Source organism: Hoplias malabaricus, chromosome 3, assembly GCF_029633855.1.
Source record: "Hoplias malabaricus isolate fHopMal1 chromosome 3, fHopMal1.hap1, whole genome shotgun sequence".
NCBI classification, from domain to species: Eukaryota; Metazoa; Chordata; class Actinopteri; order Characiformes; family Erythrinidae; genus Hoplias; species Hoplias malabaricus.
In genome coordinates this window covers 14,713,715-14,964,948 of record NC_089802.1, presented here as the reverse complement: position 1 = coordinate 14,964,948, position 251,234 = coordinate 14,713,715, and the positions used below count along the sequence as shown (strand labels likewise).

Sequence of the window (251,234 nt, the reverse complement as noted above, 5' to 3'; positions counted from 1 at the left end):
CAATACCTTGGATATTGTATAAGCAATATTACACAAGCTCTCTGTGTTCTTGTAGTTGGAAACATGCAACAACATTAACTCGCCTTAATGTGTCTTCTCTCAAAATATTACAACAAATGCATGGTGTATGCTCTTACATGGAGTTTACACCCGTGTTATGACCCTGACACAAGCAGAGAAAGAAGTCTAGAGCGGCTGTTGCCTCCAACTACGATGTTCTGATATGTGAACCATAGTCAGGTTGTGCTTTTATTCTCTCAGTTTGCTCAAGGTGGCTCAGAGGAGAAAGCCTTGACCTGCAATACCATTAAGTATGGCACTAAATGGTACCTCACTCGGACAGTGTAATTGGTACCGTGCAGAAATGCTAAAATGCAGAACCATTTAACCATACGTGAAACCATTTACAGATTCTAATGGTTCTTTGGATGTTCAAAGGTCTGTGTAGTCATTGCCTTTTACTAAAGTGCACTTAAAGAACCCCATTTTAGAGGGGTTTTGGTGTCTTAAATACCAGTCCTGGAGGACCAGTGTGCAGCTGATTTTGGTGATTTCCCTGTGTTACCTTCCAGGAAAAGATTTATGAAGGAAAAGAACAATGCCAGACACCCTTAAGGTTGTTATTTAAGGGTTCTTTCATAAACACGTCATAATGTTTATACATAGAGCTAAAGAGAAAAGCCTTGGCATTGTTGCAAAAAAAAAAAAAGTAAAAAAAGGTTTGATGACTTTTTAATAGCATTCCAATCCATTTTTATAGTAGTTTCCTCAATATGAGAAACAGTCAGCACTTAATTTAACTGGGACTTAGCTGGTGAGCTGTTGCAGTTACAGAATGCTTCACTACATTGATTTGAATTGATTTTACTGTGTCTAGAATATCTTTGATAGACATTGGGTTATTTCATTTAGGAGGTCTGTTTTCTGCACAGCTGACAGCTGAGCTATCGCCTGAAAAACAGAAACATATTGAGAAGAGTACTATGTCGTAAGGAATAAAATATTGACATTCAGAGCTTGCTTAGTCCAAATAATATCAAGGTAGTTTTATATCTATTTAAAAACATAAATGAGGTTCAGTGAGGGATGGTAATGCTAGGCTTCAAAATCCATTCAGTGGCTTTGAGCAATATATGAACAGTCATTTTCTCCAATGATTCTTTGCCATGTTATGAAACAGCTGTTATACAGACACCTAATGACCAGAACATATAAAATTCTGTACTAAATCCTAAAACCCTATGTGGGGCACCATCTCTGTGGAGCATAAACATTCATTCAGGGGGCTACAAAGCAATTTGATTCTTTTCACAGAAGTTGCAATATATAGAAATATGTAACAAACCATTCATAAATTCTGTTTGCTACATTTTGGTGATAAAATGAGTGATTGCCCCTTTTACAATCATTGCATTCAGCGATAAGGAAAATGATTTTAAACTCCATGTTGTACCTTTTTATGTAATGGCTGTGTACATTATGATTTTTTTCCCCCTCGTTCATCCAAACATACAAAATTATGCTGGTTATTACTGATTACACAACTTATTTTTCTTTAATTTTGAATCATTTTTTCCTATTGTGCTTATGAGCACGATGAGAGCATCCTTGAGATTCTGCTCACCTGGGAGACTTTTCTCTGTCTGTCGATTGTGGTGAGATATGGCAGGTTAAGGGATGCTGTTTCTGCTCCTGGTGTCACTGGGCCGTTGCATGAACCCAGCTGGCGGCCTATTTTTAGCTCCTTCCGATAAAGCGCTCGGAAACTCATCAGCCTTAAGGACCTCCAGTGAATTCCTAAGCCCCGGTTAATGTCTACCAGCAGCACAGTTATCTTGTCAGTGGTGATGGCACTCTGAAACACATGATTAAACTCATATACAAGGCTAACACATCCCTGCACTCATTAAATACATCAGTGAGTATATCAAATACTTAATTCTTTAGCACAATTTACATACATTTAGTATTCCAACCATATATACTATGAGGGAACACTGTACTGTAGGTCATTGTTCTTAAAGCTGTTATGACAATAGAATAGATGCCTAGATGCTGACTCACAAGTCATTATGGAAGGCTTATGTAGGTGTCATGTAGCCTTATGAACAAAAATCTTATCTCATATTATAATTTTGTAATGCATAGAAAATAATATTGATATGATCAAAATCATCAGGAAATTTGAGTCATTGTACAGTCCTAATCTCCTCTAAAGAGTTACCAGAGTTACCCAATACTTGCACTGTACAAGTAAAATACATTTTAATCTGAATGCCATAATATAGTCTTTTAAACTAACACAGCTTTATTTAGAAGCAGCAAATTTAAGCTTTTGATTATACAACTTAGTGACATGGTCAGAGTATCCATTACATATACATACCCAATCACAGAGCATGTTCTCTTAAGGAAACTGCGCTTGACCAGTCCTCTGTGAGCATGCTGCCCAATGGAAACTCAGACACGCTGAGGAATGTTTGGAAGTCAGACACACATTCAGGTACACACACTGCATGCCTGCCCCTCAGCACCTCACCACACAGCTGCACAGTTACTTAGAGCACCATTCAGCGTGAGGTGAACAATCACAGGAGCGTTATCTCTGCAATGTGCTAATGGCAGCCACCGGCTGACATAAAAATGTGTGTAGAGATTGATGCTGCTACAGACAAAGTGCTTATAGTCGTGTAATGGAAGTTCTCTTTAAACCTGCCAGCTCTTTTGTATGTACCTTTCCACTGCTATTAAAGGATACCTAGAGGATTGGAGACGTCAGTATGGCATATGTGTACAGTACTTACTCACATGTTGTATAATCCATCCAAAATATAGAGAATTTATCTTCAAACATGAATAAAATTCCTCTACAAAGATTTTACCGTTTTATGTTGAGATAAATTTTTGCTCTCCATGTCTATTGAGCAAGATGGGTAAATTAATGGGTAAATTTAGGTTTTTTTAGGTGTACTCATTACTCAATATACAAGTTAGCTGTGTGCCCCCACACAGTCTTCATAAACGCTGTGAAGAATGAAACAAAAAAAGAAATGAGGAATATACAAATACAAATATTTGTGTTTGGTGGCGGTCATGTTGTGCATTTACTTATTACTCAACGTATTTCTGTATTATTTACTATTTTTATTAATTCCTATATTTATTTATTTTGGTATTTATATTTTTAAATTTAGTTTGATTCATTCATTTAATTATTTATTTTCATTTATTTATTTCTGGATTTCCTCCTCAATATTCTGTCCCCTCAGTTCAGGAATTCAGAAAAAAGGAATCCATTCAGTGTAAAAGGAAGCAATCTTTGGCTACATGTTTTGCACATTTGCAACTCATCTGATCTGTGTGAGCTGCCTCATGGACTGATTGTGTTGCTCTGTCTCTGGGAGTAAAAAATCTGTGTAGAGAGAGCTGTGTCTCTGTTATACAGGACCAAAGGCGTAATTGGATCCAGAAAGTAAGCAGCTGCCTCCCTAAGCAGATCCACCACGTACCTTCGCTCAGACATTTGTGCTGACATCTCTGACACTTCTAGAATTTGGTGCTCCATATTTATAAGCTGCACAAATTGTAATATTTCCTTTTGATAGCCACTTGCCTTTTATGGTGTAAACTGTCCACACGGATACGTTCATTTTTAAAAACTTTGGTCTGCATTTTGTGCTCCTGCCCACATGAACACATCGATTCCCACATATGAATAAATGTAAATGATTCGAAAAATATATTATGGACTAAGATCTAGATTGTGCATACTTGCTTAGAGACCAAATAGGGAGTATGGAGTGATTTGGGATTAAACCTCTGGGTTTCTCTCATGTGGTGTGGTGTTTTGATGCCTCTTTTTAAGAGGTAATATGGCCCTTTACTGCACTGGCATGTTAATGCAGCTGCTTTCAAAGATTTCTCATATTTTCACTAATCAAATGTATTGTTTTTAGTAAATATAAATAAATATAGAATTTGACACCTGCAAAACTAATGAAAAAAGGGCAGGAGAGTGGCAAAATAAGAAGAATCTAGTCAAATTATCTAGTCAAGAATAGTCAAATTACACACTTAAAAATTGTCCACAATATGAAGGGGAATATACAAATTATATAAAATGAGTAGTATCTTTGAAGGCAAAGGTGAATGATGGCCTGGCACCTTATGCCAAACTGCAACCTGAAACTCTGTTATACAAGGAGACAACCACACATCAATTCCACACAGAAATTCTGTCAAGTTCTCTGGGCACAACTCATGTCTAGTTGATCTAAAAGATTACAAATGCACACTGTGGTTAAATTAATCAACATTTTAGCTTGTTTTCAGGAAAGATTTTGACTTCTGTGATTCTGTGTGCCATACATGAACTGTTATTAGTTATTATAAGTTACATAATAGATAATTAGATAAGAAAAGTCCAGTATCTATGAGGATACTTTGTTGGGTGCATCAGTGCCACTGGTTACTTGCATGTGTGCAAGTACCATTGACACGGAGGCAAATATTAGCCTTTAGAGAGACATAAGCAATGCCAAAGTGGCAGATTTTTCCAGTAAATCCATATTAATTTTTACAAGACATGGCCAGGCGTTATCTGACATCTACAGCAGTGTAGCTGAAGTCTTATATCTTGGACTGGCAAAAAGATCAGTTTAACTGCAGCAATTTGTATCCTCAGTTTCCAAACATTTAAAAAATGTCATTAAAATGAAAGTATATGTAACACAATGGTAAACATGACCCTGATTCAACTCATTTTGGAGTTTGTTTCATGCAACAAATTCTACATATTTACAGGAACACCCAACTTTCTGGAAGCAGATTCTATAAAATATGAACCAGTATGCAAATGTATTTCCTCAGTACAGCTTATACCAATTGTTTTTAATCCTTCGGGCCAAATTTATATCAAACCCAACATCTACCAAATAGCCACTGCAGCATGTCAGGGATGTGTGCTTCAGGCATGTGCTCATGGTGAAGAAAGTGCCAAGATGACAGTAATTTCGTTTCATGCAGGTGTTTAATCCCAAGCGTATCACACGTAAGTGTTTGTGCTATAAGGTCCCTTGTTTGTAAAGTCTTCCTGCTGTCCAGCCGGATATAGGCTCCTGCCAAATAAATGATTACTAATAACAAGGTGGGGACGGTGCCAGCGGAACGCTAATGTTGAAGGCAGTGCTGTTGTTGTTGTTTTTTTTCCCCTTTAAATTCTGCACTGTTGTATTGGAAGGGGTAATCAAATTCAAATAAGCTTCATTAGCTAAATCAGGCCAGCCATATTCCACTCAGCCCTTCTAGAGAGGTTTTAAATGTGCAAAGGGCCTCCAGGGACAGTTCCGAACACTAATGCATTTTAAAGCATCCAATCCTGCCATGATTAATAACACACAGCTGTGGACTCAAATAAAATGTTTCCCTTATGAGCCTGTTCGGAAAATTGACGGCCTTAGATCTCCATTTTCACAGCGCAATGAAATGGTCTCATAGACTACTAGAAGGAAGAAATATTGCACTTTTTAAATTCTGAAATTGCCCTTGCTCTCACTTTTCCAAAACCAATTTAACAACTCAATCATCAACCTTGTAATCTGTGTGTCTCTGGTAATGGTTGCATCATTCACTCAGGAACAAACCAAAAGCCAAAGCTGACTTTCAATATGTATAGTTTACTCCCTAGTCCACACCATCCATGTATTGATAGTAAGAGGTAATACTGATTTTTTAATTGCCATTTCACAAAAAACTTTGCATTAACATATATCCACCTATTCAGGTTACAGTACTTCAGCTCCACCTACGCAGTCTGGAATTGTATGCAGTGTTCCAACCTGGACAGATTTTGAAAAGTACATGGAAGCCAGTTGAAACGTACATCATTTACATGTATTAATTCTAAAGGCACCAAACAAACTATTTATTTTAAGAGATTTAGGAGTTGTGATTGTGAAGCAGTTGTGGTTGTGAAGCATGACACTATTTTCAACATTACCCCTGGATTTTGTAAAAGATTCTAGAACATACTGACTGACCACATATTATAAATTACAAATACATGGGAATATGAATCACCACCTGTTTCTGAGTTAGTAGCAGTTACATACTTTTGAAAAAAAAACATTTACAAACAATGAATAAATGGATGAATCTATGAATAAATGTCGGAATGAGTCCAAGTGTTTTACTCTTTCAAACAGAATAGGACACTTCTCACAATTTATTGCAGGTTAGGTTGAAAAATTCTGGATCATCCTTTCAACAGCCTTATATGCATTGACTTTACTTCAAATGCTGTTTGTTAAAACAATGAAAAGCACATTTGGGAATCCAAACAGCTGTTTCACTGATTTTACTAACAACTGACAAAGTTAGAAAACATGAAATATCAAAACCACAGACCATTTCTTTTGAAGGAACCTCATGCTAGGCTTTTTGTTTATGTTGATGTCCAATGGTGTAGAATATGAATCAGTACCTGTTTTCATTCATATATACACACCCACAGTGATTTTAATCAAATACAATTCTGGTCACTCTTTTAAATGTGCCCTTCATTATGTATGCATTAGTCTATAAAAATTAGATCAATAAACATGAATATTTAATGAGTGCAGTAATGGCTACGGCCAGTTAGACTGGACATGTGGTGGAGTTTTGAATAGAAGTCTGTTTCAATTTTTAATCAGGTAGATTATGGATATTCAAATGTGTATGTGGTCTCACAATTCCTTTTATTTTTAATTGTCTGCTAGGACTTACATATTTCCGTGTTGGTACACCAGAAATATGATGTTTAATGAATTTATTTGTTTTTTTAAATCATTGCAAAGGTGATGCAAAAGCAAGGAAATGAAAGACATGGTGTCCTTCAAACAGACTCCCTGAGTTTCACACTGTGCAAGTACAAAGAGCTGAAAGAATCCATCCCCTGTGTTTCCAACAGAACATTTATTCCAAACTCGTAAACATGAATACCTTATACATTACATGACACATTGATACATGAATTTCTAATGCAGATACATGGCAATGGGTAGAAAAATGTACTGAATAAACTTTAACCAGGCCGATTTGGGCAACAACCAAAAAGAACCTCCATAAGCAAATTAAGGTTTTCAAATATTAAATATTCATATGACATTAAAAGGGGAAATAAGCAGCTCACATCAGGCAAAATATATGGTGCAAACATAGCAATGAATCACAGTTCCTTTTTGTGATGACTGTCCTGACAGTTCATCACACTCTCTTCATTAGCTACAGCCTATATTGTACCAAATAAATACTGTATATTTTGACAGGGTTGTTTAATATAAACAATGTCCTTTTGTACAATTTGCACATTTGTAAGGTATGAGGTAAAGTAAGGCTGTAAATAGAGATTTTGTAAAACGTCACATTCCTATGTACAAGGTGAAAGCTGACAGTTTAGTGAAAACTTTCATTTAAAAATTAAAAAGCCATACTAAGTGTGCAAAACAAGTAAAAAAACAATCAGATACGGTTGCCATAGAAATAGTTCTTTGTGTTATTTGAGAAATTTTCATTTAGACCCAATGACTCCATTTTGGGCAAATTTCTGTCACTCATTCATAAACTAATTTAGATAAGATGATGTCACTCATTCAGCCAGTTTTTACTAGGTCACCTGATACATCATGTGGCCATAAGCTTGTGGACACCCACCATCCTAGGTTTCTTCTTAAATTAAGTATATTAATAGCACACAACCACAAGAACATTAGTGAGGTCAAATATATGTGTTAGATGATTAGTTCTGGATCACAGCTGTCACCCTAACTTACCCCAGATGGCTTGGATGGTGCAAGTCTAGAGAATACAGTTCCACTGATCCACAACTCAGTGCTGATGGCTTATATATATATATATATATACCTACTAGCCAAAACGTGGCACTGAGTATGGTGACCTTAATTTCTCTCTGCTTCTCCAGAGCATGTATATATAGTTAAATGTCTGTGCCCAGAATTGGTGCACCTTACATTATTTGAATTATTTAATTATTGGGGTGTCTATGAGCATTTGAACATTTAGTGCAGAGGTGCAAGGCAGCCGGTTGTTTACATTTTTCTGATATTAAGTGCTGACAATCTAAGCAACTAGTATACAACTAACAGCAGTGTCACTTGCAGTTTATAAATGTTTATTTAGGTTCTAGAGGTCACAAATGAGAGTCCAGTTTTTTACATATACAAATCCCACTGCAAATAAATGAACTGACGCCACTTTTCCGGCCGCCAAAAAAAAAGTTGTTGAAATTTCAAAACAGCATTTAGGCTACAGTCGCTAAATAAAAATAAAGAGGCCTAAAGAAACAAGCAGATGAATATAAGTATTGGCCAGTCGAGTTTATTTTTCTAGAAAGGTGGAGGAGGATGTCCGTACATTTAGGCTGTAGTTTTTTTTTTTTTAATGAATATTATTATTATTATTATTGGAATAATTTACAGCATCTGACAACAGCAGCATCTGACTTGTGCTACAATCAATAGGCGGAACCGGGAACTGCGCATGCGTTGTCTCATACAAATTTGAATTATAACGGTACACTTGAGCAGCGTTTCATGTCGTTAGAAGCTGCACATTTTTCGTCTCTAAAACGTCAGAACTCGACATTACATCCCTTCTCTTCTCATATTTCCAGTGTGCTTACAGGTATAACGGGACATCAGGTGAAAACGATATGTTTAAATAGAATGTAACGGTAAACATTAGAATAAACAACAAACCAGGTACATTGATAAATCACGAAGCCATCGTTTTTATTTTAAGCCGTTCTCACTTAAGGGTTACTAGCATTACTTTGTACTTCCCATTTACAGCGTTTCAATCAGCTTAAAAGAGTAAGGATCACCAAAAAAATTCTGGAAGTGGAGCCAATTATCCCTAACTGAGCACACCGACAGCTGCAGCATGTGTACTAAAGAAATCGACTTCATAATAGTAACAAGCTAATCTGGGTGTTTTATTTTATTTTCAAACAAGCACTGTGTACAACACACTGGTTCATTAATTATTTTAGCTTAATAAAATTAGGCCTAGTTAATTTTCCTCTTAGCACATGAAGCGGTTTTAAGTGGAACTAATGGTCCATTTTTTACAGTGTAGATATATTTGTATGACAAATGTTTGGTCTGTGTTTCAGCCTGCTTTTGGGCTAAAAAGTGGCAGAAAATTTGGCTGCATAGATCCCCCGCAATTCAGTTCTACTCAGACCCCTGCACCCTTTGCTGCTGTACAGAGACAGAAGCAGAAAACGAAAGGCGTATTTTAACTGCTGAGATCTGTCTGAACTGCATCACCTTATGGTCACTTCAGGCATGCGCTTGAGTCTGTAGTCCTGCGCACAGTATTCCGTTTTCGAGCCTCAGCAGCGCGTGGTGTCGCTAGTCTCCTCGTAGCGCGAGCAAGTGTCTCTCGCGTTGAGCTCCGCGGAGCTGACGGCGGGGCGCCCTCGCTCTTGGCTCCGCGCTCCGGCGCCGGTGTTCCTTTCGCAGCGCACGAGCGCCCTGAAGGCGCGCCTGAAGTCTGGGCTGCGGCAGTATATAAGAGGGTTGAAGGCCGAGTTTGCGTAGCCGAGCCAGTTGAGGAGTACAAAGAGGCGCTCGGGCACGGCGCGCGCCTGGAACACGCGCACCACGTTGGCCACGAAAAAGGGCAGCCAGCAGAGCGTGAACGTGCCCATGATGAGGCCGAGCGTGCGCAGCGCTTTCTGCTCTTTGTTGCCGAGGAGAACTTTGTTCCCTGTGTTGTTGTTGTTGTGGAAGCGAGCCTCGCAGCGGTCGATTTTCTGAGACTGTTTCTTGGCCTCCGCGTAGACGCGCGCGTACACGAAGGCCATGACGAGCAGGGGCAGGTAAAAGGAGACGGCAGACGAGGTCAGAGCGTATGCGCCGTTCGTGATAAAATCGCAGCAGCGAGGGTCCTCGTAGCAGGCTGTGCGCTCCGTGCGACGCGACCAGTGCAGCAGAACAGGCGGGAAGGAGACCAGTGCTGCTAGGAGCCACACAGCGCACACGAGCCTCACGGCGCGCGCCCTGGTCAGCAGGCCGCGGTAGCGGAAGGGTCGTGTGACAGCCACATAGCGGTCCACGGCGATCACACACAGCGTGTCGATACTCGCCGTTACGCACAGCACGTCCAGTGCCGTCCACAGCTCGCACAGAGCCCGCCCGTACATCCATGCGCCGCGCACGTGCAGCGCGGCGGCAAAAGGCGCCACCAGCGAGCCCACCACCAGGTCAGCACACGCCAGCGAAGCCACGAACACGTTGGCAAGCGTGCGCAGGCGCGGGGTGCGTGCCATTGCCAAGAGCACCAGCGCGTTACCCACCACTGTCACAAGCGCCACCAGCGCCATCACCGCCGCCTGCGCGCACACCGCCCACTGCTCGGTCGCGTGCAGGGACGCGCGCCCGCCGCGTCTCGAGCCGTTGCCGTTACTGTTGCCGGTGCCGTAGTCGCCCATGCCAGGCACGAGCTCGCACTCATGCGGGTGCTGTCCGCAGACTGAGCACCGCGCGCTCTCGTGTGGTTATCATGCTCCTTCGTCCGTCCCTCGCCCTGATCTGGACGAACACGAGGCGCAGAGCGAGAGAGTGTGTGTGTGTGTGTCAGAGAGAGAGAGACAGAGAGATATGGGGCAGAGAAAGTGTGTGTGTGTGTGTGAGAGAGAGAGAGAGAGAGAGAGAGAGAGAGAGGAGAGAGAATAGACAGACAGGGCGAGAGCGGAGGAACCAGTTACATCTTAATGCCCACCCAAAACAGGCGGAGCTACGAAGGTATGCTGAGGTCGGTGCGTTTTTACGCACGGCTGGAAAGAGGAGAAATGGAGGTACCATGGAAAAAAAAAACGAAGAATGCTGAATGCTTTGTTTTGCTCAGCACGATCATCTGCTTGATATTATTTTTTATTTACAACGTACAATTTATTATAATATGTGACTGAGTGTAGCCTTTTTTCTGACTCAGCTCTTATGAAGCGCTCAAAATGCTGAATATTCCTATTCTAGAGCATGAAAACACTGCACAGCCTTAGGTGCAAGAAACTGGTACTATTTTTTGTAGCCACAAACGTACTAGATTTATGAACACCTGTAAAAGAGCAAATGGTATTTGATGGCATCTCTCCTTGTTTATTCAAACAGATAAAAACCAGATAGATTACTTGTTCTGTGAGTATAAAGTGCTAATTTTTATTGCTTGAAAAACACTATAGTCTTTATAAGTCTCATATCTTTCTTACTATTCCAGTGTTCTGCAATGTATACAGCCCAAAACACTTAATATACAGACTTTGTGTTTTGCAGGTCTCAGCAACGGGAGGTGTGCTCTGTGTTTTTTGAGGCCATCTGTTGGTTTTTAATACAGTTGTATTTAAATCTGAAAAAAATTAAAATCCCCCTTAGCTAAGAATGTTGGATAGTTCAGGGATTCAAATTCAAATATGTAAATCCTTTTGTATAGATATTTTTTTTCTATTATGGCACTGCTTATTATGTCATTAGCTTATTTTTTATTTAATTTAGTCATTTATACAGCAAGATGTATTATGACTGTATCTAATATATTTAAATGCATATGAAAAAAAAACCTCAAACATGAGCCATGTGTCATCAGCAAAATGCTTCATTGCACACACAACACAATTAAAGTATGAAACCTAAACTAACGCCAGCACACTGATAAGATCTGGATGAAAGCAGGTGTAGTTATGGTTACCCACAGTTTGCACTGTACCATTGTTGCAGTACCTGCACTGTAAAACTTTGGAGTAACTGTTAACATGTTGTCCTGTGAAGCGGATATAAATACACACTAGAACATAAATTGAGGTCTAATGAAAGTGACCCACTAAGTGGCTACACAGTGCACACTGAAGAAAACTTGGTGATTGCAAAGCAACATGGAGAGCAACATGTTCCACTGTCCCTGGCTGGACAGAATGAAGCAATTATTGAACCTTTGCACAGATAGGGAGCAACCCTGCAAGCTCCACAATACTCACACAAAGCTCAGCTGATGGTAATTTCCACCATGCCCCAGTACTTTCCTAAGATAAATCGCCACTCGCCGAGCTATAAAAAGGCAGTTACTTTCCTTATGAAACCTAAACAGTCTGGAGGGAGATGCTTTTTTGCCAGCAGTAGGAAGCTGTTAGTGTAGATAAGATCATAATTACCCCTCCTTATAGCAGGGGGCAGACTAGGCAGATTGGCCCAAAACTGCAGTCATGGATAATGTCTCTCTCCCATCTACATTCCAGCACTGAGGCCCAGCAAAGTCTCAGACCCTCACACAGTCGTAAATCCCTCCAAGCATCAACACAGCAGTCCTCATCCAACTATACAATGGACCTGGACCGGTAATGCAAGAAGGCACACACGTACCTTTGTAAAAATAAATGTGTCCCACAGTGTAGTGTAATGTACTGTTACAAAAAAAGAAACACAGATGAAACATTGTTTGTTAGAAAAAGGCTTTTACTAAATCAATGCAATTTAATCTGCAATTTTAACTTAATTAGACACAATTATTTTCCCTTACTAAATATACCTGAGGTGCACCCTTGAGGGGACCACCCCAGTGACATAAAAGGTCCCAGCTTAATACATGCAAATCCGTTTTTTTTTTCCCCTCTGAGTTCACTGAAGTGTACTGAACAGAATGGCAGAGACAATTATGCTGCTGTTTAGATCTGATAAATTCTGGGACCAGAATAGTCACTGTGCCTAATAGGAGCTTCACTAGTCATGTTGCTTGGGAGGGTGTTATTGAGTCTAAGAAATGGGATGAATTATTCAACTTTAGCTTTCAGAGCATAATGTACTGATGAAGAAAAAAAATATGCACTGAAATGAGCTTTAAAAGGCATATGCTCTACATGTTTCTACACTTTTATCTTGTCAAATTTTACCCCCTAAATTTCAGTTGTAACCCATTTAACAACAAAGCAAAATGTTAATCAATTGTGATGTTTTTTCTGGGATGATGTACCAAAAGTATTCTCTCCCAAGCACACTTGTCCCATCTTCTCTCTGGGACTTGTCTGTTCTTCTATGCAACCCTGATATTCCTACCAACTCACGAGCAGAGGCAGGTACCAACAGTGATCCAAAGCTTTGAGTGACAGCATTGCTGTGATTGTATTAACCAAAAACGCTATATGATTGAACCAGTTAAAGCTTTCCTATTGGTCCATTATTTTACTGGCAAAATGGTCAAAAATCCACATTTACAGATAGAGGGTCACATACAGAAATAGAGATGTGTGCACAGATTTGAGCCTATTTTCACTCAATAGAAGAGAGGACAGTCAATTTTGAAATTAACGATATTTGTGTATTTCTTTAAAGAATTTAAAAATGAGTCCCAGCAGAGAGTGGAATGAAAGAAGAACCGTACTGGCACAGGCTTGATGGGTTCAGAGCAGACGTGTGTTCTGTACTGTTTTGCATCTGCTGGGGAACCTGCTGCCTGGTGTTGACACTGGCATGGAGGCCATAGCAAAGGCCAACAGTACTTCATCATCGTAAGTGACAGCTTCCTGTTTATGGACTCAGTGTCTCAGAAAAAGAACTTTGAGAGACGGAGCATGAAAATGAAGGAAACACTGCTTAAAGTGATTTAGGGGTGTTTGATGAGGTGATAGCAAATAACCCAGACATTTCTGTGAGGATTTCATGGCATTCAGTCATAAGAACAATGATGACTTCAGGTAATGGTAGATTATAGGTTCTAGATTACAAAAGCCGCTCATGCTTGTCACATATGTATTGAATAGAGCTCTTTCACTTTAGTATGCAGACCCACAAATCTGTGTCCATAAATGGTGCGACTTAAATAGGGCATATTTACTATTGAAAAGAGCATGCGCATACTTTTGCGCATATAGTGAATACATATGTAAACATCGTTGGCCAGAAGAAGTCAGCAACATTTTAGTAAATAAAAACTCTTATGTCAATCCACATTGGCTCATGAGAGACTTCAGATTCATGCTATATTAATGAAAGCAACCAGGCCAGAATTAAAAAAACAATGTCTGCAGAATGCAAAGTGCTGTTTTCATTTTCCTCTTCACTTCTCTCCATTATAGAGCTATTGGCTTCATTATTAATCTGTTTCTCCTCTCAAATTCCAGCCAGGGACTCCCATTCTTATCAGTGCCTAACTGAAAAAAAATGCACTCAGAGCTAAGTATGGAATATAGAATAACTGAAAGGGCTTTTGTTGGCACTCTGTTGCCAAATGCAAATGGATACAGCTATGTCTGATGTGAGACCAGCTTAAAAATAACACCAAAAATAAAAGAATATTAGACGTAAATAAAACATATTATATCAGTTCAGAGCAGAATTAATTAGTTAATTAGTTATTCAGTCATGAATAACTTGTGCATCTGTATGTCATAAAGTAAATGAAATATAATAACCAGCTTCACTCATCTATGGGAAAGTAAAGCCAAAGCAAGATACGTGGAAAAGGAGATTCCGAAACCAGAATTTAAAAACAAATAGGAAGAATATCAGGCCTAAACAAATTCTGGGAATTACTTGGAATGTGAGCAGCAGAAAGGGCATAGGGTGGCTTTTGTGACTCATAGCTCATCATGCAGCATCAGAAACCAGCCTCGCTGATGTTCATATGCCTGAATGCCATAAAATCCTCTAAGAAATGTACCAACATCTAGTCTAATGTCTTCCTAGAGATTTAGAAAAAATGTTAGTTGTCCATAAACATTGGGCGATATAGTGAATGTCTTAGTTTGTGGTTGACTTCCTCATAAATAGTCTTTGGACAAAAAGTTTATATTATCAGAGGAGTACATCTCTCTCTATTTTTACCCTTGGCCCATAGCCTACGAAAACATCCGCTCATTCTGCTAACTTTACATACAGCAGACAAACATAGGCAAACTCATTATCAAAGGTTCAGTGACTTAGGTGCACACTGGAAATATTTCACTTAGCTAATAGTGAGAGCTCTGTTGTGTATTTCCACCAGGCGACAGTCTGTTAAGTCTGGTCAGGTCCCCAGCTGCTCTATTAAAAACACATTCACATTATAGTGTGCTATAATCATCACCCTGCTTGGTATCAACACCAAAGTGAGAGTCCAATTAACAACACATAATCCAGGCTGGTGTTCAGAGGAATTTACCTGTACAGAAAGTGATCCTCCTCTACATGCTAATGTGAAACACACCACTCTAAACACTGAATTTAAAACCACCCAGACTGACACTGAGACCCACTGATAGCGTGACACTCAGTCTCAGAAGTGCACCTGGCATGTGTGCAGAGTTTCAATCAAAATTGCAGCACATTTTATGTTCAAAGTAGATACATTTCTTAAGTGCATTTACACCGTGAACTTTCAAAGCTGTTTCAAATTTAAACAAAAACGTTTTTCCCCTATTCAAAAACAGTATATTCATGAGTATAAATAAATTGTAAGTTTTCATTATACACAATATAAAATTTATAAATATATTAGTAAATTGTGTGCAAGCCTTTGTTGGCAAATTCATTGGTAAATAATAAGCTTTTCGGAACATTGGGAACCAGTTTTTGGCAATCTGTCTTCATTTCCCCAAGGTTACAAGGGTCTCTAATGAACTCACAATTTTAGAATACTTTTTAAAAGATGGATTTAAACCAAAAGTCTGGCTTCTCCTTTAGAAACAAACCTTTAGTATTTCTGGTTCTATGTTTGGTGTCACTGTCAATCTTCAAACGTTCATTATTTGTAACTGCTTAACCAGTTCAGGAGGTCCAGAGCCTACCGAGAATCATTTGGGATACATCCTTGAGGGAGCACCAGTCCTTCACAGGGCAACACACACACACATTCACTCACACCTACGGACACTTTTTGAGTTGATAATTCACCTACCAAGGAAACCAGTGCACAGGGAGAACACACCAAACTCCTCACAGAAAGTCACCCGGTGCAGGTCCCTGAGGCTGTGTGATTGCGACACTAACCTGCTGCACCACCGTGCCGCCCATCTTCAAACATGATTAGCTCAATTATAGCCAGTGTGTTTAATTTTGGTTTCAGAGAATAGATAGTTCTCTCTTGACTAAATGCTTGTGTACGTTTTATGTTGTGGTACATTTAATTAGTATTTTTTTTTTTTTTTTTTTTTGCAGGGGGTGTAGAAACAAATTGTAATGCACTATTCACTTATTCACTAGGGGATAAACAAACTGTTAATCCTCTTAGTTAATCCATTTGATAACTGGAGTGAAGATCCATAAGTTTTTACTGAAGAAAAAAAAGATAATTAAATTCAGCAAGATAAATGAGGACTGCTGTCTTAATCAGGTAAACTGGGAAATTGTCCAAGATTACTATTAGGGTCTTCTTAATAGTAGAACGGCAACCTTTTGTTGGACCAAGCCTGGGCAGTGAAGGAGGTTTTTGGATACTCAGTACTGATGAAGGGCTAGATAAAGCACTGCTAGCAAGCCAAACACATAGTACGGACCAGGGGCACATATAGTGATGAGAAAGCCACAAACACACATGCGCACACACACAGATGATATCAACAAAGCTCTGCATGAAAGGCTGCCTTATCAGCTTAGCTTTAAAAATTTCTCTCTCTCCACACCCCCCCCCCCACACACACACCCCGTAACTTCTTCCAGATTTCCCGTAAAGCATTTTAGTTGTGGTACATTGCTCTGAAAACATTACGTCTGAATGAGGTTATGTACTTGACAAAAAGTGGATGTTAGTGTGATGCCTAGGACAAGTGTTTTCCATCATATTTCAGCATCACTGTTAAGCACTTCCGAATCAGTTTTACTCAGTCAAGCTAACACAAGCCATTTCTCACTCAGAAAATTCAAGCAGCATATAAATCACAAAAGAGCATGACTACTTTCTCTGTTATGCCATGCACCAATTAATATTAATTCCTGTTGTGCAAAAAGGCTATTTCAGAAAAATGCTACAGAACTCAGGAGGTTCTATAAATTTGACATTTTATTTTACATTTTATATGTTTTTCATTACAAATTTGACCATTTGCAAACCTGTTTTTTTTTCTTTTGGACTGCAAAAGTAATGTTAGAAATATCATTAAATTATTAATAGATATTAGTATTTTTTCTTAAGAAAATATTTCCTTTACAGTGAAGCATTTCTCAAAACTCTGAGATACTTTTGAGTGCTGAAGTGGACTATCAAGTATAAATAGTGGGTGAGATGCCCTGGAGCAAGGCACTTTACCCCCAGTTCCCTGGGTGCAGGGAGTGTCTGCCCACCACTCCGTGTGTGTGTGTGTGTGTGTGAGAGAGTGTATGCTCAGTCTGTCCCTAGTGCCCTTGTGGGTGTGTATTAAATGCAGAAGGAAAAAATATTGTTGTACAATGACAAAATCATGTTAAATTTATGTGATAAAATATGAAAAGAAGCTTGTGAGTAATTTCTGGACATCTTCCTAATGGAACAGGGCATATATATTTTTAAATCAATGTATGTCATTAAAACCATAGCATTTGAGGTTAAGAGGATGTAAACCTTTGTCTGAAGCAACATCACTTTACAAAGATATAAACACACTTTAATAGTAAATAATGTTTATTATATTAATTGGTCTAAACAGTCAACATTTAAAGTGCCATGATTAAACGCAGTGTATAAAAACAGCTGCCTTTGAGAGAGAAAGCACAATAACTATTAATTAAAGAAAAAATAAATCACTAATCTGTGATTTGTACTTTTAAAGCAGTCAGACCACAATCCATGAGAGAATAGATACTAATGTGACCTTATCATATTAATAAATATTAATGCCTATTTTTAATACTTAATCCTAACACAGATATTCTTCAACTTATGTTTTGCTTTTATCTATTGCTTAACAATCCTGTCTTAAAGGCAAGCCTTCTCTCCTCATGCATATTAAGTCTTGGATCTGTGGCTGGTTCACCACTTGTCCTTACTTGGATGAATTCTGCTTTGCAATTTTTGCAATAAGTTTAAAAAAAATAACTGTTCACTTGCTGCCTAATGTATACCACCCCTTAACAGGTGGCACTGTAACATGGAACACCTCAGTTGTTTTAATTATGTTACTATACTATAGTGTCTCACTTTTTAAAATGGGTAAAACACTGTTCTGCTCAAGTCGAAACATTCTATACTAATACAATTCAATGGGCAAAACTCCTAAAGCTGCATTGGCATCTGTAATTAAACTTTAAGTCTCTTTGGATAAGAGCAATCTTTGGATAAGCAATATTTCCAAATGCAAAAGTAAGATAAATATGAACAAATTGAAACATTGGGAAGAACATTTTTACAACTATATAAACATTGTTATATACTTTGACACTTATAAACTTGACAAAAATGCGTAAAGTATATGAAAATATTGATCAATTTAATGCTACATTTTAAATAAACAGATTTGTGGGTTTAGACATACAAGTAGCCCTCTGTAGAAATGGCGGTGTGAAAATGTGTGTGTATCAAAGTGTACTAGGAAAGACTTGTGGATAAAAATGTATCTACTGTTCAAACTTCAGTGAAAATATAAAGTACATCAGAATGGGGGTGGACAACACAAAGCTTTGAACCAAGCCAATGCAGCTAAGTAATGTGCACTTCTATTAAAAAAAGGCACTTGTTCTGGACGTTCTGGTTCTCCTTAAGATCATACTAAGATCAAATTGTGAGGTTCAGTGCTAAAGTCAGAGGTCATCCTTCATTTGTTTAATTTTTGTTTAATTGTCGTTAAGCATAGGTTATAATTTTTTCAGCATTATTAAAATAAGCAGAAAACCATCTTATAACACATACACACTTTAAAATAACGGTGCTAAGGTTCTTTGTGCGATGCCAGAGAAGAACCATTTTTGGTTCAACCATTTGTATGTTCCTCACATACACACATCTTTTAACACAGTTCTTTATCAAACCAAAAGTGGTTTCTAAGGCATCACTAAAAGAACCCTTTGTAGAACCTTTATTTTGAAGAGAGTAGAATATTATTTTCTTAGTCTGACACTGAAAAGGAATAACTTTAACAGTAGAAACTAACCAGTGGATGGTCTCTAGGTTTTACAAAGTACTGTACATGTATTACAAAAGCTTTTTCCTTGTCCTAGAGTACCATCAGTCCTGTGTGGTTTAAGATTTATTACATTAACCCACTCATTCACTTTGATCAGTGATTATCAAATGTCTTCCTGCACCAAATGTATTCCCATTTTACAGTAATTGAAAGTGTACCCTAAAAATGTACGTGTGTCACTCTAAACCAGTAAGGGCTTATTTTAGAAGGCATGTGCTAGCATCACAGGAACAGTGCCATTTTGGGGTTTGGAGTCAATAAGCAGAGGCTGTGTAAAGGCCACAGCCTTCAACATGCAGGCTCCTCCCTCTAAGAGGCAGCAGTAGGCCCAGACACTAAGGCTGAGCTCAGGATCTGTGGCCTGTGGCTGAGCTGGGAGAGAACAGGTGATGGTGAGAGGTTGGGATACATCAGAGATATGACCAGTTACAGGCTGTCCTTCCAGTAACCACTCATTACCTGCAGAAGAAAAGAACATAGCGAACCTCAGTCACACGTCAACAGCAATTACAGCAAAACCACTGAGTGGGGATTCTTTATAAAGACACAGGTCATAGAAAAGGGTCTCTGTAAATGGAATAGAATATTTCTCTACCAGCTGGAGAGGTTACTCAGCATGCGCACAAGCATGATCTTGATCAAACGAGGAGCATCTTTTCATGTCAGATTGATGCTACCAAAAGGAGCCCACTGCACTAAGCATCATTATCTGTGTACCTGCTGCTGGCCTTGTACCAAGGACATACTACGGAGACAAGTGCCAAAGTGAATTAGAACAGCCTCCAATCAAATACACACCCTAAACACACAGGGGAAAGCAAAGGGAGCAAGCCAGGCTAAACACAGACACGTACACTAAGTGAACTAAGTGAAAGTGCAGATTATTTATGCCATGATTTTATCTGGCACTTGTCCTTTAAAAAGGACATACTTCAGCAAATAGGAAAGACATGCTGAAGGAAAACCGCTCATATTACAACTGTCCAGCTTTAACACATTCAATATAAACAGATAGAAAGACCAAGCAACAAAATATTATGTTAAAAAATATCCTTACAGGAAAGTCTGTCCACTCACTGGCCATTCTGAAAACACTCCTAGGCAGACTTTTCTACACATAAAAGACCCGATGTCCTGTGCTTTGAATTGAGAAAGGCATATAAGCCTGAAAATGAAAGCAATGTTTATTTTTAAATGGCATATATTTTTTAAAAATCATGTAAAAAATATGACAGTAGTTGCAGAAAGGTTTCTAGTTCAGTTTCCTGCTCTGCACCTTGTGACAAGGGGGCAGCTATCACTTAACGGTTATATAAGTGGGCTTGGAACTGGAATGTTGCCAGGTCCATCCTCACAGCTGGCAGGAACATCGATGGTTGACGTTCCCTTGAGCACGGCACCTAACCCCCAAAATGCTCCCTGGGTCCAGAGGGTGGCTCTGGGTGTGTGCGTGTGTTTACTGCCCATAACCACTATGTTCACCTTTTTCTGACAGGCTTTCAAAGTAGAAATCAGAACACACATGTTGTTCAGTATTTAGATGGTGCAAGTCACCTACCCCTACATGCTGCTTTACAAAAGCAATTCTTCACATCAGTAAGACTCCACTTTCTTTCAAAATAGGTGGTACTTTACCTTGTAAAACAATAAAATGCATCAAGCTCTCTGACAAAGTCTGGCTTACAAGATTTTACTGAGGGATGCAACCTTCAGTGCATCATTGCAACCACTATCAACAGGCTTTAGGGACTGTCTTAGCTCCACCTCCTTGCGAAAAGATATTTACCACCAGCGGGTTGAGTGAAATTACATATGCTGTAATTAAATTAATAAATTGCAAGTGAAGAACACTGAGTTTTATCATGAAATTTGCTTTGATAGAGGCGAAGTGTAGGATTCTGAACAACAGTGACACAATGAAAAAGAAGGAGATGAAGAAATAAAGAGAGAAGGGGAGGGGAGAAGATAGAGCATGCATGCTTGTGTGCTCTGATGGCACAGTGGAATCGTTAATATTTTCCTTGGACTCTCTCCAAGTGTGGCCGGCTGGTCCCTGCAGCCTGGTGAAAATGTGTGAACAAAGCACTCCAACAAACAGCTCCTCGCAGCAATGCTTAAACGCAAGGCTATCCAATTCCCAATGGATGATTTACAATGGAAGGAAAAAAAAAAAAACCCCCCCAAAAAAAAAAAAAACTATAAATCTACCGTCTTGGGCTTTCTTATCTTTTTGTTTTCTTGTTACTGAACAAAAACATGCTATTTGTTCAGAAGGTAAAGATAATTATAGAAACCAATACCTTCAGCAGACAGACTCCAGAAGCTGGGGGCATCTTCAGTCAGTTTGGTCCCAGCAGGTAAAGTCAGGCTGAGGTGTATACTGATGGCCTGTCCTGCTGACACAGGCAGAGCAGCCAAACTGAGGACAGGAGCTGACTTGGGGAGCTTGGGAACTTTTCTGACCGCAGCGGCAGACAGTGTGGGGAGACGAAGGGCATCTACTTCCTCCATTAAAATAGGAAACTAGAATACAATATGAGAAGAGAAAGAGGCAGAAAATGAACAGCAAATATATAAATATAATAAACTGTAAATAAAGTATAATAAATAACAAACACAGCTCAGCTCAGTGCAAGAGTCCAGGAGTGAGCTGCAGAATCTCTGGTTTTATCCATTTGTTGCTTTATTCTCTTTCTTCTTCGTATTCATCATATTTAGTTAGGTCTCTTCTCCAAGTTTTTTGTTTCGTTTTTTTTTTTTTTTAAAAAAAACTTCATCTAACCTCTTCTTTGCACTCTCACATAAATGTCCAGCTCTGTGGTTGGAGATGCTCAGTGAAGGAGGTGTGAAAATTTTTAAGTCCTGCATTTTTTGTTTGATCAGCAACCATGACAACGGAGCTCTGATTTGTCGGTGTAAAACACAGAAAACAGGTTCTAGGCCTGATCTGATCTGATCTGATGCAGTGTGACAGTCTGTCATTTTTTAACTCTGTGTGAAAGACACTATTAATATTCGTGTGCATAGTGATTTCAGTTCTGTGTGAACAGACCATTTCAGTCCATTTTTCTGAGCGTCTATTCCTGTATGAATAAGTATTCCGGGGCATTTTACCTAGTGTAAAATGACCAGTTGAAAATATCCCTTGGTCATATTAATCCTGTGCGAATTGACATATGGGTGTATATTCCATCATATCCTGGGGTAAAGGAGTTTTTTGAAGGTATAGTCAAGAATGGAAGTGCTGGGGGAGGCATTTATTGATGTAATGTTCCACACAAATCAGATGAGTCGCTCAAGGATACGCTCTATACCTCTGGCAGCTATAGGTACGTTTTGTGGACAATAACAGCCTACATGTGTGTCTATTCCCAGAGAACTTGTGACTTTTCATAAAATGCCATTAAAACTTAAATATGTGATTTGTTAATTCTCTTGAAGCATTATTTTACATAAAAAAAGTGTAAAAACAATTTCAGGTGTTTTGTACTAAACAATTACCTGATGTTGTTACTTGATGCCAGCAACACATTCCAAAAAAGTTGGAACAGAGGCATGTTGTTCACTGTGTTGCATTCCTTGTTCTTTTAATTACACTGTTTAATCAGTTGAGAACTACAAGCATTAAGTTAAATGTTGTGTTGAAATTATACAAGTGGAATTTTTGCCCATTCTGTCTTGATACTTGAGCTGCTCATCTGTCTGTGGTTGCCTTTGCCTGATTCTCCTCTTTATAATGCACCATAGGTGACAGATCTGTCAGTCAAACACACCCTTCCTATGAAGCCATGTTTTAAAAACTACAGAATGTGGCTTTGCACTATTTGGCAGAAATAACCATGGACTTCATAGTAAGTGACAGCAGCATATGGTTCTCTAAAACCGAATGTTCACTTCCACAACAATTGAAAGTTCTCAGAGATGCAAGTAACCCATGCTGTGTTCACTGATGTTCCTTCAAAGCCATGAGAGATGATGACTTTTGTACCTATCCCTCATAACGGTCTGGATGATTTCATTGTACAGAATTAATGTACAGCATTCTCCTTGTATAAGAGAGTTTCAGGTTGCATTCTTGATGCAGTGGTGGACTCATTTAGTGGTTAAATGACAACAGTCCCACCCCCAGTGTTTTTACTACATTTTTTAAAATGTCACAATTTCTAAAAAAAAAAAAAAGTACATTTTCTGATTCTTATTTTTTGGAAGGCTTCAGATTGAGCAAAGCTTTTACCATCATCTCACACATGATCTGTTATGAAGAACTAGAAGATAGGTACCTGAGGGCTGCATATTTTTAGTTGGTTTTTAGACAGTAGTCTAAAAACTACAGCACTGCTGTGCATGATCCACACTTTGAGAAACTTGCACATATCTACTTGTAAGTAACAGAAACTATGTGTTACCTGGTCTTTGGTGTGACTGTAATGCATAGCCACTCTTGGATGCATTATGTCACAGTTTATGGATTGGTAGAAGTTGCAGAGAGGTTTGAATTAATATGTTTATATTGTTCCTTGTCTAGCCCCTATAGCAAATAACATGCAAAACAGCCTGCTTTGAGTTAGAAATATCCAGCTATTAAGCCTGTAGCTGTAACTGTTTGCCCATTATATAATATATGCTTAATAACACAGGGTTAGGTGATATATTATACCCACAAGTTAAAAGGTCCCTGGGGTCTTAATAAAACGTCTGCTTGCTTTGGGCAAAATACCACAAAGATTAAACAACACAGCACCTTTCTTATCTTGTCTAAACAGCCCTGTTCAGAATGACTGGTTTCACCCCCTGTTCCATTAAATGACAAAGAGCCGCATCAAGCTCACAGACAGTGAAGCAGCTACATCAACTGAGGCACACAGAAGCTCGCTTTTATCTGTTGTATCCCTTCTCTGCTTGTTTTTTGCCCAGTTTTCTTATTTTTGTTTGGTCTCTATTTTTTCTTTTTTTATTTCTCTGCTCAACTAATGTGTTACAAACATTTTAGGATTATTCTAAATGTGCCCCACACTAAGACAGACAGGCTGTTTAAATCTTAAGGCTAAAAAGGAGACTGGAAAAATGATCTTTTTAAAATGAACTACGATTATTAAAAAAAATTATAAAAACAAGGAATAAAATACAATCAAAACGTAATATGGTGGTTCCTAATATATACCACGATCAAAAACTCACTCCAGTGACTAACAAACTCAAACTCTAACTCATCTTCAGAGCTCACTGCTCAGGTCATAAAACTAGAGCTTCTATACTCAAACAGTGCAGTAAATGTTAGCCAGGGAGTCGTGAAACTTATGTGGGTGTAAAAGTGTTTTTTTATGTTTTTTTTTCGTGGTCTACATGGTGCAGTAAATTGTTTAATGTATTATGCATCAGTATGAATCACTACATCTAGTGAAGAATGACTCAACTGTATTTGTGACACTGTCAGGACTTGTGAAACCCTAGACAGCTGTGCCATGTAAGAGCCCGGTATAAAACTCATTTTAAGAAAACATGCACCTGATGTGTTTTTAACTGCTGATGATTTAAAAGAAAAACATACTGTGACAATTAATCGTGACAGAGAGATTAGACAAACGTCTATATTTACCACTCACCAAGGAGACAGTTTTGGTCTCCAGGTCCAGCACTTTGACGCGATGGTTGTTGGTGTCGGCTACGTACAGGAGCTTGCCCCCGTCAGCCACACACAGGCCTCCAGGCTCGTTGAAGCAAGATTCTGTGAAGCCCGGGCCAAACACATCATTCGCTTCCCCAGTCCCTGCCAGCACCCTGCACTGCTTAGTCTTGGGGTCCACTACTTTGATCTGGAAGGGAAGGCCATGCATTTTAATATCCATGAAAAGACATCTCTGTCAGCTCACTGCATGACAAATGTGAAAAAATACAGTGAGAAAACTTGCAAAATAGATTTCAGTGAAAAGGAGCAAAGTTACAGAAAGCACAATTCTCTTTGGCAAACAGACCTTGTGGTTGTAAGAGTCGGCCACATAGAGCAGGCTGCTGCTGGCATCCCAGGCCACTCCTAATGGGTGCTGGAGCTTAGCGTCTATCCCTTTACCATCCACATCTCCAAAAGCAAAAAGATTCTATAAAAAAAAATAATAATAAAAGAAGCAGTGGTATCAGGGTCATATCTTACAATTGTCTTATACTTTCCCCATTATAAGTTTTGTAACATTTCAGCAGGTTTATGTATTAGCAGCTATACTAACCACTTTTTAACTCTAGAGAGCAGCAGGTTCTTTGTGTTCCCGTTCAACATTTCCTATTTTTTCCCCTTTGTTGTATTACCAGCTTCTATAGTATTTATACTAGAGCTTGGAGTATTGCTGTGGGTATCTGACTGCATTCAGCACTAACAGTGTTAATAAGTCCCACTACTGAAGCTGGATGTTTACTTCAAGATCACAACTGCCATTCCAGCTTATCCCAAACGTTACAAGTCATAAGTGAATACCTGTGTGGATAATGAGTGGATTAGAATGCGTGTCCACAAACCTTTGAGCATACCGTACGTGTGTATACTTAAATAACTATCTGGGACAAAAACCTCCTTAAAACTTCAACATGGAAGTAGCTAACCCTGCAGCAGGCTGCAAAGGCAGAGGGGTCATCAAAATAAAAAAAATAATAAGTTAAATTATCAAACACTTCCATAGAAAATTTAAACTCAATCACTGACAGGCCTGGGCATGAGGTGTGAGCTCTGAGCGGCCCACAGTGGCACTGCATTCTCAGCAAATAAACTTGCTGGAGCAGTAAATAGAAGAAAACCACCCCATGACACTGAGGTCATGCTGCAATGCGTCTGTGAGTGGGGTACGTCAGAAAAAGAGCATTCTCTGCCACCTCACTCCAAAGGAGTCACAAGTAAGCTTGTCTAATTCACCAATCAGCTCATCAAACGAGGCAGGAAAGAACATAATTACACACAAATCTATCCAGCAAACACACAGCGATACAGGCCATTCACAATGCCTTCCAAAAGAAAAGGCACACTGTGGGACAGAAATCTCATACATCTGAAAAACACACATTATTGCGTGGAAACGAATAAAATACTTTTCCTTTTAGGTGGACATGGTTCAGTACATGATCATAACTGTTCTCCAGCCTCATTTATTAAACATCGCATCATGCTAGTGTGGTTTAGGGAAGCCTGCGATGCTGCCTGAGCAAACTGGTAAAAATTTAACAGTGCATTTAATCGTTGCAGTGCCTTCAGATCTGACTTGATCTGATATAAATGCAGCAATTTATGAAGCCATAAAAATTTAAATCTCCATATGTAAGCATTTTAAAACTGATTTGGGTTACAGAGATTTCCCCCCACAAGAGAGCTGTTGCCAGATTCTCAACCTGTGAGAGTTAAAGACAAAGTGTTGCAGGGTAGAGCGCACAAAATGCTGCTGATTAGAAAGAAAGGAATGGTTGGCCATAGTGCAAAAAAGGCAAGCACTGAGGGAATCACACTCCTCTCATCTGACCACCCTTCAAAGCAACTCTGTATGAAAGAGTAAAGCAGTTCCCTTCTGATTTTATCACAGTACACAATGATGACGATGATGGCAAATACACTTTCCTCATGTGTGTCTTAAAAGGCTAAAGGGGATATTTCTGAGGATGTTATTGAATCCCAAAACTTGAGTTAAAGCAATTCTTGCAAGAGGAAGAGAAAAATAAAAAACCAACACCCCCCACCTCCCAAACCAGACTTTAATTAGAGAGAAAAAGAAAACACAAACACAAGGCACAACTGCTAAAACTCTACATTGCTTAAAACTGTATTACTGTTCTCCATGTCAGAATAAGCTAAAAGCAAAGTATTGCCTCTTTCGCACAAACTCCATAAAATTTATAGAGAAACTCAGGAGTATGGTCTTTTACACATGCTGCTCACAGCCGGAGATTTTCTGTATCAGGCCTGCTCTCGCAGCGGGAAACATGGCTCATCACTTCTGCAGTGTGTGCAGAAGAAACTCTGGAATGTTTCCCACACCTTTCTCACATGCGCTGGCTATGACTTTACCCTGAGTTTTTACAAGGGTACTTACAAGGATAAAGTCTAGGTCATGTCCACGACAAACGTTGCAGGTATTTGCTTTTACACATATAGCTCCTCCGGGTATACTCCGGAACATTTCTGGTTTACTCTGCATGTGTGAAAGGGGCATATGTTTTTTATGTAAATGTTAAGCACACAGCACCCACCATAAAGGGTGAAGCCTAAACAAAGTTATTGATTTTCCTTTGGACCTTAAAGAGCACACTAGAGACTCTTAAAATGGGTTCGATTTTTGGAGACTTAATGCAATTGGCCAGGTGTTTAAGAGCATCAGTGAAGCAGCCACAGCAGTTATAAAAATTGATGAGTAGACTCACCAAAGGGTCTCTCTCTCCTCCCACCACATGCTTGACGGCCCCATCACTTAGGGACAGGCTGCGGATAGTGCTGCTCTCACTGTCAGAAATGAAGAGGCAGGTCCATGGTTGGTCAGAGGCAAGGGCCAGGCCAGAGGGCTGAGCCAGACCAGCCTTATGAGGGTAGGCATTATTTCTGTTCTCCTCATTCCCACTGCCTGCAAAACGCACACACGTGCCTTTTCCATACTCGCTGTAACAACACAGGAAATGAGGGAAATGAGAGAAGATTCCAAGTTGTATTTTAGCAAATGCACAACAAATGGACTATTTTATGTTAAAGGCCAGTATTTTTTGTATGAGGTATGGACTAAAAAAAAGCCAAAAAATAGGGCAGTTAGCCATATTAATAGGGCTAGTCAGTTGATAAAATGAAAATATATACAATATCAGAATTAAGGTCTACAGCAAAATATCATTCATTGTCTGTATCCGTTTATCCAGTTCAGGGTCGCGGTAGGTCCAGAGCCTGGCCAGAATCACATTGCGCAAGGTGGAAACACACCCTAGATGGGGCGCCAATCCTTTGACACAAGTCACATCTCTCACATAGTCACATCTATGAACAATTTTGAGCAGCTACCTACTGATGAATATCAGAGTTGGCTTATTGTCTTAAAGGTCTGAGCTGAATTATCTCAGGTCACAAATTAAAACAATCCCATCCCATGACACAACATGCAGTACCCAGAGAATGACATCACAGTGGTGACCTGTGTGTGTGTGTGTGTGTGTACAAACCACCATGCCCCTAGTATACAAGCAGTGAAAACTCTAGGGAAGATCTCACCTTCCTTTGGGCAGCTTCCCATCCTCCAGGAACACAGCCCAGATTTGATGTGTCCCTGCCATTGCAATCCACAACACGTTATCCTCCATAGCACCTGCGCTTATATCCACACAAATATACATCCACAAAAAAGGGCAGTGAGAATCATGTCTTTGTTGCACATTCTTACAATCTTTACACAGTAAAATAATATTCGTCAAGCAAACAGTTGGGGCAGATCCTGATAAAGAGTATAACAGATGGTCTAAAACAAACTTTGAACATACTTGCCCTCAAGTAGCCGTAAAACGTGAAATAATTAAATAAACAGAAAACAACTCAACAAACACAACATGAAATGCTTTAGAGACTGACTAGAAAAGAAATCAAAGTTGACAAATGACGCAAAACTGAGCTGAAGCCAATATTGTGGAACTTTTTTGGTTCTATTTGAAATGCAAAAGACTTCAAAAGGAAAATTTAAAGTACTGAAGCACTTACTAGCAATTAATACAATGTTCTGCATTTTGCACATTGTCGCTGTCCATTTAAAAAAAATTAATGATATTGTATTTTATTACATCAATTGAACACACCACATGTCCTTCACAATGAGTGAAAAGGACTGAACCAAAAGAAATTCTCCAAAAGAACTTCTAATAAAACATTCACGTCAACTGAAATTTAATAATGTTTTTTTCTGTTTCCTGTGAAATTACCATTTTGTTTTTAATTGGACAGCAGCTATTTGTTTGTTTGTCATTCATGACTCAAGATGACCATGGCACATTTCATTGTGTTGAATTTTGGGATATGCTTACATGATGGTACAGATCAATTTGAGCCCAGAATTCATTGTGGCACATTGTCAGGGATGGTTTAGAGCAGGGGTGTCAAACCAAATCCACAGAGGGCCGTGTGGGTGCAGGTTTACTTTCCAACCACGCAGAAGCCACACCTCATTCCACCTGTTTTTAATCATTGGATATAATCAATAGATTTTGACTTTCAGTAGTGTGGGGCTTTTGCGTGGTTGAAAAGAACACCTGCACCCACACGGCACTCCATGGATTTGGTTTGACATCCCTGGTTTAGAGCTCTGAGGTGCAGGCTCAAATCTTCCTTGCCAGATTCAGGCTCCAGCCTCTTAAAACAAGCACCTTCCTGTACTTCCCTTCTCCAGGAAATTCGACCCTGAGCTAGGGATTCCCCGCATTTACTATTAAATCCAAAACTCTTCAAAAAGACTTTCACAAACTTGTCACCATTTTGAGGGTCTTGGGTCTCTGCCACACCCAGAGCATGAAATTGAGCTTTGCTGGATTTAAACTATAGCTTTTCTACTAGAAATAAAAATAAAACTTCAGGCTGGAATTTCTGGGCTCTCTTAGCTGAGGTTCCAGGTTGTGAGCAGATTCACCCTTCTCCTTTATTCCACCCCTCCTCTTTTCTTCTCTCTCTACATTTTGTTTCTCTGTTCTGGGTTTGTCCTGGCTGAAGAGAAGAAAGCTATCGAGAAGCTGAATCTCTGAAGAGCCAACTGTGAACTGAGAGCCTAAGGTTTTTAAGAAACCGATTGGTCCTCGGGGATTGAGGATTGGAGCATCTCTTGCTCCTGATTGGATGTTTCCTGTACCCAATTTATGACACTTGACAAGACAAAGACTTAAGGAAGGTTCCTGTGGAATCAATATCCAAGAATTCTGAATCATACTTTTTCAGTATAAAAGATTATATGTTAACACAAAGTAATATCATTCAGACAAAACCATGTTTTACATAATTCTTAACCAAATAACACACAAGAGTATGTGGCTACCTTATTTCCTACATAAGTTCATATAAAAAGGAGATTTTAAACACACGTAAATTAATTCCACCGGTTTTGATTGTTTAAATGGAACTAATTCAACACAGTAGTACCTATATGCAACTTCAAACTGTTTTAAACCAATTTAAGGTTTAATTCCATGGTTTGAGATTAAGCAATTATACAGAGAGCATAAACTGATCCTTGGAGTGTCTCTGCCATCACCAAAGATTCCTCTCTGGGCTCTGAGACCTTGGATCATAAACTGTCCCTGTAGTGTGGCTTTATGATCCTTCTCTGCTGAGTTATCTCAAATTCCGATCTGGGCTGTGTGAAGAGGCAAGGTCTCTGAATTTTACCATATAGATTTTTAGTATTAATGAATGGCCAGTGAAATTAAGTCTTAATTTCTAACCTAAAAATAAGCAAAATTTATATAAATAAAAACATTTGAAATTATTTAGCAACTAGTCCATTTTACATAGACTAGAACCAGAGAGGGTATAAACACAATAATATATTTATAAACGCAGTCAAATATGCATTTAATTTCATATAAAGCTTATTCACTATCTAATAGTTATAGGCCTTAACAGCATTACGATTGTTAAGAAGAAGAATCATATTTGATGTTACAGCCAAACAAATATACAGTGAAAAGAACCACCAAGTATGAACAGAGGGCAGATTATTTGAGCAGCACCGTTAATCTTGTAGGTCAGACTTAAGCTAAAGAGCTGCTGAAAATAGAGGAAAGTGTGCCTTGCTGGCCTGAGAACAGAGCCAATAAAATAGAGTGATCAAGCTTGTGGTCAAAGCGCACTCCCACAAATACTGACACTCAAACACATACACACAGATTTATCCCACAGAACTGCAAAAGGTCCAGCTTCGTTTGCCTTCTTTTGATGACCACATCCATTGTGTATTCATTAGCTGTTTACGGAAACAGTATGACATTCACCAAATGCCCACAACAGATTTTGATTGCATAAAATAAAAGCTGGAGATGCTGTTTTAGATTCATCTTTGTTTTGGAAATCAGTCATTCCATATATATGCAGTGTCATCTCCACTCCTGTCATATGTGTCTCATTTTTCTTGTCGATTTAGAGTCCAAAACAAGATAAATATTCCTCTTATAAAAAGCAGGTAATAAGATTAGTGGTTCTAGAGAAACATTAAATGCAAAAAACAAACATATCAGGTAATTTATTCACGACAGCTTTAGTAGTTTTTAGTCGCCAAGGTCTGTTTGAAGCCACAACTCATCCAGGAGTGCGTTTGATCTCATCATCTTAGCTCTGTACAGACAACATAAATGCATTCATCACAAAGTCTGTGGCTAGCAACCACCGGAATTTATTGTTTACTTCTGGGCAGCTCCAAACAACAAAGGTCTGTTCTATGAGAATAAAGCTACACTTTGGTCAGTCACACTCCTTATTCGGGGAAATAAAAGTCAAGAATTGTATCTACAAAGAGAGCTGCAAACAAAACTTCAAACAAGGGCCATGATTAGGATAGGCCAAGATAGATGGGACTGATAAGAGGACAACGTTGTGGTGAATGAGCTGAAGAATAAAAAGATCATGAAATTGCTCCTGGCAGAATAATAAACTGAGGCTTTAAATGAGACATAACATTTTAGGGGGAAAACTGAAAGAATAAGATAAAGTGGCCCTAATTCTAACACAAGATGGGAGCACACAAAAGAGGAGGAATATTAAGACAGAGGAGGCAAGGTGCCAACCAAAGACTCAGCAGGAAGCAAACTGTCAGTCAATATTCTCACATGGCTTCTTTGTTCTGCTTCCTCTAAACCACTTGTACGATCTATAGCATAATTTGCCTAGCTTTAGTCAAGTGTACTGCAAAGCCAATTTCTCTGGCTAGCATGCTAAGACTAGTATTAACTCAAAGCAGTCCATGGACAAATTCACCTCAATAATCACAGGAATGTTTTAGGCCTTACACTTATGGGCCTCCTAATGTAGCATGTTATTATATATATATATATATATATATATATATATATATATATATATATATATATATATATATATATATATATATATATATATATATATCTCACACTGCAGTGTGGTAATCCGAGGCAACTTTGATCATGGCATACAAAGTGTGCTGTCTTCATGATCATATCTTACTGATGGAGTGTGTTTATACAAGTACATACTACTAACTAAATGTTTTAGTGAGATTATTGAGAATTAGTGTTATTAATTAGAATTATTAGTGAGACATTAAGAGCTGTGTTTCATGTATAGGCTTGGTCCCTTACTGAAGTGAAGGGAGTATTTTTACTATAGCATTCAATGACATTTTTATCATTTAAACATCATTAAAAAACAAGGTTTGCTTAATAACAGAATTGGCACAGACCTCAACATTGTCAGGATTAACTGGGAAGCTGACAGAAAAAGGCTTTATCACAGAATTAGTATTTGATTATTAATGATATTGTGGCTGAATGCTAGCTATAATGCTCATAGAATAATGTTCAACCAGCACACATGGGTGTGTTGTTCAAATGTTTAGGTACTGTTGGTCAGAATATTATTCTGCACCCAGTTTTGGCAGATTGAGCAGCAGGCTAACTTGAAGTTAATAAAAGCTACAAAAGTGTTAGTGCATCTGGTCTTTTATATAAACTTTCTCATGCCAAACAAACAGCTGAGCAATAGATCTTTTTAATTTGCAAGCTCACATTTTTGCTTTATGTGGATTATGCACATGACATTTATTTGGAGGTACAAACATTGGATTTAAACAAAAAGGCTTGTAATGTGAATATGGGCCTTTCAAGAGAACAGCTGGCCAAACAACAAGCACACAAACATTGTTGCTGTCTTCTACAAAACAGATTGGTTTAGAAAAACATGAATGGGTAAGGAAAGTTATTTGGTGAAGAAAGCTACAGTTACTGATTTTCTAAAACCTGTGCTGGAATCTTTATACAAGTTTGCAAGATGTATTTGATCCCTTTTGATTGTATTCTCCCTGTGTCCGCGTGGGTTTCCTCCGGATGCTCCAGTTTCCTCCCACGGTCCAAAAACACATGTTGGTAGGTCAATTGGTGACTCTAAAGATGAGTGAGTGTGTGTCCCTAGCCACTGGAATGCATCGCGTTGTAGTACCAGTCCCAATGCCCGGTTTATCCGTTGTGAGCCCGGACGAGAACAGCCAAAAGTAGTAGTGGACATAAGACTGCACGACTGAGCTTATGAAAGGATCTTTAATATCAAGAATTTTTCCAAAAAATGATTTTAAACTTGGATCATGTTTGTTGTTGTAGAAATCTCCAAGATATGAAGCAGTTCCCTTGTCATTTATGGAACAGGCCATTTAGGAACACTTTTACACAGTTGTGTATCTTATGTAGGAAGCATAAAAAAAAAAACATACACACAAACAAAATATAAAACACTTTGGTGAGGCAAACTGAGCAGAGAAGAGACAAAGCACAAGGTGTATATGCCATATTGTTATCCCCACTCATTGTCAGTATTCCCAGTTTGTTAATTAGCCACCATGACCATATAAACCCAAGTCTCGGTTAATGTTCTCTTCATGCATGAACAATAACCAGTCCAAAGCACCATGTTTCCATTAATAAAATAAGTAAATCAAATAGCAGGAGCCCAATCTCCATCATGTTACAGCATCTCTCTCAAGCCACCACATGTGCTAATGGCATGTGTGTTGCAGACACACTCCCTTTATAGGTGGTGGTGGGATAATGCATAAATTAAAATAACCAAAGTCCTCACCTGAAGTGCCAAGGGTTAAATCCCAGGGCGAGCTTATTGGCTGCTGCAGTCCCATTGCCCCACCCTCCTTGTCTGTGCCTTGTACTCCAGTGCCAGCTAAAGTGGTGACAATTCCCTCTGAAAGGTTGACCTAACAGAAGAGAGGACATTTTACTGCTTTAAAAATGGACACACTTTACAGCATGATAGAGCTCATCTTTGCAAGCATCAACCAGTAATATAGGTCAAAACCCAGTGGTGCAGTGCAGCGCTGTCCTAATTCTCCATTTACCTTCCTGATCATATGGTTCTCTGTGTCAGCCACAAACACCGTGTCTCCCTTTATGAACACTCCTTGAGGAGAGTTGAACAAGGCCTCAGACAAGTTCCCATCCTTCCATCCACTTCTAGTCCCTTCCATAAAAATAACATTGATGTAACATGAGTATTTAACATGGAGTATTTTGCAAATTTATCTAAAAAATATTTGAAAATGGAAATCTATAGAATGTGAACAGGAGTACATGTGGTCGTTTAGGTGAATTTATATTTTCCACACTCAGGAAATAGCAGAAAGCATAGTAAAGCCTCACTAGGTAGTAATTTTACCTTTAAATTACATCTTCAAAATTACTGACATATTTCATTGACGTGTAATATGAAGAACATAGCCTCTGTTGTTGCCATTCAAGGCTCAGCACTATAGAAATGTTTCTGTCCAGTTCTGATTTCTGGTGTAAATATGTCAGGGTTGTTGCCCAGACAGAGAATAAGCCTAGTCTTGGACTATATCCTCCTTTCAATGAAAAATCACAAGACAAATTGCTGTGTAGTCAAGGATTAGGTTTAATCTTTGTCTGGGAAACCACCCTTTCTTGTTTGGTTTACATTCTTTTTTCAGTTTAAACTACTTGACAGCTAGATATCTTTCAGACTCATATCATAATAAGATAATAAAACATGAACGTAAAAAGCTTCTGTTCTGACAAAAGGGCAGTCACTGAGTATTGCACAGTACTGTATAAACAATATTTCCCTCACATCTCAGGTAACATAGAATCAAATTTTGTCAAGTCAGCAAATACCCTACTCAAGAGATAGTTTATGTAAAAGTTTGAATAGTTTATTTAACTCTTCCCTAGTAAAGAGAAGCATTTCTTACCCCCAACACAGTGTAGAACTTCCCCGGTATTAGAGACCACCAGAATCCTATGGTGCCCTGTATCTGCAATCGCCAGAATCTTCCTCTTGGGATCCACCGCCACCTTTCCAGGGAAGCAGAGGATGGAAGGTGGTAAGGAGTCTCGGTAGAGCTTCATTCCCACAGCCCTGTCACTGAGCATACCCTGTTCTCCATAGTGCTTCAGTGCAGCAGCTGTAAAAAGGAAGAGACTTTCCCGATGACCTTCTCCCACCAGAGAGAAGAGCAGATTTCCTCTGGGGCCCAAAATCACCAAGGTGGGCCAGCAAGCCACCTCCAACTGTTGCCAAAGCCGTGCATCATTGTCATTCATCACGGGGTGGGTAATGCCATACCTCAGCACCGCACTGCAAACATTCTGTAATACTTTCTCATTGGGAAACTTAGCTGAGTGAACACCTACAACAACCAGGCCATCTAAGAGAGGGGAGAGAGGAGAGAAAGAACACAAAGGGAAGATTAAGCTGAGAAAAAAAAAAAAGTTTATTTTTTCCTCTCAGTTTTCCCAGATATAGCTTTATGCATAATGATGCGTTTGACCTTGGATTTAAAAAACTGATCAATATTTCCTGCCTCATTCTGATTCAGAGTTTACTACAGCCAAACTTTTGGTGCAATTGCATCAGCGTATTTTTAACTGTACGGGACTAAATGAACTTGTAAATCACCCTTTTCCTTTTTTATACAATATTTGCAATATAAATAAAAACAAGAATCAATTTGCTTCACAGCAGCAGGACACACTTTTCAAATCCTGTATTTGTAATCAGTGCTGTAATGTGCCCTCATTGCAAAACTAATAGAGCTGAGACTACACATTCATCATTATTTATTAAAGTCCTTGAAATAAAACAGTCAAAAATGGTCATTCATTACCAAATTAAATTATAAACATTGAATTAATTCAAATTCAAACACAAATGAAAACATGCTGTTTTTTGTCAATGTTTCTAAACAAGGAATTCTTGTAAGGCAGGATGAATTCAAGGCTATATAAAAGTCCAGTTATGCTCATCCAACAATGCATGGATGTGTGTCTGACATGTTGGTAGACGTCATATTCAGGCTATGGATGAATACATCCTGTTTGTCTGAGGTGTCAGATTGCCTCTGTGGTTGATGGTTTCTGAAATGGCTTTTTGTCTTCATGAATTTAAGGCCTTCTTTTCATTCAATACTTGTCCGTATTTCAGACGTGGGGGACATTATTTACAAAGTAATGTAAAGTTGTTTCTTAATTATAATAAAAAATGTGACACGAGATGTAATTAAAATCTCAGCTCTGAAAAATCAAAATAACAAAACAAACATACATTCTGTGCTTTTCTCTTTCTGAGTTTGGTCTATGACTGACACCAGTACAGACAAATTCCAGTTTAAAATCTGTACTCTCACTCATCTTATAGGTGACTATTCAAATTGATTAATTTATTTGTGATTACTTTTCATTAGGCAAAATATCATTAACCATGCATAAAATTTTTCGACTAATATAGCCTATGGGGTATTTTCATATCAAATGGAAGAGCAAATCCCATCAGTGATGTACAAGATTTTTAATAAAAAAATCTCATGCAACCCCCAGGCAGTCCATTATCATCAAGGTGTTGTTTTACAAAAGCTTTTCTGAGTTTGTTTCCCTTGACCCACGTCCTGTTCATGCTGCTGTTCACACAGCCTTTTGTTTAATTCAAGTGAAATGTCAGGAAAATAACTCTGCCGTGTCACTAGAAGTGACATTCCTCCATTGCATGTCCTCAGGCTAACCCAGTCAATGATGAATGAAACGAATACGCTGTGGTTTCAACATTCCAGCTTCAGCCGTCCATCTTAATATTAAAATTCATAGCCTCAGCAGAACTACAGTATACGCTTAAAGAAATTGAGGTTTCAATATGTTTTTTCATTTTTACACATCAATAATTTTGAGATACATATGGCATTGCTGAATATACAATATATGCATGTTTGCAATTTCTCTTTTGTACGTGCACTAAAATCCCAAGCTACCTTAAGACCAGGAGGAATCACGAATCAAACCCTGCTGGAACCACCTCTGCTGCTTTGAGATGTAGAAAACTCTTCAAGTGGCCACACACTGATTTATTACAGTAGGTTCGCCATAACCTTTAACCCCCTTTACTAACAATACAAAGAGAGATAGCTGCTGTGTTTGGCTTAAATGAGAATCTTCATCCAACGATTAATGCAAAAATTGTTGCAGACATTACCTGACCTAAATAATGCCACTCAAAAGTTGCTTCTTAAACTTAGTATCCTAAAACACAGTGTGGGAGTAGAAGGGCTTGGCCTTGTTCTGCTCTACAGTGACAGAATATCCTGTATTCGGTTCCAGAAGAGGCCTTGGTAACTTTTAAGATAGGACAATGAGTGGGTTGAGGAGTGACATGCTTGGGTCATTTCCTTAGATAATCCCATTAAAAGGGCTAATGACAGGGCATTGAGAGCCAACCCTCAGAACACTTTTCTCAGATCTGCTATGATAAAACTACCAACAACAAATATCACCCAGGTTTAAACTTTTGGTTAGCTCTAATGCCCTTTTTCTACCATTTCTTTGAGCATTAATAAAGTGTTAATAAACTTCTGCTGTCATTTTAAAAAAGTAATTTCACCCATGAAGAAACAAAAGTCTTACACTAAGATACCTGATTAAGACCATCAACTATGTTCTCAAGGAAGAGGAAGAAAAGAGTAATTTTCCATCATTGGTCCACATACTGAATATTAATAATATACCACAATGGGGCAAAAATGCACAACCACAGTACAGTACTAAAGACTACTACACACTGTAAAATGTGTGTGTCTGAGTGTTTGTTATCTTGTAATCACCAGAAATACCCTAGGATCCGCCTTAAAAATGTTCATGACTAATCAGCTGAAAGGAAACTGCTAAGAATCAAATAAAGTCATATTTTTTGGCTAATTCACCGCACTGCTCTCAAGGATCAATTATTAAAACTGTTGAGATCAGGAATTATAGGGAATGCTCACATCTGGCATCTCCTTATTAGAAATGTCTTCATACTGCTGTGTTTAAGAGAACAAGACCCTTAATAGCAATTTTTTTCCAGGGCCATGGTGCAGTGCTTTCAGTTCAAAAAGCAGGTAAATGTGTTAAAGTGTTAATCTAATGTTGTATAACATCCTACAAATTTGATGCCTCAACATTAATGCATTCACATTCCCTCCAATTTCAAGTAAAGTAAACATGAACATAAACACTGAACTATTTGAGCATGTAGTACAACACTGAGGGCCAATATTATGGACCTAAACTACGATCTAGTCTGAAATAAAAAAAATAAATAAATTTATTAAAAAAAAGAGCATTTCACAAGTCATTAAACTGTGTTTATGATCATCTGTTAACTAAATGTAAGTTAGTAGTAATTTTGAAGCAATGCTCCTTTGGCTGACAAAGATACGTGCATCATGTGGTGCAGATTGGGAAGGATTTTGTGATCTTCAGGTCAACATATCTCCAAAAATATTCCATTCAGATTTGTGCATGATTGTTGGAGCCATACATCCTTTCTTAACTGAATTATGCTTAAGGGCAATCATAGAGACTTTTAAAAATGTATTAACATTCACTAGGAAGACAGGATTTGTAATGTATGTGTGTGTGTGTGTGTGTGTGTGTGCGTTTATGCATACCTTTAACTGAGTGAAGCTGTTCCAGCTGGTGCAGGTCAGGCAAGATATGCATGCAGTTGATGCAGCAGTAGGTGAAGAAATCCAGCACTACCAGTTTTCCTGACAGATCTTTTTGCAGAGACAGAGGGCCTTCAGTGTTCAGCCATTCGAGTCCTGCATTTTAAATTAACAACATTTGAGTCACACTGTTATAAGAGCAACATGTAGACACTAAAGTGACTATTGTGTTGTGAAATGGCAACACGCTACATCAACCTGATATGTCACCTTTGGAACTACACCCATCTTAAATTAATGACTGGCAGCCACATGGGTTTTGCAAGAATGAAGCAAAACGAGAGCTAATAGCCATGGCCTAATGGTTAAATAAGTTGACTTGGGACCAGAATGTCACTAGGCTGATTCCACAACTGGTAGTGACCTCTATGGCTGAAGTGCGTGAGTGTATGTTCACAGCCCCTAGTGCACTTGTGTGTGTGTGTGTGTGTGTGTGTGTTTGTGTGTGTTTTCACTGCCACTGCCATGGGTTAAATGCGGAGGATACATTTTGTTGTACAATGTACAATGACAAATCACTGCTCATTATTATATTATAAAGCTGTTAAGACTAGGGCCATGTACAGAAAATTCTTCATTTTCATGAAACTCAATTCAATAACCAAAGTATTAAAAAAAATCTGTGTAACCAATACTGCATTTCACTCATGTGTAGTCAGTATAAAACGTTCCTTGTTCCAAAAATCTACACTTCACAGGGTGATACACAGATTAAACATAGCAAAAAAGTAAGGAAATTTGTGTTTGGTAGATTACCTCTTTGTTTAACAAAGCTTCTTGGCAATAAATCTTATACCATTGGAAAGCCTGTTAATTTCCCTTTTAAATGGCCACATTTGTAAGGAACATGCACTTGTGGGACGAGCAGGAGAGCTGAGTATGTGGGTTGCGCCCATGAAAAATTTGCCAAACCCTCTCTGCCAATGCCACACAGCTTATTCTGCCATTGACTCGTTTGGTGTGCGGTGGACTGCATGATTGAAGTTTGAAGAAACAAGACAAATTGGCAATTTAACAATTTATTAATTTAACAAACAGAAGCCTCAGTAGCATGTGGAAGAAGCATACACAGCCACAACTGCCTGGCACCTCCTCCTCATGTTGGTCACCAGCCTGGTCACACACTGCTGTACGATGGCATCCCATTCTTCAACCAGCATTTGTCACAAGTCAGCCAACATGGTTGTGTTGGTTCCTCTGGCATGAACAGCATGCCCAAGCTGATCCCACAAGTGTTCAATGGGGTCGAGGTCAGGAATGCTGGCAGGACATTCCATCCTCTTCAATCCCAAATTTTGGAGGTAGTCTCTGATAAATCTTTGTGGGGGTGAGCGTTGTCATCTTGGAGGACAGAGTTCTGTCCCAGACTTTGGAGATATGGGATGCATATCTCTCTGCATTGAAATTGCTTCCAATGATGATAGGCCTTGTTTTTCCAGAGAGGAAGATGCCACCCCACACCATCACCCTGCCTCCAGGATGTTAATCTATTGGTGCAGCAATTAGTATAGCATTCGCCACGTATTCTCCACACTTTGTAATGGAAATTGTCCATACTATGGAACTTGGACTTTGATTTGGAGGTACTAGGGCTCATTCCAAATAATGCTGCAACTTGGTTTTGCGTGAACACCAGCTTGAAGTTGCCCTATCCAAATCAGACAAACGTGGCATGCCGATTCTTGGAGCAGACACCTACTGACTACTGTAGCAGGGCTCATGCTCACAGGTGCTGCCAAATGAGCAGTTTGGAATTGGCAGCGAGGATTTGGCAAATTTTTCATGGACGCAACCCCCATACTCAGCTCTACTGTTCATCCCACAAATGCATGTTTCTTACAAATGTGGCACCATTTAAAAGGGAAATTAACAAGATTTCCAACAGTATCAGAGTTATTGCCAAGACCTATTGTTTACCTGATCAATAGGGGAAAAAGACAGGACTTTTACAGTACATTTATGAAGCTGGAGGCAGAATATTATACAATTTTAAAAACACATTAACTTATCCATTAAAGCCCCTTTAAAATGAAGTGTAAAGGTACCGTCTCAGGAGCAGTATCAAAGCTAACAGAATGAAGAATTTCTAAACGATACCCTGCCCTGATGAAGACCATTTATGATAAGTATGACAGCACATACCACTCATTCACTTTCACACCAACCTAGTTCAAAATCGGGAACCTTTAAGTCTCCACTTTCATCCAGTTTTCTTAAATACTCCAAGACGCGTTTCTCCTTCTCCTCCTGAGAGCTGGTGTCCTCCAGACTGTAATCTAACTGGCTCTGAAGTGGAAACAGAGCCGAGAGGCTGCTGTGCGCCGCCATGTTTCCGAGCTCCGCGTCAGAGTCGGCGCTATTTTTGGCTGTGTGTGGTTTTCCCTGAGACAGATCGAAGAGTTCAGTTCACAAACAAGAACCGACACTTTCGGCTCCCAACCGAAAGGAAAGATAAATGAACCTGTTAAATGAAAATGAACAAAATTTGCCCAGCGAGTACATTTTTCGATTTTTTTCTTTCTTTATCTTACCACTGATAGCAAGAAGACAGTAGTGGACTACAGTTGGAGGTCCTCTGTCGATCTGCATAGAATTTTAGACAAGATTTCACATTTTAGAACATTTCCTTTCACATTCAAATTTACTAATTTTTCGATCCTTTTTCTTTTTTCATTTTTTTGTAAATTAAATCCAGCATAATTTCAACATTTTCAGCATAATCACTTTATATTGGCCTGCTCATTTTATTTTTCATTTGTATTAGTTTGTCTGACAGAATAAAAGTCGCTGTGAATTAAAAAGGACAGGACAATAATCCGAGTGGTTCGATAGTGGAGCAGTGACCGACATATGCTCGCTGTCTAGGATTGGCTATAGATCCGCTCCAGTGAAAACCATTTAACGTTTTTTTTATTACAATTCAGCTTGTCGTGAAAATATTCAAAAAACAGCAAATTTTGAAATGCAGGTTTTCCAAACTAAAAACAAACAAACAAAAAAGGGGACAGACCCAAGAAATGTATGCAGGCAGAAAGCAAACATCAGAAAAATAACAAACTTTTATATTCAGACTATAAGCGAAGTGTGTTGGGGAGAGGCAGGGGAATAGTCCATGGACTCGGGGGTCAACTGATTTTCAGGCACAATTCTAGAAGATTTATTTTTTCTATAATTAATAAATCAATTAATAAAAAAATAAAGCTACTTCACTTGGAATCGGTTCCCAAAGTTGTCCACAAAGAATCGAATCAAAGAACCGAGTCGCTCACGAACGACACATTACAAGATGGAATCTAACACCGTACATTTTCAATCAGCACATTCAATAAGAAATACACAGAATTAATTGTCAAAGCTTAAAACAAACTTCTAAGCACAAATCTGATCCAAATGTACAATTATCGGACTTATTACACTTAATCAATTTAATACAATAAAACATAATTAAGAACGAACTGTTTGGAAAATGCCGTTTGAGAATGTGCTGGGACATGTTCCTTTCCCCCTCTTGGCGGTAACTGTGTATAGTAATAGATTAGACTGTTGTCACATTTAGAGTTTTTATTGTAAATACATGTTTTATAGATGGATAGATTGGACACAGAACGTTTAAACGTGAATGACTTTTGGTACAGCTACTGTATATACCGTTTCCGTGCGGTTCATTGTGAAATGATGGACCTTAGACTTAAATAACACTGCTGTTGCTTATGGCTCCGGTTTTTATGTGGTCTCTCGGCTGGGGTGAGAAATGTCACAGAGCGGCTCCGAAAGTGACATCTGGGAATACAGACCTCTCAAAAAGTCCAAAAGACAAGACGGATCAAACTACGGGGATCATGCAGCAAAGAAAAAATCAAAACAAAGTGTTAAGAAGAATAGGGTCAGTAGAAAAACCTTCGGCGCAGAGTCCAACACAGTCACGAAATCCTCCAGTAGGAATCAACTACCCAATAAATCTGACCATGGGGTTAGTGTCAATGGATCAAAGAACAACTCATCTGCTCCAAACTCCACACAGTCCAATGATATAAACAATGCTGCTTCTATCGGAGCTGATGGAGAGAGCGGAAAGGACTCTCGAACAGAGGGACATTGTCCTGTGTGTCAAATGCCATTTTCTATCTTGTTGGTGCAGTCTCAACGTTGGCATGTTGCTGAATGTTTGGAAACCCCTGGGGAATCTGACAAAGGTAGCTATGATCCTGACATGTAACTATAAAAGATACACTTCAGCCAAAAGGGAAAAAATGACCAATTACTAAATCTGATTTTTTTCAACACACCTTCGCAGGATCAAAGAAAAAAGGTGAAAGAACAGTTAAATCGTCTGATGATTGTAGATTAAATTTGCAGTGAATACATGGGACTAGGCACTTTAAAAAAAAAGTTCATTTCCTAAAACAAAGAAAAATATTAATATAATACATGAGAATTACATGCATCTCATAGGCTTTAGGAATGCCATAGAAATTCTCATGATGCATAACCTACTTGGTAATATAGTGGGCATTTGTCTTCTCTGAGATAAAGTTTTGAGAATAGAATACCACTTAAAATATGCACATAAAATGCTCATTTTAAACTGGGGCATACATATAAGCAGGTTGGGATAGTCCCTAACCTGACCATACATAATCATGATATTTCTAGATTATGTAGCTTCACCCACAAATAAAAAAACATTTGCTGTATTGTATCCAATCCCTTTACTGTGTATATTTTTATGGTTTTCTGTTTTGTCTTAAAACCACAGAATGCCCAGATGGTCTCCAGTGTTCATCAACCATTCCAAATCACTACAAGAGGTATAGCCACTCTGTTTTAGCTCACAGGCGAGCAATAAATAACACAGACAATTCAACTTCATCTCTAGGACCCACAGCTGGATCACATTTGGAGCTGAAGTTTGTTAAAAAAGATGTCACCACCAACTCCAGTAAAGAGAGCTCTGTGGATAGTGCAGTGAATCTGTCCTCTGGGTCCAGCCAAGGTGCCTCACCTGCTTATGGATCCACGGAACCACACACTCCCACTCGTCGTAATGCCTTACTGCTCTTGAGATCACCTGCCCCTAAAGACATTAAGAAAAAAAAAGGCTGGTCACCCTCTGCCAAAGAATCCAGACCTCAAACATCATCTCAAGGAGCAAAAATTTGGATTTCTACTCCAGTAAAAGCAGGAAACAACTGCCATGCTTTTCAAATGGATGAAAGGGTACAGACAGAGCCCTCAGATTTAAATGAAGATAATTATATCTCTTACTCTCCCCTTTCTGAACTCCCTGCTGAAATTGACCTGCCACAAACTAAGAAAACACTTTTTCAGAGTACTGTGGTAGGAGTGGATGAGGAAGATGACAATGATTCATTAATGTTATTTGATGATACAGTGATTGATGATGATCTGCTCTCTAATGTCTTGGACCAGTATGAAACAGAAGAATCCAGGAGCCAAGACGATCCAGTCCTTGTAGAGTCTCCAAACACCTGGGACCAATTAGAGTCTTTAGAACCACCCAAACATTTTAAAAGTTCCAATTCTGCAGGTGCTGCTACTGGGCCATCTCAACCCAGTTTCCCTGTTGGGTTCTCAAAAGAAGAGCATTTGGTGAAAAACTGTGAAAATATCAGTGGCAAGTCTCAGTTACAGTCTCCTGGAAGCTTGGTGTTGGAACACCTTCGCGAGTGTTTGTCTAATTCTATAGATTTTAACCTTTCTGGATCTAATTCTTCAGAAATTAAGTCTGTTTCTGTGAAACAAGAACTATCTACTTCTCAAGAAAATATGCCTGCCACAAAGAAACAATCCCTACACGTTACGTCTACTAGCAAAACCACGATCAAAGCCCCTGGGTTAAAGCAAACTGATATTGGAGTGTTCTTTGGGCTAAAGCCATTAAGCAAAAAAACTGAATCAGAAGCTATTGTAGTGAAGGAAGAGAGACTTCAGGTGGCGTCTACTCTTGCAAAGAGCTTAGCACCTGCAAAAAAAATGGCTAAACAACAGGCTAGACACAGCAGAAAGAGTACTGCAGTGACTGAAGTGTCCACAACAGAGACGGCAGAACAAGGAGCTGCTCAGCCCACGCAAAGAGAAGGAGGCAGAGCAGTGAGGGTAGGGGGGTGGAAGAGGTGGAACAGAGGAAGAGCGACAGATGGAGGACCAGAGGAGCCCAAGCGATGCCCATTCTACAAGAAAATCCCTGGTTAGTTGACCTTACTTTCTTTTCATCTGCCAGGTTTTTTGTCATGTTTCATTTCAACCATTTTGTCTTATTTATGCAACATTGCTGAATCAGATTCAAGTTTGTCACCACTTTCACAAGTTAGTACACAAGTTATCATCAAATTAAAAGGAATTGCCACTTGAAATATATCAGTCTGTGTGTAATGAATGAGTATAATATGCAGGTTTCACTTTTTGAATGGAATTACTGAAATAAATAAACATGATATTCAAATTTATGACCAGCACCTGTAGTCATTAATTAATGCATGCACACAAAACACATGTTGCTGTGAAAATTGATTCTAACATAAAATAAATAATTCTTGTGCATTGCCAAGGTAGGAAACTATTAAAATTATACATGCAGAAAATTGTGGTCCAGTGAGTGTCTTACATTTTGCATGCACACGTCTAATATGTAGAAACCAAGCCTTTCAGAATTGGGCTTAAATTCATTAATTTTTCCTTAATGTAGCAGCAATTTTATATATATATTTTTAATTATAACCCCTACCCCCCAAAAAAATGTTTAAAATAACATTTTTTCCACTTAGTAAATTAAAAAGAACTTAATATGTCATTCTTGATATTTTCCATTTCTAGATAAATACACAAAGATCATATCAAATGATGCTGCCTTTTAACTTAATCTCATTGAATGTTAGGGCACTGAATTGGCACTGAATTGTTGATTATTGTTGAAATTAGGTTTATTTGACTAGTCGAATCTGCTGTTTTGTTTTTTTTTTTCTTAGGAACACACTTTGCTGTGGATGCTTTTCAGTATGGGACCATTGAGGGCATCACAGCCTATTTTCTAACACACTTCCATTCAGATCACTATGGAGGACTGACCAAAAACTCAACACTTCCGATATATTGCAATAAAGTAAGCCACTTTTTTGAGCATAAAAAATATGGACTGGCCACATGGAACATTTACATTTGCCTTCATGTAAATAAATAAATAAATAAAAACATATACATAAATATAATACATGTAATGTGTGTGTATGTATAAATGCATGTGTGTTTGTTTTTATGTTTACTGCAATGCATTTAAAGTTGATTTCACTAGAAGTTCCTAAAGCTCTCCTTTAGTCAAAAAATAACCTTTTGTCTTTGCATTCTTCTTGAAGTCTATTGAATTTGTATCTTCTTCCTGGTTAAGTGACTTGGCTGATGGATTTGTTGTTTTGGTAGATTACAGGTAATTTAGTGAAGAGTAAGCTAAAAGTGGATGAGCAGTATGTCCACATTCTGCCCATGAACACAGAGTATATGGTGGATGGTGTGAAGGTTGTCCTGTTGGATGCTAATCAGTAAGTGTTTAGATTATGTCCTGTACGTATGAATGTGTATCCATATGTGTACATGTTTATCCAGTTGTTACTTACATTGTATATTTTTACTTAAATGACTGCATGAGTGTTGGCCTTCAAAACAGTAAAAGATTTCATCTTCTGTCCAGCTGTCCAGGGTCAGCCATGTTGCTGTTCCTGCTGCCAGATGGCCAGACTGTGCTCCATACAGGTGACTTCCGGGCTGATCCGTCCATGGAGCGCTACCCAGAGCTCCAGGGTTTCAGGATACAAACTCTGTATCTGGACACCACGTGAGTATTTCATCTTGAATGCAGCATAGGAAGCTGCTTTGTCCAGCTGTGTCTGTGGTGTTTTTTTTTTTTGTACTATACTATTGAGAACTTTTTAAGTAACTACTTTATTATGTACAGTTTTTAGTTTCTGTAGCAACTCGCATTCAAAAATTTGTGGATATATTTTGGAAAAAAGCAGTGAAAACTCTTTGATTTAAGTTTCAACATTTATTAAATTTACAAAGATGCAAATAAATGTATGCAATGTTTTGATTGACATGCTTGATTGTTTTTTTTTTTTTTTTTGGAAATATAAATACATTTGATGAATTATTCAAAAAAGGTAATTTTCAAAAATATTTCACTCTTTTTGGAGAATATTACAGACACAAAGTGGTATATATTTACAGTATACAATCAACCTTGCAAGTAAAAACATTAAAAATCTTTTGTCATTTTACAAAAACAGAAAATTAAAAATTATACTAATAATACCAACTTTTTTGGAAATTGAGTTGTAGCTAATGTCCTCTCCTTCTAATGCCAACTTCAGTCATCAGTTATGTTATTAGATGTCTTACCCCATATGCTGCTTCTTAGCAAACTTCAGCCAGTGGGAACAGCATCTGTGGTTCCAGGTGGACAACACAGCAGTAGGGAACCCCCATGGGCAACACACCATGATTTTTGTCATATCCTTCTTTATAAAGATCACTCAGACATTCTAGATGGCTGGAAGTGTTTGTGCCATTTGATAACAAATTTGGATGCACAGAGGGGTCTCTGAAAGCCACAATTTGTTTGATTTATGATGGTGAAAGACTCTTCTTGTTAATGTGTGTGTTAACATTAATGTAATTTTTTTTCTCCCCCTGTGCCCTTTTCTAAAATAGGTATTGTAGTCCAGAATATGCATTTCCCACTCAGCAGGAAGTGATAACTTTTGCTGCTAACACAGCCTTTGAGCTAGTCACACTCAACCCTCGCACACTAGTGGTGTGTGGCACTTATGCTGTGGGGAAAGAGAAGGTTTTCTTGGGTAAGTGAAATCTTCCTTCTTGCATTAAATGAACTTGGTTTTGTTCACACATGGTTTTAGCAGATGAGAAGATCAGCATGCAAATATAAAGGACACATTACAGAAAAATGTCAAAAGAGTTTTTCTTCTTATTTTCAACTTAATTTTCTTTATTTATAAATTAATTATGGTTGTTATAAGCCATACCTTAACTCCCAGCTCAAATGCATATAACATGTATTTGGCTTTCTTGAGTTGCTTCAGTTGAGAATAACACTCCCACCCCCCTCCCAAAAGCTGTATCGCAGGTGCTGGGTTCAAAAGTGTACATGTCTAGGGATCGGTATAACACCATGTCCTGTCTGGAATCAAAGCATATACAAAAATGTATCACCACCAATCAGAAGTCAGCTCAAGTCCATGTTCTTCCTATGATGCAACTCAATTTCAAGGTGAGTTCTTATGAACATATTTGACTTGCAATATGTTAATATATATAAGTATTCAACAGAGCACTGTACACTAAGAGTACTACTGGCCCTATGACCATTTTATATCATGTGTAGGTATATTATTTTAGCCCCTTGTTTGACTATTAACAGCATAGACTGAGAGTATGCTAATGTCTTCTGTACAAACTCTAGGTTAGTTTTCATATTGCTTTAGATGTATAAACTCCCCACTGTACTGCTCTCATGATCTTGACATTGAAGGGGCAAATTTAAATTCTAAATATGTATATATATATATATATATATTCCTTTGTAGTTGGGGTGCAGGTTTGTATTATGAAAAGTTATATGTAATTTTTTGTGTCTTCCCCCCCAGTGTGAATCTGAGATTGGGGTGAGAATTAGATAGGGTCCATTAGGGCTGTTAATTGTGACTTATGGTGTGTGCTGTTTTATGCCTACAGTAGTTTATTGATTAATGGGCTCATTTCACAAGTAGTGCTGTAACTGGAAATGGTTCAGTATGATGCACTGGATCTGCTAAAAAAGCTAACTATTTGTAACACTTGTGAAAAACAAAAAAACAAAAAGCTGAATCTTCTGCTTACTCCTTTTATTTTTTTTTATTTTTGAGCTAATGGTGCTAGAACAAATTTGTTTTAGAACATTTGCATCATCAATTCTCCAATACTAAGCATAGCATCTATACATGCTTACTGCAAATACTTGCTGGTTTATGTACTTTTCCAGGGGAATTAACTTTTAATCCTAGGACTGTCCAGGATTCATTTTATCAAAGTCTTAAAACATGTACTTTTTTCTAAATCTGTTCTTTGTGTCACCATTTCCTAATGATCCATTTGTAATGATTCATTTTATCTTTGTGTGCTTACTTTTTCTCATATCAGTAATATTAGAGAATGTGTAAAAATTGAAGTCAAGAGCCATTTAAAATATTTGTATGATGTTTTTAAATGCTATCTCAGTACCATTGTTAGAAACTCACTGACAATTTATAAGGAATGTAACTTGTCATTTATAATATTTTGTTTTTCTGTGTCTGTTTTCAGAATTTAAAAACACACTTGAGTAAATTTTCAGAAACATATGACCATCTGGTTGCTTTCAAGCCCACCGGCTGGACCTTCAGTCAGTCAGTAGGTGTGGAGAATATTCAACCTAAAGTTCAAGACAACATTAGTATTTATGGTATGTAATCTTTTCAGAATTTACTGCAAACTCTTTGATGCTAACCAGAGTTTATGAACTGGAAAGTTTTTAGGCAGTTACTTTTTCATTCTCCAACACTAATTTAAGAGATTAACGAACGTCAGCTTTCCAGTTGTAATTGGATCACAAATTGATTTTATCGATTTGATCTATTCAGCCAATAGTTGGTGGGGGTGGTGTATTTGGTGGTGTATCACTACTTGGCTTTTCGTTTCTAATCCGGCAATATAAACAAAATCCCAATTTTGAATTTGTGTTCACATTATTTTCTATGTTCAGAGCTGCTCTCTCTTTTAACCAGGACTGCACAAGAGTCCACTGTTTAAAGGGGGTTCTGAGTATGGAAGTAGGTTTTATTTAGGAATGATTGAGAGCTTTGTTTTAAGTTTAAAATTGACTCTGAATCATTTGCCAAGGGTTGATCCGACACCTAGACGCTCAATCTGTTCTTTGGGAATACTGAGAGACATTGGACAGCACTCTGAAAATATTTTTTGATATCTCATAGCAATATCTGCCCCATGTCACAGGAATGTGAAGAAGAGGATTTCTTTGTTTTAACATACAGGGTCAGCTCTTTTTAGATCAAAATCTCCACACACTCCTAAAGGAAAAATAAATCATCCCTGTGAGCAAGCGACAGATACTGCTGTCTTTTTTAAATTGCAGGATTAGAAACACAAAACCAAATCGGGGGGAAAAAAGAAAAATGGCAAATAGGTTGTTCTCAGTTTTCCTGTTGTAGAATTGTAAACAGAAAATCAAATGGTGAAATGTAGACAGATGGCAGTCACAGGTTGTGGTTTTTTTTTTGGGGGCTTGCTCACTTATCCTGTCTCTCCCATGCATATGTCTAATAAGGATAAACTGCTTCACTCGTCCTTATGTAGCCTAAGAGAGTTGTTGCCATGTGAAAACCTCTTTTCACAGGCTTCTTTCAGGTCATATCTAGTTGCGCAGTGTGAAGGGGTACATGAAGCATGATTCTATGAATAAGCAGCTGTAAACCAAGCTTCATAAATTAGTACTTTGTAGTTATTTATTTATTTGTTACTTGGTATGAGTTGATTTAATTACAGAATCCTGTTTGTGTCGGGGGAGATTGTACCATGTTTACGTGTGTCATTTTGGATGTCTTTGTCATGACTCCTCTATCACAGGCATTCCATACAGTGAGCACAGCAGCTATCTGGAACTGAAGCGTTTCGTGCAGTGGTTACAACCACTTAAGATCATCCCCACAGTGAACGCAGGCAGTTGGAACAGCAGGAAAGCTATGGAGCAGTGCTTCAGGGACTGGCAAAAAGAGGTTAAAGCAATTAACACAGTGCCAAGGAACAGCTGCAGTAGCTCTTATACAAGGCAGTAATAATGGGCTACCTCAAAACAGACCAAAGTACACAAATGGTGGTAGGACCTTCTTTTTTAATGCACAGATATTTGGACTATCTTCTACAGGACCTTCTTCCGGTGCTCTATGGGACCTCTTCTTTGGAAAGATACAGTGGAGCTTCTACATTCACATCTTGTCCTAATTTTATGTTTGTGTGTTTTTTAAAAAAAGTGTTTCCACTTGCTAGTGCAAGCAAACATCAGTGTTTATTGATCATTCCAACTTCAAAATGTATACTGGGTAATCAAATGGTTCTGTATAAGTATTTCTCATTCTGAAGTTGGAATATGTTTTCATGTGTTTGTTGTCTCAGTAGCTCACACTCAATTACAGTCTCTCTACAGACTCAAGTGTCTGTAGGTGTGTGTGTGTGAGAATGAATGTGTGTGTGTTGCCCTGTGAAGAACTGGCGCCCCCTCCAGGGTGTATTCCTGCCTTTTGCCCTATGATTCCAGGAATTCAGGTGACCCTCAATTGGATAAGCGGTTACAGATGATGGATGGATAGATAAAATGCATCCAAATATTACAATCTAATTTATTCAATCAGCCTAAATGTGTGTGTGTGTGTGTGTGTTACTATGGAGTAAATATTTTAGACAAATGTTATTCATATGCTTCATTAAATACACAGCATTAGTATTTGTAATATTTATTACAAGTTACATGTGTAATGTGGTTTATTTTTTTTCATAACCATATTTACAAATTTACTATATACATCCTTTGGCTATTTAAAAAGCTCAGTCTTATTAGTGTATATATTCAAACTTGGCCTATACCTATATAATACAATAAGAGAGACTCAATTTTCTGAAAGTGCATATTAGTTAAATAATTAGATATTTGAGCAGCTTAATTTGGTGGCATCGACATCTTTACAATGTAAATTCAGACAACAACCACTAGAGGGATCCATGTCATGCAATTATGGATAAATACTTTTACATATGACATCATGTACATATACTTGTACAGACTATTGAATAGTGTAGAGGTACTCCTGTAGAGCAGGGCTCATTTTATGCACTACATCCACTTAAAGGCCTAGATCCTGGCTGTCTCAAGATTGTTAATCTAACCTGCAATGGAAAGATAATTTTTAATGTCTGGCATTAAAATCAAATGAGTCATATAAAAAACAGTTTTATAAAATATAAAGTCTCTAAACTAAAGTGCATCTTACCCAATTTTTGCTGAGCCTCTTTATATAGGTCTGCAACTCATCTAGGTTTTCTGTGAACAGATCATTTATGGCCACGATTTGATCCCCCACATGTAACTGACTTGAAGTTTCTACATGCTTCCAGTCTGAAACACTAGCAATGAGAAAAGAATGACAGCCCTGAGTATTTGAAGTCTGACCTCAATCTTTTTCTATGTACATAAGATTTTTTGTATGCCTTAGGCTGGCTACAATAAAAGGCCTCTCTAAAATATGCAGTTTGATCACACACAGCACGATGCCACACGTTTTGAAGGAGCGTGGAATTGGCCTGATGACTGCAGGAATGTTCATCAGCGCTGTTGCCCATAAATTGAATGTTGATGTCTCTACCATAAGCTGTTTCCAAAGACATTTCACAGAATTTGGCAGTACATCCAACCGGCCTCACAACAGCAGACCACGTGTAACCACTCCAGCCCAGGACCTCCACATCCAGCATCTTCACCTCCAAAATTGGCAAAATTGCCAATTGGCTTGCATAACCAAAGTATTTCTGCACAAACTGTAAGATATCGTCTCAGGGAAGCTCATCTGCATGCTCATTGTCCTCATTGGGTCTCCACCTGACTGCAGTTTGTTGTCGTAACCAACCTGAGTGGGCAACTGCTCACATTCGATTGTGTATTGCATGTTGGAGAGGTGTTCTCTTCACAGATGAGTAGCAGTTTTCACTGTACAGGGCAGATGGTAGACTGCTTGTATGGAGTCGTGTGGGTGAGCGGTTTGCTGATATCACGTTGTGAATGGAGTTGCTTTTGGTGGCGGAGGCCTTATTTTATGGGCATGCGTATGTTATGGACAACGAACACGGGTGCATTTTAATTGATGGCATTTTGAATGCACAGTGATACTGTGGCGATATTCTGAGGCCATTAATCCACAACCATCACATCATGTTGCAGCATGATTTTCGCACAGCCATTGAAGAGGAGTGGACCAACATGCCACAGTCAACAACTTGATCAACTCTATACGAAGGAGGTGTGTTGCAATGTATGAGGCAAATGGTGGTCACACCCCCCGCCCAAAACTGTAAGAGATTTCTGAATGTCTTGCATCCAGCAAGTCTTCTCACAAAATAAACATAGCACAAAAAGTAAGGACATTTGTGTTTCATAGAGTACCTCTATGTTGTAACAATGCTTCTTGGCAAAAAAAAAATCTTATACCGTTAGAAAGCTTGTCACCTGCCTTTTAAATGGGGCCACTTAACTTTGGAATTCTCTTCCTCCTTCTATTTGCAACTTTATCTTCCTTCAAATCGCTGCTAAAAACATTTTTTTCCCCCACATTTTTCCCTGTAACACATTCCTCCGTTTTTTTCCCTCTTTATATAAAGCATCCTTGAGTTTGGGAAAGGTGCTATATAAGTTGAACATTATTATTATTATTATTATTATTATTATTATCTCATACTCAGCTCTGCTGCTCATCCTGCAAATGCATATTGCTTTCAAATGCAATATAATGCAAGCAAATGCATTTGATTCAAATGTAAATGCACCATTTAAAAGGGAAATTAACAGGCTTTCCAACAGTATAAGATGTTTTGCCAAGAAGCATTATTGCAACAAAAGTAAGTCTTTTTGTGCTGTTTGTTTGTTTATTTATTTATTTATTTTTAATGAGAATATTTGTTGGATGCAAGATATTTTGAAATATTGTACAGTTTTGCCTGACCTCAATAAAGCAGTTACCTACAAAATCATTAACTGCTGTCTGTATTATCAAGACTCTGGCTCTGTGAGGTTAGTTCAGTTCTTTACCAAGGTTTTCCCGCTTCCTCTGAGAAGACCATGTTCTTCAGCTCCTCTTGATTGACACAAATCTCCTTTTCCTCAGGGAATAGTGTTTTGCTGATAAACAAACACAACTTTCATTACAATCTGAACAAATGATCATTCCAAATGCAGCCGCTTAGAAACTCATTCACTACACATTTGCTAAAGGTTGAAGAATACATCTTGTTTATGTCTGTTATTTGACTTTGAGCTGTGGAATTTCACTGCTCAGACCAGTGGAACCACTGTTGCCTTTGCAGTTGAGGAATGCAGTCTCAGAGTCTTTAACTCCTTCAATTAATCTGCAAAGAGGAATAATCTAAGCAGGTTGTTGTGTATTTATCACAGTTCAGAGGAAACAAACCCTTGCTTTATATAAACTAGAGCAATTTAACTGCACAATAGTCAAAGATAATCAGTGCTGTGAAAAGATTTACTTATTGTCTGCAAACATCATTCAGTTTGCATTTGTGATGGTCAAACAGCTTTCATAAATCAAGGACTGTTAAAAGGCTTCAAAAGCACTTTCATTTGTTTTTCATTTGTTAGGTTGCTTTGATAAGGTTTTCAAAATAGTGCCATTTCCTGAGCGGTTGGAGTTTTAAATGAAATGCATTTAAAAAAAAATAAAATGCAAGGTTTTTACAAGCAAATGTATACTTATTTAATGCCATCTAAGTGCTCAGAGGTCACTTATATTCAGCAGTACTTTCGGGTGTTGCCCTAGACAAAATTAGATTTCCTTGGATTTCCTGACACTTCACAAAACTGTGTGGTGGGTGATGAACCACTTACATTCTTTGCAATCTTGTTCTGAGAAATGTTCTGTATGAACTGTTTGACAATTCTCTCAACACATTTCTCTCAACAAGTGGTGAACCATGATCACACAGAGAAAAATTCACCTTGTACATGGAAGTTTTGCATCCTGGCTCTCATCTGCTGTGCCATTACAGAAATCCTCACTATAAGATAAAGATGCCCTTCTAGTTTGTGTTGGCCTGTAAAAAATGTAATAAAAGTAATATTCAAAAACACTACCTGAGAAATACCGAAAATGTTGCATCTTTGTCACTAATGAACAGCATGCCCAAAGAAAAAGCTTTTCAGGGGAAAATATTCTTTTTAACTGCAAGTTGGGGAAAAAAATCTTTTACCAAAACTAGGTCCAAAATAACCCATTAGTAGTGCATTTTGTGAATTTTTACACAGTGTAAATGTCAGGTTGTATTTTCAAGATTGCTGTCCAGTGATCGTTTATACTTGATGGAAAATTTCCATCCATTAGTGACTGTATGTCCAGAGAATGAGGATGAAATTTAATGCCAAGTTTCTGCTATAATCACAGCAACCAGACAGGTCAGTCAAGTTCTGAAAGGAAATGGTGAATGTCATTAGCATGCTGACTTTATTTTGATGACATGGCCCCATTTTTTTTTTTTTTTTCAGAACAGGCGTTGTTTTAGCTTAGTCATAAACAACCATATTCCTGAACAGTATAGGGTGTAATTTTAGCTCTGGGTGAACTTAAGAAAATAGTCCATAACCTGTAAATCCTCTGCAGGAGTTACTCAGCAAAACAAAAGAGACACTGATCTCTGCTGTTCGAGTGGGCGTTGTTTTGAGTTTATTTGTGTCTGTCTCTATGTCCTCAGATATGCAAAGGAAAATTACCCTCTTGATTGAAGCAAACCACATCTAATAAATGAGTGAACTTTATCATTCATAATCTAAACTTTTCTATCCATCCATCCATTATCTGTAAGCGCTTATCCAATTTAGGGTCGCGGTGGGTCCAGAGCCTACCTGGAATCATTGGGCGCAAGGCGGGAATACACCCTGGAGGGGACGCCAGTCCTTCACAGGGCAACACAGACATACACACCTACGGACACTTTCGAGTCGCCAATCCACCTGCAACGTGTGTTTTTGGACTGTGGGAGGAAACCGGAGCACCCGGAGGAAACCCACGCGAACACGGGGAGAACACACCAACTCCTCACAGACAGTCACCCGGAGCGGGAATCGAACCCACAACCTCCAGGCCCCTGGAGCTGTGTGACTGCGACACTACCTGCTGCGCCACCGTGCCGCCCCTTAAACTTTTCTAATGTATCTATTTATATGATGATGTCATGTTGGCTTTAGACACTCTTCTTCATTTATGTTTAAACAGTAACTAAGATATTATGGGTCCCAGTACAAGTAAATATAAATCAGTAAGCAAACAAATAAGGGCATAAACAAGTAAAATATGTCCCTATGTAGTATATTGTGCCCACAAATCTTAGAAATGTATTGACCAATATTATTAGGTGAATATGTGAGTGTGTTGGTTCCCCAGTATTGACTAGCTAAACTGGATAAACAATTACAGACAACAAATGAATGTTGGAATAGCAGGTGTCCAGAAACCTTTAGCCATACAGTTTAACTCTCTCTTGAAAGATGCACAAAACATTGCAGTAAGATTGTTGTATAGGTATATGTATTATCAACATATTTTAGAGTGATTTTACTGGTTTTAAAGGTTTTATTCCTGAAATCATATCTGCCAGTGAAATAGGACAATTTCAGTATAAAAAATGATTGAAAAAAAGATAATCTAGAAATAGTGAATAGACAGATTATGTATACTGATTGAAATAAAAAAATTTTCACTTGTTAGGGCATACATTTTGAATAAAATAACAATGTTAACCCCGCTGACCATTGAAGATAATGGTGTGATTACTTACTGTATTATGAGGTATGGATCTTCAATGGGAACTTCGCTTACTGCCTTCTTCCTGCACATAAGGAACATTTGGTCATATATGCTAATATTATAACCATATTGTGAACATTAGCATTTTGCTTATTGCAAATGACACAGCTTGTTTAGATGTTAAACAAGCTTCTTTCTTTTTTTTTTTCTTTTTTTTTACAATTACTGTTGTAACTTATCAGATACATTTTGAAAACTGCCCATGTTTTATTATTTAGATTTGTCCATCTACATTTCAAGGATTCAAGGGAAGAACACATCCTGGACAAGGGTCCCACTCATGGCAAGGCATCAATTTCCCAGTCATCCAGTCACTCATACACTAACACCCGTTGACTGTTTTGCATGCCTAATCCATCTAGCTATGTGTGTATTTGGACTGTGCTCTATGGACACAGGTTATAACATATCAAACGTAATTCCAATGGCCTAACAGGACAACAGAAAGTAACAGAACGAGAGGTACATTATTCTGTATTATGGCATTAGCTTTCTTCTTGACAGCCCTTCTGTACAGTTCTTTTGCCAATGAAATTATTTCCTGGTTAATAAAACTTTCTAATCTGCTTTTGCTCTTTATTGTTTGGTGGAGTCTATATGACTTTTAAAAATTCTGATACAGAGCATATTTTACCGGATGTACACTTGTCGGTATGAACATATCCATGGGAACCAACAAAAGGTTGTTCTTATGTTATTGAGGTGAAGGAAAAGGGTCTTACACGATTGACATATCCATGTAGTCAGTATCTTTGTCTGTTTCACTTTTCTCCTTCATTTCATCCTCTTCGTCATCTTCATCTTCATCTTCACTTTTCTTTGGAAACAGTGTTATGTTAAATGACAGCATGTGTGTGTGTGTGTGTATATATAAAATTCTTAGGTGAATATGTGAGTGTGTTGGTGCCCTATATATAGAAGTAAAATGGAACCTACAGGTAATGTTTTCATCTTGTAGGCCCTAGGGTAGTCATAGTGATCATACTGTACATTGAATTCTGGTGCGGACCGCCTCACTAAAGGGGGTGACAGTTTTTTCAGCAGCTCCTGAGAAAATAAACATGATAAGGCAGCAGTAACAAAGTGGTACAAGTCATGACATGACTGGTAAACCAGTTCAGATTACTTACAAGTGCTTTGTTTTTACCAAGGTCTTGATCATCGTAGGATGTTTTTACCTCTGAAGGCTCAGATATTGACCTATTTTTTCTGTTTTCCTGTAAAAGGTAAAGCATTTATATATGTACATTTTTAAATAAACAGTGTTTGTTTCATAGATAAACAGGGTTGTAATCAATTGTGCTTTGTATGATTGTTTTCTACATGAACAGACGTTACCTCTGGGCAGAGTGCTTTGTTTGTCCGTGTTTTCAGAGCTGCAAATATGGCATTGAACCAGCCCTCCATTTCAGTGCTAAAGTAAAAATAGGTTTTTTACTGAAGGTTAACAGTTTTAATAAGTCATCCCAAACTGCTGATGCCGTTTACATAGTAAGAGACCTCACCCCTTTACTCAAACTTTCAGTGATTTTTATCGACCCTACGTTAAGCATTACTGCTTATTCTGAATTTAGTCAGGAGTTTGTTTCCCATTCCCTGCTGTAACAGCCTGCACTTTTCTATGAATGTACATTAGATGTTAAAATATTGGTGCAGTCAAAGTCCTACTTTTGTCATCATGACTAACCTGTTTTCTCCAATGAGGAAATAGTCTCTGTCCAGCACCCTCATGTATAAGACGCAGGATGAAGAACATCTAAAGTTTTTCTGAATCCATTCCCAAGTGCGGTGTGTTTCCGGATCCAAGAAAAGCAGTGAGATCCTAAATGAAATTCACATGAGATTGCAAAGTTATACTGATGTATTGGAACTGAAAATAATGCAAATAAGTCAAGACAGTCAAAATTTGGACACTTTATTGGTCAAAATGTTTTGTTGACTTTCTATGTGAAATTAACTTAACACATCATCTAAAGGGAAATATGTTAAATATAACACGTACAACAAATGTACAGGGATTGGACAATGAAACTAAAACACCTGGTTTTAGACCACAATAATTTATTAGTATGGTGTAGGGCCTCCTTTTGCGGCCAATACAGTGTCAATTCGTCTTGGGAATGATATATACAAGTCCTGCACAGTGGTCAGAGGAATTTGAAGCCATTCTTCTTGCAGGATAGTGGCCTGGTCACTACGTGATGCTGGTGGAGGAAAACGTTTCCTGACTCGCTCCTCCAAAACACCCCAAAGTGGCTCAATAATATTTAGATCTGGTGACTGCGCAGGCCATGGGAGATGTTCAACTTCACTTTCATGTTCATCAAACCAATCTTTCACCAGTCTTGCTGTGTGTATTGGTGCATTGTCGTCCTGATACACGCACCCCATTCAGGACACAATGTTTGAACCATTGGATGCACATGGTCTTACTGGTGCAATGTGCAATTAATGAAGATTGGCCACCAGACTGCTCCAATTTAGCCATGAAACTTAGCCTCCCACACTAAAATGACAGGTGTTTCAGTTTCATTGTCTAACCCCTGTAGGTGGAGGATGTGTAGTTATTCATTGAAAAATTTATTTATAATTTATTTCCCTCGGGGAGTGGGGGGTGATGCATAATCATGCATTACAATATGCAACAGTATTCACTAATATAAATATGCATTGGAGTATTCTACGTCTTTGTCGAGGGGTGGACTAATTTGTGCACATGCCTCTACGTGATGCCTTAATGGTGCAAATGTTCTATTTCTTGTTCAGAATGGGTTAAATATGTACATACTGATACAAGTCGATTTCTCCTGCAGGTTTGTCTCTCTTCATGTTATCCTTAAAGTACTTCAGCTCATAGCTGTGTCCACCAATCCTGCTGAGTACAAAGTACCTTCTCTTCCATGATTTCTACAGAGGTTAAAAAAAACTTTTCTGAAAAGTTTACTTAAATATAAAATCAACTTGTATTAATTTTCACATTTATTTGACTCCTACCATGGATTTTGTCAGGAGGGAGTGAGGTGGCGATTTGTACAGGAAGCCAAACTGCACCACCTCAGTGTCAGGAGCTTCCATTTTGTAAAACAATGAGTTCCCACCCACTGGACAGATAAAAAAAAAAAACAAGGTTATGTTCAAGCACTTTTTTTTTTTTTGTGGTGGTGGTATTCTGTTTTCATTGTTTTAGAATATTTAGCAGACCTACCTGAAAACTTTTGGAGGTTACTTGACATTGGAAACAATGCTGAAACGGCATTGTATTATTTCATTAGTGTTGTCTTCACAGTTGAACAAGCAAATACTCTAAGGATTCCATTCATGTATTTTTATATATGAGGTTTTTTAACTATTATTTAAAGTTGTTTCACATTCAAAATATTTTATAAATAGTATGTGTTATTATTATTTTTTTTATCACCAAGAATGCATACTAGGAAATCCAAATGACCATAATATGCAAAAACATACAACCCACTAACCAAGTACTGGAGGTCTTTATAGGTTAGTTGAGTACTTTTTGTTTATTACACCTTTATTATGCGGTAAGTATGTAAAACAATGAGTAATCAGGAGTTCTAAATAAATGATTACGTAAAGCAATGAGGCTGATCACATTGGTTCCTCACTCGTGTAAATCACTGAAAAATAATAATGATAATAATAAGGCACAGTCCTGTGCATAGGCTTGGGATCCTAATTATTTAACACGTTTGTTTGATGTTCTATGTGAAAATAAGTGAACACATCAATGGGGGGAAAACTTAAATATGGCCTTTCTGAAATTTCTTTTTTTTATTTCCCTGATTTCAATCTATTAAGGCTCTTAAAATAAGGATGCTACAAAGGGCTCTTAGAGCAATTTTATAGAACCCCTTTTGGTTCTATAAAATGCATGTTTCTGTGAGACATGTGTGAGCCTGAGGAACCTTTTAAAGGTTTAAAACTCCATCACTCATCTTAAGGTTGTTACCCATTAAATTTATTAGCAAAACAGTTCTTCTTGGAACCAAATTTGGTTCTTCTATGACATTACTCAAAGAACATTTTGCAGTGCCTTTATTTTTAAGGATGAAGATGTCTTTATTTTCATGCCCAAACAATTGCACAATATCTTGTATTGTATTACAACTACTAAATTAAGGTTTAAGTCTCCGTTTTCCCATGAAATATAATTTAGATGTCAGTTTTCAGTTAACACTGTTACAAGTATAAAGTGGATCACTTTCATATATAAATGCTAACAAATCACATATATCTTCACCTGCTGTTAAAGAAAATAACATTATCATAATTAAATAACTCCAGAAACATGTGCAGCCACTTGTCAATAATGCAGAACAATGTTAAATAAATAGTGAATTCATAATAATGAATCTAATTATACTATGTAATATATTGTGCAAAGTTAAAAGAAAACCCATTTACATTAACTTAAAGTAGAATAAAGTAGTCAGTGCTTTACCTAGAGCAGGAAATCACTGCAGATCCTCTGTACCTCTTGGTGTGCTCACTCAGTCTCTTGGATATTGTCAGTGTGTGTGCTTTGTGACATCAGAAAGAGGCTGGGTTTTAGCTTTTGTGTCAGGAACTCGGATAAGAAGTCCGTCCCTTAGGGGAAACCCCCCCCTCCCCACCACACACACACTTTTTTTTAAAGCTAAAAGTCCCTTCTGGCACCAATGGAATTGACAGAGGTCTCATTTTGCTTTTTATCTGGGAACCATTGCATTTCTGTGCTGAGTTGTTGGCAGGAATCTATGAGCAAGTGAGAATGACGTCTGATATTGATGTTGGAATATAAATTCTGGATTATCAATGCCACTTCAACTCCTCCCAGAGCTACTCTAAAGAATGCAGCTCCACTGGTCTTTATGCCCCTCTGGACAGTACTTGGCACTGGGCAAGGCTCATTTAGACTCATTTGCAGCTGCTCCAAAGCATTTTATTCTGTAATTTATACATGTTTTGTCTGCAAGTATGTTACAGTAGTTGAATTCAGTAATAAAAATTGGACAAAGTGAATATTTTATTTCAGATATTCACCTAAATAATGTCAGTGTCATGATGCAAGGATCAAAATTTTGTTCCATTATGTTCCATAAAAATTAGGAGATGTTTTGTTTTCTCCTGTAATGTTGTTTTTGGAGGGATGAGTGCAGTGGTGGAAAAAGTGTATAATGTTTTTTAATATACAGTACTGTGCAGAAATCTTAGGCACTTAAGATAATTATATATTTTTAAACTCATGCATTCTCAGTAAGTGTGGTACTTGTATAAAGTTATATATAACAGTAAATACAAAATAATAATAATATAAAACAAATAAGAAATATGAGATCATTTTTTTCTATAAAGTAGTAGGTGTGAGTGAGTTTGAAGAACAATATTTTGTTCAGATTCTTCTTGATTGCATGAATTTGTTAAATCAACAGCACACATTATTTTATATCATTATTTATTCACCTCAATTAATATGGACTGCCACGACAAAATTTAAACACACATACACATACACACAATGAATATCACACTTACTAGAATAATGTTATTTGGTTTTATTCTAATGATGGGCATTATTTGTTGTTTGTTTTTTAGGAAATAAACACTTACTTCTCAATCTCTGTGCCTAAAACTTTTGCATGGTACTGTATTTAAAGAATTCATTCTAGTAGTGTGAAGATCATGCATTGTGTGATTCTGTGGTATTTTGTTTATTTATATATATATATTATAAAACATTTTTGGTTCAAATATTTTCTTTTTAAGCTTGGCCCTGACTGGACAAAGTTTGTCTACAGAAACAGATGGGCCCTGTTCCAGACATCTAGTGTTTCATAAGTAATGACTGTTAACAATGTTTGCTTCCTCCTGCCAGTAATAGGTCAAAGGAGTGGCCATACCACTAGAACCAATCTGAATACCGGATATAAACAAGTGCTGAGGAAGTCTGGGGGAATTTTAGAATATTTAAAAATAATATACCATAAGCATTTCCTACTACCTTTTTCCAAATATACCTGACCCACACTTTTTATTTTGTATTGAAATTTCAAGTTTTCTCTGATGGACATTTCTGATTCAAGTTTTGTTAGTGTGTGCTTTTATAGAATCAGATTTATTGGCCAAGTATATTCGCACCAAAGGAATTTATTGTTGACAAAAATGTTGCTGGTATCTCTCTAGTTCATTAGAAAATGTACAATGCTTACCAGAAAAATACACACTATACACTGTATACACAATATACAAACTATAGGCCAGACAATGTGCATATTATTTACATACAATATAGGGATAAGCACTATGAAATGAAAACTTTTTTTATCATGAAAATGACTTATAGCTCCTATAAATGTTCAAGCATAAAACCCAAGACAGGGGTTTAGATTTCCATCAATGTTGAGTAGAGGGAACTTTGTCATAATCGCATATAACAGTCAGACACAGAAAAAGTGCATTAAAGGTGGACTATCAGAAATTTTACACACACACACACACATTACACACACAGCAACAAATGACTCATTTCAATTTAAAAGTGTAATGGAGTTGAGGCGTCCCGAGCAGTTAAAAAAAGCCACATTCTGCTTTATTTTGCTGTTCTCAAGGCATGGTTTTCGCCCTCAGGATGGCAGTTAATCCCACCCTGTGGAAATGTACGCCCCCCCCCCCCCCCCCCCACACACACACACACATTTGTTTTGCCCTCCCCTAACAGAGTGAGACAAGACAATAATCAATGCTCGACTGACTTTTCCAATGTGGACAACACTGTTTTGCTGAAAGGCTCCAAAAGGTTTCTGAATTCACAGTTATTCTCCTATAAACGCTCTTCCAGGTCAGTGACTCTCACCCCACTGATGTGTGTTTAATCAGTGTTAAACCACAATGCTCATTGGTACCATTTAGGGTAGAAAGGGAAAATGAGATGTAAGTAATGCACTGCAGTAATGCACTGGGGAGAACACACCAAACCCCTCACAGACAGTCACCCTGGAGCTGTGTGACTGCGACACTACCTGCTGCGCCACCGTGCTGCCCCATTTAAATTATTTCCTGGTTAATAAAACCTTCTAATCTGCTCTTGCTCTTTATTTTTGGTGGGAGGGATAAAAAAATTGCCCATCTCTAGGAATATTCTATTTGTAATGAAGTAGATGTTACCATTCCCCAACAAGATATAGCATACTTTCAAAAGAACAACAACAAAAAAAAGAAAACTTATCCAATTCAGAGGAGGATTTCTTCATCATTTGCTAGCTCTCCATTCTGTTTGCATGCTGGAAACAAATCTGATGAGTTGGCAACATCCTGTGCAGTAAACAGATTGAAAGAAAAAAACACACACTTTTACCTTATTCTTTGCTAATCCAAATTAAGATAAACAAAACACTTTGACATCTCCCTATGGTCTGGCAGTAAGGTCTGTGTCCATGTCCTCTAATACGGTACATTGCATATTTTGCACATTACCTCCTGTAATGTATTACTGTTCTGTGGCTGCTACCATATTTGTCTGCATTTTGTTGTACTGTCTGTCTGTGTGCACTTGTATTCCTGTCTGTACTCATGTTTTAGTTGCACCATGGTCCTGGAGGAATTTTATTTCATCACACTATTCTCTATATAGTTGAAATGACAGTAAAGACTTTTGAATCTTGCATTCCATTGATTTGAATGAACTGGGCCTCCTCAGGACCAGCAGGTCAGAATAACCCATGGTTGGACTCTTTCCTGTCCCTGACACTTTGGTCCTCTTGTTGGTTAGCAGAGAGGCAGTCAACCCTAACTCAGAAAAGCAATATCTGTCCCAGAGACGATCATGGCTCAGTGGCCAGTAGATGTGGGAGTCCACTGTTGTGCACCACTGATTCCAAACACAAGACATCATTACATTTTCTGCCAAAAGAACTTCATACACAACTATTGAGAGTTGACAAACAAATCTCAACATCTATCACTTCAGTTAATTAACTGTCAAAATCCCACAGTCTTTACTATTCCCACAGGCATAATATATATATATATGGTGGATCATTAACATTAAATATATAAAGTAGCAGCATGAAGTAGCATTGTGGGGAGAGACTAACAGTTTCACGACTTGTTTAGAAGGGAGCTCTCACCAGCACAACCATACTTTGGCGCATCAGAGATTCGCTTTAACAGTGAGTACCCCCAATGTGACAGTGAAGGTTTAACTATATTAAATGTGCCGTAGCCACATTTGTTATTTTATAAGACAACAACAAACAAACATACAAAAAACCTGAATACACAGTATTTTCAGTAAAAATGCATCACTTTTTGGCCTCTTTCTGAAGGGACTCTTACTCTACATGAGAAGTTTCAGGAAGGGCATTGGGCTGTTTCTTCAGCCTTAAATTAATCATATTCATCCAGCTTCTTGAGCTTATCCAAACAATCTGTAGGTCTATCTTTCTGTACTGATATCAAACTGTTTGGGACACTGCCATTGTTAGACCTGTTCAGCGTTACTGCATGACCAGCCCCACCCTCACTCAAATCTCATGTGTGGGAGAGTTTGGCGAAGACATGTAAAATGGCTTTCCCGTTGGCTCCAAGAAGATTCTGGCAAACTGTAAGTTGGCTCAGGATAGGAAAGCAGTTTTCCACTAACACCGTATGTAGTGGGAATTGTTGACCTTGACTGGGGAAATCACTGACACATCTTTTACAGGGGAAGCAGAGTTTGAGGACCCCAGGGAGGGCTTGTCCATCACTGTCTTAAAAATGGGAACTCTACCAAAACTGCTATCTCTGAAATAATAACTTTACAGAAGGAAAGTACCTTAATTTTCAATGGAAGTGAATGTAAAAATATTTTCTACCAAGTACTTTGAGCATTTCTATTAGTCCATTCATCATGAACATCTCACATAATACGAATCACAGCTGAACGGGGATACAAGTTTTAATTTAACACCGACATGATCTCAATGATTTAAGCTGTAAAACTGGTACTACAAATATACATCAGATTTATAGCTTGAATATAATTGATTCTTCTCTGACCTGTAATAGAGAATAGACTTTATGCTATTGCTAGACTGGCACAGAAACTGTACTAACATCTGATGGCGGGCAGGTCCTGTAAATGAGATTGCTGTGAAAGTGAAATACACTGAGCAACTGCAGGGGGAACCCAGGAGAAAAAATATAGATTTTTACCTAGTGTACTTTTAAACTCCTGAGTGTGTGAGTGAATGTGTGAGTGTGTGTCGCCCTGTGAAGGACCCACCACGACCTTGAACTGAGTCAATGAACAATGTAGTAAGCAGAGACTAAAAGAACCTCAAATATTCATAGAATGAATAACTGAAAGCTTTAGCAGTAGGTGGCTTTTGACAGGTTAGTCCACACAATCATAGAAACTTTAATCCCTCTAAATCCGTTTATATGTCCCTGCTGCTCTTCCTGTCTGTGAGTTTAGAAATACTCCAGTGGCCCAGGCTGCTGTTTGTTTTGTTTTTCTTGCCTTATTCCCAGCCCTGATTGGAACATGTTTGCTCAATGTTTGCTCCAAAATAAACTGTGGTGTCGTCTCGCTTCATTGTAAGTGTGTTGTTTTATGCTAACCATACACTAGACGACTTTGAAAAGACTAATGTGTGACAACCTCTCACATCTAAAGACAATATCACAGAGCTTTTGCAAGGACTGAAAATCTTGCAGTGTCACTATTTACAAGACTGCAATAACCAGATTCTTCAGTATCAGAAAAACTGTCATACTTACATATTCAATACTTTTAGGTAGGGAACAAAGTTGTACCATATTCCATATAAATTGTTTTTAAGTTGTGTTGATTTAAACACGTGGGTTCGATTCCCGCTCCAGGTGACTGTCTGTGAGGAGTTGGTGTGTTCTCCCCGTGTCTGCGTGGGTTTCCTCCGGGTGCTCCGGTTTCCTCCCACAGTCCAAAAACACACGTTGGTAGGTGGATTGGCGACTCAAAAGTGTCTGTAGGTATGAGTGTGTGTGTGTGTGTGTGTGTGTGTGTTTGTGTTGCCCTGTGAAGGACTGTCGTCCCCTCCAGGGTGTATTCCCGCCTTGCGCCCAATGATTCCAGGTAGGCTCTGGACCCACCGCGACCCTGAACTGGATAAGCGGTTACAGATAATGAATGAATGAATGAATGATTTAAACACCGTGTCATCTCCAGGACATATAATGTATTACTTTATTTTGCACATAGTATAACGATAGATTACAGATATTCATATATCCTTCTAAGAGGACTGTGAGGGTGGAAGGTACCCCTGCATGGCTTCCTGGCTTCCTGTCTTGAGATGGACAAGACCCAAAAGTAGAGTGCTCAACTGGTGGATTTTTATTTATACAATGGAAAAAACACAGACATAGACTGAAACAACTAGAATATAAACACATTTACAACCTTTACACACATCAGACTTGGACTATTATACAGGTGCTGGTCATAAAATTAGAATATCATGAAAAAGTTGATTTTTTCAGTAATTCCATTCAAAAAGTGAAACTTGTATATTATACTCATTCATTTTAAATTGGTGATTACAACTGACAACTAATGAAAACCCCAAATTCAGTATCTCAGAAAATTAGAATAATACCAATACAAAAAAATATTTTTAAAAATGCTGACCAACTGAAAAGAATGAACATGAAAAGTTCACCTACACGTTCTTACCCTAATTTTAGAGTACGTAAGATGTCAATGTCACTGTCACCCGAGCAGAAGATGCCGACGCCTTTCCATGTTATTACCGCTACAAAGCGACACAGGTATAATTACGATTAAAGCTCATATTTAGCGAACAAACCAATTAATCACATGTAAGTTGCTGTATTCAAAAAATGACAATTAAATAAGTTATTGTCCTACTTACAGAGTATCTTTGACTCAGCTGAAGAAACCATTAAAAAACGGCTCTAGTTTTCTGTGTGTTTTGTACGAATACGTCTTCAAAAATATAAGATTATAAAGACTTACGCATACGACTTGAATTATTACGGGTACAACTTCTAGATTACAAACACGAATTGGAAAGTGAGAAAACACTGTCAAAAATATGTCACTGGACTCACAGGAAAGATGCATAGAGCAGAAGGCCAACCGATTCGGTATAGTACGCCTGCGTGGTCTGCTGCGTCTTGTTTTGAACTTGTGGGAGATGTGTCAAGTGAAAACATATGTTGTCCCCTTATGCCTAATATATGTTATTTTACGATTATATGGTATTTACCTGGGTTGAAGTGTATTTCAATCATCCATCCATCCATTATCTGTAACCGCTTATCCAATTTAGGGTCGCGGGGGGTCCAGAGCCTACCTGGAATCATCGGGCGCAAGGCGGGAATACACCCTGGAGGGGACGCCAGTCCTTCACAGGGCAACACAGACACACACACGTTCACTCACACACTCACACCTACGGACACTTTCGAGTCACCAATCCACCTGCAACGTGTGTTTTTTGGACTGTGGGAGGAAACCGGAGCACCCGGAGGAAACCCACGCGGACACGGGGAGAACACACCAACTCCTCACAGACAGTCACCCGGAGCGGGAATCGAACCCACAACCTCTAGGCCCCTGGAGCTGTGTGACTGCGACACTACCTGCTGCGCCACCGTGCCGCCCTCGTATTTCAATCAATCAAATTTTATTTATATTGCGCTTTTCACAACAAAAAGTCATCAGGGGCAAGTCAGGGGCAACAGTGGCAAGGAAAAACTCCCTCAGCACATGAGGAAGAAACCTTGGAAGGAACCAAGAATCATACGGGGAACCCATCTTCCTCAGGTCGAACCCGGAGACACAACAGATAACACAACAGAAGTAAAAGTGAAATGATCACAGATGAAGGGGTTATAGTAATGTGAATGTAGTATATTAGTGATGTATGAGTCGAGGAAGGAGAAGGTGATCACTGATTCTGTGCAAGTTAAAAATAGGTGCAGAGTTAATTTGAGATAAAACAGCGTGGCCAAGCATGATAGTCGATGAGACAACGCCAGGATCTTGTACAGGTACCAGAAAGCTAACTAAAAATGCTGTAGCTATGGTAGTATGACAGGGTTAATACAGAACAGTGCTAAAATGAAAACCAGCTCGAAAACACTAATAGAGAAGGAGTAACCTGAAAGTGAGTGATTAACCAAAAGCTTGTTTGAAAAGGTAGTTTTTAATCTAGATTTAAAAATTGAGAGTGTGTCTGAGCCCCGAACAGTAACCGGAAGGCTATTCCAGAGTTGAGAAGCTTTGTGAGAAAAGGCTCTTCCTCCTGCAGTGTTTTTCTTAACGCGAGGAACAAAGAGTAGACGGGCGTCCTGTGAAAGAAAGTGTCCGTGACGGGCGATAAGGTATGAGAAGTTCAGTAAGATACTGCGGGCCTAAAACATTTAGAGATTTATAAGCTAAGAGGAGTATTTTATAGTCAATGGGGAATTTTACGGGTAGCCAGTGTAGGGACGAGAGAACTGGGGTGATATGGTCAAATTTTCTAGCTCTAGTGAGCACCCTGGCTGCTGCATTTTGAATTAACTGAAGCTTCTGTAACGCTTTGCACGAGCTCCCTGCCAGGGGCGCATTGCAGTAGTCTAGACATGAAGTTATAAAAGCATGCACTAGTTTCTCTGCATCTTTTAAGGATAAGATTTGCTGAATTTTGGCAATATTGCGTAGGTGGAAGAAATCGGTTTTGACTGTATTGGATATGTGGGTATCAAATGTGAGAGTCGAATCTAAGGCTACCCCTAAGTTTTTAATGATGGCATTGTGTCTTACCGTTGAATTATCAAGGTTAATAGCAGCATTTCTGAGTGAATGTTTCTGATTATCTGTACCTAGCAACAAGACCTCAGTGTTATCAGAATTTAACATGAGAAAATTTTGCATCATCCAGTCTTTAATTTCAGTTACACATCCTGTTATTTTAGGTAGACAAGCAACATCATTAGGTTTCGCTGATATATACAGTTGTGTATCATCAGCGTAAACGTGGAATTGAATACCATGCTTACAGATTAGTCTACCCAGTGGCAGCATGTAGAGTGTGAACAATACAGGGCCAAGCACTGATCCTTGTGGAACACCATATTTAACTAAAGTATGATTAGAGGATTTATTATTCAAATAAACAAATTGATAACAGTCAGATAAATAGGATCTGAACCAAGAGAGGGCAGATCCTTTTATTCCTACCAGATTTTCCAGCCTATCAAGAAGCATCACATGATCTATGGTATCAAACGCTGCACTAAGGTCAAGCAGCAACAGAATAGAGATATAGCCCTTATCATGTGAAATGAGTAAGTCATTAGTTACTCTTGTTAGAGCTGTTTCTGTGCTGTGATTTGGTCTAAATCCAGTTTTGGTACATATCCAATGTTGAGGGATGAGTTTATTATTGTGAGCAATGGTCTAATGATTTTAGGTAAAATTTGTTTAAATGATTGTGTTGGTACAGGATCCAGTAAGCATGAAGTTCATTTAGATGAGCTAATTAAACTAAGCAAGTCATTTTCATCGACAGAATTGAAGTAGTCTAAGTGCACCTCAGAGCTGGCGGGGGGTTCATCAACAAGAGCCGATGTGACTTTGGACTGATTTTGGATTTTGAGGCGAATGCAATCAATTTTATCATTAAAAAACCTCATAAAGTAATTGCTACAGAAATCAGAGGGGACAATGGGGTTGATTTCCTTTTTGTTGCCAATTAGATTTGATACAGTGCTAAAAAGGAATCTGGGGTTATCTTTGTTGTTTTCTATAAGAGAAGAGATATACTGTGATTTGGCTTTAGATTAGGCATGTTTGAGTTAGTGAGGCTGTGCTGCCATGCAATTTGGAAACATTCTAGTTTTGTGTGTCTCCATTTCCGTTCATGGTTATGTGCAGCCAGTTTTAAGGCATGTGTGCTGTCACTGTACCATGGAGCAAGCCTTTTCTCTCTAAATTGTTTGGAACACTATCTAGGTTTGTACACAGTAAAGTTTGTACGTTGTTTGTAATGAGCTCAAGGTCATTAGGGTGAGTTGGAAAAGAAATGGTGGTAAGGTCTGGAAGGTTATTGATAAAATCACTAACTGTTGAAGATGTTATAGTGTGCGTTCTAATATAGCGTGGCTGTGGACAAATATCAAAGTTTAACACAATTTCATATATGATTAGATGGTGATCAGAGATGGTCTCATGTAGCGAGAGATTGGATAGATTCTCAATGCCCTGTGTTAACACTAGGTCCACTGTGTGTTTGCATTGATGAGTGGGCCCAGTAATATTCTGAGTAAACCATAGCGCATCCAAAATTTATTCAAATGCAATTTTAAGTGGATCATGATCCTTCTCAAAGTGAATATTGAAATCACCAACAATTAAGGCCTTTTCTGAAACGATAACTACACTTGAGAGAAAATCAGCAAATTCACAAAGAAATTCTGTATAAGGGCCATGAGGACCATAGATAATTATGAGCATAAAAGAGTGCCTCCTTTTTGATGCAGTGACTTTAAGAGTAAGCACTTCAAAGGATTTAGTGTCATAAACAGATTTTTGTGTTGTGTCTATGGTAGGGTCATAAATTGTGGCTACACCACCACCACGACCAGATGTTTGTGGGCAACTGTAATAGCTGAACCAAAGCCAGGGGGAGTGGACTCATTTAGGGCAATGTATTCATTGGGTTTAGCCCATGTTTCGCAGAGACATAATGCATAGAGTTTGTTATCAGTAATAATATCACAATATATAATATCAAAAATGTATTAGTGTTAATCAGAGTGGGTGATATGGACATGCTACTCATCATACTAACAGCAGAAAGATGGTCAAGTGGAACATTAGGAACTTTAATGTTACTTACCTGCTCACTATCCAGTCCACCTACCAGACTGATGTGACTGGGAATGACCAGTCAGTTCCGGCAGAGAACCACCTCAATGTTCTCAGAGAGAACTACGGATCCTAGACGGCTCGGATGAAGCCCATCCCAACAATACAGGGCCAGACGCTCACGAAAGCACTAGTTGTCGACGTAGTCCACAATCCGACGTAGTCGACCAATCCAGGAACTTCTATGTTTTATTTTATTTTCATGTGGTAACTGATATATATATATAAATATATATATAAAGATGAGAGCTTGTTAGTTTCAAGATAATCTCAGAAATTCAGTGATGCCAGGTTAAGGCATACAAGTTGTATAACCACAGATATGTTTTAGTAGAGGTGATTTGTTTTTTAGGGCGGCAAGGTAGTCTCGCAGTCACACAGGTTCAGGGACCTGGAGATTGTGGGTTTGATTCCTGCTCCAGGTGATTGTCGGTGAGGAGTTGGTGTGTTCTCCCTATGTTCATGTGGGTTTCCTCCCACGGTCCAAAAACACATTGGTAGGTGAATTGATGACTTAAAGGTGGATTGATGTCCGCGTGTGTGTGTGTTGCCCTGTGAAGGACCCCCTCCAGGGTGTATTCCTGCCTTGTGCCCAATGATTCCAGGTAGGCTCTGGACCCACAGCGATACTGGATATGGGTTACAGATAAAGAATGAATGATTTGTTTTTCCCTAAAATACTTCAGTACGTCAGTTCAAAATCTCAAGAACCAACCCGTTGATTTGATGAATGATTTATAACTTTTGGATGACATTTTTTGTACAGATTATTAATTTCCATTCCCTTTTAAATTTTATTTTGTTAAAATTGCTATATGCCTCAGAGGCTGGTTCAAGATGCCTGTAAGACAGATAATTAGTGAATGCTAATGTCAGATAAATATGTTAAAATTGTCATATGCCTCAGAGGCTAATTACTTCTAGATGTATGTAAGATAGATAGGTAGTGAATGCTCTTGTCAGATAAGTATGTTAAAATTGTTATATGCCTCAGAGGCTGATATTTGGTATTGATATTTGATTTTGATATTTGCCTGTAAGACCAATAAGTAGTCAATGATTTATCAAATTAATACAAGTGTTATGTCTCAGAGGCTGATATGTAGTTCCAGATGCATGTAATATATTTATAAATACATATTGTTGTAATATTTAGACATAAAAGATCAGCAGCATAGCATTAATTTCCCAAACACTTACATGTATTATCTATGTATTATAATATTGCACAATATGTTCCAATATATTTACATATATGTTTTGAATATATATATTCGAACATATTAAATCCATAGGGTTTAATATGATGTCAGCATACTCTTTGCAGCTGTTCACAAGGTTTAGGAGTGTGTTTATGGAAATTTTTGACCACATTCTTCCAGAAGCATTTGTGTGGTCAGACACTGATGTTGAATGAGGCCTGGCTCACAGTCGCCGCCCTAATTCATCCCAAAGGTGTTCTATCAGGTTCTGTCAGGACTGAAAGCTGTTCTGTCAGGACTCTTTTCAGAGCCAGTCAAGTTCTTTAACACCAAACACGCTCATCCATGTCTTTATGGACCTTGCTTTATGCACTGGTGTGCAGTCATGTTGGCACAGGAAGGGGCCATCCCCAAAGTTGGGAGCATGAAATTGTCCAAAATCTCTTGGTGTGCTGAAGCATTAAGAGTTCATTTCACTGAAACTAAGGGGCCAAGCCCAAATCATGAAAAGAAACCCCACACCATTATCCCCCCTCCATCAAACTTTACACTTAGCACAATGCAGGCAGACCATTCCACTGGCAACCACCAAACCCAGACATGTCAAATGGATTGGCAGATCGATGTGGATTCCTCCAGGCTCTCCAGTTTCTTTCCGCGGTCCAAAAGCACTCACAAGGGACAAAGCACTGTGATTCTTCACTCCAGGGAACATATTTCCACTGCCCTAGAGTTCTTTGATGGCCTGCTTTACACCACTGCATCCGATGCTTTGCATTGTGCTTGGTGATGTGAGGCTTGGATTCAGCTACTCGGCCATGGAAACCCATTCCATGAAGCTCTCTGGGTCTGTAGCGATCGACTGCAGAAAGTTGACAACCTCTGCACACTATGCCCCTCATAATCTGCTGACCCATTCTGTCATTTTACTTGTCCTACCACATTGTGGTTGAGATGCTGTCATTCCCAATAACTTCCACTTTGTCATTATATCACTGACAGTTGACTGTCGTACCATGGTGAAATTCCCGAGCTCCTGAGTGTGACCAATCCTTTCACAAATGTTTGTAGAAGCCGTCCGCATGCCTAGGTGCTTGGTTTTATATATCTGTGACCATGGAAGTGAATGGAACACATTAATTCAATGATTTGGATGGGTGAGTGAATACTTTTGATAATATAGTGTGTGTGTGTGTGTGTGTGTGTGTGTGTGTGTGTGTTTATACTTATTCAGACTGTGATCTTTGGGATTTCTTTTAAGGGCCTGCTACCTTACATCAATCACCACTAATTACATAGGCAATTATTCATCTACCCCTTGTTAATATTGTTGAAGATGCACCTGAATGCACGAAGTCTACACACATGACAGCTCCAGGCCAAAGTGATCATACACATGAGTCTCCCCTGGCCCTAAAACTACAGATGTGACCACCTTTAGCCAAACTGACTCTACACTAATGACTGCCCACAGCCAAACTGACTCTACATCAGTGACTGCTTCTGGCCAAACTCACTCTAAACTAATGATTGTCTGCAGCCAAACTGACACAATACCTATTGCCATAGCCAAACTGACTCTACACCCATCACCGCCCCTAGCCAAACTGACATCACCCACATGACTTCCCCTGACTTTATTTTCAAAGAGGTAGAAAGTGTGTTGCCCCTGTCTTTTGGGAAAAGGAAAAGGAGGTAGGTCCAGTAAAGGCAACAGTTAGATGTAAATATATGTTTATTGAATTGTATTGTTAATACTGGAGGTATGTTTACATTTTTTAAAACAGGTATAATGTCTCTGTTGACGAAGTGAAGAGGAGAGTTCAGGCACCAGAGTATATGTCAACAAATACTCTGGTGTCCTACCTCAGAGTAGACAAAAATAAAAAAGCACAGCTAAAAGAGGAACTGAGGGCAGACTAAAACTCTAACATCCATGCTTTCCAAAATAGCAGAGGGTAAACTTAGATACAGTACAGCCAGTTGCATTAAAAACATAGTAAAGCCCAAGAAATGCTTAGTAAAGCCAGAATATAATTATAGTGAAGTGCTGAATATAATTTTCCTCATCAAATATGGCAGGAACATTGCCCCTGGAGGGGGCACCTGTCCTTCACAGGGCAACACACACACAGACACCTTTGAGTCGCCAATCCACCTACCAACCTTTGTTTTTGGACTGTGGGAGGAAACCTGAGCACCCAGAGAAAAACCACACAGACACAGGGAGAACACACCCTCCTCACAGATAGTCACCCCGAGCGGGAATCGAACCCACAACCTCCAGGTCCCTGGAGCTGCGTGACTACCTGCTGCACCACCCTCTAAGTAAACAATTCATTTGAATTTAAAAGTTACTCTCAGTTTGGCATACCAGTGAATAATAAACACAGTTGAAAAACTTTGTTGTATCAAGGGTGTGATCATGGCTGTCAGGTCCTGTTTAGGCAGCTCCATTTACTTCCTCCTGCCCAGGAATGATCTCTGCCAAACGTAGACAGATGCAGACTTCTCCAAGGCTGTTAGCCAGACATGTACAGTGGTTTTCTTGCATTTGCAACTTCTGTAGCTCCATCATAATGCACAAATAAATTGCAACCATCCCTCTCAAAGTTATGCTGCAAATACAGTGAGCTTGCAATCTTTCGGCGTAGGTCATCTGTGCTTGTTCCTTGCTCATCAAGTATGAGTTTTGCAAATATAAGGTGTTTACACAAATTGCCCTTAAGTGATGATGGACATTCACAAGTCATGAGTGCAACGTTGACTTTGTAGTTTTTGGAAGGATCAGCTTCTGAGGGAGCATTGCACTGACCATTGGAATGCTGTAGGTGTTGTCCAAGTCCCTTATCTCTCATGGCAATTGCAGCCTCTTCAAGTTCTTTTGATTTGGGATCATGTGTCCTCTTTGCATCATGGAGGTCTTCCAAATATCTAAATAAGACCACAAACAAATCATGTATAGAAGAAATAAAAGTCAAAAGCGGTCTGCACATGTATCTTATTACGGATAATACTGACTTATATATGATACGGGGTTATGGGTATATGGGAAATATTTAAATTAAATTAAACAAGACATATCTCTTTCCTAGATTAATTGAAACTTCTAAGGCGCAGGACACATTGTACACCTTTCTGTAATTTTTTTAAAGATTCAACTACATTTTCAAATTGTAGTTGGTCATCCCAAGTGATCTGTTAACATTTTATATGTCCGGAAGCTTTTACATGTGAAGCTAGTCCAGGTGAGTTAGGAGGTGCGAAGCAATTGGCTCCCTATCATTCAGTAAGCATTCCAAAACAAAATTTTTACTGTCTGCCATTCCAGTGAGTATTTGCTCCATAGGCTTATTGTGACATATTGTGGTGCCAGTGTGGATGTCTGTGACAATAAAACACCAATGCTCTGCTTTAAAATGGGTCAAAAAGGGCCATCTAAACAGAATTATGTGTTACCTGTAATAAAAGACAACTTTTTCCCTGAGAAATTTGAGAAGATCATCAATTCTTCTGTTTACATAGCCTCTAAGGAACTGATATTTAAGGCTATAAAAGAATCTTTAAAAATACATATAAAAACATGAATCACTTAATATGCTTCACTTAGTTATGTAAAAAATTTCAAATATTATTTTTTCTAATGCCTCACCTCTCTGCAAGATTGTTTGTATCACTATTATTGTGGTAAACTCTCCTCCCAAAATTGGCTCACATTACCCCACACTTCAGCCAATGATCCTTCAGGTACTGAGAAATCGTATTATTGTATTATATGTATTTCATTAGGTTCTCAGGAATATAAATGATATGCTTAATAAATAATATTTATAAATGATGATATGGTAAAAATATTGTCACAATTTTTAAAGACATTTTAACGGTACAGAATGTTATAGTGATATTATATATATATTTTTTTTTTACACAGATAAAATGCATCAGTTGTAGCAGATTCTTAAAATAAAAAAATGCTACCCCCATACTATCCCATACTCATTTTAAATATTAAAAATTAGCTAATTACACTTTCTGTAATAAAATGGCAATTGACCAGTGTTTTTTAAGCACTGATGATATCTATGATATACTTAGAAATATGTATCATCTATAATGATAACGGATTTATCACAATATGATAAAACATTGTCATATTGCCCAGTTCTAATATAAAACAACATGACAAGTTTTTCCAAACATTTAGACGTTATGACATTTGTTGTACCTTTGACAACTCATTGGACACTTTATTGTGTACACCTGCATTGTATCTGCACCGTTTGTCTATTTTATCAGCTCCTTTACATAGGTGCATTTTGATGAAGGACTAGAGGATGACTAACACAAACTGGTATAATGGACAGTGAAGGTAGATGTACATGTGGATGTAATAGAAAGTGGCCAGCATGGGTAAAATATATCTTTGGTATTTTGTATCATTAATACTTACAGTTGTGCAGTTCTTTAAGGAAAACATGGCTTGCATAACTTTGTTTCTAAGTTCACAGCTTTCTTTTTTGTCTCCTGTGGCACAGTTTTTACCCTCTATTTGTGTACTGGCTAAAATATGAAGAGTCTGGTTAATAAAACAAGAAAATATAAATGCAGATCTTGCGCCAAATGTTACTGTTTGAAGAGGACGAAACATCAACTTACAACAACAACACATATCAGGTATAACATGACCACTGACAGGTGAAATGAATAAAATTGATTATCGGTTTACCATGGCACTTATCAAGGGGTGGGAAATATAGACGTGGAAAAAATTGGTAGCCTTCTGTTAGAGAAAGAAAAACCCACAATGTTCACTTAAATCTAGCAAAAGTAATAATAAATAAAAATTCTTACTTTTGTCAGTTTCAAGTTATTTTAGTGACCACTATGGGTTTTCCTTTCTTTAAGGGAAAGGTACCAACAATTTTGTTCACGTCTGTACATATTAGGTTGCACTTAATGTTGGTGTGTGCAGGAAAAATGGGCAAGCATAAGAAGCTTACAAAAGGTGCTGAATTGTGATGGCTAGATAACTGCGTCAAACTATCTCCAAAACGTGGGAATGTATTGCGGGGGGTTTCCCAGTATATAGTCATTAATACCTACCAACAGTTCTCCATGAAAGTACAACTGGTGAACCAGGCACAGCCAGGGTAATGGGTGTCCAAGACTCATTTATGTGATCCATGGAGGCCACACATCACAACTTAAAATATCTGCTGCATCTCGGTGGCAGATACCACAGGATATATTCAGGGTTCATGTGGAGTCTCTGCCTAAGTCAGAGCTGTTGTGGCAGCAAGTGGGGGACCTACTCAATATTAGGCATAATATTATGCCTGATAAAATTACAAAGTACATCTACCTGTAAAACATGAAACCAGCACAGCAAAACCCTGGCAAGACGAAACCAGCACAGTATTCACTTTTTTTTAAGTCACGGTCAATCATAATACAACTGCAAAATCAACATACACCTTTGGTAATAATTAACAGCATGTAATTGAACATGTAGTGTACAAAAATAGCACAACTTAAACTATTAAAGTTAAGATGTCAAGGTTATACCAGTCTATGTGTTGAGCCAGGAGATTCTCCCTAATATATAGTAACAATATTTAGTTCTCTGACAAATTTTGACCAAAACTGTACCTGGGCTGAACGCCTCCTGCCCTCTCTTGGAGTTTTCTCAAGTACAGTGCTAGGATGTCACTGTTTTCCTCACTAACGATGAAAGAAGCAACAGGCACCCCTCTGCCTCCGTTGCTCTTCACAAAAACGGCATAAAAAGCATAACCATACTATGTAATGCCTTTGTAGGTTGCATCAAGATACAGCATATTTGATCTATACTTTCTACACTGCATGATCTGCCATGGTGAGCTGAAGACGATTATGAGAGGTTGATTGGCAGAATGTGACAGTGGTTGATAGAAAAGTATACTGTCTTGTCAATCTGACTTGACCATCTTATCAACACTGACACTGTCATTCATGTCCATTCTTGAATGTTGCTCAAAGTTCCTCCTGATGACTATAAGATCGCTGAGTGTGACATTATAACGCTGATCTCCCAAATCAAATTTCTTCAAGCCTTTTGCCCATTCATTACACCTTATTAGAGTGTCTGCATTAGAAAATCCTTGAAAAAAAAAAAACACTGGTGGATATAGTTCAGTAGCTCATGGTCTACACGGCTCACAGCATCTTCACAGGGATTACAAATATCATGACCTGAATGTTCTGGCTGTAAATGTACAATGCATCCATTGTAATTCTAATCACTTAAAACCTGAAAAGATATGTATGCTGAACAGTTATTGGCTCTGGTTTGCTCAGGATGTCCTCAAGAGTGACCACTAGGTTTTACGAGAACTCTCACAGTACCACTGGTAAAGACTGCCATGTCATTTTTTCAGACATATAAATCGACCATGTGGTGGAACATTATGACAGAAATAAGAAAACTGAGTCTCTGAGTCGGCATCAAATGAAAGAACAAATTTATTGGAGAGAATGCCTATGTGTAGCACCTTTTTCATGCTGTTCACACACTAGAATTGAGGAATAAAACTATTCTAGTTACATAAGCATACATTCATTCATACACAGTCATTGCTGATTAAAAATACCTCTATTGATTATGAATCATTTCAATAAACAAATTCCATCACAACCATGTCCTTCTTCTTCAACTCTGGCCAAATAATTCTGCATGAAATCTTCAAATGTTGACTTCAGAATATGGTATGGATGGATCTTTGTATCCTTTGGTTTTGTTCTTTTTCAAATAATTCTCAGTATCTGTGAATCAAAACTTCTCTATCTTAAAATGTGACTTGAAATGAAGTGTTTGCCCACTTCATGATTTCTTAATTTTTTGCATGTTTGTCACTCTTAAATGTTTCAGATCATCAAACAAATTTAAATATTAGTCAAAGACAATACAAGTAAACATCATGCAGTTTTTAAATAACTGTATTCATTATTAAGGGAGAAAAATATTGTTTAAGGGAGAAAACCGACATGGCCCTTTTTCAAGCACACCACTGTATATACAACATCATATTAACTTCCTCAGTTACGAGACCAAACACATTAAAAACAATTTAAATTTTGTACTGAATCATGATCATTGCTGTACAGTACATGACAGGCCCAGTACATGAACATAATCTTGTCTATATCGATTATTTTTATTCTGTTATGTTCCCATAGTGTGTTCATGTACTGTCCCTTTAATACCACACTACTCAGCTGTAGACATGTGATTCTGCCCCTATCTGCCACATGAGGCTGACCAAGCAGCTCACACCAAAGAAAAACAGCCTCTGTGGTTTGGATGTGCTGTATTTTGTCTATTATTAATACGACACTGAACAAAAAGAAGACAAATGTAAATGCTGAGCAACCACAGCACAATCACACGCCAAATATAAACAGTGCTCAGAAAACGAGAGAAACAAGCTCCCAGCAACACTAGAAAAAAATATCCCAGCGTTAATACTGGAGCATTTTTAGAGAACAAGCCTCATCACTGAACTATAAGGGTCAAAAACACAACAACAAAATAATAGTTCCTTAATCGTAATCGAGGTAAAATGTAAAATTAATTGATATTGATTTGCGCTCACTATATGATATCGGGCAACACTACACTTTGCATAAGAAAGGTTCATGTTCATCTGATCCAGAAAGTCCTATTCCTTTGGCAGTAAATCTCTACAGGGACTAGATACAAAGTGTGTATGCATTTGAACATCTGTGTCCAGCAATGGGTGCAACTGAGTTCAATGCATTTATAAGAAGGCGTGTCAATAAACATTTGGACATTAAGTATATAAATATCCAAAGCACCTCCAAAATTTTCCACATGTGAGTATATTTTATAGTTATCATCCAACACCTGGTTTTGTAAATCAGTGCTTAATTCTGTTAAATCAGGTGAGCTAGTGATGGAATCAAACACCTCCATGCTTTGGCTTGGGGTGTCTGTGTGATTGTGTCAGCATGTATAAATTGTTTGCAGGACAATTTCATTATTTTAAACAACAGAATTATCTTTAAAATCCACATATGGATATACTGGATCATGGAAGAGACTTGTTTACAGTACACTTGGAAAAAATGTCCAGACAGTGTGATTAAAAAAAAATCAATCCTAAAAAATAAGCCTTAATCAAACATATTGAGTAGTATTGACCATTTTAAGACACATAAACACAGCAACATTTCATTTATAAATTTCATATATATCTGACAAGCGCATTCACTAATTATCTGTCTTACAGGCATCTAGAACCAGATATCAGCCTCTGAGACATATATCAATTTTATCATATATATCTGACAAGAGCATTCACTAATTATCTGTCTTACAGGCATCTAGAAGTAGTTATCAGCCTCTGAGGCATATAGCAATTTTAACATATTTATCTGGCAAGCGCATTCACTAATTATCTGTCTTACAGGCATCTAGAACCAGATATCAGCCTCTGAGACATATATCAATTTTATCATATATATCTGACAAGAGCATTCACTAATTATCTGTCTTACAGGCATCTAGAAGTAGTTATCAGCCTCTGAGGCATATAGCAATTTTAACATATTTATCTGACAAACGCATTCACTAATTATCTGTCTTACAGGCATCTAGAAGTAGATATCAGCCTCTGAGGCATATATCAATTTTATCATATATATCTGACAAGCGCATTCACTAATTATCTGTCTTACAGGCATCTAGAAGTAGTTATCAGCCTCTGAGGCATATAGCAATTTTATCATATATATCTGACAAGCGCATTCATTAATTATCTGTCTTACAGGCATCTAGAAGTAGTTATCAGCCTCTGAGGCATATAGCAATCTTATCATATATATCTGACAAGCGCATTCACTAATTATCTGTCTTACAGGCATCTAGAACCAGATATCAGCCTCTGAGACATATATCAATTTTATCATATATATCTGACAAGAGCATTCACTAATTATCTGTCTTACAGGCATCTAGAAGTAGTTATCAGCCTCTGAGGCATATAGCAATTTTAACATATTTATCTGACAAACGCATTCACTAATTATCTGTCTTACAGGCATCTAGAACCAGATATCAGCCTCTGAGACATATATCAATTTTATCATATATATCTGACAAGAGCATTCACTAATTATCTGTCTTACAGGCATCTAGAAGTAGTTATCAGCCTCTGAGGCATATAGCAATTTTAATATATTTATCTGACAAACGCATTCACTAATAATCTGTCTTACAGGCATCTAGAAGTAGATATCAGCCTCTGAGACATATATCAATTTTATCATATATATCTGACAAGCGCATTCACTAATTATCTGTCTTACAGGCATCTAGAAGTAGTTATCAGCCTCTGAGGCATATAGCAATTTTATCATATATATCTGACAAGCGCATTCACTAATTATCTGTCTCACAGGCATCTAGAAGTAGTTATGAGCCTCTAAGGCATATAGCAATTTTATCATATATATCTGACAAGCGCATTCACTAATTATCTGTCTTACAGGCATCTAGAAGTAGTTATCAGCCTCTGAGGCATATAGCAATTTTAACATATTTATCTGACAAGCGCATTCACTAATTATCTGTCTTACAGGCATCTAGAACCAGATATCAGCCTCTGAGACATATATCAATTTTATCATATATATCTGACAAGAGCATTCACTAATTATCTGTCTTACAGGCATCTAGAAGTAGTTATCAGCCTCTGAGGCATATAGCAATTTTAACATATTTATCTGACACTTTTTGCACTTTTTGAAATGAATTACTGAAACAAATATTTGTATGTTCTAATTTATTGAGATGCACTAATATCATTTTATTTTCTCACTATTTATAACATTTGGTAAGAATTATGATGTTCATTATTCAAGGTAATTTTTTTATTTAAAAGCTGAGAGAAAATTTTTGTTCAAGTAAAAAATTAGAAGATGTGTACACAAGTATAATGTATTATGAATGATTTTTAGAAAATTCAAGATTTAAGAATTTGAGACTTTATGTATTTGTTTGTTTGTTTGCTTATTATTTTTGCCCATGTAATACAAGTACAATACACTGGTTCTTTTAATATTGATTTTTATTTGTTTACATCAATGCAGCAAAACAGCAGCCCTTATAGCAATTTTAATATATTTATCTGACAAACGCATTCACTAATTATCTGTCTTACAGGCATCTAGAACCAGATATCAGCCTCTGAGACATATATCAATTTTATCATATATATCTGACAAGAGCATTCACTAATTATCTGTCTTACAGGCATCTAGAAGTAGTTATCAGCCTCTGAGGCATATAGCAATTTTAATATATTTATCTGACAAATGCATTCACTAATTATCTGTCTTACAGGCATCTAGAAGTAGATATCAGCCTCTGAGATATATATCAATTTTATCATATATATCTGACAAGCGCATTCACTAATTATCTGTCTTACAGGCATCTAGAAGTAGTTATCAGCCTCTGAGGCATATAGCAATTTTATCATATATATCTGACAAGCGCATTCACTAATTATCTGTCTTACAGGCATCTAGAAGTAGTTATGAGCCTCTAAGGCATATAGCAATTTTATCATATATATCTGACAAGCGCATTCACTAATTATCTGTCTTACAGGCATCTAGAAGTAGTTATCAGCCTCTGAGGCATATAGCAATTTTAACATATTTATCTGACAAGCGCATTCACTAATTATCTGTCTTACAGGCATCTAGAAGTAGATATCAGCCTCTGAGACATATATCAATTTTATCATATATATCTGACAAGAGCATTCACTAATTATCTGTCTTACAGGCATCTAGAAGTAGTTATCAGCCTCTGAGGCATATAGCAATTTTATCATATATATCTGACAAGCGCATTCACTAATTATCTGTCTTACAGGCATCTAGAAGTAGTTATGAGCCTCTAAGGCATATAGCAATTTTATCATATATATCTGACAAGCGCATTCACTAATTATCTGTCTTACAGGCATCTAGAAGTAGTTATCAGCCTCTGAGGCATATAGCAATTTTAACATATTTATCTGACAAGCGCATTCACTAATTATCTGTCTTACAGGCATCTAGAACCAGATATCAGCCTCTGAGACATATATCAATTTTATCATATATATCTGACAAGAGCATTCACTAATTATCTGTCTTACAGGCATCTAGAAGTAGTTATCAGCCTCTGAGGCATATAGCAATTTTAACATATTTATCTGACACTTTTTGCACTTTTTGAAATGAATTACTGAAACAAATATTTGTATGTTCTAATTTATTGAGATGCACTAATATCATTTTATTTTCTCACTATTTATAACATTTGGTAAGAATTATGATGTTCATTATTCAAGGTAATTTTTTTTTTAAAAGCTGAGAGAAAACTTTTGTTCAAGTAAAAAATTAGAAGATGTGTACACAAGTATAATGTATTATGAATGATTTTTAGAAAATTCAAGATTTAAGAATTTGAGACTTTATGTATTTGTTTGTTTGTTTGCTTATTATTTTTGCCCATGTAATACAAGTACAATACACTGGTTCTTTTAATATTGATTTTTATTTGTTTACATCAATGCAGCAAAACAGCTGCCCTTTGCATTGTGAAATTTCATGACGTCAGTAAGACAAAGTTTTAAAAACAGGAAAAAAATGATACCCTGCAGCATCAATAGAAATTGAAAGATTGTCATAATTCAAAGAAATCCACTCAGTAGTATTGTAAACATTTACAATAATACAATTTTTATGTCTCTTTAGCAAAATAGTAATTAGAAATGTACTGTATCATCCATTTAATTGTCATATTGCTGCAACACACACTGTCCCTTACAAAAATTCTTTAATGACATTACATTCCATTACCTGAAAAAATGTAATACATTAATCATGCAGTCAGTGCATATATACAGAAATGCATTTACACAACTATACACAGATATAAAGGTTTCAAAGTTCAACACAGACAACAAAGCTAATAATAAAATTTTGAAAATATTTACATTAATTTATCATCTTCAGACCATTCAGTCCAAATATACATACTCTTATTCAAACTCTTAAGATGCTGAAGGCATTTCTACAGCATATCACCACCATCTAAACAACATTTCACAGTTCTATTGACAAAATTTGTTGTAGAACTACATTACTACTGTAGAACTACTGTATGGTCTGTGGAGCTGACAAAATAGATAATGAGTGTTTATCTTGATTTGTCTTTACCCTAATTGACAAAAGAAAAAAGCCATATTTAAGTAAAATGACATAAGAACTGAAGAACTGTCAAACATATAACAGATGTCTTACCAAAGCCGTGTATTTTCCAAATAAGACTGCAAGACAACAAATATATATATATATATAATAATAATATATCTATATATATATATATATACCCTCACTTGAGGTCAATTATATGCTCATTTTGATGTAACTGAGCACCTTCTGAAATTTGTCTGATGCATATCTTAAGTGCTTTACAGTTTACAGTGAAGACAAATAAAGTAAAAAAACAATGAATATATATATATATAACATAAACAGTTTATCTGCAGAGAAATGTTTGCGTATGCATGTAAGTATTGTATGTATACTCACATATTTTTCTTTCCCACTTCTACTTGGGTTTCTTTACAAAGGAATAGATCGACTCTTGGCTGATGTCAATTTCTAGTTTCCACTCAGCTCCCTACAACCAACAGCAGCATTAATACAGCATGTTTCTTACAGTCTACGTAATGGTGCTATGACTGAGAGGGAGGAATACCACACCTTGTCCATGTTCAGTGAAAGAGGAGGCTCACTTATCTCTTTAATCCTGCCAGAATCCTGAATGACACAAAAATAGGCAGACACAATGAGTATTTGCATATTATAAACTGTGTGTGTGTGTGTGTGTGTGTGTGTGTGTGTGTATACCTCAGGGTCCAGCAGTCTGTGTGGACGATGATTCAGAGCATCAAACAAAGCACGGAACCACTTTTCTACCTCCCAGCTAAGAGAGAAACAGATAGGCTCTAAAATTAACCACACACCTCTCTGGGTTACGCTTTTTAATACATTATATTATATATTTTTTTGCTTTCACTCATTCTCTGTTAAAACTAAAACAAAATGTGTGTTATAAATAACTAGACACAGGAAATATGTTAACACTTAATTTTCTGTTAAAACTACCCCAATTCCTATTGTTTATTTCTTATTAGAGTGGTATTTGGTAGGCAGTTCATCAACAGCTACAGGCTAGATAAGCCTGACCAAAAATCTGTTTTTGATGGGCATTTCAGTTAAAATTAACCATGATTTATGTAGCATTCAGAAACTGGTTAAATTTCAAAACATATCCTTCACGCTCCATAACATGTGAAGCTGCAAATATGGTCAATTTTGGTTGTGATATCACAAAAAAACAATGCTTTTTTGCTTATTTGTCTATTTGGTCTAATGAAACTAGCTACTCTGTTTTTTTTTCCACCAGTTGTAAAATGCTCTTTTTAAATTCTGCCCAATAATGATTATGGTTTCTCTTGACAACTCATTATATATAGGGGGGGACAGAAGTCAAATGTGAGGCAAGGACCTTTTAAAATCTGTACAAGCTTAGTTTAAGTTAGCAGATCAAGGTTTACTTTTCAGCTTGGACAAATACACAATGGTACACAAATAAATGTCCTTGGACCTGACTCACAACACGTTACTTTAGCCTAAATCTGTAACTTGACAAACATTTACATTGCTATGTATAGTTATGTATATGCCATAAAAAAGAATGCACATTTATGTTCTATAATACATGATGTCAATCACACCTGTCTTCTCCAATGAAAAAATAGTCCCTGTCAGCCACTTTCATGAAGAGAACGCAGGTTGCAGAGCATCTGAAATTTTGATGTACCCATTTCCACATGGGATGTGACTCTGGCCTCAGTAGCATAAGTGAAACTCTGAAAGACAACAGGAATCAGATTCAACAACTTCTGTGCTTAGTTTTCCATTATTAGATCAGAGTGGGACTTACTGAGATAGAGCTATGGCTCCTAGTGGTTCAGTCTTGGTCTTCTCTTTATTTTTATAATATTCCAACTGGAACGAAGCTTTGCTGTTCTTCAGAATAAAAAATCTCCTCTTCCATGATTTCTGAGGAGTAGAGCAAAGTATAAACATAATGCCAACATTCATTGCTGAGTGTTGGTTAGAGGGTTATCTAACATAGAAATGTGGAGCTCCTTTCTGTAGAATAATAGTATTCTATATTATGCTTTTGTTAGCCAAATTAAATGTTGGATTCACAAATCTTTGGTAATACTGAATATGCTCTTTACATGCACTTTACCTGTAATCTGATTTGATTTTCTGGGGGAGACTTGTACAGATAACCAGAACAGAGCTCTTTTTCTTCGGTTCCATGTGAGCAGAACGGTGATATACAACCTACAGATTTCACCAGGAATATTGAGAGATTTTCCACAAAGACCAATGAATAACATACTGACACCTATAGTGACATGGATGTATCAGAGATTCTGTACTAAACCTATTACAAACATGGCAACAAACAAATACACTTAGGAGCATACATTGCTTAGGTCCTTCAAAGCAGTTGCAATTTTTTTAAATACCATTTTTAATACTTTTAAATCTTTTTATCTTTGAAAATAACTGACAGTTCCTGTAATGCAATCTGTGTACACAAGGTCCAGACACCACTTTTATTTCCTGAAAAGTCTTTCTATCACTTTTCAAACTTACGAGATGCCATTTGGAGCTCGGCACAATGGGATACTGTGTGTTGGGTTGATGTGGATGGCTGGAAAACAGTGTGAATAAATAAGTTATTTAGAGTGAAACTGGAGCCTTAACACCATACTGACAACTTCTGGATCTTTGTTGGGGACTAAAACAGTTTCATAAATGTGCAGGAACAAATATCTTTGACTGAATATATAAATTATTGAAAACAAATTACCTTAAAATATTTATTTTACTTAAATTTAATACTGTATAGATTTTGCTATTTGCTACTGTTATTTTCTGTTATTACTTTTATATATTCTTTTTTTACTTTATTTGTCTTCACTGTAAACTGTAAAGAACTTAAGATATGCATCAGACAAATCTCAGAAAGTGCTCAGCTACATCAAAATCAACATATAAATGACCTCAAGTGTGGGTTCATTCCACACAAGGTTTTTTTTCCCCACAAAACTGGATTTCTCAGTCAAATATGTCCAACAGGAAAAGAGCTAAGGGGTATTCTTAATAGAGAGTCGTCCAGGCTGGGCTTATACCTCTAACTCATAATGTGGAAGAGCCTTTTGTTTTAATTAAGACTACTCATTATGCACTTCCTGGCAGTAGGAAATCAGAATTGAGATACTGCATCTACATAAAATTACAAACTTTATTTTCATACAGTCCGGAAAAGATGTTACTGTACCTTGTGCCTATGGTTGTCAGTGTTGACAGTGCTGAGTGAAGTAGACGAGGAAGTGTAATAATAATAGTAAGACCAGTAAGTCAAAACCTGAGCTATGATGTCAGAGGGTGGAGGAGTTTATTTTGTTATTGGTTCACTTCACAACAGCATTAAGATTTTAAGGTACTCGTACTGAATGATTAGTTCTGGATACACCACTGTTAAATAGCTCAAATACACTGGATGGAGCTCTATCACTCTAGAGAACAGTTTCTCAAAGCAGAAGGGGTTTATATTCTCCAGCTAATGTGTGGCATTGAAAATTATGAATTAAGCTCATGTATGGCTGCTACAAACTATCCCATTTCATTTCATGCCTTTCTCCAAAGATAATACAAACTGTGAATGTGCAGTGAACATCTGCATCTGTAACGGGCACAACTAATGTAGCTGAATTCTATAAAAATTTAAATGTTTACATGTGGTGTACTTTAAATGACAACAGAATTAACACTAATTTAACCAGACAATACAAATAAATGCGGAAAAAGTTTATCACAACTACAACTTAGTTTCCATCTGGTTGAGCAACATTATTTTACTGAACATTGTTTCCTTGTCTAAGTTTGACCACATGCCAATTCAAATAGTCAAAAAGCAACATGGCAATTGTGCGTTACAAAAAAGCATTATGAACAGGGTTGTGCTTTAGACAGGAGCTTAATACATAATCACTTGATCTTGATAAATCATCAGGCCTTTTCCTCAGATTGCACTGAATTGAATCATCTCATCTTAATTGCTTGTTCTCATTATTACACCAAAACCTTAAAAAATCCCTTTCTTTATTTGTTTGGTAACACTTCTGTATGTGGGATATTGTAATGCCCTTGGAAAGTCCTTATTAAGCCTTTATTAAGCTAGATTTTTTCATTAAATATGTCTAAGGTGGGGCAGCACGGTGGCGCAGCAGGTAGTGTCGCAATCACACGGCTCCCGGTACCTGGAGGTTGTGGGTTCAAGTTTTGCTCCGGGTGACTGTGAGAAGATTGGTGTGTTTTTCCTGTGTCCGCATGGGTTTTCTCCAGGTGCTCTGGTTTCCTCCCACGGTCCAACAACACACGTTGTTAGGTGGATTGGTGACTCAAAAGTGTCCATAGTGCGAGTGAATGTGTGAGTGTGTGTTGCCCTGTGAAGGAGTTTTTTTATAAATTACTATCTGAAAATATTTAGAAAGCAATATGTCACCCTTTCTGGTCATACATCCTCTACTGCCACTGTCACTCAGGGAGTTCTGCAGGGATCAGTCCTTGGACCTGAGAACTGGATGAACCCCTCTTACTGTCTACGCAGATGATATAGCTGTCTCTCCATCCTCCTCTCCTCTCCTTGATTCCACCCTCTCATTCAGTGCCCACATCAACACGATTGTTAAAACATCATTCTTCCACTTGCGTGACATTGCTAAAATCAGATCATTGCTCTCAGTTTTCATTTATCTGGATTACTATAATGCTCTCTTTGCTGGTATATGATCCATTCACAAATTCTGCTGTGCGTCTCCTCACCCACACTCGCATGCATCACCACTGGCTTCTGGTCGTATTCAATTAAAAATTCTTCTACTTACCCATAAAGCTCTTAACAATCTGGCTGATCTTCTCCTTCCTTATAAACCCTCCCACAGCCTCAGGTCCTGCACTGAGGGCCCAAGCTTTTTCTACCTTTGCACCTAGACTCTGGAATTCTCTTCCTCCTCTTTCTAAACTATCTAATTCTCTCTCTATATTCAAATCTAATTATTTAAATATATCTCCTTTTTTAGTTTATTTATATTTATATTTAAATCATATCTTTTCACACTTGCATATAATCTGCTCTTCCACTATGTCCTTTCCTTCTGTATCTACTTCTGTCCAAGTGTATATATCATGACGTTCTTGTTATCTGTTTTCCTATTGTGTATTACAAATCGTAAGCATCTTTGGGTTCCTGAAAAGCGCTATATAAATACAAGATATTATTATTATTATTATTATTATTATTATTATTATTATTATTATGATATTTCCTCACTTAATGCTAGCTCTTCAATCTGTTTGCATGCTCGAAACTGATCTAATGTGTCTGATCTATAGTCACAGTTTGGTATGTTCTCTCTGCTTATGGCAGAGGCATATTTTATTTTTAGACAAAAACACCATAAGGAGAGTTCTACAGGCCCCGCTCTGGGTGACTGTCTGGTTGGAAATTGATATGTATTCCGTGTCTGGTTTCCTACCACAGTTCTAAAACATATATTGGTAGGTGGACTAACTACTCAAAATGTCAATAGTTGTGACTGGAAACATTATTATATTTCCATGATTGCTTCTTTTTTTTAAAATAATGATTTTATGGTTATGTTTTATTAAGCTCATCTCAAAGTATGGACCTTTGTTTACATTAAGAATTTTGTGATAACTGAAAAATGTGCCCATAAAATAGGATTTGTGCATGGGACAATATATATATAATAGCCACAAGAGCAAAGAGAAACTAGGCAAGCCTAGTTTAGTCGGACCGCCATTAACCATATAGCCATTGTCACAGAGGTTTTTCTGGTAATCCAAAAACAGGAAAGCCCAAAATACATACCCTTGTCATTGGAAGGTCTGGAGAAGCTTTGATGCTCCATATCAATGTCTTTGTTTACAATAATAACAAATAATAAAAAAAAACTATAAAAAACAGTTTATCTTTTCAGTTATCTTCCTAAATCAGGGCCTTGTCGTGGCGGACCTCCAGGGCAATGTTGTCCGGAACTGTTAGCTCCCAGTAGGTTCTCCCATGGCAAAGAGGTCCGGAGTGAAGATCCAGACAAACACGATCGAAGAAGTATCTCTATGAATATATTAAAAGGATTAAAGTGTACCCTGCCTGGGAGAGGGTTACCGGGACCTACCCCTGGAGCCAGGCCTGGGGGTAGTGCCCGAGGGCAAGCACCTGGTGGCCAAGCAGCTCAAATAACCCGGCTGGGCTCAGCCCAAAATGGCAGAGTGGGATGATCATGTGGGCTCACCACCCGCAAGGGGGTGAAGAGGCCCCGGCCGTCATGGAACTTGGCAGTGGAATCTGGTTCTTGGTGTGGTCAAAAGCTTGCCGGTGCCTGTTATAGTGGCAACCCAAGAACCCGTTGGTGGACACCGGGGGTGAGGTAAGCTGTAAAGCGGAAGAAGGTGGCCTTTCAGGCTTGGCTGGCTCAGTGAACTTCAGATTCTGCAGATGGGTAGCATCAGGCGAAAAAGGCAGCAGCTGTGGCACTTGGTAAAGCAAAATCCAGAGCATGGGAGGAGTTTGGAGAGGCCATGGAGAATGACTTCCAGGCGGCCTCAAAGAGGTTCCGACAGCTCAGAAGGGGGAGGTGGGACACTGTCCTAGCTGTGCTCAGCAAGGATGGTGACACTCTAAACCCCACTGAGTATATTGCTGGGCGTTGGAAGGTACACTTTGAGGAATCCTTAACCCGAGAGACATGCCTCCTGTGCAGGAGGTAGGGCCAGAAGTGTATGGGGTGTCAGATTCCGATTCCATGGCTGAAGTCACTGAGTTGGTGAAAAAACTTCACGGTGGCAAAGCTCCAGGAGTGGATGAGATTCACCCAGTATAACTGAAGGCACTCGATACTGTGGGGCTGTCTTGGATGACACACCTCTACAATATTGCATGGACCTCAGGAAGGATGCTTTCGGATTGGCAAACAGGGGAGGTGCTTCCTATTTTTTAAAAAAAGGGATCGGAGAAAGTGTGCCAATTATAATGGCATCACACTTTTCAGCCTCCCTGGGAAAGTCTATGCCAAGATGCTAGAAAGGAGAATTGGTCTGATAGTTGAACCTAGGATTTTGGAGGAACAATGCGGATTTCATTCTGGCTGTGGAACTATGGACCAACTTTTTACTTTTTCACAGATGATTGAAGGGGCATGGGAATTCGCTACTCCACTCTACACATGCTTTGTGGATTTGGAGAAGGTGTATGACCATGTTCCCCGAGAGATTCTGTGGGAGTTGCTTTGTATGTGGTGCCAAGGTTGCTCCGGTGAGCCATACAGTCCTTCTACTCTGAGAGTTTGAGTTGTGTTTGCATCCTTGGCAGTAAGTCAAGCTTGTTCAGCATGGGCATTGGACTCCACAAACTCCTTGTCTCCACTCCTGTTCCTAATGTTCATGGACAGTGTGTGGATCAGCACCTCCAAGTCTGAGGCCATGGTTATCTCCTGGAAACAGATAGCATGCTCCTTTCAGGTCGGGGGGGAGAATCTACCCCAAGTGAAGTAGTTCAAGTATGTCGGGTTCTTGTTCACGAATGATGGGAAGACGGATAGTGAGATTGACTGTAGATTAGGTGCAGCGTCTGCAGTAATGTGGTCACTTTACCAGACCATCATGGTGAAGAGAGAGCTGAGCCATAAAGCATAGTGCTCAATTTACTGTTTAGTCTATGTACCCACTCTCACCTATGGTCATGAGCTCTGGGTAATGATCAAAAGAACAAGATCACAAATACAAGCTGCCATAATTAGCTTTCTCCGACGGGATGCTGGGTGTACTCTAAGTGATTGGGTGAGTAGTTCAGTGCTTAGGGAGGAGCTCAGAGTAGAGTAGCTCCTTCATGTTGAGGGGAGTCAATTGAGGTGGTTCAGGCATCTGATGAGGATGCTTCTGGATGCCTCCCACTGGAAGTATACCAGGCACGACCAACTGGAAGGAGGCTTCAGGGTAGAGCCAGGACATACTGGAGGGATTATATCTCCCGGCTGGCCTGGGAACACCTGGGGATCCCCCAGAAGGAGCTGGTGGAAGTTGTGGTGGACAGAGGCGTCTGGGCTTTTTTGCTTGCCCTGTTGCAACCTGGACCCTGAAATGGTTAAGTGGAAAAGACGATGATGATGATGATCTTGTCAGTTGCTGACAGTGTATGGATGATCATGGAAAGCCTGTTATTTTCTGTTCATACAAAGCTACAAAACTGAAGCACTGTGTTGAGGTGACGTTAACGCAACTCATTTACCAGAAAACAACAAGAAAACATTTTAACATTTTTGAACATTTCCACCAGAATGACGTGATATTACGTGAGTGACATAATCAGGTGGTATATTCATTCTGCAGTGAAATCATTCTGTGGAAACTAATGGTTATCTTTTAATAATTATCTAAATTTGGAATTAATTTTACAGAGATGGAACAAGACAAAGGGCCTTTATTTTGAAATGACACATCAGAATGATGTGATATTAGGTGAGTGACATAATCAGGTGTTGTACTATCACTGCTTATGAAGTGAAAATGGCGTATGCAAATTGGAGGATTTCTATTAACATTAGAATAAAAATGACAGAAAAATATTCAATTAAATATCCTTTACTTTGAAGTAACTTCCTGATATCTTCATTACATCCAATAAATAGCAAATATTTTTTATTTATGTATATTACATTTATTTCCTGTCAGTGACATTTGGCTTTTCTTTTGAAACCAGTTCCTCGAAACGCTCTTACTGTAGTGTTCAGAATATGCTGTGTTGAGAGTACCAAAACAATGAGAGAGTTAGTTTGATCAAGCTTTTCCAAGTGGAGGCTGGCTTGATTCCAGTCAATTAGTTTCGTGCAATTTTCTGCAGTTTCTTATTAAGGCTTCCCATGTGTTTGTGCGTGGTTTTCTGCTATATCCAGTGAAAAACACGCGTTCTGAAGTATAATCCATTGTTTAAGCATGTGCAGCCTATGCTTGTAAGCAATGTTTTGAATCTTTGGTTTGAATTTGCACTCAATTCGTGAGCCAGTTCACTAATTTAACTCGCCCTGATTACACTGAGCTGCTCACTGCGGTGGATGGTGGATCTACATCGCTAAAGCGGCGCATGTCCCAATTCAGCTCTCAACACTCTAACCCCTTGAACAGGTCAAACCTCCACCTTCTGCTCACCTTTCAACAAAATGAACATTTTACTTAAGGATTTAGGGATTATGGCAAGACATGGGACGGGGGGAAAGCCTGTAGACAGCAAAATCCCGGACATTTTTGGCAATTTAGAAATCCCAAAAAGAGGACTTAACTGGGGAAAAGAGGACGTTTGGTCACTACCTAACTGTTCCAAATTTAGTTCATGAACTGGAATGTGAAATATGGCTGAACTAACAACAGATGGTGTAGTGGCATATGGAGTCAAAAAAGGGTCAAAAAGATTTTGAGTTTGTAAAACAATACTCACAAATGTAGTTACTCAAATGCAGTTACAAAGTCCGTTACATTTGTGAATATTGTTTTACAAACTCAAAATCTTTTTGACTCTTTTTTGACTCCATAGTGGAGCCACCTTATTTTGTCTCTCTGAAATATGGCTGAATTAATTTCCTACTTGTGCATGCGTTTCAACATTAGGTGTCAGTCAGTAAGCGTAAATGTCTCTTCTAAGCCAAAACAAAAACAAAATGCCCGAAAAGGATGTTCCTCATTTTATGCTATTACAGGTGTGGTAAAGTTGCCACAACCCTTAAAAACACTCTTTAAAGTAATATAATTCACTGTTGTTTTCTGTAAGAGTCTTTAATTAGACTTTATTAGTACTTAGTTTAAAGGGCATTTCCATATGGTTAAAGCTCTGTACCAGTGTTCTTAGACATATTTAGAGACATAGATTTTAAAAAGTGAATAAAATAACAGTACAGGACTGATGTATTGTTCTGAGGATCTCCCGAACGCTGACTCTGCTCTCCCAAAGCTCATTGTTTCCCTTTCTGGAGATTGCCATACACAGATGCCTGGAAGGAAGTTCCTAATATCTCTTCCAGTTGTGACTGCAAAGCCTGGCAACATGGTGTCCTCCATGGGCTAATCCACAGAACTGGCTTCTAATTTCAATGCATACAGCTCTTCTGGGGGTCTAGTATCATTGAGGCAGACACCATGACCCTGCTCTGTAGCTTTTGAACAGGCATGTTTACAGACACCTTTTACCAGGCTGTCTGTTCTGACCCTGATAACCAGGGCACCAACTGAAAGCACAGCTGATGTGTGGTGCCACCAGCTCTGCTCACACTGTGATGGAGCAAACCAAGGGAGGCCTGGACGAATTGCAGGGATTTCAGTACCAACTCTATCGTGTAGAGGATAGCTCTTTGAAGAGAATGATGTGCACAATGTTCATGAATGACAGAACACACATGGATGTATTTATGTTTTAATACATCAAAATAAGGTTTACAAAGGCATTCTTTCCATGTGAAGTCATTTACAAAAAATTCAGCCCTGAATTCAAAATGGAGCCAAAGTATGGCAGTGATCAAAATATTTTCACAATATATATATATATAATTTTTTTTTAATGAGGGTCATTCGACCCCTGAAATGTCATACTGTAATTGCTCCAAATCCTATTCATATATTCCTGAGGACCATTTAATTAAACACTGTAAAGCATTTAAAATGATTTAATTAAAAATTCCCTTGAAGTCTATTCCAATACAAGTGGAAAAAGAACTCCCATTGGAACTGTTTGGGCACTACACCATGGGCATACTACAACTATGAGGAAATCTCTCTCAGGAAGAGAGGGCTAGTTTAATAGGCTTATATATTTTGCTAACAGAATGGCAGTCACTTTTCATCCAATCAGAATGTGATTAAATAAATGACAGTAGGGCGGCACGGTGGCGCAGCAGGTAGTGTCGCAGTCACGCAGCTCCAGGGACCTGGAGGTTGTGGGTTCGTTTCCCTCTCCGGGTGACTGTCTGTGAGGAGTTGGTGTGTTCTCCCCGTGTCCGCGTGGGTTTCCTCCGGGTGCTCCGGTTTCCTCCCACGGTCCAAAAACACACGTTGGTAGGTGGATTGGTGACTCCAAAGTGTCCGTAGGTGTGAGTGAATGTGTGTGTGTGTCTGTGTTGCCCTGTGAAGGACTGGCACCCCCTCCAGGGTGTATTCCCCGCCTTGCGGCTCTGGACCCACCGCGACCCTGAACTGGATAAGCGCTTACAGATAATAATGATAATAAATGACAGTATTGCATGCGCAACAGTTGATATCCAGATGAAAAGTGAATCAATGACTGAGGATAATGAAACTTATGTACAAACCCAAAAGAAGAAATCAAAGAAAAATTAAAACCCTTATAGCTGGTTGATAATATGTCAGATGATGTAAGCCTTGCTGCAGTATTTACTATAGTCCTACAGCAAATAGTAAATCCAGCTTCATGGGCCAGTTGTGAGGTTCATGAATAAACTTGTCACCAGTAATACAGTAGCTGCCTCTGTGGATTAACTAGGTTCAAGACAGAACATGAAGTGAATATCCAACAATACCTTTCAAGTCAGTAGTGTGCTTATAAAGGGCACCCTTTATAACATTACATCAATTCAGTATTTCTTTCATTTAAATCAGATAATTGGTGTTTCGTTCACCAACACCAACTGATGAAAAGCTATATAGACGGACACTTATTTATAACAACAGTTTTGAATTATTGAAATACTTTACCTTCAAATATGTCCAAGACCACTAAGACCACCTCAACTGGAGTAAAATCAAACACATGGACACTTGTGCGTAGGGTAATAATTAGGTTTAAAATGACAGTGCATACATACCTAAACTATCCTAAGTCAGTGTCTTTCACATTACTGTTCAACTTGCTGTGACATAAAATGTGTAATAAGTAATATATTTGGCCAAAATTACAATCACAAACCTACAAACTGTATTCAAGCTAGAACAATACATTGATAAAATTCATAGACTGCACCAGTTAAAGCTGAAACTACCAACTGTTTTCAGGCTCCCATTCCATCTTATGTTTGAACTAATTAAGAATATTAAACAACCGTTTACAGACACCATATACTTGAATCCTACAGAGAGCAGGTCAATAGGTTCTGCTAACACCTATAACGCCTAATCTGGTGATGCTTACAACCTAAAATATCTACTGTTTACTCATCCAGGTCTAGCCATTGCCCACTTCAGACACCTGACCTATTTTATTTTTTAGTCTTGTTGCAGTAGCAAGAACAAGGGTTTCTCTTTAAATTATGATTTATACAAAGTTGCCCTTTATTCTCTTAAGGCAGGTAACTGTAGACCACAGATATAACTGGTCAATTATGTAAAAAAAAATTATTATGGACCTATTCAAGAGGGCAAAAGCTATATATTCCTAAAAATATATTTAAGAGCATCTATGTGCTTCAATGTCTCAAGGAAAATGGCAGCAACTGTCTAAGTTGGGAAAGTAACATGGATATTTCACACTGCCTGCTGACAAAGCACAGGGACCTCAGTGTTCCATGGAATAACCAGAAGAGGCAACAAGTGAATGTGGAGCGCCACTAAAGAAGCCCTTTTCTAAACAATCTACTAAAGTGCCCAGCGTAATGTGGGAAATAAGTTGCATTCACACACAAACAACACTACTTCCAGCTAAGTCTGGATCATCCCTGAATATTGAGACCTCTAGGTCACGTCCGTTAGTCAGTCAGTCAGTTAGTCAGTCAGTCTGTCTGATGAGTCTTTACTGCCTGCCATGAAATTTGTGCTATTAAAAACTTGCAGAGTGAGGCATTATCATTTGATCAGTTCTGATCAGAAATAGTAAAATTTGTACAAATCTGTGTGCCCTGTAAAAAGTCCTTAATGTGCAAAATCTGGAAGAACTTTCTGAGGTGTTTGTATAAACTTAGTTGAAATAGAGCTCTTTGGTCAGCATGGATACCACACAAGGAATCTGTTTTTTCTCACTGAAGCGTGGATCCTCTGACCAGGACTCAAAGCTGGTTGCCACCATATAGTTCACCCGTGTGAGGATTTGCATGATTTCCAGCTGCTTGCCAAACTCATTAAGGACATTACAGAGGGCCTGGACAAACCAAGAACCACGGCCTGGGTTCCTCCATGAGTAATAACCTGAAAATTAAAAAATGTAATTGTGATTGTTTAGAAATTTGGGCCAAAAATCTTTATATATAAATATATATATAAAGAAAAGAGCATGAATGTGTCTATATTATAAAAATATACACATGTTTACAATGACTTAAAATCTATGAATTTACAAAAGATGCATACATATATGAAACAGAATTCATGTTATTAACAAAGAAAAGCAGCTAACAGTAAAGAAGTAGATTTATGTTCCGTCCACATTTAAAATTCACCTGTACTAATTTGCCTTTAATAATTCCTCAAGAAGATATGTTTTCAGAACTGCACGTTTGATCTAATGGGGAAATGCTTATCTACTGTGAAATATAACCATTACCTGGAACAGTGGAATAAGCAAACAAGAAATCTGCCTCTACTGGAATCTTGTGTCTAGGATTTGCATCAGTCTCAATGGTATCATTGGGTGGTCCAGAGTCAGTTTGTATACCATCATCAAACTCTGAACCTCGACAAGCCTGTGAGAATAACACATTAATATCCTCCACAAGTGGACAAGAAAGGGTTTGCTAAGTAAGTAAATATACTGATAAAACAAGTAAAAAAATTAAGATGTATTTTACAGTATATATAAATATACAATATATTTAGAAACTAGTAAAGAACATTTGACTATATTCCTTTCTCTCCCCATCTCCTTCTTGGTTCAGCTCCTCTTACCTGGATGAAGAAGAGCTTGGGCTTGCCCACAAGGCTCTTGCACATGTCTCCTCTGAAAAGTGAGGTCATGTTCTTGATGGGCATTGGCCCATCTGTTCCATAGATCATTCCCTCTTCTCCATGGCTTAGTAGGATGCAGGCAAAGCAGGAGCTGTTGCTGTGATCTTCTTCAGAGACTGACGCAAACACAAATCCAGAACAAAAGAAAAGTTTCAAAAGGTTCAGGACTTTTGTGGTTTCCATCAACATCCTGATTTATATGCAATATCTCTGCATATACACAACTGATATTATGGTACAAATAAGACCTACATGATTAATAACATACACATTCCATTTTTACTCTTTAAAATCTTTGGGAAACAGAAACCCTTGTGTATTCGCATGGTGCCAGTTCTGTGTCCTGTTTCATCAGGACAAACAGCCAAGCAAAAAAAATGGAATGATGCAATGTAATTGTGATGCTACAATTCGTTCTCAACACTAAAATCGAGATGAAGTTTTATATATAATGCCAGAAAACACTATTTACACACTTGGTTTGGACTGGGCACAAAGATAAAATTTCATTGATTTAAAAGCAGAATCCCATTTAAATCTGTTACACTCACCGTCTTTCAACAACTGCTCCATTTTAGCACACGTCTGGTCATTGTAGACAAGAACTTCAAAACCCAGATTCTTAAAGCATTTGAAGAGCTCTCCTGCATCCCGGTCTGTGCCATTGCGCACATTCATCCCTGAACCACACACAAGAAAAACTATTAAAACTATATTATTTGCTTTTTATGATGCTTAATTTCCTGGTTTGGCTCTACACTTCCAGAACAGAAATGTGACTTGTATAGAGTCATACATGGCAGTTCTTAAAACTTCAAAATATTATTCAAATCCTCACATCTCATTTACGGAAACGCTTATTTTAAGAACTATCATATGAACGTAGCATTATATTTGTATAAAAACATTTTAAAATCTTCTCATACCTGGTGGTCTGCTTACTCTATTATTAATATTAATGAGAAATTAATGGTAAAACATAGGAATTAGAATAAATTAAAAAGAACTTATTTTTTAATTTTTACTTTATCATGGATAAGCAGGGTTTTATAGAAGTTATACCTGTCTTTTCATCAAAGTTCTTGTTATTGATGATGATGCACTTGCCCACTCGATGGTGGCTCATCTTATACTGGAATGCTGGTGAAACAATCCTGTAATGGACTTCAGAGGAATGGTCCTTTTCCTGCAATTTGCCATCGTTTGTCTTCTTACTAAGAACCATAAAACAACACAAATATTTATTACCTCATATATCTCCTTATATGCTTAAAGAACAGAATCTGATGATGTACAGAATTGTCCATATATCATACATGTATTAACAAACATTGCCATTCTTCTGACTTATTTACACATTTAAACACAGAAGATCAAGAAATACATATATAACGTATAAATAGTGGTCATCTCAGTGGTATAATGGGAAGCTAGCCAACATAAGCAGCCTGAAAAAATAACTGAAATGAGAGCACAAAAATAAAACACAAATACACACCGAACATACAGTTAAAGAGCAAACAACAGCAATAAATATGTAATAGATATAATAAATATCTAGAGGTGTAATTAAAGATGATAAAATAACCAATCCAAAATAAACATACAAGTTTGAAATCAACGTCATGGCTGTTAATCAGGCTGTATCCAGTTGTTCTTCACACACCAAAATATTACAGTCAAACTAATCAAATATTTTGGCAGAGTAAAAAACCTTAAATAGAATCCCAAAAAGAGTATTTTCACATGCCTGAGGGAAAATTCTCACAGATTTCTCATATCTCCATTGCTGTATTTCCAAAGGATCCATCCAGATTGGTAGGCAACAGCGGCCATAGCACACACAATATGTGTAAGTATTCCAGAAGAACCTAGTGAACACGTTACCCAGTGTGCGACAATGGGCTCCTACTGTCTTTTGCTCACATACACAACACACACACATACACATGTGGCCCCATACACTGGGACGAATCAGTGCTCCATAGAAATCCCATGTGATCTGAAGCTGCAGTTTGCCAAAGTCACCCACCCCCTCCTAAAGCACCCACCATGACTAGCTCGTCCTTGGCTGGGATAAGGGCTATCCTACCTGGGTTCTTCATTTAGCGCTACGCCACTCTGCATTGAAACGTGCTGCTCCTCTTTGCTTGTTTTGTCCAAACTTCACCTCTTTATGTAGATTTTTCCCTTTGCGTGTGATGAGGTGTGCGCTAGGATCCTGACATGCTCTATACGCTATGAAGAGTGGAGTGATGGCTGTGCTAGCCAGGGGTGGTGCACCCTACCTGAGTCAGCAGCCACGCCACCCCCCAGAGCTTTCTAAAGGCCTATTCAACTGCACTGCTGAGGTCATTCAGTACACCACAGACCCTCTGCTGACTGCCACACAATCATGCCCACACCTACAGGCTAGTTCGTCCATAAAGAACAACATAAATAATACTACAAGCCTGTAGTGGGAAAACTGAAGTTTTGGAAACTGAGATGTACTTGATCAGTTCACAGAAATTCAAAAGAAATTTGCTTGAAAGCTTTTATGAACAGGATGCCAATGGAATTTCTTTCCCACTGTCATAATCAAGCTCAGTGAAATCTGGAATAAGCTTTATCAGTCTGGAAACCAGAGGTTTAAATAGACGAAGATTGAAATGTGTGCACTTCACTCAAGTTTCACAGTCCAATGCAAAGCAAATACAATTTGTGGACACATACAGTCAGTGGTATAATACTAGGTTGAGGCAGATAACCCCATTAAACAGCCAGGACCCATCTGATTCAGACTTCCATTTCTCATTCTTGTAACTAAAGAAGTTGCCAGTTGCCTTGCTTTCCATGTAGGGAATAAATAAGTTAATAAATAAATATAAGAATAAATAAAGATAATAAAACATTTTGCCAAATGTACCAAAGTTTAACAGTCTTGTTAGCAGGCTGTTTCTAACAGGATAATACAGCTTTTGCATCCAGGATATGCTGACCTAGACTGGCTAATTACAATGACTCTATTGCCACCTGGTGGAGAAAGCAGACCAAAGCCGTACATTTCTGTAACCCCAATAAATACACTGCTATGATTCACAAACTTTCCTGGTGTCAATTTTATTACACAAAATGCACTAACCAAAGAATCATAAACAATAATGTACAAAATAAATAATCATTAAAAAATAAAGAAAGAGTGAGGACTAATGATGATTTACCTTCCAAAAAGAAGAAACCTTGCTTTACGATCAGGTTTTGCATCTGTTGCGTCTCCTTCCCCGGACTTCGTAGTTTTAACTGAAGCTTCTGTCAAAGTGTCTTCTTTCTCCGTTTTTAAGACACTGCTGTAAATATCCCATAAATAATAAATGATGGTAAACAATGTTACAATCATAGGAAACATTAGGATACAAATTTATGTAATTGTAAAAAACAATACCAACATCCCACAACAATCTTTTAATCTTTCGGCTGCTCCTGTCAGCATAGCAGATCAACTGCAATCTGGCACAGTTTTTACGCCGGATGTCCTTCCTGGTGCAACCCACCCTATTTAACTGGGCTTTGGGATTGGCGCTACAACACAATGCTTTTCAGTGGCTAGGTATACACACTCACATCTATGGACTATCTTTTGAGTCGCCAAACCACCTGTGTTTTTGGACCGTGGAAGGAAACCCACACAGACACGGGGAGAACACACCAAACACCTCACAGACAGTCTCCCAGAGAGGGGCTCGAACCCACAACTCCAGGTCCCTGGAGCTGTGTGACTATGACACTATCTGCTTTTTAAAATTTTTTAAAATTCTTTTATTCATGCATTGTCTGTAACTATGGGCAGCATGGTGGCGCAGCAGGTAGTGTCACAGTCACACAGCTGGAAGTTGTGGGTTCGATTCCCGCTCCTGGTGACTGTCTGTGAGGAGTTGGTGTGTTCTCCCTGTGTCTGTGTGGGTTTCCTCCCACAGTCCAAAAACACAGGTGGTTTCCTCTGGGTGCTCCGATTTCCTCCCACAGTCCAAAAACACACGTTGATACGTGGATTGGCGACTCCAAAGTGTCCATAGGTGTGAGTGAATTTGTGACTATGTGTGTGTGTGTGTGTGTGTGTTTGTTGCCCTGTGAAGGACTGGCGCCCCCTCCAGGGTGTATTCCCGCCTTGCGCCCAAAGATTCCAGGTAGGCTCTGGACCCACCGCGACCCTGAATTGGATAAGCGGTTACAGATAATCAATGAATGAATAAATGTCTGTAAGTGTTTATCCAATTTGGGTCACGGTGGGTCCTTGCCTACCAGGAATCACGGGGCACCAGGCGGGAACACACCCTGAAGGACGCTCTACAAAAATTTATAATACTTAATTAAATATATTAATTTATGATCTTTTTAAGTACCCTATTATCTTTTCCACTTATGCCTCAAATAAGTGAATATTGCAGTTCAATACAAAGCTGACCATGAATGATATGTTAAAATTACTATCATGCCATTCAGTGGAGAAAACCATCAACTTGTCTCAAATCTGCACATTGTTCTTTCTTAATCCACTGTAACCCAAATATTACAACAGAAAAAATCTTGTATAGATTACAGAAGTATATAGAAAATAATTTTTATTATATTCTCTTTAATCTCACATATTCTACAGTCAACTTACTTTTCATCGACACATGCTCTTCGATTTAGGTCAGGTTTAGCATCTGTTTTGTTCTCTTCTTTACCCTCCTGATTGTCTTTTGCATGCATTTCAGATTTAGCCAGTTCTTCTTCCATTCTGTAATAAAGAGCATGTTAATAACTGGATATTAAATGATTAATGTACCTTTTTTGCATAATGGAGGTAAAGGTTGGGTGTATTTATTATGCTTGTGGATTGTTTGACTGGTTTTATTTTTGTAAATAAGTGTATTTTTTCTCTTTTGTAGTTGTTTGTTTCTTACCGTGTGTTTGTGTGAAACAAAGAATGAAGGACGCTAAAACCTGAGAGCCAATCTATTAAAGGAACGTTTCTAATGTAATATATATATATATATTTAATTACAGCTTTAAAATGGAGGAGTTTGTTGTTACACGGTTTCAGTGCTGTATAAATGAATTAAACAAGAGGAAGCCCCGAAAAACCCAATATACTTAGTGCTCCTTTAATCAGCTGGGAGGCTACAATTAGAAACGCTGGTCACATGAAAAATCCATTTTTACATCGAGGCCTTGGGCATTCTTTATTAAAGGCTGTTACTGTGCAGTGGGTGTTTACAATATATTTTCCCTGATCGTTGTATTTGTGTTAAATGATATATGTATGTAATATAGATCGGGAGACACTGGCTCAAAATATTGACTGGCAACCAGATAACCGGTATTAAGTGATTGCTCATGTTAAGAAAGTTATAATAGTTACTGTGTATCTAGCGTATAACCAGTTTCTAGATTTCTAACACTATATATATATATATATATATATATGTACATATATACACACACACACACATTTACGGAAAGTGTATACGGAAAGTGAAGTAGCAAGTAGCCGTCTGTTAGCAAAACTAGTGTCAGTTAAGTTTAACCGTTTCCTCCTTTAATTTCTCTATTCACTTCTGACTGTCCGGCCTGGTACACGAACGCTTATAACGATTAAAACGTGTTGTGATTGCGAAACGTGGCCAAACACTCAAACGAAACCATCAAACATTAAACCAAAGTGTTATTTAATTGTACTGAATACTGAATTCCTAGTGTAAAGGCAGTTAGCAAAGCGAGCGGCTTCTTCCAGCCGAGACCAGACAGTCCTTCACTGACAGAAGAAACACAGGACCCACCGTAAATAACATAAGTAAATTAAACTTACTCTTCTTTTAGACTGGAGTCTTTACAGACTTGCTACTTAGTCTAAGATAATTCTGGTCACAGACGTTAACGGCTAAACTTGTTCACCCAGTTGTACTCTTAAGGAGAAGGAAAGTGAAAGAACTCATTCGTATCCAGCTGTACACCAGTGAGTCATGACTTGGCTCATTATCATTTAAAGACACAGAGAAATTCCGCCAGTGAAAATCAAACTTTTAACCTCGTTAACATCGGCGTATTTCTATAAACTAGAAAACGTATGAGGGAAATAATGCGAGCGGTGAAAGAGTGACTGAATGAACTGTGGTGGGACACACATAAATCACTGAATCCCTTTGCGTCCCCAAAACACTGTACACTGTATTTATTATTTAAAAATGTAAACAATATAATTTCTGTAAATCCGATCGAAATAAGTAACCCTTTTCAAATGTTAAACAATGCAGTCCACCCCAAAGCGTTTTTATGTACATTTTACACTGTATTTGTTTATCGTACACTGGGTTTCCCATGTCCCTGTTGGGCATTCTGTTTTTGTGATGAAAATATAAGGTGTAATCATAAAAAGTTTTCAGTTTATTAATATTGTTAAAACGTTTTGCTTAAGTCCCCTCTAAACTAAATATATGTTTCCTTAGTGAGTATTATTTTATCAATGATTATAAAGGGAAAACAACCGTGGAAGATGAGTCTAACTCCTGATGTTAATGTCTGTTTTTCCTCACCCCATCAGTCTGACATTCACAGACAGTGAATGAATGAATGAATGAATGTGCATCTTGTAAAGAATGCCCTTAAGTGCCACCGAGAGAGAAGCGTTACAGGGAACGCCGGGAATCTGATCCTGAAACGAGGAGGCAATGCCTACAAAGAAAGCAGCTAATTTCTTTATATATTTGTAATTGTATTTAAATGGTAAAAGCACAAGTCTACTCACATTTCTGCCAAAACATTTGAAAATACATAATGCATTTTGAAATATTACAGTCTCACATTAACAAACACACAGTGCTGACGTGCATTCATGAATATTTGGTGTTGGGTAAACCTCAGTTATTTGTCTTGTGATCTAGGATAGATAGTACAAATAATTAATATTTTATTTGTATTTTTTTATTTAATAAATAGGAGGCCAAAGCACACATCCTAAAAAAATAATCAAAATACTTACAGAATTCATTTTTATCTAAAACATAAAAATGAAATGTGTTAGTGAGAATTCAGACACAATTCATAAAATATCTGGTTTAAAAAATAAATACAAGAAAAAAATCACTTCAACATTAAAAAGTGACGTTAGCTCTAATGTCTGTTTTGTACATCATAAACAGATACGCATATGACTGTAACAGGCTGGACATTCTGAGTGAAACTTCATAAAAATGTTTAAATAAATGCTAGCGATTATATGCCTGAGCTTGACCAGAATTAGTTTTAAAAAGTTTAGCATGTCCCTCTCATAATAAACACAAAAAATAATAAAAACATTTAATTTCCAAAAAGTTGAGGTCCTAATGGCACCCAATCCCGGGAATCCAATAAGGGGAAACACGTCCATGCCATTGTTGCCATTTTTTATTTTATTTTGACTTTTTCTTTTTACAGTTTGGAGACACACACCTCCATCAATGTTCAAACAATGAAAGAGTTTATGAGAATTTCTACACCCTATACCAAGTTACAAGGAGGAAATTACTGCATGTAGAACTCAGTGACAGGATTATGTGGAGGCACTGATCTCGAGACAAAAAAACAAACAAACAACAAATCGAATATGATCAAGAGAGATGGGAGCCCCCCAAGTGTCATAGCAAAGAGACTAAATACTTCCAGCCATGCACTTTCTTAGTATGGTGTATTGAGTGTAGATTAATGAAAATGGGATGCTTTGCAAAATGTAAAAATAAACAGAATACAATAATGTGCAAATCATTAAATCTTATATATTGTTTAAAAAAAAATAGAAAGACTATTTCCAAATCTATTTTTTTTAAATGTCTGCATTTTTAATTTGATGCCATCAACATGTTCCAAAAATTGTAGTAAATTATTTCAACAATCTCTCTTCCTTTTAAAATAAATTAACCAAACTACAGATAAAACAAGCAGCAACTTGAAGTCATTTCTTTTAGTTTATAGTATTTTTTGCTATTAGCCTGTGCCCTTGTGAATGTCTGCTGTGCTATGATATAATTATATATTTTCAATATTTATTTTGAGTGATGTGGGCCACGCTAGTAAAATTAAAGTAAATGTCATGTACTTTTCCAGTTTGAAAACTGTGATGTTGCCACTATAAAAAATTGCTTCAAGTGAATGCTACCCTTTTGTTCTTTTATTAAATGAATGTGTACTTCAAGCCTTGTACAGTTTAACCTGTTGCAATGAAGCTAAACTTTAGACAAACTCACAAATCACAATCCAACCTCTACAAAGAAGCTGAGCACCTTTTGAGGTGAAGCTGTAACATGGGGATTTGTACACTATTACAATTATCAAAATGAACAAAGAACATCAGAATGAGTTTACATTAAAATATCAGCATCAGTTCACATTCAGCCAAGGCCTATAAAAGTTAAATATATTCATTATATTTCTGGATGACAGAGCTGAAATGATCATAAAGTGGGAGAAAAGGAGAAAAAAATAATATGTGCCGTCTCTGAGAATTAGACACTGAGAAGCAGGCACACACCAGCTAACACCCACTTAGTTGATTTCTCTTTAGTTTTCAGATTAAAGGTCCACACAAAGGTAGGCCCTCGTGTGCGTGTCTTGTAAACAGGGCACTTGTATACATTCTTGGTTTCTTGGCGGTCCACTGGGATGGCTTTGACAAAGATGACAGGCATAGCTGGTGTCAACTCCATCAGTCGGGCATCAGTGATCACTCCAGACCGAGTGTCCCAGCGAGCTCCTGTGAAAATATTTGAACAAATATTCACTTTATTCCCACCATGTTTAATACCAAAGAGCACATTCTATAATGCAGTCAAGAGAGGCTGCAGCACAGCTAAAGCCACCTCCCAGTATGTGTTAGTATTATCATCTAAAGACGTGTCTTTACATTTGTACTGTCCATGGCTAATGAAACTGAATAAGTAGGAAAGATGGATCACATTTATTTTTCATTAACAATTTTTTAAATAATGGTTTTAAAACGCATGGTTAAATATTTGTATTGATTGACACCAATAATTTATAACAAAAATATTGTAGTGTGGTGCGAAGTGAAAAATGTTATGACTGTTGAGCTGAAAATGTGTCACACTTACCTTATCACTTTACCTTAAATGATTGAATAATTATCCATTTTTATTTTTTTAAGTATGTTGTTTATTAACAAAAAAAACTTCTCTGTGCAGTATTAGTGTGTTATTTTCACTGAAATTACATCTTAGTTGTATATGTATTCTTCTTAAAAATCAGAAATGTAATATTGCTTTAATATTGTAATAATACTATTACAATTAATAATATCAAGAGTATTTAATCTTTTTAAATCTTAGTTATGAAATCCTAACAATAAACAAGCAATAGCATTACAGAAAACATGCACCTCACCTTCCATAAAAAGGCCATGAATAAAAGCTCCCTCTCGAGGTGGATTGGAAATATCCTCCTGATTTTTTTTAGTCACCTCCACAGCTAGACACATGTTATCTAAAGGCAATTCGTTTTTCCTGGCCATGGACTGCATAATTGCAGTGAGGAAGGACTGGGGGCTGAAAAAGCCTGTCAACCAAACTGTAGCAGGCATGGCAAAGTCAGACGCCCACGTTTCCAATTCCTGAGGGCAAAAAATGTAGACTGTATAGACACTGAAAACAACTGCACAAGATCTCATCGAGTTAGTGCCATCCAGACATTTGTGTGGCTTTAGGAGCAAGTTTGTTTTTCTTTCCTTCACCTTCACCCTAAGAAGTAGATCTGCGTACCACCCTGCAAGTCCCTCTAAAGAAGGGTATGCAAGTTTTGTCCATGATTCTGGAACAATATCCAGAAACAGTGCATTTCCTAGTTCTTCCATGTTTGTTGTTATGGTTAACTCTCCCTGAAAAACACATAATTCAAACATTAAGGTGCCAAAAATCATAAGAGTTTCAAATTGTCTCCTCAAACCATTTCAAATGCACCCCACCAAAAATCAAGCACTAACCTTCAGACCTAAATTGAGTTCTTTCAAAGACCTTGAAATCTCCTTGGTAAGTAAATTCATTCTCTCACATTCCTGGAACACGACATTGATGAAAGGAGTCTTCTCTTCTACTTTCGACATGATCTCAACCATGTTAAAGCTATCTGGCAGCTTTTCCAAAATATCATCTAGAATGCCCTTTACCTGAAAATTTGCAACATCTAAGGCCAGAACTTTCATTTATGACATTTACTCAATTATTAAAAATAAAAGATACACAAAACACACATTTATATATATAGGGGTTGTTTTTGGAGTACCTTTTCCTCTCGAGAAATAGCTCCACCTCCAGCTGATTCAGTTTCTTTGGGCTGGAGCTCCAGCAGTGAACGGAAAAGCTTCTGAGAGCTATTGGTTAGGAAGCCAATCTCAGCATTAGGATGCAAACCATAGAGGTATGGGCTCTCAGGTGGCAACATCTTATCAACATACATATGATATCCCTGGCAAAGCACAAGTGAAAATGCTTAGAAATACCTCAGAGGAAAAGGAAAAAAAAAAGAAATTCCATGAGACTGGCCAAATGTAATGTTTGTCTCTCTCAACTGTTTTCAACTAATATTTAATTGTCACTGATGTGTTCAATTATTTTACAAAGAATTAAGTATTATAGCTGAAAATTCATAAATACTTTAATGTTATACACATACACACAAGCAGCTTAAAAAAAACAAAAAAAAACAAAACAACATGCTAGGTCTCAATGAATGAAATATTCCAGTTGAAAATTTTATTCATTACATAGTGGAATTCGTTGAAAACAAAATAACAAAAACGATCAATGTAAAATTATTATCCCATGGAGGTCTGCATTTGGAATCATACTCAAAATAAAAGTGGAAAATCAAATTAGAGGCAGATCCAACTTAAGTGGAAATTCCCCAAGACAAGTTAAAATGAGGCTCAGTAATGTGTGTGTGGCCTCCACGTGCCTGTATGACCTCCCTACTATGCCTGGGTATGCTCCTGATGAGGTGGCGGATGTTCTTCTGGGGGATCTCCTCTCAGACCTGGATTAAAGCATCAGTCAACTCTTGGACAGTCTGTGGTGCAACATGGCGTTAGTGGATGGAATGAGACATGATGCCCCAGATGTGCTCGATTGGATTCAGGTCTGGGAAACGGGCAGGCCAGTCATGCAGGAACTGTTGACACACTTCAGCCACATTAGGCCTAGTACTGTCATGCTTCAGAAGGAACCCAGGGCCCCATGCACCAGAATATAGTCTCACAATGGGTCTGAGGATCTCATCCCGGTACCTAATGGTGGTCAGGGTACCTCTGGCTAGCACATGGAGGTTCTGTGCGGCACTCCAAACAAATGCCTCCCCACACCATTACTCTGTCACGTACTCAGTGTGAACCTGCTCTCATTCGTAAAGAGCACAGGGTGTCAATGGCAAATCTGCTAATCTTGGTGTTCTCTGGCAAATGCCAATTCCCCTACACGGTGTTAGGCTGTAAGCACAAGCCCCACTTGTGGACATAGGGCCCTTACACCACCCTCATGCAGTCAATTTCTGACAATTCGCACAGAAACAAGGATATAAGTGGCCTGTTGGAGGTCATTTTCCAGGGCTCTGGCACTGCTCCTCCTGTTCCTCCTTACACAAAGGAGGTAGTAGCGGTCCTGCTGCTGGGTTGTTTTACTGGCCTGTCTTGTAGTATCTCTTCCATGCTCTGGACACTGTGCTGACAGACACAGCAAACCTTCTTGCCACAGCTTGCATTGATATGCCATCCTGGATGAGCTGCACTACCTGAGCAACGTCTGTGCGTTTTAGACACCACCTCATGCTACCTCTAGGGATGAGAGCACTGACAAAATGCAAAAGTGACCAAAACATCAGCCAGAAAGGATGAGAACAGAGAAATGGTCTGCGGTCACCACCTGCAGAATGACTCCTTTATAGGGGTCATCTTGCTAATTGCCTCCCATTTCTACCTGTTGTTTGTTCCATTTGGAACAACAGCAGGTGTAAATGACTCACAATCAATGTTGTTTCCTAACTGGACAGGTTGATTTCACAGAAGTGTGACTTGGAGTTAAATTTTGTTGTTTAAGTGTTCCCTTTATTTTTTTGAGCAGTGTATTTTTTAAACTTTGCACACAGCAGTTTAGACTGACCTTGTAGTCAAAATTTTGCGGTACAGGGAAGCCAGGGGCTAGCAGTAAATCTCCGTCTAGCATTTCAGGGCGCACATACTCTTCCAGATATGTCATACACAACTTTCGGTCCCAACCATCAGTTATGTGTCCACCATACATAATCTCACCAAACAAGTACCGCAGATCATCCCATGGAACCTAATGGAATAAAAACAAATACATACTACTTTAGAAAACTTTATAATAAAGTTATTTAATTCTTGGTTCAATGTATATCATTAAAGAATTTATTGTAATGAGGCAGAATGCATTGAATACATTTACCTTTGCATTGGCTTCTAAGTAGTTGTATAGCACATTGACAGAGATGGTTAGATCTCCGTTGTTAAAAGGGTAAGACCTGTTCCAACCTTGTGCTCCAAATTTGCGTCGCTCAACCACCACAGCATGAAAATAACACAGAGCAAAGAGAATGACTTTGAACTCTGACTCCTTTGAGCTCATCTCTAGTGTTTCCTTCAAAAGCAAAAATGAATAATTATAACTGAATAGTTTTGTTATACCACTTCATACCTTGTTTTATTAGGTTTAACACTCTTGTCTATAGTACATTAAGTGTTACGTAGTGTCACCTGACTGAAGAGGTAGAGAGCTTTGTGTAGGTTGGCATGCATGCCAGTAGGTGGCTCGTTGGTGATTTTGATAGCATTCTCCAGCAAACCTTGTGGGATGATGTGAGACTCAGGTGTAGGGGCAGGTTCAGCACTCATATACAAGCGGAAATCAATATGGCTACTAATACTGTACTTCTCTACCCTGTTATCCAAAATTCCCAGCCATTGTGCAACCAAATGGATGTTCTAAAAATAAAAGGCAGTTTGAGCCACAAATAAGATTAAACAGTGGACAACCAGTGATTATAACCAAATAAAATATTAACTTAAAGATGCTTTATACATACTTATCCTGTAGTAAATTTTTTAAAAGTAGTTTCTAGAAAAAAAAAATAAAAGTAAAAAAACAAAATGCATTGCCCTCTGCTTTTAGATACCTGCAGAATGACCCAGTGCCCCTTCTCTGCAGCCTGGTCAAGAGCAGCCTCAGCCACAACTTCCTGCCCTTGACCCAGAGAGACATTGTGGAATTTCCCATTATCAAAGGTAAAGCCCATCTTCTTACCTGCAATGGACCAGTATGGATAGTATAAAAGAATTAAAGCATAGGAGTAATACAAAAAACATGAAGTGAAGAAATATTATTTTAACGGTGCCTCTGCAGCTTTTACATACCTAGTGCCTCAACATTCTTTAAAGGGTCAACTCCAGAAGAGAGGACGAAAAACATAGGAGTGGCTGAGCTGCTTTCTTTAAAGGACACAGAAAACTCCACACTGCAGCCCTGTATATACTTGGTCCCTAGCTTTTCCTCAACAAAATTTCTGCATGTTTCACAGTTGTGAGAGACAACAAACAATTTAATTTACACTTACTGCACAATTTATGAGATACTATCTTGAATTTCCATTACATGTGCAATTTATTAGATCTATACACCCTATAGTTGCACATTGTATTTCTAATTTAGGTAATATATTTGTAATTTGTTTACCCACTTGTTAAGAACCCTACAGAAGACTACCAAACAGATATTTATGGGGTAATGGATCATTTACAGCACAGCAGTGACACAGACGTAATGATGGCATGTTAGTGAGTGCATCAGCCGCATAGAGTGGATCTCACACACCAGTAAACAACTCAGTGTCACTGCTGGATTGAGAATAGTCTGCCACGTGGTAACTTGAAGCAGCACTGGAGCAGTGATTATGGGGGTCAGCAAGGCAAATGAGATTCATATTCATATATATAATATGACAAATCATCTGTACATTTGTGATGGCTTCCTACTATAAACAGAGAATGTCTGCTCTTCAAAAGGTATTCTAGTACCTAACAGCATAGCACATACGGTCTGGTCTCATGCATCTCATCATACATAGTTTCTCTATTCCACTCTTATTCTTCCACTCCTGAGGAAACTTCTCCTTTTCTGGAGTTTCAGACTCCACAAACTTCTTCCAGCGTTTGACTGACCCTTCTATGTCTCTGTCCAGGTTCTTAAACTCATCCATTTCAGCCAAGGCCTAAAATAATAGATGATAATAAATAGTACATATTCTTAAATTAATCAGCTAATTTGTGATTTGGAGACAAAAGCCTGACATACTAGTATGTCATAAGAACATAGATTTTACCGTATTCAATTAAAAATAATGAAGTATAAAATAGAAAAAAAAATCTGGATTTTATTTATTATGAAAATTTATATTTTAAACCATTATTAAATTGTTACGCATTATCCTTTTTACAATTTAACCCCAACATTACAACTGAGCTCATAAAACATGTAGGCCTTTTTTATCACCATCTTGTAACTTTATACAATTTCTACAAACCTTTATACCACCCCATTCTTGGTTGGAAAGGTAATCAACAGGTGATACCAGGCCTGCTTTAAAAGGAAATCTGAGAAGGAAATCCAGCTGGTCAGGGTTGATCTCTTTTCTCATGACCAAAATCTGTCACACAGTACAGAGGTATAAGTATTTAGAGATGATTACTATCTCCATTGATTTTGGCACATGGTGAAACATTTCCACATACTTGGAAGGCAATCTGAGCGATGAAAGTGAGCTTATCCTTTTCAAATAAGCAACGGTTTGTGTAGATGAAGACAGAATATGTAATCTCTTCAATAAGGTTGGACACTCGCTGTCTCACATCCTCTGCTGGCTCAGTATGCACAATGGCTGATTCAAACACCACATTAAATGCCTAATATATTTACAAATAAGTCAAAGACTAACTCTCAAATCAATGTCTTCAAATGGGACAATGAAAAAGTACAGAGAAATTTTTACCTTTAGAGAAAACTGATATATGGGGTTAATTTTATTAAGGTCATTCAGAATGAAGTACAATAGAGCTGCTTGTACAGAGGCTGGTCTGTAGTTTTCTCTGGTTTCATTGATCTTCGTTTCAGTCATCTTTGCCTCGTGTACCTATAAGTGAATATAAACTGTAAATGATTAGAAATAAAAATTATTATAACTGCACCAGTACTGCGCAAAAAGACTGTCACCCCAGGTCACTATATCACAGAATGTGTTGTTTGCCTCCAAGTGTGGGCACACTAAATACTGAAAAATTGTTTCAAACCATGTGTTTTTCTCTTCTTGCTTTTTGTTGAAACAACAAATTTACACTTTGCACTTAAATGCTGCTTTGTCAGGACATTGTAAATAAATTCTCTGACTGAATGAAGCTTCTAACTATGCATAGGACTATATGCTTCAAGTAGCATCTCTAAAGTTGACCTTCTCCTCAATCTCTGTGGCAGTACGCTTGGTGGTCTCCAGGTTTTCCACTAGTGCTGTGTCCCCAAGGAAATTCCCTGAAGCAGCTGAGAGACGAGCAAGCAAAGAATCTTCCAGCTGCTTCAGAACAATCTTAAAGTTGTTTTGCTGTGTGGTCAGCTCTGCCTAAATATTAGAATACAGCAAAGGACATTTAAAAATCATTAATTTAGATTCTTAGATGTAAATATGTATAATTAAACATATATAGATATACACAAATGCATTGCCTCTTTACAATATACACAAATCCAGGACCACTGTTACATTTATTACATCCTAATAAATAAAAATGTATAAATCAAGCCATGTTTGGAAAACTAAATAGAGCTCTGTTTTACCTTGAGCTCTTCCAGGTCAGGTCTCTCTTTGGCTACTACAGCAGCCAACAACTGATCCTCTAGCCCATCATGTGTCACCAGAAAATTGATCAATGTGCACTGGGCTTGCATTTCTGGTTTATAATGAGGATTCAAATGCTTAGTATGAAGGATGAGTTGAAAATTAGGGTGGTATTCTACCTCTTTATCACCGATTCGAATGTACCTGTTGATTTAAGTCCATTTTAAAAACTTCAAAAATGTTCACTTGTTTAAACATAGATTTGATATAGAATTTTAAATAATACTTACTTTCCCTTCTTAATCATGTTCCTTCCAAGAAGGGGGTCAAGCACAGGTTCTACAGTCTCACCAATGTTTTCAATCAATAATACATCTCCACAGGATATAGCATTCTCTATGCTATCAATATAGCTGGACAATAAAAAAGAGAAAATGTTATTTAAATTCTCAAATTCCTTGCACTGGGTTGCTGAGGAATGGCATTCCTAAATTGATAATTTGCTGGCAGCAGTAACAAATGGAAATCTTTGCTATTTTCCTGGATATTCCTTTTATTCTCAAGGAGTGTACTGATGGTTTAATTCATTCTTAACTTTACCTTGTCATAATCCTGAAACTATGGCACTGGAGTATAGCATAGGCTGCAGAAATGCATACCCTTTTTGTCCTAAGCGGATGATTTTAAGGTTGTTTCCATATCTGTTTTTGATCCATTTAATGCCCTGGAGCTGAGTATCCACTATCAGTGGCCAACGCTCAGTGTTGGAAAGTATTGTGGCATTTTCAGTAGACATGCGGTCACTTGGTAGGCCTTGGTTGCTCCATGCTGCTATGTCTGCATCATCGGTAAGCAGTGTCAGAGGGTCCAGACCTTCTGTGATGGGAATTGGGACCTAAGATTTATATGCTGGAATGTTAGCCATTTAACACCTTCAAGAGTGGGTGTCATATTCTGATCACAATACATTTGCTCAGTAAATACTGTTACCTTTAGTTCCTTGAGGTAAGGCAACCAATATTTATCCATGAGGTCTGTACGGTACTTTTTTGTGAAATATCCAGCATAGGACACAAAAGCGGAAACTAGCATGACATCACCACTAAGTGTCGTCTGTTGAATTTTGAATTGAGCCACTGATTCTGACCAACGTGTTTTCTCAGATGATAAACCACTCACAAGCCTAGAAAAGTACAGAGAAGGAAAAACGTAATAATATCTAAAGACAGAAGTACACTGGTCCAAGAAAGCAGACACAAAAATTAAGACTAACAAGTAGTTTACCTGTTGGCAAGGGAAATAGTCTTATTAGTAGCATCAGCTTCCTCCTGACACTTTAGTTTGTCTGCTGTAGCTTTCTCAAACTTAGATGTCAGTTTGTCCAAACTGGCATTCAGTTGCTAGATGTGTCACAGTAATTATTTTTTTTCTAAGATTAATTTATAACATGGATCTTCTATTGAGCATTTTTCTAAATAATTTCTTGTACAGCTAAACAGGATATTGCTTACCGTAATTTTGTTCTTAATAACAGTCAGGTTGTCCTGGGCAGCAGCCAGCTCAGCTTTAGCCTTGGCTAATGCCTGCCTCTTTGGCTCAACATCACAGTAGACTTCATAAAAGTTCACAATATTGAGACACCATGAGCAGAGTCCAGCAGCAGCAATGGACTTAGAGCAGATGAAGTCTGGCTCAAATTGAGGGTCATTTTTGTAGGGCCTTTGTATGCATATAGAGAAGAAAAAACGATAACAATTGCTACTGAATTGAGAATGAATAACATATCCAATGCAAAAAAATAAATAAATCACACACACACACACACACACACGTGTCTAACCTACTATCACTTACTGGAACGCTTTGATGCATGCATCAGGTATGTTTTCTTTTTTGTATTTGATCAGACTCTCCAGAAAAGCATCAACTTTTGCCATCATGTTTTTAGCTGCTTTCCAGCTTCTGTCTTTGGGAATTTTGCCACCTGGAGCAAGAAGAATCATAACGGCTGCAGTGACATTGACCACAGCTTCCGGGGGTGAGCCAAATGACTTAAGTTCAGTTAAATTGTTCTATAGAAAGCACAGCAGAAAAAAAAAAAAAAACAACATCTTATGAGGGAGTGTTGGAGCTTGTTTTGGACAGAAGCACTGAGCATATATACATGCCTTATTTAGTGTGTTCAGAGCTTCTTGTGCAGCAAGCAGAGCAGGTTCTGCTTTAGCCAGGTCTTCCTCACAAGATTTCTGCTTTTCAGATACATTCTACAAAATAAACAAATGAAGTTTTCACTGTGATTTTAGTGTCAGAAATTAATAGCGAAATTTGTATTTACTGCAAACATTTTTTTTGTATTTTGTTTTGATTTACTGAGTTTGCAAAATCATAATCCATAATTTTACCTTTGCAATAACCTGCACTTTCAGCTCTTCCTCACTGGCAGCTGCCTTTTCCTTGGATACTTTCCCTGTTTCCACTCCTACAGCTACAATAAGCTTATCAGCATCCTCATTCTTCTGTTTGAGTTTTACTCCTTGAACTGCTAACTTAGCTTTCAAGTCATCTACCTGTTATAGGTGTATATTCATATAATGATTTCTCTCAGTTCAAAAGACACATAAGAAATTAAATAATTTTATTTATTTATTACCTGAGCCGAGGTGTTCACAAGTTTGGTTACTCCATTCTTAAGTCTATCCACTTTTGATACCAGTTCTTTACTTTTCACACTAAGCAGTTTCTGGTAAAGTTTAATCTGCTCCAGAAAGGTTTTTGGGGTGGTGTAATTATAGCGTCGATCTGACAGAAGGTACCATTTGGACAAGTCATTCACAGTTTTATGAACATATGCCATGAACTGACTAAGTGAGTCTTTGATTTCAGGCTAAACCAGAAGGAGAGATGTGCCAATTAGGAACAATATTGATAAATGTTAAATATCAACTGTAAAAACTGTGCAGTATCCACTGTATTGCGTTCAAACAATGTCAGTATGGAGAGAGAGAGAGAGAGAGAGAGATATTTTACCTTAATTCCTTCTGTCTCAGACAGGAAGCGAGAACCTACAGACACCAGAGCTTCTTCTGGCCACTCATGGAACCAGTCAATAGATGTGCAGTTTACCACAGCTGGAAATTTGCAGGCTCTAACTCGTAGAGTAGAGCCCACAGGGGAGAAGCACAAAATCACCTGTAAAAAAAAAACAAATAGATAACAGTAAAAATGTAATGATAAACCACCATGAGAAGGGTAAAAATTTTTTTACATTGTCATAATTACACGCTTTCACCTTTAGGTTTTTCCTGACTCTGTCAATGAAGACCTTCCAGCAGTTCTCTCTAGTGTCTTGCAAGCCTAGTTCTCTGACCTCATTCCTCAAGGCACAAATAATGTTTTCAACTTCATCATCTTGGAAGAGGCCTGGGATCTCTCCTGAGGCTAGAAGGTCATTAATAAGCACAAGGAATTCCTCTTCTACTACCTGGGCATCTGTCATTATGAAGACTGTTCCAATGTTCTTCACACCAGCCTTCATATACTGAGCATTTAGGTCCAACTGAAGAGCCAAAAAGTAGACTATAATTGTACATCATACTGTGAAATCAGCGTTCTTTAAACGTGAGCAGAGTTCCCATCATTTGCATGTTGTAAAACCTCAATTCACTAGCACTCATCATTTTGTGTTCAGGACAAACAAAGGTAATCATCTGAAATTTACATCAGAATTCATTGTCTGTAATCGCTTATCGAATTCAGGGTTGTGGTGGAGGGGCCTCTAGTCCTTTGCAGGGCAACTCTCACTCACACCTATGGATACTTTTGGGTCACCAATCCACCCAGCAACGTGTTTTTGGACTGTGGGAGGAAACCGGAGCACCCCGGAGAAAACCCACATGGACATGGTAAACACATCTGAATGAATCAGAATTAACCTGAACAGTGTCAGAGCGGTGATCCAAATTAAATGTTTACCTTCAGATCAGGAATCCCATAGCCTTTCCTGAGAGTAATTTGAAATACTTCTAGATTGCTGATGCTAGCAGCCAGACGAGAAAGAGATTGCTTTCCACTGCCTCCCACACCAACTAACAGTGCATTGCCTCTAGGACTCTCCAGTATGCGATTGATCCTACAAACATGGGACATGGCATCCTCAAATAGGACCTAAATGAACAAAACAGAATTAAGAAACTATGATATATAAAAGAACAATGCAGTTTTATCTTTATTCCACTAACTAAGCATGAATCTAATAAAGATTTTCTGTAATAAGCCGATATTTACCAGGTCCATGACAGCTTTAACTTCGTTGTAGCTGTCCAGGGCTTCAACCAGCAGTTTATTCAATGCTGTCCAGTCAGATATAGGGCAGTATTTTGGATCTCCAATCCCTCGTGCAAAATGGCAGTATATATTAGGTTTCTGAAATATTATCCCTGGATCTATGTCCTTTTATTTAGAGAGTTGTATTTTAAAAAAATGTAGTTAGAGTTGTATCATTTAAAAGAACAACAAATCATTTATCTGTTTCTGTGACTGACACAATCTTGTTCAGAAAGATAAACACAAAAAAGGGATGTAAAATGGTAATAATATGGGTGTGGACATATATTTACTTTTAACACATACATCAGCATCAGTCAGATTTGGCAGATCTTATCAACATATCGTCACTGTCACATTAAAAACATATTTCTCACAAAATAAAGTAACATTACAGAAGAAGGAAAAAATGTCTTTAATTTCAATGGAAGTTAATGTAAAAAGATTTTATTCCAAGTCATTTTGAACACAGCTGCTGTGTTCAAATGATGTAATTAACTGAAAATAAACAAAAATGGAAATACATGTTTTTAATTGGACAGCAAAAATATGTATTATTCCCCTGGAGTAGCAGAATGTTTAGATGATGCTGGATAAACAAGCTAAAATATCTACATTTCATGAATTTACAAAATGCAGATGCATTCCCTATTTTCATTTAGCAATGATATCTGTATTATATTGGAGCTATGGGAATTAAAAAACTCCCCCAGTGGTGTAACTCTACCTCAAAGCACTTTTTAAAAATATCTCGTTGAATCTTCTCAAAGAGTTCAATGTCCTTCTCATCTATCAACTTGTCCCCATAGACCCGATTACATTCATGGAGCCAGTTCCTAATCAGTTCAGGAGGGGTCTTCAAACACTCTGGAGTGGAAAACAACAGACCCTGCAAGCATACCAAAGAATGAGGTAAGGTTTGACAAGAAAAAAAATTATATTTGTTTATGATGCTATATCATTTATTTGACATTTACATTACAAATTAACATAATATGAACACTGGCAAACAGTGGTTAACTGAAAATGTCTGGAAAATATGCATAATGACCATACATTGTACATGTTTTTGTTAAGCAACAAAATAATAATATTGATAAACATGGGACAAATGGGTCTGATCCTTTCATGACAGGATGAAATTCTTTTAAGTTTATATACCTGAAAGACATTGGACAGGTCCCTGAGATTGAACACATAATGAAACTTAACTGCCGTTGGAAGAAATGTTGTTGATACTTTCTGATGAAACACTGAAAATTAATATTTTCAAAAACAATTAATTTTAGTACATTGAATTATATTTTAACTCTTTTATAAATATGTCAAACTTACTAAGAGCTGAATTAACAAGAGTTGAGCAGAATGTCTTCACTGCATTAGGAAATCCATTAATTTCTAGGTGTTGTGAAAAGATGTTGTTATAAATGCTAAAGAGGGCATCTTGGCCAGGGAAACTCACAGCAAAAACACAAAAGTGCCTCTGACAAACAAAATGTACATAAGAATTAGAGTAAATAATTAATGGACAGCTGTGTAGAAAATATAAAATACACCTCTGAGCTTACCTGTAGCCGAGGATCAATAGTGAAACTTCCTGCAGTGGGGTTCATGCAAGCCACATACTGGCAGTTGTGTATGTCTTTTAGTGTGAGTTTTTGTCTATCATACCTTAAGGAAGAAAAAAATAAATAAAATAAATAAATAAAAAATAATAATAATTTAAAAAAAAGGTGTACGGGTATTCACAAAAATTATTTTAAAAGTGTAATAATCTGTGTTTGAGTTAATTGAGCAAGTAACAAAACGTGGCATTGTTACCAGTGGCCATGGTCCATGTGTTGGCGAATGAGTGCATGCGGGGATACAGTGAAATATTTATCCACCTCAGGCATGTTCATATCGTCAATGAAGTAGATTAGATTTTTGTTTCCTGTTGGGCCATAGTTACGGCCTGCTTTTTTCTCCAGGGGCTTTTCCAAAATAGCTGTTAAAACAGTAATGTTAAATATGTAATTAACATATTTACCAAAATTTTACAGAAATGGATTAGGATAGAAAAGAAAAAGATTTTAAAGTAGAACTTTGAGACCTGCATACCTTGGAGCATCGCAGAATTAGTGTAGAAGTTAAAAGGTACAGACTGAAGCACATATTGGTCTGTACTAAGACTGCGCAGTTTATCTCCCAAGAGTACAGACTTTCCACTGCCAGCATTTCCCACCAACATCACTGGTCTCTTTCTCACCATCAACTCATCCATAAAGTAACGGATGCGAATGGTCTCAGCAGTGTGAACAAAGGAGGCCTGAGTGAGACCAAAGCAAAGCTTAAGTTTTATTATTTTGCATGCTTTAGGAAAATAAACTCTGGAACTCTATTTTACCTGCAGTGGTACATCAGGATCCAGAATAAATGTAGGTACTTTTTCTGTCCATGGCATGAATTTCTTTGATTCTCTGTCAATAAAGTAGTCAAAAACTGTGCCCTGTGATGGAAACTTAATGGACTTGAACTCACTGACCCACCATTTACTGAATTCCACACGGTAGTCAATAAGCTGAGAAATAAATGAATATATTGTTATTATTTTAAACACCTGAGTGGTATAAACACAAATATCAATAAACTTCGCTCCTGAATAAAAACTGTTTAGTTGCAGAAAGGACATCAGACCTGATCCTGAAACATAGAGCCTCCAAATGCCCATACACAAGCAAAGACAAAGTAGAGTTCATAGAGTTCTGTGCTGGAGTCAGGTGGTGTGTTTTCAGGAACAAGAAGACATTCCATAAGATACAGGAGCATCTGAACTTGTGTTATCTCTGGGACTGGGGTTATCTTCTTGAAGCAAAATTTGAGCTTTTCCAGGCAAGCTGGTAAATATTTATCAAATAAGATATAAAGATTTGCTTTCTCTGACTGCACTTTCCGTTTCTCAATCCAACTCGTCACAACTCTAAAAGTTGGAATAATAAAATGTATAGGTTATTACTCCTTATAAAATTACAAAATGATTATGCTTCACAAATAATATTATAAAATAAGTTATTCAGCAAATACACAGCAAGCCTTACGGACTCCAACCCAGATCAGCTGGGTTAATGAAGAGGATTCCGGCTCTAGATACTGTGGCAGGAGTAGCAGTTTGAAGGTTTTTGATCTCAAACACCAGTCGCATGGTGGGATTTAAAGGAATGCGCTCATTACTAGCAAGTGTCAGCACCTGTGCACATGAACAATTTCAATTCATACAAAAAACAAACATAATTGTCATTTGTTTAATAACTAGCTATGCAGGACCACACAATGTAAAGCACAGCAATTTACACTTTTTTCCCCAAAAGTTGAGGTTGAGACATATAATATACCTTGTTGTCATCCATAACTGTGTTGAGGGACTCGATCCACATAGGGTCAATATCACCATCCAAAACAATCCACTTAGGACCATCATGAGTTATGTTGGCCAAGTCCCTCATGAGACATGAGAATAGACCTGAACCAAAATATTTTAGATTTATTTAAGGGTGTACTTATTAAAAAAAAATAAATTTTTTTTTACATACCATCTTTCCATTCTCTTGTAGAAGGGTTAATGATTCCAAAGAGCTCATTACAAGTAACAGCTTTAGGGTCTAGATCTACCACAACAGGCTTCCTCTTCATGTTTTGGTATGTTTTGTTCAGTGACTTCAAAACCTTTAAAACCAGTCAACAGGAACAACTATTTTGTTCAAACTTACAAATGTACATTATATAGTCTAAACATCACATAAATTATTAAAAATCTGCCCATGTTGAGCTTAACTTGGACAATACATATGCTAGATCCTTTTTGCATATCTTGCATGAAAATACATAAAACATTTTGAATTCAGAAATAAATGACAGGCCATACAATCTGACAAATATATTAGGCTCATTGGTCAGAGACAGAGAATGATAGTCATCTACATACCTCAGATTTGCCAGTCCCTGCATTTCCAATAATAAAGACAGAATGCCTGACAGCCAGTAGCTCCTCCATCTGAACTACCTTTAGCACAAAGCTTTCCTCTGCCTGCAATTTCAGATCAAGCACTGACTGCTTCACCAGCTAAGGAGTGAAACAGATTCAGAGAATTTCACACATAAAAACACCCTCGCTATTGGGGTTCTTCAAAATAACAAATGAGAGAGCTTTAATTACAGCCAGTACATCAGCTAAAGCATAGGAGAATAAAAACATTTCAGCAACCTTCTCAAATTTCATATCCCTCTTCCTAGGGACATCCAGTGCAGGAAAGAGATCTCTAATAAGACCCATAAAGACTGACATGTCATCCATTACAATTTTGGGGATATTGAAATCTCTTAAAGCTCTCATCAATACTTGATCTTCTGGTTGACCTGGGTCTTTTCTCTTTAAGGATCCAGCTACCACAAGTACTGATTTAATGGCACGCAGTCCCCAATCATAATGACCCTAAAAATCACAATTACAAAGCTTAAAAAAAATAAATATATAAGATGCAATGTGAGAAAAACATACAAACTATGATACATTTCAGACACGTATATTTCGTTCCTGTAATCATAAATACCTGTTTTGAAAGCAGTTGATTACACAAGCTATAGAGTGTGATGAATTTCCTGGCAAGAGTTCTTGCCTCTATAAATCCTTCTGCCACCAACATAATCTCACAAATGAGTTCAAAATCAGGCACAACCATAGCGCATGGCCTTTACATAAATAAATATAAAAATAAAATAAATACTACAGTTAAACAGGTGCACATCATTAAAATACAGCGTATACTATAGCATGTACTTTGTTTATATCAAGTCTTGCCATAACAAAAATATTTAACTTAGAATATGACAGTAAAATTGCTCTGCCAAACTAGTTTACTGACATATCTATGTTTCATGGAAATTCATGGTAAAATAATTGAGCTGTATATTTCTTTAAAAGGACATATTTAAAAAAGAATTAGCTTTTTTTTTGGTAAATTGGATAGGAATGCTTCAGAGGAAATGTGTATTTTTTTTTTAAATAAATAAAACAAACATATCCTATACCGGAATAACGCTTTGAGATTTTCTGGCAACTCAGCACGACCAGCATATCCAGGATTCATGGTGATGAAAACACCGACTGTTGGTATAAGTTTAATGTTCTCTCCAAGGAAATGAATGACGGTTTTCTTGTCTCGAATGCCATCCTGGACACACTTTACCTGCAATGTAACAATGGATTTTTTATATTTTAAAATCACACCAGCTTAAGTAATAATACATATCGTTATCTATTTCTGAATATTAGTTTGTAATGTTTTCTATGGAGAGATTTCTACAATTCGTGATATGCATTTTTTCTGAAGCTTGTCTTTGAATTGCTATGAAATTCACCCTTTAGTGGCAGAAAGTACACAAACCTGCACTGCTATGACAGATAAGACCTCTACAGAGATTCGATTGAACTCATCAAAACAGCCCCAGGCTCCTGTCTGTGCCAAGCCCTTGTAAATATCTCCACAAGACTTTAAAGAAACAATTGAAACATTGCGACTTACTAGAAGTAAGGTAATATTTCAAATTAGCTGTTCATAAATGTTTATTTCTGCTTTTCACACCTTGTAATCCATTTGTTCTGAGCAATTGAACACATACACCATAATGCCTAGGGCTTTTCCCAGGTCTTTGGTCGTTTCTGTCTTTCCAGTTCCAGCAGGACCTGCAGGTGCTCCACCCATGATAAGGTGAAGAGACTGTGTGAGAGTGATGTAGCACCTGTTTCAACATTTATCATTCATAGTTAGTCATCAAAATAATCACTGTGAAAATAAATATATATATATATATATATATATATATATATCACAGTTATACCTATCAGTTAGTGGTGTGATGACCAGACGAGGGGTGTTTCCTAAGTATTCATATGAGTATATGAACTGTGCATCACAGATATTGGCGAAGCAATGCTTTCCATTTTCATCCCAACGATGCCTGAGCTGAGACTGCCACATAAATGCTTGAACCCGGTCAATCTAGATTTAAGGAAAGTTGAATTGAAGCCCTTATTTACTGTTCATTGTGACTGTACATATTAAAATGCACAATGCAGAAAAAAGGCTATTCACACACATACACACAAGACAACAAGGCTCACTATTGAAAGGTACTATTTTAGTAATAGTATTTGAGTTTTATGACTTTACAGTAAGACAGCGAGACCTACTAGATGTATTTCTTTTTACTTGTGCGGCATAATAGTTGCTTGGTTCACCTTCATAAAAGGAATTCAGAATTTAAAAACTTTTTTTTAAATAAAAGATTTAACTATCATATAGTGCTTTATCCATTATATTACAAATCTCATTATCAGAAAAGTTGAGAGAGACTTAAAAAACACAACACAATCTGAGATCTGGACTGCACGCAAGTCATTCATAACACTCTAGGTCTATGAAGAAGCTACACTCATGTAATTTGTTCAGAATGAGGCTTGGCATCGTCCTGCTGAAATAAATTCCAGGGAAAAGAGTTTGGCCTAATGGCAGCCTATGTTTCTCCAAAATGCCAACATACGTTTCCTCATCATTGTTGTCTTCACATATATGAACATCACCCTTGCCTTGGACACTGACACATCTCCATACCATCACCAATGCTGGTTTATCCACTTTTCGTTGGTAACAGTCTGGAAGCTAAAACATGTACTCATCTGACCGCAGAACACATTTCTAATGAATTTCCAATGTGTTACTGTCCATCTCAGATGACTTTGTGCTGATGTTTCTGTGCATAATTAATATAGTCTTTCTTCATTCAGCAGTAGATTATTTTAAGTGACGATAAGTTTCCAGAATACTTTACAAACACGTGGCTATGTCCACCAAAAATACCTGAGGGCTCTAGGGCCACACATTTAGCAGCGGTTTTTGCCCATCATTTTTACATATCAAGGTTTCCCCTGACTACCTGAATGTTGTGTACCTGATGCTATGAATTGTAGATAGTGAAAGAAACAGTGTGCTATCATGCATGAGGATTGTGTATCTTTGAACTTGACAATTAGGTGAATACATTGGTTCCTGGTACATTTATATTGTTTATATTAATCTGTTTATAGTGAAATGCTTCAGTAAAATGTGTCATGAATTTTCTATTATTTTACCCTGGCCCAATATTTTTGAGTATTGCAAGCATCAGATTTTAAAATGTTAACAAAATACAATCAAACAGAAAACATCAGAAATGCTTTTATATACATTTGTCCTCTTAAGTTTTTAAATAAAATAAAAAAAATAGTTTTATTGCATTTTACACAATGTCCTAAACTTTCTAAAAATAGCATATGTAAATTCTATAAATAGTGAATTTCTCTCTGTTACGATACCTAAATATTTATGAAAATGATTTGAGGGGAATTCGTAAAAATTACCAGAATTTCCCAACTCGCATGCAAGACTTTTTAATACTTACTTTGTTGGCAATCAATTTTCCAACAACATCACGGGCATGTACATCGATTGTACAAATTGTCATTATCTTCTGTCTGTCTCCTTTAGTGAGTTCACCAATTAGCAGTGTGATCAGTGCATTGAGCTGAGAAACCTATAAAGAAATGATCTTGACATATTATTAAATTCTAATCACACATTGCGTTTTAAAATCTTGACTGGACTAAGCCACTGCAAACCTGTTCAATTACAAAAAAAAAAAAAAAAAAACCTGTTTTTTGAAGTAATCTTTGGTGGCATTTTCAAAACCCTCTTCAAGTCTCGCAAATGCAATGCTCACTTCAGTGGCCCACCAAATCTGCGTGGTAGCTAATGCAATCTGAACACACAATCGTAGCAGAGCAACAGTTTGTTTATAAACATTAGGTGCATAAACAAATGCAACTTATAAATATAAGTAAAAAGAACATGTGATTTTGACCTGTGCAGGATAATCAAATAACCACTGTTCTCTCGGTTTCTCCTCATAAGCTGTGACAGCTTCTCCAAACCCAACACGTAATGTTTCCGCCATTCTTTCCAGTACTCTGTTCAACCATGTTTCCACCTGTAAATACAATCTCAATGCAGCTGTTTTGTAATAAAATGATCAATCTGCACTATTCTTCAAAAATATGTTAAAAATGTTTTATAAACAATTAAGTTGTCCAATTAAGCAGTTCCTACCTGTCCTGAGCAGTCACAGACTTTATCAAATTTCACATATTCATTTTCGTTACTGTACATCCCTAGTGCCTGTTTTAAGGGTTTCCCATCTTCATCAAGTTGGAACTTCAAGTTGGATAAACTGTCAAACAGCTTTGACAAGTGCTTGCTGACCTAAGTAGCAACACAAGAAATTAAATAATATCAGAATATAATCTAAATAGAATGTTTTAACTAAATCAAAAAGTATGTCAAAAGTTACCTTAACAGGGTTGTTTCCATTGGACAATATATCCAAAAGATCGGCTGAAGAGACAAAGTAAAATCGGGGGAAAGCAAGCCTCTTGGTCTCCAGATAATCAGCAAGGGCTTTCTCACATGTTGCCAACCTAAAAAAGATAAAAAAAAATTTGTTTTGTAATGCAATGGTAGAGAGATATATGGTAGCCTGTAAATTTGAACATACACACGAAATGTCAGACAAGCATATACAGAAAAAGAGCTTTATGGTGTGCATGCCTCTTTTTGGTACGTGCATCTGTGCTGCTGTGTATATTCCTTTTTTGTGGTGTACGACTCTCCTTTTGTGTGCACATCACTAGTTTTTGTGTGTTTGCCACACATTGTTTGTTTGGTTCTTTTACTGTGTGCACATTCTTTGTGCGTGCATGGTTCTTTAAGTTTGTGCACATTCTTTGTTTGTGCATGCTTCCCATTCTTGTATGTGTGACTTTAGGTGTGCATGCCTTTAGTTTTCTGTGTAGCCAGTCCTGTAGTCCTGTTTCCCTGCAGGTAACACTCTTTGTGCACATATGTACATTTTGGTACACATGCCTTACCTTTTGTCAAGGTTTTTGCACACATCTTTTTGTATCATTTTTCCTCTCTTTTTGCAGCCATTTTTGCATGGACAGATCCCTTTTTAATATGCATATGTTTTGTGTGTCTTAATTTGCTGTGTGCACAGATTATATCCTGTGTACTTCTTTCTTTGTGTGTTCATCTTTTTGTGTATGCACCATAATTAATGTTTGAGCATGTCTTTTTAGGAGTGTACTGTTCTTTTGTGGGAGCTTTTTTTTTTCCTTTTTATTTTTCATGTGCCACTTTTGTTTTGCATGCACTTCTATTTTGGTTCATTTTTATATCATGTTTCTGTGCACATTTGTAGATACAAGCCATGACAGAGACATAAAAAAACCTCTACATTTTCTATGACTAGAAATTTCTCTAAAAAAAGATGTATTAAAATTACCCAGTCTCCAAATGTTCCAACTTCTCTAGAAGACCCTTCTTGTTTGTAGACTGAACCACATTTGTAGTTTTCACTGCATCAGCCATAATTACCTTAAAGGCAATTTGACAAAAACAACGCAGAGTGAGAAAGTGCAGTTACTCAAACTCATTCTAGATATTCTGTTTTTACACACCTTGAACTCTGCGTCAATGGCATCAAAATGACTGGATTCCTTAGGAAGGTGCGAGCGAATGTCTTCAGAGCCAATGAAAATGCTCTCTAGGTGCCCCCAGGTACGCTGAACTTGAAACCAAATTGTGATGACATAATCTGCTGTTGATAGTTTCTTTTGCCATTCTGAAACTTCCTCCTGGAAGTGGGCAATATACTTGGAGCACATTAGTGTTTGTAGCTGCACTTGGTTGTCTTCCAGTGTCTCCACAATTTCCTCATTAGGCTTTAACAGCATGGTGCCTGTCCGACCATGAGGCTCATATTCAAAAACCATAGCAGTCCAGGTACTGTCCACCTCATGAAGTGTCTTACAAAAAATGAAAAATGTTTACATTCTGAATCTTAAACATTCAAACAATCTTAAAAATAACGAATCACAACAATGTATGAAATAAAATCCTAAGACAGCTTGCTTCACATTACAAATGTACGTAGAATGAAGTATGCACTACTATGCACCACAAATAGCTATTACATTGAAATCATATAAAATGTTTAAATTATTTACCTTTTCTATCACAGATTCCTTTACAGCTTTATCAACAATGCTACGAACTTCATCCTCATATTTATGGAGGTTCAACTTCAGTAAGTCTTCAAATGTTGTCTTTTCTGACATTTCAAATTTCACCTTAGAAACATATAAAAATATAATGGAATTTTTCTAAGAATTGAACCAGAAACTGGACAGATGCTATATGGTTTGTAAAGGATCTATTATTACCTCCAGTGGTTATAGTGTATATGTTCATTTTTATGTGTGTATGTGTGTAGTGAATGTGTGTCTAAGGGTGAGTATTTGTTGTAATTATTGTGAATACAAATAACTGTTATTCGCAAAAAAGTGAACCAGAGTAGTCTTGATAAACACCTTGGTTGCCATCATAAGCTGTAGCCAATGCCTGTCCCTGACGGATTGATTCTGAAGATCTCCCACTGCCCGCAAGGATGTCATCATGTTCTTCACCAAGTTGTCCAATCCTGTGAAAGCATCCCATGCTCTCATTTCTACATTGAGACCCTTGATCTCTTTGGCATACTTTTTGGCACCCATGTCCATTTCATCTATGTTGATATCTTTCCAGAGAGTTGTTTTCCAGTCATCTATGTTTTCTCTAACCTGTGACAAAAGTCCAGATATATAGCAGGTTTCCAAAAGGCAATGGTTAGACACAGACATATTAACACAGACTACAGAAAAACTGTCAGTTGAGTTGATGTTAAACTGAATTAAGTAACGTCTAAAAAATGTTCAGCCCCTATGTTTTGCTTCGGTATAATCATCTTGTCTGAGAATGTTTCACATTGTGAAATGGTTCAAGGAAGAGACTGATATGATCTTTACCAGCAGTACCATGTCCCAAAGGCCCTTTAATAAAACAATATCTTTTCGACAAGCTTTTAGTTGTTTGTATTCTGGAACATTCATTTCAAATAATCTTGCTGACTTATACAACTCCTCAACTTCAGCCTCCAGTGCAGCAATGTTGTTCTGAGCCTGCATTGTAAAATAAATTTATGATAAATATATTTTACATTTTAACTCTATAAGATTTTAACTATGATACAACACAATTGTGCTATTCATTTTGTACAATTCCAGTTCAAAAGCATAATTTTACCTCATCAAGTGCTTCATATGGACTCTCACAATTAAAAAGAAAAAATGGCTGCTGTCTGAACTTGTCTCTAAACTCATGCTGCTTAATCTGTATGCACACGTAGCAAAGAAGCTATTTTAGCATGACACGTTTCCATTAGGTTATTTATACACCAAATCACACAAAATCACTCTAACAAACCTCAAATTGCTGACACTTCTGTCTGATTATGTTCACTTCATGAGCTTGCAAAGGAGCAATGTTCTGTTTGACTTGTAGAGAAGTCTTCTTTACATTATTCCAGCGTTCTGGCAGGTCCTGTGAATTCAAGGAAAAAAAATTAATAGCAGTGTGTACTAGAAATGGTAATGTGATAAATTAAAATACACTTAAATAATATGGGCACTTATTTCTCTTGCCTGTAACAGTGCATGGACTTCATCTGGGAGTTCTTCTCCATACTCCTTTAAAAATTCAATGGTCTCCTTCAGTGAACTAAATGCACGGTCAGTGGCCACCTGTCTGTCTTTCACTCTCATTAGGAGACTCATGATGTCCACCAAGCCCTTATTGTCCTCCTCTTCAACAGTCATAGTTAAGCCTAATTTCACTTCCTTAATAAAAGTGTCCAGCTCCATGAGGCTAAAATAAAAAATAGGCACATTGACAATCTTGTGTGGATTTGTAAATTAACTGTTTTTATACAAGCTTTATAAAAATACTTTATACAAGCAAAAATTTCATTATGCGGTGAGTCCATAAGGCAGAAACATACCCTGGAAAGGATGCCAGTTCATTGCTAGGCATAACACATTCAAGCAGCCACTCACACACTTAACATTGTGGGCAATTTCGCGTAGCCAATTCACCTGCCAACATGTTTTTGTATTGTGGGAAAATGTATAGACTTAAATACATTAATATTAAAATTGCAATGAATATGTTGTACAATGTGTTAGAACGATGGCACTGGGGGCTCAAGCCCCGTTCCGAGTGATTATCTGTTTGGTGCATTCTCCCTGTGTTCACATGGGTTTCCTCTGGGAGTTCTGGTTTCCTACTACAGTCCAAAAACATACGTTATTATGTGGATTGACTACTCAAAGGGGTCCATAGGTGTGAATGTGTGAGTGTGTGTTCCTTTGAAGGACTGGCACCCCCTCCAGGGTGTGTTCCTCTGTGACCCTGAACTGGATAAGCAGTTACAGATAATAAATTAATGTTGTACAAAACCTGTTAGTAACATTGTCTATAAGGTACTGTTTGAACATGCAGCTCCATCTCTTGACAACATTAAGGAGGGAATGTTTGAATGGCCTGAGGTCAATCTGAAGCCATTGCTGCAGTACCTTTGAGTTCTTCATGTTATTCACTTCAGTGTAAAGGCATTCATAGGCATCAATCTGAAACACACAGATAGGCTCCATTCGAATCAGCACACACAAAAACCTTTCTTTGCCAGGTAGTGCACAGGATGGTGATTTTTTACCTTATCTTTGAACTCTTTAAGAGTGGGTGGGTTCTTGGGGACATCTTGATAGGACATTATCTCCTCCTGTGTTAACACTTTCCCATACATTAGGAACTGCTTCAAACATTTATCCCGGTCGCATTCCCAGAGATCAGCATATTTGTAAAGGGCCTCACGATAATCCCGAGCATCCTTCATTGCATTCATTACTTGATTCATTATACCCATATGCATGTCTGTCAGCTCACAATTCTCCTTAAGCTGAGTCTAGTGTTATAGTAGCATTAGCATGTGTAAGATTTCTAAGATAGAGATTTTTACAGTTGTAAATGAATGAATGAAAGAGAAGTTAAATTACATATGTATTTACCTCGTAGCTGAATTTGATGGTCAATGAGATACGTGAGAAAATTGTGGCAGTTTTATAGACATTGTTAATAAGATTATCAACAATTTCATAGAAGCCATCAGAAATTCCATAATCAAGAGAGGGATGAAAGTTTGCCTCCTTATCTTCTAGCTCAAAACGTACTTCAAATAAGGAATGTTTAGTCTGTTCAGTGTGAAATCAACTTTAGTACAGTTTAACAGAACTTATGATGTATGAATCCAAGCAAGTCTAGACAGCTCTTACCTCTGTGTGCATATTCTCCAAAAGGTAACCAAGAGACACACAGACAACCATGTAAAATCCATCAAGAACTTTATCATCAATGTAGTCTAGGTATTTCAACCAAGAGTCAGAGCATTCATCTGCTCTGAATAATATTTTATTTTCCTGTAGATAAAGAACAATTTTGTGTTAACTGCAGATATTAGCACTCAAATAACATGCTGTAAAGACCATTTCAATGTGAATGCATCATTACTGCAGACAAGGCATGAAGCTTTTCTCCAGATTCTTTGATACTTTTGTACTTCTTCTCTAGAGCAACCTGGCACCCCTCCAAATCAAGAATATTTCCTTTCCTTTCAAACATAGGGGCCATTGACCATTCCTACAAAGATATTTAAAAAAAAATCTAAACTACATATAGCAAAGTAAATAATGCATGTCCACCAGTACTTTTTACCATTACATTTAAACCATAAAACCTGTCTACTTGTACAGTGATTACTTACACCTATGATGGCATTCATTTTATTAACATTAGATTTGGCCAATTCAATCCTTCTCTGGAAGTCCTGCAGGGTGTGCCTCATCTTCTTTATGTAGTCCCACACACCTAACGAACAAAAGAGAATAATACAATCTGGTTAGGATCTGCTTATAACTTAATAAAAATTAAAAATTAAGTCTAACTGTAAAGTAGTAGCAGTAGAACACAAAAATATATAGTGTTGCTATAGCCAACCACAAATGCAGTTATATTCTTATAGAGTGATCCTACTGTATTTTGATCAAATAACTAAAAAAGAAAATAATGTAACATCTAACCATCTACTAACCATCAGCATCCCAACATAGGATGTTTTCAGCATATGCTAAATGTTTATTTATGTCCTTCAGTTCTTCTTTAATTAATGGAAACTCTTCAGGTCGGTTTGTGGCTTGAACCTGAAAAGTAGCATTCTGTAAGCTCAGGCCCATATATTTTAGTCAATAATGAAAATCACAAGAAGTTTATTATTACCTGATTGTAGCAAGACACAATGAGGTCCAAGTTGCCAACATATTTATAGAAGGATTCAAGCCTGGCAAACACATTAGATGCACAAGGAGGAATGTCCTTTTGACCTTGAATTGTGAGGTATTTTACTTCCCTTATTGCAGCCACAAGCTGAAAAGCACCAAAAGTTCATGAAACATGAACACACACAGTCATTAAAATATTAGGACAAGCTCCATGTTCCTACTCAGTGCATTCTCTAGCTGAACATACAGGAGCATTTTGTATTTCTACAGTTACAGACTGTAGTCATTGTACTGATCTACATACAAGTTTGTCCCATTTCACCCTGTTTTTAATGATCAAGGCTCCCACAAGACACTGCTGTGTCTGATCCACTTGTACTATATCAATATACACTAACCCACAGCACGTCAGTGTCTCTGACAAAGAATGATCCACCAGCCAATTAATACCTGCTCTTTTATGGTTCTCAGCATTGAAGAGCAGTGTAAAAATGGGGAAATAATGTACGAAATACTAAGTGCTCCTATTTGGTCACTGGAGCTAAGAGAATGAAAAGCGGCTGCAAATCAAGAAGTATATATTTAAAAAAAAAAAAAGACAGACCTGCTCACTGAAATTAACTCTAAGGACATTAGTCTTTTGTTTCCTCAGGAGCAAAGGCTGATCCAAACTGAAGTGACATTCACTGTCTACTTTTGCAATCCACTGTGAATAAACCTTCATAGAGTAGCAATTCAGAAGATCCATCATCTCATCATACTTTTGGAAGACTTGTTTAGCTTCATCTATCTCCAAGCACCTAGTATAAATATCAGAGATAAATGTCCATAAACAATTACTCTACGCCACGTAGGGTGCATTACATTTCTAATTAGAGAAATACATACGGGTGATGAAATGCCTTGAAGCTTTTCATAGGGATCTGTATCCTGTCCTGCATTTCTTGTGCCCATTTTAGTTGTCCAGCAACACAGGGCATGTTCTTAGCAACTGAGAGGGTGCCTTGACACATCTCCACTGCTACCATCTGACTATCATATATCACCTTTGCCTTGTCAATCTCTAAGTTGAACATATCTACCAGTGCTTTGTACTTCTGGGAAAGCTGAGACTGGATTTGAGGTCTATCCAGTATGAAGGCAAACATGTCAAAGAACTGTTAATGTAAAGAGAGTAAAGTAGAAAACCCCAAAAGTCATGTATCAGTTCAAATTGTTCAGATATAACATTTTTAAAACAAGACTTAAGAGCAGTCACCTTTACAGCTGACTCTGGAGACACACAATCATCAAATGCTTGACAAAGGATAGTCCCAAGCCTCTGGTCATAGTCTGTAATATGGTTCTGGAACTTTTTGAAGTCCACATCAAAGCTCTGTGGCATTAGAAACCATTTACCAAACCAAATATATTAAATGTATTTGAAATGCTCTTTGATGCAGAATGTAGATTTAAGGAATGTTTGTGTGATATACACTTCTACAAAACAAGAAATCATAAGACAAAACCTTAGGCAGGCTTACCATATCATTTAAATCTGTTGCATTGTATTTGCATTCAGCAAAAATCTTGATATTCTCAAGGAATTGCTCATAAATGCAGAGAACTGAAGATCCCATTGCACCACCTCTTACACCTTGGATGACAACCTCTTCCAGTTTCAATAGCTTCACAGAGATACTGTATACCTCCTGGAAACACAAGGATTTACATTTTGGTGAGAGAAGGGAGAAAGTGAGAGAGAGAGAGAGAGAGAGAGAGAGAGAGAGAGAGAGAGAGAGAGAGAGAGAATGGAAAAAAAAACCCAAAAAACAAACAAAAAAAACCTTTATAAGGCTTACTAATGGTGAAACTAAGTATCACATACATATAGGCATTGCATTTGTATCACTTAAGGACCAATTAGTGACATTTGATTAGAGTAGACGTATCTGAAAACATCTAATGAGAACTACATGCATATTTTGATATAGCTTTACCGCAATGTTCTGCAAGCGCTGCAAAAATATGTCCAATCTTGTAAACACAAGACATGAGGGAAAATCCCATTTTCTGGTCTTTCCATACTGAAAAAGAACATTTTACACATTTAATATCTTGAACAATCAAAAATTAAAGATATGCTGAAATTGCAGGGAGTATTAGAGAGAAAAAAAATTATATATATATATATATATATATATATATATATATATATATATATATATATATATATATAGACACACACATTTTTACCTTGAAGTATTTGTCCATTTCCAGTTTGCATTGATCATATGTTTCTCTCAGTGTAACTAATGTGGAAATACTTATTCTGATCTTTTCATGCATTTCACCTATTTCCCCTTGCAATCCCTTCATAACTTCATCAGGACCTAAATAATTATTTGTCTAAAAGAGTTCATAGTACAAATTAATATACAGATACGTGAGCATATATGTATACAATATATAAAGGTCAAAATATAGCTACTGTACCATATCAATGAACAAATTGCAGATCTCTTGTAAGATAACTATGATCCTTTCAGGGCGACAGTAGTATTCTGAATTAGCCCAAGTCAAAGCCACCGTGTGCATCACAGGCTTAATATAAATTGGTAACTTAGGAAGGAAATAAATTAATTAATAATAAAAATACAAACCATGACTCTCATTAGATAATAGCACACAGACATCAAATTTTATTCTTACCAAAGAATACTCCAACAGCTCAATCTCATCAAGCTTCTTTTGCAATGGCTTGAGATAAATGGTGATATTTTTAGCTTCTCTTAACCCTGTGGAAAATTATTAAATCAAGACATAGCATGACACAGTAGAATTAAATAATAAAATATCATAAATCTGAGAGACATGGAGAAAGTTCATTTACCTTCTTCTACATCTTTGTAGATGCTGTTCAATGCTGGCCAATACATACTATTTTCAATTCTGACAATCTCAGCGATTTTCTGTACTTTGGGGTTTGCAAGCTTTTGAAAAGAAAAAAAAAGTTTTTTTTTTTTTAGTCCAGACACCTACTTTGTTTTTATATTACACTTTCAGAAAAATTGTTTTCCATGCAAAAACATTTCTTTTGATACATACCTGCTGGTTTACACATTCTAGGTGAATTAATCTGTTCTTCCAGAAATCAAACTCTACTTTTGGGAGTGGGTTCAATCCATCTAATACTGGCTGAGCAGAGTCTTTATTCAGAACTTCATACACTTGATGTGTCCAATCAATAATAACTGTCTCCAATGTATGCATTAACTTGCTGTCAATAACATCTAGGGTTCTGAAATATGTAAGAAGCCTAGTAAAACTTCAGAGGTGGTGAAAGTTTGGAGCAAATTTTGTAACTTTAGTTAAAGATAATTAAAAAATAATAATGCAGGCTGTGGCATGTACAGTACCTTAATGAACAGACTAGTCATTTACATTATGACATTGTAAAAATACATCACATAATAAACAAACGATACCAACTACTAGAATATTTGTAGAGTTAATAAAATATACATAATTCCTTGTATGAACATTAATTATTTCATACAAACTACTAAATATGCTTTCAATACTAATAGCCTATTTGAAATATTTGGTATTTTCGGATGAGAAACTTGCATCTTAAACTGGTAAAAACAAGAGACAAGTTTTTTCTCATGCCCCATACTACCTGAATCCTCACTGTAATCTGACCTGCATTCAGCATCAGCTTTAAGAGCATCTTCATTTTCGGGTAGGGGAAGCAATGTCCTTCCTTGGATTTGACCTTCCATCACAAACGCCTCATTCTTCAGTTTATGAGCACGACGAGAAATGTCCTGGGACACGACGTTGGGCCATGACTTAATATTATCTTTGTTTGTGAGTAATGGGAAAATAACCTGTACAGATAAGGCAGTGTATAATTTTAGAGGTTGTTTTATTTCACTGAAACACACTAGCATCTCACAACTAGCTACCGTATAGTTACTAACCTCCTCTATCACTCCTAACGCAGGCGAGTCAGCCACGTCTCCCACGAATATATTTCGGATATTTTCATTGTTCAGGACTTCTTTGTCCTTTTTCAGAAAGTAAACGGCCTTGTTTTTAATAGTTCGAGGAAACTCGTGGCTAGCAGAAAGTTCCGAGGCAGCGTTCAGCGAAATTATAAGAATGCAAATTGCTGAATTTTCAAAAAAACTTCCGACGATGCGACGATTCTCCTCGGCTGAGAGAAATTTCTGCCATTTTTCTGGTTTGAGTTTCAACGACTTCAAAGTGGCAGTTTGCAAAATATCTATCATTTTGTCCTCAACCCCCATTTTGTCCTGGCTATGGCTACTGTAGCAAATGTGTTTATATTTTTTATAGCTAACTTGTTTACATGTGCTAGCTGTTGTCAAATAGCACTAGCCTTTTAATAAACGCTTGTTTTCCGCAGAGAACTGTTAAGCCCAGGGAAGGCTCTGAGCACTCACATATTTTAACCGTTTAACGGTCGCTGTTTTCATTCGTCCAAAGTGAAAAAGAACGTGCCTGTGCTCATTAGCATATCTTTTCACCCATTGGCTGTATAATTTAATTGATTAGACTGGTCTCTTTTTCACATTCAGAAACAATGAGCAGGGCTTTTCTAGAGAGGGCCTGGAGGTTGTGGGTTCGATTCCCGCTCTGGGTGACTGTCTGTGAGGAGTTGGTGTGTTCTCCCCGTGTCCGCGTGGGTTTCCTCTGGGTGCTCCGGTTTCCTCCCACAGTCCAAAAACACACGTTGCAGGTGGATTGGCGACTCGAAAGTGTCCGTAGGTGTGAGTGTGTGAGTGAATGTGTGAGTGTGTGTGTTGCCCTGTGAAGGACTGGTGTCCCCTCCAGGGTGTATTCCCGCCTTGCGCCCGATGATTCCAGGTAGGCTCTGGACCCCCCGCGACCCTAAATTGGATAAGATTGGTTACAGATAATGGATGGATGGATATAACTCATCTGATATTAGCTGATCAGTCAGGTGGACATTTTTGTAGAAAGCCAGAGTATTCCACGGAGCAAAATGTTGGTCAAAAAAAAAAAAAAAAAAATTAAATCCAAGCTTAAGATATATCTTAAGCTTTCAACTGAGGACTCTATAATAGGAATGCCCCTCAGTTCTAATACTATTGGACACATTTTAGAGTTATCTGGTTAATTTTAAATTTAAAAAGTTTATTTCTTAGTCTCTTACATTGTTTCTGCATTTCTACGTCCATGTGATAATGAGAGGGCTGATTTGTTTATCCTGTGAGCTTTAGTACATCTGTGAAGAACCATATTTGTTTAAAATTTGTGAATGGAAAGAAACCTTTAAAGCAGGGGTCACCAATCTTATCCACAAAGGGCCGGCGTGGCTGCAGGTTTTCATTCCAACCAAACAGGAGAGAAGACTAGTTGGTCAGAATCAGACATAAAATCAGGTGTGCTCCTGATTAATTGGAATAAAAACCTGCAGCCACAGCCGTGTGGACGTTTGTCAGGATTAAATTTCCCCGTGGTGAAAACTAATTTAAAATATTAGCGACAGTCAGTACACTCACACTCACTTAAACGACAGAAAGATACTCTAAACCACAGTGCAGGAGCCCTTGGTATATAAAACAAATGAAAAAGGGGTATAGAGTCATTCAGCGTCTGAATTTATTGCTGAATCGCGACGGCCCCTCTAGAAACCATTCATGCTTTGTTAAAAAAAATACCTGAAAAAACAATAAAACTTAAAGATAATATAAAAAGTACAGAAATACCAACAAATACTGAAGAAAAGGCTTTCCCTATGACAACACAAGATAAAAAGAATTTGTTTTGCTTTAATCCAATGTGAATTTGCTCTAATTAAAAAAAGAAAACATTATCAGTTAATAATATCTACTACTATCAGTTAACTAATATCAGTCTATCAGTTAATAATTGACTACTCCAAGGTGCGTATTATCAGTTATCGTATCGGCCCAAAAAATTCAAAGTGCATCCCTAGTTTAAAAATCCATCATTTCATCTTAATTTTTATCCATATAATTTACCCATTTAAACATATTAAATATGTTAAATGCATAACAACAACAACAATAATACTAGTAACAATAATAACAACAATAATAATAATAATAATAATATTTACATTATAATTTTTTTTTAATGGTACCAAGTGGTTCTTTTATGGAATTGCTTAAAGAAAGGTTTGTGAAATTGTAGCACATCAATATTTCGGCCGTCATGGAACCTACAACCATTACAGAGTATGCTAAAAGAAAATACTTGTAATTAGTAAGTGATTTCATTCACTTATTTTTGTGCACATCGGGGATATTGGAGACCACTGTGACTAAGCTGCACAAATGACAAACAAAATCAGCCTTCAGTTACATAAACACTCTAGCATTTCTTTGTCCCTCTCAACTAAAAGACAGCTGGGCAGCCATTCAGCTGAGTGACAGCATCTAAAGAGGGGTTGGAACTTGGATCCAGGTCATGTAATAGACGGAGTTAGCTTGTGAAAGACCAGAGCTAAGTTTAACACAGGTCAGAGAGTGAGACACCAGTGGGAGCAGGGGACTGTCTGGAGCTATTTAGCTTCCCCTGTGTAGCTTATTGAAGACTAGTTATTTTCACACAAATTTTTTCTTGAATTTTGTTTTTCCCTGTAGTGACGCTTGCAAAAAGGATTCAACATGAACATTCAAAATTGTGCCAGGTGTGGGTTTGTGGTGTACCCAGCAGAAAAGGTCAATCTCATTGGTCAGGTAAGTCTCTGTGCTTCTAATATTTATAAATGGCTTTGCTGTTACACATCAAATGTGGTGCTCCATGTAGATTTAATCATAATTTAATAGATAATCTCAATTACATATTATTTAATAATAAACTACAATAACATGACTAAGGTGTGATAATGCTTTTTAGTCTGGGTTAAATTTCAATTTATATAAGAAATTACCCTCCACTTTACATGTGATGTCAACATAGCAAATAAGATGATCATGTTAGATTTTTAGCTAATTGTAATTGTTAAAGCAGATTTTGCAACACACATTGTGATGATATTTTCTCTCTCATAATTAGAACTGGCACAAATCATGCTTTCACTGTGAGATCTGTAAAATGGTTCTCTCTGCCAATAACTATGTAAGCCATCAGAAGAGGCCATATTGTCAAGTGTAAGTATACAGTATGCCCTTTTGATGTATTTATTATAAATATTTTATGTGAAATATATATATATTACGTACTATTTACACAGCGTATATTGCCTTCACATTGTAAACAATCCAACAATCCTTATTATTATTACACTCTTTCTAATCCACAAAATTATAAAATTTCTTGTGTGTTAATTTACAGCATTTATGTAATTTACAGACATAATCCACGGAATAACACTTTCACTAGTGTCTATGAAACTCCCGTCAACATCAATGCCAAGAAGCAGGCCCAGGCTGTGAGTGAGGTGAGCTTTTTTTTATTATGTTCTATTAAATATACTTCACTGGTTTCCTATGGATTTTCAAGTCTAAAACATTATTAAAAATACACTAGTGTTTACTTAGGTAGTCCTTACAGGGATTAGGGAGACTGGACAATAACCTTAAAGTGGATTCTAATGATCTGAGATTAAATAGCTTTAGAATTTAAGTTAATTTTTTTCTAAGCCTTTTTATGAGCGGATTGTATAGCTGTTTTTAGGAGAACTATGAGGCCGTGGTGACTCTACATGTTTGGAATGGGCTCTGCTATTTCTGTAGTATGACAGCGACATGACACCACTCGTTAGTCTGCTTTATGCACACAGTGGTTAAATTTATACCTCAGGACAGCAGTTCTCTTTTTTCTTTCCTCCCTGTTCTCCCTGTAGACTCTCTCTCTTTTTCTCTCTCATCCCAGGACACCCACCTGCTCCAGTCTGTCAGTCTTGTCAGGGTTCTCTCTCTCTCTCTCTCTCTCTCTCTCTCTCTCTCTCTCTCTCTATCACTATCTCTCTCTATCACTATCTCTCTCTCTCTCTCTCTCTCTCTCTCTCTCTCTCTCTCTCTCTCTCTCTCTCTCTCTCTCTCTCTCTCTGTCTCTTTCTCTCGCTCTCTCTCTTGTCAAAACTCCAGCATGCCCATCATTCCCCTTCTTCCTGAAAAAAAAAAATCTATATAAGCATAGTTCATTTTCTAATATGAAAATGTAGCACTTGCCACATGTCCAGAGCCAGGGAACAAAATAATTGTGTATGTTTATCTTTGTACAAGAAGTAGATGCTATAGAAGTGGATAGTCTGCCTTTTTAGCAGTGACAAAAAATTGTCTTCTGGGAAAGCTTTAGATTGGGTACTGGTACGTTTCAATGTGGATATGATAGCATTAAGCTACAAGAACTTTATTCAAATCTTCTACTGATGTTGGAATAGTTCTTGATCACGAACACAAATCCAACTTCCCATAGCTTCATCACTTTACAGTATGCAGCTGCACTGCTCCACAGCCCCAAGTTTGGCATTGGGCATATATCTTAATTAAGCTAATATCGTCACTGTCTAATCAAAAACATGTATCTCCCAAAATAGTAACAGGAGAACAAAGAAACCTTTTATTTCAAGTAATTTTGGAGCATTTCTATTTGTCAATTCTTCACAAAATGAAGCATGAAGGACAGCTGCTTTGTTCCAAAGATGTAATAAAATAAATATGGACAAATATGGATATACATGTTTTTGATTGGACAGCAACGGTATGCAGCTGCTTCTGAGCATCCAGCTTTATTGAATGTTTTTCTGTGTAGCCGGAGCTGTGCATTCACAGCTGAAAATCTAAGTCCATAATGGGTTACACCGTATAGTTGTTAATTCACTAGATATAGGAGTGTATACAAATATTTAGACACAGTATACTACTTTAACCATGATGACTACAAATTGTTTTTTTTTTCAGATTAAATATAGAGAGGAAGGGGAACGTTTCATGTCCACTTTCCATTACGATATGAGGTCAGCAGAAATTGAGCAGGCTCGAAAGACCAGTCAAATGAACAGCCAGGTAATAAATCAGTTCATGTTGACTTTTTGGAGCCAAGGTTCATAAACTTACCCAAGTGTTAAGATCATCTGAACAGGTAGAGAGTATGTTCTGTGATGTTCACTCTAACATTTAAGGTTCATTTGGGAAACACAGATCAGATCATTATTTCAAATGTTTAACTCATTGCAACGAAAGTTTTAACATGGTCACTGGAATGTCTTTTAGGCTTACCAGTCTGGATTTTCAGAGCAACAGACATGGTATTCTGGTAGTGTAACTAGCCAGGAGATGGTCCGCATGACTCAGGCACAGAAGACCATCAGTGATGTAAGTGATCTCTTTCAGAGCTGTGGGTCTGAACACTTCTGTCTGAGATAGCTTAAGACCATATAGTCTGAAGGCATGCACTTCTGTTAACTGTTAACCATGTGTTGTCTTAGGTGGAGTACAAGCGGGGTCATGATGAGCGAGTGACACAGTTCACATCTGTCACTGACACACCTGGAATACTGCACGCTAAGACTGGATCTTCACTGGCAAGCGATGTATGTGCCTAGTACAGTTGATTTCCTTGCACTTTACACTTAGCTTAAGTAGCATTTACTCCTCCACAGCAAAACAGAACTAATTTGCTGGACATTCACTAGTGTATTCTGCAAATATAAACAGTGATGTACAAAGCAGTACAACTTTTATTTACCCCTTAACTATAAAGATTCACCCAGTGTTGTAACCTAGGGAGTCCACTTGCAGGAGTCAGATCTAAATGTATCTAAATTCATTCAGACTTGATTTCCTCCAGTTTCTCATAGATGACCCGTTGGTCACACAGTGATGGTCAGAGCCATTTTGACTGTATGTGTGTAAATGAATGGTTGTTTCTGACATTTGGTTTTGTCACCAATAGATAAGTTACAAGAGGTTGATCTAATACAAAATATATTAAAAATACTAACTCCCAACTTTTTGCACTCAAGCATGTTAGACAAGACCTTTGTTCTTGACTGACAGGTGAAGTACACAGAGGATTATGAGCAATCCAAAGGAAAAGGCAGCTTCCCTGCTATGCTTACTCCAGGATATGAAGTAGCGAAGAAAGCCAACACGCTTGCTAGCAATGTGAGTAAAACTCCCCATGGTGCAATCACTGTAGATCTTACTGCTGTTAGAAGCTTCAGGCTGGTTGTGGATGTGTCACCTATATTCAGGTGGAGTATAAGAAAGGACATGAAGAGAGGGTGTCAAAGTATACCACTGTGACAGATAGCCCTGAAGTGCTTTTGGCTAAAAGCCAAGGGAGACTGGCAAGTGATGTAAGCACAAACCTATTTGTCACTTTATTATGCTGTGAACTTCATGGAATATAGTATTTAACATATGAATAAGATTGTATTAATTTATTTATTGATTGATTGATTCCCCACAATAAACAGTTTGTCTACACTGAGGATTATGAACAGCAGCGAGGGAAAGGAAGCTTTCCAGCCCATGTCACTCCTGGATATCAAGTGGTCAAGAAAGCAAATGAGATGGCTAGCAAAGTAAGGGCTGACACAAAATTTACTTCAGGACCAAAAAATCAGATTCCCCTTGTTGTATCTCCATTTTAGTTTTTTTATGTTTGTTTGTTTTTTTATATAATTTGAAAATGTTAGTTGCTATTTATATTGTGTTTAAATTTCATGAGAAATGGACCAACAGAATAGGTCTATCATTACCTGGAATTAATATTGTCATTAAATTCCTAAATTAAAAAAAAAAAAAACGTGTATTTTTCTTTCTTCTGTAATGTTAGCGTTTTGAAGAGGTAATGTTCTGTGTTCATAATTATGTTAATAATGTTCATAATTTCCAGATCGACACCTCCCTAATGCTCCTCAGCTTCTACTTGTGTTTATGTTGCATAGGTGAAGTACCAGCAGAAGTATGAGCAGGAGATGAAGGGGAAAGCTAGCACCGATGCTGGAGCTGCTGAGATTGCTCTGGCCAAAGAGAATGCAGAAAAGTTTAGCCAGGTTACACATTACTTTCAGTTTCAGCTCATTTTAATGTAGTACATACTCAGGGATTTCATTCTCACTCTTTTTCACCAAACATACTGACCAAGATGTTTTTTTTATGACTTGCTTTTTTTAATCACATTGTTTAGGCTTACTGTTAGCTGCACTTGTGGGCAGACATCTTTGATACTGAATAATGTGATATGTTTTTCCAAACATCTGTTAGAAAAATCTTGACAGTGCCCTGCAGTGAAAGTATGTCTACCATAGCTAATTAATCTACTTTGATCATTAGCTGTAATATGGCAGATGGTTAGGCTCCAGGCATGTCATCTGAAGTATTTACCCCCACCTGGTATTAATAAATTAATATAATTTCTGCAGAGGAGACTTGAACTTGAAATGCCTGCAAATAGCCATGCTTAATTAAATGCATATATATTGTGTACAATAATGTATATTAAAAACACTTTTTGTTTGTACCTGATTTAGTGTTTGTGTGATTTTGTGTGTGTTTGTTTGTCCTCTCAGCTTGCCTACACAGAGGAATATGAACAGCAGAGAGGAAAAGGAAGTTTCCCCGCTATGATCACTCCTGGATACCAGGTGGCCAAGAAAGCAAATGATATTGCCAGTGATGTGAGTATAATTGTGCCCTTTTTGTTCATAAAACTCATCACTGTATACAGTCCATATCAGTTTTGATCTTATATTTACAGTAGGAAGTATTATTTTACACATTTAACACATTATTACTCAACAAAGGGACTGTTGGCATAAATTATCCTACTGTGTCAAACTTCCTCAGTACAACAATGACTGAAATCCAGTGTTATCACTACAAAACCTCCCAGCAAAATTATTTATTTTTATATCCTGGGTGTATTTATAAGCACACGTGTGTTTGCTCACATCAAAAGAATGCAGTCTGACATGAGCATTGCTTCTGAACATCACCAACATTGTTCCCTCTCTCCATTTTTAATCTGCAGCTGAAATATAAGAAGGACTTGAGCAAGATGAAGGGCACATCTGCCTATCACTCTCTGACCCCTGATGACAACCTTACTCTAAAGAATGCTTGCAAGATCAATAAGCTTGTCAGCGAGGTGAGGTTCTGAGGTGTCTCTTAAAATACAGCATACACAAATGTATGCAAACCTTAACCTCTCAAGCACTAACAAAATATATATATATATACATACAGAGAAGTATGGAAACAATAATAAAAAGCAAAGGGTGGAAACCATATATTGGGAATTATGGTTTTGTATTTTGTTATTGCAGCTTTCATTTTCTATCAAATATATATTGTCACTGTGCAATTAAAAAAATATATGTCCAAATATAGTAAGTTTACCAAAAGGGAAAAAAACCTCCTTAACTTCCTTAATTTTATTCCAAGTAACTCTGGAGCATTTCTATTGGTCCATTCATCATAACATTTTTACACAATGTGAATGACAACTGATGTGTTCAAATTATGTAGTAAACTAAAAGTGGACAAAAATGGAGATACGTGTTTTTCATTGGACAGCAAAGATATATATCTGCTGTTTCTAAAAAATGAGTCACTTGTACTGAATGGCAATTTAGACTGGAAACTAAATAAATGTATGGGTTGTTTCTGAACTTTGCTTGGTACTATAAATACCAAATAATTTACAGCTTTTACTCAATAATACTATATGCCTTAAGTAAGATTTTTACAAATAGAATATACTTAACGAAGACACTTTTAGATAAAAGTGACCTCTGGATAAAACTGTGCATGACAGAGAAGATTAAAAAAAGCTTTCAGTCATGAGCTCAGTCAGATACAAAGCCTCTATGAGTTGTATTCATTTTTCACATGGTTTTCCTGTTGAGCTCAGCTTCCACAAAAAACAAAGACAGACAGCACTTATGGCTTGTAAACACCACGTCTGGCTCCAGAGACAGCATTTTTGACATCTGTCTAAATACCTCTGTTGATACCTGATGACCCCGTTGTGTGTGGTCATAATATCATTTTTCTGATTTATCTCAGAGGGTCAGAAGGCAGAGGGTTTTTGTGTGTAGAGAGAAGGTTACAGTATGTCTAGGGGAAGAGGTCTGGAATTCCAGAGTGTCATTACATCACTGAGTGAAACTGAAGTTTTCCAGTTATGGTTTTTCCTAATATTACATATAACGTCTTGCTCTTCCTCTTTAAGGTTGAATACAAGAAGGGTCTTGAGAACACAAAAGGACACAGCATCAACTACTGTGAAACACCACAGTTTAAAAATGTATCCAAGATCGCCCAGTATACCAGTGATGTGAGTATGCCAGCTGTTATGTGACTGTCACCAGGGTGAGAGCATATTCTATATTTGTGTGAGATGTCACTGTGCAGGGCTCATGCTGTGTCATCAATAGCATTCCCAGCCTTAGAAATAGAATTCTAAGATAACAAATGTTTGTATAAAATAAATTCACAATTTTTTGCAATATATTGTATATTATATTACCTGCTATGTGGATGTTCAATAATGTAAATGGTTTTAAAATCACTCTGTTGTCCTTATATTGTATTTGTTTGCAGAATAAATATAAGGAGAAATATACCAGTCACATGAAAGGTCACTACGAGGGAAGTGGACTGGACAAGAAAACTATGCATGCCATGAAAGTCAGAAAATTGGCCAGTAATGTAAGAATTTCTTACTCTTATTCAGCTATTTTTGTCATTTTGTGTGTTGATCTGATTAAATTAAAACCAATGAATTTTTATTAAAGTGAAATGCTTTTGCTTTATTAATTTTGGGTGAATTTAACTAAAGTATTGTAGCTTATGCATTTCATATTATTTAAATTACAAAACAATCACAACAGGTTTGATCATTGAATTAATCTATATAATTTCAGATTGCGTATAAGTCTGAGTATGAGCAGGAAAAGACAGAGCAGGGAGAATACAACTATCCTGCTGATATCACCCCATCTTATCAGACCCAGAAGAAACTGGAGCCTTTGAAAGATGTAAGTGTGCTGAGCATGTGCAATTATATGCAATGTGTGCTTTAACAACTAAACAGAATTTGCAGTTTGCATTTATTCTATTTTGTAGGAGAAACTTTCATTCATTCACTGCTTGCAAATTCTTATCCAGTTCAGAGTCATGGTGGGTCCAGAGCCTAACCGGAATCACTGAGCGCAAGGAAAAATACACGCTAGCCAGTTCATCACACACTTCCGTGTTCACCCACACACTCATAGACACTTTTGAATAGCCAACATTTTCCACCTCCCAACATTTGTTTTTGAACTGTGGGAGGAAACCGGAGAACAGAGAGGAAACCCACATAGACTTGGGGAGAACAAACCAAACTCTTCACAGTCAAGAGGACTCACAATCCCTGAACTCTGAAGCCCTGTGTCTGCAGCACTACCTGCTGTGCCGCCATACCTCCCAAAGCATATAATATGTAGTATTCCCAGGCAGACTCCAATCCAAGTACTAAACATGCCAAGCCTAGTCAGAGACCAGGCTAGATTAGACAGTCCTATGAAGCCTAACATTTTAAATATAGGGTTTTGGACTGGTAAGTTTTTATATTAAATAATCCAACTGTGGGTGGCACAGTGGCGCAACAAGTATTGTGGCAGTCACACAGCTCCAGGGTCCTGGGGTTGTGGGTTCAAGTCCCACTCCGGGTGACTGTCTGTGAAGTGTTTGGTGTGTTCTCCCCATGACCGTGTGGGTTTTCTCTGGGTACTCCTATTTCCACCCACGGTCCAAAAACACACGTTGGTAGGTGGATTGGTGACTCAAAAAGTGTCCTTAGGTGTGTGTGTTTGTGTGTGTTTGTGTGTTCATGAAGGACTGGCACCCACTCCAGGGTGTAATCCTGCCTTGTGTCCAGTGATTCCAGGTGGGCTCTGGACCCACCACGACCCTGAACTGGATAAGCGGTTATAGACAATGAATGAATGAATGAATCCAACTCTGGATTATTGTGGACCTTGACTTTCTCCTTCCTCTGAAAATGAAAGTTTACTTTACTCCAGCTTTGGAAACTATTGTGGCCAAGTTACTACTACAGCTAGTTCAAAGTTTTCTGATGATTATATTTTTTCCTATGTAGAAAAATTACAGACAGCACATTGACAAGCTCAAATACAGCCAGGTGACGGACACTCCAGATATTATTCAAGCCCGAATTAATGCTCAGCAACTGAGCAATGTAAGTTTTATTCACTTCTAATGCAGTGGGTTATCTTTGATTATATATGATATTCTCCTTTTTTGTCTTTCTTACATCTATATGAATGATATGTAATGATGTAAATCTATTTTGATGTCTTTGGCAGCTGAACTACAAAGCCAACTATGAGAAAACTAAGACACACTACACCTTAGCCCAAGATACGCCTGACCTCAAGAAAGCTAAAGCCAATGCAGAGCTTATCAGTGATGTAAGTTTCCCTGACAAAATAGTATCAATTTGTTTGACTACTAGGTCAGAGGCTTGGTGTATTATTTTCAGTGTTGGCTAAAATTTATTCTACATGGCCATAGATAAAGTATAAGGAGGACTGGGAGAAGAGTAAGTCTAAAGCATGCGATATTGGTCTGGACACATTGACTTTCAAAGCTGCAAAAGCCTCTCGAGATCTGGCCAGTGATGTAAGTAATTTTTTTGTGTTCCAATAAAATGCTAATCTGAATAAACTTGTAATAGCATATATAGAAATATTAATAGTATTGTAGTAATATAATATGCATAAAAAGTATTAATGGTACCAGTATTAATGTTGTAGATTTGGTGTTGAAGTAACTCAACACTGTAAGTCACTGTGGACCCACTGTAACACTGTGGGCCTTTCTTGCAGATCAAATATAAGGAATCATATTCAAAGAGCAAAGATAAAGCAGTGGGTGTGAATATGAGTGACTCCAAGACCCTCCACTGTCTCCAGGTGGCAAAGATAAATAATGAGGTAAACATTCATTGACCATTATAGAAAAAGGTAAAAAAGATGCAATAAATAACAAAAACATGACACATAACACATCATTACATTTTCCAAATAAAAAATGTAAAATTATCAATAGTGCATTGCAATGTAAGGGCCTCATTATCATGAACGAACCATTACAAATAGTCCAATTCACTCAAATAAATAAATAAATAAATACATATATAGGGTACTTTTGCTATGGCCAGTGTGGCCTAACCCTAGCCATGGTTTTACTGAGATATGATCTTATACCGAAATTGACATCAAAATTGACATTAATTTATTACAATTATTAATGGACTGATACATTTGTCTGAATAAAAGAAATTAAAAATATATTGATGAAAGCTAAAAACTCACATATTTACAGTACCACCCATTAATTTATATCTCATTACACTACAGTAAAACAAATTCTTTCAACAGCGGTAATATGATTTGAAATAAACTGTGCTAGTTCACGTTCATGCATTGTGGAGTGAGTCAAAATATCTTAATCTCACGTCTACGTAGATTGCCTACAAGAAGGACTCAAAAGAGACTCAGACGAAGTGTAACCTGCCTATGGACATGGTTAATCTCAGCCATGCAAAGAAAGCCCAGGCACTAGCCAGTGATCTTGACTACAGGAAGAAGCTCCATGAGTACACCATCCTGCCTGATGACATCCAAGTGCAGCAAGCTAAGAAGGCCTATGACCTTCAGAGTGAGGTAGGATAGAGAGATAGCAAACAAAATACTAAAGAAAGTGTTTTGTTGTCAGTAATATATCTTATAAGGACTGGTGTTTTGACCGAATCAGAACCGGTACCGCTCTGATCTGAACTGGATGAAAGGAGTGGGATGGGAGGCTGACGGCTGTTTGGATGTTGAACAGGCCAAAAAGGCTGGAGAGCTTCTGAGTGAGGTGAGTTGTGTGTGAAGGATAATTTGAAGGATCTGAGTTTTTTCTCTGGCTAATACATTTTCTCCTCATAGAAAAAGTACCGTCAGAAGGTGGATAGTGTGAAATTTACACAGGTGGCTGACACTCCCTCCATTAAACAAGCCAAGAAGAGCCAGGCGCTTCAGAGTGATGTTAGTTCTTTTTCTTTACCATTTTGGGTAGAAAATTTTGCCTGCTTTGTTTATTTACTCTGTCGAATGTCACTTCATTTAATGTCTGATTTTTTTTCTTTTTTTTTCACCATCAGCTGACTTACAAGGCAGGCACGGAACAGATAATTCATCAGTACACTGTGTGCAAAGACGAGCCTCTCTACAAGCAGGCCAAAGCTAATGCAGAACTTCTGAGCAATGTATGAATATATTCCAAATATATGAGTAATATTTGCCCTTTAAACCACCTGCTGGCTGTAAGATATCAAGCAAATGCTATACATTTGTCTTTTTCAGAAAACATATAAAAGTAGCTGGGACTCCCAGAGGGAGAAAGGCTTTGAGCTACGCATGGATGCACTGTCTATCCTAACAGCCAAAGCTAAGAGGGACCTTGCTAGTGATGTAAGTGACTCAAATTAAAACCAATGAGCCTAAAAACCTGACCTAAAATACAATGTTGTGCAAAGTTAAAGGTTAATTGCCAAGTAGAAAACACTGATTGGTGCAGTAACCTAAACCCATTCTCAAAGAGAAAGCATTATTTCTTGAAAATGTGTTCTTATTAGAATATTGATTTTGCTGTCTATGCTGTTTTCTGTAAAACATATGGTATTGCTTTAACATTCTTTTTTTTTTTGTCTATAGGTGAAATATAAGCAAAAATATGAGATGACAAAGGGGAAGATGATTGGAGTGAAAACAATAACCGATGATTCTCAGATGGCCCACTCAGTTCTGGCCACTAAGCTCCAGAGTGACCGCAACTATAAGAAAGAATACGAGGATACAAAAACAAAATACATTGCTTCACTTGATATGATGAATATCAGTCATGCTAAAAAGGCCCAAGACCTGGCCACTGAAACCAACTACAGAACTTTCCTGCATGAGTACACAACCCTGCCCAGTGACATGAAGGTGGACTGGGCCAAAAAAGCCTATGGCCTCCAAAGTGATGTAAGAGTCAACTGTGACAATTACATATTCTGGTGTGCTTGATATGTAAAATATATTCTTTCAGAGGCCTTTGTTTATCATTATGGGTTTTTTTTTTAGAAAAAGTACAGGTCAGATTTGAATTGGATGAAAGGCGTGGGCTGGGAGACCACCGGATCGCTTGATGTGATGCAAGCCAAGAAAGCTACTGATCTTGCTAGTGAGGTACTCATCCACCTTCTCAGCTTCATTATTTTTTCAAAAGTACAATTACTGTTAAACATTATGTCCATTAAATACTAAGAGCTTAGAGCAGAATATTGTCATGTTTACAAATTATTTACTTACCTAGCAGTGAAACCTTTTACACAACAAATAGAAAATACAGTATGCCTCAGAACACCATACAACATTCAGCTAATATTTATTTAGACTATTATAAGCCTTTATTAACACTGGTCATCATAGGCTAACACAATAGGCTAAAGTTATAACATTTTATATTATACCAAATAAAATTCTCATTATCCTTATTACTGGTTCATACTTGTGCATTTGAATAATCATGCTACTTAACTACAGCTTTGATTACCATAATCAGAAATGCTTTACTCAGAAAGTCTTTCAAAGCTTTTAAATAGAGCTATTAAAATAGAAGCCTACATGTCAGGGCTAATATTTCCAAGGAACATATTTCATCTGTGTGGAATGTCAAGAGCATACAATAAAATAAAACAAGTGGTCTTTTTTAGAATTCTTTTAATTAAGATAATATTTTGTAATGATATCATGCACCTTTCCATATCTAACCCAATTTAGCCTGGTGTATTTAAATAATAAATATCTTTCTATTTTCTAAATAGACGTCAGTAATGAACTGAGCAAATAAACCTCTGCTGTGTCTCCTGTGTGTTCCAGAAAAAATATCGCCAAAGTGTTAGTGCTCTGAAGTTTACCAGCGTGGAGGATACACCAGAGATGGTGCAGGCCAAACTCAGCAATAAGCTGGTGCTAGATGTAAGCTAATTACACTATTGCATGTGGGTTTTTATTTATTTGTTTATTTGTTTATTAGAAATATAATTACTTAAGTGAATAGAATAAATATGTAAAATAGTTTTAAAAATACAAAGTAAGCTAGGTGATGTTTGTGAGTCATCACAGTGTTTTTCCTCTAGGTATCTTGCATTCAGTTTTTATTAATAATTTCAAAGGTTTTAATTAGATTTTTCTCATAATGTATCTTGTGATTATAAAGAGGTTGTACAGAAAAGAAGGAGAAAATGAGAAGCATAATTACACACTGACGGTAGATCTGCCAGAGCATGTGCAGGCCAAGATGAATGCCAAGAATATCAGTGAGGTGAGTTTATAGCAATGTTTTTTATGCTGTGTTTTGTCTAAAAAACAGCCCTGGCCCTGTCATCATGAAGTGTTTTACATCAAAAACAAGCTAGACTTACATGTCTTTAGGGAAACCTGCTAGTCTTCACACTCACAGCCTGGTATGGTCATGTGACTAGGGATACCTAGGTAGTGAGTGGAACTGGCGATGACTAAATAAAAGACAAAAAAATTGGAATCTTAACTGTGCAAGAGCTGGTAGACAACTAAAAGTGTCATCAACAGAAAAATGTACTTAAGTATAAAAATGTACCCCTTTAAATTTGAGGGATGGAATTAAATATACCTAAACTCAGGTACACTTGGAGCAGAAATTATTAACATCTGTGTCTGTCCATTTGTTTGTTGTGAAAAGACATGTCAGTGCTGTGAGTCTGAAAACGTGTAGCTTTTCAAAAACAAATGGTGAACACTGAATACTTACACATATTGATGTTACATTAATATTGATTATTATCATATATAACTCAATGTGCAAATTGCATTGCAAGCAATGCGCTATTTATATTCTCTTTTTTTATATAGTCACAGTACAAAGAGTCATGGATGAAGCTTAGAGATGCAGGCTACAAGTTGCGTTTGGATGCCATTCCATTCCAGGCAGCCAAATCCTCTGCAGAGATACTTAGTGATGTAAGACTGTTTTTATTTACTGTATTTTCTCTCTTTGCATTTGCTTGATTAGAGAAACAGAATAATAATGAAATGTTATGTACCTTTACAATTTTTAAAATTTAGCAAAAGTATAGAGAAGAGTTTGAGAAGTTGAAGGGGAAGATGATTGGTCTGAAAGGACTGCAGGATGACATCAATATTGCACACTCAGTGCATGCTACAAAACTACAGAGTGATGTGAGTACATTGAATTAATAACATTAGCAAAACTGATTATTAATAAATAAGGCATGAAGAAAACATCTTTTTTTTCTTTTCTAGATCAAATATAAAAAGGACTCTACTAAGGTACACTCTCAGTTCCATTTACCTATGGACATGCTGGACGTGGTCCATGCTAAGAAGGCCCAGGCTCTGGTCAGTGATCATGACTACAGACTGACCCTGCACAACTACACTGCTCTGCCTGATGACATGAAGGTGCAAGCTGCCAAAAGGGCTTATGAGCTGCAGAGTGAGGTAAGATCTAGTGATTCTAGCATAATTTACTTATAATACAATGATATGTTATTAGGTTAACCATGTACATACTGAGACTACTTTACACATTTGTACCGACACCTGCATAAAAATGGCTCTTTAACTTTAAGTGCTCATATTCATATGCATATTAATCACAAAAATTACTTATTGACAGTTGAACTTGTAGGTTTTTCTAATCAATGTTTGTTTGTTTGTATAATAGAAATCTTACAGATCTGATCTTAATTACCTGCGTGGGGCGGCTTGGATTGCCACTGGTGCTTTACAAATTGAAGGCTCCAAACGTGCCACAGACATCATCAGTGATGTAAATGTTTCAAAATTTAATATATAAGATACATATGCATGATGGTTGTCTGACAAAAATCTCATATCTCCAAAATGGTAACAAGGAAAAAATGCTTAATGTTAAGTGGGAGCTAATAGAAACAATGAAACTCATGAAACTTTAACACAATATAAAGGTCAGCTTTCCAAATTGTGTTCAAAATCTAAAGATCATATAAAGCAACTAAAGTGGAGATATAAGGTTTTGTTTTAACATCAAATATATTTAATGATGATTCAGTATTTAAAGTTTTAGGGGACTGGAATATGGAATATAATTTACAAAACAAATGTTTTCATTTATATATGCATTGTTGAACCTGTACTGTCTGTGTGTTGAGTGTTCCTATGAATCTGTCTATGTACTCATGATAGTAAGTGTCTTTGGGTTTTAGAAAAATGGTATATATGAACAAAAGTATTATTATTATTATCCCTTGTAAGTATGAATAGTTGTGTTTTTGTTAGCTTAGTATGTGCCTCACATATCTAGTGAGTCGTCTTCCAACAGAGCTTGCCATGTTTCATTTCTGCAATAGCCCAGGACAGACAAACTTAACTCTGGCTCTGGAGAGTGCCTTTTGCATTTTTACTTTGAGGCAGCAACTTGGAAAGAGAAAGTTGAGGGAGGGGTATTCAGTTGGCTTCAATTTACAAACCCACCCATGGATGCGTACATACTAAATCTTACATACTGCACCTTCCAACTTTAAACCTACAAACTGAAACTGTATTACTCTTTAAGCATTGTGAAGAAATATGGAAACTGCAGCTGAATCTCATTTTCTCCTTATTCATTCCACAGAAAAAATATCGTCAGCAGCCTTACATGTTCAAGCATACATCTGTTGCAGACTCTCCTGATATTGTTCATGCTAAATTCAGCAACAAGATTGCCAATGAGGTGGGTGAAGTAATTACTTTGTGATAGCTTTTTCAGTCCAACCGGAAGAGAATGAGAATGAGTTATTGTGTGTGTGTTTCAATCACAGCGTCTATACAAAGAGAAAGGTGAAAACATGAGGCATAACTACACAATCACAGCTGAGCGACCAGAAATCACCCAGGCCAAGATCAATGCTGCTAATTTCAGTGATGTAAGTTTACCAAACCACCTGCAATATAATCCCATGTTCACTTAACAGTTTTATAGGAAATCTATTATAGGGATTCTGTGGCCAAATTCATTCCTCTTGGGTTACTTCATTGCAGTTGTTGGATTTTAAAATATTTTTTTACTTTATAAAGTAGGGGAAAACCCTTGAAAAGGAGAAAAAACTAAAACTAGTTTGGGGTGGATTTTGGTTGGTTGCTAATCTTATTTTCTGTTAGCTCAATGTATTATATTTTCAAATCCTCCTTACAATGGCAAGAGTGGATTACGCAAACATCAGAAAAAGAAGACAACAAGCTAAAATAATTAAGTGATCGACAGAGCTAACATGCTGTATCAGTACCCTGCTGCAGTTTGGGATAACAGCTTAGCGTTTAGGTTAACAGTCACAATAGGTTGGCATCACAGGGACTGCCAGAATTGATAGTTGAATGATGAACTAGCAAAATGCATGCTAGATATTATTGATTTTGAGAATTTAGATAAAGGAAAACATGAAAAAATGTGTATATTTCTGCATTACAAAAGAGAACATAACAGTAACATTTTAAATTCTAGTTTTAGGGTGGTATGCCTGTTTAATATATTTTGCTTTTTTGTTATAGATCAAGTACAAAGACTCATGGCACACACTGAGAGCACAAGGTTATAAACTGACCATGCAAGACATCCCCTTCCAGGCAGCTAAAGCATCCACAGACATTGCCAGTGATGTAAGTAAAACCAGGCTAATTTTACATGTTCTGTAAACATCTACAAACATAGAAAGCAATATTCGGCATTCTGTAATTCAACCATGGCCTGATTTGACCATCCTGAAATACAACAGAAAAAGACTAATAAATCACTGGTAATTTAATAGTTGTTTAGTTTTTATCATTCACTCAAGGAACCACTTTCCCACATTCTTAACTAATTCTGAATTCATTCCTCTACATAGTACCAGTACAGGCACAACCACATTCTGGAGAAGGGCAAGCACATTGGTGCAAGAAGTGTCATGGATGACTCTCACCTCCTGCACTGTTTGCAAACAGGACGTTTGCAGAGTGAGAAAAATTACCGGAAAGATGCTATGTCCGCCAGTGGCCAGTATCACCTGGGTCTGGACCTGATCAACCTTGTCCATGCCAAGAAAGCTCAGGCTCTGGCCAGTGACCAGGACTACAAGACCCATATTCACTCCTACACGGTGCTGCCCGATGATGTAAAGTTGCAGTGGGCCAAAAAGGCCTACAACCTACAGAGCCAGGTAAGAGAGGATTTTGGTGGAAAGCACTAAAGGTGTGATTGTACATGAATAAAATACCATATGCACAACCTTGTTTTTCTGATCAGTATTGACAATAATTATGTTGAAGAAATGCATATTGCTCATGTTAAAATATTATATTTGAATCATATAAATTCCAGTCAGTCAAGATTTTGTGCATCCAGTTTAACCCTTTTAGGTAAAAACAAGGCATTGTTATCAGACAGTATGCTAATGATGCGAATGATTTTTTTCTCAGAATGTATACAAGTCAGATTTGAACTTCATGAAGGGAGTAGCCTGGGACTCAGTAGGAGCTCCTCAACTGGAGTCTGCAAGAAAAGCTGGAGAGCTTATCAGTGATGTGAGTCCATGTCGGCAGACTTAAGACTACACTTTAAAGTTACTGCCAGAACAGATTCTTGTATTTCCATTCATGTTGTTTTATGATGCCACATCAGTGACAAAACTAGAGGGTGCAAAAACACCAGATTTAAAATATAAACCTGCAAGATCCTCTTGCAAACCCAAATGTGAAATTTACAAGCACAGAGAGCCAAACTCATTGCCCTCAGCTCTTCTCTGCACTCAAGTGGTTCCTGTGCTCGAATTTTCAAACAGAGGGGTTTTTGACAGGGTCATGGTATGTCCAGAGCATACCCTGGGTCCAATCATGGAGCACCTCTCCATCACAGGGCACCATTTGGTTGTTTGAGTTTCAATTTGAAATGGGAATATGTAAAAACATGAAAAATCGGATTTAGTCAGGATAGAGTCATGGTTATTCCACTGTTCACAGTGGGTTTAAATCATAGTGGTTTATGATACACATGTAAATGACGATTGAATGGCAAAAATGTAAACATCCTCCTTGTCTTTTGGAGTAAGCAGGCATGTGTATCTTGTAGTAGGCAGGCAGTCATAAAAGAAGCACACATGGAATTTGCTGACAGGAACAGCCATGACACCCCCTATCTGAGAGTGAAATGATCGGTGCACATGCAGTTCCTCGCTCTGTGCTTGCCCAATTCAGGTCTCTTGAGAGGGATATTTACACATGTGAAATGTTAAAACATACAGGTTCATATCTTTCATCTGGTGTTTTTTGCACCCTCTATCTTTTGGCATTTATGTAGCTCCATATGGCTTTCCTTTTTTTATTTTTTTGACATATATTAAAAATAATAGCTGTAGTTTATAGTTATACAAACATTACTTGAAAAAAAGGGGTCAAGTCTGTGTTGAGTAAATAATTTTTCCCTCAACTTACAAAGAATGTTATGAAAGTATTTGTCTAATTCTAAATAGGGTTCATATCAAAGATATCACCATTTTTATGACTTTTAAAGTTTGGCCTAATGTTTTAATGTTGGGTTTACGTGAAATTTAAGACTTCCTTCTAATTTGTTTTTGCAGAAGAAGTATCGTCAGCTACCTGACAGGCTGAAGTTTACACAGGTTGCTGACTCACCTGACATCATCCATGCCAAGAATAGCTATATGCAATGTAGTGAGGTTCGTCTAAAAGGAAAATACTGACAGAAACACATAGTATTATTATACATTGGTGAGTTTTGCTGATATTACTGTCACAATATTCTGTTATGAATTTCAGAGGCTGTATAAGTCTGGAGATTCTGATTCCATGCATAAATATACCTTACCCCCTGATCACCCTGACTTCATCAGAGCAAAGATTAATGCTCAGCAGATCAGTGATGTATGACCAACTTTTTTCCTTCCATTTAATATATAGGAACCCTGCTAATATCTGACAATATGAGACTATGGTGTGATGTGTTTCTACCTGCAGAAAGTATACAAGGCATCAGGGGACCAGGTGAAGACAGCGGGCTATGACCTGAGACTAGACGCTATTCCCTTCCAGACAGCTAAGGCTTCAAGGGACATTGCTAGTGATGTAAGTATAAAATAGCCAAAAGTTTGCAGACACCATGCAGAAAGAAATTTGGGACCTCTGCATTTGATCCCACAATTCCATATCCAAGCAGTTACAGACAATGAATGAATGAATTCCACAGCCCAGTGCAGGGGCTTTTTACTTCTTTAGCCAAGCCTTATAAAAATGTATCTTATTTTCTGAATAGACTGAATTTTGATTTAAATTATGCGCCCTATTTCTCTTCAGTTCCGCTATAAAGAGGCTTTTGTGAAGCAGAAAGGTCAGCAGGTGGGTCTGCTCAGTGTAGAGGATGACCCCAAGATGAGGCATTCACTGGCAGTAGGCAAGCTGCAGAGTGACAATGAGTACAAGAAGCAGTTCCAAGAGACTCGCTCTCAGTTTAAGATACATGCTGACCAGCCTGAGTTCCTGCAAGCTAGGAAGAGCCAGGCTCAGGCCAGTGACCTCAGCTACCGCCAGCGTCTCCACAACTACACATGTGACCCAGAGCAGCTCAACTTTAAACATGCTAAACAGGCCTACAAGCTGCAGAGTGATGTAAGTGACATTTTGAGTAGCCAACAGAGTATATTCTGCTATTTATACATGTCAAATATTGTGAGCCTATAATTTACTAATATAAATTATTACATATTTCAGTAGGTTTTTTTAAGTTTGATTGCTTTTTAAAAAATGATTGCATCTACTATAAAACTAATATTCTAAAAAGTAATATTCTGTCCTTATGCTATTCTATTGTCTAAACAAAAGAAGTCAAGTATAAGAATGAGGAATGGCCAAAAATCCCACAGATTGACTTTGTATTGATTTAAAAAAAATAACATAAACAACACATTTGCCTTATTTGTTATGTGCCTGTTATTGTGAGGAATTAAACGAATAAGATTTTAAAAGTGCCTGCTTTGGAGAGCGTCTGGTGTGAATTTGGATCTTGACTACAGATGTCTCATTGTAGGTGAAATATAAGTCAGATCTTAACTGGATTAAGGGGGTTGGATGGACTCCTCCAGGCTCTCATAAGGTAGAGATGGCCCGCAGGGCAGCAGAGCTCGGATTGGCTGAAGGAGTGGACACTGAGGAAGCCATTGCCAAATACCAACAACTGATGGTAAGACAGAACAACTTCTTAATGTTCTAAATGTAACTTCAATTACATTTACAACATTTGGCAGAAACATTTATCCACAGTAAATTACGATTTTAATCATGTTACGGAGCTAGGCTAGCTTTTGGAGTCTTGCCCAATAGGCACTTATTATTGTAGCCTAGTGTTCCTGCTTCAGCTTGCAAAAGTAGTCTGGTGTGTGAAGGGCAGTGGTGTTGCCAACTATGCTATACCAATACATTATAAACTGCAATCAAAACATCAGTATCTCTCTATAATTACTTTGTCCTTTTTCTGTCCTCTTTCTTCTTTTCTTCTAGATGTTCCAGCGTGAGCAACAGTTTTTGGAACAGCAGGAGTTACTGGGCCAGCAGCAGCAGGACTCCTCAGAACAGGTGGAGACCACAGAGCATGTCCAGCGCTCTGAGGTCAATCCAGATGCCATGGAGATCCTCCATGTGAAAAGGAAGAAGACTATCCACACTACTTTTAAACAAGCAAAGACAACTAAATCCTTGACATCACAGTCTGTAACATCTCATTCTTCTACAAACCAGTCCACATTGAATCAGCTCCATGAAAACAGGTCTATTACAGATAAGTAAGTAGAAAATAAATCTGTAAGAAAGAAATCAAACTTTTTTTTTAATATATTGTATGACGCATAGAGCCTGGTGTTCTTTAACAATATTTAGTGAACAGAGATTGAAACATAGCTATGTGAACATGAAGGAATGAACGTTGTATATGTTGAAATGATGGACATAAGGTAAGAGGGAAAGATGGAATTATGAAAACAAAGATTGTAGGTGCTTTAGGATGGTCAAATGTGGAAGATAATCAGTAAATACTGAATTAAAAGGAATTTTCTGAGAGTGTATTGTAAGAGGGAAAAATGTGAGCTTATTCAGATGTGTCTTTCTTTATATATTAACAAATGAATCCTAAATTGTATTCATGTTCAAGCAGAAATATGTTATTAAACAGCATCTATCTGTAATTATGAATGCCATATTAAGACTGCTTTTTTGGAGTCACAAGAGGATATTGAAGACTGCCAAAGGCAGAAGCATCAATATGTAGGATATATTTGATACACTGTATGCCTGACCGGTTCAGCTTTGTGAGTATGCCATTAGAAAACACTGCTCAATTAAGAGTCCATGTTTGATTTTCGAATTATGATCATGAGATCAAGAAATAAAAGTTTTATTGAAGCTTCACAAGGACCCTTGGATTTTGTCATGTTTTAAATTGGCTGTTTTACAGGGAACGCATTTTTTCATTAATCCAGTCGAGGTAGTGGGTGACTCGAGCATAAATGCCAGGTTTATTCTTCTTTCCACAAGCGTCACCCCAGCTCACAACTCCATAGACATAATGGGTGCCATTCTGCTCACAGACAAGAGGACCACCAGAATCCCCCTATAGAGAGAAAGACTGCAAATTTAACTACAAGTGCAAAGATTAGATTCAATTTCCATGCTTAATTTAAAACAACATTCCCCTAATTCTTCAAGTAAGGCAAGCACAAGAGATGCTTGCACTGGTTAGCAATGCATTTTGTAAGCAAGTATACAGGTTTACCTATCAACACTGTTAGGGCTAAGGGGGTGTAGTGACTGGGTTTTGCAGAAATGTGCAAATTGGTGCTTTAAAAAGCAAACTTCAGACACCACACACTGGTGTGAAGACCTACCTGGCAGGAATCCACTCCTCCTTGCATATGTCCAGCACAAAACATGCCATCATCCAGAACATCCCCATAGACAAGAGGAGACATGCAGCTCTTCTGAGAGATCAGGAGAACTTTTGCATCCAGCAGTTGACTGGACCCTTCTTCGTCTGTAGAAATACAGAATAGATCCTTCAGATGTTATTGGATATTAGCTAACAGAGCTCAGAATATGAACAAAATAGTATTATGTATGATAAGAAGAGAAAAAACAAAAGCCACACCATTCTCTGTGACTCCGTAGCCTGATATAGAGCACTCTGTCCCAACAGGAACTGGACCAGTGGGCAGACAGGCGGTCTTCACAAACCTGGTCTCTTTGGCACATTGTCTATTTATAGCCTTCAGTTTCAGCAGAGCTAACATTAGATAAAACAAGAGGATTTAATCATTTAAATCCTACTGAATCATACTTAATTTTATTATAGAAGTAAGATGCCTCTATATCCATATTTTGTATATATTGAATAACACTGGATTGAGGACATATTAGTGGTAACCTATATCATTGTAGAGAGCATCAGGGGCTTCTGTGTAGTTCTCATGAACAATGTAATCTTCTACCTTCACGGTCTGGTCTGCAGCTTCTTGTTTCTCCAGGTTTACACCCCCCAGACCCACCTGCATTTCATTTATCCTTTCACTGTTGTGTTTTAGCACACATACAGAAAGAGACAAGAATTGTTTACACAGAAATTTGGAACTACAAAATGGATAGTTCTACAGTCTGGTTGACTGAACCATTACACTGAGAGTAGATTCTTTATTCCATGTTAAACAGATTATTATTAGTATTAATATACATGCAATTAAAAAGTATATGATATTTAATTTGAATGTTATTTAACTGACATGTAGAAAGAAACGGTTTTCAGTTCATTAACTAACCAGCTTAACTGTATTTTGTAAATAATGTCACGTGGTGTGGGTCATATGGATATGCAGAAGAAAAGGCTGAGGTGAAAATATATTTAATAAACACTACAGGTGACCCTGAACTGGATAAGCGGTTACAGACAAGGGCTGACTGACTGACATTAATAGTGAACAGAAAGACAGAAACATTGACAATGAACCATAGCAAACAAAAGCAGTGAGAACTGCTGCAAATAAGTGTATCTACACTGCCATCTAGAGGTTACACTTACATGCAATGAGCAGCAGTGAGGACCCAGCAGGAGTCGATGAGGGTCCCTCCACAAATGTGACGGAAGGGGTCAGCAGAGCGTTTGCGACGTACCTGCAAAGACACTTGCCAGGGGTGAGCTCCTGGTAGAGCTTTCCTCCCACCAAAGATCCTCCCAAAAGCCCTAGCAGGCTGAGACTTCCCACATACAGAGAAGTCCTCCTTTGGAGGGGTTGTGTTGGGCTTTACAGTAGGGCTCTCTTCAGGGGTTGCTGGTTGGGATGTTGAAACTAAAGGAGTTGAATAGAAACTATGGTTAAAAGCAAATTGAGGGTGGAGAAATGTGTCCAAACAAGGAAATGTACCTGGTTCAGAACATTGCTTGACATCACAGTCATCCCATCTCAGTTTGCCTTTATATTTGACAAAGCACCAGGGCTGGCTTTCCCCATCTGGGTTCCTGAATGAAGGCAACATTCAGAACTTAATCAGCTGATTCGATCGACCAAATATCCCAAAAGACACATATGGGCCCACATTTGAAAGTGTTTTTGCAACATAAAATAATATATTATTGAGTTGAACAACAATTCAAATACAGCATTCTGTCACCTTTTGTACACTTGGCAAAGTTTCTTTATCACAGTGCCACATGCACACACCTGCAGTAGTTATGTGGTCCAATTCCATCCTGTTCATCAAATTCTCCAAACGGTAAGAGATGAGAGTTCCAGGGCAAGCACTCTAGTTTACTCACTGTTTCACTCACAAATCCTCTGTAAGATTCTCCATCTCCCTCATAACAGTCATCAGGACCTGAGGACAACATACAAAAAAAGGTGAAAAGGAAATTGTTCAGCTCATAACGAATCAAAATTAAAACACAGTGAATAGTGGACAAAAGGCCACATTACCAACTTGGCAGAACCTCCCCCTGTAGTTGTTAGGACACACACACTTGAAGCTGGCTTTTGTACGCCCCTTCACACATGTTCCACCATTCAGACAGGGGCTGGGTTTACAGGGATACGCTAAAGGGAAAAAATATTATCCACACTGTACAGGAGAGGAGGAAAATATATGCCTTTACAAAAAAGCTATTTTTCTCTTCTGAAACTAGTGCTGTACTATGTGCTGTCAACAAACAAATGCTCAACTCACGTCTCTTGCACCTTGGGGGCCTGAAAGGGGCTCTACACTTGCATTCGTAGAAGGGTGCTTTTGGAATGCGGACACACATGCCTTGACCACACTTGATATTTTTGCACACATCCTCAACTGAAAACAAGGGAAAGGACAAATTATCACAATTCAAATATTCAAATAACTAATTTAAAGCCTTCCATGAAGAGTAGAAGAGGGGCAAGCAGGTGCCCACAAAAATTTGTCTATATAGTGCCTTTGCTCTAACCATCTTGACACTTTTTTCCCTTGAAGGGCCGAGGGCAGGTGCATCTGAAATGACCATCACTTCTAGCTTTGCATGTTCCATTGTTGTGGCAGGGATTTGGGTCACACACATCTAGAAGAGTGAGAAGACAGCAGATAACTTACCAGCATAAGAAATGAATCAGATTTTTTAAATAATTTTGAAATGTATCTTATTAAATAGAAATCTATAATATACTTAAAAACATAATACTACTAGGTAAATAATACCAATTGTTTACCAACAGGTTAATACCAACAGGTAAAACAATAAAATAAACTGTAATAAACATTAACAAAATTTCACATTTCATCCTGTGAGGGAGGGCGGCACGGTGGTGTCTGTCTGCGAGGAGTTGGTGTGTTCTCCCATTGTGCGCGTGGGTTTCCTCCGGGTGCTCCGGTTTCCTCCCACAGTCCAAAAACACACGTTGGTAGGTGGATTGGTGACTCAAAAACAGTGTCCATCCGCCTTGCGGCCATCGATTCCAGGTAGGCTCTGGACCCACCGCGACCCTGAACTGGATAAGCGGTTATAGATAATGAATGAATGAAAAAGGATCCCGTGAGGGTCCTGGGGATCTGGAGCCTGCCCAGAATCATTGCGTACAAAGCTGGAACAGACCCTGGGCGGGGCATCAGTTACTCACAGGACACATATACCTGCTGACAATTTTGCACAGCCAATCCACCTACCAACATGTATTAATGGATTGTGGGAGGAAAGGGGAGCACCCTGTGCAAACCCACACAGACATGGGGAAAGTCCAGTAATTAGGGCCTTGATCCTGGAGCAACACTACCTGCAGCACCACTAAGCTGCACATCACATTTCGAATGAAGTCAAAGATTTGTAGTGTTTTTTTTTAAAAAGCATACCATACTGACATATGATGGAATGCATTTTTATTTATATTTATAGTAAAGGTTGTGCTATATTCATTCATTTGTCATCTATAACCGCTTATCAAGTTCAGGGTCGCAGTGTGTCCAAAACCTACCTGGAATCACTGGGTGCAAGGCGGGAATACACCCTGGAGGGGGTCCTTCACAGGGCAACAGACACGCCCATACACTCACACACTCAGACTTACGGACACTTTTGAGTCGCCAATACACCTACCAACGTTTGTTTGTTTGTTTTTGGACTGTGGGAGGAAACTGGAGCACCCAGAGGAAACCCACGCAGACACAGGGAGAACACACCAACTCAGACAGTCACCCGGAGCGGGAATCAAACCCACAGGTGCTGCCCAGGTTGTGCTATATATTATATGTATTTTATTACGTATAAATTTGCTCATTCAATTATAAAAAAGAAATAAATTTTTATGAAAAATCTCTTTATGTATTTTGGAATACAAACATTCCTTCATTATCTTTAACCACTTACTGATTATAAAAAGTTAACAGGTCATTTTTAGTTCATCTTTTTGAAAGGGGCCAAAAATTCTGCACTTCATGACTGAATATGGCCAAGACCTGACAAAGCTCCAAAAAATGAAAAAAAGTATTTCAGCATATTACTACATAACACTGTTTTGTTGATGTTTTCATTCCCATGTGTGTTTTACCTGGCTCATCAAACAGGTCAAGCAACCAGTCAATAGTGCTGTCAATAGTTTCATCAGTTTCAGTTGGCTCCTCTGTGTAGTCGTAAGCATACTCACTGAGTGCTGTTTAAACAGAAACAGTTTAAAACAGTTTAAACTTCATTGATTTCCAGAAAAAATAATTAGGAGTTTGTTTATTTTTTGATCTTTTTAAAAAAAAAAAATTCAAGGATTCAAGGAGACTATTGTCATTCACATGACATGTGGTACATGGAGTGGAACAAAACTGTGATTTCAAGGACCCAGTTTCACAATATAATTCAGAACTGCAAAGACTAATACTCACCATCAGTTATACTACTTAAAATATCCATCAAGTCCTGAAACAATAAACACAGTTACACTTCACTATAAGACAAACAATGACAGTCACAGCCAAGAACTCAAAGGATGTATGGATTTAAAATGAGTCAGTAGACTGAAATAAGCATCACCACATATACACTATATAATTAAAGTTGTTTGTTTGATGTGTACTGCTTATTTAATCTCCACGCAAATGCTTGAACCTAAATGGGACATTACAGGTAATCCTAAGACTACAGTCACCACACCCAATGCATACCACCTACTAGTTGGATATAAAATCATCTATCACTGGGCTGTGAAGAAGTAGAACTGGGTTCTCTGGAACGAGGGGCACTATTAAGTATATTCAGGATGTGAAACATACATTTCATTGCACAATAGTACAGAAAAATCTGTAGTCCACCTTTAGCCCGTCTGTGGCACTGAACACACGAATACCCTGAACAGTACCTCACCCCATTAGTGTTCTTGTGGCTGACGTAAGGTATTCCTAGAATAATAAATTACGTTAATCCTGTGTAAACATTTAACTGTAGTAAATTCCCTTTGATTCAGAACAAACCTAGGAGAAAGTGGTTTCCACAAACTTACATACATTGTCTTTACATAGAGTTACACTCCATTATAGAGTACAATTGGGAGTGTTATAACTGCAGGTGAAGGAAAGGGCCAGTGTAGTCCCTGATCCAGTACACTGAACTAAAATAATTTGCTCTAAAAAGGCAATTCATAAAATGGCCTGAAAAGAATGGACAAACATTTGACAAATGTAATTCACAATTTTAGGACCGACTCAAGAACAAAGAAATAAATGTAAAGCAGAAAGCGTGGTTATAAATGTATAGAATGTGTGTATAGAAGTTATGTCAGCAAAACAAAAGGCGTCCTGAAACCTCTAAATAAATCTTAGTTTTGGAATTATAACCTGCTGAAAAGCTGCTACGTACCTCTATTGCTTCTGCAGGTTGACCTAAGCTCTGCAGGCTCAGCAGTAGCAGTAGCACTGGCAGCATGGCTCTGGGAGAATTGGACACTGAATAAAATCCACCACAATAGTGAAGTAATGATGTCCAGGACATTCATATTGTATATCTCTCCTCTCTGTCTGGTAATCATTAGCCGCAGCATTGATTCAACACTCTGTCACATCACACTCCGACTTTAGTCTGGACTACCTCTAAAATGTTCTGACCACATTCATGTATACAAATAAATGTCATGAAAATTGACTCACCTCAGGATTGATCTGTGACAATAATATAGCATTGTTTTATAGTAGTTATAAAAATTAATCTTTAATATGTATTTTCAAAAGGCCTTTCAGGTCAGTTCTGATTAACTCCCTCCACTAGGTCAATGGCCATGTTTGCGTGTCATAACATTTACTTTGGATCAGGCCTCTGAACTCACATTTACTGAAGTATTACTCGTTAGTAGATCATAAAATACAAGCTGTAAGCTACATCCACACACTGTGACCAAACCTTGGAGGGCACCTTCTCAACCAACACTTCTTCTGAAATTAAAATGATTAAGTTTGTTGCTTTTTGCTGCAGAAAGAGCTTCAGATAGAGATGATGATGATTAGATGATGAAACATTACTTTTTAAATTATTATTATTATTATATATTTTTACCTTTAATTTAACTAGGCAAGTCAATAAGAACATATTGCAGCAGCAAGGGCTACTTGAGGAAAGAAGGGATAAAAAGGATATCAGGATAAAGGGAAAAGGAAACAGGTAATGTATAAAACACATGCTACATGATACACAGGAGGTGGTGATTTGATGGCATTTTGGGTTAGAAACTCATCTCCATATTTATCAGAAAGTGCTCCAGAGTAGAGTCCAGTGATGGGAGACCTCTGAAGCTCACACTGGGCATTAGGTATGGTGAGCTTATGCTCATATACAGCTGCACAGGCCATTTTGTATTTGCTTTTCTATGGAGATTATATAAGCAGTTTGTGCAAAACTGAATGTCATGGTCCACAATGTATACACTTTAATATGGCTGAATTTATTAATTACCATCTACAAAGATTTGGATGTAGATAATTGTTCATAATTAAAAACATTTTGTTAATTCATACATTCATTCGCTCTTTCATTCATTCATGTTCTGTGACTACTTCATCCTGCTCAGTGTCTCAGTGGGTCTGGAGCCTACCTAGAACCACAGGGTCCAAGGCAGTCACAGAGTATCACACTCTCATAATCACACATGTGGGCACTTACACAGCCACTCCACCTATCAATATGTGTTTTTGGACTGTAAAATCTTCAGGAAACACATGCAGACACAGGGAGAACACACCAAACGCCCTAATCGATGATGTTTCTTGTGGGTTCAATCCTGGCCTCTAAACTGTGGAGGCCAGGATTAAACCCACAAGAAACATCATCGATTGTTGATATCAAAATCAGTGCATGGCAGAAAGCAAACACTGGACAATAACTGTGTTTCTAGACTAGAAGCAGTACAATTAGGATATATTTGATACACTGTATGCTTGGTAGGTTGAGATTTGTGAGTGTGCAAACACAGCTTGATTAAGAGTTTATAACATGAAGTAATTTGTGACTGGGAGATCCAGAAATGGTTGATGGAAGCTGTACACTCATGACAAATATCAATATAATTTTAAAGACAATCAAGGAATGAGCTTTATTTTAGCTGCTTTATTGGGAACGCATTTTTTCATTAATCCAGTCGAGGTAGTGGGTGACACGAGCATAAATGCCAGGTTTATTCTTCTTTCCACAAGCGTCACCCCAGCTCACAACTCCATAGACATAATGGGTGCCATTCTGCTTACAGACAAGAGGACCACCAGAATCCCCCTATAGAGAGAAAGGACAGATAAAACAAACACACAATATTATATGTGAATCAAATAACTATCTTTAGTCATTCATTACAGTTATAGACAAACATGAAGATCCACCTGACAAGTGTCCACTCCTCCTTGCATGTGTCCAGCACAGAACATTCCATCGTCAAGCCTGTCCCCATAGACATGAGGAGCTGTGCAGCGCGTCTGAGAGATCAGGAGAACTTTAGCATCCAGCAGCTGACTGGAACCTTCTTCATCTGCCAAACAATTTTAAAAAATTGTATCAATCATGGTTTGGCAAAATTAATGTATATTACTCAGCAGAACCTAGATTATGGAGAAAAGCAGCAATGGAGAAGAAAGCCTTACCAAGCTCTGTGACTCCGTAGCCTGATATAGAGCACTCTGTCCCATCTGGGATGAGGCTAGTTGGCAGACAGACAGCCTTCACAAACCTGGTCTCTCTGGCACACTGTCCATTTACAGACTTCAGTTTCAGCAGAGCTAACATTAGATAAAACAAGAAATTGGTCACCAACACTGATATACAGTATGTAGAAGGATGTCTGTTACATTTTATTTGAATCTATTTTCACACTTAGAGTGACATTTCAGATAATTGCATGACATTCTCATAAGATTCATATGTCATTTTGTTCAGTTGATTTGGAAAGTTGGAATGTTGCCAAAACATCAAAATGTTCAGTTTGCTTAAGATTTGCAATGGGTTTTTAAGTCAGGAAAATGTTTCATTCATTCATCATCTGTAACTGCTTATCCAGTTCTTAGGTTACTTATTTTAGCCTTAATGAAAATAACCGAATAAAAACTCAAAGTGTGAGTTATACAAAAACACAGTCTTGTCTTAGATAAAGCTATCCAACATACCAACATTTTAAAGGTGTATATATCAGCTTTCTATAAATTTACTCTGGGAAGTGTTTATGAATGGTAGAGAAAAGAGTATTTTAGTGATGACCTATGTCATTGTAGAGGGCATAGGGCATCTCTGTGTAGTTCTCATGAACAATGAAATCCACCACCTCCACCGTCTGGTCTGCAGCCTCATGGACTTCCAGGTTCACTCCCCCAAGACCCACCTGCATCTCATTTAAAGTATTACTGGTGAATCACACACACACACACACACACACACACACACACACACACAAAACAGATATTGAGAATTAGTTTAACTGCAACAAAATACTCAATATTATTGCATTCCTGAGTCCATAATCCAGTAAGAAATATGGGAATTTTAAATTAATTTCCATGCATCATACTCATTTTATTCCAATAATTTATTTCCAGAGTGAAGCCTCACTGCCCTCTAGAGGTTACACTTACATGCAATGGGCAGCAGTCAGGACCCAGCAAGAGTCAATGAGGATCCCTCCACATACGTGACTGAAAGCATCAGTACTGTTTTGGCGCACATGCAATGACACTTGCCAGGGGTGAGCTCCAGGTAGAGCTTTCCTCCCACCAAAGATTTTCCCCAAAGCCCTGGTTGGCTGGGGTTTCCCACACACAGAGAAGTCCTGCTTTGGCGGGGCTGTAGTAGGCTTTACAGTAGGGGTGCTTCCAGTGGTTTCTGTTGTGCAAATGACAAGAGCTTTGAGGAGAAAATGCTGTTCAAATTAATGAAAAATTATCTCAAAACATTTACCTGATTCATGGCACTGTTTGACTGTACATACATCCCATTGCAGTTTGCCTTTGTATCTGACAAAGCACCAAGGCTGACTCTCACCATCTGGGTTTCTGAATAAAAAAAAAAAAGTTTAGAACCTGTGCAGTGATTTACATGTTGAGTTTCTTACTTACTCTCATCTGTCTCAAAGTCAGTACTTCTCCAGGTTATACAGTTCAAAACAAAGGGTTATGCAGTACAAAATTTGAAATGATGCACTCTGATGTAAACACTGGCTCTCTATCTGAACCTCAAGACAACTGATCTCACACTCTATGGGTGGGTAGGAAGCCCCTCGATCTTTCTCTGTTACTAAGCACAGTGCCACCCATTGTGTGAGCCCATATTTTTGCAAATACTGCTCTCCTTCAATCACTTTGAGTTGTTATAAAAGGTTATTTTAGCAATGTTTTTTATTATTTCAAAATTTATATAAAACATTGCCTCCCAGCTTGAAACAATATACCTTACAAAACATACAAGCCGTAGATGTAGGTAGAGTCGGTTATAGTGAAATCGCTTGAGTATTGTGTAGTGTCAAAAATAAGACACTCTATTTTAAGGATCGCATACATCTGACCTGGCGGCACGGTGGTGCAGCAGGTAGTGTCTCAGTCAGACAGCTCCAGGGACCTGGAGGTTGTGGATTCGATTCGACTCCAGGTGACTGTCTGTGAGGAGTTGGTGTGTTCTCCCAGTGTCCGCGTGGGTTTCCTCCGGGTGCTCCAGTTTCCTCCCACAGTCCAAAAACACATGTTGGTAGGTGGATTGGCGACACAAAAGTGTCCGTAGGTGTGAGTGAATGTGTGTGTGTGTTGCCCTGTGAAGGACTAGCGCTCCGTCCCGGGTGTATCCCTGCCTTGCGCCCAATGATTCCAGGTAGGCTCTGGACCCACTGCGACCCTGAATTGGATAAGCGGTTACAGATAATGAATGAATGAATACATCTGACCTGCAGTAGTTATGAGGTCCGACTCCATCATCTCCTTCAAACTCTCCATATGGTAAAAGGTGAGAGTTCCAAGGCAAACACTCCCGTTCACTCACTGTTTCACTCACAAATCCTCTGTAAGATTCTCCATTTCCCTCAAAACAGTCATCAGGGCCTGAGTACAGCATTGATACAGCATTAATACGGTAAGTCATCAGCTTTTCAGCAAACAAAACTTGAGAAAAGGGACACTGAATTTAATTCACTCAAATTCATAGAGAAAATAACAAATATTGTGTCATTACAAAACACAGCTGTAATTAAATACATATTTCAGTTACAACAGTATTATGTCATGTGCAGTTGAAGTGAACTGACTATGGCAAAAAGCCATATTACCAATTTGGCAGAACTTTCCACTGTAGCTCTCAGGACACACACACTTGAAGCTGCCTTTTTGAGGGCCCTTTACACATGTTCCACCATTTAGGCAGGGGCTGGGTTTACAGGGATAAGCTGAAGGAGAAAATAAAAACACTTTAACCTGTTCAAGATAACTTACCCTTAACATGAGGAACTTAAGTTATTTCTGTAGTACTAAAATTATATAATAGCAATTTCTGTATGTAAAACATTGTCATACCAAAAAATGTGTTATTTCTATTTACTAGAATAGGACTGTGTGAGAAAAAGGTCTTCACTCACGTCTCTTGCACCTTGGGGGGCGGTAGGGGGCTTTACATTTGCACTCGTAGAAGGGCTCTTCTGGAATGCGGACACACTCTCCTTGACCACACTTGACATTTTTACACACATTCTCAACTGAAAAACAAAGGATGACAAAATTAACCATTTCTCTTTAAACAGATAGAAATAGCAGTAAAACTAAGGGAAATAATCTCTCCCTCCATAATAACATGCCCACCATCTTGACACTTTCTGCCGGTGAAGGGCCTAGGGCAGATGCATGTGAAAGGTCCATCACTTCCAGTCTCACATGTTCCATTGTTGAGACAGGGATTTGGGTCACACATGTCTAGGAGAAGGACAGAATAGAAAATATACTGTATATTACTCTGTATTACGCTGCACAGGAAAAGTATTGGGACATGTACCATTTCACCTAAAATATATTTTATGACATCACATTCTGTATTCATAGGCATTAATATGGAGCTTGTCCTCACTTTGCAGTTATAGTAGCTTCTACAAGAGAGGATTTTGTTGATTATTTTGTCAGCAACTTTTATGCACTGTGTGATTCAGTATTCGGGGAACCAGCTCAGTGATTTTATGTGGTCTATCACTTAGTGGCTGAGTTGCTGTGGTTCCTAAATGCGTCTACTTTGTAATAATACCACTCATATTTTCATTCATTCATTCATTATCTGTAACCGCTTATCCAGTTCAGGGTCGCGGTGGGTCCAGAGCCTACCTGGAATCATTGAGCGCAAGGCAGGAATACACCCTGGAGGGGGCGCCAGTCCTTCACACGGCAACACAGACACACATTCACTCACACCTACAGACACTTTTGAGTCGCCAATTCACCTACCAACTTGTGTTTTTGGACTGTGGGAAGAAACTGGAGCACCTGGAGGAAACCCACGCAGACACGGGGAGAACACACCAACTCTTCACAGACAGTCACCCGGAGTCGAATCGAACCCACAACCTCCAGGTCCCTGGAGCTGTCTGACTGAGACACTACCTGCTGCGCCACCGTGCCCCACTCATATTTGATCATGAAATATCTAGCAGGGATATTTGTTAATGTCTAGCAGGGAAAAACCTTGTTACAAAGGTGGCATCTTATTATAGTACCGTGCTCTTATAAATTGAGCATTGCAGAACAGCCCATATTTTTCACCAATGTTTTTTAAGGCATACTGCATGGCTAGGTGCTGGATTTTATTCCTGCTTAGCAATAGGAATGAATGAAACCCCTGGAGTCAGTGAATAGGAGCTCTGTCCAAACACATTTGTCCATAGTGTATCAACTGCAGCTTTTAGTTTTATACACAATGTCTTCCTTTGCGATCATGACATGCTTTGTAATAAACAGTATATTTTCATTGTTTCTGGTCTGCTACATTATCCAGCATATACCTTCCTCTTTTTGGCTAATCTTTATGAATCATGTCAGTAATAATGCAGCGCATGATGTATTTTATTATCTCCTTTATGTTATGTTGTTGCATGTCTGTTACCTGTCTCATCAAAAAGGTCAAGCAACCAGTCAATGGTGCTCTCAATTGCCTCATCAAATTCAGAAGGTTCCTCAGTGTAGTCATAAAAGTACTCATTAATCGCTGTAAAAAATAAAAGTGAAATTAGTAAAGTAGTCATTTGCTAAAAGTTCTCACAAAATAATTCAGATGTTAATGTTGACCCCAAAAACGATAAAACTCACCATCAAATACACCACTCAAAAAATCATACAACAGGTCCTGAAACAGTAAGCAGAATTTGCATTAAACCTGAGAGTTTTTGTTTCTTTAATGTTAAGCATGATTATAATATACATATCAGGCATCAGTATAAGTGTAGAATGATTGCCTTATCGTTATACTTCATTCATTATCTGTAACCGCTTATCCAGTTCAGGGTCACGGTCCGGAACCTACCCAGAATCATTGGGCGCAAGGTGGGAATACGCTCTGGATTCCTTTACAGGACGAATCATACACTCACATTTTGAGTTGTCAATCCACCTACCAACGTGAGTTTTTGGACCGTGGGAGGAAACCCACGCAGACACGGGGAGAACACACCAAACTCCTCACAGACTTGGACCCACAACCTCCAGGTCCCTGGAGCTGTGTGACTACGACACTACCTGCTGCTCCACCGTGCTGCCCCTTATCATCATACTGATATATACAATAAAGCTTAAAATGTTGGTTTCCCAAACAGACTAAGAATTTGTTAAATTCTGGATCAAAGTTTCCGTCAAATTGATCATCTCCGTTAAGAATGTTGTGCAGTCCAGGACTAGGATTTGTGTAGACACTTCTAGTCTAGGTACATTTATAATGCAGTTTTAGGTTATTCTGTAAAAAGAAAGCAGATTAACTTAATTCCACTTAAAATATGAATAAAAGCTTAGTAAATTAAATCTACCATTGCATATAACTGAAGAAATAAATACCTCAACTGCTCCTGCAGGCTGACTGAGGCTCTGCAAGCTCAGCAGAAACAGTACAAGTGGCAGCATGGCTCTGAAAGAAAAACTGGACACAGACTAAATCAGAGAGAAACCTGAGCACTGGTTTTCTTACAATATTCTGTCCTGCTAATCATTAGCCAAAAGCATTGATTTTTCATTCCTTCACTCAGTCCAGATTTATTCCCCAATAAACAACACACCATTCCTTATACACAGCAGAGACCTTCGGTGGAGATCCTCACCTCTTTCAGCTCTGTAAATATGGAGTATGGAACTGTGGAGATATCATGAGTAGCATATTGCATTATTTCCTTGATGTCTTCATTATACTTAAATATCACATAAGGGTTAATGCTGCTGGTGGAATAATTGCAAGGTCATTTCTATTTAAATCATCCCTCCATGAGGTCAAAAGCCTGGCTATGTTTGCTTGTCATTACTTTGGATTAGACCCCTGAACTCATCTTTACTGTTGTGAACTATTGCTGCACTTCTTAGAGCACGAATCTGTAGTTTTCATCCATAACATCCAGTGAGAGGAATAGCTTCTGCGTGTTTAAACCAAAACATTTATATCTATGAATAAAAAACTATTTCAAAAATGTTAAGTCAATGGGTAAAATGTAAATATGCCATGTGCAAATCATTTAAAGCTCTGTTAAGGTGTTCTTCTTTTCAGAATGCACAAATTGTTTTCAAAGGGTGACAGGTCTGGACTTGTGTAAAAACCCTGTCTCTTTCACTCTGGAGTCATGTTGTTGTAATCCATGCAGAATGTGGATTAAACTTGTTTTACTGAAATAAGCAAGGCCTTCCCAGAAATAGACAGAAATTAACGTATCATCTCAGTGCTTACACCAAGCTGGATGGTCCCTCTACTCTTTAGCTTGAAGGACGTACTATTCATGATACCTGAAAATAATTCTTAATTTTACTTGGTCTCACCACAGGACACTGTGCTTTAGACAAACTTATATAAGCACAGGTCCAGAGATCCTGTTTATGTATTGATTCTTCTTTGCATGACAGACTTGCATGCATAACACCCACACAGTGATTAACAACAACGAATCGTGTTGAAGGAGTTTGACATAGACTACTGAGATGAATTGCATTTGAAAACAAAAATCCAGAGGAGGGAAACTTTATTTCCTCAAAGCTGAACACACAGCAAAACACCAAACAACCCCCAAAGCCTGACTATTGTACCTGCATGAAACAGTCTAACTCAGCTCTATCCTTTGCAAAATATTCCTGAATGAATCACATCTGCTTTTTCTATTGCGTATAGAAATTTCTACAGATTCTCTCTATCTTTTAATGGCATTATGTGCTGTAGACGAAGAAATTGTATTTTATGTTGAGAAACATAATTCACCATGCGGTCTTTCACTGTGGTGAACCACAGCCATTCTTTTAACTCAGATTTTCTCAGATGCTCTTTTAAAACCCAATCATGTCACTGACCTATTGTCAATTAACCTCTTTTATTTATATCATTACAAAGCTTTACAGTCTTCTGTTACCCTGGCCCAGCTCTTGTGGAACATGTTGCTGGCATCAAATTCAAATGGAACATATAGTTTTAAAAATATTAAATATGTCTTTTTCATTTGAAAAGTTTTCAGTTCAATACAGGGTTTAAATGATTTGCAAACCATTTCATTCTTTTTTTTATTATCATTTTGCTCAGCTTCCTGTCGTTTTTGGAAAAGTGGTTTGTATAGAAACAGCTGATTAGATATTGTGTGTATGTTTGTGTCTGTGTGTTTGTGAGGCTTCATCTGCTCAGTCAGTTTGAGACTCCACACCTTTGTTAGCTTTTTTACCACCATTTTAGAGACTTCCACCAAAGTTGAGACTCCTGCTAAATACTTCTCTATAGCACCTACTAAAGATATCCTTATATACAGTATAATACTTTAGAATTACCATCTCCTACTGTGTTGCTAACTACAAATATGTATCTTATATCTGGCCATTAGAACAATAGCAATTAGGAATGGTTTTATAACAAAGACAAAGTATGCATGATTTTTTTTTATTCAAATGAGAAAGGGACAGATCACCTGACAATGGAGAAGAGAAATACATTTTCCTAAACAGCATGTGAGAAAACCATAAGGTGAGTGTCATAAACAGCATCTGCAGGTGGGACACAGCAGGACATCCTTTGGGGATCTTTACTGTACAAGTGGCTGCACACACACTCACTATTTATCAAATCCCAAGATTGTTCTATCTGCTAAAAATCCTTCACAGGAGACCATATTAAAAGGAACGGTGTATTCATAAATCATAAAAGGCAGAAGATTGGAGTAGTGTACTTTATAGAATGTGCCTCATATTTTATTTAAATTAAATATTTTTCAGTAGATACAGAAATTTGTTCTGAATGATGTGGAAAATCCAAACGTTTTCTGTTAACCGTTTTTACATGGAATAATATGAAGCAAGTGAATAAGGGATGTGCCTGTTTTGACATGCACTATGAGTGTCAAACAACCAAGGCCAGCAAACCACCACTCAAACCACTGCTTCCTTCTCCAGAAAACAGGCACAACCCTCTTTCCCTTTCATATGAATCACTTCATGGTAAACTGTTTTTCATTTTGTATACCGGTTAAGCACAAGCAGTATACTTCGACTGCTCCCATTCAACTGTATATGATCGGAGGCATTCAAACTGCATTTCAAAACAGGAACAAAATCCAATACTGTCACACAGTCCATCTCATTTCCTTCTCCAAAATCAAAACAGTGCCAAAAAATGCTACTAATGAGAGCCACAAGTAAGAGCTCGGGGTTACAGTCCAGAACAGTATGCAAAAGAAATTAAAAAAAATCATGGAGAGTCACATTCTCTTCCCATCAGCAGCAATGACCATTTCCAAAAGAATTATTCTCTTTTTCACCACATCAACCCATAGAGTGAAGGCACTGTATTGTCCTTTCTTCAGCATGCTTCTCGAGTTGTGGTGAGCTGGGCTAGTTGGAGTGCTCTCATCATATGGATGGACTGCTCAGGTGTATTCAGACTTGCGGATGTAATTCGAGGGCACGTAGCCCCTCCGACCCCCTGCTTCTCCAAGCCACCATTCCTGGTTGCCATTCATGTCCTGAAATTCCAGGATTCGTACTCTCTGGTTGGCCGAGATGCTCAGCTCATTTGCACATCTTGCGCTGAAGGAATACAAAGCGTAATATATCTGGAAAATAGAAACAAATAACAGCATATAAATCTTCACAGCAGATGACAGATGAGTCACAGATACTAAATTTTACGATCAAATTAATAAAGAACTGCCCACACAAGAATCCATGAGCACTGAAGTCAGCAGCAATAAGGATCTGATCACTTTCAGTGTGACATAAAATAAGTATCTGAGCTTATTCAGATTTGAATGTAAGAAAGTAATTAAACACCTACAAGGGTTCAGTCCATAACTGTGCAAAGTGTAAAGTGTGTAAATGACATACGTACCTGATGACCATCCAAATCAGGCTCAGGTTCAGGCTCAGGCTCAGGCTCTATATACTCATCATTAGTGTACTGAGGTCTCCTCTGCTGCACTGAACAGTCCCCATTCCTCCTCTGCTGAGAGCTATGGGTTGTGTACCTCTGAGACGGCTCATGTCTGGATTTCCTATTGGAGGAGTATGAGTCTGTCTCTGAAGAATCTGAGAGGTCTTTGTGATTGGTTGAAGTGGTGTACCTGGATTCTGAGGAATCTTCATTGGTAACATTCTGATACACAGGCTCTGAATAGTCCTTGTGATTGGCAGCATTTTGATAAGCTGTTTCAGAGAGTTCTCTGTGACTGGATGAATTCCTATAGGATGAGTCAAGGGAATCCCTTTTATTGGCGGATGGGAAGTCTTTGTGGGGCGTCCTGCGGGAGGGGGCAGAGTCCTGAGTTGGGCGTGGGCATGTATGGTTTGAGGGTGCAGCTATGGAGAAGCTCACCGTGGATGTCTCCTGGTTGAAAGTCAGTGTGCTGTTGCTGTTCTGCCTTGAAATCACAGGTGAGGAGCCACCATAACCCGACTCGTTAGAGGACTGGCTCTCTATAGAGACATCCGATTGGCTTCTACGTGGGTTATAGGGCTTTAAGAAGGAACTGTAAACAAAGCCCTTTGTAGCTATGGATAAAGACATGAAACGTGAAAACATGAGTTATTCCTTGAAGCAAAAACATATATTACACAGCATGTAAACAACTGCACAGGGTTATGAAGTAAACATCTGACCCCGCTATTCAAAAAAAATACTTACCACCATTATCTATAAGCCAGCGATTTTGACTGCCCATGGGATCCTGTTGTTTAATCACACCTACTAAGTCACCCTCTGATATGGACACATCAAGGTCTTGTGCTGCATTAAAGTTCCTTTCAGCCTGGAAGAGATTCTCTGGGCCATAGCGGGCCAGCAGTGCTGCCCGGTGCTCATCAGTCTGCTGTACACAATTTGGCTAAACACACACAAAATAGGGAGGAGACAGATTAGAGGCAAAATATTAATAAAATGTATTATAATATCAACTCCTGTCACCACATAGTATGGATTGAGAAACCAAAAAATAGAAAATAATGTTTTTAAAAGTAAACCCAGATACAATGGTAAACCAATATGATACACATATTATGCACACAGGCATGATTCTAAACATGTGCAACTCACAGGGCCCTGCAGCTGCTTCTTAGAGGTTTGTTTTTCTAAAGTCTTTTTTTCAAAAGGCTTGCGGGTGGTGGGCAGGTTGTCAGGGAAAAAGCTGAAGCTCTGTAAAAGCTGAAGAACTCGGCCATGCTCCTCATGAAAGAGTGACAGCAGGTTCCCGTCGCTGCCACCTAAACCAGACAACTGAGGAAAAGACAAACGGTGTAATATTAATGATAAGGAATCATATGTAGGACTGATTTGTAATATTAACCCATGTCTGTGAACATCAAGATGACAATAAGGAAATGGTAGTGTGTTGGAATGATTGTTTTAAAGTGTTCCCTTTTTCATAAATGTAATTGAAAAGTCAAGAAAAGCACTGAATAGCACCACTTTTTGAACATTTTTACCAAACGTGTGTGAGTGATTGACTGAATGTGTTTCACGCGGGGATCCAAAGTTCCATAACGTGTCTAAAGAGTTTTTGCGTGTGTAATGCTCTAAAGAGCTGCACTACAAGCTGAACACCCTGCTGCCTTTATCTTTAAATATTTCTTTTTCACATTGACTTTATTCCCCACATCTCACCTGCAGCAGTGGGGTGAGCTCTCCCAGTGTGAGGCGGATGAAGTCTCTCTGGGCCTGGGCGAAGCCGCGCACACAGCTGGTGAACAGCTCCTCTGCAGCATGGTGAAACTTGGGGAGCTCGTCCAACAGCTGGGCGTTCAGGGCCTCATAGTTGTTGCGTGCTGTCTGCAGCTCCTCTTGCACACGCTTGTCCTTCAGCCGGTCGGCTCGCTCCTTGCAGTTGTCATAGTCAAGAAGCTTATCAAATCGCTTCTGAATGAGTTTGTGTGGTCCAGCAAACATGGAGAGCAGCTGGGTGAGGGGGGATATGACCAGAGCCTCTGTCCTCTCCTTCTGCTCAGGCAAAGATAGAGGCATTTGGAACAGACAAGTAATCATTCGGTTCTGAATTTTGTACAAAATAGATCCCTTTATAAACATAATGTATATATACATCAGTAATGTACAACCTTCCTAGAATTAAAAGACAAGATAAATGACAAAAACTCACAAACTGAGTGAACTGTTTGTCGCTGATACAGCGATGGGCTCTCTGAAAACACTCAGGGTCTGGCTGCTGCTTTTCTGTGTAGATATCACAGAAACTGATTGCTGACAGCACCTTCACTGAAGCAGACTCCTGCAGGGAAACAAAAATGACCAGATAAAGATCTAGATCCAATACATCATAAAAATGTCACCATTTTCCTGGAATAAACAACCAATTTCACACCTAGGTACAGTTTACAATAACAGACTTCTTTCAATACTAGCTGCAGCAGAAAAAGAATGCATACCCTTATGTGTTGTAGGTAGAGGGAGATATCTCTAACAAAGGATTTGATCAATCGTTCCTGGAGTCTAAACCGCTTCTCCGCTTCATCAAACGCTTCATCCTTTACCTGAGAGAAAACAAGAGAAAATCATTAACGACAAACCTCAAAAGTAGACTGTCAGCATTTGGTATGAAGGGTTAATTCGTAGATTTTACCTGTGGTGAAATTCCAGTCAAGTGCTTGAGATGGCTGCTCACTCTGTTGGACTTTTTGATGATGGAGTGCATGCTTAGTTTGGAAATCTTGTCGATGAGTCTGTCTTCATCGCCCTTGCGGTACTTCACCACTGTAAACATTAGAGGGCGCACTATGATTATCAATGTACAAGTAGAGTCCATGCAGTATGCTCAAAGTTGGAAGGCATGAAGTACGTTTCAGACACATGTTCAGAGGTGGGTAGTAACTAATTGTACTTACTCAAGTACATATTTTTAAGTAATATATTTATGAATTTAACATGTTCAAAATGTAACAACTTTACATTTTGAGTACTCGAGTACTCAATTAAGAAGATTTTTCTTCTTACTGCATCATATTATTAGATTTCTTTTCTTTTTTGGGGATGAATTTATTCTGTTCTATTCATGATGCTGCTTTGCAACTGATCAGACTTTAACATTTTACTATAGACCTCATATAAAACAAACATCAGGTTTTATGCTGATAGAGGCTGGATATTCTAAAACCAGTTCCATAAGTTACTCTGTACAGAAGTATGTATTCTTAAATGGATATTTTTGTACTTTCACTTCTACTCTGGTTATTTAAATACTCTCCATTAACTTTCCTTTAAGTCACTGTATTCTCCAAGTTCTAATACTTTTATTAGTGTATGGATTTAATCCTCTACCCAACATTAATTCACACTGTGCCACACCCACCCAGATCTTTTCTTCGTTTGTATTCATTGATGTTTCCATTGATTTCTTTAACAGAACGCACAGCTTCTTCTAGCTGTTTCCTGTCATGGTGGGACTCTGGTGTGGCATTGAGAAGCTCAGTGAGCAGCAGTGGATAACGCATCACTCTCTGCACTGGCTTTATGAGGAACGAACCCAGATTAATGTAGTTAGTTTTCCCCCTGTGAAAAAGGAAGAGAGATCATTTTATTAGACTGTACACAAAAAAGGCAACACATGTTCTTTCATCACCCTTTTAAATGAACTACGACAGGCATTTACTTGTCCATCAATTAGAAAAACTATCACACCTCATATTGATTCATGAAAAAGGAGTCTAAACACATATACTAATATTTCTGATTGATGGGACACATTGAGTTCATTTCTGAGGTGATGAACAGGCTGAAATTATGAGCTTAACACAGCAAAGCTGAAAAAGCCATAATAATTACAAAAAATCATATCTATACTGGTAATTACTTTAGAGGTTTATCAATTTCTGAGAGTAAATCTACAACAATATGAGCTACAGAACAGCCAAACAGTTTGAAATATGCTGAGCCCAGGTTAATATATATATGATCAGATAACATTAGGTCAGTTGGCAACAACCATTTTATAAAATAAATATATATCAATAAAATAAAAGAATAAAGCATTCCACTTGGGGATAAATTCTGACTTGACGTACTATATGAATCTTCAAGCTAATTTGTGTCATTCAGAGCTGTAAGGGTATAGATTTCAGTCAAGTCAGAATACAGCCCTAACAAGGGACAGCCACAACAACCAAATCACAACACAGCACCACACACACAGAAATTTCTGAGCAGACATTCCCCTTGGTCACACAAACAGAAGGAATGGTTATGAGGGTTAATGTATATCAGGCATGCGGTCAGGCATTTTTACATGCAGCTGCTTTGCTTTAGACTTACCACCCACGGTATATCGCTCTGTCAGGAGGAAGGGAGAGAAAAGAGAGAAAGAGAGAAAGACAATTCAAAACTGATGATGCTAGTTGAATGGACCTCTATCAACCTTTCATATTCAGGCATAATGCAATTAATAACCATACTAAATATTACAAACTTTTTAAAATATTAAAACCGTCACATATTTAATAAAGTCAATAACGACAGAATACCTTCGTTATATAACTGAAAAACGTACTGACTTGAAACCTACATAAAATAAAATAATTTGGAAGCTGCTGACTCCTGTAAATAATAAATTAATGACTGAACGGAAATAATATATAAAAACTTGTCCTTTTTGCTGCAGTTTTCCAAAGATAGATCTAGAGGACGTTTATTACAGTACTACAGCTGAATTTGTTGTTGATACACATTGAATAGTCATGTGATTAAAACATACATCCACACAATGTAGAACTTCCCATTATTAATGAAACTCTTTTGTGAAATTTTATAAGTCCAAGGAAATATTTAAAATATTGCCTCTGTTTGATTCCCAAACATCATAAACAGAGATTGTGCTAAAAAAAATTATTCTTTAATTTTTACATTTGTTTTAATCATTCGTACGGCTTTGATGGTTCAACCTTCTGCAATAACAAACATGAACAAAGCAAGCAAAAGGGCAACATCAGAAATAAGAAAGCCTAAAGTAAATGTGGCTGAGCCATGTTAATAATTTCCCTGTTGCTTAGGAAACGTATCAAAGCAGCAACTCATTTTAATAGAATAGTGAGCCTGTCCTGGGTTCCTAACGCCCCAAACAGCTCCCCCACTGAGAGGGAAAATGAAATGTCAGTTTCCTCTGGCCCAGTGCTCTTACGTGCCTCACTCCTCTCACAAACAGTGCAAAAAGACCTCACCAGGACCCAGAACCATGCCCTTCACTGATAAAACAATCCTATTACAACAGACTTTCTAAATAAAAGCACTGTTTTATATAATAAAATACACTGAACTATCACTAACTAAAACAAAGCTCCCCAAAGTAATATCAGTAGTAAAGGTGGTACTGATTCAAAAGAGAGGGAATATATTTGGGACAGAGTGCAGAAATCTGTGGGTTACAAAATACAATTTGCTTGAGAGATGTGTTTACAATTTACTTGAGCAGTAACTTTACACAATCCAATAATAACATGCCTTGTTGAAAAAACACAGTGTGTACACTAGAAGCCTGTCTGAAAGACGCAGTGAAACCAGGAGGCTGGTGAAACTAGGAGAGTTACATTCCTCTTTAGATACACTGTACTACTCTAAGACAAAGAATGAGCAAAGCAAAACCAAATAGACAAATGTATTTCACTTATACCTTTTTGGTGACTGTTACATAAATATACATACTAAACAAAATTCATATAAAATAAGAGAGACACCCAACTTTTCATAGGACCAAGATGCTTAAAATGATCAATTATTATAAAAGAGAGCAAGAAACAGCTTCCTGTCCCTGAATTCCACAAATGCTTTTTGTTAAACATATAATGCTTCTACCGGAAGTCAAGTAATAACCAAAAACCAGATGGTCCACCTCATCAAGACTATTTCAGGATTCCCTTCATCAGAAGGTTTATACTTTATTTTAACTTCAAAACAAGGTTCCCAGAAATAAAAACCGAAAGGTCCTGAATGGTCCCAAATTTCCAAAGATGTTTGTACAGAAAACAACTCCCACCTACAGAACACTGCAGTTTAGTCAATCACAAAGAACAGTAAAAAACAAGCCTGTTATAACTCAGTTTTCAAACCGATCCACACATGCTCTAGTAATGGTACCACTCCATGCAGTGAGTTGTGTCTTAGAGTCTCCAAACACAACAGAGGCCCTTATCTTGATGTTCTACTAACCTGAGGTTCTCCAGGCATTCCAGCACATGTTTCTGAATGTTCTCATCTTTCTCATAGGCTTCCAGAAGGGAGATGGCATCATCATGATTCTGACAGTAGACCTTGTACACCTCCTCCAGCTCTGATTTGAAGCCTAGGAAGACTTTTCCTAATAAAGGGGAAAAAAAGACATAGTGGATGAAATGTTTTATTGACAACTATAGGACATGCACCATAAATGTAATTGAGGAGTGTAATTCTTACCTATATAGTCTGTTTCCTGAAGCGTTTCATTAAGCCGGTCCGAGAGATCAATTACAGATTCAATGTTTCCAAAAAGACCATCAAAGTCGATATTCTGGACCTTGAAAGTGCATGGATACAATTTAGAGACAAGAGCAAAGGCTACACCCAACAACACATAATGCAAATACAACATTATTTAGTGGTTTAGGTAAGTAGGTATAATTCCAGTATAATTCCAATAAACCAAAATTAGTAGTGATATTGTGACCTTTACACCAAACCTGAAAACAGTGTATAAGTGACATCACTGTATAAACACAGAGCAATGTATTGAAAAGTAGAGCTGCAAATGTTAAACTCACATGTTTATCCTTCAAAGGTTTGATGATCTCTTTCCTACACATCCGCAAGTCTTTTAGGTAGTCCGCCTCAGTCTGCAGAAGCTCCTCTATGACCTTTGACCGTTTTTCAAGCATTCTCTGCTCAGGGTCCTCGGTGGAGGCAGCAGACAATGGCGTTGACTCTAGAGATTTTGGCTGAGCTGACAGCAGCGTCATCTCTGAATGAACACAGAAATAAAATACGTGTTAGGAATCCGAGACCTCAGATTTCTCATTTTTCTGCACCATGGTAGAGCTCCTGGGATCCACTTCCAATCCAGCTGTGGCCTGGTGGATATGGAACTGGGCTTGTAACCTGACTGTTGCTGGTTCAATCCCCATAACTGGCAGGTCATGACTGAAGTGCCCTTGAGCAAGGCATCTAACTTCCAACTGCTCCCCAGGCGTGGTGGCTAGGGCTTACTGCCCCCTAGTGTTCACTACTGTGTGAGTAATTGTGTTTCACTGCACGGATTGGGTTAAATGCTGAGAACAAATACCTGTGTGTCCAAGCACAGTGGCCAAAAAAGACATTTTAATTCTAATTCTAATTCTTTGTAGTTATATGGTCACTTTATTTTGTACCTGAATGGATCAATTACTTAGGATAACTTGAATAAAGAGATAAAACAATTGTTAGCATGGAACTGAAACAAAAAGCTGTGTGGGTTCACACAGCATGCTGCCATTGACTGTCCAGAGGATGTCACGCTGTAGGGTGAAATCTGACTGCTCTCTGATCTTTTCCCTCTGCTTTGAGGCTGGTTTGAGTAAGATGGTGGGATCGGAGGGGACAAGGCTGCTCTCATGCCTCAGTGGGTCCCTACAATGAAGCCTAAAAAAGGGCCTTTGTGGGAACACAAAAGCTGCCACAGCATCCACTGAGACACAGGCTTTTTTAGGGCTTGGGCTGCTCTACATCAGGCTGCAGGAGCCAGAAGGAAAGTTTTTCTTCCATTACAGATAATGAGGATCTTTGGCTGTGAATCAGTTAGTGTCTATATATTGTTATTTTTTGAAATGCTTATATGAGCGAAGGAAAAAAAAAAAGAAAAAAAAGAAGAAGCAGGTAACGTTTTTAAAATAAATACATATAAAAAAAACAATCTAAATTGATAGCTTGACATAGAATAAATGATAAATAAATAAAAAATTCCTAAAGGATTATAGTAGGTAGTTCACTATTACTTGGTTACTCAATTATTTAAAAAAATATTCTAAATCTTGGATTATTTATGATTTTTATAAAATCACTTCATGGTTTCATGGACAACAATAGGACATAAGCACACATATGAAGTTTTTGAAAGACTATTATCTTTAATAACTATTTATTTACCATTTATAAATTAAATGCTAGTTTGATTAATTCTATATTTTTTATTATTTTTTTAAATATATATAAAAAAAAAACACAAAGAGAGGTTTCATCTCAAGACCATAACACAGAACTGTTTATAGTTCTGTCAGCCCACACCAGCCGATTTAAAGTGAAGTGGGAAAAAAAAGTGCATATCCTTCCAGGACTGGAATTACCCATAGCTGCTCTACAAAGAAAGCAACAGGTGTGTGTTGTAAACCCTGAGACTATACAGGGCTTCTTGGATGTAATGTCTTTCAGTGACATCATGCAGAGGTAAATCGTCCATGCTGCTGATTCAATAGAAGAGCAGTAAGAGATTAGCCTTCTGACCAAATGCCACTTAATTCATTAAGACTTGCCTGTCAGCCTCAGCACAAAAGGAGAAAAAACACTTTAAAACTTTAAAAAGGAAATAGATGGCATTTATAGACATTTCAAGACTAATAATAATCACTTATCTACAGTATTAAACTGTTGTTTATATTCATACATATACAGTCATAGCTGTATTAACTCAAGACTTTCCTAAATGTAGTCCTATTTATTCAAATAAAATAACTTTATTGTAGTGGTATATTCTGAAAATAAATCTGAAAATATGGACTCAAACTGTTAAGATTACAGATATGGAAATAGCAAGAGTGGCTCTACCAAATTTACCTAGCTGGAAAACACACTTCTGCACTGATTTGACATTAGACCACTGTACACCACCATAAGCTACTGCCAATGCTCTCATTAAACCTATTTTTAAATGAATGTTTAATGTTTATAGGCTGATAATAGTGAAACTATATTTATCACTAAACAGTATATTGTACTAATACATTAAGAGCAGATTGAACAGATGCCAAAATAACATGGCTTCATCCGTCCGTGTGCTAACTGCCCCATTTCACATAACTTCATAAACAAGCAAAATCACTCCCTCTGTCTTGTTCATAGGCACAAAAACACACACTGCACAATACATACCCCTCTGACCTATTTGTGTCACAGGGAATGCAGTGATCACGTTTTTAATGTTCTGAATTTGTTCAGTCTTTTACATAAATTCTTCAATCACACCTTTTACATCGGTTCATTCAAAGCCCAAGCACCATCTACTTTAACTACAAGGCAATAAGCCAGACAGACAAAGTAGGGCATAGCTGTGACTCAGGCACCATGAAAAAATATATGCAGGAAATGGATACCCACCTGCTATATTAATCATCCCCGTCTAAACAATTAAAGGAATGAGCTGAATGAAGAGGTTAAGAAACTAAAAGCTGAGTCACTCAAAAACTGAAAGGCAAGAAGCTACAAACGAATGCTATCGGGACAATATTAAACTAATTGTCAGTTTAACTGAAAAGCTTATCCATACTGGTCACAAATATTTAAGGCCATCTACACTAACATTTCTAAATACATTTTTATAACATATAAACTCTCAGAAGACATGTAGGTTCACTGGTCATTTTGGGCAGGATAATAGTGCTGTTGCTTTTTAAAAATAGCAAACCATGGTCCCTCCACAAGCGATACAAAAGAGAAACTAGTGAAAATTCAGTTATAATGAATGTGAATGTATGTGCAGGTGAATGCATCCTTGTGTGGTGCTATGGAGGGCAACAGAAAGTGTGCCAGGGCTCTTACAGTAATGTATGTGTGCCATGGCCTGGTGAAGAGATGAGTGGGTAATCCCAGACATATAAACAAAAGCCTCTCTCTCCCTCTCCCTCACAATACTGACGTGCAGTGGAAGTAATTGCTTGTGGCATTGTGTTTGGTCTCCTTCCACAGTACTGCTCCTACCAGGTTCCTCATTGCTGGCCCCACGCTGCCCCACTGGGGCACAATACACATACCCAGGGGTGGATCTGCAGGGGCTGTCATGGTTAAAAGCTTGACCCTAAAAACATGCCGTGCAATAGTATGGTCACTGGTCATAAATCATTATGCCTTACCATAAAGCATCAAAGGTTAGAGAAAGGCATGATATATCTGTGTGTTTCTATGGATGATTAACATCCTCCATAAATAAAGCCATGAATCTCCTAGAGATATTCATGGCATCCCAGGCTAGACTCAGGCACACAAACAGAATTAATCCCAATGTTACATTTAGAGCCACACCAGTTAGATCGATACAGGCACAACTCAAAAGATTACAGTTGGTTTAAGGTAATGCTTCACAAATCGCTCTCCAGGCCTTTGTGTTGAAAGGATTTCAGTGACTGATCAAACATGACATTTCCTAAACACAGCAACAATGCATCTGAAAAAACACTGCAGCAAAAACAAGTAAAAGTATTTCCCAAGGAATAACTGATTTAGATTTTTCACACTGATGCATAAAAAACCAATGTCATTCACTATTACAGTTCACAAACACACAAGAGTGAATCCAAAGGCACAGGAGTAGAAATAGGGGTTCAGAGCAGAGGTCAGCTGAAGAATTTTTGACTCATTCTCTTACCAATAATATATTAAACTTCTGGTTGAACCAAAAAAATGATGGTGATGCAGATGAACAGTAAGTAGCAGCCACAATCAAATATATTGATTATCTATCATTGCTAGTTTTCAATGGCATATTAAACAGGATCCCAGTGAAAAGGATGCATTCTGACATCACTAGGTTTTTGTAACATTTAGCAATCATTCAGAATAACAGTGATTCTCATGGACATCATAATTAGTCACAGCAGGTGCTACATATCTTTTCTCTTTTGACTGCCTGAATCCACATGTGATCAAATACTGGGGAGAAATTTTCAAAGCTCTATTCACATTCAAAAATGACAAAACTTCTCCTTGAGCTACCTCATTAACATACACTTTTCAATACATGCCAACAATCCCACAATGCAAGGTGCACAAGGTACAAAATTACAAAAATGCCTTTTGTAAGGTCACAAACAAATCAACACAAATTATTTACTTTTCATTCAAAATAAGTCCCTTATAATGTAAATTGACTGATTCTCTTAGGTTTAACCCACCTGTAGCTAATACATAAACACACGTCTCCTCCTGGAGGCCACACACTCTCTCAAACACCCCTAGGTGGCAAGGTCATGGGCAGTCCATTCTTCTGAAGATGAGAGGACTTGCTATGTCTCACTGTATCATCATGAAGAGCTCTTTCTGTGGGATCCAGGCTCCATTCTGAACCCACATTACCATGTGAATGCATGGGAACCCGCAACCATTACACACAACCCACTGAGCACAACCAATGCTGCTTGCGCACACACAAAAGTCTGGAGCTGGAATCTTCACACTCATACACACACACACACACACACACACACACACACACACGCACGTCAGATCAGCTCCAGGGCCACGTTATTTAAGCAGCTCTGGGCCTTGATTTCAGAATGGCCTAAACCTTCACTAGGACCCACCCCCATTTACCCCAAATTCCATCAGAATCTTAAGGATCTCTCAGTACGGAGGCCTCTTGGGCTTTTGTTCAGGTGTATCTGAGAACAGGTGAAGTATCTATTTCCATGGGCTCTGGACAGTTAAGCTAGACAATCACATTGTTTCAGATATTTCTGCTTAAAAGAGAACTGTATGTAACTCATTTGGTTGGTTTCTACATTAATAAATAAACTAATATACATTTTATTAATCATAAAATCAATCATAATGATCACTTTTATCATATAATGTGCTATAATGAATATATTGTTAGCCAGTCGTCAAAACAATGCACCACTCTGGACTTAATGCACTTATCAGTGTTGGGTACCTGTGTTATTTTTACCTACTGGAAACACAGCAAGTGGTGCTAAAATGGAAAAAGGAGTCAAAACAGTGCCAGAAATTCCTGCTCTACTCAAATCAAATCAAAGGTGGTATGCTGCTGTTTTCAAAACACTCTGTCCTCGCGGGCTGTTTAGTGTCGCATATTGTGACATAGGTGCCTTTGGTTTGTATAGTGTTCAAACCTGAAAAAAATCATTTAGAAACAGACCAAAAGCCACCTGCTCAGGCAGTCTTGGTCTGCTTGTTTGGAGTACACCAGAGTTTGAAAGGAAGCGTTCATACTTTCTGGAATGAACAGCTCTTACCGAGTAATCGCACCAGGGTTTGTTTTAAATGAACCAAAGCTGACAAGTATAGACACATCCGTAGTGTACCCAAGAAACTTAGTTTTCTCAAATGGGCAGTAAACAAAATACATAAATAAAAATAAAAATAAAAACAAATACATAGTATATTGTTATTCTGTGTATATCACAATATTAGTGTGACAGTGTACCCATCTCAAGGAAGCTCAGTTTTAGCAGTGGCCATATCCTTCTTCTAATAAGTCCTTCATTACATTAAAGCAGGTGTTGTTAATGGAATTAAAAGGGAACACATTGTGAATACAATCAGATTTTCAGTGCATAATTGCCCACTAATTTGTGTGTCAGGAGCCTACCATCCCACAATATGTGAAATAAGGCAACCCTTTCAGTTATATCTGTGAGCTGCTTAACTCAGAAAACTTGGGATAAAATGAGCCATTCTGATTTTGCTCCCTTAATATAATGCTGGGAATCATCCAATTGGGCTGCTTCCTCATCTGAGTATCTGTATGCAATAGCAACAGACCTATGTTTACGTGAGTGTGCAAAGACAGGGTTAAACCACATATGACAGACATGATGAGAACCGAGAAATTAGAGAACCATGTGAAAATAAAAATGGAGAAAGGAGAGCGGAGATAAAAATGGCAAAATGAGAGCAGAGAAGGAAGAGAACTAAGCTAAAACAGCTAAAACAAGATCATCTACATTTGCTTCTTCCTGCTGCTCCTCTGGGGCTAGGAGTGTGACTTGTTGTTGTTTAAAAGAACAGGCACTCAGAGTGGTCAATCTAAAAAGGGCTGAGAATAGTGCTGTTTTATCCTTGTGGAATTTTGACTGATTAAGAACCCAGAAAAAGGACTAGAATTAACGTAAAGTTTATAAAATTCAAACAAATGGCTTGAGTGCAGCAAGAAATCAGGAAATTGTGTTGTTACAACTATTTATCTACGTAAAATAATAACTTTAAAAAAGTCTTGTCACATGTTATATCATGTTTTACATACTGCCAAAATGATATTTTTATTCTGTTGATGTACAGAAAAAAATATTTGTGAAACCTAACTCTCAAACGGACTCTAATTTTAAACCAGAAATAAAAGAAACCAAAGGCACACCTTTGTTTCAGTAACTTGTATTTACCCTAGTTCTCTAGCTTTCCTACAAAGTTAGAAATTTTTTTTTATCCAAAAAGTATACGAAAACAAACTCAAACTAATTTCTAGCCACTGCTACTACCCTTACAGTAGGTACTAAACTGAGCTGTTTTTATTTTGGTATGCTGAAACTGGCGTGGTTTATGGGCTGCCACTCTTGATCTGCCCTCTGAGCTGTTTGAGTATCACTGTGTAGTCTAAGGTCACATACTATCAGAGTTGTGTGCTTAGAACAAAGTTCACACAAGAATGCCCAGTTACCATGGAAACAAGCGTTAGTGGACCTCTCGTATTTTGCCAAGGCTGAAAGTGAGTGGGGGAGCAACTTTTTTTAACAAAGAAGGAGGAAGACTCTCTGTGAGACACAAAGTGTGTGCATTTGGTGCGCACTTGTTTATGGGTGTGTGTGTGTGTACGTGCATGCATGTGTGGGAAACTGAGATTACACACACTTAAAAGCTCCAGTCGTGAAAAGCAATAAACAAATATGCAGCCCAGACAGCTTTAAAGAATTAGTTCGCATTAAGCCTGAGGTAAACATGACATCACTAGAAAAATGCTAGGAAGAAAATCTGTACCAATTTAAATATGTTGATTCAAAACACCTGGTTTACAAAGAAAGCAATGCTTAATCAAATCATGGTAAAAAATTGGCAATTTAAAAGCATTTAGGAAAAAAGTATAATAATACTAAGTAAATTTTTCAACAGATTACTGACTAGGGCAATTGCTTTAGTTTACAATAGGAACCCCCACATTAATGATATTTTACTACAATTCAAATTTGAATTAACAGCGTTTCAAAATTATGTTTTTTTTTTCCAGTGGGAGCTGACAGTTTTACAGAATTCCAGTTCCTACCCCCAATTTTGTAAGCCATGTGTGACTTGGAACACATGAAACACTCCAAAAGAAGAAGAAATATGCGAATGGGGAACCAATCCTCCTTTGGAAAACAGACCATCAGGAATATTATACAGATGCATTAATATGTAAAATTGATTATAAAGCACAATAGGAACACTGTAGTTGTATTTTTAATGTTTATACTACATAACTTTTTTTTAAATAAAGTATGTCTTTTGAGTTGAGTTGCAGGTCTTTTTTCAGCATTGTCAAACATAGGTTTACATTCTATTGTTCAAAAAGCTGCAGGGTCACATTCTTGCTCTTCATACAGACTTAGTCAGATTCCTCATCAGATATTTTTGTGCGCTGAGGAACCCACAATGTTATACACATGAGCCAAACGTGCATAAGAGCATTCTTTAAGCTGCTTCATGCTCCCTCGAAACCGTGTGTTTTGTGACATTCTTCTATACTTTTCTAATATGTTAGATGTAAAGAAGTCAGCTAATATAAACCATGCTGACCAGCCTTTGATCCACGTGAATGCACAGTGTCAGTTAAATGACATGTTTTTGAATGTTCTAAGTGAAACTAGATTCATATCCTTTAATATGCATAATTACTAATTATTTGCAGAGTTTAACACACTAGAATAAAAACAAAACTTAAAATGATATACAATGAAATTGTGCAAACAATGTGGTACATTTTACATAGATTTTTTAAAAACTTTGACCTGGGGTATAGAAATGCGCATATGACTACTAATAAAGACTGGTAGCATTTTCTTTAGTTCCCTTCAGAATTAGAAATTTAAAATCTTTTCAAAAGAATCTTTTGGTTGCCTTTGGGGAAATGAAAGTAGTTAATGCACATTGTATATGAAGACTTGCATTGTTTTCTTTACAGGATATTTACAGCTTTGGGCAAACAGTTTGAGTTGGTTTGATCCCTGATAAGACAATATCAAGAAGTACAGTGCAGTAAGCGTGACTGATTTGAGAACAGTGGCAAATGGCACATTATTCTGGTGCAGAATAACATTTTTCTCTTGGTTTCTTAATAACATGTAACCTGGCAATACCTTATACTGAAAGTGGCAATATATTCCAGGTTTACAGCCACGAAACACTGGCTTACATCCAGGGAATATTCTGCAATCCCTTCAGGGCAAAAACATGAAGCCATTCACAATCCGACACACTATATATCAGTCAGTGGTGGTTTTGTCCATACCTGTAAGAACTAGCCTGGAGAACCACCTCTTTCCCACCCTGCTTTGATAAAGCTACAATCACGTTTAAAATGCATGTGATTGTGTAGTGTAAGTCATTCGAGTGTATGTAATCTCCTGAATAGGGCCAGATTAGCATTACAGAGATATGTTGTAATTACATGCATGCTAACAGCCCCAGTCCCTTTATGCAGAGCCCTGACAGGACAAAGCAAGATGTCCAAACACAAAAGAGAAGAGTAATATACAGCGTCACTGAAAGGTCTAGGTCTACATTTCCTACTGGATCCTTAGCTTGCTGCTGCTGCACACCCACATTAAACCGGGCAGCCTGACTGTCTGCTGATAACTGCCCACTGTAATCAGTGCTCTTCAGAGGACAAAGAGGCATGACTGCTTTTTGCATTTAATTTTAAAACCATTAAACGATCATCAATCACCTGAGAGAAACAGAGTTCTGCTTTCAAAAATCACCTGTCCATGGCAGTATAATCATCATTTTAAGAAGTGGGTCAACAAGCTTCAAATCTGTATGAACTCTACAGTTAGAACCTGAAGGTCAAGGTTTTTACACAGAAGGAGTGTAATGATGGGTGTGAGTGTGTGTTCATGTGTTTGTTTTCAGTAGCTGACCTATATTAACTAGCTAAATCCCTCCTCAGCTCGTGACTTGAGGCTTTTGTCTACCAGGCTGGCCCTTGACTTGAAGTTACTTCAAGGCTGCCTGAACATTGCCTGAAGGTTTGTGTCTAATCCCCTTCCAGCCCACCCGCATAGGCAGCTGTACAGGGATTACTGAGGCCAGCAACAGGCGTCTCAACAGACACACACACACATTCACGCACAATTCACCAGTAGCTATGCCAGGTAGTAAAATTAGCCATCAGTTGAGCTCTGATACCCACAGTTGACTTAATTGTTTTTATTTGTTAATCATTCTTTCAGAGTTATAACCCTATGTAACATCAGATTCAAAATAATCCAATTAGATGTTTAACTAATACTGCTATTGACTCTGAATTAAAAGATGACATGTCATGGGCTTTAGGCATTTCAAAAGGGAAAAATATATATTTTTTATAAGCCAAGTTAATGTTAACTTTGACAAACTGATCGAGTTATGTACAATACTGCAGTTCTGTTATTGTGTGGGAGTTTAGAATTTGTGTTTTTTTGGCAGTTTTTATCATTTTGCAGCTCCTCAAACCCACTCATCTTACCCCAAATAATGAGTCAAGTTTGGTCTGTCTGATCCGCTCTACAGCCACCCTGTACTCCCAGCATTAAGGTTACACTTGTTATGGAGGAGAGTCTTTGGTGCCAGGCACATCCTAGCCCCAGACAGCACCTCTTCTTTATACTTTCCTGCCTCTACCATCCCCCCAATGGGTGCTGACTGCAGCCTTGCACTCCAGAGGATTACCATGGGCTTCCCTGCCACCTGCTCTATATCAGATATGATGTAGAAAACTTAATTTGAACTATCACCATTTCCAATAATACAGCGGATCAGACAAGGCATGTTTTGCATTTGAAAGTGTGCTTCTATAGTGTAGTTTAATAATAGCTACTCTACCAGTGATCATGGAAATGAAATAAATCAGAAATTGTTTTGAGTTAAAAATAAAACAATAATCTCTAATTAAGTAGATCTAGAAGATATGAGGTTTCTTCCTCACTGTTTAACATACTGTTATATAAATACATGTATATCATATAGCTAAACTCATCTAAACACAGTCTGCGCTTCTGTGCATATTGCAGATAACAGTGTCAGAAACCAAATCTGTTTGAGATTACAGGAAAACTGTGTGATCTGAGGCAAGTGTCTGCAAATTCAGGTTTGCAGTTTGTTTAAAAGCATGGCGGTGTGCTTCCATTTCTCAGTAGCTAATCAAAAACACTTGTGAAACACTTAAAGATATCACCTATCAACCATCTTTGCTCAGACAATGACAACAAAATCCTTACTCACAAAGGTCACCACAATGGGTAAACAATGGAGGAAAGGACTTAAAGTATTTTTGATTAATCTTGCAACTCTTCATTAAAATAAGCAATAATTATTTATTTATTAATTATTATAAGGGGGCGGCATGGTGGTGCAGCAGGTAGTGTCGCAGTCACACAGCTCCAGGGACCTGGAGGTTGTGGGTTCGATTCCCGCTCCGGGTGACTGTCTGCGAGGAGTTGGTGTGTTCTCCCCGTGTCCGCGTGGGTTTCCTCCGGGTGCTCCGGTTTCCTCCCACAGTCCAAAAACACACGTTGGTAGGTGGATTGGCAACTCAAAAGTGTCTGTAGGTGTGAGTGTGTGAGTGAATGTGTGTCTGTGTTGCCCTGTGAAGGACTGGCGCCCCCTCCAGGGTGTATTCCCACCTTGCGCCCAATGATTCCAGATAGGCTCTGGACCCACTGCGACCCTGAATTGGATAAGCGATTACAGATAATGAATGAATGAATAATTATTATAAGACTGAAGACTGTCAAATTCTTCCGAAAAGCTGTTTTTTCCAACTATTTATGATTTTTTTTTAAAATGTAGAGAAACTGACTTTCAGTTTGTGAGAGCACTGTCAGGATGCTGTCACGCTTTAAATAATATGCACAAGAGCATTTGTCATAACAGGACAGAACAAGCCTGGCTTTGCTTGTGAAATTTTCCCAAGTCACTCAATAACACTCACTTCCAGAAATGACAATACTCAGAAAAGTGAGAGAGAGAGAGAGAGGGAGGCAGCGTGAGAGAGTGAGCAAAGCTTGAAAGTAATAAAACCTGCTTGACTAGTTTTCCCCACCCTGCATGCATACTTGAAGATCACCTTTCTAAAAGATTCAGCAAAACACTCTCAGCTCCATTCAAGGAGCCAGACGGCCTAGTCTTACACACAACGGTGATAGCATCATCAGCACTTCTGGCATTTCCGGAATTGATTAGGCAATATACCTGGTGCCATGACACTGAAGGTCAGAGTCTGGCTATAAATGAGGGTGAGGTCCCTGTGGACTTTGCCTCATAGGTTTGGCAGGCTTTTGTAGACAGTTGCTTAACTTTTCATTTTATACCTCTGACCTCGCTCGATATCCACAATGGCCCCAAGCTTGTGTTATGAAACAGTCTGTACTAGCATTATTTAAAATTTTACCTCGCTTCTGTTTCCTGGTGGTGGCAAACTCTGACTTCCTTAGTGAGCTAGGTGCCGTCCTCCTGTAGAAACTGTTCCTGTCTAGTGAACCCACGTAAAGAGGCTTGTTGGTCCGGCCTTGTTTTTCCGGGTCTGCTTTTCCTGAACTTGGACGACTATGCACCCTGTTCTTGCTGTCCTCGTCATCCAAGCGGTCAAAAGTGACAGGATCCTCATAGCTCCTTCTCTCTCTGCCTGTTTCTGCATGGTAAACATCCTCTTCCCATTCCCTACTGTGTTTCCAACTGCTGTGGTCACTGTTGTAGCCCTCCTGTTTGTGGTCTATGGAAGGAGACCTTGCATATTTGTAGAAGTCCTTGCATTTCAGGTCAAATTGATCATCCTCTATTTCAAAACAGTCTTTAACTCCACTATCATAACGATCATCTGTTCTGTAATCTCTGCTGTCTTTCTCTCTGTAATCATAGTGGTCAGCATCTCTGGGCTGATAGTGGTCCTTCCGCCTCCCATCAACATTATCTTTTTCCCTTCGATGACTCTGATACTCCTCTAGGGGTTCAGAGTGGTCCTTTCCTCTATGATCATACTGGGCTTTATCCTTGGGCTTGTAGTGGTAACCTTTACCAGGATCACCAGGATTCTTCCCCTTTAAATCAAAGTGAATATCATCCTGGTTATTTTCATAGTGGTCATATTCCGGATCTCCTGCATCTGGGTTTTCTCTGTACTCATTGTGGTCAACTTTTCTACGGTCGACAATGTCCTTCTCCCTATACTTATAGCGGTCTCCCTTCCTTCGTTTATAATCCTCGTTTTCCCTTCGATCATTAGTATCCTTCTCTCTACAGGCAAGGCGATCTGCTTTCCTACGGCCTTGTTCACCATCTCTGTGATTATAGCGGTCCTCCCTCATACGGTCCTTCTCTTTACGGTCATAAAGGTCTGTTTCTCTACGGTCATAGTACTCTTCTCTGCGGTCATAGCGGTCTTTTTCTCTATATCTGTGCCTTTGTCTAGAATCATAGTAATCCCGTTGTTTACTCTCTTTCTGGTCATGTCGGTCATACGTATCCAGCTCTTTCTGGTCATAGTAGTCACGGCCTCCGCGATCATAGCGATCCCTCTCTCTGTAACGGTCTCTCTCCTTGTCATAGTAATCCTTTTCGTCCCGTTCATATGTGTAGGCATAACGATCACGCCTGCTGTAATGTTCCCTCTCATCATAATACTCATCATTATCCCAATAGTCGTACCTGTCCCGTTCCATGTGTGTACCACTCTCCTTATGCCTTGGGCTTTGCACGTAGTCTCTGTTTCCTCTAGGCTCAGCACAGTCCATGTCTTGTGTTGGCACATAAAAGCAGTGGTTGGCAGCCCACTCCTGTGGCTTCCTGGGCTCCTGAAACACAGCCTCAGGTGTGTGGTAGAAGAACGGATTCCTCTGCTGTACAAAGTCTTCTCTGTATGGTATCTTGTCCCAGTCCTCATATTCCCAGCTCGGCTGTCGCATGCCATTGGCTTGCCTCGCGAAGGCCTGGTTTAAAAAATGGTCTGGCGCAGGCCTAAAATCCTGTGGGCATACTTGTTGCTGCAGTAGCTGCTGTTGTTGGAAGTGCATCATTTGGATGTACCTATCTCTTTCCCAGCTGTCACTCACAAGTTCTTCAACACTCTTCCCTCTCCGAGGAGGAGCCCTGCTGAAATCCCAGGGCACTGGGGCAAACTCCATAGGATGTCCCAGTGCCACCTGCCCCTGCATTTTGCTTGTAAGGATCACCTCTTCACCATTAACAGCTACTTTAGATCCCTCAACGCTGACTCTTCACATATTTGTTTACAGCAATCCACCTGTCAGACATGCTCTTGCTCTGTCCAACATTCTCTCTTTCCCAAATCTCCTTCTCCGTCAGCAGCTAGAGCAGGACTGTCTGCTTTAGACATGAGAAACTCAATCCCTCACTCCCTCTGCCCACTCAGCCAATAGGAAGGAGGCAGAGAGGGAGTGGGGGTGGGGTGTGGGGGGAAGAGGGAGGAACTTAGGGTAATTATTGAGCAAAGTCACATGAGTGGTGGATTATAAGACTGCTGTGATTGGCTAGAGGCTCTGTTTGCAGAAAAACATAGGGCAGTCTTCAAAGAAATGTTTCTCCAGAGGAAACAAGTTTACTCATTTTCTGCAGAAACTTTGAGTTACTCTGAGAAACTCTCTAATATCAGTTAGTGAAACCTCTAGTGGTTAGGCTTGTTATTGTTTTGCAAACTATTTTTTTTTTTACTATTTTTAATCATACCTCTCACTGTTTAGCAGACGCCGAGAGACTGAGCTGAAACTCTGACACATCCAGCATTTCCTCTCAAATAAGACTTCCACTCAAACATTCTCTTCTGTTCTCTTTATCAGCACAACACTTTCAGAAGCTGCTTGCTGGTGTGTAAACATCATATGATCACATCTTGTTTGGCCCACTTGCAAAGCAATAGGATTCCCATGAATGCAATAAAAAAATGTGCTTTCATGTTTCAGAGGCATGAGCTGGGAAAGTTGGACACAAGCAGATTATTCCAGAGACTACCGTGTGGTGGAAAGTGCCTGCATGTTCCACAATGAGCTATTGTTGAAGGCTCTCCCTTGTCTCTGAGGCTTTGGCATGTTTTAGTGTGAGAAAAAAAACAGCTATTCATGCATCCCAGTATAGTATATCCACTGCTTTCAAACCAATAAAAGGAGCAATTATAAAGAACACAATTTCAAAGCATCTGCTACAGAAAAGAAAGTCCAGTATCAACAATATTTCACAAATCAACCGGAAAAAAATATGTATGTAAAATAAACATGTTTTTTCTTGTAAAATTAATAAATTAGGGGGAAAAGTTACTCTCTGCTCTCAAGACTTATCAGTCTGCTAAACTCTAACTCACATTACTGTAGGGGAAAACAAATCACAGAAAGTCTGCATGCATTTTTTACAGGTGCAACATTCCTGCTGTGTGACAATGGGCAGAGATCATATAATTTACATTTGTACTGTCCACCGAAACTAGCCTAATTTGCAGCCTTTTATAAACATTAAATATACTGTTTCTTACCAAGCAAACAACCATCAAGATGATTCAATTAAAAAAAAGCATAATTAATACATTCTGTCTGCATATAAAACACTATGCTGGATGTCCCATGATAGCAAATTCTACCTTTAGTGTTTGCTTCACACTTTTAAAGTAAATCTATTACAGAACATAACAGATTGCAAACAGCAGCTGCACACAGATCCAGTAATAGATGTCTCCAATGTGCTTCTCTTCATCTGTATTAACACTCTGCATTCACACATCTCCACAGCATCTTTCTCAGCAAGTGTTAATAGCAACAGAAGCTCACAGCTATTTAAAAGAGACCTCTATTAACCTCAATGGGGCTCCAGCAAAGAAAAGCTGGGGGCTGGAGATTGAAATGAGCACTTCATGATTTTTTCTAAGCAGCCAAAGTTCCCAATTAGAAACAGCGGTATGTGGAGAGAAAGCCAGCACAGTATTATTTGTTTAATGTTGAATATATAATGGTATTTGCAGTAATTACTGTATATTATAATAGACCTCAACGTAAAAAACAAATTTCACCTTGTTTTTACTATGTGCTGTGTAGCGCACTTGACCAATCACAAGTCTAGATAAGTGTATATGTATTCAGATAAATTAAGATTTACATGTAACCCAATAAATGTGAATTATTTTGGCCAAAATAATATAGGCCAAGCTTTAAATATTAGGTATTGAGTTGTGTCACAAAGCCAATATATAGCAATTACATATAAAGCAGGTGTACTAAGCCTTTAATGCATTGTATTATTTTGACCCTTTGAATCATTCGTAGCTCTAGGTTAAGGTACATTTCCACTTTCACTTTTTTTTCCAGAGAATCTTTGCTTTTTTCTACTGTTGTCCACCTTATCACATGGATCTGATCCCCCTGACGACATTTCTCTGTAGTTATGGAAATTAAATACCAGACAAGGTGTGGTCTGCGCTTTCCTCATATATAATAAGTAGTAATCAGTCTGCTAAATGGTAATTTAATAGAATGATCTCCTGTTTAAAAACTTGCTGGTTTCCTAAGGAGAAAGTTTAATGTGTGTTCTGTGTGTTCTTGCTTCCTCTTAGAAAAGACTCACACAGAAATCCTCAACAGTAAATCTAAAAGTAAACATGAAACTGTTTTCCTAAATGGCCTGTCTAAGTTGCTCTATAGGGGAGCTGCTCCATGTCTTGGATATGTCATACTACAGTAAACATGAGCTAAGTTCATAATAATGTTCCTGGGATTCATACAGTAATAATCCATTTTGATGAACTCATTTGTCCACGTCTATAACTAAGTCAGGACTATAAACAAATCCACTCCTGCAAAATCTGCTGTTAGAAGAACTCCACCGTATGCCTGAGCAATATGAAAATCTCCAGATCATAAAAAAACAGGATCAGCTTTGGAACTGGCTAAATTTGTCTTTGAGGTCCCTCACAAGAAATGTATCCTATCTTCTCTCTCTCTCTCTCTCTCTCTCTCTCTCTCTCTCTGAAGTTAATAAATTTGCAGTTTATTAAAAGAAAAATGTAAAAGTAAATGTAAAAGTAAATTATTCAGAATTTAAATATTGATAAAAACGTACAAATGATCATGTGCTAATGTAACTTTGCTGGGGGAAGTGACACATTGAGTGCCATATCAAAAACTGGTGAAGAGTTTGCAGTAACACACTAACGCAGTAAGTATATGCTGCAGAAAATATAAGGTATAATCCACATAACCCACACTTTTCAATTGTCCTCTCAAACACTGTTGAAAGAGTTCACTTTTAAATGATTCAGTTACTTGTCTGTTACTTATTACTTCAGTAATGAAGTATTTGTTTTTTAGCACAGAGTTTGTCTTCTACATACGAATACGTTCAGTTTTTTCACAGGTAGAAATCAGTGTAGTCTCATATTGTAATTAGCCCACACTGTAATTAGCCCAGTGCATATAGCGTAATATAAAGTAAAGAACACTAAACTGGCTTTGGGTGGCAAGGTAAATAAAAATAAAAAATTAGAGACTGGAGGAGGAGGTAGAGGGAGACTGTGATTGTGGAGATGGGTCATCAATTACACGAGACGGAGGGCAAGATATAACACCTGATGTTGATGGCACTTGATCTTTATATTTAATTCAAAATGAACAAACAACAACATTTCTCAGGATCTCAGATTTTTTGGAAATGGGCTGTAGTATAATATAAAATCTCTATATCTATATAGAGGTCAAAGTTCTGGTATCGGGACAAGCTCAATATCTGTGTGGCTTTCTTGTGGTTTCTTTCATTTTCTCCTGTTCTCTTATCACAGTCATCTACTCCAAGAATGTCTCCACCCCTTGAAACTGAGTGCAATGAACACTCCCGCCCGCTTCCCCACAGTGACACCATAAGCAGCCGTCATTGTTCCTCCCTTCCAGCTGAGAAACACACCCTGCTATGATATGGAAAAAAAAAACACTTACTTGCTTACACACACAAACACATACAAACTAGTCTATTAACGGGCCAAGGAGGACCCTCATAACCGGTGCTAAAATTACACCTGTTTCAGTGTGAAACTAAGGTTACGTGCATACATTTGACTCATTAAACAAAGTGGTTGCATATTCAGACATTTTTACTGACTCCTGCATTCAAAGGAAATACCAGAAATGCCACACAGGTACAATAACAAACCCACAACAGTAAAACAAGGCACAAAGATCATTCATATTCGACTGTGAGGTAGCCAGTCACTTAAACACCATAACACTGTCTCTGACGTACTTTTAAAATTACCTCATAAAAGCCACTGTCGATATTTCTGTCACTGCAAACATAAAAAATTTAAGAGTAGTCAAAACTTCGCTTTTTCCCCCATCTCTTTAAATGTTCATCTTCTAAAACCCAGAGTATTGCTACCAAGAATTATTACTGCAATTATCCATATTCACCTGTTTTCTTATTCACCTATTTATATATGGAGTTATGTACTTCATTTTTATTCCATTCTTTGTCAAAATAAATGTAGAAAAATATGTCTTCTGCTGAAAAACATCATATAATCAACACTAGATCATCATGAAATTTAAATCATAACATCTCTTCTTTTTAAAAAAACAAACACTGTATCATTTTAAAGTGTAAAGCCTGAATATTAATTTTACTTCTTCACAAATTCACAAGCTACAACTTAAATATATATAAGACAATCATGCTGTATTTGGTTATACTCTATATCCCCTAGTTCTATATCACAACCATAGACTGTATATAGAAATCAATTTATTCTGTGATCCTACCTGGCAGATGCATGGCTCTTGTGTGTAGAACACGGCCAAAGAGGGAAGTGAGCTGCACCAAGGGCCACATGAATGACCTCCATAGTCGACTGCTAATGCTTGACTGCCCCATGAGTTTCAAACAGTCCCACAACACTGATAACAACTGTGTGTTCATCAACAGATACATAGAGTAAGGGAGGTCTTCAGTCATAACTCCTCACTGTAGGTCAGAAATGTGCCTCATATATAAGCTACGTGAGAAAATCTCAGCATTCTGCACCCTAGTAACATGCTCCCGTGTGGCTGCTAAAGTAAATTATCAAACTCTTCGTCATGGATCAGAACAATACTTCAAGATGCTTAGTTTCGAGTTTTCTAGTCTACCAACATACTGCACTCTACTGTGCAAAAAGTCTTTTAGCATGAAAATTTTCACTGGGGAAAAAATATATTCATAAAAAATCATAAGCCTATTATCAGAGTTTCAGTATTTAGTAGTGTGCTACAAAACTCGTAGTTTCAAATAAATATGCAGGAATAGTTTTCCATACATTCACACAGTTTTCTGTATATTTCTGATAGTGACACTTTCAGTGGGCTACAACACCTTGCTTGGTTGTATCTGATATCCACAGAAAATGGGCCTGAATATGAACACAAATATAGTGTCATTCGGACCTATTTGCATGTTTGGTAAATACAGTATTCTTCCAGAATTTGATGAATCATTTAAAGTAATTATTTTAATCATATGAGGATAACACTTGTTCTGAAGAGACTGTTTAGTATTTTGGCATTGCAAAACTCCACAGAGACAGGAAAACTCCCCACAGTGCTTATGAATTCTCAGAATATTATGGCTAGCCTAAATATACTCTAATGGTGGTTATAGGACAAGAACACTCTTGCTGTGTGCAAATATAGAGGATACTGTGGTATCAGTGCTCCTAGTTAAACTCTAGTAAATCCACCTCATTGAATCTGAGCTCCAAAATTATAGCAGTTTTACTCCTTGCTGACTTTATACTTCTGCAATTATTAAGACCTTAGTCAATGTGTAATTCAGTCTGCATTAGAATCCAGATATTTTTAGAAGCCAAAAAACAGCTTTAACCTCAGAGAGCTCTCTTAGTTCTCAACAGTGAATCAGGGTGTTTCCTACTTTCTGATCTGAGGGCTCCCATACAGGTGTTAGGGTCAAACAGAAAGCTATGCAGTGACTAAGAAGCTGCTGAATACTACACAGGCGTGCTGAGAGTAAGGGCTGTTAACTGGAAGACTGCTGAGTTTATAGGTGTTATGGGTTATTTTATCCACTCATTCTTCTTCACTTCATGGACATACCAACATACTGATGTACAGTGGTTTGCATGTCCTAGATATCCAGTACTGAACCCATTTTAAACATGGCTGTTGTATGTCCATGTGGAATATGGAGAACCCACTTTACAGAACATAAACATTCATTTAGTGAATACAAATATATTTCATTCTTCCTCTCATGTGAGTTGAACTTTACTGAAGAAATGTAAAAATAATGTTTCATGTTTTCATGTTTTGTGTGTTACCTGATCTAACACACAGAGTAAAACACACAAGGAAATACTGTAGCTTGACAAATTTCCCAGATCACGTGCCTCATGGTGGACAAATCCTGTCTGACAGTAAATATGTACGGCACAAGGTCAGCAAATATGTACTCTTGTAAGTCTGCTTTCCTGTAAATAAGATGATTCTGTAACAGAGTATGTTACTTTGGAAAATAATGTAAGCAGCATTCTTTGTGGTACCTTTGTCAACCACATGAAAAAGATTATTTGCATGTTGGTTTCTTTGGTGGTTGTGATTAAATCACCCATGAACACACCAGGTGTACCGTTTCAACACTGAAATGATCATCTAGGTTTTAGTAAATCTTACATATTGTCGCTACCCAGTGAAAAACACGTATCTCCCAAAATAGTAACTTTATAGTCGAAGGAATAAACCTTCTTCATTTTCGATGGAAGTCAATGTAAAATAATTTTATTCCATATAATTCTAGAGGAAGGGCAGCCGCTGTGTTCAAATGATGGAGTAAACTAAAAATACACACAAATTGAGATACATGTTTTTAATTGGACAGCGTTGATTAACGGAATATGTAACAGAAAATAATTTAAAAAGCAAATATTTACATATTCAACAACCATGATCAGCTACTATTATTATGAACTTGAGAAATGTAATGTTAGAATTAAACCGAAACATTACTAGGGATGCACAAAGATACACGAATAATTTCTCTATCATGTAGGTTTCAGCTGATGTTTGCTTAAAATATGAATATCATCACAAGTATTTCATTTGAATACATATTTCCAAAAATTATTATATAATTGATTGAATTACATATGCTTTTAAGATTATCTGTTAATTGAAAAGAACTGCATAAAATACAGGAAAAGCAGGGTTATATTATTAAACTGTCTTGTAAAATGTATGATTTTAATTGTCTGCAGTGTTAATACAGGTGTATCTAGTGCAAATTTTGATATTTTATAGATTTTCATGTATGTGTTTTTAGTGTTGTTAGTTCCTATGTTTCTAGTTCTCTGGTTTCATTTATTTGTACCATTCCAGGTAGGACCCACTGTGACCCTGACCTGGATAAGCGTCTACACACAGTGAATGAATGAATGAATGAATGAATGGATGAATTATTATTAATGAAACTGAAGGTTTAAAGAGGTACAGATTCATTTTTTTTAAAAACAGAACTTTCTTAATAGCAGAGCTTTAAATCCCAACACACAAATGTGCTGACTACCTCAACCTTACCTTGTAACTGCTGCTGCTCCAGTGTCAGTGTCTCCAGTGTGTAGGTGCAGAACTCCAGGTTCTCTAGCGCCTGCTGTCGTGCCGTCTCATCCTCCTGCTCCTCTTCATCCAGCATGGCACGCAACTCCTGAGCTGTGTTTGTGTACATCTCAATATCCCTCTCCACCTCCTCAAGCCTGAGGAGAAGTCTGTATTGTTCCTGCTCTCTCTCCCTCTCTTGCTCCATCTCCTTCTCCCTTTCTAGAGCATCTTCTGCCTCTTCCACCTGCTCTGCATCTTCCTCCTGCAGCATGCCCTCCTCCTCAGTTGAAAAGAGGGTTGAGCTCTGTGGATGGATACGAAGAGCATCAGTGTTAGAACGAGGACAAGGTGGAGGTGGGCGAGGTGCTCTCCGGGCTGGTCTGTAAGGTTGTGGAGTGACTCTGCCATTTGTAGAAGGAGCATGAGTGCTGGAGTTACGGGGCGCTGGTGGTCTCAGAATTCTGGGACGGGGAGGAGGGGGGCGGTGTGTGTTCCGTCTCTCCAAAGATAAGGCAGAGCCTGCATGGGAAGAGGTACGGGGGGAGGTGCGGTCCAGTGAAGGGTGGTATGTAGAACCCCTAATGATGTCATTCTCACTACTGTAGTCCATGATGGAGAAATGTCGGGACACTTTGCTTCCCTGGCTCATGTTAAGCTCATCTCTCCTGCCCTGTTCTTCATTAGCCCCACCTCCTGGACCGGTGAGGCTCTTCTCAAACTCCAGCAGCTGCTGAGATAACTTGGTTTCCAAGTCACCTGCATATGCAGCTATAGAGTCCAATGTGTGAGATGCTGACAGGCCATTGGTTCCCCGCCCCTCAGGCCAAGACCACTTCTCAGTACGACCACCGGAACTCAGGTCAGCATCATTGATGCTGGCATGGCGAGTCAATTTATTCTGCTTGTTCTTCTCACCCTGGCTGGCATAAGTTCTGCTGGAGAAGGGCATCCTGCTATCATGGGAGGCATAGTGGCCTTTGTTTCTGGAGCGAGCAAAGCTACTTTCAACACTTCTTCCAGGTGGATGATGTCCCTGGCTCCTTGGAATGGGAGGAGGTTCAGGTTGGTTACTACGAGACCCTACACTCTGCCTATTGTTGAGCGCATGAAGGCTGGGCCTAGGAGGCAGCTGTGGTCTAGGAGGAGTAGGGCTGCCAGAGTTAGTCCTCTGAACTGTCTTTGGGGCCAAGCTGCCTGTTCGACTTGGCTGAACGAGTGGTGGTGGTGGCCTCTCTCTCTTCCTTGGTTGAGTCAGAGGCTGCTTTTGAGCTATTTCTTGATCCTGAGGATTGTTTTTCACATCCTTGCTTTCCTCCCTTCGCTCAAAGTAGTCCAGATCCCACACTGTGTGGTCTTCATGGGTTGTACAGTTCTGTTCACACTCTGGAACAGTGTGGTCTTGCTGACCAGAACTGTGAGCAGATGTATAACCGTCTGCATCTTTTTTCTCAGAAAAGTGCATTTCCTCATCCATAACTTGCACTTGAGGCACAGTCTGTGCCTGTCCTTCCATTTTAACAAATCTGTGAGGAAAAATGCCCCGTCTGTCTCTGAGTTGACCCTCCAGCCAGCCATCCTCCAATGTCCCAAGAATTCGGATCCTGTCCCCAACATCAAAGTCCAGTTCTCCAGGCTCCAAAGCTCTAAACTCGTATAGAGCAACTCCATAAACACCATCTTCCTCTTCCTCTTCTTCTTCTTCCTGGTGCTGTTGCTCTGCCTCCTCTTCCATGTAGTCCTTTACCACCTTCTCCATCTCAACCTCATCTTCTTCATCCTCCTCTTCTCTGTGCTCCTCTTCATCCACACTGGAGTGATGATAAAGACCCAGGCTTTGTGGCTCTGACTCCTGCCTAATGGAGCGCAGGGGTGTGAGAAGCTCAACAAAACCCTCAGGAAAGATCCCTGTCCTGCCTTCCAGCTCACCTTGGAACCAGCCAGGCTCAGGCACGCCAATGATGGCAATGACATCCCCTTCCCTAAAGTCAAGCTCCTCGTCTAGCTGAGCGTGAAGGCTCATAAGGGCACGGGCCTGGCTTAAAGCATGAGGGGGGAGTTCAGATGCATGTGCAGCTGCACTACGCTCACTCAGCTGTTTGGAGCGTCCAGAAAGCTCCAGCTCCTTCACACAGGACACAGGGAAGAGCCCCCAAGAACCCCATGCATTTCGTCCACGCAGCCAAACCCCATCCACACGGGCTTCTCCTGCCACTACATCACCTGTAGCAATGGGAGAACAAAACAAAAATGCACAATTATTATTTAGCAAAGCGGGATACAAGGAACCAGTTTTTCATGATACACTGATCTTCATGACAGTGACTCAACTACACTGATTGTGAAATTGATCATCTATTTTATTATACCATCCAATAAAATAAAACTAGCATTATCTAGATCCCAGACAAACAAACATAACATTTAAACAAACGTATTAAATACAAACATCAATGTGCCTGCACTGCCCTGTTATTTCCCCTGTTACTATGAGAACCAGAAAGTGAAAATTTTCTAAATGTATTTTGTTGGGCCCAGTCTGGTTCTTTCATGCTCTAAAGTACTGAATCAAGTGCTGAAATTTCATGTTGTACTAATTAATTTACTAAAGAATTATGATCATGTCCTAATGAGGTTAGAGATTTACACACCTTTTACCGTTAGATTTGTACCTTAAGGCATTACATAACAACACTAACTTACTGCAAATAATCATTTGTATACTCACACACCATTGATACCAATACCTTATATTCCTTTTCTGTGCATGGTAGTAAACAAGAGTCATAAGAAGCCATTAAATTGGTGTGGTCAGCTTCACTTAGCACATGTGCTTTGCAAACACACACACACACACACACACACACACACACACACACACACACACACACAAACACAAACACAAACACAGGTCTGAGCTGCCAAGAGACAGACTGACCATTGAGGTCACTGAGGTCAAATTCCACATGGCCCGGCTCCACCTCCTATTGTGTCCAGCACATAAACTAAGACACTTAGGAGCTCCGCAGAGTGATATGCAGGAAATGTAATTCATCTGACACACTCACACAGAAAAACAACTACAGGAATTGGAGTTTCTAAACCCATGCTGAATCCATGCTAAAGTCACATATATCGAGAAAACACTCAATACAAACAAATTGCAAACAAAAACTCAACACACAATGTTACATTCTGAAGCATCAGAAAATGTGCTAGAGAATGACGAAGATATGTAAAGGGTCAACACATCAAAATACTACAAGAAATTTTCTACTGTACGATGGAATAAACACTGTAGTCTATTTAAAAGCACTAAACTAGTGACATCTAGTGGTCATTTAGATCAGTAACACCAGCGGTGACGATGTCCACTAATTTACACTATATCCTGATGTTTGTGGTTACCTGCTCATTCATTTCTTCTGAAATTAAGGCTATTCATAACGAGTGTGTCCACCTTTGCTGCAGTAACAGCATCTACTCTCCTTTGATGGGTTTAAAACAGATGTTGGGAAAATTTGGGGGAATTTGCTTGCATTCAGCCATGAAAAATTTAGGGAGGTCAGGTACTAATTTGGATAACTATTCCCGGATTCCAAACAACACACCAACTCATGCTAAAAGGTACTGGATAGTGATATATCATCCAATAGAACACAGTTTGAAGCAGCTCTGCATTGTTACTTCTGCAGAGGCATTGATTTAATTTCATGGTTTGCTATGAGGATTATGCTGAAAATCCTGAATGTCTGTGTCAGCAATTAGTACCCCTTTAAATAGCTGATTATACTAATTTTAAGGTATGTATACAAAGTATTAGACATATAAATGTAAATATAGGTGGGTGAAATATAGGTATGTATGTTATTACAAATACATCTATTATCTATTAAACACATTAACATTTTGGTTTAGTCGCCTACACTATACTTCTACATCAAATAACGAAGCAGAGACAAACTAGGAAACTAAGAAACTAAGTAAAAAGAAGGCAACATGGGTTTACTGCAAATATTTACCTCTTAAACATGACATTATTCCTCTTTGAATGTGTGGGTTTTAAGCTGAAAAATGTGGAAACAGACCAACAAACAGGAACTGAAGAGACTATACGGATATACATCTGCAAAATGCAAACTGCTTTTCAGGTAAAGCTCATATGTCTTATTTGCAGAGATATTTACCTCTCTTCAGGGGCAGGTTGCTCGGTTCCACAGAGTTAAAGTCATTGATGCATACGAACAGTTGCTCTCCTGCTTTAGTTGTCGGAATGGTGACAGATTCAACAAAGGTACTGGGAAACTGACCTGGGGAAAAGGAGATAAGCAATGACAAACCCAAGAAAAAATGTTTTGCTGCTTCACATACTGAGAATGTTTTTGAGGATCTGTAACTCGCCCTATTCGCAGTGTATATACATGTTGGTGATGTCTGTCTGACCACTTCTTTTTTCTTTAGTTTCCTTTTCTATTTATTCTGATTAATCTTAGTCTTATGAGGTCCTTTCGCTAGCAGCAGTTCACTAATACATCAGTGCACTTGACAGAGGTGTTAATAGCAATGACTTAACTGCACTGAACAGGACACTTTACTCACTTGCACTATGCTATTTTGCACAGCTGTACAGAAGTTCTATTTCTGTAACTCCTACAACAATACATAATATAACCTACTTCAGGTATATTTGGAAACATTTATATTCATACTCATATCTGTACAGTATAGATTTTATATTTTATGTTGTCTAATTTATGTCTTAATGCTCTTTCTTTCTGCTAGTACTTAACTGTATTCTTTAGTTTATTTATTGTTTATTGTACCTCTTTTAGAGTTATGTTTGTTAACAGTCTGTGTTACATGTCATACATGTGTTGCTGTCACCAAGACAAATTCCTAGTATGTTTAACATACCTGGCGAAATAAAGAGATTCTGATTCTGATTCTGATATGTCACAAAGCTATAGCTTATAGACACAGTCACATTTGGCATAAGTGATTCGTATTACCTTTCTATATGGATGTGACCAGAAGACTGAAATCAACTCAAAAAATCCACCATAATGGTGTAGGTAGCAAGCTGGCTAACATGAATAGTAACAACAGATGTGAACATAATTCTATCAAATAATCAGATACTTTAGACCACAGCATTCACACTGATGTGTGATTAGCCAATGAACTAACATTGCAAATAACAAAGTAGACCAAAACCCTATACGCTGTACAATAAGGGGTTGGTTTTGTAGGATTACTTCATGAAAAATTCTACAGCTGACATCTTGGCCAAATTCTGTGAAAGACTATCATGTGTGCTGAATTCAGAGCATACAAAATATTCTTTATACTTTACGGTCTTTAGTCACAAAGGCACTTTATTTCATTAAAAAAAAAAACAATTTAGAACAATTTAGAGCGAGAAATGAGGTAATTAAATAATGACGTGAACAAGTGATGTAATCATGATATATTTGAGAAAAGCAGTATCCAAAACAGACCTAGGCCTTTAGAAGGAAAAATGAGTGCCACTTTAACAACAAATGCATCAAAGAATTCTTAAAATGTTTAAGTTCAATATTCCACAAAGAAAGAACTGGATGTTTGTGTGTACAGTGCATAAATCAATCAAAGCAAACATGCCTAAAACGAGTAACCAGAATTATTGATCTCTCAAATATCACTGTATAAAGAAACTCCATTCATCTCTGTCTGATATAACCATATGGGCTCATGATCACTTCAGCAAACTTTTGTCAAGCACTACAATGTTTAGTGACATCTACAAATGCTAGCCAAACTTTACTGTGCCTAATTTTAATGTGCAAATAGGTAGCCTTATATTAATGCTGTTGGCTTCTCTAGGCTCCGGCATCTGGGATGGAGCATCATACAGTAGACATCAATATTTGACATGGACACAGTGTGCGCAAGAATAAAGAACATAAGGATCAAATGCCAAAAGGCATTGGTCTGTCATGTCTTCGTGTTAAATATAGCTTAAACTTCACCATTCACCATTAACGCTGTGAAATACATAGAGCATAATATACTGCTTTCAGGATGGCATGTTTTCCAGGATGTTAAAGTCATTACGCCGAATAGTATTGCCTTTCTTCTTCAGTGTGGCTATATAACAAAACATTCCTACAACAGGGTCAAAGGAGTAGCTCTAATGATGCCAAACTACTCAGAAGTTTACATGCAAAATGTATTCGAGCTGGAGGTTTTCAATGGAAAATTGCCCATTTAAGTGAATGTAATTTCACCTGTGAAAATTCACTAACAAACATTTTATGTAACTCAACCAAATGAATATGTAATGTAAGTAATAATAGTATTCAATAGATGACTTCTGAATACAAAATGTCTGTTCACTCTAGTCACTTTTTATAATAATTCAGTAAGCATTTTTGAACAGGTGGTTGGGGAAAATCAATAATTACGTGATAAAAATAGATAAGGTCACAGAGATTTACACAAGCACTTATTGAATGACATGATTTGTGATCTGAGTTACCTGTGACTCCGTCTTTGATTCCAAGCAGCCAAAACTCATCCACGACGCTGAGGACTTCTACCACATCACCAGCAAAGAGAGGAAGCTCCTCTGAGACGCTGGGCAGAAACTCAAAAACAGCCCGCACCACCGAGCCTGCCTCCATTATTACGCATTACCTAAGAGAGAACAGAGGGAAGAGAGAGGAGTGTCAGTCAGAAACCCACTCATTCCCTTTGAGACAAATGAACTCCCCTACTATGACCACTAGGTGGCTCATGTTGATGAATGTTTAATCATTCCACATTCATTAGTAATGACATCAAAACAGCTGTTAGAAACAAACAAATGAGAACAAAACTAAAAAGAATTCCCCACTTTCAGGAAACAGAGACTGAAAAAAGTCCCTCTGCTTATTTTAGGAAGGGAACGCATAAAGATGGATAATAAGTCCAGCATGGTAAAACATGTTCATACATCCTCTAAAATGCACTTAGTCATTGAAATAGATCTTAACTGGGTGGAGAATGTGAGAGAGAGACTTCGCCTGGGCAATGACTCATAAAATCCAGTGGATAACTGTATGTGTTTTGGAGAGAAAGAAAGCGAAAATAAATGTGTATTTATCTGGGCTTATGAAGATTTTACAGAAGGCATGTCTAGGCCAATACTAAAGAGCTCCTTTTATAATGTAACTGTGTGAAGCTAAAAAGGTTGTTCATTTTTGTTACATGGCAAACAACAGACACTTGTATAATCCACTAAAGGCCCTTGCGGGCAGCAGTGAAGATATATTACTGTGTCAGGGTCTGAAGGGAGGGAGAAATACAGGAGAGAAAAGAAAGGAGAGAAGGGCTCCCTGTCTGGTATGTGTGTGTGTGTGTGTGTGTGTGTCTGTGTTCTCTGTGGACAACCTGGACATTTGGTGCAGACGTGACGGGTGATTGTGCAGTGTGGGTAATAATGCAGTGTCAACATTGCCATGACAACAGCCACAAGCAGTGTAGCTGTATTAAAATGACTTTGTGTGTGTGTGTGTGTGTGTGTGTGTGTGTGTGTGTTTGTGAGTATGAGAGTGAGAGAGCGAGCATGAAAATGGGAGCCTTCTAATCAGTTATTATATCTCATCAGTTATTCTGGTCAAGTGTTGGTTGTATATCATAACAAATATTATTTTTCTGGTTTTAGTTACAGTAAATTGTTTTGCATTCAGGTGTTGACTGGTGTTTGTCACCAAGTGTCTGGTATTTTTATTTCTTTTACTACATCACTAGTTTTAAATAATGAAAACGTTAATAATCAGCAACGTAAATGTAACTTTAAAGTTACAGCAGGTGGGTTAACTCCAGTTGTGTTCCGTAAAGTTACATTACTTAGGGGCATTGGGAGTGCAGCAGCAGCAATGTCCTCCTCCCTCAAGGTGTCCTTGAGCAAGGCACAGAACGCACAACTGCTCATAGATGTTTTAAATGCAGAATACACTTTTTGTTGTACAACGGCAAGTAAATGCACATTTAGGTGAATAATCTTTCATTAGAGAACTGTATACAAGAAAATAACATAACGCACGTCCTGGAAATGAAATTGGGTGTATGAAAAGAACCTAAAATTATAACAGAATAAGGTACAATTATGTTCCCTAACTAAAGGTACAGAAATGTACTCGAGGGCACCACCTCAGTAACAGCAAAAGGTATCACCACAGTAGCAGTTTTTCTGAGAGTGAACCTATTTTGTCACAGAGCATGGTTTAAAGATCCAGATGCTTAAGATCATATGGGAAGTCTTGGGTCAACTATTCCAGTCAGGCAGTGGGAGAGGCACCTTTCCCCAACCGTTCCTAGATCCAGCATGAACAGTCAGAGTCAGTTATTGCAGGAATGTGTCATGTCGTAATAGGCCATGAGGCAGTACCTACTTTCCACTCCTCATGAGAGACGCACACAATCTCATCAAACACAGGAGCCTCCAACAAAGAGCAATTAACACATGCTCTCATATCATGAGGTCTTCAGAACATTATATTTACTCCTAAGGGTATTTTAGGTGCTTCGTAACACTAACAGAGAAAAGCTATTTCACAATCACACAACATCTGGTTCGGTTAAGTCTCTGGAAGGCACACAAAGCCCACACAAACCCAAACAACCATTGTTTAATGCAGCATGGAGTCATGAAAATGATTTCTCTGTTCTTTCTCCTCTCAATATCCAAGAATTGTATAATATGCAATGCATGGAATGTGAGAATTCCTCATATTTAATGCTAAAAATCTGGCTTTTATTACAAATAACCCATCACAAAGATCTATAAGCTCATACTGAAAAAGACAGATGCAATTAAACAAAGGGCAACCGGACAGTGATAACACAAGGAAACATTTAAATACTTAGTACATGTGATGTAATTAGACCAGGGTGAAGCAGAGGGGTTCACAGTGAAAACACAAGGCAACCTAGGCAAACATTCCACAGCCTGGGAAAAAAAAAGATTTCTTCTGGGGGGAAGAGACAAAAAAAACACAGAGAAAATGTTAGTGATAGTGTCATTCTCACACAGCTGCAGTGACCTGTGTTCAAACCCCACCTTAGGTGACTGTCTGTGAGGATTTTGGTGTGTTCTGCCCGTATCTGTTTGGGTTTCCTCAGGCTGCTCTGGATTCCTCCCACAGTCCAAAAACACATGCTTGGTAGGTGACATATCTATTCAAATGTGACTAAAGGTGTGAGTGACTACGTGAGTGAGTAATGCCCTGTGATGTACTTGCACCATACACGACCACAACTCTCAACAAGAAGAGGCTATTACAGAAAATGAATGAATGAATGAATGAACAAATGAACGAAGGAACAATAGAAATGCAAGATCTGAATCCCATGTACAACAATGATCCCTTACACGCAACTTTCAAAGTGTCCCCAAACAAACAAAAATTGAATAAATAAGATGTAGAAATGTATGCAGATTCCACAATAAATGTATTTGTGTCATGTTCCTATATGGAAAATATATGAGCAGTAATGAACACAAGTAGAACAAGTACAATTAAAACTAAATGATTACAGTGGATCCGTGGTCAGAGAGAAAAGATACATACGTGAGCCTTACTATTCACTTCAAAAAACAGAAGTTGGAATTAAAAAGTCAGTGTTTGCAGATATCCCATTTCCATAAGTATAACACTAAGAATAGGCTTGCAAGAGGCTTTGACCAGCAGAACAATGATCAAAGCCAACAAAATGAATGGTTGGCTCAGAGACTGTTTTGGGCACAGCAAATTGCCTAACAATTTTACAGTCAATTGATTTCTTATTAGACATTAGCTGATTTTGCTATTCATACTGTGCCTGATATGACAACTGAAATTAGTTTTTGATATGCTTTTGTGGTAGAATGTGCTTATATAACAAGCATGACAGAAAAATGAATGTAATTATAGACCAAAATATTTGTTTAATTATTTTGAATAAATCTGCAGAATAGTTTAAATTATTTTGGCTTCACTACAAGATACAATTCCAGTTTCTAAATGTGGTGTTGCTTGGATATTCTGTAATTACACAATTGTATTGCACCTTGAAATTGTGATATCCAACAAATATATGCATTCATATGAACTACCAACCCATAAACTGTGAAACAAAACAACCCAGCCAATTGTTGTAATCTCTTCAAATCTGAATACATGGGATAAACCAAGTCCTTCCGATTGTGCTGCATTGTACACAGATAGCAGGCACTTCAGAATAGCACCACCTCCTCCTCCAAGTCTCTCCAATCACTGGACCCAAGTTATGTGCAAAGATGAGGTTAAACAGAGCAAATTCAAGGGGGTGCTAAATGCAAACAAGTAAACATAGACTGAAAGTGCTACAAAATGAAACAACACAAATTAGTTTTTGTGGTAGTTACTTAGTTACTTAAACTTCAGACATGTAAAAACTACAGTGTTTTTTTCTTCTCAAACATACCATTCTATCTTAAATAACAGACAGCTTCTGAACATAAACAAACCAGAGAAAACACCATTTCCCCACAATAGTAGATGTTCCCTTTAATTACTGAAGGTTCAGCTGCACTATTTCATGCTTCTCTGCTCCTTCACAGTTAAATTATATCATTAACTTATTCAGAGCCCTGTTGTGGGAAGAACTGTGTTAGTCAGAGCAGGCAATGCATGAAACATGATGCTAGCACAGAGGCTACATAACACCCCATTCATTCTCTTATCAAACCTGACCTACACCTACTCCATATTTAAATGTGGTTTTGTAATAAACATACATAAAATGTCTGCAGCAATAGAAGATCCATGTTCAAACAATATGACACAGCTAAAAGTTTTTAGTGGACTAATCTTCCCTACCACTTAGAGACAAAACAGTTGGTTCATACATTGTTTTTCCCCACAACTGTATAGTATATAGGTGGTGTGCCTCCATTTGCTTCTGTTCTATGGATATGAAGCCAAAATTCTCCACCATGTTGTCAAATTTGATACCAGAGTCTGCAGTTTAGACCAGCAGTTGAGACAGACACTCTTTCTCATTTGGGTAGAGCTCACAGAGCTCAGAATGTCTCAGACCGCAGTCTCAGCAGCGCAGGAGGAGAGCGGATTTTTTATAAGCTGCAAGCAGCATTAATTTCTCATTATTTTCCTTTTCTCAAACCACATCTCTGTGTACGTACATTTTCCATTCCACCTTAAACAGTGCAGCGTTTAAGGTGAAATGGATAATTCTACCAGGGCCACATAGTAATTTCTGCTCCATTTAAAGTGGAGAGGAAAGTTCTGTAGACAGAACACAACTGTTGCACTACTTAAAGTGGAGAAAAGTTCTGCTGACGCCAGAATATCATTGCTGTCCTGTTTAATTTGGAATGAAAAACTGGTAAACGCCAGTAACTGTTGCACCATTTAAGGTAGAAATGAGTGAGCTAATAATAAATTATGAGTCTGAAGCCTAGATGCACATGAGCGAGCAATCTACACTTTGTTAATGCAACCAATGTTAGAAGAGGACATGAAGGTCAAAACGTCTACATTTTTAAATGATCAGCACATTATATATGTACAATACTTCAAAACCGATAACCATGATAATTTTGCCAACTATAATTGTGATATTAAATTTTCCTATTGTTTTATCTCTATAGCTACTAAAACACTGGTCTAACGTGTTACTATTTCACTGTAATGCCCTGTGCTGGAACAGATGCTATTCTTATATTATCAGTGTTGCGCAATCCATCTATTTCACATGCAATGCACAAAGGCAACACACTGTATAAAACAGATTTTAGTTGACAGCTATATTACACAGTGTATAGGACTATTCAAGATTTTAAAAGAGTATGTTTCAAGGGGAATCGTACTGAACTGTCTGATAACCTCCATCACCACAAATAGACAGATCATATGTAAACGTCTGTATTTTCATTGATTAAAAAAAAACACTTTGGACAAGGTGATTAAATGTGGCATGCCTTGACAGGAAGACCGTCTTTAGTTCAACATCTGTGCATCATACACTGTGTCCAGGCAGGACACACAGTAAATCTGTTCATCCTCCCTGTCTTCTGGCTACTAATCAACGAATAGGTGGTTCCAATGAATGGGATAAACTTCAGAGACAGGTTTAGACTACTAAGAGGAAGACGCACCCTGAAGAACAGGAATGTTCAAAGCCAGCAGAGTGATACTTCAGAGTATTTCTGTAGAAAAAGAGATACATCAACACCATTTTCTTGTATGTGGCTTGTGAATTTAAAAACTGTTTGGCACATGATCTGTCAACTTACATTTGCACTGAAACTGACGCATTCATTGTTATAATCTTTTCATTTTCTCTCCTTCCTAACCAACGTATTACTTTACAATCAGAGCGCTAATGTTCATGTACACCACATTAATGGGCCTTTGCACTGGGCCAGTGTTTTTGGCGTCCCGCTAAAATGTTTCAGTAGATTTGTATATAAAGTGTAATCTGTGTTTATTATCCTGTAGGTCAAGCAGACAGAGAGTGAAGGACACATCCCCTACACCCACACAACACAGACACCTTACAAACAGAGGAGCTAAGCATCTGGTCCTGCTGAGAGAAATGCCACTGAGATGGTATGTGTCCAGTGGAGAGAAAGAAAGAGGACCAACTGTTTGAATAAATTAAAGGCTAAAGGCAATTAAACATGGAAGAAACTGTTGTAATGACTTGCCTGGTTAAATAAACGTTGAATAAAATAAAAAGGAAATGAAACAAAACAAGCACAAAATAAAAAAAAGAAAGATGACTGTGAATGAGGGTAATCCAAATTAAGTGTGCTGAAGTCTAGCAGTCAAGGCAGGAGGAAATCAAAAACAATTCAAGGGTTGTTAGGCTGACTTTAGATTTTCCCACTACATTAGCAGAAAGGGTTGTGAATCTGGAGTGCTTACCAACCTATAAATAGTGAGATCAACCCAGTCTGTTTTCTGTAGTCTGCCTAAGTCTGAAAACGGGATAAATCGAGTCACTTTGATATTGTGCTGCATTTTCTGTAGGTAGCAGGCACTTCAGCTTTGTCCCATCTCATTGTCTGGGTATCTCTGAGTAATGTGCTGGACCTGAGTTTATGTGAGCGCACAGACAAAGTAAAACAAAACAAAACAAAACAAACAGTACAGAGAAACGAGTAAAGATGAAATATGGGGGGGACCACACTAAAATGGCTAAAAATCAGAGTTTCTGCTCCTCACTCCACCTCATGCTGACTTTAGTTGTGGCTCATTCTCATTCTCCTTTAAATAATCAGTTACTGAAACCGGTCTTTCATTCTTGTGGTATTTTGTTCAAAGTACATCACAGACGTTTTATTAAAAACATGTGAAAAAGGGGTGTACTACGTCCCCTTAAACCTATTCTTCCATTTATGACCAGAATATTAATAGGCCAAATTATGCTTTTTTAAAAGGAATGCATGGGGAGGACCATGGGCAGTGTATCTACACTTATTTAAAAAATGTCATGAACATGCCTGGTTTTAATTTCCGAAGACAGGACCAGTAACACTGTGGTGTACTCTTCTCTTTTCTTGCCTATGGCACCTAGAGCACAGTGAAATTAAAAAAGAAAACATCTGGTAGCACAAATACTATATTCCTCCACATAAAGGAACACTTCTTTGAAAGAATAATGATTAATATTTCCCAGAAATACACCACTTGGTCTTAAATATTTTTTAGAGATTTCAATAGATGAGTGATCAGAATTGTAAGTGGGAGGACAGAACAAGGAAGAGCTTCTTGTTGATGACATGGTTTTAACGTCAGAAAGGGAAAAAAGGTGAGTGGCTCTACTGTGCTAATGTACAAGGACAAGAGAACAATCAGTGCTAGTGAGACTAAAAGAGAAGAGGGATTGTGTGTTTGTGTGTGTGTGTATGTGAGAGAGACAGTGAATGTGTGTTTGTCTATTTGCCACTTGGCACCAGGGAGAAAGTGGCAGTATACACCAGACAGCTTAATAAACAGAAGCCACCCTCTCCAGTGTGTCTATACTGAGTCATCTGTGACCCCCACACTCATACACACAGGCACGTTTCTCCTGCTGACATAAAGACAAAGAAACAACTGTGTGATATATAACCACCATTGCCAGAAAAGATGGCATGATCTGCAAAATTTAATTAAAAACAGAATGAAACAACACACTCTTAAAAATAAAGGTGCTACAAAGTGTTCTTTGTGTGATGCCACAGAAGAACCATCTTTGGTTCCATTTCCATCCATCCATTATCTGTAACCGCTTATCCATTTCAGGGTCACGGTGGGTCCAGAGCCTACCTGGAATCATTGGGCGCAATGCAGGAATACACCCTGGAGGGGGCGCTAGTCCTTCACAGGGCAACACACACACTCACACATTTACTCACACCTACGGACACTTTTGTGTCGCCAATCCACCTACCAACGTGTGTTTTTTTTTTGGGACTGTGGGAGGAAACCGGAGCACCCGTAGGAAACCCATGCGGACACAGGGAGAACACACCGACTCCTCACAGACAGTCACCCGGAGCGGGAATCGAACCCTCAACCTCCAGGACCCTGGAGCTGTGTAACCTGCTGCGCCACCGTGCTGCCATTTGTTAAATAGATTTGTGAGTGAGCAGAATTTTTGAAAGCTTCTAAGAAACTTCATTTAACATAATGGGTTTTTACCAGTTTAAAAAGGTTATTAGCAAAGATTATTCTTTTTGGAACCAAACGTGGTTTTCCTATGCCAAATAACCCTTAGTTCACTTATTTTTGAGTACATACAAATGATTTATCCCAAATATGTAAATAAAATAGCAAAAAGACAATATTTCTAAAGTTGAAATTGAAGTTTTATATTTATTTATTTATGGGATAAACAGATATGTTCCAAAAGAATTTGGGAAAATTGCAAAATACTTTAATTGGCAACAGGTTGGTGACATGATTGTGTTTTCGAGAAGAGGCTGGGTCTTTCACAAGATGCGGAGGTGCACACCACTCTGTGAAAGACTGTATTGACCATCAGTGTAACATTTTAACAATAACTTTTCTCAAACAAAATAGCAAGGCACCAGGGCATCTCAACATCTACACTTCATTAAAAGTTTCAGAGAATCTAAAAACAATCTCTCAATGTAAGGGAACAAGGACCAAAACCAGTATTGGCTGGCTGAGGTCTTTGAGCCCTATGAGTGGGCTCAGAAATCCTTGCCAAACCACTGTCTGTAAACATGGTTTGTCACTGCATTAATGAATGCAAAGAAGAAACCATATTTACACAGGATTCAGAAAGCCCTCCACTTTCTCTGGGCCCAAGCTCATTTAAGACGGATCAAGGGAGTGGAAAAGTATCCTGTGGTCCCAAAAAGAAAAAAAAGGGATACAAGATGTGACAATTGATGATGCAACACAGTGGAAAGCACACAGGGTTCAACGTTAACTATTTTTACAACTTGCCGAGTTGGGCATACAGCCGGACGGTTCGCCATCTCAAACTACATTTCTATTGTCATGAACAAATCTTCATAATTAAAAGTGTTCAGCAAATAAAGTTAAATTTCACTTAACAAATTTTTATTTTGCTGTAAATAAAAGACCCCATAACACATTAAAAAACAATGTTCACTATAGTGGCCTTGCTATGATATTCCAATCACTGTAGAATATCTCAGGTACAGAGGGGTCAAAACTGTTTCGTTTTCCATAAAGGAATGAAACTGCAAACTTGCTTTGTTGTCCTTCGCCAGCATTTTCCTCTGCGCATCACTCTGACATCATTTGTCAACAGATAAAATTTGTTGTTGGGGCTGGACATGCAAATGGATTGGATAAGATCATTTTTCTGTATGAGCAATGAATAAGACTATTTTGTATGACAAGAGGTTAACATGCAAGTGAGTAGAACTTGGCCTCAGTTATTTTTATAACACATTGGGCACATTGTGTTGCTAGCATCAAATTTGAAAAAGGCAAATGTTTTTTTCAAAAAGCAATAAGCTTTCTTAGTTTTAAAATTTAAAATGTATCGTTGTACTGTTTTCAATTGAATATATGGTTTAAATCATTTGCACATTTTTTGGAAATGGGGCTTGTAATATATTATTGATGTCAGAAAATTTGTTCTCTTTTTTCCATATGACATATTCCAATAGGATCCATTAACATCCATTTAAGGTGTTCTCTTTTTTCTGAAATGTTGCCATCTTGCAGATAAAAGGTTTGTTTATATGATATTGTGGGGCTCCTGGGAAGGCAGAATTTGTGAAAGCATTTGATCCCAATGTATGGCCGGTGTGTGTGCATTTTACAAGTATATATGTGTGTGTGTGTGTGTGTGTTTGCATAGCACTGTAGCACTGTAAGATGTAAGCCTCTATCCACATGCCTGCACGTGTGCTCTCTGTATTTACTGTCTGAAAGGCTTGACCCACTCTGACCCTGCTTTAAGACAGCAGTGCTGAAGCTGCAGACTAATGACTGCACTGCTAGGAAAACAGATACGGTCACAGGGCTGTTCCCTTAAAGTTAGAGAACATCTTTTCCATTGTAGCTTTGTGTGGAACTACACATAACCAGGCTTGTTTTAAGCCTTCCCTCTTCCTCTGTCACTCACCACAATGCTAGGTATCTGTTAGCTGCTGTAACAGAACTGGCTATTAGCATCATCCTGATAGCATGTGGGATTGTTTATTGACACTATATTGCTAGCTTTTAGAAACAAACCTCTGGATGTTTTCAAGGCAGGTAACACTCTCTATCCACTCTCTCTTCGGTTTTGGCAAAAAATAACTAATTCTATTAGTGAACTGTATTATAAAAGATAATTATGGTGCTTCTTAAATGCATTTCTCAGTCCTGATTAGAAGCACCCATGTTTACTCTCTTCCTCTCGATCTTTCTCTCTTCCTACACTGGGTAGCATTACGATCCATTCAGGGTTTTACCGCCCTGGAGAGACTCTAAATGAAAACATCCTGTTTGTGGATAAAAGAACCTCCAACATTCTTATTCAGATCACTCACTCTCCACCACCTCTATCTCTCGTCTCCTTCCCTCACTCTGTCCAGAGAGCAATGGGCAGTTCACGAAGGAGCCATGCTGAAATGTGATCTGCTGACTGCCTGTTTTTATTTATTAAACAGGACTGATTCCATGCCAACAATGGGGGGGTTGCTGCCCCTAACTGCAATAGCATTGCCCCTGGCATGCATTCAGGGCTGGAAGCTTCCATACTGTGGCAACTTTCTGTTGTTGTTTTCTTTTTTTTCATTAGCCACTGGCTGTTTACTGTACAAGGCGTTGTGAATGCCCACACTCTGCATGCATAAGAATGCTGCCACCAGTAAAATGCAAAATGTATTCATTCCAAAACACAAGTTCTAACAGGTGAGGCAGTGGATCGTTCCAGAAAAACAAACAAGCTTCTCTTTTACTTAGCAGCACAGGATGGCGGGTAAGAGAGGACATCAGTTTTGGGGGGGTGTTAGAGGAAATCAGAGCTGAACAGAAACTAATAACACATGTTGATATTTGACACTAGTACTCTTTATTTCATGTGCTCGTGAATAAGAGGATGAAATGCCTGTTTCAAATATCCAAACAAGAGAGATTACAAAAGAAAGAATAAGAGCCTAGTAAACAATAGCCCATCAACATTCACAGGCCCACTCAATTCCCTGAGAACCTGTATTGTTTTCTATGTAAGATGTGGAAGTCCTGTAACAACAAGGTTGCAGGTTGGTGTCAGAATAATACTGAAGATATCTGCTTACATACTGTCCAAAATATCGCTCTATCGCTTTACAGTGGTGTACTGCCCTAAAATAACCACATTTTACAGCTTTTGTTTTTTCATATTGAATTAAACACTTGTTTATAATAAATAGACTAAATATTATATTTCTCGGTGGTGAGTTGCCTGTATGATTTACAGTATTAATATAAGATTAAACTGAACACAGCTGAGAGACCATAACAAGGCTGACATCTCCAGACATTGTGCAAAGAGTGTTTTACAGATGAATGCTAACAGGCCTAGAGTAAGTAAAAGATGATCACACTCAAATACATTCCATTCTTCCCTTTTTTTTGTTGTTTCCCATGTTTCCTGTATTACAAAGTAGCTTGTCCTTAGAAGCTGAGAGTGAAACAATCTCTCCTCAGTACTATAAACATTTATTTCTTCCTCTAAAGTGTTATACTTCCTAATTCTACCCTTCCTCTACAGTGTGCTGAATCCTTGGGCTGACATCATTTAAAGGGTAATGGGGGCTGGATCTTTGGCAGTGAAGAAGGGAGTTTTTCAGGGTACAAGGCAGGAATTTAGTTTAAGGTCACATAGGATTGGTTTATTAGTGGATTTGTAAAGACATGTTTCAGATATATAAAAAAAGAAAAAAAACATTCACAGTATTTTGCAGAAAGTGGAGAAGACATGTTCTTGGAACGTCATGGAGTGTAAGTAAAAGTAAAGGGGATATATAAGTAAAATATATCTGTAATTTTTTACTTTCCAGTGCTTGTGATTACACCATTTGCATGTATTTGTGTCCACATCTCACATGATTACATATCGTCACTGTCCAGTAAAACCATGTGTCTCCCAAATAGTGTTTCCCATGTTTCCTGTATTACAAAGTAGCTTGTTCTTAGAAGCTGAGAGTGAAACTCCATTTCACGCAATCTCTCCTCAGTACTAGAAACATTTCTTTCTTGCTCTAAAGTGTTATACTTCCTCATTCTACCCTTCCTCTACAGTGTGCTGAATCCTTGTGCTGACATCATTTAAAGGGTAATGGGGGCTGGATCTTTGGCAGTGAAGAAGGGAGTTTTTCAGGGTAAGCAACAACACACAAGGGAGAGGGAGGGGTGTAGCGTTTCCCCAACCCAAACATTGTGACTAAAAAAGAGGAGGAGGAGGAGGAGGAGGAGTAACATTGCCCAGAAAGACATGGTTGCTATGGTTTCCTGAGACTGTTGGAGGCCATGTGAGAAAGCCTTCTGTGGTGTCAAAAATCTCTTTACTGCTTTCTGTCTTAGGCTGTAACCCATCACAAAGCTAAGCCTCTAAAGAGGGCATTGGACTACTGCCTACTACTTAATACTGAAGTCTCTCATTCCTAACTCCATCTGTCTCAGTGTTATGTAACACAAGGCTCGTTTTCTCTGAATGTTTCTCTAGATGGATAGAGAAAAACAAATAAACTAAGCAGTTATCAATAACTGCAGAAGGATGGTGGGAAGTATGAGCATTGTCTAAAAATAATCATCAGCTTCCTGTTTGACTCGCGGGAACCCACTCAATCAGTGTTGGAAATCTCTCACAAAATCCTGTAAAGCACTCTTGCTATTGCTCAAACAAGGCAAATCAAAAGTGAGAAAACATGGATCTCAAAACATTAATAACACGTTAATATATTAACATCGATCTTAACATATTAAAAAGAAGCCTACTTTTAAATCATCAGTTTGTAATTTGAATACTAAGCCTTCTAATGACAACTTTAAAAGATGGCAATACATGTTTGTTGTTATAGGTACATGAAGAGCAGGCAGGTTTTTGGTTAAAAATGATAAGAAAGGAGGTGGGGCTGCATATAAGAATAGATTCTTAAAGTCAACAGGCACTTTGGTGAAAGTACTAGGGACAGGGTTCTTTGAATTCTTACATCACTAATGTTAGCATGTAGCACCAATGCATTAATTAGAATAAGCTACAGTTGGTCAAATCTAGACCTGAAATCCACAATTTGGCCCTGAATTCTGCAGTCACCGGAGGATGCCAGGCAAAATACAGTACTAAAAATTAGGCTCAGAGTATGGATTTGTTGATCTCTGGCTTAGGTTCTATGAGAGTCTAAGCTAGCTGTCAGGATTTCCACATATCTGCCTGTCGTACGTGTAATGCATGCTGGATAATTTAATAAGATAACACTCTTGGATACAACTGCAACAAAGCCATACAATGTCTCTTTTAGATGTTCAAATTCCAATTGTATTCCCAGTGTAATATTTAGGCTTCTCATTTGGTGATGCTCTTAGGGCACTGATGAGTCAGATGCAGGCTCTGATCGTGGCTCTGCAGGTGATGTGGCATCCTCACTCTCTAAAGAAGCTTCTTGGCAAGAAAAGCTGTGAATTGAAGCACTCTGATCAAAAGCCCAGCAATTAGGCTACCACAAAGGAGGACCTTGCTTAGCAGGCCATAACTCTTGTCCATAACAAAACCACAGAGCAGTGCAGTGACATAAGCTCTCCAAACACCACATCCATTTCAAACCTGTTACTGCTACTTGTTCTCGCTCAGGTCCTCGTTTAACTTGGCAAGAGGAAGAAAGCTTGGAGAGTCACTTAAGGGTTACAGCAGAAAAATAAAAAGACAAAGTCAGTCTTGTGGCTTAAAGTGGCGTGGAGTATCTCTGTTAAAACGGTTTAAACGTTTAAAAGAGATGAGAGGCCTATGTATTTCTGGAGCTGATAGATCCTCCATTAGGAATGAATGGTGGAATGTTAAGAGTGTCACATTCTAAATGCTAACAATATTTCCCTCTCCCTCTCAATCCTCACTATTCCCTCCATCTCACTCGTCTCCCTTCTCTCACGGCTCACTCTTCCCTTGCTGACTGACTGCTCACTCTTCACTCTCCCTCTCACTTGTCACTCTCTGTTCTCACTACTTTTGAGATTATCTCAAAAGTTTACACACACAATTTCAGCTCTTTTCAAACACTATGTGTTTCCCTCAGGAAATGAAAATCTAGTTATTAGACAATGTGCAAAATACTGAGGTCCGGTCAATTGGGCAATAGGCAAAAACCACAGCTGATAAAGAGCAGCTGAACTCACAGAGGATGCTAGAACTGACACAGCAGGGTGTATGGACAGACAAAGCTCATCAGCTGTTGTATTGTATGGCACACCAAAACCACATGCCATACACCAAATGAATGTAATGTGAGCCTAGCTTTCAGCAGACACAGTCTATGCACCAGCTGGTGTAATAGTAGTGCCACTACTGTTGATTAGGGGTGACAGTATCTCTTTCTCTCTCTCTCACACACACACACATTAAAAAACACACTACTATTTCCCCATGGACACAGAATTTATTTCCCAAGCTATTTCAAGTGTGCTGCAGGCTGGAGGAAAAATTTAAGGAATGTTCGAGTCTTCTTTTCCCTCTGCTGAAACTAAAAGACAGAGATTCCCATTCATTCACTTAATGTATACTTTAGGATGACATGCAAAACAGGTCACAGAATGTCACAGAACAGTAAACGAGCAAATGGAACTCAATAGCAAACTGAGTAAGAAAATGTCACAGCATCATTCCCCCAAAGAACATACACAAGAGTCAACTAACCTCCCAAAGGCAAGGCCAGGGCCATTTGTCTAATTAGACAACGTATCTATCTTGGCTGTCAAACAGGGAACAGTACACGTCAGCTGATTAGATCAATAATTCAGACCATCACCCTCTAACGAAAAAATAACCACAAACTGACGTACAAATCCTTGCTGACCTTTCACAACAAAGATAAGAAGAACACGTTTTCTTTTAAAACATCAACAAGAGGGAACCGACCAGTCATTAGCAGAGGAAGAGAAACTAATATCTAAAATAGCTTAGTCTGATAACACCATTAACATATAAAGACGTGCCTTACTAAATCCAGGACGATGTCGTTGGGATCTTTAGGGTACAGCCATGAAAGGTATGAATGATTATATAGTTATCAGACTGACCACAAAGTATTAATAATGTTTACTTTTTGATCCTTCCTCTCCACTAATGTGACAGCCACAAGAGCAGAGCCAATCCTATCATAGAAGTCAGAATGCTACAATAATCCAAACGGTAAGCAGCTTATTCAGCTTTGCTGGCTGAGCATTGTGACAGGGGAAAGTGTGAACAGCACATGGCCAATAGCTACAGCACACCATCACTCTCTTTGTGAAGGCATCGGCTGGCGAGACAGTTGTCAACAACAGCCATGCGACAGGTGAGAAGCACTGAGGTCAGACTGCTGACATGGACCAAAAGGCTAATAAAACAGTGTTCTGAACAGGCTTTGTGAATCCAGTAAGAACATGGTGTTTCTCCTTTCTTAAGCAGGGTTCTGAGCTTGAGTTTACCCGTCTCATAGCTGAGGAGGTGTTGGTTTTGGGCCAAAACGGGTCATTCTCAATCCAGTCACATCATGAAACCACCTTCTAATTGACATGCTCATGGCGTAGCTTTGGAAATCAAGAAATTCCTGAGCCTGTGGAGGGCTGCTCATGAACCTTCGGCTTTCATGTTCATACTGTTTGTGTGTGTTGATATGTGTGATGGTCTAAGGGATGGGTGTTTCCCACTCATGAGATAAATGTCAGGAATGGCAAGAATATCTACATTACACAGTAAACCACAGAGCACAGTAAAAGCCAAAAGACATTTCACAGCACAGAAGAAAATGCTTGTTGTCTATGAAGTACTATAGTGTATAACTACAGAAGATAATATCACTCAGCTCAGAAGACTAATTCCCTGTAAGTGCAAACATACTTGGTCAATACAGCTTGTTTTTTTACTGCATAGTAAATAGGCTAACTATAAGCAAATATTTGAAGAGATATGACAACACAGTTGGAACATTTATGCTTTAATCACTGCCTTATCAGCCAAAGATTAGTGTAACATTACTTCAGCGCCAGCCTCATCTTATCTGAGGGCCAACATCACACGTATTCAGACAGTGCTGAGAGTGTTAGCTAACGGTTATTCGCTGTAACAGCAGACGCTAAAACATTACATTAACATTAGTTTTGCCATTCCTGCAGAGAATAAGTCAGCGTATGAGCTCTGAGGGTGTTAAACTGGGGACATATTCAGAGAACACCGCCGAATTTACCTACCTGTGTGCTGTATGAAGTGGTCGATAGGGACCCCCCTCTCTGTCTGCTGAGACCCGAGAGTCTGAGACGAGTGGAGGGTGAAGAAGTTTCTCTATCCGCTCAGAGCTCGGCTCGGCTCACGGGATAACTGCTATTAACCTCACATTTCTCTCGCATGTCTTCTGTATTAAAACTACGTGATGTGTTTTACAGGCGCTGTAGGCTATATTGTGTTTTCACACAGTAAATGAGTGTGCAGTGGACTGTGCTCAGCTGTCATCTGGAGGAGTATCCACAAGCGCTGATCTCTGACACACACACACACACACGCGCGCACACACACACACACACACACACACACACACACACACACACAGAGGCTCAATCCCAAATTGTCATCCGCTTCCTACATAGTGAACATATTGATACACCCACAAAACCCTGTGCTAAATATTAGACAAGTCACTTTGCTTGTGAAAAACCATATGACCATAGGTTAGATTATAAAAAGCAGCATTTATTTACACAAGTTGTTATTCATGACCCGACTAGTGCAGGCCACAGGGAGTGTGGAGCCATTTGGAATCGAGCCCTCATCGGTCCCGAAATGTGGCTGTTTTCCACGTTGCCTGAACAAAAATCTGTCTATAACCAGGACTTCATCAAATTCATACGTAAGCAACAACGCCCCTGTGACTCCAAGGGTCTATCCTTCATCTTAATCTCAGTTGTTGTTAGTAACATTTCCTTGAGTGTGTTTTGCTTTTATTTACCCACCTTTTGGGAAAGTGTAGTTTTAGCTACATGTTTTATTACCCTTTGAGAAAAATTACATGACTTGTAGATTTAGACCATACGGTCCTCACGTGCTGAGTTTTCAGACTCCGTGCACTTTAAAAATATATATTTATTTATTTCTCATTGTGTAATATCCCACATCAACAGCGTACATGAGTCCAGATTTTCTTTTCAATATATCATTCAAGTTAAAAGTGTGTTAAAATAGTAAAACCGTTTCTTGTCAGCAGTATTATAAAGCCAGCGTTTCTCCTGGTTTGCCTCCTGTTTACAAAAACAGGCAAATTTAGATTTCTGGATTATGAGAATCTGAAACACTGCACAATATTAAAGTAAACTATATTTATCATGTTTTACTTTCCAGTGCTTGTGATTACACCATTTGCATGTATTTGCGTCCACATCTCATGTGATTACACTGTCCAGTAAAACCATGTGTCTCCCAAACTAGTAACTTCACAGGAGAAGTACAGGTGCTGGTCATAAAATTAGAATATCCTGAAAAAAATTGATTTATTTCAGTAGTTCCTTTCAAAAAGTGAAATGTGTATATTATTCTCATTCATTACACACAGACTGATATATTTCAAGTGCATTTTTCATTTACATTGATTATTATAACTGACACCTAATGAAAACCCCAAATTCAGCATCTCAGAAAATTAGAATATTGTGAAAAGGTTCAGTCTAGTTCTGTAGGCTACACAATCATGGGGAAGACTGCTGACTTGACAGACAAGCATTGACACCTTACACAATCAGGGCAAGACACAAAAGGTCATTGCTAAAGAGGCTGGCTGTTCACAGAGCTGTGTGTCCAAGCACATTAATAAAGAGGTGAAGGGAAGGAAAAGATTTGGTAGAAAAACATGACAAGATACATATAAGGAATAGGGATAATCGCACCCTGGAGAGGATTGTGAAACAAAACCCATTAAAAATGTGGGGGAGATTTACAAAGAATGGACTGTAGCTGGAGTCAGTGCTTCAAGAACCATCACGCACGTATTCAAGTCATGGGTTTCAGCTGTCGCATTCCTTGTGTCAAGCCACTCTTGAACAAGAGACAGTGTCAGAAGTGTCTCGCCTGGGCTAAATACAAAAAGGACTGGACTGCTGCTGAGTGGTCCAAAGTTATGTCCTCTAATGAAAGTAAATTTTGCATTTCCTTTGTAAATCAAGGTCCCAGAGTCTGGAGGAAGAGAGGAGAGGCACAGAATCCACGTTGCTTGAGATCCAGTGTAAAGTTTCCACAGTCAGTGATGTTTTGGGGTGCCATGTCATCTGCTGGTGTTGGTCCAATGTGCCAAAGCTACCAGTACCTGGTTTAAGGACCATGGTATCCCTGTTCTTATTTGGCCAGCTATGGCCAATTGAAAATCTATGTTGTATTGTGAAGAGGAAGATGCAATACACCAGACCCAACAATGCAGAAGAGCTGAAGGCCACTATCAGAGCAACCTGGGCTCTCATAACACCTGAGCAGTGCCACAGACAGATTGACTCCATACCACGCCGCATTGCTGCAGTAATTCAGGCAAAAGGAGCCCCAACTACGTAGAGTGCTGTACATGCTCATACTTTTCATGTTCATACTTTACAGTTGGCCAGCATTTCTAAAAATCCTTTTTTTGTATTGGTCTTAAGTAATATTCTAATATTCTGAGATACTGAATTTGGGGTTTTCATTAGTTGTCAGTTATAATCATCAAATTATAAGAAATAAACACTTGAAATATATTGGTCTTTGTGTAATGCAATACACATATACAAATTTCCCTTTATGACTGGAATTACTGAAATAAATCAACTATTTCATGATATTCTATAATCAGCACCTTTAGGGTCCCAACAGGGTAGTCTGGAGAACAGAGAAAAGAGGTATTGTGGGAAGTTGAACCCAATGTTTAAACAGCACAAAAGAAAGCAAAAGCTTCTTTTAGGGGAAATACCGATTACCGGCAAGGTCTGGTTTTGACAAACTCAAGGAACCGAAGACGCAGACTGAAGGCTTAATAAAGGGTAAGCCCCAGCTGTTGTCAATCAGGCTGATTATCACGTGGCCTGAGGCATGGTCGCCCCTGTTGGTGGGAGGACTGCGGCGCAGGTGGCCCCTTACAATTATGGAACCTGTCAACATGAACACGGGGAAAGGCTATTGAATGTCTCCAACAGACTGACAGCTATAAGAGGTTGAACAACGTAATTCCATACATGTGAAATATTGCTAGATTTGTTAGATAATGTTACAAACCCAGTGACAGGTAAAATAATCCTAACAAGCCTAACAAACAATCCTGATGGAGGTTTTTAAATCATACAGTGTTAAACAAAAATACTCTTAGGTAGAACTCAGTTTGTGTTGTGTCAGCTATAAATTTGACTTCCTTATTCAGAGCAACAATGTGAGGAAACTGAAGACATGCCATGAGGTGACAGCAAAGACTTAAATTCTACAGACTTCATTCGTGCACACAGATTTTAGTTTGCCTGAAAAACATTTGCTGCTATTAATATGAATTCCCTAACTATAGACATCTGCATCTTCAATACTGTAATTTTCAACATCCATTCATTCATTGTCTGTGAGTGATTATCCAGTTCAGGGTTGCGATGGGTCTTGAACCTACCTGGAATCACTGGGAGCAAGACGGGAACACACCCTGGAGCAGGCCCCAGTTCTTCGCAGGGAGACACACACTCACACTATTCTACAATTTTGAGTCGCCAATCCACCGACTAACGTGTGTTTTTGGACCATGGGAGGAAACTGGAGCACCCGGAGGAAACCGACGCTGACACGGGGAGAACACATGGAGACCTCCTTACAGACAGTCACCCGGAGTGTGACTCAAATCCACTAACCCAGGACCCTCCATGTGACATTGACACTTCCTGTTGACTGACTGTGCCACCTGTTATTTTCTTCAGATTTATTGTACTAATAAGTTTTGAATGGGACATTTTTGTGAACCTGCAGTGTAAAATGATACAGTATTCAAGCACACGAGGGACACTCTGGAGCTGAATTTATCAGGATTTTTTACAAAATGTGACTCAAATTAGAAGCATTCAAATTAGAATTTCACCAAAATCATTCTCCCCTACGTACGGCGGACATTGGCCTCAGGTTGGCATGTGTATTTTTTATTGAACAGCATCTGTTACAGTAGATAGTGATTGCCCTTTGTCACGAGTTGACCAATGAGACCACACTGAGTCACTGCAAGCTGGCAGAGCGGAGGAGGTTATTATAATGTCCATTGTAGTACAGGCCACATTAGAGCATTCAGCTCAGTGTAAATTCCTTTGATTCACACTGCCCACTGCTTCTGTGGGAAAACTCCAGAGCCGTCACGTTCAGTCTGAGTGAAAAGCCTGTGTTGTCCTCTCCTACTCTGTTTTCATTCATACACATCATGTGAGCGTTCAGCCCTTTGTTTCCATTCATTATATTACTCATTTTTCTGCTCCAACAATTTTGCTGAAGAGCATTGAAACAGTGTTTGTCATACAGTGGCTTTCTGTAGATCAATTACACACCATGACATTATAGCAGGGTTGGGCAATGCAGGATTAAACAGAATGGGACCATTTCTCATTATGTTACATACACTATAGCGATAAGTGGAATTGATGTAGTGTCCCTATCTCACAGTTCCAGGGTTCTGGACTACACTTAGGTTTAAAGTCTGTAAGGAGTGTGGTTTGTTCTCTCTGTGTCTGTGTGGGTTTCCTCCAGGTGCCCCAGTTTCCTACTACAGTCTGAAAACATGATGGTAGGTGGATTAGCCATATAAAAGTGTCCATAGGAGTGAGCGAGTGTGTGATATTCAGGTTGCATTCCTGCCGTGCGCCCAATGATTCAGAGTAGGCTCCAGACTCAACATGACCCTGAGCAGGATGAAGTGATTATAAAAAAAGGAATGAATGAATGTAATGGGATCATTCCTATTTCCATAGCTTATCTTGTTATTTAAACTATGGGAATACTATTTATGTCATCATTCCCACCCCTTATAGTGTTATATAAACTGAATGAGTGAATAAGTGTAAAGTAACGATTTCCATTTTCATTTCTTGTTTTATTATAATCTGTCAAAGCTCAGTGGCTATCCTCATTACTGTTTCTTATTCTATGACATATATTATGGGTATAAATGGGACATTTTCAGTCTTGTTCCATATTTGGTACAAACAATATCAAATGTCATTCATCTGGATCATAAATAATTATAATGTGAGTTTTTTGTTATTATACTAAGATTTGAATGTGCCTAAGATGAGAGGATATGACAAACAAGAAAATATAAACTGAAAAATGTGTATACTAGTGAAATGATTCTCATTAACTCTAAAGACTATACACATTTAGTTAAATATGTATTATAGTCATATAGTTTTATGTCGTTTTATATGCATGCTTTATTACAGCAATCATTAACTGTGGCACAACAGAAAGTTACCTCACTAACCCTATCCCATTAAACCTAAAAAATATTATAATAATTATTCAGAAATGGAAACTATATATACAACAGGAGAATAACAAAATACACTAATCATTAGGTTTCTGATGGAACTAAAGTTGGTGCACATCATATATGTTTTGGTCTTATTTTTACCTGTTCTAAAAACATGGGTGTGTATGTGTTGGTGTCCTGTCTATTTGGTTTCCTGCATGAGGGCACACTGTCCAAGGTTCATTCTTGTAATGAAGTGCGTTTTTCCTTTTCCTGTCCCGGTTTTGTTTTTACTGTGTTTGTCCTGAATAGGAAAAGTTGGTTTAGTTACATTTAAATACATGTGGATAAAGCATTTTATTCCTGAGCATCCGAATCATTGTGATCAGGCATATTATGATATTTAGAAAACAATACAATTATTAGGAACAATTTAGCCAAAAAAATATGACTGACTTACATTTTAACATGTGGACCCAGCTTTTTCTGTTGCCTAAGTTTTGCAGAGCACTCATTTTTATTTGACAACACTGACCTCTGGTGTACAACTAAATATACATTGTAACTGTTATCTGTTTTAGTTTAAACATTGGTAGATGTACTTTTAGATTTTTTTTATAATTATTTATATGTATTTTATAAAACACAGTTAATATAATAATGCTTAGATGCCATTGGTCTTTGCCCAGTTCCAATCTTTATTATTTAAATTACACAAGAAAGAGGACTAATTTGCAGGAACCTGCAACAAGAAAGAGCCAATGGACACTAGTGCACTTGCTACATCACATCCTTCACTTTTAGTGTATTTTCCTTTAATGTGTCAGATAATGACATCTTCATAGTTTTATATCTGAATATAATCATGACATTATCCTACCTTTGTTTAGGCCTTAGCTTTCAAAAGTCTGATGGTTTTTAAGATATATAAATATACACAAGCTCTGTCCTGGTTAGACATCCCATATTGTTCTTAGCTTAAAATGTTTTTCATTATTTGCAAATAGTCCTCACAACTACATAGCTTTGTTCACGCTGATGTTATATATTTTTATGGAACATTTAAAAACAATGTAACCACAGAAAAGACACAGATTCACAGAAAGTTTTTGAATATCATATAATGTGTATGATATTCAGGTTTTATTATTCATGTTTGTAAAACGTTTTCAAAATATCACAGACATTTTGAGACAATCCTTATGACCTGTTTATGACATGTTTGAGGACACCTGGTTTGGCTGCAAAATATTGTCAGATTTATCAGATTTTTGTCCTGTGGTTCCTTGTCTGTAAGTGCTGATGTAGCGTGTTTTGTACTTCATAATATTGTCTAATCATCAGTATTACATGCTCTTTTCACTGAATTTCCCCTTTTTATTTCAAACATACACATCTTATGTATTACATAAATATGACACTCATAGAAAAAGAATGTCCCTGTGAAAAAACAATTCTATCCTAGATCTATACAAAGTGAGGACAGAGGAAGGATATTTGAGTGGAGTAGAAAAGGTTAGGGTTGTGAGTTAGGCTGCACCTCTCCACATTCTTCACCTTCTTCTCATTTCTGGGAAGGAGGCGGCAGTTTGTCTTTGTTCATGGAAGTGTCCTTCTGGGTTTTATCTTGGACCGAGGTTGGCTGGAGGAACCTTGGCCAGTGACAGGCTTTTCTTGCCTTGCTGGCCCTTCACATTCAAGTTTGCAACTTTTGGTGCAGGTTTCAAGTAAAAGTGTAGCTGAGAAAAGAAACCATTTAGGGTTAGCCAGAGATTTGATGTATCTTCACTAATTTTGCCATTCTGTCATTAAGATGTAAACAAAGTCATTCAGGTTTGTCTTGTTTAATGTGCTTAATGTGGTGGTAAACAAGATGTGTCTTATTTTTCATTCAAAATGACAAGTGAACTTATTGTCTTGGTTTATATATGTAATATAGATTATGATAAATCAATGCTTAATCTCATGTTTTTCTTTGAACACTGTTTGCCCTTTACATTGTCCAGATGTCCTCGTAAAACCGTTCTGGACATAAGACAGTACATTTGTTACCATTTCATGTAATAGCTTTCTGTGTTTTATTTAGCTCTTAAGGTATTAATTACACCATCCTTCCATCTGGTTCCTATCACCACTGCTGTGACCAATTTTGAATGTGTTTCTCTAGAACGGTGTATTTCACGTCAAACTAAAGCAAAATGTCTTTGTTTACATCATAAAAAATTTATTTCAATTATTTATCATTTATTAAATTATCCTGTTTTGAACATTTGATGGAATTCCATTTTAGGACCTGGACATGATTTCCCATTGTAATGGGCAGTCCAAGGCTTAAGCCCTGTCTGTGGAACTGGCCCATAATATTTGTACATTCATTCATTCATTGTCTGTAACGGCTTATACAGTTCAGGGTCACAGTGGGTCCGGAGGCTACCCAGATTCACTGGGCACAAGACAGGAACACACCCTGAAGGGGGCGCCAGTCCTTCACAGGGCGACATACATACACACACACACATTCAATCACACACTCACACCTTCGGACACTTCTGAGTCACCAATCCACCTACCGAGGTGTGTTTTTGGACTGTGGGAGGAAACCGGAGCACCCGGAGGAAACCCACGCGTAAACAGGGAGAACACACCAACTCCTCACAGACAGTCACCCAGAGCAGGGCTTGAACCCACAACCTCCAAGTCCCTGGTGCTGTATGACTGTGACACTACCTGCTGTGCCTATTTGTACAGTATCAGTTAAAAATTGTAATGAACATGTGCCTAGTGAAATTAAATGTGTAATGTTTATTCCTTGATATTTTTGAAAAAATACAAAATACAAATGTTACAGAAAGAAAATGACTCCCACTGCTTTTCTAATGTGTGTGTATGTGTGTGTGTGTGTGTGTGTGTGTGTGTGTTTGTGTGTGCGCGCGTGTGTATCAAAGACATTGTATGGGTTCCATGGGAAGGATTACACTATGTGCTCAGTGTCCAGTGTAATCTTATTAAAGGGCCAGAGCGTGGCCGTTGGAACCATGTCTGTCTTGACTAGCATCATAAGATATTTTCAGAACATTACAAGTGCAGTATAGATTGGTCTCATCTTAACATCTGCCCATATATTCATTATTTTATATATATTCTGTAACTATTTCATCCTGGGAGCATGGCAGGAACACATTCGGACATCGTTCCATTGTTAAATGATTATTTGGTAAGCTACTTCAGACATGAGACTGATGTCAGTATGCATCCCAAATTACAAGGCTTGTGCTCAAAGTGTAAAGAAACTTCTGCTGTGTAATAAATCTGCAAACACAAAACTTCATTGGACAATTTTGGTTCAATCACCTAAACATTAATAGAGAGAGAAAGTATATGTGTGTGTGTGTGAGAGAGAGAGAGAGTCTGTGCGTGGGTGTGTATGGCTTCCTTATTCTCACCTGTGTTGCCTCTGCAGGTCCCACTGTAACTGTACTGCTGGAGGCCTGGTATCCTGGCGCAGATGCAGTTACAGTGTAGGTTCCTGGTAAAAGCAGACGGAAGTAGTCTCCATCTGCTCCTGCCGCACAGCACAGTTACAGAGATATCAGATATACATGTTATAAGATATGTTAGGAAAGGAGGAATCTACCTAATATTGTATTACAATTATTCAAGTAAAGTTTAAGGCAATCATTTAAAGTAGTTTTAAAAATACTGATTTTTAAATACACAGATTTTAAGACACTGCTCTTAAAGAGCATTTCCCCCATTTCACCCTGAGTTATCAGGCACAGCCTGATGTGAAACTCTACTGACCTGTGGTTATGTCATGATTTATTCCTGCCACTGCAATTTCTGCATTACTGATTGGGTTGTTATTTTGATCATTGACCATTCCTTTAATGCCATGATGTACCTGGAGGCAAAAACAATGGGAAAAACATTTTTACCATCCTTAGTTTAAGAGTGCTGTATGTGAATGTATCCATCTATTAATGCAGTGCACAAGTAAATGCAAAGCACAGTGTTACACAATCTTTATCCAAGCGCACAACTTTTATATCTGTTTCATACTGAAAGCACCCAGGGAGAGGTTGATTACACAGTAATGCAACAGTAAACCTCTTAGTCCTTTTTCTGCCCCTCTCTCCATCCTGACTAGAATACTGGGCCCTTTATTACCCATTACATTATGAATACAATACACTTGCACCATCTGCATGTTTGGCCCAGGAGCAGAGTTTGAATGTCTAAGTGTTTCAGTCACATGGTGCCCAAAGCTGAGCTGTGTGAGAAGTGAAGTTTACCTGTTCCATATAGGACACCAGAGCCTCCCTGTTGGCCAGCCATTCCCTGGCCAGGGCACTCGCTGGGGGAAACTTATCACAGCTCAGCTCCAGAGTGATCTCAAAGCAGTTAGTGTAGAGGTAGTTAAAGTCTTGCATGCCTGGAAACACAGGTTATTACAGGCTTAAATTAAAACACATACAATATGTGCTTGTTGTATTATAAAATCTCTGAGAGAATATAAATAGGTTACATGGTAAAATAGTGTAAACGTATCCACTGACCCCTGGACAGAGAGTACCAGTTGGCTCCATTGGTAACCCCCTCCTCAAAGTAGTCACCACAGTTCCAGCCTTTATGCATCCAACTGTGAGCATAAGAGTAGGCCTTTGCTATCTACACACACACAAAGATAGACAGGGCTGGGCGTTATACCATATACAGCAGTATTTAAAATGTGTTTTTACATACTTTTTAAATGTGTATTTATTTGGTGTGTGTGGTGCGTCAAACATCTGCTATGTCTGACCAATTACAAGGCAAAATGAGATCATTCATGTGCATTAAAGAGAGCCACAGGGAGGGGATGCTGTGGGAGCTCACTAAAAGTTAATGTCACACTCTGAAAACAGGTGGGAAGGGGAAAAATTAAGCCAGTTAGTAGTGTCAGTTTAGCACCCAGTTTGGCTTAAAAGAGAGAGGAAGGGTGCTATATATAGACAAAACTTTCTAAAGACCGTTCACTCTACTTTGTGCAGATAGAGGCTTTATCCTCTAAATGTGTTTCATTTGAGCCTCATTTAGCTGGAACATGGTCTGGGCAGTGGTGTGCTAAAGCACAAGTGCTTGTTAGCTCCCTTATAGCCTAGCTGCCCAGCTGCGCTTATAATTAGTGCAGAGGAATAATCTTTTTTTTTAATCTTATTTAGATCGGTATTTTTAACTTTATTTAGTTTTTTTTAACCAGCACCATTTGCTGTACTTTGTGTCTCAGATATGAGCTTTTATTGTCAACACATGTGTATGTGTGTGCCACAAATTTAGAGATGGTATGATGGTAAGAAAAAGTGGATACCAACCAACCCTGATGCAAAAACACGGAAAGATGGTTTCAGAAGAATGGGGGTTTAGGCGAATCCCCAATATTCCATAGAATGTAAATCACTTTGTGGGTCTAGAGAAGTGCCATATCATTTTAAGTGTAGGTAAGCTACAAAGTCCACATATAAAAATATTAGCTACAACATCTTGAACACTGAAATTCACCAAATATAAAATGTCACTTCCTTAAGCAGATTTTTTTTAGGACCAGCCATTTTACCCACCATTTTATTGTGAAGTGATAAGGAGTGTTTTTCATTCAGGCAGAAGGTATGGGTAAGACAGTTGTGCTGTTTAACGTCACACTGACTTTGCATTTTAAACTTAAATGTTTGTTCTGTGTCTGTACATTTCACTCCAGACTGCTGAGAGTCCACCAGAACTGAGGTCATTTATATCACACACATTTATATAGCACAGTAACAAAAACAGTCTAAAGGACAAATGGAGTTCATTCCTGTAAAAATGAATTATGGTGTTGTTAAACCTTTCAAATGTGCCAAATATGTGTGTGCGTATGTGTGTGAGAGAGAGAGAGGGAGAGAGAGAGAGAGAGAGAGAGAGAGTGTGAAAGAGTGCATGTGTGTGTGTGTGTGTGAGTGTGTGTGTGTATATATAGTCATGAATTCTCCATTACTCACCTTTTTGAAGATCTTGTCATCAGGAGTGGCTGAATATGTGGGCTTCCCTCTAATACGTGCCTCACGGGATTTATCAAAGGGGTAGTTGGCCACCACTGCTCCTCCGTGCAGGTTTGCTGATAGGACAAAGTTATAGTTCTGCATCCATTTAATGACTGCCAGAGTTTCTGGTTCAACCTAGAGGAGCAAGGGCAAACGAAGGACAAGATGTCATAAAGAGCAAGCTACCATTTACTTACCAAATAGCATGTGTGCAGCTCTATAAAATAAAATGTCTCCCACATGCTGTGTACAAAAAGCATGAACTACGTCAGTGGAACCTTCTCTTGGACACTTTATCTGGTAGATTGTACATGCCCAAATACATCCCGCTGGAGCTGTAGTGAAAATAAATCTTGGGGCTGCCTTTTATTGCTTAGGGTCATATCAATCTGGAAGGACAGTTTGTTGTCTTTGGAGACGGCTGCTGGGATGTTGACCCAGCCTGAGAGCTAATATTTATTATGTATAGATCTATATATATAGACACGCTCCTTTGTGACCTCAGCTGTCAGTGGAGAGTTAAGTTTCATGTTGCTGATATACACAGATGTTTTTTTGCTCAGAGGAGTCCACATGGAGGGGTCAGTCCAGTGCCATGTGATGTGTGAACAAGAGCTTATGCTTCAATGCAGTGATGCCAGGAACATGCCACTCTCCACAAGCTCTGTCGCTTTTGTCCTGAAAGACAACAACCTACCACTATAGTTAATATTGCTGTGTGTGAATGATAAATATAATTATAGTATACTTGTTCAACTATACCATCATAGGACATTATCATGTGGTGTTTCCATTAGAGTTAATATACTTTAAATGACCTAAACCTTTTATTACTTACTGCAGACACTTCAAAATAACTCTGTAATTACTATATTATTGCTAGTGCTAGTAATGCATAACAAGCCTTAAGGTATAATAAGTCTAGGAATTTAAGGGGTTAAGTTAATGAACCAATGCTTCCTGAGCACGGGTATTCTAGAAAGAAAACATACTAACAGGATATAGATTGTTTTGACTGGATTGTTTTTATCTTTGCTCCATTTCTTGACATTATATCTAAAGGAAGCTTAAACACTATTGTAAAAAATTTAACTTTACAGGAAACACATTTGCAGACAGGAAGCTTTTAATTGATTTACAAACCCTATTGCCAGATAAGTGGGGACATTTTGTAAAATTAAATAAAATTTAGGATATGTGATTTGTTAATTTTCTTGAAACTTTATTTACCTGACAAATGTACAAAGTTTCCCAATGTTTTCACTGACCAACCTCATTGTGTTTTGTTAACAAATAAAACTCATCAATTTAATGCCTGCAACACATGCCAAAACAGTTGGGACAAGAGCATAAGAGTGAAAAGTTTATAGAAAATTCATGTCACACTGTTCATGACAAGAATTCCTCATTAAACACTGCGTCACCCCTAGCCACTTCCTTATGGCCTTGTTCATAACCTTTTCCATCCTCTCTACTACTGTGATTGAAACATCATAAACTGTCAACGGTCATCTAGTACGAGGCAGTAAGCCAAACTGCTGACACCACAATTTCAACTTCCCTGGCAAACATGATCTATCAATGGTATTAATAGCCTTCACCAATTCAGCATTTATTCCCACATCTTGGTCTGTATCATTTAGCGCTGCACTAAGACAGAAAAGTGTTTAGGTCTTTCACAATTTACAGTTCATAAAATCATATATGAAAAGATTCAGGGAGCCAGGAAATTCTTGGTGCATAGAGGCCAAGGGGGAAACTGCTGCTGAAAGCGTGTGACCATCAAGCCCTCAGATGGTATTTGTGGGGAAACTGTCAGGTTATTCTCTGAGCCTGTAGCCATCTGAGATGTACCAAAACAGAGTGGAAATGTGTTGTGTGGTCAGATGAGTCCAGGTTTGAGCTTGCCTTTGATAAAAGTGGATGGCGTGCCCAAAATCCATCCAGACTTTTACCAAATGTAAATGTAGCCAATGACATTGCAAAAACCAGCCTCTAAAGGGAACCATGGGCTTTGGAAACCACAACAATGGCTGTGGTAAAGTTGATTACTTGTCACATATTCAAGTGTTGTTGTTGTTTTTGTTGTTTTTTGGGACTGGACACAGCTCTACGCCACAGTTCGGACAGATTTTCCTGTTCCTTTGCTCCATCTGGCTTTTGCTGGATTCTTTCGTCTGCCACCAAAGGAGCATTTGAACCTTTTCAAGCTCCACGGCACAGTTCTGAGGTGCAGAGGTAATCTCCATTCTAGCTTGGGGATTTTATAAGCAGCTAGCTTGGGCTGAATGTCTATTTTTTTTCCATTTACACAAGTCTTTTTAGAGTAATTTACAGTACTCTGTTTAGTCCCTACTCGGCTTACATGGAAACCGGTGTGAGTGGGTACTAAAAAAAAAGAACCCGCTTTCAGGGACCAGGTACCAGATTTGTTTTCTGGAAACCTGAGCTGATTAGGTTCCATGCAGTAGAAAAGCACCACTAGAGTGTGTGCTTGACTGGCCTGTCTGCAGTCCACATTGGTCTCATATGGAAAATTTATGATGCTTCATGAAGAGGTGGAATCAGACACATGTGACCACAGACTTGTTTACAGCAAAAACGGGGAAAAAAAATCCACTTGCAAATCTGCAACTTCCATTTCCAGGAAGGAAAAAGTGATGTGACTGAGTGATATGTACCAGCTTTTATGTTGTGGGTATCCGTTTATAAATTTGTTAATATTTAGCCATAAAGATAATTGAAAATCTTTTCTTTGTCCTTTTGTCTGTTGAATGAACCCTCAAGTGAATTAACGTTTTACAAATATGAAAATCAGAAACAGATTTTTGATGCACTTTAAGTCAGTATTGATCTGAAATAGCATTACTGGTAGGACAGGGCATATGTGTGTCCAAAAGCTCTAGGATGGCATTCTCATTTTCGACAAAATTCTTAAATTAAGATTTCCCAGCAAAAGGAAAAGAGAGCTCTGCTTTTCTGATTATGTAGCTGAGCTGCTGTTGCATTGACTTTTGCCCACTGCTGAGCTGCATGTGCTACATTCAGAGTCTCCAGTCCCTCTGTGGTTTGCTATTGACCTAAATGCCACATGCTCTCATAGTGAGTATATCCACCCACCTAGCCAGCACTCAGAGTGAAAAGTAACAGCAGGCCGGTCTGAGAACTCAGAATGATCTTGATTTTGAAAAGTCCCTTCGCAAAGGCCAGTGTCTGCTTACTTAAACGAAGGTAGTGAAATGTGCATCTGTCATTGGTTGATACAGTCCAGACCAGCAGCATGAAGCCAAGGATGCTTATCTAGAGACTGATGGCAAACTTATACAGTTCGCTCTTTGACTTTGTGGTGAAAAAAATGTTTTAAAATATTTTGAAGTGTATTGCAGAGCCATGTATAACCCTGTGTGTGCTTTGAGTGTAACCCTTGCCGTATCTGGGGATCTACCTGTATATTCACATGCATGACAGAGAATTAATACATATATATGGGGAGGGTGGAACAAATAAGGAATAAATAAATAAATAAATAAACAAACAAACAAAAAAACATTAATTTGCCTGCATTGTTCTGCAGATTTTGGTCTTCAACAATGTGTGAGAATGAATAAATCCTGTGTGAATCAGGGTCTAAAATCAGATATGAATTTACTGTGTTCAGATCTGAAATCCTTATGATATCTATAATAAAACAAAAATCTGAAACTCTATTATAACCTGGAAATGTGAAAGGCCTGCAGAGGGATTTCTAAGTGTATCGTTTCTGTTCTCAATGCTGCTATTTATGTCCCAGCTGTCTCTTTTCTGCCCACCTGTACTTCCCATTTGTCTGGCAGAGGCAGGTGGTGGTTCTTCCCATTGTTCTTCTCGTAGTAGTACATGAGCCCATTCAAGTCTGGGAAATTGCGATTGAGGTCAATGTCTCTGGAATTCCCACGACCCACCAGGTAGCCATTGAATTCTGGACCCTGGAACCAAAACAAATCAGAATTTTTACAGTATATACTTCAGTTTTTGTAGTTGGGTTGGAGGGCTGTTTGTGAGTTGTCTGGAGTACATATGCTGTTTACAATGTGTATAAATGTGTTTCATTACAAGTCATCTGTTCTTCTCTTTGAAATGCATGGTTTTATTTCATGTGCCTGAGCTGTATATTTAGCGTTTCAGCTGGTTTGTTGTGAAGGTGTTTGAGTCGGAGTGTAAAAGAAGCTGAGCTGGAAGCCTGGTGCAGATGGAGCGGTTACTCTGGGGGAGCTCCTGTGGCTGGGACAGACAGATGATAATAGAGTGTTAAAGGCCAGACTTCTGCTCGTACTGTATGATTAGTGTCAGAGAGGGGCTCGGTGTGTGTTCACTGCCTGGAAGGGGTGGTGAGTGTCTGCACTGAATATATATGCAACAATGTTATTTGTTTGTACGACAGATGGGAGGAGGTCAGAACGCTCACTGATATTTCCGTGTAGTGGTTATATTTGGATGAGCTATTTCTTGGCTGGTATATTTAGTATCAAAAGGAAGACAAAAAATGTTCACTGGGACTGAAGTGATAAAACAGGGGATGTTGCAAGGGATATGGAAGACTTGCAACTCATTTTGGACACAAGTAGTCCTATAAGCCTGTGTTTAAATTGTAAAACTGTTTTATGGTTTGTCATTCCAGATGTCAGCATTCATTTTTGGTAATCCTTGTAAAAGCATGTTTTCTCAGTTATCCAGTTAACACAGGACAAAAGTCAAGTCCCTTCCAATAATAGAGAAAACTAAGGGACATTCCTATTGGGGAAAAGGGGACAACATTTTAGAACAACATGAAAGAGGAGTGCATTCTAGAACAGTTTGGAAAAGTGAGAATATCTGAGAACAGTGTGGACCAGAGAGGACATTTTAGAACAGTTTGGAAATAGAAGAAGATTAGAAGAGGGGTATTAGACGACACTGGGATGATTCTAGAATAGTGTGAATTTGGAAGATCCTTTTAGAACAGAATGAACAAAGAACTTTGGGATAATGCTCATGGGATGGGAGAAGAACATTCTAGAGAATGTTACCCAAAACCCCACAGACACATAAACTACAACTAAGTGTTTGAGCTTGTTATGTGTTGGGTCACTGTGCTCTGACCATGAAATATGTTTGGTGCATTAAAAAAAAAAAATAGGTAAACGAGAACCTTTTCAAATGTTGAGAAGTAGACTATTGTCTTATTGGTTGTTAAATATTTTCCTAGGCTTGCTCCACAGTTTAGTTGTGGCCAGTTCCATTAGCTAGGTCCCTCCCTGTGATAGGACATTACTAGTCTGGGATGATGAAGGCTCCCATGTCATGCCATTGTATCATTTAGAACAGCTTCTAATGCAATGTAGTTGTGATGGCTCAACATGCCTGGAGAAGAAAACTAACTGCCAGTTCTGTCATGTCAGCTAACAGTTGCCTGGGTGTCTGATATTGCATTGATTGGTGGGTGCAGAGAAAGACAGAGCCTCTTATTTTTTCTTTTCAAAGATAAGCCTGTAAGTCTGTAATACCTGCCTGGCTGCTACCTCATAGCCATCAGGGTTCATGGAGGGCAGGATGTGGATGCGTGTGTTGTGGATGAGGCTGGTGATCCGCTCGTTCCCCGCGCGGTATTCCTCACACAGGAACTTGCACAAGTAGATGAGGAGCTCTCTGCCCAGGACTTCGTTCCCGTGCATGTTCCCCACATACTTGAACTCTGGCTCCACTGGAAAACACACATCAAGTAACCATGGTCAGGAAGTTGGGAGGGCACATGGTCACGTCCGCCAAAAATGCATAAAGCAGACGGACAGCAGGGCAGTCTTTTGTGCAGATTAAACATTTCTTCACTGTGGAAACACTTAGGAGGGCGTTTGCACTTCTAATCGCCTTAAACAAGCTGTTTTCTTTGTGCTGTTTCTACAAGATTTTAGCGATGCTGACCCCTTAGCCGTTAGAGTTCCAGAAATATCTTTCACCATCAGACTCTGTGGTATGTGACTATGAAACATGATACAGGTGAACGTAAACACAAAGCTTGGGGCTGATTTCTATCTCCTACAAAAAACCCTTATGTGTAAAAACCAATCTGAAAATGTGAGAGATTTCTTTTCACTCCATCAGTTCTGGCGAGTGCTAAATCTCGTTAGCAGTGCGAAGAAGGCTGACAGCTGTAAAACACATCTTGATTGGATCACTGAAGTGACAGCACTTCAGAAAGTGACTGATGATGTGTTGAGACGGAAACATGGGTCAATTTAAGACAGCTCTAGAGCCAATCACCTACTCTTTTTTCAGGCTTTCATCTCTTTCCTCCATCCAAAAGCAATAGGCAATATGATGATGAATTTAGTCACAATATGCTTTTCTGAGTAGACCACATACACATTTCTAATAATTCATAGTGCATGTAGGTTACAATACTTTAAGTATATACATATTTTATTTTATTTAATTTTTTTATGTTCTTTATTTAGGGTCTGGTTTATGTTGAGGGGAAACCTCATTGTCAAGTCATAAGCTGCATGCCCATACTGACACAAACACAGTCTTAATATAGCTAAGCTGTATACCGGCCGGACTCTAAAGAGTGGACACATGGCTGCCCTTGCCCTGTTCCTGTTTTTGTGCTCTTTCACCTCATTGTGGAACATGCATACATCCTCCAATTCTACTGAAGGAAGCCCCTACATCAGCAAAAAGCCCGGGCTCAGGCCTGCACCACTCACACAATACTCTTGCCTAATGTGTCATTTGTCAGCTGAAAGTGACAAAAAGTCAAAAAGCAGCATCTCCTGTGCTTCTAGCGAAGTTGTCCTCAAAGTCCCATGACACGAGGAAGAGCTACATTGGGATGCTAGTGTAGTGATCTTTAAAGGTTTATACACCAGCACACATCTTTGTATTCCATTTACCCTTTATCTTGATATTTAGAAATGGCAGCAGCTTTTTACGTTGTGTATGATGAACAGACCAATAGATGTTCAGTTTGGCTCCTACCTGTTCAGTGAATAATTAATAATTTATGTATTAGCTCTATAGGAATTTTTTCCCTGACCATTTTTGCACATACAATGTTTTGATCAGAAGTCCAGGGATATGAGTCACATTAACCAAACAGATCTTTTCTAGGTAATGCACAGTCTGCTTACTTTTGCTGTTGACAGAACATAGACACAGGTAAATTAGAAACATGGGGTCAGTAGGTCAGTTCTGACACTGAGTCAGCAACCCACACTCGCTGATTTACCAGACTGACCAGATCAGTTTAGACCTTAGTGTCAAGACAATTCAACAAGAAAAGCCCTGTTTAATGTGGTCATCTCTGCCAGATAATCACTTATGTTCATTAGGAGAAGATAATCTTCAGTACATGATTACATTATCTCAATGTGTTTTAAGTGTTAAATGATTACATTTATACTTGTCCTTCTGCAGTACTTTCTTCCAAAGGAGAAAAGATTTTTTTTACTTTTACTGAAATAATGAATTTGTACTTTCCTCTGCATTGTGCAATGACAGTTCTTTTAGATCTACAGCATCAAGGAAAGAGTGCTGTCCATTTAAATGTAGGCAAACCCAGAAGTACAAACACCGTAAATGTAACTGCAAAGATAAAATATAGTCTTTTAAGGTCAAGTAAGTTTTAAAAGTATACAGTAATGTCTTACCCAGAAGATTGAGGAGTATTCGTACTTGGTACATAATTCCAAATAATAATAAATAAACTGCCTGGAGTCAACATATGGTCTGTGTAACATAGTGAACAATGCTTTTTAGGGACCACAATGAAAATAAGCCCTGTGGGTTTCTGTGTTAACCCCAACTGTTTTAGTGTTTTATATATTTATTTATTTATTTATTTATTATTATAATATTTTTAGGAAGCTTACCTTTATATATAATTGAGGAACCTTTACATTTAAATGGCATTGAATTTCCATCCATCCATTATCTGTAACCGCTTATCCAATTTAGGGTCGCGGGGGGTCCAGAGCCTACCTGGAATCATCGGGCGCAAGGCGGGAATACACCCTGGAGGGGACGCCAGTCCTTCACAGAGCAACACAGACACACATTCACACCTACGGACACTTTCAAGTCGCCAATCCACCTGCAACGTGTGTTTTTGGACTGTGGGAGGAAACCGGAGCACCTGGAGGAAACCCACGCGGACACGGGGAAACACACCAACTCCTCACAGACAGTCACCCGGAGCTGGAATCGAACCCACAACCTCCAGGCCCCTGGAGCTGTGTGACTGCGACACTACCTGCTGCGCCACTGTGCCGCCCGCATTGAATTTCCATTTTGTCCTTATTTAAGTTTGAGAGTTGTATCAAAAATGGAAAAATAACACAGAATCTCATCTAATTTCACTTTCTGAGCTGATAGATCCTGGAAGTTCTAAGATGTTCCAGGTTTACATTTTCAAAAATTACTTGATTATTTCATTCACATCTGCTTCTCTCCACTGTCCTTTTGCCGCTCAAGGACAGTAAGTTGTGTACAGACCATAGACTGCTTCATTGTGACAGTGATAAAATGACTCGATGGTCAATGGTTTGTGTTGTCTGGCCAGAACGCACATCACCTGCCAAGTCTCCATTTAGAACAGACACTCTGCCAGCAGCAATCCCAAAACAAATGATGAAAGACTTTTTTTTCTTTAGAAAAAAAAATAAGAACTGGAACACCTACAGTCACCCAACTGCACCTAAAAGATAACCAATGTGCTCCTTGGAAATCAAAGCAGAAATACTTTCTGCTAAACACTTCATCCCCTGAAACTTAGGAAGGACTATAAAGCTCATATAAGACATTTCAGCTCTTTAGTACAGCATCAATAAAGCATTAATGCAGTCTGCTGAAGATAGAGTTGGGCAATACTGTGATATTTTATTGTCATTTGTGGTCAATATTTTGACAGTTTGATATATATTTGCTGCCCATAATTCAACATGGTAACTTTACGTGAGACATCCAACACAGTCTTAAATGCAAAAACATTTTTTTCAGTGTCATTTTGAGAACTTGTCAATTTGTCTTGAATATTTGACAGTGTACAAGGCATCTGGTGTTTTCTAATCATATAAAAAAATGAGATGCAATGATTTGTCCTGACATTGATGACCTGCTTTTGTGATCATATCAATAAAGACCTATATTATACTTGTTACAAAGAAAATTAAGTTAGCCCTGTATAACTGGATTTAGAGATTTTTCAATGGCAGTGTTTAAAGATGTCACTACTAAGAATTCTGTCCGAATATCATGATATGCATTAGAAAATATGTCTTTAAATAGTGATAGTCTTTCTTATCACCCAGCCCTAGCTGAAAGTGTGAAATAAACTCACTCACGTGCTTCATGGATGCCAGGGTTGTCACTGAACTCCAGGACATAGAGGTGGCGTGCCTCAACGCTGCGGCCGATGCTGTAGATCCGTGTGATGTAGGGGCACTGACTCTGCACTGAGAACAGAGCTCGCACCATCTCCTCATAACCGTGGTGTTGGAAATCATCATTAGCCCAGGCCCCTGTAGCCCACAGCCCCAACGGCAGAACCACAGTCCAAAACACAGAGCTACAGGACGGCATGCTTCACCTTCAGCTTCACAAACACACCACTGCTGCCCTCCCTCTCTCTCTCTCTCTCTCTCTCTCTCTCTCTCTCTCTCCAATTGCCTCTACACTGCCTCCTCCCTCACTCACATTCACACACAGGAGAAAGTAAAGGTAGCCCCTCCCACTCTCCCTCCCTTCCCTATTTCTCAATCTCTCATATGCTCATCATGTTTGTAATGATTACTTTACTGACATGGCAAATATGGCATGATTTGTGAGCAACAGACTCAGACAGTTTTTACTGCCATAACATTGCATTGAATTGAAAAAATGTTCAGGGAGAATTGTTCACACAACATGAACAATCAAGGCAAAATTGCTGTATATCAGCAGAAAAACCCAACGGAAAATCTGTCAGCACATTTGCATCACAGTGCTCACTTATTTCCAACATGTTTTATCCATATAAATAGTGTTTGTAGGGTTTAAATGCTTTTTTTTATTAAGGCAGGTTTACATCACAGCCAATTTTATGAAGAGATAAGAGGTGCTCTGTCCCCTCCTCTTTTTACATCTCATTGCTCACTAGCAGCTCACCACAGAGTGCCAAAATTTTACACACAGAGACTCAACACACATCTAGTTAAAATAATACTAGCATATTGGAGAGTTAACAGGAATGGAAATGAGGGAGATGTTCCCTCTTCAAATTTACCAATGTCCTCTGCTCATTTTTCCTTCTCTCTTCTAGGTTGTTGCTATTTTTAATATTTACAGCTATGTGTACTGGTTTTTACAGTTTAAAAATTCCACTGATTTTGCACTGAGTGACCTATAGAAATAGTGTACAATTAATTGGAATACAAACTGTTTACAAAGATTTTAATTTAGGATTTACCCCTCCTGCAGAGCGTGTAGAGTTAACATTCACACAGCAGTTATATTTTGGCTGAATTTATATCCATTGATATTTCTTAATAAACATCCATTCCACACCAGCGCAGTAGCATCATCATGCCAATGTGCCTCTTTCCATGAATCTGAACATTCTTGTATATAATTGCTTGTCAAATAGCACTAAAGAAGTATCTCAGGCAGTACTTCAATCTACAACCTCCCATTCCTGACCTGTGGTATGTCCCTTTCTCCTCCACTGACTCCAAACACTCAGAAACTCGATGAACATCTGAAAGGGACTAGTGGGTGGTGGGGTGGGTGGAGTGGGGAGCTGAGAGAGAGAGAGAACACTTGTGTCCCACTCTTCCTATTTCCCCTCAACACTGGTTCATTCATTAACTCTTGCGTAAACACACAGAGAGGCCCAGAGGTTAGGCAGTCTACAAGGCCTTCTGGGAAAACATGCTGTGGGCCTGTAGGCCGACTCAGAGGGCGGGTGAGTGAGCGAGAGGGAAAGATGTTAGTATAAGGCTGGACTGGCCCCTCACCCTCATGCCTTCAGTCCTTAACACCCAGGAGCCCCTGCCAATCACTCAGGAAATTTAGGAGCTGAAGCTGAAAATGTGTGTGCTGTTACTGATTTACCTCATCCACCTGGACAGTAGTATAGGCGTAGAGG

General features: G+C 38.2%; 12 protein-coding genes across 26 annotated transcripts; 2 read left to right on the top strand and 10 right to left on the bottom strand.

Moving 5' to 3' along the window:
- Positions 1-9,394: 9,394 nt before the first annotated feature.
- adrb1 (adrenoceptor beta 1) lies at positions 9,395-10,402 on the bottom strand. Its single transcript, XM_066666311.1, has one exon. The coding sequence runs from the start codon at positions 10,385-10,387 to the stop codon at positions 9,395-9,397; it is 993 nt and encodes a 330-aa protein (XP_066522408.1). The 5' UTR covers positions 10,388-10,402.
- Positions 10,403-18,944: 8,542 nt separating this feature from the next.
- nhlrc2 (NHL repeat containing 2) lies at positions 18,945-44,245 on the bottom strand. 2 transcript variants are annotated; one of them, XM_066665358.1, is made up of 13 exons: positions 44,107-44,245; positions 43,844-43,915; positions 41,007-41,302; positions 38,785-38,937; positions 35,062-35,517; positions 34,192-34,313; positions 33,921-34,050; positions 28,341-28,440; positions 27,512-27,743; positions 25,093-25,215; positions 24,724-24,933; positions 21,421-21,643; positions 18,945-19,579 (listed from the first exon to the last, which is right to left on the bottom strand). In XM_066665358.1, the coding sequence occupies exons 3-13, from the start codon at positions 41,167-41,169 to the stop codon at positions 19,323-19,325; spliced, it is 2,169 nt and encodes a 722-aa protein (XP_066521455.1). In that variant the 5' UTR covers positions 41,170-41,302; positions 43,844-43,915; positions 44,107-44,245; the 3' UTR covers positions 18,945-19,322. The 2 variants fall into 2 exon arrangements, with proteins under 2 accessions (XP_066521455.1, XP_066521454.1); XM_066665357.1 differs by having other exon boundaries at positions 41,007-41,223.
- dclre1a (DNA cross-link repair 1A (PSO2 homolog, S. cerevisiae)) lies at positions 42,416-51,094 on the top strand. 2 transcript variants are annotated; one of them, XM_066665356.1, is made up of 9 exons: positions 42,416-43,034; positions 43,718-45,049; positions 45,828-45,961; positions 46,276-46,394; positions 46,544-46,687; positions 47,563-47,708; positions 47,985-48,139; positions 49,210-49,348; positions 50,530-51,094. In XM_066665356.1, exons 1-9 carry the CDS (start codon positions 42,593-42,595, stop codon positions 50,736-50,738), a joined length of 2,820 nt encoding a protein of 939 aa, XP_066521453.1. In that variant the 5' UTR covers positions 42,416-42,592; the 3' UTR covers positions 50,739-51,094. The 2 variants fall into 2 exon arrangements, with proteins under 2 accessions (XP_066521453.1, XP_066521452.1); XM_066665355.1 differs by having other exon boundaries at positions 43,598-45,049.
- A 334-nt stretch (positions 51,095-51,428) lies between these two features.
- On the bottom strand, positions 51,429-61,072 carry LOC136692372 (pleckstrin homology domain-containing family S member 1-like). The gene is made up of 14 exons (XM_066665713.1): positions 61,000-61,072; positions 59,743-59,781; positions 59,532-59,638; positions 59,326-59,444; positions 58,225-58,359; positions 57,876-57,951; positions 57,668-57,754; positions 57,474-57,584; positions 57,260-57,354; positions 56,509-56,559; positions 54,676-54,771; positions 53,756-53,845; positions 51,948-52,080; positions 51,429-51,843 (listed from the first exon to the last, which is right to left on the bottom strand). The coding sequence occupies exons 2-14, from the start codon at positions 59,768-59,770 to the stop codon at positions 51,784-51,786; spliced, it is 1,188 nt and encodes a 395-aa protein (XP_066521810.1). The 5' UTR covers positions 59,771-59,781; positions 61,000-61,072; the 3' UTR covers positions 51,429-51,783.
- A 23,188-nt stretch (positions 61,073-84,260) lies between these two features.
- On the bottom strand, positions 84,261-88,168 carry LOC136692373 (pleckstrin homology domain-containing family S member 1-like). Its single transcript, XM_066665714.1, has 9 exons — positions 88,129-88,168; positions 87,441-87,498; positions 87,025-87,122; positions 86,710-86,828; positions 86,501-86,635; positions 85,611-85,686; positions 85,464-85,520; positions 85,290-85,380; positions 84,261-84,915 (listed from the first exon to the last, which is right to left on the bottom strand). The coding sequence occupies exons 2-8, from the start codon at positions 87,448-87,450 to the stop codon at positions 85,309-85,311; spliced, it is 567 nt and encodes a 188-aa protein (XP_066521811.1). The 5' UTR covers positions 87,451-87,498; positions 88,129-88,168; the 3' UTR covers positions 84,261-84,915; positions 85,290-85,308.
- A 7,176-nt stretch (positions 88,169-95,344) lies between these two features.
- On the bottom strand, positions 95,345-104,775 carry casp7 (caspase 7, apoptosis-related cysteine peptidase). The gene is made up of 8 exons (XM_066664329.1): positions 104,638-104,775; positions 103,450-103,566; positions 102,008-102,133; positions 99,867-100,018; positions 99,356-99,484; positions 98,745-98,920; positions 98,404-98,542; positions 95,345-98,048 (listed from the first exon to the last, which is right to left on the bottom strand). Exons 2-8 carry the CDS (start codon positions 103,563-103,565, stop codon positions 97,822-97,824), a joined length of 1,065 nt encoding a protein of 354 aa, XP_066520426.1. The 5' UTR covers position 103,566; positions 104,638-104,775; the 3' UTR covers positions 95,345-97,821.
- Positions 104,776-106,206: 1,431 nt separating this feature from the next.
- LOC136690932 (dynein axonemal heavy chain 17-like) lies at positions 106,207-137,772 on the bottom strand. 9 transcript variants are annotated; one of them, XM_066663061.1, is made up of 80 exons: positions 137,325-137,772; positions 137,044-137,231; positions 136,447-136,639; positions 136,232-136,331; positions 136,051-136,136; positions 135,835-135,960; positions 135,595-135,747; positions 135,339-135,425; positions 134,883-135,050; positions 134,618-134,734; positions 134,248-134,516; positions 133,964-134,159; positions 133,358-133,504; positions 133,173-133,281; positions 132,846-132,949; positions 132,593-132,721; positions 132,358-132,501; positions 132,094-132,276; positions 131,742-131,990; positions 131,486-131,655; positions 130,672-130,894; positions 130,454-130,570; positions 130,274-130,360; positions 129,997-130,149; positions 129,523-129,771; positions 129,160-129,282; positions 128,611-128,958; positions 128,436-128,527; positions 127,443-127,569; positions 127,202-127,354; positions 126,957-127,082; positions 126,747-126,854; positions 126,498-126,629; positions 124,899-125,059; positions 124,643-124,799; positions 124,445-124,549; positions 124,089-124,246; positions 123,611-123,749; positions 123,265-123,492; positions 122,986-123,123; positions 122,594-122,726; positions 122,396-122,523; positions 122,102-122,250; positions 121,701-121,983; positions 121,411-121,584; positions 121,125-121,332; positions 120,846-121,011; positions 120,593-120,695; positions 120,360-120,507; positions 120,186-120,277; positions 119,752-119,913; positions 118,986-119,150; positions 118,674-118,865; positions 117,991-118,257; positions 117,729-117,890; positions 117,352-117,585; positions 117,104-117,268; positions 116,870-116,965; positions 116,556-116,773; positions 116,213-116,420; positions 115,986-116,101; positions 115,692-115,884; positions 115,361-115,596; positions 114,992-115,114; positions 114,701-114,905; positions 114,321-114,485; positions 113,865-114,005; positions 113,608-113,778; positions 113,400-113,522; positions 112,894-113,087; positions 112,234-112,382; positions 111,996-112,123; positions 111,577-111,804; positions 111,269-111,460; positions 110,963-111,142; positions 109,095-109,277; positions 108,796-108,978; positions 108,547-108,690; positions 108,201-108,426; positions 106,207-107,553 (listed from the first exon to the last, which is right to left on the bottom strand). In XM_066663061.1, the coding sequence occupies exons 1-80, from the start codon at positions 137,652-137,654 to the stop codon at positions 107,306-107,308; spliced, it is 13,353 nt and encodes a 4,450-aa protein (XP_066519158.1). In that variant the 5' UTR covers positions 137,655-137,772; the 3' UTR covers positions 106,207-107,305. The 9 variants fall into 9 exon arrangements, with proteins under 9 accessions (XP_066519158.1, XP_066519150.1, XP_066519149.1 ...); XM_066663053.1 differs by lacking the exons at positions 130,454-130,570; positions 130,672-130,894; positions 131,486-131,655; ... (17 more) ...; positions 137,044-137,231; positions 137,325-137,772 and having other exon boundaries at positions 120,186-120,266; positions 120,487-120,507; positions 130,274-130,335; XM_066663052.1 differs by lacking the exons at positions 130,454-130,570; positions 130,672-130,894; positions 131,486-131,655; ... (17 more) ...; positions 137,044-137,231; positions 137,325-137,772 and having other exon boundaries at positions 122,986-123,087; positions 130,274-130,335.
- nrap (nebulin-related anchoring protein) lies at positions 137,055-160,659 on the top strand. Of its 2 annotated transcripts, none has more exons than XM_066663063.1 (44): positions 137,055-137,083; positions 140,001-140,096; positions 140,416-140,510; positions 140,713-140,800; positions 142,266-142,370; positions 142,578-142,679; positions 142,793-142,897; positions 143,364-143,471; positions 143,561-143,665; positions 143,786-143,893; positions 144,260-144,367; positions 144,884-144,991; positions 145,345-145,461; positions 146,548-146,652; positions 146,919-147,026; positions 147,242-147,355; positions 148,462-148,560; positions 148,688-148,792; positions 148,896-149,003; positions 149,210-149,317; positions 149,852-150,049; positions 150,141-150,245; positions 150,317-150,415; positions 150,532-150,636; positions 150,734-150,841; positions 151,085-151,396; positions 151,496-151,600; positions 152,294-152,392; positions 152,634-152,738; positions 153,305-153,412; positions 153,518-153,631; positions 153,716-153,913; positions 154,140-154,244; positions 155,070-155,168; positions 155,257-155,361; positions 155,984-156,091; positions 156,319-156,630; positions 156,890-156,994; positions 158,047-158,145; positions 158,246-158,350; positions 158,444-158,551; positions 158,780-159,091; positions 159,510-159,662; positions 159,980-160,659. In XM_066663063.1, exons 2-44 carry the CDS (start codon positions 140,025-140,027, stop codon positions 160,262-160,264), a joined length of 5,520 nt encoding a protein of 1,839 aa, XP_066519160.1. In that variant the 5' UTR covers positions 137,055-137,083; positions 140,001-140,024; the 3' UTR covers positions 160,265-160,659. The 2 variants fall into 2 exon arrangements, with proteins under 2 accessions (XP_066519160.1, XP_066519159.1); XM_066663062.1 differs by lacking the exon at positions 137,055-137,083 and adding an exon at positions 137,092-137,211.
- Positions 160,660-160,922: 263 nt separating this feature from the next.
- Positions 160,923-167,151, bottom strand: LOC136690934 (hyaluronan-binding protein 2-like). Of its 2 annotated transcripts, XM_066663065.1 has the most exons (14): positions 167,105-167,151; positions 166,818-166,887; positions 165,848-165,881; positions 165,523-165,624; positions 163,932-164,042; positions 163,682-163,798; positions 163,435-163,551; positions 163,183-163,336; positions 162,886-162,980; positions 162,543-162,810; positions 161,895-162,037; positions 161,619-161,753; positions 161,359-161,504; positions 160,923-161,084 (listed from the first exon to the last, which is right to left on the bottom strand). In XM_066663065.1, the coding sequence occupies exons 1-14, from the start codon at positions 167,134-167,136 to the stop codon at positions 160,923-160,925; spliced, it is 1,686 nt and encodes a 561-aa protein (XP_066519162.1). In that variant the 5' UTR covers positions 167,137-167,151. The 2 variants fall into 2 exon arrangements, with proteins under 2 accessions (XP_066519162.1, XP_066519161.1); XM_066663064.1 differs by having other exon boundaries at positions 162,543-162,980.
- A 1,403-nt stretch (positions 167,152-168,554) lies between these two features.
- On the bottom strand, positions 168,555-174,564 carry LOC136690935 (hyaluronan-binding protein 2-like). Its single transcript, XM_066663066.1, has 13 exons — positions 174,488-174,564; positions 173,750-173,786; positions 173,547-173,648; positions 172,262-172,372; positions 172,042-172,158; positions 171,736-171,852; positions 171,358-171,511; positions 170,382-170,476; positions 170,060-170,306; positions 169,689-169,831; positions 169,079-169,213; positions 168,821-168,966; positions 168,555-168,716 (listed from the first exon to the last, which is right to left on the bottom strand). Exons 1-13 carry the CDS (start codon positions 174,551-174,553, stop codon positions 168,555-168,557), a joined length of 1,632 nt encoding a protein of 543 aa, XP_066519163.1. The 5' UTR covers positions 174,554-174,564.
- A 1,974-nt stretch (positions 174,565-176,538) lies between these two features.
- Positions 176,539-229,043, bottom strand: dnmbp (dynamin binding protein). Of its 3 annotated transcripts, XM_066664392.1 has the most exons (17): positions 228,802-229,043; positions 212,412-212,569; positions 210,082-210,204; positions 205,877-208,117; positions 184,886-185,082; positions 184,542-184,641; positions 184,299-184,446; positions 182,412-182,429; positions 181,453-181,652; positions 180,727-180,857; positions 180,533-180,637; positions 180,247-180,375; positions 179,757-180,089; positions 179,190-179,369; positions 178,782-178,980; positions 177,990-178,648; positions 176,539-177,714 (listed from the first exon to the last, which is right to left on the bottom strand). In XM_066664392.1, the coding sequence occupies exons 2-17, from the start codon at positions 212,554-212,556 to the stop codon at positions 177,529-177,531; spliced, it is 5,094 nt and encodes a 1,697-aa protein (XP_066520489.1). In that variant the 5' UTR covers positions 212,557-212,569; positions 228,802-229,043; the 3' UTR covers positions 176,539-177,528. The 3 variants fall into 3 exon arrangements, with proteins under 3 accessions (XP_066520489.1, XP_066520490.1, XP_066520491.1); XM_066664393.1 differs by lacking the exon at positions 182,412-182,429; XM_066664394.1 differs by lacking the exons at positions 205,877-208,117; positions 210,082-210,204; positions 212,412-212,569; positions 228,802-229,043 and adding an exon at positions 196,723-198,684.
- A 6,131-nt stretch (positions 229,044-235,174) lies between these two features.
- cpn1 (carboxypeptidase N, polypeptide 1) lies at positions 235,175-249,734 on the bottom strand. Its single transcript, XM_066665178.1, has 9 exons — positions 249,454-249,734; positions 245,620-245,816; positions 243,907-244,062; positions 240,056-240,232; positions 238,598-238,709; positions 238,334-238,473; positions 237,843-237,942; positions 237,485-237,603; positions 235,175-235,780 (listed from the first exon to the last, which is right to left on the bottom strand). Exons 1-9 carry the CDS (start codon positions 249,689-249,691, stop codon positions 235,664-235,666), a joined length of 1,356 nt encoding a protein of 451 aa, XP_066521275.1. The 5' UTR covers positions 249,692-249,734; the 3' UTR covers positions 235,175-235,663.
- Positions 249,735-251,234: the final 1,500 nt, after the last annotated feature.

What these genes read in the sequence shown, in the direction of transcription:
- adrb1 (XM_066666311.1), bottom strand. Translation starts at nt 10,387, where the DNA reads ATGGCGCTGGTGGCGCTTGTGACAGTGGTGGGTAACGCGCTGGTGCTC.
- nhlrc2 (XM_066665358.1), bottom strand. Translation starts at nt 41,169, where the DNA reads ATGGCGGCGCACAGCAGCCTCTCGGCTCTGTTTCCACTTCAGAGCCAG. An exon ending in ACAGCTTCACTCAGTTAAAG is followed by an intron (nt 35,518 to 38,784) that starts GTATGCATAAAC and finishes CCCCTCTCTTAG; the next exon opens with ATGGCCTGGTTGTTGTAGGT. An exon ending in AGACCAAAACTGTCTCCTTG is followed by an intron (nt 21,644 to 24,723) that starts GTGAGTGGTAAA and finishes ATTGTATTCTAG; the next exon opens with TTTCCTATTTTAATGGAGGA.
- dclre1a (XM_066665355.1), top strand. Translation starts at nt 42,593, where the DNA reads ATGTCACAGAGCGGCTCCGAAAGTGACATCTGGGAATACAGACCTCTC. An exon ending in GTCCTGTTGGATGCTAATCA is followed by an intron (nt 46,395 to 46,543) that starts GTAAGTGTTTAG and finishes TCTTCTGTCCAG; the next exon opens with CTGTCCAGGGTCAGCCATGT. An exon ending in TGATGCAACTCAATTTCAAG is followed by an intron (nt 48,140 to 49,209) that starts GTGAGTTCTTAT and finishes GTCTGTTTTCAG; the next exon opens with AATTTAAAAACACACTTGAG.
- LOC136692372 (XM_066665713.1), bottom strand. Translation starts at nt 59,770, where the DNA reads ATGTCAAGTAACCTCCAAAAGTTTTCAG. An exon ending in ACAAAGCACTCTGCCCAGAG is followed by an intron (nt 57,755 to 57,875) that starts GTAACGTCTGTT and finishes TACCTTTTACAG; the next exon opens with GAAAACAGAAAAAATAGGTC. An exon ending in GATCCATACCTCATAATACA is followed by an intron (nt 54,772 to 56,508) that starts GTAAGTAATCAC and finishes CATTTTTTACAG; the next exon opens with GCCAACACAAACTAGAAGGG.
- LOC136692373 (XM_066665714.1), bottom strand. An exon ending in AAAATCAAATCAGATTACAG is followed by an intron (nt 86,829 to 87,024) that starts GTAAAGTGCATG and finishes TCTACTCCTCAG; the next exon opens with AAATCATGGAAGAGGAGATT. An exon ending in TTTTTCATTGGAGAAGACAG is followed by an intron (nt 85,687 to 86,500) that starts GTGTGATTGACA and finishes TTTCTCTCTTAG; the next exon opens with CTGGGAGGTAGAAAAGTGGT.
- casp7 (XM_066664329.1), bottom strand. Translation starts at nt 103,565, where the DNA reads ATGGAAGAAGAACTGGCTAAATCTGAAATGCATGCAAAAGACAATCAG. An exon ending in AGAGCATGTGTCGATGAAAA is followed by an intron (nt 102,134 to 103,449) that starts GTAAGTTGACTG and finishes GGATATTTACAG; the next exon opens with CAGTGTCTTAAAAACGGAGA. An exon ending in GGAGCAGTTGTTGAAAGACG is followed by an intron (nt 98,921 to 99,355) that starts GTGAGTGTAACA and finishes TGTTTGCGTCAG; the next exon opens with TCTCTGAAGAAGATCACAGC.
- LOC136690932 (XM_066663061.1), bottom strand. Translation starts at nt 137,654, where the DNA reads ATGGGGGTTGAGGACAAAATGATAGATATTTTGCAAACTGCCACTTTG. An exon ending in CAGGGACTGGCAAATCTGAG is followed by an intron (nt 122,727 to 122,985) that starts GTATGTAGATGA and finishes CTGGTTTTAAAG; the next exon opens with GTTTTGAAGTCACTGAACAA. An exon ending in GCTGATCTGGGTTGGAGTCC is followed by an intron (nt 121,984 to 122,101) that starts GTAAGGCTTGCT and finishes TCCAACTTTTAG; the next exon opens with AGTTGTGACGAGTTGGATTG.
- nrap (XM_066663063.1), top strand. Translation starts at nt 140,025, where the DNA reads ATGAACATTCAAAATTGTGCCAGGTGTGGGTTTGTGGTGTACCCAGCA. An exon ending in ATGCAGAAAAGTTTAGCCAG is followed by an intron (nt 144,368 to 144,883) that starts GTTACACATTAC and finishes TTGTCCTCTCAG; the next exon opens with CTTGCCTACACAGAGGAATA. An exon ending in ATGCAGAGCTTATCAGTGAT is followed by an intron (nt 148,793 to 148,895) that starts GTAAGTTTCCCT and finishes ACATGGCCATAG; the next exon opens with ATAAAGTATAAGGAGGACTG.
- LOC136690934 (XM_066663064.1), bottom strand. Translation starts at nt 167,136, where the DNA reads ATGCTATATTATTGTCACAGATCAATCCTGAG. An exon ending in TGTCACAGATCAATCCTGAG is followed by an intron (nt 166,888 to 167,104) that starts GTGAGTCAATTT and finishes CAATTCTCCCAG; the next exon opens with AGCCATGCTGCCAGTGCTAC. An exon ending in TTTAAGTAGTATAACTGATG is followed by an intron (nt 165,625 to 165,847) that starts GTGAGTATTAGT and finishes CTGTTTAAACAG; the next exon opens with CACTCAGTGAGTATGCTTAC.
- LOC136690935 (XM_066663066.1), bottom strand. Translation starts at nt 174,553, where the DNA reads ATGCTGCCACTTGTACTGTTTCTGCTGAGCTTGCAGAGCCTCAGTCAG. An exon ending in AGCCTGCAGGAGCAGTTGAG is followed by an intron (nt 173,787 to 174,487) that starts GTATTTATTTCT and finishes TTACTGTTTCAG; the next exon opens with GACCTGTTGTATGATTTTTT. An exon ending in CAAACAGTGCCATGAATCAG is followed by an intron (nt 170,307 to 170,381) that starts GTAAATGTTTTG and finishes TTTGCACAACAG; the next exon opens with AAACCACTGGAAGCACCCCT.
- dnmbp (XM_066664392.1), bottom strand. Translation starts at nt 212,556, where the DNA reads ATGGAGGCAGGCTCGGTGGTGCGGGCTGTTTTTGAGTTTCTGCCCAGC. An exon ending in GGAGCAGCAGCAGTTACAAG is followed by an intron (nt 185,083 to 205,876) that starts GTAAGGTTGAGG and finishes GTGTTCATTCAG; the next exon opens with AGATGACGCTGCTGTCAGCT. An exon ending in TGACTGGAATTTCACCACAG is followed by an intron (nt 180,638 to 180,726) that starts GTAAAATCTACG and finishes GTTTTCTCTCAG; the next exon opens with GTAAAGGATGAAGCGTTTGA.
- cpn1 (XM_066665178.1), bottom strand. Translation starts at nt 249,691, where the DNA reads ATGCCGTCCTGTAGCTCTGTGTTTTGGACTGTGGTTCTGCCGTTGGGG. An exon ending in ATGACAAGATCTTCAAAAAG is followed by an intron (nt 238,710 to 240,055) that starts GTGAGTAATGGA and finishes GTGTGTGTGTAG; the next exon opens with ATAGCAAAGGCCTACTCTTA. An exon ending in GACCTGCAGAGGCAACACAG is followed by an intron (nt 235,781 to 237,484) that starts GTGAGAATAAGG and finishes TTCTTTTCTCAG; the next exon opens with CTACACTTTTACTTGAAACC.